This window comes from Orbicella franksi, chromosome 9, assembly GCF_964199315.1.
Source record: "Orbicella franksi chromosome 9, jaOrbFran1.1, whole genome shotgun sequence".
Lineage (NCBI taxonomy): Eukaryota > Metazoa > Cnidaria > Anthozoa > Scleractinia > Merulinidae > Orbicella > Orbicella franksi.
Window position 1 is genome coordinate 28,492,089 of NC_138153.1, and position 253,477 is coordinate 28,745,565.

Here is a 253,477-nt window from a genome sequence, read left to right on the forward strand (position 1 = left end):
ACTGTAATACTGCAGACCGGGTAAAAAATGCAGACTGCAGACTGGGCACAAAACGCAGAGAGAGAATAAAGACTGTTTTTCGTCTGATACGTGACAACATGTCATCTGAAAACATACCGAGTGTCACGCAGTCACTTTTCCACGGTCATCTTTCACCAACATTAGCATTATTGTGGAATATTCCTTGATTGTTTCTCCATATATTTTGTCGTTGACGAAGCGGCCAGGCCACAGGTTATTTATCTGCTGCTCACCTGATTTTCCAGCTGACTTGCCAATCTCCGAAATGCTGCCATGCTGCCAAATGCGAAGACAGCGGACGACCCGCGTTCAAAGACAGTTATGTGTTATGTCACTTGTCCTCGAAATCATATTGATATGTCAGCTTGTGCACAAACTGAGAAGATATGAGTAGACTATGAAGGCTTGAAATTCTATTTAAGAATGACTGTGGCTTAACCGATTGGGGACGTAACTTGTGATAATACCGATTCGATTTTTCCCCCAGGCCCCATTTCATGCTTTGTTTATCACAGTGCCAATTGGACTCTGCTATAACAAGAACATGCTGGGCACATGATCAGGGGGTACAGCTGGTAGAAACTCATGTTTACAACTGTAACACTTCCTCACACTTGCCCAAATTGTTCCTTTTCTTTTCTTTTGTCTGCCATGTTGAATTCTCAGGCAGATTACCGCTGTACACTCGTTCCCAGACTCCTGTTCCCGGTTCCCCATTCCCTGTTCCCCGTTCCACGTTCCACGTTCCACGTTCCACGTTTCACGTTCCACGTTCCACGTTCCCCGTTCCCAATTTTAGTTACATCCGGGGAACAACATATTTTTTAATATTATTTCAAGAATTTTAACAAAATAAAGTCTATCTTCGCAAACATCTCCGAGCATTTGTGGCCATTTTTCAGGACTAAGCACACAAGCTACAAGTCGTGGACTCAAGCCTTCGGAATTCCTGAACAACACAGCCTAGAATTGAAGTCAACATGAAATGTCACCTTACCGTCCTTACCTAATCTCAGCAGAACCACATAGGCCACAAAAGCTTTCATTGTAAACCACACGTTTTGTTTGGCTCTTCTCCTTTCCTCTTCTACAGCAGCTTTATCGGGTGTTCTATCAGTCCCGGGCAAACGAAACATGATCAATAGGCTTTCAAGAGTTTATCAAACAACAAACTTTTCTGGGTTCGGGCCTCTGGATTCTGGATTCAACGACACGCGTTCTCAAATGGTACGTCACTTAAGCATCACGAAATACCTCCCACCCCCAGTTCCCTGCTCGCCAGTAAAGCAATGATTTAGCAAATTTCATACGTCTGTCTTGTTATTGATCATGAATTTCGTCATAACATCGTCAGAGTTGCTGTGGATCCACAAGGCAATAGCCGAGTGGATCCACAGACTACTTTGACGATGTTATGACAAAATTGATAATTTTGTCAATAACAGGACAGACGCATGAAAAACTGACATTAATTTGTTTTTTACGATAACAAAATATTTATTGTCCAATTATCTGCTCTCGTTCATTGATGCATCGCATATATTATAAATTCATGTATCTGTCCACTTTTTGATATGAAAATTAGCCAATAAGCATGTGAGAATTTCTGCAGTTATCGTAAAAATATAATGGATTCTGATATTGTACATTCAAGGTAGTCTTGGTGGAAATCAGAGCATTCTGACTGGTTCTTTCTTCATCGGGACTTAACCATACAAACTGTTTCCTTTGAAACGTTCATAAGCCGTGCATTTTTTGTTTGCAAATAAGCCTTTAAATCGGAACTAGGGTGCCATATAATAAACTACTTACTCACCTAGCTTACTTGAGCTATTCTGGGGAATATTGGACCTCTGTTATGTTTCTATGGACCTCACTGCACTTGGTTCATGGGCAGATATTTTTCACTCGGTTTATAAGAGGTTAGTGTTTTAAAACTAAGCGTGGTAAATGTCAAAGATTTTCAGTAGAGGTATATTTAAGGGAAATCAAGATATATATCCTTTTTTTTTTTTTTATCCTATTGAAAGGGGGGCGTGCTTTCATCCTATTTTATGCAGATACTTTAACAAAATTTAGGTTAAATTTACAAATGTGTCCTTTGGTAGCTTTTCACATGTCAAACACTATTTTTTTTTCTCACCACGTGTCATACATGAACCCTTTGCCACCCTCCTTGTGTTGGTGGTTCTTAGATGAAGGGTGTGGTGGTTTGATAAATTTCAAAGTTATAAGGCTGGATAAGTGGATTAATCCTAGGGCACTGTGGGTATAACTGTGCCGCATTTCTGCAAAGGATGTGACTGCTTTTCTTATTGTGCCCTATGATTACAGTGTGGTTGCCAAGTACGCAACAGTCAAAGATCGACAGGAGGGGGATCACTGAGATGGACATGGTTTGGCATTCATAATTTATGCAATATAAATAAAGAGCGATTTGACCTTCACATCAAATTCTCCTTTACCCAAACACTTCAACACCACATTACACGACATAATTAAATAAGGGACATGTAAAGGAACAGTTGCAGGGCTTTCATTAAGTTTTGATTCACCTGTAGCCTTGATCTTCACGACCATAACAAATTTGTTACTTTATGGCTGAGTTGTATACACAACTGAGGCAAGTTCACCTGTAACATCAAGTGCCCATGAAGCATACTCAGCCATAGCAGGTGTTATGGGTTTCAGCCCTTAATGACAGCCCTGAGTCAGGTATTACAATGATTCAAGCAGGTAGTTTCAGAGGACTTGGCTATGGAGTTTATGGAATCTCTGAAATGGGAGAGGCAGTAGCAATAATTTATTATCAAACACTGAGGATTTGACATCGTGCTGATCATCACTTCGGACTTCACAATGGATCATCACAAATGTTGCTAGTTCATGACACAGTTGGTAACTAACAATTATGTTCATACCAATTAACTAATTCATGAATGGCAATGTACTATTAAAGGCAGAGTTACCAGTAAAAAACATGTATACACACACAGTCATTTACTTTATTGAGCATTCCTAAAAAAGGCCCTAAGGCTATTAATTCAGCAACAATACCATAAACAGACAGAAAATAAAAATAATACAAGGCTGAGAAAACTAGAAAAATTAGTTACAGTATTTGTTCATCTATCCAGACTTATTCTACACCATGCATTAATTCCATTAAAAAACTTTAGTGTTAGTCTGTTATTTGCTACAAGTCCTTGCTTAGGTTGTTCCATTTATTCTAAGTACTTTTACAAGAAACGCAATGTTTGAGTTCAGAACTATAGCACTGTCTATAAGTGGCTGAAACTTGTTATACACGATGCCTTTAACCAGCAATGCTTGGTTTCATTGCCTGATTTGGCATCTGAGGTGGAGCCTGCAATACTCGACGATGATTTCTGGCCCTGCCACGGTGTGTTTGTAGCTGTCTGAGCTTCACTTTAATGTACCGACAGAAAGGCACAAGGCATTCCCCTGCTAGACAATGCCTAGCATGATAACAACAAAGATGAATTAACTCCTGACAAATACGACATCCTCCGCCAGTTTTTCGCTGGCACCTTTTTGTGTGCTTCAGAACACGCTTCATCTTGGCACAGCTTAAGTGCTGGCAGTTGACCTCTGGGCAGCAGCTGGCATGTACCAAGCTCTGTACGCACCGCTGGATCTTTAACTGTCATTCCTCTTGTGCATTGAGCTGGGGCTGTTCCTCTTCTCCTTCTTGTTGTTGCTGTTGATCAAGAAAAATATATACCTCTTACTAACTGGGTTCGAGGTCTGTACTGCATGACGAGATTAAAGATCAAGGAGAAATTTTCTTGGATGCCATTTTCTGTCAGATCATGGCATGTCAGTTGAAAATTCTGTCAGTTTTCATGCCTGACAAAAATTTGCCCTGTTCCGAAGCAGGATACTGGTGCCTTTTAAGTTTGGTGAGGCTTGAAAAAATTTGGTAGTGTGGAAAAAAATCACTGTGCACACTTGTATCACGAAACTGATGACAGATTTGTTTTGCAAAATAAACAAAATTTGTCTAGTATGTACACCATCTGACAAGCACACTTTTAGTCTCTTTTTAGACTCTTTCAGTCACTTTTAGTCTCTTTTAGCTTGTGTTACAACTGCTCTTACTCCCCGAAGGAAAAAACCTCAGAGCACCAGTGTGTTACCATTGATAACTGTGTTCAAGGCCACGTGATTTTTCCCAGAATGTATGCAAAATGACCCATATTTTATGTCAATTGGTTGATGAATTGTTTGCAGTTTAATGAAGTGTAACATTTGTCACTTGCTGAACTCAGCACTTTGCTTTTTATCAGTTATGCTGAGCAATTTTCCTCGAGAAATTATATTGATGAAACTAAGTCCTTTCTCTGCTGTGTTTTATTCCTTGAGAAGCAAACTTTTTCTGCAACATGAGCAAACTAAAAAAAACATTTTAGTATCTGTATGTGACCAGTTCTCGATAAAAATACTGTAGGGATTCTAAAGTGAGGTTTGAAATGGCCAACAAAGAAAGAAATACTATTCATTACTCTTATTCTACATCAGGACTAAGACAGTATTCTAAGCAAAGAAAGACCTTTACATTCTGGATATATCTACACTTAAGAAAGAGAATAAAAAAGCAAATTTATTTTATGGAATTGTTTCAGTTCTTGGCATGGCGCCTATATACGGTTGCAGGAACTTTGTAGCTGACATATGTCACCTCACAACGTGGGTCAGAATTTCAAAATATGAAAGTTCTCAGCCAAAAGACATCAAAAGCAAACACATTACAGCTGTATTTGCCACTAAATTAAATTTGAGGCCACCAAATGCCCAAAATCCTTTTCATTTCTCTCGCGCTTTCTTCAGCAACAGAATCAAAACAAAAACAAACGCTCACAAAGCGTTCCGGTCGACAGGGAGTCATTAAACTGTTTTAATGCATGAATAATGTATGCAAATGCAAGGAACATGACTATCAAAGGAACAAACAGAAGCTCTCTGTGATTCCGATACAAATCATTAAATGTAATTGGTGGGTAAGTACAATGTTCTCCTTTATTAGTTTATCCGTTTATGTCACCAGCATTCTTCATTGATTAATTAATTTTCCTCACGTTACCCGTGAATGGCTTTACACCATATTTATAGCAAATTATACAGAATGTTCAAATTATGCCAGAACACGTTATCGTAAAGAGGAGTTATTGCACAAACTTTGTGATACTATTAAATTATCACAGGCAACGCACTATTGGAGTGTAATTTAGCATATCTAGCATAACATTCTAGGAGTATTTCATGTCTGTACGTATGATTTTTCGATCTTTCGCTGTGTTACGTAGTAAAAACTTGTGGCAAAACGTGTGTTAGAACATGAACGCAAATTTTTATATAACTGAGGTTCTGTACGAATGTCTTTTAAAAATATCGGACATAAAAAATACAATGTAGTATAAAACTTCAAAGATAGATCACTGATGGGCGTTAAGCAATAATATTTTGGCTCTAAAGGCATCAAGACACTTCCTACCTCCACTTCCGCCATCATTCACTCCCTGCGAGAGAACACAATTCATCGAAATGACTTATGGGTATTTTCCAAGATGGCGGACAACTCATTCCCAGTTCCTCTCCATCAAAATCCCTTACCCGCCTAACTAACCCCGTAGAGCGTGTCACAGTGATATGTGTATCCCCGTGATATGTGTATCCCCGCACACATATCACTAGTGATATGTGTATCCCCTCCAAAATGGCGACCAGTGATATGTGTATCCCCCACCCTCCTCCCCTATACTTTAAATAGCAATACCCTCCTTGAAAGCGCTATCGTCGTCCGGTCGCTTACTGGACGAACGACTAACCCAAACAGACTTAAAACACAAATCTCAATTTTTGTAGTTGAAAAAGCTTACGTATCTGCTGCTGGAATTGTGTTCTTGATCCTAACTGGTTTTCTGCGAGCAGGATTTAACGAATTTAAAGTTGAACACCAAATGGATCTAGATATATTTCAATTTGAGTTTCACAGCACGGGATTTCTAGGACGATATTAATTGCACGGTGCATTCTCAGCCCTCGAGTAACGCATATTCTCCACTGTTCATCGCCTTGTTTGTATCTGAATTATTCGTGGAGTGAAACACATATCACTGCTTCGACCCGCTCGCCATAAAATGATTAGTGGCTCTCGTGTATCCCCTGCACCCGCTTTTCAGTTCGACTTTTTGTAAGATATGTTAAGTCTCAAGCTGTATACATTGCTATACTGCGAATATTGCTAGCACGTTTCATAATATTCGACGTTTATTCTTCGGCAGTTAGCCTAGATAACGGCTGTCTTCAGGGGATACACATATCACTGCGCCATGTAATAATTAGTGATAAGTGTATCCCCTGCATGCGGTCGTGTACAACCGAGGTCAGTGAAACTCCAGAAATCCCGAGCTATGAATAAATGCCGGGTGTAAATATTTCTAGCAAGCCAGTTTTGACAATGCAAATGCAATGGGGATTTTTCTTCTTGGGTAGAAAGCCAATATAACAGCTGTGTCCATGGGGATACACATATCACTAGTTCATGAAATAATCAGTGATATGTGTATCCCTTATTATCCCGTGCACGCGTGCACGCGTTTTTAGTGGAATTATCGAGTTTCAAACTCCAGTAAACCCAAGCCGTGTAAAAACGTCGGGTGCTAATATTGCCTGCAGTTTTGACAAGGTTGATGCGCAATATTATAACAGTTGTGTTTATGGGGATACACATATCACTGCGCCATGAAATAATTAGTGATATGTGTATCCCCTGCACGCGATTTCAGTTTAGATATTTAGACATTGGAGTTGCAAACTCCGCAAACCTCAACCTGGGTATAAACGTCGTAGCGAGTAAGCAGCCAGCACGTTTCGTCAATAATTGGCCATTTTCGTCGATCAGGTAGATAGCCAATCTAACGGCTGTGTTTAGGGGATACACACTGAGATCACTGCGCCATGAAATAATTAGTGATATGTGTATCCGCTGTTCGAAGTTTTAGTCAAATATACAATCGAGTCGGTTGGAACTCAACCAAACTCAAGAAATCCTAATCTGCTCCGTTGGGCGCGAATTCATTTCTGGTTTCTCTTACTCTTTACAGCGCTCGTTTGAACCTCGCAACCGAGTGGCCATTTTGTTCGTTGAATGCCCAGGCACGTATCAGTGTTTTGTGCATCCCCACGGGGGATACACATATCACTAGTGATATGTGTGCGGGGATACACATATCACGGGGATACACATATCACTGTGACAGCGGATCAAATTTCCGTGCACGTGGGTTGTCCGTTGACGGAAAGGCCACTTGGTACTGGTAAACTTAAGAGGGCGCGGGCTAGCGGGCTGACGACAGTAGGTGACTAGGGTATAGGGCTGAAATAACCTTCCTTGCACAACGTTCCCCCCTTTCGACCTTTCTCTTGTATTAAGTTTTTTTGTCGTACATGTAGGAAGCTTGTAGTTACTCTAAAAGAAACTGTTGGCCATTTCGTTTTGTACGAAGGAGTATAAAATACACTCTGTTTTGATACGAATATATTTTATAGGAATATCAAGTCAGAAATTTGCGAAATTTTAAGAATAATTTTAGAAATAAACCCGAGGCCGAGATTTTGAAGAGAATATAATTTTGTGTGTTGAAAATTTGTAAATACAATGCAATTATATCATACGCTATAATCTAAGAATATTCGAAAGAATATTTTTAGGCTAAAATCGGCATAAAAATAAGAATATTCAGCCTCGGCCGGAAAAACAATATTCTTATAAAAAAAAAAAAACAGTGTATCCGGTTAAGTTCTGGAAGGAACTACTCTCGTTACTTTCGGCCTCAGCAGCGTTCAGGGCGTTTTAGAGCAGTTCTGGCCTGGCCAACCGGCTTCATACCGGGGAGGCTCCCTCGAAAATGCTTTGCCCTTCACCTTCAGGTGATTTATGTGTATTTCGTTGTCCAATAATAGCACATACCATTGTTCTTGGCCAATATTTGTTTGCAATTGTACACATGTATATACGCTGCGAGCAGAGGTCTCTTCGATCTTCAGGGACCCTGCTGGCAGGGTAACATGTATATAGATAGAACACATATAGGTGAAATGAGGGTCATCTATAGTAATGTGTCTCATCATCTTGATAAAGCTTGTTTATATCATTGCTCGCCAAGTCAAGTAGCTACTTACGGAGGACTTCGTCTCAGTATTTAAAGACCTATAAACGCAGTTGTACCTCTAGTTAGGCGCCCAACCACCATTGGGTCTGTTTCTACATGGGACTGAGAGGGCGCCTCAGGTTAGTCTCTGGGGTTAAAACTTTCTCAAAGTCGCTCGCGGTTAAATAGGCGGCTTTGAAACCTGTTAAGGTGTTCAACGTCAAAGATACACAGCGGGAGCTTTTGTAGCCTTTGTGGCAGGCCGTAGAAGGGGAGTGAAAGGGGTAAAATGAGCGCGGGAGGATCGAGCACGCCTCGAGACCACCATCGCGGGCATCACGCGTTCGTTTTTTCCCCTTTCCCTCCTCTTGGGACGCCTGCCAAGTAGGCTAGAGCTTTTTCAGCGCCTTTTAGGGCGAGAGTTTAGCCAAAAAATATGACAGGAGATTATTTGTTGTTTTAGGATTGGTACCTTTTAGGGGTCAAAAAGCCACGCCCACAAAGCAGAATCTTGGAGCCTCTTAGGGACTCTTTTTAAAATTTCCGACGAGCACCATCATCCGTTTTATATGGGAGTCCCCCCCCCGGGGGTAGTCCCCAGGGATTGTGCTCCTCTACTTCAGTGGCGTTCTTCGCAGAACTCGGGTTCTCGTGGGTGTAAAAACTGAAATGTGGACAATCTTGCAGATATTGTCCGCGAATTCGAACTTGTTGCGATGCATCTCGAATAAAGACTATTTTCGTGGAAGGGTTAATCAATGGAGGCAATGCAAAAGTACCTGACAATAAATATTGTTTTAGTTTGGCGTAAGAAGGCTGTTAGTATAAATACGGTGAGAAATTTGGTTCCGTAAATTTCGAACATCAAAAATCTCGCACTCAAGGATGGCTTTTTAAAACTATGGATAAACGTTATACTTTATTTGTTGTCCTTTCTTGAAGTCAGTAGGAATCGCTCAGGAACCAGTGGAAAATTTCATACAATCAGCCCCAACTACTATTGGTTTCATACACGGATTTGAAAAAAGTGATCACGTGATGACGAATTTCATGATCGTATGATGTGAATCTCCTGCCGTCGGAAAGGAGATTGTAGTTTTTTTGAGTTTCGCACCTTCTAAAGTAAAAGAGTAAGTTAGGTCTGCATACGAGCCAAATGGCTCAGCAGGCCGGAGCTTATCCCGGTTTCTGTAGCATGAAGCAACTAGGAGTATTTCTACTCTCAAAGAACACAGACTTTCATTAAAGTGGGCCGTTACTCTCGTTATTTGTTATTCTTCCAATAAAGCTTGTCCAATTTCGATCTAGCCGCTTTTGCAGGAAACGGAGGTTTTCATGGCTCCTTGTCTTGTAAGCGAGCTAGGCGACTGTCAGCTCTTCTGTAAAGGCCGGTCCTCAATTGCGACGCAAGATTAAGCATAAACATAAGCAGAAAGAAGCTCATACGCTAGTGAGGACAGCCACGACATAAGTATAAGCTTTCTTCTTATGCTTATGCTTATGTTTAGTGAGGGCACGTTGGCATAAGCATAAAGTGCTCGCTGATTGGCTGATAGTCTCACGCTTACGCTTGTGCCAACATGTCCTCACCGGACACAATGACGACATGGGCATAGGCATAACAAAAACGCAAGGTTTTGGTATTATGCTTATGCTTATGTCGTGGCCGTCCTCACTAGCGTATAAGCTTCTTTTATGCTTATGCTTGCGTCGCTGGTGAGGACCAGGCTTAATCGGTAGCTTGTCAATTCACATTTACATTCTCCTCCATTAAGTCGTGTTCTTCAAGGGAGAAACATACCCGAATGCTACGTTTTCATCGATATACGTTTAACACTATTCACTCATCATCTCTTTAGTTCAATACAATCTAAAACTACCATCCTAGGCGTAAAATTTTAAAGCTCCCAAGAATGGCCAAGAGTTTTGGTACGATTGTTACGATTTCAAATGAAGGAAATGAAATGAATAAGAGAAGCGGATTTGAAGTAAAAACTGATGAATGGACACAACGTACAGAGTGATTTCGTGCTTGGTTGAGTTAATTTGCCAATTCTTTTTTCCCCCATTTTATTCATTTTCTTCTCCAACTTTTATCCAGTTTCATTAAAATTTTCCTATGTCGCTCCCTAATTTATCTAGGTATTTATGCCTTTCAAAGGGCCGAGTTTTCGCTTAGATGAACAGCAAGCATACAAGACAAGTCGCGACGCTTTTTCGAAATAAGGGCTTTAATTTTATTTACAAATTATACGAAGGCTAATAAGCACACAAACGTTGTGAAAAGTGCACACATTTATTGGTACACAAGCACGTTTGGACAAATATATATGCATTGTAAGAATGTGCGCTTTATACAGTACCTCTTGACTGAAGACGTTCAAAAAAACTCTAAAACTAAAATTCCTTGGAGTGTTGTTCCTCTCTGACTTTTGTCGAGGGATCGATCCCTCATAAGCTGATATTTGTCAGCTAAACAGCTATACAAATTAATTATATAATAATGGTACGAATGGTAGAAAATTTCGTCATCTTGATTCTCGCGGCGATAAAACTACATATAAAGTTTGCTCCATAAAGTACATTTCATCTCTTCTCTCTCCTTACTTTAAAATTCTCTTCTTTTTTTCCCCGTCGGGTTTTTTTTTCTTTTTTTATTATAAATTTTCGACATATTTGGTCAACTGATCTTGTGGCGTCAGCGGTGAATCTTCCTGACCAATTGACAGGTCCGGGTCCGTAGGAGTCTGGATCGGGGGAAGCGTCATTCGCGCACTAAACAATGGTTTGTCCATTAGCTGATTGTCCATTTGAGGCGTGGAGGCTTGGTGAGGGGACGGCGTGGGCCGAGGAGACGTTAGTGAAGTTTGTTGTGGACGTGGGGACATGGTAGGCTGCTGCCGAGGCGATGCTCCTGCTGGATGAGGCTGAGGAGACATGACTGGTCGAGGTGACTGCGATGGGTGTATAACTTGTTGCGGTGACATGGGGTTCGCGGATTGTGGGGACATCAGATGTGACGGGAACTGCGCTTGTTTCGGTTGGAAGTGTTGCGGTATCGACGCCTGCGGTTGGCCATTATGCGGATGCATCATTGCCGCTTGTGAATTGGTCATTTGATTCTGTACTTGGCTTCTCCTCATTGCATTCATTTGTGAAAAGGGAGGAAGTTGAGGTTGTTGGAACATGTTTTGCTGTTGTTGCTGTTGTTGTTGTTGCTGTTGCTGTTGCTGTTGTTGTTGTTGTTGTTGTTGTTGTTGGTGCTGCTGTTGAAGAAGTCTTAACCACTGTTGTTGTTGCTGCTGACTAACGCTGGCCTGTGAAGCAATTGGCATTTGTTGTATCGGATTCTGCATCGCATGCTGCATATTCTGCGGCACAGCATTAGGCATACCTTGATGCATTCCTTGTTGCATGGGATTTTGCATTCCCTGCTGTATACCCGGCATTCCCTGTGCCATACTCTGTTGCATTGCCTGTTGCTGCATGCCAGCCTGCATGTTGTGCGGCATGTTCTGTTGCATGTTTGGTTGCATAGTTTGTGGCATTCCTTGTTGCATCGCTTGTTGCATTCCTGGAGGCATGCCTTGCTGTTGTTGTTGCTGCTGCTGCTGCTGTTGTGCTTGTTGTTGTTGTCTCTGTTTGATAAATGCTGTCATCAGTTGTGGATGTTGTTTAAGTATACTCAAAACTTTAGCCTGTTGCTGAGGGCTATTTGGAGACTTCAGCGTATACAACAACTGCTGCAGGGAAGCCGGTACAGCCATATTGGGACGATTCTGTTGATGTCCAACTGGTAAACCTTGTTGCTGTCCACCCGGCATTTGAGGAAATTGTTGTTGCCCTGCATTCATCATAGCATTAGGGTGGTTCATCTGTTGTTGCTGCTGCTGCTGCTGTTTAGTGTACCACTCCAATGCAGCAGGATTGTTCGGCTGAACTGGTGCCCCAGATGAAGGTTGCATTTGCTGTGGCATGGTTTGCTGCATAGGTTGAGGCATGCTCTGTGGAGGCATTCCCTGTGGTAAGTTCTGTCCCATGCCCTGCTGTAGAAGAGCAGGATTCTGCTGTCTCATCATACCAGGGGGTGCCATGGGACCAGGAGGAGCTGCCATGTTGGGCGGCTGCGGCTGTTGGAAAACTTGTTGAGGATGTGGCATATTCCGGGCTGGCAAACCCATTGGCACACTGCCACCCACAGCTTGCATAGTAGCAGCCTGCGCAATTTTTTGTGCCGCTTCTACTGCACGTGGAGGGGGCCCACTCATGACAGGTTTCTGAGGCATAACAGGTGGCTGGTAAGGAGGTGGCTGCTGCTGAGGGGGTTGTAAAGCTGGGTGAGCCTGTCCAATTGCCCCAGGACCAGCCATGCTCGGTTGCATTGCCTGATTTGGCATCTGAGGTGGAGCCTGCATTCCCTGACGCTGCATTGTAGCCATACGACGACGAAGGGTTTGAGACTGAGCAAATCTTTGCTGCGTTTGTTGTTGTCTGAGCTTGAGTTTTATATGCCGACAGAATGGCACGACACACTCCCTTTCTAGACAATGCTTGGCATGATAACAACAAAGGTGAATTAATTCCTGACAAATACGGCATCCTCCGCCAGTTTTTCGCTTGCAAGTTTTTGTGTGCTCCACAACGCGTTTCATTTTGGCACAGCTTAAGTGCTGGCAGTTGATCTCCCGGCAGTGGGTGGCATGTACCAAGCTCTGTATGCACCGCTGGATCTTTAATCGTCGTTCCTCTTGTGCACTGAGCTGAGGCCGTTCCTTTTCTCCTTCTTGTCCTTGCTGTTGATCAAGATCATCCAAACCAAGACCCAATTTCTCCATGCTATGTTCATGACCTTTCTCGTTGTAGCAAGGTACGCAGAGATCGTAGTCCTGTAAACAGAAACAAAATTGCCAGTTATTTACAGTAAGTTATTTTTGTCAGTATAGGAATGGATAGAAAAAAGTACAATAGACCTTTCCCGCATTCCAGCAAACAATAACACCGAGTCTAGGTCAGGGTGGACAAAAATACAGCAATTGTACGAAAATGTCCATCCCAACCTCGCTCTGGTGCTATTGTTCGAACGTACTAAAGTGAAATACGGGAAAGGTCTACAGCAGACCCTTTCTATATCTAACTCGCCCGCGGAAACCCTTCTCGCATGTACCAATAAGAAAGAACAGATATTAACAAACAGTTTGTGACGGAACGACGACGGTTGAGTTGCTCGTCTAAAAACGAATCTTTCTTGAATAACTTTTCTTAGTATTCCACTGATAACTAACCTCAACGCAGACGTTCTCAGTAAGGACGAAAGACTGAATGACGAACTCAGAGTGTCTGAGTAAGAGACTAACCGAAAATCTTTTTCTTGTAGTCTCGTCTGTCCAGATCCTATTTTGTCTCGAGTTCGTCGAGATCGCAAGTGAAAGTATTCCCTGCAGGGGATTTGAAAAAGCCCGAACGCAAGAGGGTGGCCCTGGAAAAGGATAAAATTAGCGCCTGCTTCGCGGCGGCTCTCGCACGCTTGAAAAAAAATAACTCGCAGCAAAAAAAAATGTCTCTGGACAGACTACTTCAAGTCGTACTCTGATCTAAAGGTCCGTAATAAACATACTACTGATTCTTCCAATTCGTTCACATCCTTACATATTTCTTATATACACAAGTAGTAACACTATCGTTTGTCATGTTGTAATACCAATGGGATGTAACGCTTTGGCCAGTTCTTATACAGAAACTGACTAAATTTTCAACGTTCCGCGGTATAGACTGAATAACAAATCACGAATGTAGAGAGGCAAATATATCAAAATGAGAAGGTTTGTTTTAACTCACGACACACGTTAACTTTATACAAGGTCTTCGCTGTGATGGTCAGGAAAAAACGTTATTGGAAAGTCTGACCGTCCTGAATGGGAAGGCAATAGGTTTCATATTAACGACCACACTAAACAACGATGACTTGTATACCTCGCATTCATTGCAGTGGTATCGCGTTTCCACGTGTCTCTTACAGATGTTGCAGCTGTAAACAAACCGATCCCCGCCTTGATTGTGAAGCTCGACCAACATGGCCATCGTGGAAAACTTGGCTCGCCTCAGAGATGAGAATTCGTAGTGCTTCTCGCGGGCAAGGGTCAAGAAAGCATCCCGGCCATCCATGATGTCGCAGTTCATGAGGGAATCTGGATCACTCGTTTCAGGCGTCTTACGGCCATTCAATCGAATAACGAAGAAGACCTGTGTGGGTAAGGGAAAGTTTAAGACTCCTCTTCTCCTAAGATAACGTCAAACGGCAAACAGCAAAAATGACACTTTTGCCGTCTGTCTTCAGCTGTCTGTACAGTAGAGTGAAAACAATTGTATTTGCGGTGAATAGTAGGAGGCATATTTCTATTTTTGTGTGATTTAGTTAAGGATTAGAGGAAAAGAACACAAATTCAGGGGTAATCTTTGCCGTTTGCCGTTTACCGTAAACGTGATGCTTAAAGTCTCTATTTTCACATGGGAAAACGAAGATTTTTTGGACCGTAAAAACACGATGTGTTAAGCCACTATTTCAAGTAAAGAGACCTTCAATTAGAAGGAAAGTTCCAAATAACGCTTTACTATGACTCGTAAGAGGTGAGAAGTGAATAAACCTAAAAGATATTAGATGGTTAGATTGTGGAAGACTAAAACTTGATGATGAGCGACGAACTTAAAAATTTAAACCAAGTTTCTCCTGTTGTGCATTTGTAACGTCGCTCATTCGTGCGACAAATGTTTAAGCTTCAGCCTTTTTTCTTACTTATAAAAGATAAAATACATAAAATGCGTGACAGAGAAACCGAAATGCAGCTTATGCTACGCGGCAAGCAAGATATATAAAGTGTTACCTCTCTGTGTTTCTCCATGGTGTTGTACAATCTCTGTGACAAGTCGCACAGACCCGTCACAGGACCGTTTGTCTTCTTGGGGTTCTTTCTGTTGTTTGCTTTACTCTTTGTGCCTTTTTTGTTGTTACTTCGCTTGTTGTTTCCTTTATTCTTACTGCCTGGTTTACCCTACAAGAACAAAAATCTCTTTCAGACGTTTTCGCTTACTCTTCGCAAAGATGTACTATCCACGTGACAAGTTCATATCATAATAAGGGAAGGAAGCTTAACTGCAAGCCCTTTCTGGACTAAGTGCAAACATAATTAATAGAGGAAATGGCTAAGAAACCCAGTAGAGATCAAAGAAACAAACAAACAGGCTAAGATTTAGATTGGAAGGTCCTGAAGCCTGCACATATTCTCATCTATGCTCATTCACTTTGCATGAATTACATAATTGCAATGCTTCTATTGGTTAGTTGCATAAGCACAAATAACCAGCTTTTGAATTTTGCCAGGTTTTGTGCATGTGTAGGGTCACCCCCTAAAATAGCCAACAAAAACATACAAAAAAGAATTTTGCCAGGTTTCATAACCATTTCCGTCTATTAACTATGATGCAAACTATGGCGTCCTCTTACTGTCTGGAATGCAGTTCGTAAAACACCTGGTGGTATATCAGTCCCCCAGCAGAAGATTTCTCATTACCATTCTCCCTTTGCTTCACAATGTATTGACATAGCAACGAGAGGTTAATTGTCGACTGCTACTGCAAAATCAAATATTGGCTCATAGTTTCTTTTGCTTAATCGCATAGCAGAACAGTGATAAAATAACACAATTTTACAAAAAACACGCGATTTTAATTCGCTCTATTGTCTCATACCTCTTTGCTGGCAGTCTCAGCAGCTGCTGCTGCTAAAGCAGTTTTCCTCTCCTCCTCTTCCTGATCAAGCTCTTTGATGCTGTCTTCCAATGCATTTGGCCAAAAATCGCCATCAAAGTAGGGCAACTCTTTGGCTGTTGTTAAACCATCATCGTTGGCTTGCTTGAGGATATCCTATGATAGAAATGACAAAACGCTTAAATAAAGAAGGTCACCTGACAATCCTCTGGAGGTTAAGAAATTTATTTTTATTGGTACCGTCTTTGTTGGTAGCAGATGGCTACGCAATGAAGTTACTTCATTGGCTAGTTCTTGTGGCTAGCCAAACTTCGACACGTTCATAAAGTTTTTGATTGACTGACTGACTGACTGACCGACTGACCCACTGACCGACTGACTGACTGACTGACTGACCGACTGACCGACTGACCAGCTGACCGGCTGACCGGCTGACCGGCTGACCGACTGGCCGACTGGCCGACTGACCAACTTACTTCATGACTCATTGATTGATTAATTGGTTACTCTACCTTGTATTCAATGACAACACGATCTCTGACGGCCTTGTCAAGCATCTTCTTGTACCAATCGACCAGTCGCTTGTGTTTGGGAATCTTCTGTTCCACAGGGTGACAATGAAAAATGTAGTCATCTCCCTCACTTGGAGGACACGCCCATATATGAGCAATTTGATACCTGAAAAACACTGAACTGGATTAGCCTTTAACCGTGAGAAACTCACAAATTATAAACCCATTTATCCAAAGTCCTGATCAGCGAACTCTTTCTTCTTACAATTTCCGTAATAGCAGCAAAACAAAAGAAGTTACAAAAATAGTTATAGAACACCTAGGAAGTATTTTCAAAGGTACTAGAGCCAACATAAATAAACAGTTTTCTTTTTAAGCCAACAGCTTGAGCTGCTTGAAATAAATCCTTTCTTTTATTTCTCAAAACCATTTTCTTGACTTAGCATCATTGAAACATTCCACCAAATTTATTTGAGTCAACCAATTTTTCACAGTTTCGATAGTGGCAAACTTATCCATAAAACCTGAACTGTATTTTGCAACAATAAAAACGTTCCAATACCCTAGATGGCCAACATGTTCTAAGTAACCAATGAGGATTTCGTGGTAGACAGATGTACGTAGATGACGAGGTTGAAAGAAGTGAACACTGTCCAAGTAAGAGATATAGACACGGCGTGTGTTGGGCAGGGAACACTCAGAGCCATATTCCTGGACATGCATGCCAAAGAAACAAACGTCCACTCCGTCAATTTCTTCAAAGGCAAACATGGCTTTGGCACGGTATGGAAATGATCCAGGGAACTTTTCCTCGTCGTATCTAACAAACCAAAGAAGAATGACAGGTTACAGTGGATAAACAGTACTCTGACAAGAACTTTACTTTGTACGATAATACTAATAACATTGCCTCAATGCAACTGATGATAGACAAGTGATATACAAAAGAAGATAGAGAGCAAGTAAACATCACTCATAATAACTTACTTTTACCTAAACCTTATCACTTGCCGAGTACTGTGATTACTCATAAGAAAACTTTAAACTTTTAAATAGATTTTCAACGTTTTGATGTAGCACTTATTTCATAAGATTTCGGATGGAGACATGACAATTCTACTTTGGTCCAAAAGAGATAGCAACAGCAACACAACACAACACAAAGGATGAGCTCAAAACCCTGAGCTCACAGTGGAGAGTCCAACACTCAAATCACTGGGCCATTTCACCCCGCAATAAATTAGGTCAATGACTGAGCATGAGGTCAAAATGGCTGGATATTGGCCAAGTTTGAGGTGCATAAACTCGCAAAAAAAAAAAAAAAAAAACGAACAAGGCCAATATCCAGCCATCTTGACCAAACAATCTTGGTCAATAAAGAATTCATTATATGGCTTTTGGGGAAAATTTTTCTTGCAGGACACAGTGGATAGTCCTGAGCAGGTAAGATAGTGCCACCTTGCCCACTCGGGTAGCCAATCACAGTGCAGGATTTGGTTCATCTTGCCCACTCACGCACCTAGCCATACAATAAAAGAAATGATTAACCATATGCAACAAACCTTGCTCTCATTCCAGGCTTAACCTCCACTTGCTTGTCAACAGAGGACACAACTCGTATAGTCACATTTCCTGGACAGTTTTCTTTAAGTAAGTAGTTGTTGACTCTTTTTTCAATCAGATCACCGAGTCTGTTTGTTGGAAGTTCTACAATAACAAACAGAGATTGTGTTTAAAATGATTAATGACATTCAAAATAATGGCAAAAAGTCCAGTTATCAAACACCTATAGAGTGTATGCAATCACGTGTCCAGCACCCATGCAAATTTGTTGGAACAAAAGAAAGTGTTTACATAAGAAAAGAGTTGAACTCCCACAGGATTGGTTTGGTACACCAACATGGCCACCGTTTCATTGTTTTGGAACACCAATGGCTGCCGTGACGTCATATGCATATGCATATGCATATGCTCTCTATCATGTGCATATGCTCTATAGACCATTAGGACTTCACTTACTCTTTGCGGTAAACCTGTTTTCCTTCCTCTTCACTCCCCGCTTTTGCAAACAATTATCACATTGATATCTGAAAAAAAAAAAAATGAACAACCCATTTAAACAAAGTTCACAGGGTCCTTCCAGTCAAATAATCAGAAATATTAAACATCACAAAACATTAAAACCTCTACAAGCACAACAATCTTTAGCTGGGTTACCCCAGCATGTTAGGACCTTTAAGAAAATCTAGAGAGCAAATTATAGCTCACCCATTTGGCCAAATGTACTCATGGTGGCGAACACAGATTTGATGTACCTTTCTGCCACAGTCAATACAATCCACAAATCTGCACCAAAGAAACGAAAAAGAAGTAACAGATGTCACAAAATATACAGGAACTGCAATTCAAGCAATGAAGGAAAAAGGAAGAAGCTCAGATATTAATCACGGCACTTACGGCTCCATGTCAAGATGATCATTCTTGTTCTTCGAAAAGTTGTTTTTAGGCACAGAGCTGCAACAGTGAAAGAATAAAACACTTTCAAAGGTATGTCTTACTCTCCCCTCACCTAAGTTAAAGTATGACATATATTTCTTTTTCATCAACGTGGTCTTTGTCTTCGAACGTGGTTAAAAGCAAATGGCAAATGAATCAATAACTTATACGGAATCCTGGAATGAAAAATCTCAAAATTCATGAGGCATTCCATGTGGGATAGCTAGACATTCAAAGGCAACACACAGGAAAGAAAATGCTATTAAGTTGTTACTGCAGTTAAGAACAGACTTATGAATTGTAAGTCTTGTCTACAATAGTGGCCATCACAGCAGATGACCTTTGAGTGGGAAAAGAATTACTGAGCCACCAGAAAAACGTTCACCATTGAGGGGAGATATGAGTGAGATATCAAAGGAATAAGCAATTTTCAAGTTGCCGTTTGCCTCTTTTTTCAGAACGAGTCCTGGTGCAAAACTTTTCATGTGAAAATGAGATTGATTTGCATAAGAATGAACCTGTTTGGGGAACACATTTTCATATGAATGGTTTCACACGGAGACTTGTTTTGACACAGACGGAGGCAATAGCCAACTACGAAGTGGCCTATTGATATAGCACTCTATCAGTCTTCTCTATGCCGCATACATCATAAAAAGTGCCCTGCCTTTTAAATAACGAAGCGCGCGAAGTCTAAAGATAAAATGCAAATTATTGGCACCCCGTGAGAGTCTGACAACAAAAGGGTGTTCTGAGAGAAATATGAGGAAAATGAACGCCAAACTTTCGTTTTAAAAATTGTTTTAAAAACACTTGCTGACGTGCTTGAAAAAGCTTCAAATCTTCCACCATTCCGTTTTGTTTGTCTGAGTTATAACATCACTAGTGCGCTTCGCTATTCAGCCTCCCACAAAATAAGTCTGATGACCGATTAAAACCTAGGAGTTAGTAAACATGGCAGTCCTAAACGATGTTTTACCTTTGTGGCAGGGTGGGGTCATCGCCAAGATTGACTGCATCACCTGGGATCTCATCAAAGCATCGTTCACAGTAGTGAAACCTGCACCAAACAACACACATTAATGACCGCAACACAACCAGGCTTTTAGCCAGATGGGTGTCCAGGCGTCACTTATTAAAGAAATTTTTTTATTTTTCATATATTGCCTTATAAATTGTTCATTTCAGCAGGCCCTGTAGCACATTTTGGATAGTGACTTTTCAAATTCTGGCTAAAAGCCTGACCACAACACTCACATCAACTCAGGCTGGTTGTCTGTTTAACTCTTTAACTATGAGTTTGAGGTTTCTAGTGGCTGATTGCCGGCAAACAGCAGAGCCCCAAGAAACCATTATTATTATTATTTTATTCTCCAGCTTCTTGTTGTCAGAGACCTTACTCCTTCCTGTCTGTAATCAGGTGAAGTTTGAAAAGTCACACTCCTTGTTTTGCTCTCATTTCAATATGCAAGTGTCTACTGTCACTTCCAAAACAACATACCGATTTTGATACGTCCAGTAGGTAGCATCTCTTGGAATTGTACACAAATGCTTTCCGTAACAACACAGCACTTGCGGATGAAATATATACTGAAAACACAACAATATGTGTATGAATTAGTCCCAAGGCAAAGCATAAACAAAAAAAAAGTGTTCACACACAAAAGCTACATATAATGTAACACAGAATTACCTTTCTTCCACAGCAGTATCCTAACTTTCTCATTACAGGATCAATTTCTAGTTCAAAAACCTCAGACAACTGTGAGATTAAAACATTTGGTGATAAATACATGTATACAACAATGCAAAACCAAAACCACACTAGTGATGTTTTTTTTTTCCCCCATAATTTTGCATTGAACTAATCCAGAACCAGTAACATAATAACTGGCAGAAAACGGAACAATTTCTGTAGCCCCAATAAACAAGCATCAACTACCTCTTACCTTTGTACAATATTTATAAACTCTTGAGGTCTTTCTATTATACAACCAAGCATTATTAAACATGAGCCAGACATCATCACAGTACTGCAAAAAGAAAGAGATAAATTAATTAACTTTTTATGTTTCACCTAGAAACTGCCAGCATTTTTTACATTAAGAGGAAAGGGTCTACCATTTATTGACAAAATAACTTTTTAATCAAACCGGGAAACCAACCTGTCTGCAAGTCAAAAAGCAACAACATTATTTCCTTTTAGAAGTTTTGACATTTCCAGAGTTTCCAGGATTTTTTCTATGAAAAGCTGGAACACAGAATGCGATGTAGTTCCTGTACATAACAGAGTTATGCTGAAGGGGGAGGGGGTTAAAGCCATACAAACCTCCCAGGGGTTACTGTACTGTCCAGCGTCCAGTTTTCGTTTAATCGTGGAGAGATCCATGGGATGTCTCACTATTTCAAAGTAATCCTGCAAAATGTGAAACAATCAGTCATGAAACTGCTTTATTACTATTCAACACAAAACGATTAACAGTGTACGGGTACTTTTTGTAAGAGACACAGTGTATATATACATACAAGCTGTCTCACTGATTTAAACTCACCAAACAACCAAGCAATTTTGGGTCCACAGGTTGCCTGAAGGGATGTGAATCCGGCTCTTGTTTATACAATTTCTCTAAAGTGGGCATAAGAGCTAGCCGTAACTCCTCCGGGAGGAAAACTGAAAGAGTTGCAAACAAGAACCGTCAATAACGCAGCAGATATTCCCCCATAGACATGACTTGAAGCTTGTCCATTTTCCGCTACTTTTGATAAACTTGTTTCATTGCTTGAGGTTAATTAAATAAGGAGACAAAGAGGGTCTTGCGAATTATGCTCCCTCAGTTTGCATTTAAGTAAACAGCTGTGACACTGCTTTTAATGGGCTGGTGGACACTGCAGCAAGCAACATTTTAATGTAACTTTACATTTGAAGAAGCTTTTGCACTCAGTTGTGATAACTATAATTTTTATGATAAGCAGATGTATAATAAAAAAATTCCTCCCACAAGCTAGTAATAAAACAATAATACAAATATGCAGTAACATATCCCAAGGAGAGGCTCTTTGTCCACTGTTTCCAGATTGAATCGGAATTTTGAAGTGTTGGTTTTTGTGGAGGGAGGAAAACCAGAGAACCTCAGAGAAATGCAAGAACTAACAACAACCTCAAGCAACCTATGATGCCTGATCCAGGATTCGACCTTGTATGGCAGTTCTCACCTTTCTTTAGTGGATATCTTGTTGTGCCTGGCGCAGGTATTGAGGATGATGATGATGTTAAGGAGGAGCCAGAGGGAGGTGCTACAGGCTGCGTTGAACATGATGCTGCCGTTGGTTGAGGTTCTTGTTTTATCTGAGGTGTGGCGGAAGTGCTCTGCACTGGAGAAGGTGTTGGTACAGAGCCAGAGGAACTATCTGGAATCTGAATTACCAAAATAAACACCAAGTTATTCACTGATGTTCAGCCTTACCTTCAAGCCTTGAGGCTCAACTGGCCAGACCTTACATTGAATATCTATAGCATTAATTAAACTTAGCTAGAACTACTACTACACCTCCTGGGTGGGACCACAACCAAACTTAAAATAAATGACAGACTGCATGTACCAATCGGCCAATCAACCACATATGGGTTACCCCCAACAAATTTATTACACCCACTATTTGCCATTCCAGCATGTTGGGAGCAAACTCTTCTTTCAAAAAAAACAAACAAACAAACAAGTCGTTTCCACCAGCTACTGATTTTAACCTAATTGTTACTAGGACCTACAAGGACAACATACCTGTCCTGTCTGAGGTTGTGCAGGTGGAGGAGTTGAAGGCTCAGTCTTGATATTTAACTGAGATTGAATATTAGGTTTATTCTCAGTTGCAGATACATATCCACTTGAATTCGACTGATCCCCTTGTGACGCAGGTGACTGTGCCTGAGTAGTATTTGTCACTGAGAGATTTTTGCCACTTTCACGAGGCGGAGTTTTTCCTTGGGAACGAGGAGGTGTCATCATCTGTCCTGACGGAGACATCTGACCAGCTACTTGTTGTTTTGAAAGGGGAGCTACAGAAGGCTGTATTGGTTTTGCCTGCTGTGTAGAGGGTGCCTGAACTGACATTTGCTGAAGAGGTGACATCCTGCCTGGTAGAGGTGGTGAAGTCATGGGTGCTGCTTGTGATGAGGTGTTTTGAGGCTGTACAGAAGCAGGCTGGGTTACATCAAACTGTCTGCTGTGCTGCTGTGCAGCAGCAACCGCTGCAGCATGTGCCTGGGCTGCTGCTGCAGTAGGAATTTGAGAAGTGCCTAGTTCTCCATTGATTTGAGGAAAAGGAACTAAAACAAACAGAGGCAAAAAAAAAAAAAAAAACTTGCATTACAAAATAACTCACAAAAAACATCTGGCCAGTCATGGGAACTCATGAGACATGTTTTCTATGAAATCCTTACACAGGTAGCTGAATATGTACCATTTCTAAATTTACATGTGAATATAAGAAAGATCAATCATGTCTTAAGTCCTTAATTTGTAAAGCAACTTCATAGAAATAACATTGCTCTTACCCTGTGCTCCTCCAATGGTGCTCCGTAACTGTTGATGTAATCTCCTTTGCCGTTTTTCTTCTAGTTCCTTTTGAATTTTGTATATTTTCTCAGCTAATAGGTGATAATATTCCTCCTGAAATAAAAGAAATATTTTCAGAATTCCCTTTGAAAAAAAAATCTTCCACCACTTTTATTTCAGCTGATTGGCATACATGCTAGCTCTGAGACTTGTGCGGTTTATCATTTCCGTGATTGATATTTTTTATTTCTAGGTAACTTGCCTGACATTAGAAGCTAAATGTTCTTTGAAATAATAGGTTAGAAGTTTTGGCCATTTCTTTCATTTCTACAGCTACAGAGTAGTTTCATTTAGTTGCAAAATGTTACATTTTGTGACCTCTTACCTGAATCAAAGCAAAAACAGAAACAGACCCTCAAGGGTGTGCAGTAGACTGGAAATTAACTTTAAGCACATTTAGTGAAATTTGCAGCCCTTTGTAAAAAAGTTTTACATCTATAGGACCTTTAAAAATTACCTTCTTTAAATTTCACTTTCAAAAGGTCAAACATTTAGACATTCATAACACAACTTCTGCACATACCCTGCTGTTTGCTGTCTCATACATATCCCCTTCTACTTTTCTTGCATAGGAAACAAGGTTACCCATTCGCCGATCTCTAAGGGCAGCAGGATCATGTACTGGGGTCGGGAAGATTGCCGTGACCCTGCAAGACAAAATTTCAGTGTTTAACTTAAGGGTAGTTCATTGGCACAATTAAACGATTTTCTCCATTCCCTTTAAGACTGCAATTTCCTTTGAGTCTCAGTGATTCAAATAGCAAAGACAAATGCAGATTGTCTAAAGATCATCTCAACTCTCAGATTAAAAATGCTTCCATCTCAGTGAATACATGGCTGCAGTCTAAGGTTTGACAAAGTTAAAAGGTTTGTGGTCTCACAAGATGCATGTAAAATTTGAAAAGACATGACTGTCAAAGACAATTCCAAATATTTTGACAGTTAACCTTCACTGAACGATCAAAATGTTAAGAAAAATTTTCACCTTTCTTTCTCAGTTGTACTGTACCGATATTCCCAACACTTAAGCGAAACACTGAAATTGATAGAATGGATTTAACAAAATATTTCTTCAACATCTATTAAATATTCTGCCTCATAACTACTGTAAAATCATGAATTCAACTGAACATTACTTACAGTTTGTGTACAAGATGATTCCTGAGATCTGGTGTAACATGCTGATGCCATTCTTTAGGACCACGATTTCCATTTGCCGTTGTGCTACAAAGAGAAATATGTTTGTGGTTTTGATGACATACAGATAGAGAACATGCACCTCAGAAAACTAGTGTTTACCAAACCAGTGTTTACCAAACCAGTAAAACAGAAAACGCAGGTCATGGGATTATTCTAGAATGTGAAGATGTGACGACACTTTGTCACAAGGTATTTGATGATTGCCACCACTTAATAAGTATGGTTTGTTAAACACAATAACAACACACCAAACAAGCAGCCAAAACTAATCATAGACCAAAATTTAATGTGGCTGGCAACAGTTTTGCACATTTTTCAGCACCTATAATTTGATAACTCCATAGAAAATGGTATCAAAATAATGGCAAAACATGGGCAAATCAGTTATGGTGATTGTTTTGACATTATTGGTTACCATGGAAATGGTATGATCTGTTTAAGACAACCCAAGTTTTCAATTAAAGTTCTCAATACTCAAAAAAAAGATCAATGACAACCACTTGTTCATTATTGAATTGTAATCAGCTTGTCAAGATTCAACTCCTAACAAAAAAAAATTGTGGAATGGTTTTAAAAGTCACCTTAGTGTTTTGAAAAACTAAAGTGGCTCAGAAAACCCTTCCACTATTTTTTTAATTCAAATTCACAGACTTGAATAAATAAATCACTTAAAATAAAGCCTGAAAAGGAACAGCGCTTACCTTGTAGCAGTGGCTGATGTCTCACCAAATGATTTGCTATCTGCTTTACAAACAAATAGTACAAATGACAATGATTAAAATTAGAAAAAGATGTTTCATTGTTTTACTGTGCAGCTTTCAATTGCACACAAGCTCTGCATAATTAATGGTTTCATGTTTTACTGGCATCAATCATCTAACCGGGCATCTTGGGGAACAGAAGTTTACTTCAACAGGGTCTAAAGGTCACGTCTGTGAGTTACAATTGGTACGTTTTGTTCCACTTTGCTTCTTTTCTCAAAGTTTGTAGGTTGTCACTGGAATTATGATTGACAGCAGCCAAAAAAACAATCATAAGTTGGTTTGAACTTTAGAGTATTCGTGCTGTTGAAAAGTTGCTGTAAAGGGACTTAGAATAAGAAATTGAGTCCTGTGAAACTTTGTCTTTTGAGGAAGTTCAAATCTGATGAGTGCACACAAGAGTATTTTATGAGAATGTGCAAGGGTTTTATGGTCAAACAAGCCAGATAGCTTAACTATCATCAACTCTTGGTCCTGTCTGATCAGACCTTAAATCAACTGATTGTGGCATAGAGATCCTGCAACATTTCACAACACTGACCTGTTAGTGACATAGTAGGATCTGGCCTCAAGAGATTGTTTGTATTTGAACCTGAAAATTAAAAAAAAAATCATGCTTTAATACGTGTGCTATTTATACTTAACTACATGAAAATTTTCAAGAAAACAGGAAACAGTACATTATGCAGCTTTCAAAGGATACGAATCTGTGAAAATTTACTTCATTCAAGTGAAGTGATAAGTACTGACATTGTCATATATTATTGCACAGAAAAGAAGAACATTTGATTCTAGACTATCCATTGCTATGGTCAGAGCTCGAAAAAAATTTGAATTCGAGCTTGCCCTTTAGCCAAGCAACTCTCAAATGTTGCTTGTCAAATGCAACTGCATGTCCTTTTTGTTTCCTTTGTAATGACTTGATTGGCAAATGACTTTCTTGGTGTTCTATCTGTCAGGCAGGTGGACATGAAAAGTAACTTGCCCCACAGGAAAATCTACTTATCCTAGATGATTGGCACTTTTCGTGAGCCCTGTATATTCCCACTTTAATTTAGCGTTGCATGATATGTAAAGATCTAACCCTAAGACCACAAAGTCTGCGAATGATTTCTTACCAGGATATGGTCGCAGTCTTGGCTCCCCATTTGTTGCCAAAGTTATCCCAAGAGCTTCATATGCCCTTTCAAGGCCTGGCACATTACCTGGAACTGTCAAGGAACACAGGACTGGTTTTAGTTTCTTAACAGATGCTGTACACATACAACAATGTTACTTTGTTGGCCATGCATTAACAAGACCAAAGAAATAAGTAAAAAATAAGAACTTTGTATTGGTCAAAAGCCAGCTATAGGACATTCCTTGCAGAACAATACAAAGCGAATTTAAGTCGACACTCAATTCCAGATTCTTGCGAGTATAGAGTCTAAATTCACTTGCAATGCAACTCAGTTCTCTGTACTTGGTTCTCACAAGATGACAAGAATCATGGAACCAACCATTGTCAATTACTGATACTCAAATTACTTTTTGAGAGAATAATTTCTCATAGGATGAACAAAAGCAGTAAAAAAAGAAACAAAAAAAGAAAGCTAAGAAAGCTTTTGTTATGTCCAAACATAACTTCCGGACACATTCTGAATTATTTTAACGCATTTTCATCAATATAGTGTTCATTTACCAGTTTACTATTTTTATGAAAAAGTATAGTTTAATTACGATATTTTATCGCATTTATCAGTTTTACCAATTTTGAGTACATGTTTTTATATTTTTTTTCTATCATTTCCATGAAAATATCAAGCAATATGTATAGGTAATCATAGGGTTTCGAGTTAAATTTGGCATTGACTTGCACAAGTGAGTTTTTCAAAAAGCTAAAATTGTACGAGTCGCTTCAGCAAGTGCAATTTCAGCTTTTTGAAACACTCACAAGTGCAAATTAATTCCAAATTAATTTCAAATTGAACGAGAAACATGAAAAAATTTGTGGGGAGGAAGTCACAGAAGATCTTTCTTGAAGCCATTTTTTTCATTCAAGGAAAAATTGTTTCAAAGTTTCCGCACAAATTTTCATTATCATTTTATGTCATATCATTGGCATAGAAAATTTCCTATTGTCTTTCAGCCAATCATAACCCAGAATTACGATGTGTAATTTGCACTGGTGTACACTTTTTCCACTGGTGTTACACTTGAACTGCACTGCTCTCAGCCAATCAGAATCGAGTAATTTTTTCATGTATATTATTAGTTCTATTAAACTTCAATTAATTTCCAGTAACTGGTATAATCTGGACTACAAACTGATCAAGGGTAGACTGGTACAAAGCTAATTGAAAATGCTAGGTATGGCCCAAAAAAAAAATCAGTAGTAACACCTTACTTAATTACACTTAAATTATGTTATAAACTATGTATAAATTAAATGCATGTTTCATCCAAAATTCTGAAGTTTGGAAAGTAAATTACTTCAATATTTCTGATTCAGTACATTTTCAACTCCAGACTGCTCGACTGCTTGCAAGTGATCCAAATTAACCACTGGCAATGCAAAACTATGAAAGGATTTGCTTCCTTTTTACTGGCTACGACATACATGTAAAATTATGAAAGCCTGCATTGCTTGTCATAGCTTGATAAAACTATCACTTTTGTTACCGAAAATGTTAGGAGGATACATTTTATGTTATGTTAGTACTTCTGAAGGAATCAATCAATAGTCATTTTCCACAAAATTTAACTTCTAACTTAAATGTGCTTTTCCTTCAAAATTCCTATTTGTGTCTTAAATTTCAAGCACGATTCCGTTTTTCCATTCTCTCCATCTATTGCATCTAAATGTGTAAAGCCATGAAATACATGATCTAATTGGATATCAAACATTGCATTATTTGTCAGTAAAGATTTGGAATTCAACAGTATAAATTTGGCAATAAATGAGAGTTACTGAAAATTGAATGAAGTCATGCTTAACAATGGCTAACATATGGCTGAGCACAAAATTAAGATTTGTCCTAAAGTTTAAAGTTTCTATTCCTCAACAATTGCATCTGGACTCCTCAGGAAGCTTGTTACTGTATATCCAAAACCAAACATCTACACTGTGCACATTTTTGGACCAAATATAAGTTATTGTGCATATAATTAGACTTTCTTGAAAAACCAAACAAATTTGTGTCAAACATTTATTTGTGTGTGTAAAAAAATGATTCAGCTAAGTTTTCTGATCAAACTAAATTGATTACTCTAAATAATACCTCTATTTCTGTTATCAGATGCATGCTTAAGAGGAAGACAGACTGGACAATCCTGTCGCAGGCAATTTTTCCAGTGTGAAATTATCTGTCGTGACGAGGCACAATGCGCAACTGAAACAAAAACACAACATCATTCTTAACACAATAACATTGAACAAAGATATGTCTAGATACATGATAGCACTTAACAGAATAAATATTTTACCTTCAAGGTCCTTTTTTATGGGAATTCTGAAAACTAGTTCTATGACCTGAACAATAATAACTACATGGCAGAGGAATGAGGTCACAGGCATTGCTGTTGTTCTAGTTGTTTGTATGCTTTCCAGCTGACAAACAAAACACTGTCATTATTGAGATGTCAAATTTACAAATAACTCTAACATGGTCCTTAACAAGTGGGACACATACACATGATTGTACTACACTGACAGTAAATTCCAGAACTATACCAACTAGTGAAATCAAATGTTTTATGGTTTCAAATGATCTGAGTAATACTAAAATTCATTTTTAATGTTGTGTGGTCAATTTAATGGATAACCAAATGTTTTCTCATTTTCACCTATGGAGCGATTATTTTCAACATTAAATGCTCTTATATCAAACAATTCTACAAACCTTGACATGTTTTTCCAGCAGTACATGTTGTCATGTGATTGAGCACATTCTTCATAGTTCTACAATGAGGTAAGTTGCAAGGCTTCACTGCACCATTCTGGGCATTCTGTTCTCGACGCTGACATTTATGTGCATGAAGCAAAAGCACTAGTTGTTGTTGTATTAATCTCCGTTTCTCTGGGTCTGCTGTTGGAGGTTGAGCTAGTCCAGTGCCAGCCTAAAAGTGGAATAAGGGGCAAATGATTAAAAAAAATAGCCCCAAACAGAAACTGCCTTCACTGTTACTGTTACAATTTTATGATAATGGATTAATTAATTATGACTTATGAGGCTCTGTATTGATATTTCTGATGAATTCTCCATCATGACAATAAAATTATTTATGATAAAAAAGGAACAATCTCAATACTGCAGTGATCTCTTGAGATCAAAGTATTCACTGAATAAAGAGCCAATCTAGCTGCCAACTGAAGTACATGCCAAAAAGTCACAACCCCTAAAAACTCAGCATTTGCAAATGTCCCACGCAATAAAATCATGACACTTTCTTGAACAGAAAGGGGTATCCGAAGTAACAAAATTCAAGTAAAGACACAAGGACAAAACAATGTACACATCTCAAACAATAACAAAACTGAATGTGGAAATATAAATGGAAATAAACTTTGACATTACAGTAACCACAACAGTAAAATGTTGTTGGAAACATCCTTGTTTCATGTCTCCATGACTTAACTTTAGTTTACATTTTATTTTAATTGACTGGCTAAAAACAAAACTTCTAACTCATAAAAACTTAAACTTGTGACATCATTTCTACAGACATTTATTGTCTGTAAAAATGTTCTAGGCAGACAGAAATAAGTTTATTTGAAAAGACCAAACTGCTATAAAACTTCCCTCTGAAATACACCCATCAAGTATAGGTTAAAAACGAACACTTGAAGGAGAGCCCCCAGGAGTTCTTTTAAGCAAAATGTAACACCTAGTGGAAAACGTTCAGTAAAAAACCAAGAGAAATGTCCAATTCTAAAACATGAGGAGAACCTGTACGATTGTTCAATCTGTGTAGTTTGGAGATCATAAGTCAAATCGTAATCACAATACAGTGGTCAGATTTTCAAAAGTTAGAAATAGAAGAATTTCTGTTTACATGTGCAGTAAAATGATTTTATAAAACAGTTACCCAATAGCTACTGTTTATAATAGCTTCAAAGAGGACATTTGCGAGTTTACGTTGTACCATAACAATTGGACCCCAAAAAGATTCAAACTGTAGTAACACTTTCAAAGATATGACTGGTAACAGTCTCTTTCAATTAACAAAACAACCTGTCTAACCTATTTTTTCATCAATAAAAATCGTACAGTAACGAAGAGAAGGCATACGATGTAAAGACATAGCGAGGGTATGTTACTCTTATTAAAATACCAAGACACTACAACATGTGTGATGTTTAGGAATGACACATCAAACGTCGACGAAGAAGGAAAAAAATCACTGCACTACCTAAACAACGATAGTTTTTCATTTTCCGTACAGTTTTTTTAAGAAACACTTTTTCATTTTCACGAAAAATACTTGGTCCCTAGAACGAAAAAGAGTCGACTGAAGATGACTGGAAATAGGCAAAAGGAAAAGGACATCTACCGTTTGACAGCCATGAAATATCAATGCAGAAGCCAGTTACTACAGAGAACTACAAAAAAAAACAACTTACTTGGCCTAAAGAAACTCTGGATTGGTCTGGGCTTCCGTTCATACCAGGATGACCAACGAAATTATTCGCCAACTGTTCTTGCTGTAGTTGAGGAAGCGAATTTTGAAACGGATTGCTCCCGGAATTAGTTACGTTCATATTAGTTCGTGAAAATGTCGCTCCGCTGCCGTGCGGCGTATTCAAAGCGATCGATTGAGTCGCCGAGCTCGGTCCATTCATAGATGCCATCATTGCGTTGTTATTGGCAAGCATGTTCATATCAAGTGAATTGCCACTATACTGGGCTGCAACTTGCAGTCGTGCATCCCTTGCTTTACCTTGCAAAGCGGAGCTCATTGTTGACAACGGCAAAGAAGATGACGGGGCAGGACTCAAACCCACACTAACAAGATGGAGGTCACTAGAAGAAGTGAGCGGTGTTGCAGGAGTCGGAGTCCCGCTCGTACTCACTGGCATTTGAGGAGGCGATGACAAAGAATTGTTCACTGCCGGACTTTTAGCTGAAGTTAAAGTAGTCAACGATGGACTATTGGGGCTAGATACGCTAACTGTCGTAGAGATGGCACTGGAGTTTAGCGTAGAGCTCGCGCCACTTGACAGGGAAACATTCGATTGAAGAATCTGCTGCAAACTTGAGCTACCGCTCGCAACATCAGCTGATTCACCATTAGTTAGACCATCGGAATTGGGAATCATTCCGGGTCCACCGAGTTCATCGGGTAAACTGGCATCCAGGTCTTCCATAAACTTCCAATTGAACTCTTTAAAGGGAAGAAGGGAATTTAAATAAGTTCAAGGAACGGAAGATAAGCTCATATATACAGGAGGACTCACTATTACTGCAAACTCAAAGCGTACCTAAATAGAGACTAAAAATTCGTTAAGATTATATTTACCTGCATTGTCGGTTGGTGTGTCTGGGGCTCCTAATTTCGCTCGCTTATTCGGTGGCCCGTCTACCAGTTGCTCGGCCATTACTACTACAATACAAAAACCCACTACACGAAAACGACTTGTTGATCATACATAGTCATTGCCTTGAAAACGGCGAAGCGCCTTCGTCCCCTGAAAATAAATCCAATCACTAGATTCACAATCTGGCTGAATGACAGAATTTCACCGATGGATTGAAGGAACTACGAGCCGTACTACTACAAAATTTGCGCAGAAGTAAAAACAAAAATCATGGCCGCTCACCATTGTCGTACTCAGAGCATTATGATACACGAACCGCACAAAACAGCACAAGACGGCTTTAAGATCTTTTGAAAGTGACCTTCGACGAAGGAATTACCCCCACTCCTCCAGAAGAATCTGCTTTCCCCTGTCGTAAAGCTTCAACTACAAACGAAAACTTGAAGTAAAATAGCGTTCTGAAATGTTCCCTGTGTCAATGCCGTGAAGCGCAACAAGCGATGGTTCAACAGCGCGGGGGGGCCCAACCCCACCATAATGCATTGCAGCCGTCAAATGGTCATTAATATTTTAATTTATGACCACAATATAAGGGACCTGGAGCCGAAGAAAACAATAGATTGCCTCGCTTTCGCGCTTTTACTGCTTCCTCCTTCAACTAGACCGGAAGAGTTACATCACTCTGGTAGCCCACTCACTTCGTGCTCTATTTGGTGTAAAACGCAGTTAAAATTTTCTGTCAGGGAAAAAGCAGTTTTCAAAAATCTTCTCATGTGTTCCCTGGTCGCAATGTTTCTTTTGCGATATGACAAAGCGAGTTTTACAGACTCCATTTTCTTCCGAAAAAGTGGAGGCTTGTGTATATTGAAAGTACGTGTATTCAAAAGCAAACTGGTTCTAAGGATAACGCAAAATTTCCGTGATCAGGATGAAAGATGTAAATTATTCAATGGCATGTTGGCTTTCTATCTTCTCAGACAATACACTACTAGGTTTTCAATAATGACGCGAATTAAAATCTAAAATAAAACGCTATTCACAATTAAACCTGGCTGAACGGAAATCTCTGAGCACGCAATCGAAAACAATTCCAAAACGTTTCTCAGGAGAAAACGACCTTTCTTGAACGACTCTCGCCCCCGTAAATTTTATGAATAATTACTCGTAACGTATTATTTAAAGAATACTGAAGAACTAGTTGAAGTGTTCTCGATGAATTTAGCTGAATCCCAATTTCTGTGTCTTTCGTGGTATTACTAAATCAAAGTAACACAGACTAAATGTCACGATATGCTCATTAGCATTTAAAATAGGTACAATAATCCGCGCGCTCCAGTAAGCAGAGGTGAATTTTCGTGACAAATATAGGATGAAGATACTGACTGAAGTCTTGATTAGGTCAGGGATTTTAATCTCTTGAAATCTCCTATACCGACAGTTCTCAGTCACGCCGGCTAGCTGTTTATTGCCCGAGTGCGAGCAACTTTTTTGACGTTTTTTTTTTTTCAAAGGCTTTCACAGATCATACAATTTGTCATTGCGCAAAGTTTACGTAAGTTTATACATCAAAAACGCTTCCAAACCGAAAAACACACAAAATGCGGCAAACGATATAAGAAGTCTTTTTTTGTTTCAATAAAATATTGATGAAGTCTGAACTGCATTTTTGTCAGAAGTATACGTACTAGAGTGTAAATTAATTTCAAGTACAGTGGAGCCCCGTTAATCCGGTCACCAAAGAGCCACAACAATCTCAAAAATCTAGCCGTATTAACGGGGTGGCCGTATTAAAGGTGTTTTCAAATAAGAAAATGACTGACTGAGCTTTTGTACGGGCCAGAATAAAGTGGCCGTAATAACGAGGTGGCCGTGTAAACGGGATGGCCTAAAGGCGGGGTTTCACGATGAGTCCAGTCTGATTTCTGTTTATTTTTCATTCAGGCTCAGATAACAACGGAAACTGAAATGAGCCAGCCTATGGCCAGTCTTCAAGCGCTTACAATTTGAAAAAAATTCAAGAGACAAGTTCAAACTTCCGTCCACATCCAAAAGGTCGAAACCCAAGTCCTTGGGACTTGTCCCCGCGAAAAGCCCCATCAAGAGTTTACCCGGGGACTGGTCCCTGTGACAAGAGCCTTGAAGGGGATTAGTTTCAGCCAGGGACTATTCCCCTATTGTGTTTACAAACTCTTCAAGGGACTTGTCGCAGGGACCAGTCAAACCCCGGGGACTTGTCCCCTTGTGTCTGTCAACCTTAAACAGGAATGTAAGCGATTTTATACCTAATCGAACTTTTTCCATGCGTGGTGGTGACATATCGGACGAGTTTGGTTGAACTATGGTGAGCATTTTGGCGAAACGCAGTAGAGCCAAAATAACTGTTGCGAGACCAAACGAGCTTGATAAGTGCTGTCGAAGCGTACCTAAGCTTGGGAATCGACATTACCCAGATTCGACAGGACCCTCCTGAATTCGGCCAGTTAAGATGAGGTCATATCGGGTCAGGGAATTGACATGTAATTAATGTTGGAAGTCAGGGCAGTAGAACTTTTTTGTGGGAGGCGTGGTGGCGCAATGGTTAGCGTGCGAGACCCCGAATCGATTAGAGCCCCAATCGGGGACAATGAGTTATGTTCTTGGGCAAGACTATTAACGCTCACAGGCAGTGGCGGATCTAGGGGAGGGGCCCGGGGGGCCCGGCCCCCCCCCTATTTTGGGTAAAAAGAAGAAATGACAGAAGGAAGAAAAGCCGGCAGGGCAAGTAAAACACAGCCGCCCCCACCCCCTTAGCTCAAGGTCTGGATCCGCCACTGCAGTGCCTCTCCAATCAATCAATCAATCAATCAATCAATCAATCAATCAATCAATCAGTCAATCAATCAATCAGTCAGTCAACTTTATTTAGAGAGGGTGACACATGACAGTATAAACTGATAAACTAGTGGCCCTCTGTGCTAAAACTCTCCACCCAGATGTATAAAATGAATACCTCTGGAGGTACACCTGCGATGGACTAGCATCCCATCCAGGGAGGAGTAGAAATATAGTCGCTTCACCCTACTGAAGCTACGCTTCACTTTGAATTACTTTTTAATAAAGGTCATGGTATTTTAATTAACATTTCTGTTCAGTTCTTGTTCTTAAAATCATGTTAACACACACAAGAGGTTGGCTAGAGCTCACACTCAACTGAAGATCAGCGAAGCAGTTCGGATAAATACTTTTGGAGGGCCTCTACAACGAGAGTTTGGATAACACTGGAAAGTTTGCTGGAAGGTTTTAAACCAATAGAAATCGTACGATTCATGTAGTGCATACGACGCCCCGTGCAGGATTTTTCTCGTGCGGCGTTGTACTGATTTTAATCTTGTGTCTTTGCCATCGTCCCTGTTTTTGTATGGAAAGCGCTGCTTTGTATACCTTCCCTCGATGACATCACATTTCTCTTCAATCTTCAAACAAAATGCAAAAGTTTTTCCCTCAAGATCGATGAAAAAGGAACTCTCAAAAGTTGCTTGTGTCGGGAAACTTTCGCAGTAAGAAAAGAAGAGTATAAAAATACGTTGGTGTACAATATTTATCACCGCTGTTTGTGTTGTATTTCTAAACAAGCTACAATGGCCAAAGAGCAAGAGTTTATATGTGACTTTTACCACATTGTCACTCTTGTTTCTCTAACAACGGGGTTATAATGCGCTGATGTTTCGAATTCAATTCCCGGGTGTAATTTCAAAATTTGTTGGAAAACTTTTTCAAAGAATGCAAAAAAACCCGCCAAGATAATTCAAAGAAAGGAATTGAAAAACTGGCTCAGTCTCTAAGCTTTCCGGGAACTATGTAGCAAGTTTATCAGGTCTGTGTAGAAATTCGCATTGGATCTTGGCCCCTCGTATTTAATATTAAAAACTTCCACGTACACAGAAATCGACTGAAAACTGATGCACAAGCATATATTAAAAGAAGTCAAGGTCACAAAAGTAATATCTTTATTATCATGAATTAAACACTCTAGTGACCTCAGCAAGAATGATGTGAAAACCTCTCACCTATAAAACTATGGCCCGTGTTTTCTGGGCTCGATCGCTAATTTCGCAAAAAATGTCCACCAGATTTTCTTATTGCCGAGACCATTAATGTACGGCTTTACATTTGAGTTCTTCGCAGGTTATTGTCGAGAACATACCATGGAATATTTGTGGACTGTACAACAGCCGTATCTCGGCCGTATTACAGCTGTGGTCTGAGCGCAGCAGCCGCTGCAGAGCGGATTTAGTTTTATCCTTTTTTTTATTGTGACTTAATGGCGTATTATTTATTACAATACATACATACATATATACAACCTTTATTTATACACGATTAACAAATTTCAAACCTAACAAGCTTGTGGGGTTGTGACGTGTACTAGATAAAAAGATACAAATGCTAAGAATAATTAAGAAGCTACGATTAAAGGATAATAATCATTCTTATAAAAGATATAATTTTGTCAAATTAAGTCGATAGTTAAAAATAGATAAAATTCTCAGATCTGTTGTTGATTATTTGTGGGGTTAAAACACTAAAATTAAAATCCTTAAAAGTGCGACAATTAACAACATTTTTCAAAGAGGATTTCACGTCTGTGCACTCTAGTATCGATCGATCCATTTGATCGTCCTGTAGCGTTCCAGAGAACAGCCCCTCTATAGGAAATGGAGTTTTGAATGTATTTGGAGGCAAAACTAGGAGCTATCAGCCCATGCTTCAGTCTTGAAGATCTGTTGCCGTCGAACAATCAACTTGCAGGGGAGCATTCCGTGATAACCCTTGTAAAAAAGTTTAATTAAGGAACAATTTTACAGATGTGTTATAGTGTTCCACTTAGCGGTAGCTAAAACGTCGACCGTTGGCATGTCCGGTGAAAATCCAAAAATAATTCTAACAGCACGGCATTGCTCTCTTTCCAATGTTTTAAATAACTGTGTCTGATTAACCCCACCCCAAAGGAGCATCGCTTAAGTAATGGATGGCTGGATAACTTTCACGTAAAAAGACTCGCTCACATGACTGGGTAGAAACTTGTATTTCTTCAGGAGGCTTAATTTGTCCCCATGATGCCCGCCCCTGTTAGCCTACGCTATACGCGGGTACTGTAAATTGTAACTTATGGCAATAAATAAACTGGAATAATAAACTGTCGTGCGACCACACAGTGACTGTTTGCGGTCGAGTAGACTTGTTGCTGATTGTTTAGTACTTAGCCATTTAAGTCGTACTTTCAAACTTGTTAACTTCATGTAATGCAGGTGGAATACATAAGGTAATAAATATGTACTAATAAATATGGTCATGTTGCAATGTCCAGGTCCAGTCTCGTTCCCAGTGCCACTCCAAAAGAAACGGAGGTTCTGGGAACGATCTGGGCCAGGCCGCTCTGCGCATGCTGCGCACATTTCGACTGACTGGCATCTGTCTAATGGGGTAATATACATTAATATAAATTATTGGAAATCAGGAGCCATAATCAGGGGAAATTAAATTTACTTTGGCAAACTTAGGCCTCTTCCACACTAGGCCGAAGATATTTGAAAACGCAGCTATATTTCTACGGTTAGGCCTACCGCCCACACTATAAATCCGTCACGAAAAGAGAGCTTTTCGAAAACGCTCTTCCGCAACGGCCGGAGGAGTTGGAAAACGCCGGTTTCGGGTTTTAGTGTGGGCGGAAAACCTTTTGTGAACGGAGCTTTTCGAAAACGATGGCGTCACGATAAGCACGGGATATCCCTGCCCGCGTTTTCCTCAAACACAAATCCACAAAATGACCCACGATTGTTGCGTTTTCAAATTTCTCTAGCGTAGTTTGGAAGGAAACCATTTGATGTATTTTCAGAGTTAAAACGCCAGTTTAAAAATTTATCCGGCGTAGTTTGGATGGGGCCTTAAAGGTCCTTAAAGAAAAGATAAAACTGTTAGAGGCTGTGAAATGTGAAACTTTAGCAGGCACGATTGGAAAAAGTTATAGCGAAGCACAGAAAATTACATTTTCGATTCAGACCCATGGAGTAAAGTCTCAGACCATGGAGTAACTCTCAGACCATGGGGTAACCCTCTAAGAGATTTTCCCCAATCCTTTTGACTTCTGAACTCGGCGTAGTAAACATATCTTAATTAGTTCAGTTATGGTATTCGTTTTATATTTGTGGGTAAATTTTGGAATTATGTTCATCATTTAGGATCCTCCTCAAGGGGTCTTTTCAAGATGGCGGAGCTACATTGGACACTAGCGGCCAAGTACAGGAATTGCATCACACTAAAATGTACTCCTGTTAACCTAAATACCACCTTTGGTTAGCCTGATCAGCACTCCAGTAAGCCTGGGTAGTGTTTCGGTTAGCTTAAGGTAGCACTAAGTCGGGAATGATTAGCTCTTAAAAGGGTGCAATTCTTGTATTTATATTTCGCTGCACGTCATTGGACGACTGAGCTGTGAGTTTGATACGAGATGGGTTACATGAACTAACCAGGCACGTAATACCGATTTGGAAACAGTCATCTCATTAGATATACCCAAACAGCGCGCATGGAGTAATTTCTTTATTAAAAAACAGTCACGAAATATTGAGAATCGTACTAATTTTGTTTTGCAAAAGAAAAGACTGGAAGACGGTTATAGTCGACCATGCTTTTTAGCCTACACTATATGCGGGTAATGCAAATTGTAATTTGCGATTTTTAATGGAAATAAATTAACTGTATCGATAAACTATAAACATTGTATAAATAAACAACAGCCTCCACTTGGCGCGAAAATATTCTCAGATATTTGTCCGCGGACATCATGATCTGTTCCGAGAAACGAACAGTTTTCCGAAAGCGAAGCTCGAGGAAGACTGTGAGCTTTGAGGAACGGATAGTGTCCGCGGGCAAATAACGGAGCATATTTTCGCGCCATATGGAGGCTATTGTGATTATTATCCTTCAAATATTTTTTGCAACACGCGCGGTTTTGTTCGAAGATTGAAGAATATCATTCGGCAAGAGACCATGAGTTCAGTCATGTGACGCGTTTAGACCAATCGCGTGCGGGGGAAAATATTTCTTGGATATTTATAATGGCTGATAATCACCACGAGAGGATGAAGAGAAAAGAAGAGTGAGGTCTTCATATAGACCTTATTTTCAAGGTTATCCTTTTCGGTATCCCTCATGAACCCAGTTCTTCCCCGGATAATGTTACCATGCGTGAATATTTTCGTGAAGGATTAAAATCCATGTTAAGTCTGTTAAGCCGCTTGAGCTGGTCACGTGAGCAAAAGTCCCGTCACAAGATTGGCAATTTCTAGACCCTCCTGGGATTTCTGAAACTGAAAGTGATATAAAAACAGCTTTAGAGGCAGTAAGGCCTATCGGATCACAGCCAAACGTAATCAAAGGGAGAAGGTTGGAGGCGCGTGAGGGCGATTACGCCTCTCGTTTTCTCCTAGCCCCATCAGGCGTTTAGTTAGTTGGGGCGCAGTGCGAAAAACGGCGAGCGAAAAAATGGGCGAGAAGCGCGGCGAGAGAAAGCGAAAAAAATCATTCTTTCGCTTTCTCTCGCCGCGCATCTCCCTATTTTTTCGCTTGACTCTTGATATTGGCCACTCCTGAAACTATTCAAGTTGGTGTGATACAAACAGAGGCTTAAACTCAATGTCGACTTTGCGTTCAAACCAAAACGCACTTTTTTTTCCCGTCACTGAACTTCGCCGTTATAAAGGGAAGTCACGCAACTCTTCTCCCCACGTGGAGAAGCACTGCGTGACAACCATAAAAGCGGCTGCGAAGGAGGCCCAGATCGCAGCTTTTCACAGGATATTATTGTGACCCCCTATATTTTGTCAGGTTGCCCAGTATACAGCTGTTGAGCCAGTTTTGTCTTTTCTACAGAGGTATATAAGGTCAAATACAATGCTGAAAGGTATTGCGGGTGTTGGTAGTTCATAGCGTCTCAGCGTAGTGAAAGGAGAAATCCTTGGTTATATAGTTGGAGTAATTGAATCTAACACGCCCTCTTATTGGTTGATATGGTTAAGTGGCAATCGCTAAATCTTTATGCCTCCCAGTGGGCAACAATTAAGCAATAAGCTCTCAGCTCTTCCACTAACGATTACTTTGCCTTCATCTTGCCTTATGACTTTACACCAGCTATATAACAAGACACCTAATTTCTGGTCTGTTGTGAAACAGTTAGTTTTGTTTTCCCGAGAATCCAGGCGTGGATCCAGGATTTTTCTTAGCAGGGGATGCACCACTAAGGAATGGCATAATTGACTGGTGAGGTAAACAAATTTTAAAAGTGAAAACGAAGAAGGCTATATCTCAGGGGGTGAGGGGTGCACACTCCCTGCACCCTCCCCCTAGATCTGCCCCTGGACTCTCTCTGTTTCCCGAGACTTTGTCTTCAATCAAGCAAGAGCAGAAAACCACTACCTGTGATACCTTTCAACACTATCACAACCTTCCTGGAAAATTTGTTTTCATCTTTTCTGCTTTTAAATAATGTTGTCACCACAACATGACATGTTAGGATCAACTCAATGAACTATTCAGGATAGGTCACAATGACATAACCTGGCAAATGTGATGCCCCCCAACACCTCCCTGCTTCATGTCCCACCAAGGTAATGAGACCCCAAGGGTTGCCCCCTAAGGTTAAGAGAGAATCCACCAGAAGTTTGAGTAACTAGTGGACAAAAACTTAGTACCAACGTTATCTACATTGTATTGCAACCTTCTATGTGACTGTTTTAAATACCTTCTCAAAAGAAATCATTTCTAACAATACCAAATGTCAATAACAAAATTAATGTTGAAGTTCATATGAAACACTTGAAAGTACTAGTGAAATGAAAATGGTGAAATTTTACCTATGTTTGCTCAATTTCTCTGAACTTTGAAATTTATTTACTCAACTTCCATGGGAAATTGTTTTCGGTGTTATTTCAGGCAAATATTTAAATCCTTAGCTTTCAGAAAATGAAAAAAGGACTGTGATATACTTAAAATTATATACTTAAAATTATTCTGGTACAAGGTTTTTGTCCACTAAAAGTTGAAATTGCTCAATTTCCGATCGGATTTCCTCTTAAACAATTATGAACCAGTCATCCACCACATAAAATGTTTTAACATTTAATTTTCTACTTTTCACAGAAATTATCTCTTAATAAACTGTTTTAAGTCAAGGAGAACAACATTAAGTATTTACACAACATGCAGGTTTATGTTTAAACCTTGACCAACACTTGCAAATACATAATCATTTTTAAATCTTTATGTCACAACTATAAAAATAAATCAGCGGGGGAGGGGGTGAAACCCCTTCCTTAAGTTTAAGGCCCAGTGGAGTGAATTTACATTGAGTACTAATTTATGTGGATGTTTATTTAGTTTTAAATTTTACTCCTATAACAGCATTACAACCGTGTTGCTTAATATATGTACACAAAACAACCTATATTTACAAAACTTTTGTTCTAAGTGATAATATTGGAGTTTTAACCGCTGTTAATAAAGGGTAGATGATGACGTATCGAACTGTTTGTCTGTTATTAAAAACATTTATTTGAGATTCGTGGCTTCATTTTAATATTTACGATATTTTTACCTTAAGAGCAAGAACAATACGTGTACTGAATTCATGGGCAAGGAGGAAAGTCAACAACAAGAAAAAACCACTTTTGAAAAAAATTCCTTTGAGCAGGATAATTTGGAAAACTATTCTCAGTCATAAGTAATTTTTTGACAAAAGAGGTACAGCGTCAATTCTATAATTCCTTTCAATCACTAAAATTTCCTGTCATGTTCTTCAAAGCTTCCAGAACAGACATCCACATCACGAAAATATAATTCATTATCAAGTACCAAAATCCAACCTTGCAAGGGAAACCCCCAGTGGAGAGATTCCCATATTAAAAGGGATGGGGGCACTTGTCATACCTTTTAGGGGTTAAAAAGATGTTTTAGTTCCACTTACAATGTTCAGCTTTAAAAGGTCCTCAGTAGGAGCTTTTGTGGTCCCTTTTAGGCAGGAGCCCAGGAGCCCCTCCTGCTTTTAGGGTATTGAACCGAAAAAATATGACAGGAGATGATGTGTTGTTTACAATTGCTACCTCTTAGGGGTTCTTTTCAAAATTTCTTACGAGCATCCCCACCCTTTTTACATGGGAATCCACCCCCCCTGGGGAGGAAACCTTGCAAGGTTGATCTTTCAAAAGTACTCGACAATTATAAGAACTTGAGTCTAACCTAAAGTTCATGTGGATAAAACCATTGTGTGTCAACTATCTATCATCTACTATCAGCCATCAGTAATAAGTAGCTGGAGGTCATCTCCAAAGAAGAGAAGTTTTCTCATTTCTCCTAAGTTTCTGAGCAAGATTAAAGAATACTGAGAAGACTAAAACAAGAAAATTTACTATTACAAGACTAAAAAACCTCAGAATTGTTGAATGAACTAATGAGCATGTGTGTACAGGTGCAACATTAAAAATAATGAGTACTTAGTCTGTGCACGATTTTGCAACAGAATGAAGTTTAACACTCCTCAATAAACAGTATGAAGAAAAATAGCTTGAAACTATTACTTGAACTGGAAATTTAGAATTCTTCAAAAGCAATATTACATTATTGGGTCTTGAATTCTACAAAGCTAATAATGTAATTGTTTATTACCCCAATATCGACTTAGGTAATACATTTTTCTGTAACACAATGTCAACATCAGTTTTTCACTGCTGTAAACTTGATGCAAGAGGAGCCTTTGGTAGTCCATAAAAACTAACTCTTGTTAGTACATTTCTTCTGAAAAAGTTGCTTGCTGCTATTTCAGATTTCAATCGATTTTTGTTTAGACCTCAGCAAATGCAAAATGAAAGTTGACCAAATATAATTTAACCTTTGGCTGTGACCTTATATTACTATTTAGTACAAATCTGCTAGTGTTCTATCATGAATGCCATTCTCTTATTGGCTACCTGAATCACTATCTATTCTGTTGTAGATACTGAGGAGCCTAGCAGTGGGTGCTTGTTAACAAAATGGCAACCACTTCTCAGCATTTTTGAAGTGTCTGCGAAGGGGATTTAGATTAGGTTTTGAATGACTGGTTGATTTACACGAAAACATTGAGATTACACACTCTTGATTTCTATGAATCATAGCTGACTTGAGCTGCACTCCATACACTATCACATGATAGAAATCTTGAGCTCATGATCTAATTGTTAAATAGAACAACCCAAGCTTTCCAAAAATATTCCTAAAAAACTGATGGCAAAAAAAAAAAAAAAAAAATGCCCGAGAAAGATAAACCTTGAGATGAACATTTGCAGTGATGACTTTATTTCTTGAAGAAAGTTATAGTTCAGTTGTACAATATACACTGTACAACTTGGTTTCAAATCTTGTCATATTTTCTACAAGAGAAATATTAAAACCAGAACAAGTATATGAAATTCCAGTGTCTCAGAAACTAAGACCTAGGAACTAAGACCTTGTTGTTGAGATTTGGAGGGGGTCCTAGGTCTGAGTTTTTGGGATTCACAGGGGGTCTACGGTCTTAGTTTTTGCGATTTGGAGAGGGTCTTAGTTCTTGGTGCTTAGTTTTTGAGACACCCTGTGAAATTCTGAAAACTAAACATTATTCATGAAATATTATTTCATCCTAGACATGAAGTAGATTAAATGGTTTTATAATATTGCATCATTTGATTTCTTTCAATAATCGCTTCATATTTGGCATCACAAATGCCTCTTACCTGGAGCGTCCTCTATAACATATTTTACAATATTCCTAATAAAAACCTACCATTTTCCATTTGATTTTAAATATACACAGTTGGAAAACGTGAATAAATGAAGAGCAATATTTTAAAGTTTATTTCTCTTAACTAATGAATCTTTATGTAATTCATCTGATTACCCTTCACTTTTGTCTAATATATAATATGTGTGCATATAAATTAATGTACAAGTACATTACTGGCTTCCACTGCAGTCTCAGTCAATAATAGTTTCCTAAAAAAATGAAAAGAAAACCAAAACTTTAGTGTAGGTCAGTAAGTGGAAGGTAATACAGTCGAACCTCCCGTACGTGACCACCCAAAATGCTATGCCTGTGTGGTCCCTTATGGGAGGTGATCACTTACGAGAGCTAAGTCAACCATATTCAATTAAAATTTTGCCTCATTAGCATATGGTAACTGCAGAGACTTACCCCATGTTTTACCCCTCTTATTCACGTGAAAAATCGGTTTTGGGAAAAACTCTGTTACTTCTCATTAAGAAATTTCCGTCTCTTGTACTACCCAGGAAAGCAATAATGTCATAACACTTACTACGATTATCAGTTGAGTAAGGCGGGATGAATGTTTGGTCACCAAGTTGGTCACCAAGTTTGGTTTCTGTTGGTAACAACATCAACAGCCGTCGGTCGCCTGTCGCGTCGCCTACAATTTTGCACGCTTTGCTGCTAATTGACGTCAAAGCCGGACAAGTTGCCAACGGATACGGAGCCAGTTGCTCGTGACAACAACACGATTTTTACGTTAAAACTTGGTGACCAAACTTTCGTCCCGCCTTACTCAACTGATAATCGTAGTACGTGAGGTTAAAAACAAAAGAAAAATTTCAAACTTTTAGCTCTAAAAGTGGTCGCGGTCGCTTGCGGGAGATGGTCGCTTACAAGAGGTTCCAAATATAGTGATTTGACTGGGAAACTTTTGGAGGTGGTTTCAACCAGAGGTTCAACTATATGAAAAGAACGGGGCTTACATTGTACCCTTTCACTTAGCTAACAGAGATTTTCACAGTCTGTTCTCAGTAAAATGGAATTCTCCAAACTAAAACCAAAGGAATATGTAGAGTTCGGTTGAGAGAAACTGGAGTATATGCTATCATTTGAAATAAGAGAAAACCTATTTCACCTGTGTACTGAGAATATAACACCACAGAAAAAGCTCATATAAATAATCACATTTTCAGTACTGACACCATCTTTTCAATATTTGTAGGACACAAAAATACCTCTTAAAAAACTCAAATTGTTAGTTACATACCCCAATGTAAAAAGACCGTTCTGCCTGAGAGACCAAGGCTAGTGGATTTTGCGGTCAGGTTACCAGATCCTATTCTTTACTTGCACAATGAACAAGTGAAGTTTTTTGGTGTAAAATATAGGAAAATTTGAATTACAGAATTGCTATAAGAGGTCAAAGAATTGTCTTAATATTAATTTTTAATTAATTAATTAATTAGACTGTCGGGCTGGTAGATACCCCACAAAGTCTTTTGCACATCCCTTTCACAGCAGGTCTCTGAGAAGTTCCCAGAACAAAAATACAGCTGTATGTTTTGGTTTGATTTGTGCTACAAAGTGTTCCATGATAAAAGGTGCCAGAAAAAGAAAGAAAGAAAGAATGAAAGAAAACAAACCCTGATTCCATCGCAGTTATAAGATCCACTTTCAGACATTGGATCCTGCAACAGGAAAATTGTACAACTAATTAACTCCACACATCAGTGAATCTATAACCAGTTGCACGATTTCTTGCATTGGTTTCATTATGAGATCAGACTCATTTCTGTTTCTGGGTCGAGAGTAGTTTCATTGCTTGCTACAAGACTATTTCTGTCACTGGGTCTAAAATTTGAGTTTAAAATTACTTTTGTCAAAGGGGTCAGCTTTGTTTTTATGTTGGGTTCAAAATTATTTTTATTACAGGGGCCAGAGTTCTTCAGCTGCCAAGTTCAAACTTATTTTCATTGCAGGGGTCAGACAGGTTTTGTTGTCGATGGAAAATTTATTTTAATTTTCTTCTGCAGGGGTCAGACTAGAGATTATGTGTTTTTGGGTTAAAAACTATTTTCTCAAGAGGTCAGAGTTCTTTCTTTGTTGCAGGGATCACAGTTGTTTGGTTTCTGAGTTCAAAATTACTTTTGTTGCAGGGATCACAATATTGATTTGATGCAGGTACTTTTCTGCTTGATTACAAAGACAAATTATTACTACTAATAGCAAATTAAATATAAAATGAACTGCTGGTAAATCTAAATTATAGTTCAACATTAAAATAATACTTATGGCCTTTCACACTTTGTCATGAAACAAAGGAATTATCAGTTAAGCTATTATTTCTGTTTTGAACAAAGCAAACATAGGATACCCTCAGCATTTCTTGACCCATTTTTCCTTGAAAATGGAGCGCAAATTAACGGAACAAATACAGGACACTGGTTTTCAATTTAACTGAAGGTTACATGCAAAAATTCAGACACTTCTGAACAAAACAAAATTGACCTAAAATGGTACAAACTTCCATTTTGCACCAATACCTTCAATTATTGTAACAAATTTGAAGGCTGGAACATCGCAATGATACATACCGTTCTCCTTCCAGTGAGGAGGTATGTGGTGATATGACCTTTGCCTTTCACTGGAATGGTTCCGCGACGTTCAAACGTGAAGAATTCATCAAGAAGTTTCTTTGATGCCTCACTGACCTGTATTCTGCCCTTAACCCCAGTTGAGTCCATTCTGCTTGCGATATTCACAGTGTCGCCCCATATGTCATAAAGAAGCTTTGTCGAGCCAATCACACCAGCAGTAACGGGTCCAGCGTTGAAACCCACCCGTAAGAGAAACTCGAATCCGAGCATGTGCTCGTTAAATCTGTCTACTACCTTGATCATTCCCAGGGCAAATTCAACAAGCTGCTTCAAATGGTCATAAGGATGGGTATCCTTTTTAACACAACCTTCTGGGTAAAGACCCGCTCCAGCCATGAAGGTTGATCCGTTGACTGTCTTGATTTTCTCAACTTGGCTGAACTGAGTTTTATCTGACAGAAGATCATCAAAGTCACCAACAAGTTCATTCAAGACTCTGATGCACTCCTTGCCTCCTTCAAAGTTCTCCTCGTAGAAGTCTGAAAAGTTCACTATTGATGCAAAAATTACTCCAACATTCTCATAATTGCGAGAATAATGACTTGACAGTTTCAGTGCATCTGCAACGTGTTTGGGAAAGATGCTTTCCAGCAGCCAAGCAGCTTGCTCTTTGTGAGTTTGTGCTTTGCGTTTGTCTTTTGCGGCTTCCTCATCTCCACTGAAGTTACGGCGCACACTCATTTCTAGCTGACGGTTTAATACACACACAAACACCAGGAGTAAACCAATGCATATCATAATTTCGGGGCCTAAACGGCCATTTTTCCGCAGTACTTCATCAGGAGTGCCCTCAACAACTGGTTGAAATGCACAAAAGTTATCATAATTTAGGAAAATAATGTAGGCAATAGAAAACACAGCTGCAAGTCCAGTCTTCATCCATGATGTGAGTTGAGTGAAATTAGAGAAATGTAGCAATGCAACAGCGAAGATTAAAGAGTAGAAGTCTCTTGCTCGCGGATTAGAAAGTTCCCCGCAGTTCATAAAGTTTGCAAAAAGTGTTCCCATGGGTAGACACATAAGAAGCGCTCCTATAAGATGACTAATGAACCAGCCGCTTATGTAACCTACAACGCTGTTGACACAAGCTGAATACATTTGGGGAAAGGCACGGGCAACTGTCAAGAAAAACAATGTTATTTCTATAAGAAGTGAGATTGGAGACAAGATGATTACTACTATCTGTACAGGCTGGTAGAGAGGGAAGCCCAAAATCATAATGACAAGGTATATAATGTTAGAAAGTAATACATCTATAAAGAAGTTGACTCTGGGAGACGCAAATGTGGTGACAGAAGGATTGAGCAAAGTGCAGTCCTGCCCTTCATTTTGATATCTTCTCTCAGTTTCTTTGTCATGGAATTGTAGTGTACACTGATTCATCGACCTGTGGAAATACTCATCACCAGCTCTTTCTTGACTCATCAAGCTAACCAGCTGCTGGTCATTGTTTGTACGAAGTGTGTCCCTCATTAATGCTTCATTGAGCGACAAGCCCAAAACTTGTGAAGAGCGTTGGTCTTCGGGAACTCTTCCATTAGAATCTTCGTCATCATCGTCAGATTTGATAGAAGTTCCAGAACAGTTACTATAATATTCCATTTCAATGACATCATGTTTGACTTTGAGGTTACCCTTCAGGACCTTGGGACCATTGTCAGAGCTTGATTCACCTTGACTAGAAATGTTTGAGTCAGAATTGAACATTACATCCGATGACGTGACCTGTTCGGAGATCTTGACATGTTTCTTCCTTTCTTGAGGACTGCTGTGATGAGAAGCATTCATGGTGACATTGATAGAATTGAGGTTCGTGGACTTCTTTCCACGACCACTGGGATGAAGCAGGTTCATCGGCTTTTTCATACCATTTTTACGACCGACAATAAAGTACGTCTTGATACCTTCCAAGCCTTGATAACGTGAGCTTGCATTGCCATCCTCCACAATATAGTGACCAGCAAGAAACTTCAATGTTGTTTCTGTGATGTGGACACGTCCAGGTGATCCAGCTGTTTCCATACGATTTGCCAAGTTTACGTCATTTGACCAAACATCAAACTTAAAGCGCAGCGTACCAACTATGCCACAGAGTACTGTCCCTGTATGGACACCCACTCGCATGTCGACTTCATTCTTGGTGTCCTCATCAAACTCCTTGATCTGCTCCAGCATGTCCAGTCCCATCTCCACACAGTTGAATGCATGATGTGCAGTTGCTTCTGGACATCCAGCGACACAATAATAACAGTCACCCAGAGTACTGATTTTCTCACAATTGTTGATTTCTGTGAGGCGATCAAAACGCCCGAAGAGATCGTTCAGAAGCCTAACCAATTGCTCAGCGGATTTGTCAGAGGACATCGTGGTGAAGCCGACGATGTCCGCGAAAAGAATACTGACATTTTCCATGCGATGCATTTGAAACGGTCGGAACACCATCTGCCCTTTGTTGCGGCGTTTCTTTTTGCCATTAGAACTGTCTTTGGGATCTTCTTCGGTTTCTTCGTCCAAATGAAGCAGTTCTTTCGCAACAAGGTCCGGCATTACCGATCGTATCATCTGCTCTTTCACCTGTTTCTCGATTTCTAAGTCACGGCGAGCAACGACGCATTGACCGACCTTCCAGAAGGTGCTTCGTTCACGAACCTGGGCCGTGAAAAAGATCTGGATTCCAAACAGATGGATGCACATGTGTAAGATAAGGCGGCAGATGATTTCTAGCGGCCGGTTGCCGCTTCCCTTTTCGGAGATGACCACATCAGAGAGGACTTCATGAGCGACGGAAAACGCAACTGTCATTAGAATGCAGATGTACAAATGAAGCGAGTGGATCATGGTATAAATCAGCATGATCACACAGGTACACATGGAGAACCGTGCCGGGTTCGTAAGAGCCTTCGGAAAAGCGAAAAGAGATAGTTCCATGGTGATCAATAAAACAGACGAGAGCAGTGAAATTAAAGATGCACATTTCTTGTACAATTTGCTGAATTTAGTAAACAGTATCAAGGCGATGACCAGTGCCAAAAAAACCCCGTCTCCGATCAAGATCTTGATGCCTTCATCTCTTCTCCAAACCGCAAAAAAAATCCCCCAAGTGACACTAAGGATGCAGACATACATTAGCGCGCGGACCAGACGCCTTTGATTGTGAGCGGTAAAACGCTGGAACTCTTCTTCCAAGATTTCCGAGTCGAATGAGGGCTTCCACCACTGAGAAGAAGCTCGCTCAAAAAACAAGGGAATACAGCCTTTTTTCGGCCGCGTATCGACCTGCGAAAAAGATCGCTCCTTCTTCACCGTGGCGTACGAGGGCTTTAACTCTACGCTCATCGACTCCGGGTCGGTGCTGATCGAGTATCCAGACCTTTCTTCGCCGGCCATTTCAGGGTACAAGAGAAGACAGCTTGCTTTTCGAGGCTTCCCGGTGTTGATCACCTCTTCGAAATCACCTCGCTAGCACTTTCAAGTCATTTTTAAAGCACTCGGGACGTATCCATCTCTAAATACTATCCTATCTGACGGGCGTACTCCCTTTACAGCATCAGTACGGAATTCAAGGATTTTCCGAGCGAAAACTCTCAAACCAGCGACTGTAAACTTCATGTGAAGAAAACATACACGCTCCACTGAGACCTTTTTTTCCGAGGTGGCGTACATCACGTGATCACTAGCTACACGTGATAGCGTTTCGTGTTGTCTAAGTGGTTGTCAGGTTTCCTGAGTTATTTCTGAAGGGTGGTGTTTGGCATAAAAGAACAGCCAGTTCGAGATGCGGTCTATTTTTAGCAAATTCTTCGCATTGTGGTCATGCATGCTAAACCACTTGTACTTTCGACGAAAACAAATAGGCTACTAATGGGTGGTTTCGACTTTCAAAGCTGAATAAATTAAACACCTGGGGTCTGTCTCGCGGGACAAGAAAGAGTTCGAACTAGGCTAGCAAACGAAAATGAAAAAAAGTAAAAGTTTTATCCCAAATCACTGGGTAGAAATGAGTTGATTTTAAATGTACTAATCAACTAGCCAAAGCCAAGGCTCTCAATGACATCTCTCAACAAATTTGAATCTACTAGCTACTCTATCACTTCCCCTAGTTTTGGTGCATGTTGCCTCTTTACGACTCGGGTTGTTGGACAAAAAGTTTGACTTCTGAAAAACCAGAATGACCAATTATAGGTCTCTAAGAAGGACAAGTCCATACAAAAAAAGGAAGAAAACAGTATTAGCTTCCCATCGTAGCCAGGGCAAGGCTGAGTTGTCCGTGTTATAGCTTATTATGGCTCTAAAGGCTTCCGTACGGACCCGGACGTACGAACAGGCCCGATCGCCGACCTGACTCCAAACAATACAGGGAACCACTCCCTTCAAATCAATTTCTTTCTTGACAAAGTACATTTACTCTCCGTAGCTGTGAGATGGCACTGTTACGTATTACTGAAAGAACTATATCATAATATGAATTCGAATGATACTGCTTTTATTTTCTTGACTGCTTGTAGTATAGATGCCGTGTAGATATCAGATTCTAGAGACGCAATACGTTTGTCCCATATATAGTTCTCTAGGATGCGGTTAAGCAGTATATACTGCCTAGAAATTAAACATTTAGTAATTGCGTCTGGGATGATCGTAAAAGTAGGGCAAACAAAATAATTCGCCTTTTTTCAGAGAAATCTTGACGATAGGAGCACTGAGGTATTTTGAACCGTCCCCTGAGGAAAACACGCAAAAGAACCCATTGAGTTTGACAAAAATCTTTGCAGAATATCAAAATTGTTGACACCAGTAGCCTTTTTTAGTCGCCGGTCCAAAATTCGTACATGGCGACTGAGCAAACAAAGTAATTGCTGGGAGTGATAAACAGATACTTACTTCAGTTACGCGAGCTGGTTGACTCCGTTGAACAGGAAAACTAGCCAAAGCGACAATAAGTACCACTTTGAGGAACATTTTGAAACCCTGCATTTTGGAACCTTCAGCATCTCTAGCAGTCAGAAATATATTCTCGAACATTTCCACGAATTGAATGTAAACACTGAACAGCGTAGCAACAGGTGAATGATACCTTCTACAAACATTGACAGAGTACGTAGCTTAGGTAATGAGAATTTTGATAACGGTGCGCTGCGGGGGATTGGGAAAGTTGGGGCCTTTACCCAACCCCACATTCTTAACATTAGCCCTATACTGATCTATACTTAGAACCCCCCGGGGGGACTTAGACCCCAAAGTTAATGGTACGGCAGATAAAAACTGATTCAGACCATCCTTTCGACTCGGCTACGGTGTTCTTGGTAAACCGCAAATTTATTCAAAGTCCCTTTCTTTCCGACATTTAACAATTAATTATTGGGCTAGGTTGAGCAAAATATCGTGATTTCATGGCGAGCAGATCAATTTCTAGCCAAAGCCGAAGGTTGAGGCGAATAATTGATCCACGCGGACACTAACAAATTACGATATTTTGCGAAAACCGAGTCCAATAATTGTTTTAACATTCAACCACCAAGTTCGTTTTCATAATTAAATCATTCTCTGATAGCTCAGAGAGACGATCTGTCATTTTTCAGCCGAAGAGCGTGGTTACAATTACTATTGTATAGTCACAACCTCTATTGTTTGTCGTTACAATTACGCATGAGCAGAATATTATTTGCAGCAACGCGTTTAGACGGTACGTACCACGCATGAGCGCGCGGTGGGCTCTCGGCCAATGGACCCGCCAATCCTTATTGGTGCGGTTTTCTGACATTGGCCTTAAATCAAAGGTCAGCTTAAGAAGAACTATTTTCAACATCCTGATATAAAAATACAGCATAAACAGGAAGCGTCAAAGTCGTTTTTTGGCTGGTTTTCATATATCGACGCAGGTGGGCCGCTGGAATCTTGTGATTATCCAGAAGAATACAACCTGAGGTGCTTCGTATTATAGGTAGCGATAGTTCAAAATCGATGATTGGTTGAGGTTCACAGTGTTTGAGCAAGAAGTAAAACGCACGTACACACAAGTTTTTTCTGTTTCCCTCTATCACACTGAAACACCTTGGCAACCGCGAACCACCATTACCCATAATACCTTTCGACATTGTCGCCTTCGCTTTTACCTCCCTGTGGGACAAACTTTCTCCAAAAGAAAGAGAGGAAACTCCATCAGCCGTAGAGGAGCTGCTTTTTGAAACACTGTTTCCAGAGACTATGCTAAACGATTTTACGCCAAAGTTAGAAAGGACAATTTTATTAAACAACTAGATTTCAAAACAACCTTTTGCCCATGTTGTGTATATTATAAACAGCCTAAATATAGGATCTTGTCGTTGCTCTTGTTGCAAGGAACGTGTCAAGCCTTCCGCTACAAAGCTTGATGGGACCGGAGAGCTTACGCTTTCACAGGCGGCGAAACTCGGCAACTTTTTGGAACTAAAAAACATACTCTTCCACATTTCCATAACTTTGAGTTGGTGAAATAATTTTAATTAAGCTCTTTAACTTTATTAAAAAATACAAAACAAACAGCGGTGATAAACATTTTAAAAACATGCATTTTATGAACTTGACGTTTCGCATGCTGGTCAAAATTTTCAAAAGTATAACCGTATGATACTGTCTTTAACTTTAATTACAGGAATTTACATTTTATGCTCAAAAAGCTACAAAAGAACAGCTACAATTTGTCAACAAAGAACGTGTCTTATAAATCGTGACCACTATAAAAATCGTTGATAACATTCGACTCCTAAATGTAGACTCTAACAGCACCACGGAAGTGTAAGCTTTCTTGCGCAGACGCATTTTTAAACAAAGTCAACGAGTTTGTTTGTCTTCTAATTTTCTTAGAACATGCTCACTCGCACTCACTTATCCTTATCGCCCGGCTGGGAAATAAGGCACGTAGGATACTCTATCGGTCAATATATACTCTCGTATTTTTTTGCCGAGAATTTTCCATATCCTGTTGGCTAAGAACAGAAATCAACACTGGCGGAAATGACGTCCGTTTAGTGTAGCCCCAGGCCTCCTCTTTGAACACCTGCGATGGCTGCCTGATTCTTTTTCACGAGAGATTTTTGTCGGCACAGAAAACATCTTGAAATGTTAGTGGAAAATATCGGCATGATCAAAATATTTTATTCTCATTTTTCACTGTTGTGTTATTTTATGGTTATTGAGTATCTCATATTGTTTTACTTGTGTCTCAGGTCGAAAGTAACTTTCAAAATTACGCTGACTTCGGATCCGAAATTACCATTCAAAGTGTATGTGAAGTTGATTTCTCTGCCGGCACAGTTAAACCTTCTGTTTGAAACGACTAAAAACCTTCAAATCGTTCCTAATATTCGTGTTTCATTCTTAATTAACAGCCTTAGTGTCCCAGAGGGAACGCCGTTCACAGCTGTGCTAAAATTTGCCGCAGAAGAAGTAAGTAATTCAATTTCAGTTTGTAGAAGATCGAGTAAGATATGGGTAAATTAAAATCGTGTAAAGCAAGCTGTTTATGTAAAAGGCAGCTCTTACGTAGACAAATATTGATCCATTTTATTGTTGTTTCCACCATTATATATAGTTCAAGGTACCTCCTGCTACAAGTGCCATAATTACAAACGGTGAGTTTTTAAGACTTTTCCTTTTCTTTTTTTTTTTTTGGTTTACAAGCTTTATATATATTCAGTTATTGATTGACTTTTCCTGTAAAGCTCATTGAAATGATCGTGGGCGTGTTATGCTTCCTCCAATAAAAATATCATTGCCACATTTGAAGTTAACTTATCGTGACTTATCGAATATTACTAATAACTTCCTTAGACTGATAAAAAACAAACGTTTCTTTCCCCCAATTCATCCTACAGCTCGAGTGATATCTGCAATTTGACCCCAACAATTTCCGTTCTAATGACACAGCTGTACCTTTTTGGTATACTGGCATCACATCAGGCAAGCTTGGTTGAGCCAGGGTTCATTTTCTTGGGGGAGAGAGGTGAACCAAAACACCTATGGCCAAATCAAGTGAGTCTGATATGCTGCTAAAGCAGATCAAAAAGGTAGAATTAAGTAATTGCTGTACCCAAGTTTGGCCATAAATCTGGCCAAATTAGGTCAGTGACTTGATATTAAATTGCAGATTATTATGTGGTTAGCTCTGCAAGCGGACAAGATAAACCAAATTCTGTACTGTGATTGGCTACCCGGGCAGGCAAGATGGCGATATCTTGACTGCACAGGACTACCCGCAGTGTCCTGCAAGAAACTAATTTCCAGAATGCCTTATAGTAAATCCTTTATTGACCAATATGGCTGGATATTGGCCTTGTTCTTTTTTTGCAAGGTATATATATGAACCTTGACAATGTCTCGGTCCTTAAACACGCAAAAAAAGGACTTGGCCAATATACAGCAATCTTGACCTCACGCTTGGTCAATAACCCGCATATATCAGGACAGTCCCGACATTACTAAATTGATAACATCAATGAAATCAATGATTAGTCAATGGAAAATCAGTTGATTAGTCCTTGATTGTTGCTAATGATCAATGAATAATCAATAAGCCCCAAAACGTTCAGTCATTGATTGTATTGAATAGTCTTTGATGACAAAGATAAGTCATCTTAAATCTTAGGCTTTACAAGTGCTAATAACAAAACACAGAGAACTGGCTTTGGAATATATAAACACAAAACCATTATATTGTGCCTGTTTAACCTGTGATGTCCAAATGACATTGAAATGGCAATGCCCTGGCTAATTTACAATTTTTTTTACAGATGGTATTGGAATAAACCCCTCACAAAGTGCAGGTAAAAACTATAGAATGATTCTCCAGACAATTTGAGATTCCCAAGTGGTCTGTACTGAGGTAGTTTATCCTTTTGCATGGAGCTACTTGGAGTATTTCTATCCCCCACCCCCTGAAAGGGATACTAGTCCATCACGGTTACCCTCAGCATTAAATTTGCCAGTACCCATTTATACCCCTGGGTGGAGAGAGACATTGCAATAGTTTAAAGTGTCTTGGCCATAACATGCTGATCTCAGCCAGGGTTTGAAACTGGACCACTAAACACAGTGTCCAGCCTGGTAACCAATAGGCCTCCGTGCCCCCCAATGGGGATGGTTGAAAAAGTAGGCTATTGCCCCCTCCCCCCCCCCCCTCTGAGTAAGAGCCTGGCTATCTTTTACTTGTACTGACTCATTTATGGTTTGTTGAATATACTTATGTTGAATTGGGAGGAAGTCTAATAATGTTATTTTCAATTTGAGCTAAGTTTATAGCAAAGCTGAGACAGGGAAAATACTCTGGTTCTCAGATGTCCATGTTCACAAATTATATCATTATATGAAAAGTGATATTGAAGTTTTAAAAAGAAAACATAGTGAACTTTTCTTTGCCAATATCTGAATTTAATCAGTTTTGGCAACTTGCATGTTCCTTTATTTGCTTCATAGGAAATGTGTTCTTAAAACATGGATCAGAGCTGAGGCTTATTCCAAGAGACCGTGTCGGAAGTTGGCTTATGACATGAGACAGAAGACACTGTGTTTAGACTTGTTAATAAATGGAATTAAAACAATTTTAACCTCATTGAAAAGTTCAATCTTCATGCATTTCACTTAAGGGAAGGCGTATCATTGGGTGTAGTAAAGAGCCTCTGTGATTGATCCAAACACCCAGGAGGCTGGTCCCAAAAGTGACAGGAGTTATTGTCACAATCTTTTTGAGGGAACGCCAACAGGACAGGGCTGACTTGTTTGAAAGCCAGTTAATGCTAACCCAGTAGTAAAAGTTAACCAAAGTATTAATTTTTCCTGTATAACAATGCTTTTGACTGCTTATGTTTTTATGTAGTTTGAGGGTGCATTCCTTTGGGTTTATCTGGATCAGAATCAGCACTGGTCCTGATCCAGATCACCCCAAAGGAATGCACCCTGAGATTAATTAAGCTCAAAACTAAAGGACAAACAAAATAAACAGAACACCCCACCGAAAACTACAAAACTGAAATCAAAACTCTCACTAATCCTGGGTTAGCTTAATTGGGCTTTGAACAACCAGCTACCAGAATCTTGTTTTACAGGCAGGGCTCAAATTATGTACCCCCCCCCCCCCCCCCCCAACTAAGAGATGACAAAACAACTGATATTTTCAGAAATTTTAATAGCAATTAGAGACAATTTCTTCCAACACATTCTGTGACAAGTAGTTTCTGTCAAGTTATTTTTGCTGCCTTTAGAAATGCCGAAAAAGGTACATAGGCTCTGGTGTTTTTTTGAATAAATACAGTGATGCAATTAGCCTTGGGAATGATAGTAAGTTCTCTATTAAAATATATAATTGTACTCTGTAATTCCTACTCACTGCAGACGGTCAGTCAATTTGCATTCAAGACTCCATAATCACAAATCCAAATCCAGGGACCAAAGCAAAAAGTCTGGATTATAATTTCATTGAAATGTCCAAAAATAATGGCTCAGATGATCTAGATTAAATTTTGTAATCCACAAATTGAACAAAGTAAAGAGTTACACCAAAGTCGGTTAGCCTAGCTGACAGTTTTGTAACAAGATGACAAAACCTTTGCCTCATCCTTATGTAATTTTGCTATCAACCATGGGCAAAACTGCCAGCAACACAGTCTAAAATCGAGTTAGGAGTTTTTGGTAAGTTTCCTAATTTCCTTACCTATAAAAACCAGACAATTCAATTTAATTCACATTCAATTCAAAATCTGTGATAATTTCTGCATTGGCAATGAAGTGCTACATAAACTGACACTTAAATGAATGAAGCTGATTTATTTTTTCAACTACTGAGTTCATTCATACAATGTAAATCTTATTACCTACAAGACGAAGTAAAAATCTCTCAAATTTAAGGTGTGACAAATGGTAAAATACAAGACTCACAAGGACACCAGGAATGAAGATCCATGTTTGAAAATCCCAAACTGAGAATTAGCCAGAGGCAGGGAGAAACATGTAAATAATAAACTTATGATCTCATCAACAAGGAGTCTAAGATTTCATGATAAGACCAAAGTTTCCAAGACCCACAATTTTCTAGGAACCATTTGCCACGTACCCTTATACTTATGGTCATTAAAATGATAACCAAAATAATGATAAAATTACAAACCGTTTATTCTCAATACCTCCTTGACATTTCAATAAGTATTTTCTACTTAAAATTTAATGAATCTGTGATGGAGTTGCAAGTTTCCGTAAATCTACCATATACACGTAATTTTATGAAAATTTAAAATTGAAGACAATGTAATTATTGTTGTAATGGTGTCATGTCCAAGCTGGTAAATAATAAGACCTGGTGCATTAGTCATCCTGAAATGAAATTAAGAGAGAAAAACAGCATAGTTAAAAAGTTAAAATTAAATTTAAAAAAAATGAAATTAAAAAATATTGAAGTGAAAATTTGGTGGGAAGATTTCCATCATACCCATTCGTCATCATCCACTCCTTCTTGTAGATCCTGGGGCAGAGGGTCATCATCGTAATTCCGTAATTTCTCAACCATGGAGCTTACTAACTGAAATTAAATATACACAAAAATGTTACCATGCGGAGCATACAATATAGCTGAGTAAGATAATAAATAATGGAGTGGAAACAGGGGCAGCGGGGGTGGGTGGAAGGGCTTATAGCCAAGACTTTGGGTAAGTCAATACGAAATAGGTTTTTGGTTCAGTTCTTTCTCAAACATAGCAAGGTCAAGCTACCAGAACAAGCATTTCCGTGAAATACTGAGGCTTGAATGGGCAGCAAGATACACCTGGCCTCCCAAGCTAATAATATTATGCACATTTGCAGGGCTGAAATGCGTGTTAAGTGAAAAATGTTAAAACTAAATTTAATAATTATTCTAAGTTGAGCACTTTTCTTTTTGGAGCATCTTTTTTCCAGGCCTAGAAATTTGCATGGACAGATATTTTTTAATGGTAAGTTGAAAAAGCAGGGACAATTCAAGTGATATGGAGCAAGATGTTGTCAAGTAGTAGATGGATAAAATCTGATATCCATTTGTTCAATTACAAAAGTGTTGTGAATAACACTTACTTCCTCTTTCATCTGTTCAGTAGATTTAACTTCCTCCAGCTCGTGTCGACTGTCATACTTCCTAGCAATGGGAACTTCCTTAGGTACTTCACTCACTGTCAAGTAACCAAAGCATTTAATCTGGGGTTACTACAGTAAAATAAAATAAAAATTTTAACTTTTTTTCACACATCAAATAAAAAATAAAAATAAATAAATAAATGTTAAATAAATAAACATCTCATGACAGTGTTTGTACTAGTACTAGTGCACGTGTCCACAAAGAGGTATTGGGGCCTGATAGTGAGGGACTCAGAATTGAGGTATCCAGGTCCAAGAACTCACAAGGGTCTGTTGCTATTTCAAGGTCCCCCTGAGACCATGTGTACTTCTACGGTTCTACATTTTAATCATAAAAATGTGGAACTGTAGAAGCATACAGCTTATAATGCAGATGAAGTTGTGATTAGAAGCCACAGCTACAGAAGAGTACAGTTTAGAAATAATGAACAAAAACAATTTTGTAATTAAAACATGGAGTGGTACAGGGAGGCATAAATCTTATAATGTACATAAAATTACAACTTAAAATAATGTATAGCCGCAAAAGGAAGTATATATTAATAGTTTATAATACAGATAAAATAAAAGTATGCACAGCTAAAAAAGAGAAGTCATGATAACACATATTAGAGGTTTTCCTAGTTGGCAATAGCCAGACCCTCCACATTACAGAGTTAAGTGATGATTTTCTGTAAAAAGTCACCAAACACTTATTTCTGTGAGTCACAAAAAGGTACTGAAGACTACACTCCATTCCTGACAAAAACCAAATGAATCAAGTATTCGAAAGGAATGGAAAGCAGACTAAAGTATAGTGACAAATCTTTCAGTTGCTTTTCAATAGTTCATGGACTCTGATCTACCTTGAGCTACCACAGCTCAGACAATTTAAACACAATTTCAGTCTAAAGTCAGGCCCGCTAATTCAAACTTGGTTATTTCCAACTCCCTGTCATTTCCAACTAGAAATCTTTCATTCTGATGGGCCACCATCTTGGTCTCTTGATGCAAGCGAAACTGGGGAGAGTACAAAATGCCCATGGGTAGTTGTGGTGGGGTGAATAGTGTGCCCCTACCCACTGGCATTTTGTACTCTCCCCAGTTTCGCTTGCATCAAGATGCCAAGATGGCAGCCCGTCGAACTCAACGATCAACATCTACAATCTCACGGAAAAATAGGGGACTGTGAACAGTCTAATTCTGAAGAGCCTGGAGCTTTTAAAATTATTATCTCATAATTTCTCCTCACAATATCTATACTGGCAAGTGTCCACTGGTGGCGAGAAAAAAGAGATCAAGTCATTAACTAAAGTTTACTGCTATGATGTTTAAAGTTCTAAATTCTAAAAATGGTATTAAAGGACATATAAGACAATTAGTGATTAAAAAGTAAAACTTACAGCAAACAACAGAAACTAAAACCTTGAGATTACTCTTTGCAGTAGTGTAAATCACAAAATCAATATTTCATTTTTTTCTCAAAAGCCCATCTGTTGATTCCCGTCTGCCTGCCTGTCTGTCTGTCTGTCTGTCTGTCTGTCTGCCTGCCTGTCTGTCCATCTGTCTGTCTGTCTCTCTGCCTGCCTGCTATCTCTCTGTCTGTCCGTAGACCTGCCTGTCTTTCTGTCTGATTGCCTGTTTGCCCTATTTTGTTTTAAAAATATAATTGTGGTTTCTCTTTAATTTCTTTAAGCTGTCAGTATTTATTGGACTCTTGATCAGTTGTGCATAAAAAGACATCAAGTTGCTAATGTTATCATTAATGACATACATGGTTTCATGCCATCTGGTCTAAGTGACATGTTTCTTTGTGTCCCATTTTCACCAGCAAACCACTGATCACTAGTCAATGCAGGCTCCCACCATACTCTAGTGTCTGGGAAAAGGTCATCTTGAAAATACTCAGTCTGAACAAGATTGAAAAGAACAATAATATTAATACTAAAAACAGAGTGAAAATAGAAGCCTTAAGACCTAAGCATTGAACTACTAACAGAGATTTTCCAATAGTGCATGTACCTTATAAGATAATTTGGTTTTATCAACTGGGTTGATAATGTGAATTGGCCACTGTAAAGAGATTCGAAAGCTGACATTTTGAGCGTTAGCCCTTTGTTGGAGTGAATTGAGGAATTGTGGGTTGTGTGTGGTTTATATGCAGAGAGATGGAGCTATGCTATTGGTTGGTGCATGGTAACATGAAAAACAACAGATTAAATTAGTTGAATGAAAAACATTCGTTGATACTGTGAGGATTAAGCGTGCCAATTTGAAAAATAAATTGTTGTTCTAGAGTTTTGTGGCTCTCCGTGCTTCCTTGATGTAGGGAAAGGCCGCAGACTGCCATATGTTGCTTAGAATGATTGGGGAGATTAAAGGGACACAGTCAGCTTTGGGACCGCACTGACCTGGAAACTAGTTTTCTTACTGTGAAAAAAGTTCACCTCAACCTGAAATCAAACTACATACAGAAATCTGCTTCAATCTTCGCAGTGTTTTGCTTGATTTCCAATGGTTTACTGAAAAGCCTGTTTTTGAGTGTGCTTTTGCTCATCGCATGATATTATTTTTATCATATTTGATTGAAAACAGTATGGATCGCATCTCTGTGATATGCAAATTAGCTATGAAATGGTATCTAATGCGCATATGCTCCAGCTGACTGTGTCCCTTTAAAGTGTCTCACGACTGGTTTAGATGCGTTTTTGTCGTCTTTCTCTCTGTCATGAAGGTGTTCTCAGAATTGGTCGCCTAGCCGTATCCCTGTTTCGCCAATGTATAACTTTTTGCAAAGAGTGCAAGTTATGCAGTAGACAACATTGGCTGAGGTACAGGTGAAATGATCAGTGATCTTGATGGATCACATGGGTCCCAATACGATAATGTACCTTATACATAACTATGTAAACATTTTCAGACTTTGTCAATCCTTAAACTCTTGCCGTTTTCTACAATTTGTGCAAACAAAATTATTATGTAGCCAGTGGAACCCTTCTCTACAGACAGTCGCTTAATATGGACACCCACTTCTTCTGGACATAATAAATATTTGAACAATATTATAAATTGCTCTCTTGGTTTTTTTTTTTTTGCACAGGTGTTTCTGTAAGGAATAAGAGTGAAAAGAAAATATAAAGCTTTATTGACCAAGCATGAAATCTAGATGGCTGGATATTGGCCAAGTTCTTTTTTTGCATGTTTGTGGTTGGAGATGCAAAAAGAAACAAGGCCAATATCCAGCCATGTTGACCAAACAAGCTTGGTCAACAAAGGGTTTACCGGTATTATAAGTGATAAAGAACAGACTTTTTTGCAGGACACTGTACAATCCTGAGTGGGCAAGATAGCACCCTCTTGCCCACTCCGGTAGCCAATCACAGCACAGGATTTGGTTCATCCTGCCCACTCAAGTAGCTAGCCATATAATAATAATAAAGAATACTAGCCTTCACTCGAGGGACCTGAAACATGATCAAGTCTATAGATGTCTTGTTCAGTTTGACAGCTCTAGCAAACTCCACTTCCTTTATGTTACATACTGTCTTTGGCATGAAGGCCACTGCCTGTGTTAACACAGTGAAACAATGCATGGATAACTTGAAATAACTGCAATCTTCATAGTCATGCACTGTTACGTACATATACAGCAGCAAGCATCCTCCAATGCATAAGGCAAGAAAAACATGTGATACAACACAGCATTCTCCTTTGGTTGTGTCACAATGAAAATGTGTTGTTCTAGAAAATATTAATACCACTCCCACGAAAAGTTTTGTAGTTTGACCCCCCCACCCCCCCCTCCTCCCACCCAACAAGTTGTCTGGAAAATCCAGTTTAGCCTCATATTTTCCTTTAAAAAATGTGGCTTTTGAAAACCCCCTCCCTCTTAGAATTTCTGTTAATCTTTCTTGGGGTGGGTATGGATATTCTCTGGAACTGCACAATAAGACTGAGTGAACAAAGACTCAACCAAAGACAACAAATGGCTTTCACACTAATTCACCTGAAGCATACATCATGTAGACCTACATGAAGCATATAGTATATTAACTTTATTTAGCAAAATACCAACAAAACACATTTTAAGAGCAAACTATGAACTGTGGTTGTGCAGGGATTTGCGCGACCTTGAGAAATTTTGATGCCTAAGTGTACATATTGAGGAATTCAGTTTCTGAAAATACAGATGACAGGAAACAAGGACATCTTGACCACATATGACCAATTTGTAAAATAATAACACTGAATGTTGGTAAATTACCTGGTAAGGTTCTTTTGTCCTGTAGTTTGACAATTCAAAGATATGAGGTGGTTCGTCACTGATTTCATAGGCAAAAATTGTAGTCTCACCCTAAAAATTGAGCAAATAGCTTTGTAGATCAACCCATGAATCGCCAGCCTTACTCTGAACAAATTTAAGATGACAACCTATCACAATGAGAGACCTGATTGTACTGGAGCCAAGAAAATCATTTACCTTCAAATTCACCATGAATCAAAATCAATTAGAGCTTGACTGTGCCCATTTTGCCAGAGGAAGTAGAGTGCCAAAATACATGTTTGATAGACTGGGGCTGGTGGATTTTGCATTCAGGTTTAGTAGATTTTCTCCTGCACTTCCCCAAAGGGCTAGTGAAGTTTCTTAGGGAAATTGGTATGGAAATTCAAATTACAGACGTACTGTAAAGTAAGAGATTAAGATGAAATCCGATTGAAAATTGAGCAATTTTAGGTTTTAGTGGACCAAAATCTGGTACCAGAATAATTTCAAGTATTTTACAGTCATTTTTACATTTTCTTAAAGGTAAATACATAAATAATTGCCTGAAATAACACCAAAAACAATTTCCCATGGGAACAAGAGAAAATGAATTTCAAAGTTCAGAGACCTTGCACAAACACAGGCAAAATTTCATCATCAGTTTCACTTTACCAGTACTTTCAAGTGTTTCATACGAAGTTCAACAATTATTGTTTTCGACATTTGGTGTTGCTAGAAATGATTTTTTTTGAGAAGATATTTAAAACAGTCATACAGAAGTTTGCACTACAATGTAAATAATCTTGGTACTAGGTTTTTGTCCACTTGTTACTCAAACTTCTGGTGGATTCTGTCTTAAATTCTGTGGGGTCAGCAAAAATGACTTTTGGACTGATACATCATAGTTACAGCTTGCCAGAACAGTGAGCCTAAAAATTGGTTTTCTTTGCACCCTGGGAAGGAATCATGAAGGCCTAGGAAATAAGAGTGGCCCTACAACTCACCTCCCCACCCCCCCCCCCCAAAAAAATCCCAAAAACGACTCTATATGGTAACACAACTGTAGTTCAGAAATCAATGATTTTCACACCTTAGCAGAGAGAAAGATGACAGAAGAGTCTTCATCATAGAAAGGAATCAATGTAGCTGGAGCCACATTGATTTCCACAGTTGACAAAACTTCAGACAGATTACGAGGATCATACACACTGATGGTTCTGTTACTTGATCTGGTGAGCAAAAAGCGCACCATAACGTTATTCACTCGACCAACTAAATTGCAGCTGTTAAATTAATGAAACACTGTACTAAGCCTATCAGATCTGTAAGCAAAACGATATAACCACTGTAATCAGTTCAACTGATTGGATGAAAAAACAGATGTTTGCTCTAACTGATAAGCTAAGACACCAGTACGAAAAGTCAAAACAATTGATCAAACATGGTAAAGTCTGCATACAAGCCAAGTGGCCCATTGGGTCGAAGCTTATCCTGGTTTCTGTAGCATGAAGTGACTAGGAGACAGTACATTATTTCTACTCCCCCCTGGATGGGATGCAAATCCATCGCAGGGTTACCCCCAGCATTAAGTTCACCAGTACCCATTTATACAACTGGGTGGAGAGAGGCACTGTGAGAGCAAAGTATCTTGTCCAAGAACACAACACAACGTCCCCAGCCAGGACTTGAACCCGGATTGCTCAATCCGGAGTGCACTAACCACAAGGCCACCGTGCCTCCCACATTGACGAAACACACAGAAAAGAAAACTTTCAAAATTCTTAGTTGTAAGGTAATTACTAGCAGCTATAGCAAGATAATGACAGTCAATAACTTCAATGAATTACCTGCCAAATCCTGTAACCACTAACCAGTCCCCACTCGGCCCACCCCACACAACACGAGCACCACGACTCCCTTCAGGGCCTGGGCCTGTCTAAAACAATTTGCTGATGGTTAAACAATGAGCCAGGGAGGGAGGAGTAGAGGTAACTAATGGTAAGTGCAACAGATGTCAAAATTGGCCTATTTTTCTCCAATGAACATACTTCTAGAGGAGACACTTGTGATCTTGGGTCAAATATTCTGACTTTGTTGTCTCTTGACACAGAGGCCAGCTTTGTTCCATCACCTTTCCAATTCAAGCTGAACACCTGAAATTAGATTAGTTTCAGAAATTTTGTTTCAGCAAGAGTTTTGAACACAGCACTTGTTTTCTCAAAAGAAACATTAAACAAATTATATAAATAATTTTATTTATAGATGAATCATTAATCTAAGGGCAATATGCTAATAACCCATTTTACAGTTTAGTGATTAGACCTTTGAGCAGACACAAGATAATTTTCCTATCATGAAACTTATCCTGTTATCTTTAGAACTGTATCTCTATCATCATAAGGTCAACCAAGACCTTGCTTTCATACAGAGGTTTGGTGACATTTCACAGAACTGTAAAATGGACTACTGTTCAGTTCGGTTTTGTTATTGAATGAAGCCTTGGAGCCGACTGGTTTCTGTAGCATGGAGTGGCTAGGAGTATTTTTTACTCCCCCTGGACAGGATGATAGTCTATCGCAGGTCGCTCCCCCGCAATTTGTTAGGTTTCCCTAAAAATTCGCCTGTACCCATTAATACTCCTGGGTGGAGAGAGGCACTGTGAGAGTTAAGTGTCTTGCCTAAGAACACAACACAGTGTCCCTGGCCAGGCCTCAAACCCGGACCGCTTGATCCGGGGACGAGTGCACTAACCATGAGGCCACCGCGCCTACACAGTTTCGTTATTACCGTACTATTAAATGATAAATACAAAGTTCAGTTTTAGTATTGTGTTAATATGGACCCTGCCTAACACTGGGTGATAAACAGCAAATATAGCAGAGATGTTGCCAACCTGCTCATTGTGTCCATTTAAAGTGATTAAGGCCTTGGCTTTGTTGACGTCCCATATTTTAACTGTTAAATCCAACGCTGAGGATGCCAGCACGCCACTTGCTGTGGGATGGTACTTGACTATGTTTGGTTTGTCATAATGACCTGAGACACAACAATAGAGCTGTTATCAGCTTAGTGTCCAAAGCAATCCAGAACATTGTTATCATATACCATGGTGGAGATAGATGACAGTTTAAACTTACTCCCATGTTCTGTTTGCTATCTATTACTGTAGCTAACAAAATTTGAGGGATATAATATTGGAAATAAAATAACATCAGTGTTAAGTCTCACCACATGACCCAGCCCCTTTAAGCCTGCAAGCAGGCAGACAGACAGACAGACAGACAGACAGACAGACAGACAGACAGACAATCTCACTGACTGTCAGATAAAAAATAATAAAGAAGTGACAATGTAGCCAGATACTAAGTTTGACATTTACCTTTTAAAACCACAGAAGGACTATTGATAACGTCTGTTAATCCACCATCAGGAACTTCCCATATATAGATAAAACCACTCTCACAGGCTGAAAGATGCAAGGGCAACTTTTATATTCACCTGATAACATTTTCAACATTGCATAACTACAAGTACCACAAAGGTCTGAACATTATTCACTTCCTGTTATTGTGACATTCAGGTACATAAGGGTAAAGCTAATTTAATGTTCAAAGTAGAAAACAAATAACAATGAAAATTGAAGGAATTAGACTGTCGAGGTGTAAATGATGAGACTTGCTACAGAAAAATTTATTACTCAACAAAGTGAATGTACTTTGTATGATCCTTCTAGTAGTACATGTGCTTCTTATTTCAGGTAGGGGAGAACTGTAGATACGCTATGCTCCATGGTAGAGTAAAGGGAATAAGACACAGTATTTTATGTCTGCATGTAACAGGATAAAAGTTATGATTTCAGCATGCATGCACAGTTGATGATAATTGACATCACTCAAATATATTCTTGTTTCAGCTTACCAGTTGCCAGTTGCTGTTTATTAAAAGGGTCCATTGCATAATCCATGACACCACTACCACACTGAATGACAGGCAGCCCTGAATCTGGCAGTCGGCAAGGCTTATTGAGCTGAAAAGTAGGCATGTTTGTTTACATTATTATAAAATGAACCAATTATGATTACATGTTCTTTGGCTTGGAGCAGGTACAATGATGGTTAGCTCATTACACAACATAGATTAGACCAGATATTCTCTCTCTATAGCTGTTAGGTGGCTTCATATACTGGTAGTTACTTTAACCTTAGGGTGCAGGGTTTGAATTAACAAAAAATTTGGCCAGACTTATGCCAATCTTTGATTTCTTCTGAACTAAGAGTAATTATCACAGTGCGACATGACCATAGCTTTTATTACTGGATTTTACTGTAGGTTATTATAGCAGGAAATGTAGTACCCTTTTGCTTTTTTAACGACGCTGATTTTCTCAAAATCAAGCCAGCAACTTTGTATTCATCCATTATCCTTTCATAGCATTGAAACTTACAGGAATTACAGCTATCTGCCCACCAGGTCCTGATAAAGGGAATGCAGCAAACTCCTGATTAACTTGAAATCCATCACAGTCTCCCGGCATAGATATGCTCAAGTTTCGTACATTCTCTATATTATTGCTTTTGTGCATGGGAGTGCCATGGAGGTGTCTGAACTTGGACGAACGCACACCAGTGAATGCCTTCCTTGGTCTTATAGGAGATTCTGCTGCAGGTTTACCGGCTGGAGTTGACTGTGCCACTACTTTGGAGGTCATATCTGATGACATTTCTTTGGGCTCTGCTGCTGACTGTTCAGATACAAAGATGGTCAGCACTAGTGAATCAGATACTTTCTTTGTCTTTTGATGTGAAGGTGCAGTGGTCTTATGGAGTTTTTAAGGAAAACGACCACTTTTTTAAGTTTAAAAGACATGTTTCGACAGAACTTCTGTCATCTTCAGTTGAATGAATGATTACAAAGCAAGTTGAATAATAAGTAGGCAAAAACGCTGATTAAGACAAATAGTAACAACAGAACGTGAAAAGGTGTAAATTAAAGGATAATTTTAGATTTACATGGTGTAATTGCTGATTGAGGCAAGGTAGTTAGTACACTGGACTCAAGACTGAGAAATACAACATGACACTAAGTGCATTGATTTCCTGGGCAAGACATTGCACTCTCAGGCTCTCCCTTTCACCATGGGGCATATTAAATGGGTACTGCCAGGTTTTCGGTGGAAATGATAAAATGAAGGAGGATACCGGGCTGTGAAAGATTGGTACCCAATCCAGGGGATAGCAATTTGTCAACAAACAGATTAGCTTCTAATGCAACTGTTTTGCAGCATTTGTGCACAAACGAAACACTTAGTTGCTTGTTGATTCAGACCTTCCTTTCTTTTAGTAGACTTGTAGAGTGTCCATGCCTTATTGCAGATAGTGCTTCTTTGGAACTCCATCCATTTTTTTTTCTTGTTTCCATAACATTTTTGCTCAGGTTTTCAAAATATCAGTGACTTATAATGAATATTTTCAGGCTAGGATAAAGTTATCTAAACCAGACATTCCTATTATACTAGCTTTTTGTTTGCCTTTCTGTCATGAAAAAAAGAAATGAAAAAGAAGTTCCACCTTTTCTGGTGATGCACTGGGTTTCTCAGCTTCTATGGCAGGTTTTGGCTTCAGTGTAGGTTTTTGTGGTTTCTCAAGTGCTGTTTTTTGTTGTGCCTGTCGCTTTGATGGATTAAGAGAAACCTTCTTCATCTACAAAGAAACAAAACCATACAAAATGTTTGATTTCAATTATGCATCTCAAAGATGTAATTCTGTCTTTGATAAAATTCTTTGAAAGTAGAGGATAAAGTATGCTTGATTCCAATCAAATTATTAATTTTGTGGCTTTTGAATATGAAAGCAAAATAATGTTGGCAACCAAACTTGTGATTTTGGTATCAGAGGCTAATCATCTTTTTAGTGAAAAAAAGCTAAGAGAAAAAGGACTCGAGCACAAGTAAAGTAACCAAAGAAATTGACGGTAAGTGATGTCCTAACTTACAGGATTATTAGATCCACTGAACCACTCATCAGCTGTCATGGATGCTTCTCTTGCCACAGTATCAGGGAACAAGTCTTCATGAAACTCTCTGTGAGACTTAGGACAAGATTTCAAAAAATCAAGGACCAAAATAACTGACAGTACCAAATGAATATATTTTTTGACCCAGAGTTGACATGTCAAGTTATCAGATTGAAGCTTTAGAGGATAAGAAACAACAAGCTCTGAATAACTTATTGATCATTCCTGTCATCATGTGACAGGATAAGGCACTAAAGGTGGATTAGCTGTGTCATTGGCCAAGAAGCCTCCATCACCAAGACCGCTCTACACTGGACACCAGAAGGAAAGTGAAGGACAGGCTACTCAAAGACCATGTTGCTGAGGATGGTGGAGAAAGAAATGAAGCAGATGGGGAAGATCTATCTGGAGCAGCATTCAAGTCATGGTAAAGGACCGTATATGTGGAAGGATTACATTGCTGTCCTACACACCAGCAAGTCGCAATGGGCATGAGTGAGTGTGTTATCCTGTGAGATTCCCTCCTGTTGACAAATATTCCCAGCCCATTTAAGATGTGTGGCTAATTTTTCTTTCAAGATGGCCAAGGCTATTCCAGGCTCTCTGAAAATTGGGAATTTGAAAAGACACCTTTCACTTGTCTTTCACCTCGCTGCCAAAAAGATAGTCTAAACAAGGTGAAATTACCTTTCTAGGTACGCAGTAACTGAGTGGCACCACAGATGATTTGGTCAATTGAAGAAGCCGCACCACTTCACATGCCATAACATTCAGGGCAAGTTTAGGAACACTGCACATCCCTTTGTGTTGTTCTTCCATAACCTGTGACGACACTGTATGGAACATGATCAAACGGTTGTTTTTACTAATAAAAGTGAAAATAAATAAATAAAAACAAATCAATAGATCTAGAGTTCAGTGGTAGACCTATGAGTTATCAAAAAGGGTCTTAAGTGGAGGTTGTTGACATCTTCAAAGGAATCAACACTGGTTCTATTGTCAATGTTAACCATGTACCTGTAGCAACTTGTTAGGTGACAAAAGAAGATCATTTTTCTCTTCACAGCATCAAAAAGCATTCAGCATCACAAGAGCCACAAATACTGAGCCATGAAGCAGGCTTACATGACTGTACACTTGAAATATCAATCTCTTGAAATATAATATACAATTAATGTGTGTAGATCAACACAATCCTACACTTAAGAATATTTAATATAATGAGAATAAATTTTTTCCTTCTCATCATCTGTCTCCTTGAGAATGAAAGCAACAAATCCAGAAGTGTAGCAGCTTGATCTCATAATTCTTTTGCTTGGTCATGATGTAGCAGCTGTTATTGTTATTGTTTTTGTTTTTGCTGCAACCCGACCAAATAAACTAAGCCTTAATTGCTAGTTGGAAGAATTGAATTATTACCTTGCGTAACAAAAGATGCAGCAGTGTCAGATATTTCCAAAAACTGAATAACTGAATCGCCCTAAACAAACACACAAATACAATAACAGACGCATTAAGGCCACATTTAATAGAATACTTTCAGTTTTTTTTTTCCTCTTCCTTCTTCTGTGCACTTTCTTGCAGGGTATTTTCTAACATGTCGTAATTGTTACACCCTGAGCATGACTTGTTTGAAAGCTTCTATGATACAATTCTATTATCAAGGGTAATAATTAAACAAAAGAATGTCAATACCTTCCCAGCTAAAAACAACATGTTGGTGTCTGGATCAAAAAATGGCACCAGTATTCTGTGTGTAAGAAAGTTGTGTGGATAAGTGGCTGTGACATTTTTACATGACACCAATGTTCATTAATGGGACATTTAATAACAGAATGATGGATTTCATGCTCTGGTGACTGTTTGATAGTATTGACACAAGCCAATTCGGGTAGACACTTGGAGATATATTCCGATGGATCCAAAAGACACCTATCACGATTAAGGATAAATTTTGGTGCACTAACACAGTAAGTGATTCAGATTCAGGTGCCGGCCAAGGTAAATCCAGAAATTTATGTGCTAACAATTTCACCAGCATGCTAGATGCTCAGTGAGATGGAATATGGCCAAATGTCAAACACCTTGCACACTTACCCAGATGATGTGTCAAGGCTTAGCCTCTGTACTGGCTTGCTCATGTCTTTCACATCCCAGACAATGACTTCACGTGCACGTGACTGTTAACACAGGATCATAGATTAATCATAATTAACAGACATCTCTCTTTGCACCCTCAATTATTATTATTTTAACGTTAAAATTCTGTTGTTGTCACAGGCAACTGGCTCAATTTTAGTGGCCTTTGTTGTCATTAGCAGCAAAGCACACAAAATTGTAGGCGATGCACGGCTGTTCATCTTGTTATCACTGAAAAAGAGGAAAGTTTCCTGTGACAACACCACACGTGTAATTTTAAGGCCAAAACCTTGTCACCAAAGTTCTGCTGCGCCTTATCAACTGATCATCAGAGTGTTATTTCATCATTGTTCACATCATGGCCAAGTTAACTTAAATAACAAGGACTCGATGAGGAAAACTTAGTCATGTTCTCACCTTACTAAAACCAACACCAAGAATCTTGTCTGTGTTTCCAAGCCACAATACTCTGGATTCTTTCATTCCATCAAAGCCATCACATTCCTGTGCACCACAATAGTAATACTGTTTCCTTAGAATTAGGTTAGGGCCAGAGCATTTCAACACTACACATTTGCCGTAAAGTTTATTTTAATGGCCTCATGGTTAGTGCATTTGTCTCTAGATCAAGCAGTCCAAGTTCGAGCCCCAGCCAGGGACACTGCTTTGTGTTCTTGGGCAAGACACTTGAATCTTGCAGTGCCTCTCTCCATCCAGGTGTACAAATGTGTACTGGCAAAATTAATGCTGGGGGTAACCCTGCGATGGACTAGCATCCCATCCAGGGGGGAGTAGAAATACTCCTAGTCGCTTCATGCTACAGAAACCGCGATACGCTCTGGCCTGATGGGCCACTTGGCTTGTATGCAGACTTTACCTTTCTAAATTATTTTAATTTGTAGCAGCCCTCCTTAACAATAACAGCATAACCAAGAGTCATCATCTACAATATATTTAACAAATATATGAATTCTGCCCTATTGTAACAGATGGTTCTAAGTTTTTCTGTTGTTGCAGAAAACATAAAGTGAAACCTGACCAGGGGCCCGTTTCTCAAAGGTCCCAAAATGTTTTCACACCCAGAAAGTCGTAGCAAAATCTCAAACCTTATGAGTACAGAGCTGTTTTATTCAAATATTCTTAATATGAACAGAGTTTCTCTTCATACAAGAAGTTTCAGGAGTATAATTACACCTCTCTGCTTGTTAAGATACAGATTAACTAAAAATGGCTTTGCTGACAGAAAAGTTTCCAGGGCTTTCAAGAAATGGGCCCAAGACAGAGAAGGAAGGACCAAAAAAACGTCTAGTGATAAATATAACCAAAGACATTTTGTACCATCACTTCAGACAGATTTCACTTATCAAAGATGATGATCACCAAAACCCTTCCCATCTGTCACTAAATAATCAGCTACCAGTACATTTATTTAAAAAAATAAGAAATATAATTATTATTTACTTTACCACAACTACAGAAGAACTACGAGGGTCTAAGATGTGGATCTTTTTGTCCTGCGATAAAGAGAAAACAACAACAGCAGGTAAAAATACTGAGTGACAGTGTTATGTTATAATCAGCTGGTTGATCTGCTTGTGAGTGGTGACAGGTGCGCACACTTGAGAACAGTAGGCTGCTGCCTGTCAAACATGTACCATGTGTGCTTTCCATCCAATGAAAAATCTGATCTGACTTATGATTTTAAAATAACAGACAAAATTCAAACTGAAAGTGTTTGTTATTTTAAAAAACATTGAACTTTGCCACAACTCATTGAGCCAAATGTAACATAGTCAGACGGAAGATCTTCAGACTGAATGAGTTATTGGGAGAACTGTGAAGTTCTTGTGTACAGCATCGCCTGCAGCTCAGGTTAGCAGTTGTTAAGTTTCTGGTCTTCACAGATGGTTACTTGATTAGACATCATATCTACACTGTAAGTTTCATTATAATTGCTTCAATGTTCTTGAAATAATGTAGAGCACAACTACCTCTCCCCCACCCCTTACTCATGGAAGATCAAAAGAACCGGGAGACTGAATAGGGTTTTAAAAAGTGATGAGTAACACAACTGCATACAGTCTCTTAATCCAAAGGCTATAGAAACCAACCTGAACAGATGCCCAATCCTGAAATTTATGTTCAGTATACATGTAGCCCAATATTGAGAAAAAATAGTACTAACCTTACTAGATGTGACTAGTAAAGAACCATCTCCTTTCCAGCAAAGACTGTGAACCAAATCTTGGTGGCATTCTAAACCTACGCCAAATCATAATGCATCAATCAAAAAGGTATCAAGTGCAACAGTGCATCACAGTGTGAGAGCAAAATTGACAGATCAAACAATGCACTCACTGTATTTTTGTTGTTGCTTCTGTAGGTCCCATATGGATACAGACCTCCCACAAGAACTAGCCAGCACCTGATTGTGACAGATGATCCGATTTTAAATAAAAACCATTTTTAAAAAGCTTGATAAATTCCAATATACCACCCTGGCTCAGGGGACTACATGTAAAACGAGGGAAACCATCTATTCATCTCTCAACCTCAATGATATTTCTTTTGTTTTATTCCCTAAGCCTCAGTATGCTAAAATTTCAATATTTTGAAAATGGCTTTTTGGCAAAGCGGTTTTACTGGTGTCACAAGGGTAGAGGGCTTGAATCAACCTTGTTTAGTTACAAACTTTACATTGCTAACTTATTTTAAGTAAATTAGGGATTGTCTAGTATGGGATTGTCTTGTTAAGGCCTTCAATAGCACTTTAATTAGTGTATTATATGCATATATGCAAGGTGGTAAAAATGTAAAGTGAAAGTAAAGATCTCGTTATGAATAATTCTTAACCTAATAGCTTACCTCACTTGCTGAAGGATGGAACAGGACATTTTCAACACGGCCCTTAAACACCAAAGAACAGACTGAACGTAAATAATGTTATGAACCTAACTTGGTTAAAACTCAAAACTGGCAGACCAGGTGGCTATTTACAAGACAGACCAAGGAGTTGAACAATTGAGAGCAGCACCAGCTAGTGGCCAGAATAAGACTTGAGCCCTCAATCCTTCAAGAACACTTCAAGTCCACCACTTAAACCACTCAGTCACGCTGCCTCTATTAAACTTACTTACAGGTAGTTGTGGTAGAACACAAAGTGGTGATGACACCGGCTTCTTTATTCCTTCCTCTAGAATTTGCCACAATTTTATCTACAAAAATCAAGCACAATAGCCAACTTTAGTGGCCAGTGCCATTGTGGAGAATTGGTCATTGTAGAAAGGTTAAATAAAAAGGAACATAGAGACCATCCACTGAGAAATATACAAGTTGTAGAGAGTTCGTTAGTTTAGATTTGACTGTTTACACATCCACTTGAAACAATTCGATAAAACAATGAGTGTTACATCTGATTGTCTCGCAGAATGTTTTTTAGGAAAATGTAAAAAACTTCAATCAATTAATAAAAACTATTGTCTGAACTGTTGAGAATTTAAGTGATAAATTAGTTACTTTAATTAGGTAATAAAGAATTCAATTCTTTTAACAAATATGATATCTCACCGTACAGTCATATGAACAGGTTGAAAGAAGTCTCCCATCAAATGGCGAGAAATCCAGGTCAGTCACAAAATCTAGATATTAAAATATTATTGTACATACAAACATCAATCTACAAATAATTATTACTGGTGTAATAGTTGAACCATGGGCTAGATACATTTGTAACTTGTAAATGTATGTCTTAACACTGAAATAGAAATCTCAGAATAGTGTTATATGACAGATGATAATAACTAAAATACTTTAGACTCTCTGTTTCAATGATCTACCTGAATGTGCATGAAGAAGAGGCAATGATTGTTCCTTCCTTCCTACATCTCCCAGTGGAAGAACACCAAGACTTCCTCCTCCTTAAGAATCAAAAGAAAAAATGTGAAGCGGTTCAAGCCCTTTAGCAAATTGCTAAAGGGCTTGAACCGCTTTGCTTCCAATAATTTATGGTGGAGGTAGCTGTCACGGCTGAACTCTGGATGAAGAAGTCCAGGTTACAACAAACTGACTGAAGCTGAACACAAATTGACTAGGGACATAAACCCCCTACTTGCTGTCATTAGCTGCAGTACCATAAACCATGGGGCTAACATACAAAGAAACTAAGAATTACAAACAGAATTTATTATATAAAATGTTTGTGTTCAAGGGAAGCGCTGACTTGGACTGATTCAAATTCCTATCAGATAACAACTGTAAATTTTCAGGAATGTAACTATAATCCCCCTTAGGTGGACCATGCCCTTTTGTCTGTTCTGGCAAAATAGCTACTTTTACTTATTCCACAATGTTACCGCTACATATTGTACAATGTCAGAAATACCATTTTCCAAGTTTTGAAGAGTTATAGATAATGTCCTACCTCCAGCATCCACATTGAATACCATAAAGCTGTCACTAGCTTTGATGTGATTTCCATAGGAACTCTTTAAGTTTCCAACTCTAATATCAGTTACGCACTCCTAAGATAGGGTAACTCAATTGGTCAAACAAAATGTAATAACATGCGATTTGCATGTAAAAGTGTGTTTCAGTTGAGTGTCATAAATCCAAAATCAAAGCAATCACAACCTCCATCCACAGCAAATGTAAACAAGCAATTTAATATTGTGAACCAATATGAGCACACAGCTAAGACACATAAATGGTGTTATGACAAGGGTTTCATTAATGTTTTCATAGGCGGGCAAATACTCTTTGAACTGATATTCCTTAAAAAATAAAAACTTTCCTCTGGATGGTCAAACCAAGAGGGCAAAATCACCCTCACAGCCGGTCAATTTGCTTGGTGCGCGGCCCTTAATGAAACCCCTGCAAGATTTGGAACAAGCTGATGACAAAGTCTCCATTGGCTTTGCTTTTCTTTTTGATAGGCTGAGTATACGTAGCTGAAGCAAGTATTTTGTACCAACTGCAGAGCACAGTAAAGCAAAACCCAAGTTGTTCTCAGTAACTTTAAGCTCTCAACTGAAACCTGCTTCAACTCAACTAGCCAACCAACAAAAAGCACTTTAATTTACAATTTGCATAAAAAACACACTGCCAATATAATGTTATAATGATGAGGTTTGTAAAGACACAGCTTTGCTTTGCAGCTCCATCTGTTTTGCACTTGACCTTCATAACCGGTGGGGGGGAGGGGGAGAACTCCCATGTAAAAAGGATGGGGGTGCTTGTCGGAAAGTTTGAAAAGAACCCCTCAGAGGAACCAAGATCCTGTTTTGTGGGTTTTCCTTGAAATTTTTTCACTCCTAAGAGGTACCAATTCTAAAAGAACACATAATCTCCAGTCATATTTTTTCAGCTCAAAACCCTAAAAGGTACTGCGAAAGCTTCCGCTGTGGACCTTTTGAGACTTAATACTCTAAGAGTTACCAAAACTGCTTTTTTAACTCCTAAAAGGTACGACAAGTGCCCCCATCCTTTTCATGATATGGGAGGTCCCCTTCCCCACCGGGCTCTGTAGAGTTAATTCCCATTTGATAGTTAGGCCTGATCCCACCTTATTTTTCCTTCAGTGTTGAGAACTTTCCCCAATTTTAGTTCAGTTGATTGAAAAAGTGTTAGCAACAACGGCCTATCTAAGATTTCCCTGAGAAGCGAAACTCCCACCCCCTCCTCACAAGGAAAAATATGGTCCACCAGCATGAGTTGCCCCACCCCCAGGAAATTGACAACTGTAGACTTTTTGCGCGATAAAATAAATAAATAAATAACCTACTTTATTTAGAAGTATTTTCCCATGACTTATTCAGTTAAGTTAACTTTTACAGAGAATCCTGATGTTACTTGTGAGTCAATTTTAGTTTATAAAGCTTAATTTCAAATGTCTGAATTCACGGATGGCGCGAAAGCAATTCAATTCATCAGCTTGCTTTAAATTCTTTTGGTGTAAATTTCACTTTTTAACCTAAAATATCATTGATTTTCGTAAATAAAAACATAAGTAAAGCGTTAATAATCATTATCAATGAAGACTCCGTCGTACGTTTAAGCCAACCTGCTGTTATGGTTTGCACAAGTTATGCGAAGGAAAACTCGAGCAACACTTTGAAACCTACCTCCTTTTTGGGAATCTTTGGAGCAGCATTCCGGTACTTGGAAGTCCGAAAGCGATTCATCTTAACACAATAGCCAAATAGTCATTCAAACAATGTTGACATCTACAAGAAACTACAATACGAGCAAAAATCCCGTGAAATCTCCGACTTCCTCCACCAATGCTAACCCGCAAAGTCTCATGGGACTATGTTAAATTTCGCGCCCCTGGAAGCAACTCTGAAGAACTCTTAATGGTGGACAATGGGGAGGTTTTCAATATATTGACTGTGGTACAACCAGAATCATAGTCATTAACTAGTTATTTTCGACACTCTATTGAAAACCGTTCTAAAAGACAGAAACAGCCAAGGAAATTGTAATAGAAAATGTTTTTGGTTTCCATTCCTTATTCCTTTTGACTGTGCAGAATGTGATGTTCCCAACACTCATGTGAGAAAAGAGAGATTGAACCCGAACCCGAAAGGAAGAAAAGTGGGAAAAAAAACAAGAATGTGCTCAAAACTTTTGCTCCTGTTTCCTGACACTATTGCATGGTTGTGCCACAGCTTATTTTCTTCATCCAGTTAGCATGCGTTTTATTTTTATTCTCCGTGATTGGTTATCAGCAGGCCAGACCCTATGCTCTGATGGACTGTTTATCTGTCATGCACAGCTGTTTGACATAAATACTTCAATGGTTTCCTTTTCACACGATCTTTTATCCACAAAAATGTTAAACTTTTCAGGGCAACTTTTTCCAAAACTTTGTTTAGTTTTGATTATCAACCAGGAGAGGGGTGCTCTACCTAATTTTACATGGGGAGGCTCCCCCCTAGAGGTCTAACCCCTTATTACTCTGTGGACCATTTTGACAGAAAAGCTACCCCTCTTATATACCTTTTTGGAATTAATTAACGGTCCTTCTAAAAATATACCAAAATATTTCACTACCCTCTCAAAAACCTCAACTTGTGAGATCCCTACCCTGTTATATCCCTGGAGTCTGAAAAAGGCATAGACCCTTGGTATAGGCCATCATAGGGAGCACCCCCTTCCTGGATTACCATTTACTTTTGGCTCAAGGGGAGGCTGTTTTTGGAGAAGGGGTGCTTTCAAGAGCGCTAACAATAGGGGCTCTTGTAAACGTAATACTGTTCGCTTCATTAATCCACATTTCACAAGGACAAAAATCAAAGTAGAAAAAATCCAGTCCATTCACGGGCCACATAACACCTTTCAACCTAGCCATTACCAGTGAGAATTTCTCAAATGCACCCGCCTGCCGATACGCTACCTATAATATAACCTGGTCCAAGAGGTTTCCTTCTTCTTTTTGCTACTGACATTGGGAAAGAGATTGGAGGTTGTGCCACAAGGTGCAACAAAAAGCCCTTGCCATTACAAGGCAGCTATTTACTAGCCCCCATATCCAATATTTCTCATGCCCTCAACTCAACAATCTTCGAGAAAATTAAAGTCCAGACAACAGACTAAGTTCCTGATTAATGTTCGTTTTACTGTTCAATGTCAAATTCAAAACGTGAATTTTCTCTACTGATTGCTATATATCTCTTTCAAAGTCAGTTTTGAGAATTGGATGTAACATCTCTTAGCAAGGCTACCTAACAAAAAGTAACCTTCACAGGCAATATCCATGAGTTGATGGTAATATTTCACTCTCGTCAAATGTCTCACAAATATATTAATAGTACTATTGAAAGGCAAAAGACAATGTTTACCATTCCCAAGCGGGAGAGCAAAATACATTTTCGCTATTTTTGGAATAATTTACATTTGATGTTATAATATAACCCTTCAAAGGAAGGAATCTTGAGGTGCTGAATGGAGCTCTTCGTAGTTATTAAACTCGCTTTCTTCCTCGGCCAGTGGCAGGAGCTGAGGCATGGGAATGTTTGGAATATTTAGTTGCATGGAGGCAAGGCTTTGTGGAGACAGTGGATTGAGAGTTGGCGAGACAAGCGAGCTCCGTTGTTCAGGAGAACTTTCCTTGATAATGGCTGGTGTTCCCTTCGTTGAGGAAGATGATGCAGTGGTTTTCTGCTTTGGAGTTTTAGTCCTTGGTTTCTTTGCGGGTGGTTCTTTAGGGACTTTATCTGATGTGTACTTTTTCATTTCTTTTTCATATCTTTCCTTGTCTTTTTCATACATTTCATAATAAACCTGCAACATCAACAAAGTCAACATTCAAGATTATTTTAAATGCATGACTGAATAGAAATTCATCATGTGCAATCATTGCACACCTCTGTCCACAATATATTTCTTAGAACTCTGCTACAACTCTCCAAACACTGGTAGAAAACCTACCACCTCCTCTCCTATATGGTGGTTTCAATGTAATCACTACGATCACTGCAATCCCTAGGATTGCTGAAAAGAAAGTTTAGCAACCTTTGAGACAGTATAGAAGCACCCTTTTGCAATCCTAGCGCAAATAACATTTCAACCATCATTGTGATCAGTTTGACACCACTCTCCAGAGATTGTATTGATTGTTGCACTGATTAATATACCCAAACACACAGAGCCATAGACTACTCCATGTCCTCTTTGGCATATTTTAATTCTCTGGTGACGGTGTTGATCGTATAGAAACTGGTCAGCAAGTGAAGCTGCACGGATTGTTCATCTTCTTTTGTAGCAGTTACAGTAACTGCAGCAATAGCACCCAGCCTAACTGAACACTCAGTTGTAATCTTAGTCACACACAGACACTTCACTTCAAATCTGCCACATTAAAAATGGACACCTATCTCAAGTAGACATCGGCAGTTTCAAGGCTAGGAGGGTGTCTCCATAAGAGGTTCAACAAGATTCAACAGCTCTGACTTTTGATAATTCATTCTACAACATTCTGACACTTACACAGGAAAAAACAGCATTAGAGCTGTCCCCTCATGGCATCAACAACTCTACATACCTTCTTGTCATCTGTAGCTAGATTATTCCACTCTTTCGCCAGTGACTTAGTTAATTCGTGATGTCCAATGTTAGGATCCTTTTGATCATCCTGCATGACAGTTCGCTGTTGCTGGCAATACATAAAGAATGCATTTGCTGGTTTCTTGGGTGCGTTGGGATCTTTATCCTTGTCCTTGTCCTTTGGTGCATCACGTTTCTTATTCTTTTTTGCTGGCGGTGAGTCTGGACTCATGAACTCACACGGGAAGAAGGAAGGAGGTGCTGTTTTGGGAAATGCTTCAGAAACTATTTCTGAGAGAAGTTCAGCCTGGCAAGATAAGAAAATTATGAATATGCCAAGTTTAAGGGACAAGTGCCAAGGAAACAAAAAAAAAATTGCTGAATCATTGTTGATTTTCCACTGAACAGAAAATGATTTTCACTGACCACAATGACACTGATTCAAAGAAAAAAAAACTCAATTTATGTTCTAGATTTCCTGAACCTTACCTGAAAAGGTGGCTGTGCATCTCTATAGTCATCATTGTAATCATCTAATCTGTCCTTGAGGAAGCTGGTGAAGAGAAAACAGAATTGAAAATTAACTCTTCAATCTTAAAAGAACTTGAATATGTATTCTCTTCATCTGTATGTGTCGACACACATAGGGGAACAAGTTTCCAGGTCTAGTCCCCATGACAAGTCCCTTGAAGGGTTTACATGAGGGGACTGGTTGCAAGGGCTAATTCGTTGTACCATTCACACGCCGATATTAACTGCACAGTAACATAGTAAAAACTTGGGGGCAAAAGTTTACATTTCTTTCACCCTGCCACTTTCCCTATGTAAAACTGATATAAGCCTAATAATCCTAAATTAACAATGTAGCATTGAAATAAATCGTTGCAATGAAAAGAAAATGTAGATTGTTTACCTAAATTATCCAGTGCCTCTTTTTTGCGATTTCCAATGACAGAGTTGCCAATATTTTTTGTTGAAAAATTACATCAAAATTCTCGTGTAGAAACACACCATACTGCTTCTTTGACATCAACGCCATATTCCCAAGCCAAATGGTAAGGCACCATATCAAACAGCTCGTAAGTAGTTATGGGAGTCTTTCATGCGGATCTGTTGTTGGTTTATTTTAATTTTGTCACAAAAAGTTCACATGAAGGGTTTTAAGGAACAACTCGCAGCCACTTTTAAACTACTGGTCCCTTGAGAAACAGTTAGTTCTAATTCTTCCCAACTTCTTCTCTGGAAACATCAAGATATTCAAAAAGACAAAAGAAACAACTGCCTCCTCGGACCTGTAAGCTTAATTATCGACCTTCTTGTATATCTTGTAGATAAGCTTATATTCTTACCTTCGCTGCTTTCGGTAACGTTTTAAGAGAGTTTTGACATGGTAAATGCGATTGACAAATCTTTCATTTTCCTGCAAGTCCAAACAAACAGGCATTAAACTATAAATTCTTAGCCTTCGTTGCAGCCGGACGTTTCAAAAAGTCCTCGGTATAGTATATATACCGGCGGTTTAGACTGCCTGCGACGCAGGCTATAAATTCTCACCTCGCAGAAAATAACTTAATAAACTAACAGCTTCCTTTTCTGGTGTGTTTTACGCGAACAATTACATCGTTAGGAAACAGTGAGAAATTTTCTGTGTAGTTCTCTAGGTAATACATCACCTGCTCGATCTGCCTGCAGTGTTTAAGCAAAGTAAAGTACTTTTCTTTCCACAGAGTTTCGTGATTTGAAGACACATTAGGAAAGTGTTGCTCGCTTTCGTCCGCCATATTGTTTCCATCCCTACCGACAGCCTTTGCGCTATTTGGATGAGTTTGGCGGGGAGGGCAGATGGGGCCTGGGCGGGAGTGATGGGGGAGGGAAGTATTTCTTTTCGATTCCGGCCACGCACTTCATTTTTTGGGTTTCTTCTCTCGTTCTTTTATGGTGTTTCTTCGGAGTAATATTTTTGATAATTACCCAATACTCTCTTTTAACTGTTTTCTTTCAATCAATATTTTGAAAAAGCAATTCGCTGAGACAAGAGAACACTAATTCGTGAACTTGGGAACACCTTCAATCCTGGCCTTCAACACCCAAAATATGGGAGCAGGCAGTGGATCAAAAAATATTTTGTTTACTTTTCCAAAATAAAGGCAAAAGCAACATTTAATGGGCTCTTTGGGCTCCAGTTTTCTATGAGCGAATAGTAATAGGGCTGAATTAAACGCGTTGTTTTTATACCTACCTGCACCTTTGGCCCGGGGGTGGAGGGACTCGCATATGAAAAGGCCGGGGAGGCGCATCGGAAAATTTGAATTAAACCCCTAACGGAGACCAAACTGGGACGGGGCTCGGGCTCAATCACCAGCAACTGTTCAGGTGAGAGAGACCGCGCTGGAAGACCGGACTCGAGAGACTAGCGGAAATCGAGCCTAAAAACGGAAATAAGAACGTTTGGTTATCATTCATTCGAGTGCACCCCAAAAGACACTTTGGCAGCTCAAAATAGCATGAATACCCTAATTTAGACCAGAATCCTTGATTTATACCCCTTAGTCTCTCTCCTCTTCAGAGGCCTCTTTCGTGCTGCCTTGACCGTAGGTTGGTAGTTCGGAGGCTGGAGAGAGGGAAAAACGGAAGAGCGCGGGGAACGCCCCTCGTCCTCCACGCGCCTTCCACACCCAATATCCAATTTCACACAGGTAGCCTCTGCAGAGGAGAGAGCCCCTAAATGGGACAACGAGCATTCCCGACCTTTTCAACTGGGAGTCCCCTCCCGGGCCTTTTGGTACGGTTCGGCGGCATATCAGGCGAATTTGGTCGATCCGTGGTTCGTATTTTGGTGAGACGCTGTCGAGCCGGCCCTGTCGAAACAAAATACAATGGTGGGTAAGAAAGTTAATCCCCTATAGGCCTTATTTCCGGAAAACTCAAAAGGTGCAAGGAATAGCTAATCCTGTGACGCTGAATTCAGGCAAAATGTGAGAATGTTGCTTATTTCGAGGGTCTTTCAATTAATTCTGCCGCGTTCTGCCTGTTCCGCAATCTCAATCCCAGGCTCTCTCTCCCTTGCCTCAAAGGAAGCAAAGGCGAGAGAGCTTGGGATCGAGGTTGCTTGTTTCGGCACACGTAGTGCGCGCGAAGTAGCTACCTCCCAAAGACCACATCCTCTCAGAACAGAAGGAATGAAAAACAGGAAAGAGAATTGAGATGCTGCTCATGTGGCACAAAAGAAAGGAAGTTTATTACTTAACTTTTTTTTAGCAATTTATTCATATCATATCTATTATAAATAAAGGCTATAAATCAATACATCATATACGTTCTATTTCAGCTGTTACAAAACGTTTTGTAACATAACATATACTCTGATTGGTTGTTCCGTCGTTTTCCATAGGACTATATGTAAACACGGTGTTCCTCCATTTTGTTGGATTTATCCTCTTGTTAACAAAATAGAAAACGAAAGCTTCCACTTTAAAAGCACTTTTGATGCAAACACTCAACAAGTATGCAAAAAAGTTTACAGTAAAGGTCTGACTGCAGCATGGGTTTCAAAGAACTTTCGATTTCTCTCAAATTATCTCGTATATGAACTTACGTAAACAAGCGGGCCACTTTTTTCAGTACTTTCTAATTAAAAAACTGTTATATAATCTATTCAAGCCAAATGCTTTTCTTTTAAATACATTTTTTGAAAAACTCAACTTAAAGTGGTCTTTTGTGGCTATTTTAGTTTTAGTAAAAGCTTTTAAAAAATGTCTCAAAGTTCTGCAACCAGGTGAGTAACTCAAAACCCGCCAGCTGCAGACGTCTGACTGACAAAGTTTGAAGTTTCCTTTCTAAACTATGAGATTTTGACAAAGAGCTGAATAAAAAAATCAGCTGACAACTAAAAACAGTACGCAAACAGTCTCGCAAAATTAGACGCTTTCCGATCCCTGTGAATTTGCTGGAGTAGCTGCCGTCCACTAAAACACAAGGCTAAACTAGTAGGCGAACAGATGCAAACCAAACATCATGTTTCAGCTAATTCAACTATCTTCCTTATCCACGCCAGTGGGACCATCACCAAAAGTGAGAACAGGGTTATCGTAAGCATGCCTCGATTCTTCCTGGGGACTCTCATTATCCAGTAAAAGCTGCCGACTTCCAACCGATCCAGAGGACTTGGGGATATCTTCGCTGGGTTCGGCGACAGTTATTTCTTTCACTGAGAGCTTTGGGAGGTTCTTCCACTCCGGCATACCCATAGCTCCTACATTAAACTTTTCTTCTTTCGCATCACTGCGGTTTGATGCCGCAACACGGCCGCCGGTGGAAGCTACATCGTATGGATAAGCCCCTGCCTCTGCTTGAAACTCATCGTCCGCATTAGGGTCAGGGGCTGCGGCATCCTGTTCCACAGGCTCACCATAGTAGTTCATCCTGGAATACTGACTGCTCGCGCGAGGAACACCTTGAAATCGTCTTAGTTCATAATTTGCGTCACTGGGGAGGAAGAAGCTGCCCTCGCGCCGATCCCGACGGCATCGCGCAACCAACACAATGAAGCCCACGATGAAGATGAGCGCCATAAGAGCACCAAACGTTATGTAAAGGATAAAAGCGATTTCACTCTTCTTACCTTCTGTCGTGGGAGCCAGTGTAGATGGTGTAGTTGGCCGTACAACTTCTAGTTTACTTGCTCTAAACGTTTTGTTATCAACAGTTACACTGATATTCCCGTTGTCGACTAGTTTCTTCAACAACTGTGAAACATTTGCCTTTCCACTCGTTCCACTGATTGTAAAAGTGACTCTTATTGAGCCGCAGACAATATCATTGACGGCGATAGCCTCTTCCGGGATGCCCAGTTTTTCAGCCACTTCACGTACGAACTCTTGTTGAAATTTCTTTTCCGTCTCCTTATTACCCACGACGTCTCCACAATTTCCTTCAAACTCGATGACAATGGTTTCATTTTCATAAACAGGTGGTTTTTCAGTAACCACCGCGGGCGACGATGAAGGAAGTGGTTCTCTTTTTGTGGAGGTAGGCAAAACAACGGCAGACGTAGACAGTCTTGTTGATCCTGATGTCATAGAACTTGATAAAACTCTTAGAGGGGTAGAACTTGTTTCCACAGGAGTTAATGGGGTACTGATTACAGGTAACGACGAGGAAACGATTGGTTGTAAAGTGGTTGCAACTGGACTCTTTTGGCCCGAAGTCGAAGACGGCCCCAAAGTTTCTGAAGGTAGAGAACTGGAAAACGGAGAGATTAAAGAAGATGGCAAACTTGCAACTGAAGATGACGGCTTGATAGGTACAATCAATGTTGTTGCTTGTGTTTTGGTAAATGAGCTAACAACCATGGAACTTGACCTGGATTCGCTTTCAGTAGGTCTTACTGCAACAGAACTAAACATAGAAGGGCTAACTGGTAGAGATGCAGTTGGAGCTGTTACTTTAGTAGTCACCGGAACCGACGTAGATTGGCCAACCGGAGAAGAAACAACTGGCGCCGTTGTAGCACCAGAACTTGGAGCTACTGCCTGCGAAGTCAAGGAGTTCGACACTGTTCGGCCAACAGCAGTACTTGAACTTAGCCTTGAACTAGGAAGTGGCAACTTGGTCTTCATGGAACTCGACACGGATTCGCTAACAGCAGGACTTGAACTTGGAATTGGCACCTTGATCGTCGTGGAACTCGACACGGATTGGCTAACAGCAGGACTTGAACTTGGAATTGGCACCTTGATCGTCGTGGAACTCGACACGGATTGGCTAACAGCAGGACTTGAACTTGGAATTGGCACCTTGATCGTCGTGGAACTCGACACGGATTGGCTAACAGCAAGACTTGAACTTGGAACTGGCACCTTCATCGTCGTGGAACTCGACATGGATTGGCTAACAGCTAAACTTGAACTAGGAATTAACACCTTGGTCGTCATGGAACTCGACACGGATTGGCTAACAGCAGGACTTGAACTTGGAATTGGCACCTTCATCGTCATGGAACTCGACATGGATTGGCTAACAGCTGAACTTGAACTTGGAATTGATACCTTGGTAGTGATGGAACTGGACACGGACTGGCCAACTGCAGGACTTGAACTGGGAACTGGTACGTTAATAGTCATGGAGCTCAATACAGACTGGCCAACAACAGGACTTGAACTTGGAGTTGATACCCTAGTAGTCATGGAAATCGATACAGATTGGCCAAATGCAGGACGTGAACTGGGAACTGATATCTTGGTAGTCATGGTGCTTGACAGGGATTGGACAAAAGTAGAACTTGAGCTTGGAATTGATGCTCTAGGGGTCATAGAGCTGGACACGGATTGGACAATAGCAGGACTTGAACTGGGAATTGGCACCTCGGTCGTCAAGGGACTCGAAGCGGATTGGCCAACAGCTGAACTTGAACTTGGAATTGATACCTTGGTTGACATGGAGCTCGAAACGTACTGGAGAACAGCTAGACTTGAGCTTGAGCCCGACACCTTAGTAGTCATGGAGCGCGACACGGATTGGCCAAAAGCAGGACTTGCACTTGGACCTGGTAACTTAGTACTGATGGAGCTCGATACTGACTGGACAATAGCAGGACTTGAACTGGGAACTGATAGCTTAATAGTCATGGAACTAGACACGGATTGGCTGACGGAGCTAGACAAGGACTGGGGAATAGCAGGACTCAAACTTGGACCTGATACATTGGTCGACATGGAGCTCGACATGGATTGGTCAACATATCTCCTCTCTCTGTGGTGGACGTTACCCTTCTCTCTCTGGAACAGCTCGATCACTGCACTCTCCAGATTCCTTGCAGAAATTAAACGGACTTTCCTTGAAGCGAAACGATCCTCGTCATCAAGACTACTTGACCGAGGATCAAAGTCTCCAGGTGATATCAATGAGATCATTTTCTAGAATAGAAAGAAAATAAATCATTCGTAAGATGAGGTTACTTACCCTACAAAAACACAATTACTTCCGAACAAATCAATGGAAAAAAATTCCGTAATGGGGTTGACAAATATCGCAACGTTTTCCACCATGTGCAGTGCTCCCAAATTGCCACTTATATGCGCGTCCCTATAAACTGACAATTCTTTTTTATTCGGAATCCAGAACTCCGTTTTGCCTCTTGAAACAGACGAAATTTCGTCTTGAAAATCAGCAAAATACACATCTCATTTACAAAGTGCGTTAGGGCAAAATTATGACGGCCACACAATACATAAATATCAATTAAATTAGCCATTTCAAATTGAATCTTTCAGTGGCCTTTTTTCTCCAAAAGTAATTTCTCAGATGGTTAACAGGAAAACTTTGGTTTAAGGGTTATTTCTTCAGGCATGGTCAACATATGATTCAGTGGCGGATCCAGACCTTGAGCTAAAGCGGGGGCGGGGGGGAGGGGGGGGAGCTGTTTTTTTTTTTTTTTTTGCTTGCCCTGCCGGTTTTTCTTCCTTCTGTGATTTTTTTTCTTTTTTAACCCAAAATAGGGAGGCAGGCCTCCCTGGGCCCTTCCCCTAGATCCACCACTGTGATTGATTTGAATACTGGTTCCTGCACTGAGATTGGAGCCCCACTCCACCAACCCCCTCCCCCCTCCACTCCTACATATATTCCTCCCAATTACCAAGGGTAGTTGAAAAACAAAATGTCCCATTAATTGATACAGACTTCATTATACTGAACATGCAGAATGGCTAAACATTACCATTCCATCAGCTGCCACAACATCACCCTGAATCACCCATATCATTAGTTTGGTGTCCAAGGGGAGCATACCTTAAAAGAAATAACCCAAGTCAATGAAGTCTTTAATATTTAGTAGTAACGTTTTACATGTTAATAAACATAAATAAACAGTAGAAGTCAGAGTTTTCTATTTAATATCTTTATGTGTAAAAGGTGAGAGCAAGGGAGGGTGCAGGGGTATAATGCCAGTTCCCCGCGAACATTTTGAAAAATTGTCTTGCTTGTTTCCTTGAATTTAACTGCAGCAGTGTGACTTAAAGTGAAGTATTCAAAGCAGATAAAGGTGTGTTATAATTTTGTGTCAAATTATTTTCTACATCAAAATGAACTAGTGAGATACTTTGGTGGCAACTGGTGTTGTTTTAGCACGAGAGCCCAAGACTATGTTCATTTGCATGAGTCCCAATGTGTAGGACATGAGAACTAAAAAACAATCAGAGGCCTATGTTCATTGGATCAAACTACCTTTTCTTTGAGCAGAAATTAATATCTGTGGAACATCTGCTTTACTGTCGGCGACACAGATAATAACATTTGCCTCCTCTTCTAAAAGCCATGGAAGCATTTCTTTTTTTGAAATGGACAATGTTCTGTTAAAAAAAAATTAACAATGAGTATGAAAACTGTTGAAAGAAAAAAGTAGAAAGGAGAATAAACAATTACAAGATCTGTTAAGTTTGAAGACCCTCTTGTTCATCTAATAACACAACTCATTTTCTTACTAACACCCCTCCAACAGAGGGCTCTTTGATTTGAACCCCTCCTACCCTGTGGAAATTCAAGTTTTGGTTCATATTTTCCTTTAACAATTTTGGCTTTTGAGAATCCTCTCCTTCTTGGAATTTCACATAACCCTCCAACCCTCCTTAGGGTCACTGGACATGGGTATTTTCTTGGGTGGATACAGGATTTTAGAAAAGGGGGCTGAAGATATGGACTGTGGAGGGCAGTCCTCTGTAGGATGTTAGGGGGACTTCTTCCCCCTCAAACTGTTTAAAATTAAGATCCTTGGAAAAGGGATTCCTGGCATTCTGAGGCCACATAAGCATGTTGTAATGTCTCATTTATTTTTAATTTTAGGGGTTCTACTGAACCCCCCAATTACCCCCCCCCCCCCTTTAGATTCGACCCAGATTTTCTGGAGCCACGCATTCCAGTGAGGTCAGTGGTATATTCCATTATTTTTGTTGAAGGACTCTTCAGGGGATGGGAAAGGGAGTTTTACACATTCATTGTTTTATATACCTAAATTTATTCATCATTGATTGATAAAATACAATCTGCAATAATATTTTTATTGTAAATAATTTGCATTCCTTATTTCTAAATATGTGACATAATACAGGTTGGAGACTGAGCATGCAAGACTAATTTGAATTTGCAAAATACCTATCAACAATGACGACATAAGAATCTACGTACAGCAATCCCACTGAGGAAGAGGGGCAGACTACCAAGACTCAAGAGATACTACTAAAACGGCTTAAGTAGGACCACACTCCAAGGTTTATACCCCTAAGTGAGACAATGAGCATCCCCGACCTTTTCACACGGGAGTCCCAGCTCCCCGCCCCACACACACACACCCCACCCCCCCGCCTCTGCTGGGACAGACATATTTAGGTTTCAACAAATTTTGTCCAGTGTTTGAATAGCTAATATTTTTCATTTAATAATTCTTGGACAACCATAATATTTTTGAGGAAGGAAGAATAATTTCATAAAATCTGTGGTAAATTATTTTAGAAGCTGACCCAACTGTGTTTCATGACATCAGAATTAAGATGTTCTGTCAGACGAGAATGGACTCTCTGGCGAATAATTTCTGGTCTTAGTCCTAGGATAAGTTTTGTTTATATAATGTCATCACCAGCTTATGAAGTGTGCAAGGCTGTATTTTCAGCTAAGGAGTGAGAACATACAGACAGCTTGGTAGCCTACCCCACCCCCACCCCCACCGCCACCCCTACCCTCCTGCATAGGAAAGATCAATGAGTTTATAACATTGGATAAACTACAGAATGTTTTTTTTTTCTTGACCCCTTAAAATTGGGAGCAAAGTAAATGTGTAAGGTAATGCAAATTATTGCCAAATTTTCCTCACTAAACTGTTTCGAAGAAAATGGACTGAAAATAAAGTTACGCAGAACACTTTTAGCTTAAAAATTTATTAAGCAGCATCTTAACAAGAGACAAGACAGAAAGCCCAATATATGTTCAAGCTGAGCGCGTGATCATGCCCTCACGCCGTGTGTTGACAATGCTGCAGATAACAGCTGAAACACTTTCTCTAATGATTCATTCGTCAAAATAGAGTCCCAAGCATAAGTTTAAATAATTTACGACCTCAAAATCGCTACTATTTTAAATGATACCTCACTATGTAGGCAGATGACACAGTTTTCTCGCAGAAATATCCATCGCCTTTACGCCATATAATTTCATGCGTGCACATCATGGTATTTCACGTCAACAGTAAAAATTAACCTAGCATGATCAAGTGCCAAATTCCGCGTACGAAAATAATTTCAAGGCAAAGAGTAACCGACTAATTGATGTTGCGTGGGAAACAAGAGCAAAACTGATATTTTTATGCAGCGTCGCTTAGTAGAAGTTTCGTACTATAAAATTCCAAAGGTTGTAAATGTAGACGAGGTGATAAAGGAAGGGTAAATAAATTTTCTTGGAGGAAAAATAATATACAGCCGATGTTCTCACCTCAGATATTTGCTCCGTATATCAAGCAATTTTTACCGCTAGAATGATCTCAACTATCAATGCGTGAAATCGCTATATGAAAGCTCGCGAGCCGAGACAATTGAAATTACACGCTGTTTTAATCTTGCATTGCTCAACAACACAACAGAATTCAACAAAACCATTCTTCGCCGTTCTTACCTGTCTTGTACTCTCGACAATGTCCTAAATGAGCCGTGGGATTTGATAAAGCGTCCATCCTGCCCTCGCTGAACGATCACTAATCTACTGAAAACATCGGCTAAACCTCTGTCTGCTAAAGATGTGTACAGCTTATCAACATTGATCGTCGAATTAGGAAGATCCGTTACAAGAAATGCTCTTGATCCACCCCAAGTGTTAACTGAGTCGCGAGCTGCAAGTGTTAAAGAAGATGCAATATAATAAAGTGTTAAAATGCAATGCTATTCAGACAGTTTTTCCAAATTATTTCACACAACACGCGATTGCAACAGTTTTAGACAAGTTATGTTGTTGATGCTGATGTCCCGCAAGTGAATGGAAATCCAGCACACCATAGATTTCCTGGAGGAAGAACTCAACGAAGTATCGAAAACAAAGTGTTTCAAAACCAGCAAAATTTTCTTACCTTCACTATCCAAAACACAGAGTCCAAGAAACAAAACAAAGAAGGCAAGCATCGCGATCTTCGTCGGCAAAACTTCATAAACCTTTAATAAACAAGGAAAATAATTAAAGCAGCACTGGTTAAATGCGTGCTCCAACTTCAATAAATTCAGTGGTCTCCATTTCAATACATCATATTCGTATAAACAGGCTCATTACTGTTATTGTTTAGGACTGAAAAACACAAGGCAGATATTAGACCTCACGACAAAGACCTTACCGCCAATCACACAAATATACTGAGTGAATCGAACGTAACCGTTCCGCACGAGACTACCCGAAAAGTGTTGCAACACTCGGCGCCTACGTCATCATTGAGTAAATTTATAAATAAACTTTCAGTTTTCCGTCGATCATATTACATGAGCAAAATTTTTTAACAAAGCACTGCTGCTGAATATTTTGGAAGTAACAGAAAAAACAGGAGTCAACCGGGCAAAGTGAAGGAAAAAAACTGCGGACATCTCTTTCATTTTTCACCAAAAGGGGCTTTTTGATGTCTCTAAAAGTCTTTTTAAAAGTCTTCTGAAGTCAGTGCGAAGTCACGCCCGCGTTTTACATGTAGCAGTCTTTCGGTGTATGATTACCCATTTACTACTTTACATCGACAATTAACTTTTTTCCTCGTCGGAATATATTTATTTTTCTTCCCTGTCTTGCGAATTAAGTGCCCTGGGATGTTCGCTCAAGTTCTTCTTCACTTGTTGTCCTCTATTTCTCCTCTAGACCTCACATGGGAACTTGTTTATTTGGGTACAGAAATGAACCACGTGTCTGAAACTTCCGAATAGCGAAAAAACTCAGCTGCCTGAAACACCAGAATAAGGAAAATCTCGGGTTTCTGAAACACCCGAATAAGGAGAATCTCGGGTTTCTGAAACACCCGAATAAGGAAAATCTCGGGTTTCTAAAACATCTGAATAGAGGAAACGTGTGATTTTTACGGTCACGAAGATAACAGTCACGAATAGTGTTTGCAGTCAGCCTTGAGTTCAGTTGTGTTGTCTAGATCTCGCCCCGGTTCATTCCCGGTTACCCTAAGTGGCAAACTCTAGATCCATAGTGGCTATATCTATATAATTAGCTCTCCATAATTGCGGTGTTTCAATATCATCCCAATTGACCATGCCATACTGACAACTTGTTCGACGGATGTCCAATCGAAAAGTAGACATTCAAATATTTAATATCACTGGATTACACACGAAACAAGACGAAAAATACTTTTTGTAGCACGACCTGTACATTACTGTCTTTTGATGCCAGAGGAAAAATTTAGGCTGTTCTCTGACCCGAAATCTGAAAAATTGCTTGTTTTCCGCGGCAAGGAACTTTATCTTTGCGGAAAAAAAAATAAAAGCAAATGCTCTCAGCCACTAATCATCTTCTGATTGTGAATCGCTTTCTAAAACTCCTTTTTAAATATGTCTAATATTCTCAGTAGTCTGGTTGGAAAAATCGACTCGTGGCAAATCCAGAGGATTATCGGCAAAGACTATTCATTAAATCTTTTCCGTGATGGTTTAATATCTGAAAAAAAAACCCTGTCATCAAGTAGTTTTTGACCTCGACTAATGTCACCCCCCTCAAAATATTAGCATTGAAAACATGTTAGACACAAGGAAAACAAAATACGAAATTAACTTTTGTGGTGAAACCATTGTACAACCCTGAGTTCTCATGCTTATGTAACCGGGGCAAATAGTTATATTTGATTGCAGATTAGTAGGTTCTGTAAAAGTTATTGCCGGATATAGTCGCTGAAAACTGTGATGTCGGGATCTGATCAACCGTTTCTTCGATATTCTTTTTCTGAACGTTGTGAAACGCATTAGGTTTCCCAGATTCTACTTGATAAAAATGTAAATCGTGTCTGAAAATATAGTCAATGATATATAATCGTTCCACGGCATATGTATTTCTATTTCTGTGATTCGGAAACTTATACGTTAGGTAAAACAGAAATATACCGTATCGATAACATCAACATTCCCCCAGTGGGCATACCCCGGGCATTTGAACAGTTGATGTGCCCCTGAGGGTGGACTTTGACGTCCGGTGGCTGATATTGGGGTGGGGAATCTAACACCACATGGTTGGGTGGTAGAGAGGGATTTAAACTTCGTGGAAATGTCGAAGTTACCACGATGAAGACATCAAGAGATAATGCAATTCACTGGAGTGCTGTTCGTTTGAAGGTTGTACTGTGGTCAAAGCGGATGTTAAAGGGTGATTTTTTTCTTTACCATTACCAAGAGAATATATAATCTCGTGCCATTACTCATTTTTGACCTTGTATGTCCCTGGGTCAGGGGCATTTGTTTGCTCCGTGTGATATTATGGTGGGGCTTTTAAACACCAGTTTTGCCCACTGGCGGGATGGAAATTTGACCAACTGAAAGTTTAAAATGTCTAATGCCTGCTTGGCTGCCCGGTGGGTGGATGTTGAAGTTTCGAATTGACTGATACATAACGAAATGTGGAAGCGAAAAGGGCTTAAAACATCATTGTATGACGCTCTTTAACGTCTGAAACGGTGAAATGATTTTGTAAAAAAAAATAACTGGTGCCGTTGCTAGAAATGCCGCCTCATTCTGCTTTCAAGGCATTTCGACATAACCGAATGTTGTCTTTCACAGGCTCAGAGCACTACTGTTCCTTCACTTTTTTGTCTCGAAGGTTCTTGAAATGGTATAGTAAAATAAAAGTAGATAAGACGAAATAAACATCAAATTAAAAAAATCATGACAATAGACATTGGTCGATATTGACAGTAACGACGCAGAAACACCCAATAACTTTTGAATGACTTGTGAATTCCGGTCTAACCCAGTTTTTCATCCTAGCCAAGATCAAAACTATACGGGTGTCTGGAAAACCCGAATAGCCGCGAATAGCGAACAGCGAATAGTCCCGAATAGCGAATGGTGCGAATAGTGCGAATAGTCTCGAAGAGTGCGAATAGTGGCGAACAGTCGCGAGTAGTGGCAAATAGTAGCAAATAGTGGCAAATAGTAGCAAATAGGGTACCCAGTATCTCGCAGTCAACCTCGCAGCAACGTTGGATGGGATTTTCCCGCTAAAAGCAAAGACGCTTATCAGGGCGAAAGGTGCTTCTAAACGTAATTTCTTCTGTTTTAATCGCTGCAAAAGCGTAAATACGTCTTTATTAGGTTATCCTTGTGTTTTCTGTTTTCTTAATGTCGGGGATGGACAGCCCTAGCCTGAGTCCGGAGAAGAGAAGGTAATAAATTCACTGAAATTCTGTTGCTTATTTGGATAATTAATGATATTAACGCAGGAAATTAGATCTAAAGCGTTGACTATTGACGACTATTCGTCACTATTCGCCACTTTTCGCGACTGTTGGATACTATTCGCACTATTCGAGACTATTCGCACTATTCGGGACTATTCGCTATTCGCGACTATTCGCTATTCGCTATTCGCTATTCGGGTTTCCCAGACACCCAAACTATAGGGCCCTAACTGGAGATCAAGTAGAGACCTAGCCTGCGTAGCAAGCGTTTCCGTGGGGTTTGGAAGCAAAGAAAGACCGAGGAACGGGATTTTCGGTGTTTTGTCTGCGCGGAAAATGCGGCGAGAGCCAAAAAAAAAAGGAAGAGGCGGGTGGCAGAGGGGAAGGAAGGAAACGCTTGCAGACAAACCCCTGGATTTTGAAAACCTCCGTTCGCCAGCGAACGGGGCTCGTGATTGGCTGGGCTAGCCCAATATTATTGACATGTGTCGATCAAAGGTATTTTAATACCCTTGAGTGCCAGACAAAAGGGGAAGACGCGTTCGAAGCTTGTTTACAAAACGCTTTAACTTTTCTCACTGAACGAGGATTTAGTCGCCAGCTTCGACAGTACGTTAGAAATCCTGTAGTGCAATGCCGACGCTTTGGTTTTTCGAAGCCTGCACATTATTGTAGAAGCAAGCGCGACACAATTTGCAGTTGTTCCTTTAATTTTAACATCACTTTCTTGAATGCCACATGCGCCAAGGACAAGATAATAAACCACGGGACAGAAGATTAGCACTACTGCGTGGGAAAACCTAGTGAATTCGTCTGGCCAAGGGGAAGATTATCTTTATTCAGGTACTGGTCAAGATTATCGTTATTTTCCCTCTCAGATGTTTGAAGCCTCTGCTGCCCAAATTCCAAAGTTTTCCGAGAAGACTTTCCGTTGTTTGTTTTTGCTACAGGCGATAACACTCGAACCGATTTGCGGATCTGGCGTTTCCAGCAAACGCTTCTTTACTGGAGTTGCCTTTGTGGGAGCTGACTTGCTAATTTTACCTTATATCGATTCCTGGACGAATGAATACTGCGATCCAAGATTTCGAATCTTGCGAGCACAAGGATTACTAACGCGACTTGAATACTTCTCACATTTTAACTTTCTGGTAGATTTGTGCTAAAACTTCACCCTTGCAGGCCTTCCTTTTAGACGGATTGAGTGGAAATATAGCTTGATTATAAATTACCAAATTTTATTCATCGAGATTTCTCCGTTCCCACCGTGCGCTCGTTGTTTCAGAAATATTTTGACAGGTTAAAGTTTATTTTGGTTCAAAGTTCACCTCCGCTACGGAAGGCCGAAGATTTTATTGGTTAATTTTACGACAGCCGATGACAGCACGAAATCTCAGTGTGCGCACTCAGGCATGGAAGGCCAAGTGGGCGGTTTTCAAAATCCAGGGTTTGTCTGCAAGCGTTTCCTTCCTTCCTTCCCCTCCCCCTCCCCCCTCTTTTACTCGCTCCATTTTTCGCGCTGCAATTCTTTGCTTTCGAACCCCACAGAAACGCTTGCTACGCAGGCTAGTAGAGACCCGGAAACTAAAAAGATCAATAATACCTGCAGAAACTCAGTATAATCCCGCACATGCTGTAGAAACCTAGCACTAAGAGAACAAGGTACCCAAAGATGCACTGCCCAGAGATCCAGCAGAAGCTAGCAGAGACCACGAGATCCCGGGAAACGCATGTACGTACAGGAAAAGAGCGTGTGCAGCAGCGAATAGTCAGGTTTTTGTTCTTTCTGTTCGAATTCCGATGACTTGGTCAGAGGAACTTGATTAGAGGATCGTTAAAATATTCCCAAAAAATCGCATAAAAAATAGAACGCAGTAGCTGCAGGCCTACGGGGGGTCACCATTTTGAAGTGGACAATTGGATATCCTTATATAGCAAACCTTTTGTCGCAATTTTCTCTGCTGATCAAAATCCTGCATACTCAGGTTATATTTCTCGACAATATTTCTTCCTGCTACAAATAACATCTGTCCAAATGTGATTTTAAAAGCTAACCAAACTTTCTTTGGAAACCAGAATTATATCTCTATCGTAAAGATTAAATCCGAAAACCGGTGAACTTTAAAACTGCGCCTCCAAGATGATGGAATTAAACCTGACTCGCCTGGACTACCTGCAAGTGCGTAAAGCTATTTTAGCTTCCATGGATACGTGACATCAAACCTTTACGGGAATTTGTCTTAGATATTCTAGGATATATCATTTTTTGTCTTCTTTTTAGGTTGGAGTTACGTCTCCCAAAACAATGAAACTACTGTCCGGTGGAGGAAAACGGGCTGCGCAGAAGGTGAAGGATAGATCAAGAAATTACATCGTTTCTTTGACGATTTTAGATTGAGTTATAATTAGCGTTAAAGAAATTAAAGTAGATTTGTACTAGTATCGTTTATTATCTAACTGAGAGAGAACAGAAGGGCACAATTATTGAGCAAAAACAACAAATCAAACTCACTACTTGTACACAAATCTCTGTAGGACTGTGCTTCTTTATATTTGAATTGAATCTCAAAAACCTTTCATACTGTGTCGTAAAACTACCAGTGACAGATCTAGGTAAGGGCCCTTGGGAGCTGACCTCCAAACTCTCTTGCTGCAAGATCCAAAAGTGTTACCAATTTTACCCGTCTCCCAGGTTATTGGAACTGAAAAAGACCCTCTCAAGCAAGAAAGGATCCATATTGACTTAACACTTGCAGCCTTTACTTCTCCTTGAACACCTGAGGGGAGGGGGTACTACCTTATACGGGCTATATAGGTATGTGCAGCCCCAAAGGGCATGGTTTCCTAGCCGTTTTGGTCAGAAATAGTGTATAGATTTTGGCCATTTTGGTCTCAAACAGGGTATGGATTTCGCACTCTAGTCTTGTAATTGAACTGGTTATGTTTTTAGAGCAAGCTATCCTACCAAATAAAAGAATATAAACATTGTCTTTAACATTGATGTAAACTAGGGAACTAATTAAGGGCAAGTCTGGAACAGGGTACTGATTTAAGGGTCAGGTCTTAAATAGCGTATCAAAGTTTTGGTGAGGTCATAAATAGGGTAGGGGAAATCACAGATTTTGGTCATAGATAGGGTAAGGGTTTTGGGAAGTGGGCTGCACACCCCCACCCAATTTTTCTGGGAGTACCCCCCTCTGGGTTTGAGCAAGCACCTCTCAATCTAATTTAGCACAGAATGGAGGAGTAGTTTTACTTTTGTCTACTTAGAGCATGCATACTCTAAGATGAAGCACATTGCTCTGTTGTATAAATATCAACGGCTTTCACTGAACAAAATGGTTGGTGTTTTTTTTTTTCCTATATACCAACAACCAGGTTGCAATAGCTGATCAGGATGGAGTGCTGACGTGTTTCGGAATGAAAAAGAGTACTTCCCAGGTTAGTCAAACTATCCAGAACCAAATACTGTAGTCGAGCTACTGTAAATTATTTTCAATGATCCCTGTTCACTTCTGGTTTGTAAACCCTTTCAGTCATAAATGTAAAATATTTAATATTCTTCATACCTTTTAGTGAATTTTGGATTCTATATTTAACCTTGGCCCAGGTCTTTTAGTTGAGTTTTTAAGCAAGATGGTGTAGTGTTAGTGCATATGTCCTTCTTCTGGATGAGCCAAAGGCATCCACAAACACCACTTTTTCCTGTTGTGGTCCAGCTGGATGAAATTTATGCAAACCAGTTGTAAATGACATGGAGACTGTTACTAACTGTTTTGAGCTCAGGGGCCTTCTGGGTTGCATTTCAAGTTGTTGGACGTTTATGCTTTTACGGGTGTGGTAACCTTTGGCTCTTTTGGGGTCTATTTTGCCTCAATAATTTGTACCTCTCAGCTTAATTAGCACACTGGAGTACCTCGCCCCCCCCCCCCCCCCTTGGGAACTATTGTAACAGTCTTCCGACTGAGGTCTACTTTCAATGGGAGGCAACATGGTGGATTTGGTTAGGGCACCAGCCTTGAAATGTGAAGGTCGCAAATTCAAGTCCCGTTCTGACCACCAGTTGGTGTTGTTCTTGGTAGTCCCGAGTTCAACACCTTGATCATGCTTGTAAATAGCCAACTGGTCTGCCTCCTGCCAGCTGGGATTCTTAACCATGTTATGTTCATTTACACTGTATTTGTTTCCAGTGACCCTGAAAAACCTCACTGGGGGGAGTGGTCAATTAAGATAATTTTTTTTACTTTGCTACTGTGCAGGTCGCATTCAAAACACTTCCTGGTTCACCAATCTCCAAGTTGCAGCTTGGTGGACTGGACGGGCCTTCTCAGGAGAAAGTCTTTGTAGCAACAGGGGCTGAAGTACGTGGTTACACTAAGAAAGGAAAACAGTTCTTGGGATTCGACACTAATTTGACAGAGAGCATCCAGTCCATGTAGGTTTCACTTCTCTTTCACATTTCATGTCAGTAGGTATTTTGGTCTGAGTTCTTCCCCCTCCATGGAAATTCCAGCCTTACTTCATACTTTGGCTTTCAGCTTTGGCTTCCCCTATAGAATTTCCAGTAGATGGCTTTGGCTAATGTGTTTACATCCTTGTTGCCACCTAATTGAGACCCTGTGATGATCCATTTGGGAGGTTAGAATTGTGCAATTTGTCACACACAACTGATTGCATGGGCGTATGTACAAACAGAACAATAATTGTAACCTCCCAAATGAATCATCACATGCCCTGAATTGGTTGACAACAAGCATGTCAACACATAAGCCGAATCTGTCTATGACCTTTCTTGGGGTGGGTACGGATACCTGTTGTAGGTCAAAATGAAATTCATGTTAAAATGATTTTAACCTAGTTTGATCCTCAATTTCCTTTGTCTCCTAACCCTAATTATTCATGATGCATGAATAATTAGGGTTAAAAGACAAAGGAATTTCATTTTAACCTGAATTTCATTTTGACCTATAACATATATTATCTGGAACCATGCATTAGACAATTGCTTAGGCATCATCTTAAAAAATTGGTAGTGTTCAAAATTTGCTTGTAATTAAACCGACTCGCCTCTAATAAGGTTTGTCAAAAAATTATTCTAATTAAAATATCCAATGATCTTCCCTGGGGTAGATATGGATATTTTCTGGAACCATGCGTTACACATTTTCTAGACATCATTAGTAGTAGAAAATTGACAGTGTTAAAAAATTGATTTTGACTAAAACTAACTTGCCTCTTATAAGAGTTTAAGTTTGTTTGGCTGAAAATGGGCTGTACATTTTGTAACAATTTACTATTAATAATTATTTTGTGGGTAGGTATGTCAGTGGAGCTGATCTTTTCCTCTGTGGAAACTATATCTACAATCATTACCGAGACTGCAAAGATGAAAACTATTTCCTGTCTGGAGATAAGATCACTGACGTCCTTTGTCTACCATCAAAAAAGTAAGATGAATGTTATAATTTATATTAACTGTAGCTCATGGATCAAGTCTTTATTTTTTTTCAGTGGATTATTTTGTGATCATAACAATTTGAAACAATTCCAGAAGCACAGATGCATTAGTTCCTGTTCTGGCTTGTCAAGATAGAGTCCTAAGAGTTTTACAGGTAACGTCACAATTGGGAAAATGTAACGCTTGTTTTGCTCATTATTTTCAGTTTAAAGTTATGAATGAATCTCTATGTATATTTATTTTACAAGGCTGAACACTTCCTTATATAGCTACCTCTGTCTTGTGTTATAATATTGTATACTTTAAGCAAATTAAGGCAAACTTCCTTACAGTTGTATATTAGTGGTTCATTTATTAATACCCTTTCAGCAAAGTCCAGTAAAGCCATTTGACATTGGTGATATTTGATGCTTAGAGGCAATAGGTCAGCATTGTTTCTGCCGTCAAGTATTGTGCATTGGTAGCCAGTCAGTGTTGACCTTATCAATTCTTACTGTCCAGCAACCAATCGGAGCACAATATAATTGGTGTCATCTATGTTAAGCACAATATAAATTTAGGGAATATTTCTTTTAGGATTCTGATTTGCTGTATGAGGTTGAAGTTGCAGGACCCCCTCTGGTTCTGGCACTACATAATGGTGGTGGAGGTGAGTGACAACATGTATTTAATGGGCTCCATATTTATATCATGAGCCAGACTTTGAAATGCCAAAACCCAAAAGATGTATTTTTGGTTTTAATCTCTTTAATGAGTATTCAGGGCTCGAGAAAAAAAAAGAACTTGAAATCCAGCTTGCCCTTTGGACAAGTGGCTCTCAAATTTTGCTTGCTCTGAGCATGTCTTACTTTTTTTACTTAGTCGGGGGATGATTTGCTGGGGCTCTTGTCCATTGGGCAAGTGAGAACGAAAAGTTACTTGTTTGGAAGGAAAATCAACTTGTCCTGGACGACCAGATGGCACTTTTTTTGCACCCTGATTCCCCCACCTTAACCTCCATAAAAATGTTGCAAGCTATTTCCAGTCCAATACTAGAATACAAATATAGCATAAAACATGTAGGCTGTGATGGTTGAGTTTAACACAGCATGCCTTAAATTAATAATTATCTTAGCCGAGAAAAGTCACAAGGTCCATGGTAACCTTAATAAAAGCATTGATTAGAACTGTCTGAACTTTCTTTTAAAAAATTAATTTTTAAACATTTACAGGCTCTGACAGATATGCCCAGGCTTTGACACAACTTTTTCACATAGTCTGCTTTCACCTTCAGGTCTGTCTGGAGAAGAGGTTTTGTATGGGACATCTGATGGAAAAATAGGCTTGATTCAGTTAGGAAGGCAAGTTGAGAATTTACTCTAAATGAGTACACATTACTATAATGAATACCCCGGAAGGAGAGGGGGCACTCCCTAATATGGGTTATATAGATATGTGCGACCCCAAAGAGTAGCTGGTTTTTAGTTTTTTCAGTCTGAGAAAAGGTATAGATTTTTTCTCAGTGAAGACCATTTGCATCTGCATGACCCAATGCAAAGATAAGTTTTGGCAACTTGAGTTCACTGATGCCATTTTAAAGTCAAGTGAACTTCTACCCAGCATCCAAACTGTAAAATGCTGTGACAGCAAAGATACTCAGGATGTTAACTCACAAGTGACTCATATGCAAAATGACTCACAGTAATTTGCGTGCTCTCCGAACTAGTACATGTACTACTGAATTAAAGCAAAATGTATGTTCTTCCATGTTGTGGTCTCGCCTAAACTAGACTATGTTATCCTGATTAGGAAGCTCTACATGTTTGTAAAAATTAAGTGTGTTTGCTTTTAAATCTCATAGGCATTCCCCTAACCACAAGTGGGAGATCCCCAATGACAAGCGAAATGGAGGTAAGTTAGAAAAGAATTGTTATTAATATTATTTATGATTTAGGTCTCCATGTTCTGTTATATTTATCAAACACAGGAAACAGTGTGAAACAGTCTGTGACATGTTTAAGATACATTATGTTCTCCATCAAATTTAAAACTCACGAGTAAACAGAAAAATAAAATTATATTAATCATAAAAATCTATGTGAATTAAGATCATGAAGATATCTCTTGATATCACTATTCTGGTTATAATTTTCATAGTTATAACTATTGATAAATTTGAGAAACAGTAGTCAAAGACTGGCATCTGGTAAAAGTCACAAGTTCGTGGAAGCAAAAATCACTGGTTTAAAGACAACAAAGTACATATTTTCTGTGTCTGTGAATTTGCCTTTTCATGGTAACAGGCTGTAAAATCTGATGTCAAATGTGAATTTTTTTTACAAGAAGATTCTTCACACTGCTACTTTTATGCTGAACTTTTTGTCCAAATTTACAGGTGTCTTGTCATTAGAAACCTTTGACATAACAGCTGACGGCGTGCCTGATATTCTTGTTGGCCGTGATGATGGTTTGGTTGAAGTCTATGGTTTTGACGAGATGGATGAGCCAGTCCACAGATTCAAAGAGGTTACCAGGCTTTGAAAATTTGTTTTCAGGATTACATACACCCAGTTGCTTGAGTCATGGCATAAAATGACTTTTGATGAGTGTCATAGATTACCATTCTAGACATCCACATGACACATTTTCCCTAGTACAAAGCATTTGGATTAATACTCGAGACAAGGATAACAGCTTCAGTTGAAAGTACAATGTAATGTTATGCCATACATGTAGCTCCATTCAGTTTAGTGTTTTATCTTTGTCTCGAAAAGAGAAATTCTCAAAATGTCAAAACATGTATCACTGTGTTGAGTTTAGATTCCATTTAGCCCTCATTCTGATAAGTGCCTACTTCTTAAAATTAAGAAAAGCATCTCCTTTGTTAATAAGCATCCCTATTCCAATTAGCACATCCCATACATGTAATGAGAGTATATATTACTTAATCCTTCCTCAATGACTGCACTCTCAGAGTACATTGAGATCATTGTGAAGTGAAGCTCTAGTTCTACTCACTTCCACCTTGCTAGCTGTTGGCACAAGCTTGACAATCTGAAGGAGTGAAAGATCTGTTAAAAACATACCCTGGTCATTGGGTAATTGTGCCTGGCATGTGAGGGGTACATACATACATACATACATACATACATCACTTTATTTACCCTCGGATTTCAGAGTAGCTTATGCAGCTAATATCTCCGAGCATTTAACCATCAGATGAGAGATAGACCACCACACCGGGAACTACGTCCCCTACTCTTTTCAATTAGTGTGTGGGTTCTTTTACGTCCCACAGAATTAATTTTGAAGAGTTGTGAGACGGGGCCTACTGTTTATCGTCCTTATCCGAGAAGACTAGAAAGTCTAACCATTTGCAGATGTCATTACAAAGGCAGCACTTTCTCCTCAATTATTTAAAGACCCTGAGTGTTGGTCCGGCCGGGGTTTGAACCTGCGACCTCCCGCACGCTAGTCCGGTGCTCTACCACTGAGCTAACCGGTCGGTCGGGGTATTTTGCCCATGTGTACTAACCAGCGATTTTTATTTCTAGGCCATGAGTGAGAGCATCACCTCTGTTTGTGGTGGTTGTGTGGGTTCATCTGGGTATGATGAGATAGTTGCAGCCACGTATGCTGGGTGGGTGGTGGGTCTTACTACAGAACCTCAGCAGAAGGAGGTGGGACCCATGACGAAATCACAAGAACCAATCAGTGATGAGGTGCAAGCAAGGATTGACAACCTCAGGTAAGAGGTAATCTATATAGTAACCAGCTGCCATGTGTGTGCATAACGTAAAGCAACCTGTAGTATACATGTATATTGATCAGAGCAAGGTTCTATAAGGGGAGCAACAAACTGCATCTTAAAAAAGAAGAAAGGAGAAGTAAAGAGAAGATACATCTCTAGCAGTGGTGTGTTAACTTTTTGGCTTAATTGGACATGAGAGATTCATTGGTACACCGTGAAACTTAGGGTTTGTGAATTTTGTGAAGTCCCATACTCTTCAGGCTTCCTTGAAAAACTATTATCAACATTGCTTAAATTGCAATCAACTGCAGCAAGTATTAGTAAGAGTTTCTTTCTTTGAAAACAAGTCATGAAATTCCAAGGCCAAGATTTTATATTCTCAATGTACACAATTTTATTTCTTAGGCTAGAAATTGACAGCCTTCAACAGAAGGTGTTAAAAGAACGTGAGAAGTACCAGTATACAGCACATTCTGCCAATGCCTTGTCAGCAATGCCACAGTTTGCTATCAACGACAAGTTTGCTCTGAACAGGGATGATGCTAGTTACACACTGAGCATTGAAGTCCAGATTCCCATTGACAATGTTCTCTTACAGGTTTGTTCAGTATTAAGTTGAGTAATAAAACAATAAACAATCGTGTCCATTTGGACCAATAATATTGCTTGTGAGCGATAATATTTGGTGGATTATAAATGTTAATAGTTGAATGTTCAGATGCTCCTGCAGGCAAAGTACTTCTTTCATTGATATTTGAGTTTGTGTCATTTGTTACAGAGTGATGTACCTGTTGATCTTTTGGATGTGGACAAAAATTCTGCTGTAGTCAGCTACAGTGCTTGTGATATTGAGGTAAAATAATAACACTGTAAGTTGTCTCTTTAGTGTAGGTTGAACATAATCATATGAATACAAGTGCAACTGAGAATTTACACATTGACTACGTATGATATAAATTTGAAAACTGCTATTTGAAAGAATTTTCAAATATCACGAGTAGTGAAAATCCTTAATATTTCTCGAGCTTTCATATGATTGCTCATTTGTTAATGATATGACTGAGAAAGCTATGGCTGCTCACAAATTAATTTGTACAGTAGTCAGTTGCTCAAACTCCTTTCTTCAGTATGTCAGGTGTACCACAAGACACTGGTTTTCTGCTCCACTGAGGGGACAGGAATGGCATATTTGTTTCCACAGGCTATTTCATAAATATTTTACCTTAAGCTGGTTTTCTTTTTTGTAGAGAAAAATTATTATTTAATAATTTATTGATATTTCAGAATGGGAATTTTCTTTTGGCAACTTACAGATGCCAAGCAAACACAACAAGACTGGAATTAAAGGTTGGGGAGTGTTTATGTTTTTGAAAACATCAATATTGTTGTAACATTCTGTTATGGTACTGTTTGTGAAATTAGGCATTAATTTTTTGTCACTTGTTTAAGTATTAAACTGCAAAGCAGCTGTAGGACAAATAAAGCAAACAGAACACAACTCCCTTACCTTCTGGAGAGAATTTACTAATGCAGTCTACAGACTGCATGGTGGACTTCATGGTAGAATTGGCATTGTTTTCTACAATGATTAAATAGATTTATTACCCTTGGTCTGAATTAATACTCTGTGATTAAGAACTGAGTTTGCAAGGAGAAATGCCTCAATCAATCAGGCTAGATGCACTTGGGAAGTCAGAGCAGTATTTGAAACCTGTAAAATTTGTACAACACAGTAAATAATTATAACTGTGTCAGCATTACCTCCATATTTCAGATCAGATCAATAGAAGGACAGTATGGCACTTTACAGGCGTACATTACACCAAGGATTCAACCCAAAACCTGTCAGGTGCGACAGTACAGCATCAAGCCTCTGTCACTACACCAAAGGACTCACGTGTTTGATGAATCAAAGTAAGACATGAGCACAAAAAGTCTGATTTCAGTGATTAACCCCTTGAGTGCCTGACCATTGTTTACACTGTGCAACACCACTTTCACTGAAAACTGGTGTCTTGTAAAAATTTTAAATGCCATATTAAGCTTTTTCACTTAAACAATAGACCTGTACACATTTTGTGAAAGGTCATAAAAGTGTCTCTTCAGTGCGGTCAATTTTGCTAAGGTTGATGTAATTTGATATCGATAAGATATCACAGCGATGGGAATTTTGAAGTCTGTCTGTTGTTTCTGGTGTGCCAGGAGTTTGACTAAATCTCTTAAATTTGACGTACTCAGTATGTCATATAGGCACTCAAGGGGTTAATCAATAAAAGATAATTTTCTCTGCAGTTTTTATTGTTTACATTACTGCTGTGCTGAAGCCTGGCTGGTAGCTATACTTCTAGTGATTTGCTGAACTTAATGTTTTCAACTTCCCCTAGGGCAAAGTAAATATTCTAAGTTTTATGACATCTTGGTACAGGCTGGGGAATCAAGGATTTAATGTTACCATATCCAGGCTAGACTTATTGTAGCTAAAATTCCGAAGGTTAGGTTTCTATTTGACCAAGCAACTGATTTGAATTTTACAGTTTGTATAATATTTCAATTGTTACATTTGTTTTTCTTACCAGGCCAATGAACTCACTGAAGTTAGTGGGTCATTTCAGTCTTGCTGAAGTTCACTCCTGGGTCAGTTTCTGTCTTCCTGAAGTTCCTGACAGGTTTGTAGAGGCTTTTGAGTCAAGATAGTTTCTAAGGAACCTGCATAGCACATGGTTATGCTCATACAAATACAGTATTCCAAGGCAAATTATAATAGAAAACTAGCAACAGTCTGATACTCTCAGTTCGTCTCGCAGTTTGCTTGTTGCCCATCTTCCAAATGCTATTAATAATTATTTTCAATTGCTGTTGCAAAATACTACATTTTATTCTCATATGTACCACCTGTTATGCAGGCTAGTTTCCAGCTGACAAGAAATTATTTCAAGATTTTGTTGGTCCTCTAAAAGAAAAAACAAAAACAAAAACACAACTGCAGATGTTACTTGATCTCTCATTTCCACTTTCATCAACAATGTTTTTATTTCTAATAGAACTCCGGCAGGGGACCACGTGAGCTTCCATTTTCTGTCAACGTTTCTTGACACGCAGCTGGACTGTCAGTACAAGTAAGCTGTGAAAATTAAATAACGTCTGCTATTTCCAGAATATATCCATACCCACCTTAAGGAGGGTTATTAGAAACTGTAAAGGTGAGGGGGTCTCAAAAGCCAACATTTTTTAAAAAAAGCAGGGGCACCCAAAGACTGTTTTCTCTCGAATGCTTTTAAATGCTGTTTTAGGCTATCTGGAGTACTTTTAAAGCTCTGTAGGTTAATTTTAGGTTGCACTAAAAAAATTTTGTCTGTTCAGTTATTCTAGGGGAACTCGAGTATTCTCAGATTTATTAGCTAAGGGCTTTTTTGTCCATTTCCCGAAAATCTTAGGTCTTACTGTCTTTCCGAAAATGATAGCTGACCTTTTTTCGGTACCCAATATGACATTTTTAACAATCCAAAAACAACAGACATTAAATTTCTCATATCACGAAAGTTCAAGGTGGCAATTCTCTTAAGAAAATCAGAGGGGATCAAAGGCCTTCCAAACAGATAATTTTCCAAAACGATCCGTTGGGTGCCCCTGAAAAAGGAAAGTATAAATTAAAACTGGCCAGGAATTTCCAGTGTGGTGGGGGAATTCAACCAAGAAAGCCTCTGAAAGAGGTCGGAGTATGGATACATTCTGGAACAACACAATAATTACAATTTTTAACTAAAGCCAGCAAAGATATTTAATGTATTCTAACAAGGAAGTGAAGATAAACAACCCTAGATGTTTTGGTTTTGCATTACTCAGAGTGGCTTGGAGAATTGTAACTTCTGTCTGATAGCATGCATATCCACTCCAACATACCCCACACCCCCTTGCTCTCATTATGGCACGTGGTTTTGTTTCTGCACATCTGCATACCTGGGTGGAGATAGGCTCAATGATCCACAGACACAGTTGAAGCTTCCATAAGCAGACACCCTCAAGAAACAGAGGAAGTGTCTGTTACTGGAGCTGACTGCTTACACTTGCAGGAAAGATGCTGGTAAGGTGCCACTAGTGGTTCAGCAGTTGATAGGATTGGTGGCTACTGCAGAACAGAAGCTTTCTCTACATATTGGACATATTTAAAATATGCTAAAACGTTCCCCTTACAGCAGCTACCTATCCTTGAACTCTCAATTTTGAGGTGATATCTGAAGCAGTTAGTGTATTATAACCATTTTCGGTCAGCTAATTAACCCTTTCCAAAGACTTGTACATGTGAGGATGAAATTTCCATAAACTGTAAGTCAGTCAATCATACATTGTAACCCTTTTGTTCCTTTCTAGAAAAGGAGAAGCCATCTTCAAATCGGACAATATCTCAACGATATCAATTCTCAAAGATGTTCTTACCAAAGAGGCTACTAAAAGAAAAATCAACCTCAACATTTCTTATGGTTTGTCTTGTCAGCTCTATTTAGTATGTCAACTGGTTAAGATATGTTCTTTAAAGAATTACACAGCAGCTGACCAAATGAGGGTGGTCTTTCCACCTTTTTGGCATGGCATCTCTCGTTACATTCTTTTCTTTAATTAGTGTCACCAATTAGTGTGTAAAATGCTAGAATGACTGACACTTAAATAAAGTTTACTACTACTACTACTACTCGACACATTACATTAGTGATCTCCCACTGTGTCCTTTGAATGAATCTGTTCTCCTTGGTAGTCATATCATCCTCAACCACAAATACATGTATGTTGCCAATCCATGACTGATTTTTTTTCTCTCCGTAACAACATTGTTTGGTTAGAAAAATGAGATAGGCCACTCTTGAAATATGCTACAAATTAATGTTAATATAACTGTGCACTTTCTTTTTAGATCTTAATGAAGATTCTGTGGTACACACGCTTAACCTCATTCATCCCAAGCTGGAGTACCAGCTGTTACTGGCCAAAAAAGTCCAGCTTATAGAGGGGCTAAAAGTGAGTGGCTATCAATACTGTAGCTCAGACTTTGTCATTAAGTAAATTATTAAAGCACATGCAGTTATCTCATAACATCATTGTTTTCATGTTTGTCAAGAAACAGTATTTGAAATTATTAAATAACTGATAAGGAAACTAAATACTGTAAGTGCAAGCTGAAGGAATGTGTAAGAGTGTTTGTATAAAACATGTACACCTGCCCAGTAACTTAAACCTGTATTACTGTAGTCCTGGATTGTGGAACTTCTTATTTGTACCATGGAAAACTCTCTCAATTCTATAAATTAGCAAGAGCTCTTTTTGCATGTTTACATAGCCTCATCTAAACACGAGGGGGGTTGGAGAATCCAAGACAGTTATGCAAACTCAAGATGCAGTCGGAGGTTTGCATAACTTTCGGAAATTCTCCCAATCTCCCAAGTGTTTAGATGAGGTTATATAAACATGGGAAAAGTCTCCTATTGCTTTTATAAAATATTTCTCAAAGATATGTCACAACTGTGTATACATGCTCTCATCTAATTGAACACGCCTATCGACTAATGAGGATGCGCATAGTATTTCAGTTATTTTGTAATATCTGATTATGATTACTATAAATCCCGTTTCTAGCTTCAAGGTATATAATTAGGTACTCCTTGATGATTAGATTGAATGATTGAATGACTGATCAATTAATTGATCGATTGATTGATTGAATGAACAATCTTCTCTTTTCAGGAACTGCAGATGCATGAGCAAGACATTGGATTTTTTGCTCCAGAATACCAAAAAATTCTGGGTAAGAGGAAAAAATCTTTTAGTCATAGCTATAAAAATGTACTACCTCTGTAACACGAAGTAATGGTAAAACTGGAAATGAACTCTGTTTTCCATGTGATGGCGTAGTTGTATCCATTGGTAGTAAAAGTGATGTGGCTGCAAATTATAAGGATTATTTTCACTCTCTCCTTCCTCACACCTCATTGGCTCTCAAATCCAACACACGCTGGTGGAATAATTGTTAATTAGCCTGCATCACAGACAGACTACACCACCTGTATAGACTATATCAAAGATTTTGTGACATGTCCATGCAGCTGCACTGCAGGCTCACTCGATTTATAAAAAACCGGATCACTAAATAATGCAATTCAAGAGTTTTCATTGGCTAGCCATCATGGTATATGAGCAGTTATACCATGCTTTACAAAAAGTAGTAAGCCATATGCATAAGTTTTTGAGACAATATTTTTACTTTATATTTGTAGGTTTCTATATTTTGGGGGCGTTTCTAATAAAAGAATTATAATTCCAAGTGTCATACTTTCACAGTTTTCTTAGAATAAAGGGTGGCTGTAGGGCACAATGTTTGTCTGTAGTTTGATGCCATTAATTTTCTGTTCAGATGATTCAGAAAACCTTCAAGCAGAATACAAGAAGCAGCCTTGCCACTTGGAGAGACTTTATGGTATCCTTTTCGAAATTAATTCCTATCCAGTTAGTTTTCTGTGGTAACAAAGTTATCAACAACATCTCCAGGGCATTGAAAATATTATATAAGTTAACTCCAATTTAAAGTTTTATTTTGTCAGAAATTTGAAAGGATAGCAGTGTGTTACTGTGCAGGTAGGGAGATTAAGGGAGATGCGAGGAGTTGGTTGTAATAAGAAGTTTATAGGAACTTTGTATCCCTTTTATGACAGATAATATTATCTTTTCCCTGTCTCTAACTTCACATGAAGGACCTTTGTAGCAAGAGGTGATTTCAGATGACACTTCAAATACATGTAGACTGCCAGTAACAAAGAACAGCAAATGGGTTAACAATATTAGTTGTTGTTGTGTGTTTGGGGGGCAGTGGGGGATTGCGGCGGTTGATAGTTCCTTGTATGTTGTTTATTACTTATTTATTCTTAACAAATGTTGAGGCATGATCACTGATCTCTACATTGACAAGTTTAAGTTCAAGGTGAGGACTGCATTTTACCAGTGTTAAGCTCAAAAGACAAGTACATTGTAAAATTATTCTCCTTGGTGACTGCACACCGGGCATAACTTTTTCATGTTAGTTTTAACTGATTTGTTGTTGCCTCGAGGCAACATTCTCTACCTCAGTGATGATTTTCATCCTTCTCATTACCTGCCTCCTTAGTAGTGCATTGATATTTTTAGGAGAAATAAGACACTAATTATACGAATTTATTTCAGGGGATGAATGTGAAAAACAAGGTTCCTAACCTCCTGGAGGTGCTCGACAACTACGATCTACAGAATCTTGTGGACTTTTTTGAAGGAGCATAGTGGAACATATTAAAGTCATTACGAGTCAATACCTCGTATTTTGTTGACTAAGCAGAAAAAAAATAAAGTTGAACCTCCACTAACAGCGACCTCTCTACAGCGGTCACTTTTTTCAGTCCTGGTGGACAGCCTATGTTTTCATTCTTATTTTAACTCCTCTACAACAACCAACTCTCCACAATGGCAACGGCCACTAAAACTGGTCTCACCTGCCCAAAAATCTCTGGACAATGGCCAGTTAATCAACGACTGGCAAACGGTGTACACGAAACCCCATTTTAGCAATACATTTTAATTTATATTTTGTTTAACTGACAAAAAAGTTACACCCTGAAAAAGGCCAGCTTCCTCTGTCCGTAAGGTGACCAATGTGGAGAGGTTCTACCGTATATTTCAGTGTAAAAATATCAATTTTTGTCTGACATGCTTTAAAGTAGCCTCTGAACTAGTTTATTCATTTGAAGGTTTTGTAACTTTTGTACATAGCGGTGTGCTTTGTTGTTAATTACTATAAGTGTAAAAAACTATCATTTGCTTTAATGCCCATCAGTCACTCAGTCGGAAAAAGGAAACCTACAAATACATGTACAACTATCTTCAACTTGTGTAACACAACCATCACACTAAATAAATATAACAAGAACTCAAAAAATTATTCACACAATGAAGTGTTTGAATTTGCTGTAATAATAAGTAAACAATAAAAAAGTAAAATCATCACTAGGCATACAATACTGGGTGACTTGACAACTCTAGGTCATAAAAAGATTTCAGCTCATTCTTCTTAGTGACAAGGCCTCGACTAGTCACCAGGGTCTCTTTTCTTCCTGCCCCTAAGACCCATGGTGCTTTTCATTCAGCGAGGGGGGCATTACTCCAGACTTGGAGGAAATTTTCCATGGTCAATGGGACATCATTTTCGAGAATATCTGAGAAAGAAGACAATCTTGTGATGCATACTCAAATGTTTATCGGTAATTTCTGTTCCATTTGACTTTTCTTCTTGAATCTCCAGATTTTTTTGTTGAATGGTTTGCATTTGGAAATTGAACAATTTTTGGATTTTCAGGGAACTTAACAACAAAATTTCTGTACCTTTGCCCCTCTTTCAAAAGTTCCAAAATGCTTGGTTGAATGGAAAGCATCCCCAATATAGCTGAAGCAGCTGTGTGCTGTTTCCTGCATCTTCACATCTCCCCCCCACCCCCCAACCCCCCACAACTCATGTTTAACATGGTTTCATACGGGTATCAAATGGTCCCATTTAAAAGTGCTTGCAAAATCTGACCTCAGCTCAAATTGCTTGCAAAAATTTGATGAGAGCTCACCCGCTTTTGCTTGCAAAATTTTCACAACTGCTTGCATGCTCAGATTCTTGAGTGTACTCGATTACTTGAAATTTCATGAATCCTGCTTTGTAGTTGTATAAATCAGTTATGATTTGATTGAAACAAAGAGGTTGAAACATTCTTACCTCTGAGTTTGTCAGTTAACAGTTCAACTCAACCGTTTGAACCTGCTGTATGTACTATTATTGGGAAAAGTGGTCGCTGTTCACAAGGCAAATTTGATCACTGCTTGTACTTGCAAAAATACATGCTCTGCTCGCATGCTTGCAAATGTTCCCAAAGACCATTCAATACCCCTATTCATAGCCCTCCCTTTCTTGTACTTTACACTGCAAGCCCTCATTTCCAGCAGTCTTAAAAGCGATAGATCTGAGCTCTAGTTTATTCAGTCATTTACATTTTGTATGGAAATTACTTTCAATAGACATGAATTCTCTTTATGGTTTTCTTCAGATTCCTTTCAGTGTCAATGGAGAAGAATTTGTTTGTATATCCATAACAATTTCACCTGTACCATCACCCGAGATTAATTAACTACACTTCATTTTTGTAACAATATGTTTTGTAAGAATATCGATACTGAAATAAACGCGAGGCTGAGATTTTGAAAAGAATCATTTTTTTGAAACTATATGTTTTTAACTAAACCGTACGTATAAACGGCAAAACTAGGCGAAAAGCAACGAAATCAGCACTAGGCCCATGTTCGATGCTCTGATGCCTGCAGGCTGACTCAAAAATTACTTTATACCATCCCAGACACTGAATATCCTCGAAAAAAAGGAAAAGTCATACGCCGTGATTAGGAATATTCACGAGAAGAATATCTAAAATCGGTAGAACAAAAATATTCAGCCTCGGTCGGAAAAACGATATTCTATTAAAAAATAAAGAGTGCAGCAAAACAGGATTCCGAGTCTGACTTCAAGTTAGGATCTCAACGAGGATTAGGATTACTCTCCAGGATTCTACTAACATTTCCAAGTTTCTGGTGCTTTGAGGTTCAGAGTTCTTCTTTACGGTAATAAATGCATAGTTTTAAAGTTACAATATATCACGATTTATGAGCACACGTAATGCTAAGGCCAAAGTTGAAACACTGTGAGTTGTGAGTGAATGTGCGCTGCTGTTCTGCGTAGCTCGAAATCATCCCTGTATAAATTTCCAAATAAGTCAACATCTCTCTCGTCTGAACTTCTTCCAGTGTACGTAAGAACTCTGTTGGTCTTGATACTCTGTCCAATATTCGTGACCACCTTGCATTTCCGCCATTTTGTTAGGTTTTCGTACGTTTGTTGCACTCAACGTTTTATACCACCGATGTTCCATAAACTGGCCAATGTTATGAACCCATGAGTTCGCGTCATGATCATTTCACGTCCCTGTCAGGGTTACATAGCTGGCTCAGGGTTTCTTTTTATTCATTGCATCTCGAATCGATTGCACAAATCTCTTCGCCATGTCCTCAACATTTGGAATCCCTTCGTAGTTTTGCTGAATGTATGCTCCTGTCAATGTGCCAGCGACAAGTCCTAGTATCAACCTCTTGTTAACATGCGAGAAGACAACTCCGGCGGCAAAGCCCTTGAGGAAGGAGTAATCTAGAGCCGCCTTCTTTGAACTTGTGTTCCCGTCTCCTTCGACAGCCATCTTTGAATGCATGTGGAAAGTTGATCCCAGGTCCTCGCATGAAAACGACTCATGTACACCATGTCAGCTCATGTTGTTCACTCCGCTAAATTTAACCCCGGAGGGAAAGGGGTTCTCCCGATAATGGACCTCACGGGGAGGTTCCCCGTCAAGGCTGAAAAAGGGCACCCATCAGGAATCAGGTAGTCTCCTTTGGGATGTCACGCAACGCTCCCCTCCCTTCGCGGGTAGCGTTGCGTGACATCCGCCTCACCTCCAAAAAAACGACTGCGGAGGAGACTAACTATCTGGCGGAAACTCCCCATATACCTGTAGAACAATATTTTCTGACGTCATTGATAACAGTTAGATACGAATTGACTGCAAACAGTCCTCCAAACAACTTAAGAGCTTCTAAAACTTAGTGATTGGGCCTTTGAAAATACGAAGAGATGTGAAAGTTTTTTAGGGTTTGATATCAACGGCATGGGGATTTTTTAGGGTTGATATTTTCTGGTCGACCTTTTTTTAGCGGGGTGGGGGATTTTTTTTTAAAGAAATCCTTTATTGACTAAGCTTGTTCTGTATAGAAAGCTGGATATTGGCCACATATCCGCGCCGTGTTTACGGACCTTAACTGCCCTTCGATCCACAGTATGGAAAAAAATTAAAAGTTCAGGTATCTTGACTTCAGTCTCTCACAATTACTTTGAGTTGCTATGTTCAAGCCACTGGATTTTATTACCCAATCAATTTTACTGTTATAATCATCTGCAGTATAATTATTCTTTCGTGTAGATCATGTTATTTGGACGAGCTTGATTCTTCCATTGTCCAGTTCGACAGCCTCGACTCCAAACTGCCGCAATCTTGACGAGTTGGCAAGCCCTCGAGGATCCATTGATGAAACAATGTTCTGATTTTCTTTATTGTTCTCCAGAAGATTCCTGATGGCGAAGATGGCCCACTGGCAAATATCTAAATTATTTTAGGTCAAGGTCGATGACAACGAATTTTAATAACAATTCGTTCAAAACCCGCATGAACAATGGTAATTAGTTGAAAACAAAGCGTGGCAAGTCGTGGGCTGCTGAATGGGTTCCATTTCTGATTGGTTGAAAGCCTATGATTTATCCGCTTGTGCACCAATGCATTACGTCGGTAAAGGGCGTGAAAACGAGGGTTGGGTTAGACGATAAGTTGAAATATTTCTTCCAGAAATGTCCACAGAAAAAATAGTTTGAGAACTTATTTTAATTCATCGAGAATGGAAAGAAAAAAAACCTCAACCATTTCGCTCTCAAAGTGTCCAAGTTCAAAATTTTACTTATAAAAACATCTTAGAACCAAACAGCACCAAGAGACAAGAACTTGACAAACGTCATATTGTGTTTAATTCTGTTTACTTCTGAAGTATTTCGTCAACACTTGAAAACAATTATTAAACAAGGACGGTTCGAGAAAACGAATGCGCTTTGTAGAGGCCGCTATCTTAATTAATAGAACACTAGGAGTTAAAACAGTGTGCTGATAAACATGGATTCGTTGAAAGAAATAGTTTAATGTAGGTTGTTTGGAGAGAGAGAAAATATTTTGATTTCGATGCAATTACCGAAGGTTTCGTGTCGCTTAATCTCAGACCAGGTAATTCACTTTATAAGTATTTCTCACACACAATTCTTTATAATTCTTAGAGCTTCTATTCTGATATGTAATCAAAGAAACGCTCCTATTTGGTAGTATTACGCGCAACCAGATCGTGAAGGTTTCAGTAACCTTAAACTAAAAACAAAAGATGAGTTGCTTTCAAGAACGTTCCAAAACAAGCGAACAAAGACTCGATGAGAAACTTTGCAACTCGAACATCTGTTGAGAAATACTCTGTTCACGTACTTCAAGACAATGTTTTATCAGTATTCACTATTGCAAGTCTCATCAACATGAAAAACACTTTGGGAATTTGCTTTCTCTCAGCGGCTATTGCATGCTTGTGTGTTCGAGGTGAAAATGACGAGGATTGTAAAGAAGCTCACGAACAGCGAGGATTTTGCCTCTTGAAACACAAGTACAAGGAAATTCAGGCCAACAGTTTGAGCCAGTGTTATATGAACTGCGCCAGAGAGAGTTCTTGTCGCAGCATTAACTTTTTTTCTGGCGGGACAAAAAAATGCGAGATGAACACGGCCACACGAGCGACTCGACCTGAAGACTACACAAGCTGCGCGAATTCCACCTACATGGACAATGTTGTGAGAGGTATAACGTATAACGTATAACACACCCTTGAAGTTCCCATGCAGACAGGGTGACAACACACCAAATTCCTGTCATTATAATTACATAGAAAACATGGGGATTTGTACGGAGCATTGATCTTTCGATATTGAGATGACGAGGGGTTTAAAGAAACACTTTACCGAGCTAAAAGACGCTACGAAAAATAGTTACATTCTCGCAAAAACGGATTAATAAACTATTTCGTTTTGAACAAGAGAACAACAATTGCATGTTTTCTTGTACAAATCCTACGTTTTAAAGTTTTTCTTACAAGACAAAGAAAATGTAAAAGTCGAGAATCGATTGTACATAGAGATTTTACTCCAAACGTTTGAAATCCAGAGGATTCAAATCCACAAAATAAAATCGTTCATCCTCTTTGTGACACCATGATTAATTATTTAATACCTTGGAGCAACAGTAAAATGAACCCAAACATTGAATCGAACTGACACATAAATCATGATCCAAAAGAGTTAGCTTTCCTGTGGATGAAATTCATTGCCTGTTTTGAAATGACAAGAACAAAACTCCAACTCACAGCCATAATTGCTATTCCTTTTTTTTCACTACCTTGACAATGGCGTCATGAAGACACCGAAACGTCGGATTTATCTTTTTATTTTTTTTATTTGAAAAATTAATTTCAGTGAAAAAAGGTTCCACAAACTGGGCCCCAGGTCGCTCGTGCAAAGATATACGACAAAGCGAGGACTCAGTGGGGGATGGTGAATTCTGGATTGATCCAGATGCATCCGGGAATCCACTCAAAGTCTATTGTGACATGACCACCGACGAAGGTAAGAAAAATAAATCATGCGGAAAAGAACAAACAAACTTATGTTGCGCAACGAGAATAAGTGTATGTCATTGGGTGGCAGTTACAATCACGAGGGCGATGAAGACTAGAGGACACTTAGACGAGATAGACATCAACATACCCCCCCTCCCCTAGGGCATACCCCGGGTATTTGACTTGTTGGTGTGCCCAGGGGAGCGGGAATACAACGACAGGGGCAGGGGTATTTGTTCGCCAAGTATGACCCCTAGGTTGGGCACTTGAGTACTATTTTTAGCCTGGGGGATGGGGACAAACTGAAAATCGAAAAATGTCAAATTCACCGGGGGAGGGGTTACTCGGGGGAATGTGAAAGTTTCAAATTGACTGATACATAAGTTAAAATGAATTTTCATTCTACATTTATGTGTTGATATTGCTTCTGTAAGAACTATTGTCTGGCTACTGCAGTGTCGAAAAATCGTAGGATAGATGTTAACCCATGGTTAACACCGAGTTTCTTGTCCAGTTTTCAGATGGATAGGGGTTATTGACCAAGCTGGCTGGACATTGGCCAAGTTCTTTTTCTTTGCGTGTTTATGGACCGAGACGGAGCCGAGGTCAATAAACACTCAAAAACAGAAAAGAATGAGGCAAATATCCAGCCATCTAACCAAAAATACTTGGTCAATAAAGGATTTATTACGTGAGATAAAGAACAAATTTTTACCGCGGGACACGGCGCGTAATCACGAGCGGGCGCCATCTTGTCCGCTCGCGTAGCAAATCACAGCGCAGGATTTGATTCATCTTGCTCGCTCAGCAAGCTAGGTAGCCATATGATAAGGAAAAGCACTCATCATTCAGTTCAGTGTTCTCGTTTCATTTTTTCGTTCAGGGGGATGGACGCTGGTCAGACGAGTTCAACTCACCGATGGCTCACTCCCGTCTAAGGAGCAACAGATCGAAGTTAGGGGTTACAGAGAACAACTCCAAAACTACAACTCAAATGACCATGTGCTTAACATGATAGGCTTTAGGGACCTCAGAGCGGCCATGGGCTTCGAGCAGATGAGGTTTTATTGTCACAAGAAGATTCCAGGAAAAGTGTTCCACGTAACAACCAAAACCAATTCCTTGGGGGAGGCAGTGATTCAGTTCTTCACCGGCAAGACCACTACCCCACCCCAGGCGTGCGATTCATTTTCAACGTTCCCAGATGACAACTCAACGCTTTCTCGTAAATGCGCTGAGTGGGGCGCCTTTGGATACCCTGATAGCTGGGGGAGAAACAGCACCACTGCACTAAATATGTGTCACCGGCTCGTTGTGTGGAGAGTGATCAATGAGAACATCTATGCTGTAGCCATGTGCAATAATGACTACTTCTGCGAAGATACCGTAAAACAAGGATCTCCTGGAGACGAATGGAAAGTATATGTTCGCTAAAAGGTTGATTATAGTTGACGAAATGTACTTTTAGCTCGAAGTATGACTGATTTCATCCCCAGCCTGTTCCAGGCTCTCTGTCACTCCCCACGGATTGTAATTTATCCGATATTTATGACATCACTGGTCGTTGTTCGGTTTTGAATTTTCGCGCGCAAGTAACAACCAATCAGAGGCAGGACACAGATCTCTGTAGAGTAACGTCATCAGTATGGAATCTCAGACCTCCCCGCAGGGGAGGAAGATTTGAAAGCGCCAAGAGAGGTCTGTTTAAAAAAACTGTTTGTTTGAAGCGAAACAGGTATTCTTTTTACCAGTGCACTTGAAATTTCTTTGTCTACACAACAAATGATGTCTTTTCATTTTTTATCAGAAATAGCTGTTGATTTCTTTCCAAAGGTTTTGGTTAGTGTTGTCAGCTTCATCGCGTCCTCCATATCAGTCAAGTTTTGTCGGACCATGGTTCGTATTTGACCATGACGTGAGGTATTTACCACATTCAGCTTAAAATCTAGCCATATCGCGGGAAATCAGGACAGTAGAAAAAGGCTTCTGATTGGCTAATTGTTTTTCAGGATATCACAACAGATCTTGATGAAAACGGAGCTCCGACTCGGATTTTTAGAAACGCCTTGAGCCACAGGTCACCCACGCTCGTAAAATGAGCGTCCCTGTACATACAGTAGTATTTTACAGTATATACAGTAGCCATTTATCTGATGCACAAAATTACTTCCAAATTTTAAAAAGGAAACCTCAAAGAATTTGACATCTAAGGAAGAACATCCAAGGAGTAATAATAAGCTTACAATTAATCAGGAAGATCGAAACGTGTTACGAAAAAAAAACAATTTGATTACAAAACCAATGTTTTCATAATGACGTGCCGCTAGAAGATTAGAAGCGGCAGAAAAACGCAATGGCAAATAATGAAGACTGTGCAAGACAACGGACAGGAAGACTGGAATAACATGAATGATTTGGTGTAAAATTCACAGTAGGTCTTCTTGTTTGTTGTGACGCTGAATGATCTCATGGCTTTCGTTTTAGAACGAAAGTTTCATTTTCACCTATTTAAAAATTGTAGCTTGCAACAAGAAAAAAGTCTTAGAGTTGAGGCTACGAGCGCTAAAACAATGAAGTTTAAAGTCACATCTTACAAGGAGATATAATATCACACACACGGTCGGTATAATAGATATCAGCTGAATTAAGATAAGGATACAGGGATTGTGATCATCAACATTACAGTGATCCAGTAATAAAGGAATCCCTTCAAGTTCCCGCACCTGTCAATATAATAACGCACAGAACTGTTAGATATACCGAAAAAGCCCAGCCCCCGCTGAATTGATTCACTTTGATGTAATCTCATTCCCAGGTCCAGGAACAGGATTACAACTGGTCGTGGTTGTTATACAATAATTATTAAACCTGTTTTATAAACTGAATTTATTTCTTTTAAAATTGTAGCTTTAGAATAATCCACAAACACGAAAGACAGCTTGCCTTGTTCTGATTGGCTATGTGCCGGTAACACATGTTCCCAATAACTCGCACTAGATCTCTCTGAAAGCCATGACTAGGACTTAGTTCCTCAGAGTCTACACCTTGTGGAAGTTGGCTCACATTGGTGAATGTTGCCTTGGCCTCAGGCTTAGCTGTTTCTTTTAATAAATCTGCAAAGATATTGTTTTTCACCAAATACATAAAAATTACATGTAATTCACCTTGAGTGAATATTTAAAGTACCCATGGCACCAGTTCTAGTTAGCTATTACATGATCTGTTCAGAATTATAGAAAAACAACCTGAGTGAAGTTTCACAATATACCTTATAGTGCTAACATTAGAACTTGGAAATAAAATATTTCAAACTAGTTTATGACACTGCCAGAGTTCTGGATTTAGTGAAGTGCAATGTAAACTATGTGAAAGCATTTAGTTGATGTTAATCTTAGGAAGAAGCATGTGTAATCATTTGTCTAACGATGGAGTCACTATGAGGTATCGATTGTGGCTTTATGACTACATGTGCAGTACTGCTAGTCTTGTCTAATCTAATAATTACACTGATAATCTTATAGCATATAAGGGACATAAATATAATAATATTATAGTCAGTAGTCAAATCTCTTTTGATGAGTGGATGGGTTACAAGTACAGTTTTTAAGGAGAGATAGTGGTGCTTCACTGTCCGTTTATGATTAGGCTCTGTTATATTACAGTGGAACCCTTCCTTATGGCCAACCTGTTAATATGGCCACCTTGTTATTACGGCAACTTTAATCTTGCCCAAACAAAAGCTCGGTCAATCACTTTCTTATCTAAAGAACCCCTTAACTACGGCCATCCCGTCAATACAGCCAGATTTTTGTGGCCCATTGGTGACCAGATTAATGGGGTTCTATTGTATTTACAGTAGCTCTGCAAGCAGGCAAGATGAACCAAATCTGCTCTGTGAATGGCTATTCTGGCTACATTGAGCCTAGTGGTCCATATCACGGGCGCCTATCCCGGTTTCTGAAGAAATAAACAACAAGGAGTATTTCTACTACCCCCCCCCCCCCCCTGGATGGGATATTAATAAATTGCAGGGTTATCCCCATAGGTGGAGAGAGAGAGAGACTGTGAGGGTCAGTATGAGTAAAGTGTCTTGTTGAAAAACACAAAGGAATGACCCCAGACAGGGTTTGAACCCGGGCAGCTCAATCTGAACTCTAGCATGTCAACCATGAACCAGTTTGTCACTATATTGGTGAAAATCAGCTTTAAACACACACATAAACCAACATTGTTAAATGTAACCAACCTACACATGTGACCAGTAATGAGGTTCTTTCCTGCAGGCCAGCCAGGTTTGACTGCAGTCCAGTACTGACAGACAGTATGCCTAACAGCCGTGTAACAATCAACACCTGAAACTACAGGCAAAAAGGGCAAATTAATATCTGTGTTTTAAGAATGTCTGGTCTCTGTACTGGTATTGATGTCTACAATGAATGCTGACAATGAATATGTGCAGAGGAATATGTTGGTACTGGGAAATATTAATGGTTGCCAACCTTGTTCTAAGGTTCTCTCTTCTTCTTTCCTCCTGGAGTGAGAGACAGATGCCTCTCTCTCTTTTTTTTTGGTCTCTCACTCTTGCTCTAGGGGATGGGAAGAAGAGATAGCCTGGAGCGAGGTTGAATGTTTGCTTCTGTTTAGTGCAAAATGCTTACAAAGTCATCAGATGAGTGATCCAATTGCTGTAGTCTTTGTGTAATATTGACAGCATGGCTCTCAAACTGTTCGGCAAGGTATCCTAATGATGTTGCATAAAAATCATCCTCAGATTGTCCTTTTATTGATTTATTATTCGGTTCATCTAAAGCATCTGCAAAACATGTACAGCATACTTTTACTGACAATGACACTTCCTGTGAGAAAACTTCCAACTGAGAAAAAAAAGACCTAACATTATTTTTAAAACTGGTTAGATACACAGACTCTGAAAACAAACCTGGCCAATTGTCATCAAAGCAGAAAATCATTTGACATTCATCTTTAATTACCTGTTATTTTGACCTGCAATAAGTCCAACAAAATTATCCTACAAAAATAAAAAAGGAAAGAATGCCATAACCACAGTTACTATCAGTGTAATGTACCAAAAAAAAAAAAAAACACACAAATTATGAGCCTTACTGTAGCAACCCAACAACCTTGGTATTCTAGATGGCTTGTGTCAGTGCTGTGCAAATAAATGCTTAATTTTCCCCCAAGGTTTCCAAAATTGAGTATATTTATGAATGTAACATTTTAGCTACAAGGAGGTATAAACGTGAAGTAAATTTTGAAGCAGTCAGCTAGACATCTTTTTTTGACAATGCTCCTATGTCCTTTGACCAAATTTGACATGCCAGATAAATACAGAAAATGGAAATCTGCAAAACCTTAGGGCAACATTTAAGGAAAACCCAATTGAGTTGTAGTCTTTATGCAACAAGAGACGGCTGTGCAAAACAAATTCCCAATCCCTGATTAGCTAACTTGTAAAAAAGATTATGGATGGGAGTTGTGGGGTGTGTCACAGTATAATTAAATGGTTTTATTACATAGAGTTAATACAAATAAAGGGTTTAACAATTAAAATAAGAAGTGCATATCTGCGAACATTTTTAGACTCATCTGTAGTGTTAGTTTACAAACAGTACAAATTCAAATGCTTGCATTTTCCTTTTGCACACATTTTGAGCCATGAAGCAATAGAGATTCATACCAAATGGCTTCAGTGATTGTGCTGTCTTTTTGGAAGATGCACAGTGAGACAAATATACATATCGAAGGTCCGGTTGTCTACGAAAAACAGTCATCCTGTGGACAAAAATCTCACGCCTTTGACTCAGAAAAAGTTGGCAGGTACATTTGTATACATCCCTTGAAAGAGTTAGAACAGAGTGCATTTCTCTTTCATCACAAAAGACAACAATCTTACCTAGCTACTGGATCAAATTCAATTCCTTGGTACATCTCAGGGAAAAGACCATTGCAGATCAAATAATCCAAAATTAAATACCTAAGAAAAGGAATATCATTTTTAAAAGTAACCAAAGAGCTTACTGTGGAATATTTGAAAGTGTAGTCGGTAATACTAAATTAAAATTTAACATATTAGAGACTGAGTGAAATGCAACTCAACTGAGTGCATTTCAGTAACAATAGTACATTCACATTTAATAGCCTTCCAACAAACATAAAGATTTTGCCACCTAAGGAACGTTTCAAGGCTATCTCCGATTTTTTTTCTTAGGTTATTTTTTAGAACATTTTCAATTCGATATCCAATTTTTATGAGAACGCTATTACCTTTTTAAGCTTTTTAATTTTTTAAACATTTCAGCGCATCTTTTAAAGTAGTTAGTTTTTTTATAGATATATATTATTTATACATGCTCTTTTTATTTTACGTTATACAGGGCCCCCGTTGATACCAGTCCTGCAACTGAAGGGGTCACCCTGTTTAAATATTGATTATTATTATTATTATTATTATTATTATTCAATAACTCATCGCCACTGGCATTCAACTTTTGTGGCATGAAGTGATGGGGAGTATCACTTCTTTGACTAGATAGAATACAACTTCATCACAGGGTACAAGTCAGCAAAACATTTACATGTCAAAAGTTCAACGGCACCCATATGACTGTGCAATTCAAGGTGGGTAGAGGCACTACAAGAATAAAGACTCGACCAAGAACACATCATGACAACTTTACCCGGACCATAATTAACTTTCACTGGCCTAGCTACCCTTTGAAACCCAAGTTGTTACACTAACCATAAAGTCAAAACACCTTTCAAAGGAGGCATTCAGCTGGTTATTATAACCAAAAGCTTGTACTGAGAGTACCCATCTGAAAACAAGAGTCTCTGTTGAGAATTCCACATCAGTCCAGTACCGTATTCCTCTTTTTAATAGCTATACTGCATTGTCAATGCAAGTTTCTACTTGTTTCATCTCTTGTTCCAGGAAGGTGGGAGAGGGTGGGGGGGAAGGAGAGGAAAATGAGAGATAATGGACACAGAGTTGTGAAAATATATAGTACTAACCCCCATTCAAGCTGAGATTTGTTAGAACACAGGTGTACAATGTGCGAAATAATCTTGAGACCATCGTGATCACTAACAAGCTGTAATCTGGAATTGAAAGTACATGTACAGTAGAAGAACTCTTTATTATCTCACTAAAGTTCTGAAAAAAAGGCTGAAAAGAGGAGAGGAGGGGAAAGGAATAGAGGCGAGGTCAAAAGAGAAAAGATGTGGAGAGGGGAGAGGAGAAGAGGGAAGAGGAGTAGGAGGGGAGGGGACATGAGGGGGAGGAAAGAGAAGAGGAGAGAAGAGTAGGAGGGGAGGGGAGAGGAGATGAGGAGAAGATGGAAGAGAAGAGGGGAGGACAAGACAGAACAAGACAAGGGAGGATGGGAGAGGGGAGAAGATGTATTGTTAAATATAATTACCTCCTGTGTTCATTTAAACAGTTGTATATAATCATACACAAACAGTCCTGAACTCTGTGATTTGTTGATGAAAATATATTCCTGGAAATACAGTAATTGAATACGCAGTCAACACTAGTGAAATTTGATGATTTAAGTGAATCCTTGAAAAAGACAAATTAACATTTGTAATATTAGTTTTTAGCATTTGGAAACATCTGCGCAACCTTTTCAGTTTGAGATCTATCAAACTCTGTGCACATGTAGTCCTACAATGATTGTAACTCATGATAGAACCTCTTTGATAGCAGCAACGCATTTTTAACAAAGCTGTAAGAACTCACACAAAGAATCGTGGAAAGCACTTTTTCCACACAAATTGCTGAGTGGCATCATTTTGGACAACTGTATTTCCAAGAAGCTGCAGACTACTTCTTACAGCATCAACAACGACATCTGCTCCTAGAGAACAACAGTAATGTTAATACTAAATATTACATGTACAGGAGTACTCAAACAAAACATAGTGTTGGAATAAGTGTCTCCTTATCAGAGTTTGAGGTCTGAGATGTTACCCCTGGGACATAACGAGAAAAAAATATGACTGAGGCAATGTTACTTGTTTGTTTGTTTATTTGTTTGCAGTGTTAACTTTCCCCCTTCAAAAAAATGGCAACAACAAAAACAAAAAAATGACTGAGGCGAGTACCTCAGTTTGTCTGTAACTAGCTACGGTCCTGTACCCTACACACCAGGTACAAAAAGAGATGGGTAGCAGGGAGAGTGGGGGTAAGGTCCGAGTAGGGGACAAGAATAGCTCCTGAAAGCCCTAAATCACACAGTCATGTTGTACTCTTTTCTCATGCTGCACAACATGTAGTTAAGTTTTAACAGAATATACCCTAAGGGTTACATATGTCTTCCTAGTGTGTAATTACCAAAACTGCCAGAACAATGATGTTTTATTTGGACTTTGACAAAAGGTAATAAATGTTTGATATTATCATTGTGAATCACCTTTTTCACTTTCTTGGAACTCTGGTTTCAACAAAATGACAGTGATATCCATTGTGTATTCCAACACACCTGATGATCTGTAGGTATTAAACAACACTTTAATTTAAATAATTTCATGTGCCAATGAAGAAAGAACCTTTCCTGCAGGCACAATTTCCCATTGATTCTAAGAATTTTTTTTCCAGGCCAGATTTGAGTTTGAGTGCTGTGAAAACCATCACCCAAAGATTTAAGACCCTCTGACCCTAAAATCCCAAAACCTTGAAGAAAAAAAAGACCCAATGATTTCTTACAGAAAAGAAAAAAATATACCTGATAAATCTAGTGAATAAATATTATTTAGTTCATTCTCCCTCTGGCCTAAGAAATGTTTGTACTGCAGTATGCAACCACACTTGATCAGAAGTAAGGTGATGGCCATTTCTGCATCATTTTTTATTGGAAATTGAAACTGGCAGCAATATGTGGGTCCAGATAATATCCATACTTCCCTCCCCTACACAGAAGGGATTGGAATTTCCTGGGGGATGCGAGGTTCTGTAAGACCAGAAAATTTAAAGAAATGTATGAAGCTTAATTGTACTTTCCAGCAAGGTGGGGATCTTATAAAAATCACTTCTGTGGGGGAGTTAGGCATATTTTCTGGGACTACACAACAACAAAAAATTAAAAAGAAAATGAAAAGTTAAAAGCTTAGCTATAACAGTCAAACATTGTCTTAGTAAAATGTTCACATTGAAGCAGTTAAGTCAGTATTAGGCCAAACTGAAAGAAACAAAAGACCTCTTTTTTAGGCAATTAATAGTTCTCAGGTTGGTACATAAATAATAATAGCTGACGTCAATGTTATATTCTCTAGTGGTCTGTATGGCCATGGTGCATTCAGAGCAGGTTACGTCAAAAATCTTTAGCATAGCCTTTTAATTTTTCTTGTGTACTGTCAAGCGATTGAAGTGTTTGGCTTATAGTGGCGTGCACATTTATATTTACTGGTGCTACTTATAAACCCTTAACAACATAAGACGAATTGACATGATAGCTCTGGCTTCTTAACTTCTCTTTTAGTTTATCACCCACATCCTGACTGATAACAGGCATCTTATACTATTCATTTGAGTCCAAATTTTCCCACCCATGTTGGGTTGGAGTTTTTAAAACAGCATTGTTCAGCATGGGACTGTGGCCACTTGCCAAGCGTGTGGTGAGGAATTTAAAAAACCTTGGCGTATCTTTGGTGTGGAAGTTTTGAAAAAGAATAATTGGAGGATTTGGAGGTCTTCATTTTCAACATACACTAATTTTCTGCTAACTAGATTTTACCAGATATTCAAGTTGTCACAACCTGTTAACTTACATTACACTGTTCTGATTTTTTGGTGTTTCTGCACAGCAGTTTCTCAAGAATCTAAAGGCCTCCGTTAAAGCTTTCAAACAAAGGATGAGTTGTTGTTCTTTCCATTCACGTGTTTGTGCACGCAAAGCGTTTTTGCAGGCCACAATGACATCTTTCACCTGTACAATATTTGCCTCTGTTACAAAGCATCTATAAGATTGAAATTGAAATGGTCTTCATTAGCTATCTGTAGGTATAGATCAAAATAAAATCTTTCAAGAATTAAATCATCCCCCTGGCATTTGTCTCGATGATGAGCATCTAGGGGGAGGGGGCCTCCCATGTAAAAAGGACGGGGGTGCTTGTTGTACCTCTTTGGGGTAGAAAGCATAGATTTGGTACCTCTTAGGGTGCTCAGCCCCAAAGGGTCCACAGCAGGAGCTTTCGTGGTAACTTTTAGAGTATTGACCTGAAAAAATTTCACAGGAGATAACGTGTTGTTCCAGAATTGGTACCTCTTAGGGATTCTTTTCAAAATTTGCGACGAGTAACCCCGTATCCCTGCGGGGGGGGGGGGGGGGGCCTGCGATGGCGGGGCAGAAAATTGACTGTCACTGGTGGGGAGTTGGTGGGGGGGTAGGTGATGAAAGAATTGCCACATACCATGTTGCGTCCAAAATTATGGAAAAGAAGTTCAAAGACTTCAAGAGACGACCCTGTTTGCTTGAAATAATATTTATGCATGTGGCTCGAAGACAGGTGTCTAAAAAGCTGTGTAAAATCTAATAAGTAAAAATACCTGTTCTCTTGAACCAAAGCCCAGGTCTTAAGTTTATCTAAAGTTTCCTTAGTTTCAATCCAGGATTTTTCTGTGTAATCAAGCGTCTCTGCCAATGATCTGAGACCGGACAGTGTTCTATCCTCTACCCTCGTGTCGGCCATTTTAGAAGTTAGTTGTTGTGTAATTCCGCTGACCATTCCTAATTCGCCCCAGTTTCCCTTCAAAGAGCGTGACGCGAAAGCGCGAATTATGAGTTGATGAAAGTGGAGGAAAATAGTTGGTTTTGGAGATTTTTCGAAGGCAAGATGGAACTGACTTGAGATCATAACCCTGTGCATGTATAAACCACTATAAAATTATTTTTCGTGGCTTAGGTGAACTTGTATAATACCTTAAAAATAAAACTGGACCGTTAACCCGTCTATGGTCATATTGAGGGTCTCTATGAGGGTGTTGTAATCTCAGCGATTAGAGAATTTGGAGAGCTCAGATCTCAGCTGTCAGTTAAAAACGTGTTGGAAAGTTATCTTAGATTACAGCAAGACACGCTAATGGTGGGGACTTCGATAGCTTTTATTCTTCGAAGCCGTTTGCAACTACTACAGCTATTTCTACTACTGCAATAGGCTCGATTTCCGCCGCTCTCTCGTGTACGGTCTACGTTCCTCCCCGTTCTTCGGAGGAGGAGCGCGTGCTCCTTCCCCGAACAGGGGCTGGTGATCGAACCTACTACTGCAACTGCTTCTACTAAATACATGGTCTAAATATGGTCGGGTTTACTGACCAAGGGAATTAAATAGAATTCCCTGCTCGCTTTAATTAGAGAATAACCAGAACATACCAACGGGATTAAGACAAATGAACGATAATGAAACAAATACAATTTGTAAACGAAATTTAACCATAACTTAACTTGCGAAAAGACTGCCGAAAAATGATGAGTATCTTAGGAATAGTAGTCAATTCAATTTATTTACACTTTTTTAGTTACATAAATTTCACTTACTTAACAAAAATACAAAATCAGAAAAATATAAGAATGCAAAATGTGTGTAGTGGCCAAAGGAGCAAAAGCTACCACAGTAAAGTTAATTGAGGATGTACCTTTTACTAACCGAATTCGAGGGCCGCACTGCAAGTTACGGACCGAGTTTTTCCCCATCGATTTATGGCCCAAGCGCGAAGCGCGCGGGCCATAAATCGAAGGAGAACACAGGGATCCGTAACTTACAGTACGAACCGAGAAGACGAGGTTAGTAAGATTTATTATATCTCTACTGTGTGCCTGACGGGTTCGGGAACGATTTCTATTCACGCGGAAAGGCTTCAAATTTCTGACGCACCTCGAAAGCAAAACGACTCAATTTGAAATCGTTATTAAATGACTCTTAAGTCGTTAGTAGGTTTTAATACACAATTTTAGAAGTAAAAGAAAGTTTTAAACTTTTATTTGCTCAAAAAGTTAATAACACTTGGTGATAAATCACAAAACATTTTGGTAACATAAACAGCTTAAAATTTTAAGCGGCCGTACAGGAGAATACGGCCCGCTAAATTGACCAATCACAGCGCCCATACTAATTGACAGATATAATAATAGACAATCCACACTCAGCTATCAGACAGTAAAACCCCATCTAGGGCTTCCGATTTACTCACTGTTGTCAACATCACGATTATTATTATTATTATTATTATTATTATTATTCAAAAAACATATTTTTTCTTTTTAGCTTTAGTTTATGTCAGTTCAGAAACTTTTTTTTTAAGCTTCCCTGAATTTATACGTCGATTGTTGTAAAAGCTAAACAGTGGTTTTAAAATTGGGCTTTTGTACATTACGCCATTATCCAGCGTGCGTTTTGTCTTGAAAATCAAATGATGTAAATCTTCAGCTTCATAAAAATTGTCCGGTGAATTATTTACAATTCAAAAAGAGCAAGACTTAAAGGATTTTTCTGGGCAGATATTAAAGGTCTCATAACTTAAGTTTGTGCATATAATTTCCTTCTTCGTGGCTTGCTATACACGACATTCGACAAGAACAAGAGTTAAACGATTTTTTCTACGCAGAAATGTCTAAAAACTTTAGTTTGTGCATATATTTCCTTTTTCGCGACATGGTATACACGATGCTTTTTTTCTCGGTCAGTTTCCAGCGCAGAAGGGCAATTTGGTAATAGCTCACCCTCCCCACCCAAAAATATGATGGTCAATCCCAGGAACCCATTACCCGGAGCCTCCATCTCCTATACTGATCCTGTGAGTCAACCCTTTTCCATATCTTTCTATTTTTAGAACTCTTGTAGGAGTCTTCACTTGACCCCTTTTCAATACCAAATGATACCCGAGCTAAGACCATTCTTTGCTACTACGAAGACTGAGATCCCAATTTTGTCCTCCATTTTACATTTTCCATCTGCAAAACAAGTAAGATATTTCGTGGAAAACCAAGAGACCGTTGCGCTAATTACAGTTTTAAAAATAGAATGGTACGGAAAACGGTTGACTCTGTGTTATAGTACGCCTGGAGGCTCCGGGTGATGGACTCTTGTCAATCCGTAATGTAAAGTTTATCATTAAATGTCTGTTCTCAAAATGTTTCTCACAATGTGTTTGTCTGTAGAGGTCGCACATCCATCAGTCGAACCTGTCGAGCTCCCTCAATCTCGTCATCTGACTTGGCCGTTTGGAACTGGACCTTGTGTAGGCCGCATGCGCATGTCTTCAAAACATAGTGCGTTGCTCGTCGCAGAAACCGCCGGCCGAAATTTGCGTCACACAAAGAAAAAAGTGGAGAGATAGAGGATGGAAGGAAAATTAGCCAGTGAATGAAGAAGCGTAAGTCTTGCGGGTTTTCCACTGAGGACAGCTGTAACGCAACTGCAGCGTAGAGAGGAAGCCAGCACAGTCCAGTCACGCAAGATTTCAGCAACAACAAACGTGACAGAGAGCGCTGACGTTGGAGTTCTTTGAAATGAGGCAGGATTCTAGGGCTCCTGAACACTCTCCTTCCAACTGGGAGGATGGGGAAGTCGAACGGAATCCCAGAAGAGATAACAAAAGGCTCCTGAGGACTGGAGGCACTTCTGGGTTTCCTTTCGGCGTTCTTTTGCATGGCGGCGACAGGGTATGTCAAATCACTCGTTTTTCTTCCAACATCTTCACCCGCCCCTCTTCCCGGGAACGACAAAAGCGCAACGTTTAGGAGCGCTTGCCGGAGTGATACCGCTGCGAGAGATTGCTGCGAAGCTTTCCTGGACACGAGTGGGCTGGCGGTAACGGACAACATACCGGAACGCCAACCACTTGACCTTCTGGAAACGTTTGACCGGTTGGACCTGCTGGTCGCGTGTGACTGGTTTGAGCTGCTGACAGACGCCAGTGTGGTCATTTCGGGATCGTTTATCTTCATTTCATATTTATGTCTTTCCCAGAACATCTGCACTGGATACAGTCGACATTGCTTCCGCATTGCTCTGGTAGCAAGGAAGATGGTGATGGAAATAAAAATGAATGAAGACGCGAGATAGAAGACAGAACTTTTTGACACGATTTGAACATGGATAAGTAAGTTGCAGGACGGTACCAAATGCAGGTCGTTAAAAACGCTCCATCCCAGAAGAATATCAACGACCACCAGCAACCCTGTTAACAAACGCATAGCATTGACACCACATCCTCTTCTTTTGCTACGGCGTTTTTCAGGAAAAGAAACACCGTGTTGTGCTTTTTGGCAACACACAGCAAAAAAGAAAAGAACTAGAAAGCAAGTGATTAGTGCCCAGGAACTTAAAAAGCTCAAGCTCTGACAGAGTGTCTTGTTATGTTCCAACCAGGTTGGACCTATGACAATAGTTAGCAACATGAGCCCTGGACCAAGCAGCGTTACTGTGAAGTCAAGTACAGCCAGAGCTGTTATGTGAGGGCATCTGAGGGTTGTACGATAAAAAACAAAGGGGATGGCAAGATTTCCACACACGCCAAACAACGCCAGCACAATGGCGAGTAGCAGTTGAAGAGTACTGGAAACAACTAACATGATTGGAGGGGTAAGCAGTCACGTGACGCGCCAGTCAAATTCCAAGGTACAGGAGCTTCAGGGGATTCTAAGAAATGAAGAAAAAAAATGGTAATTGACAAAAATGAAAAAAACAAAAAACAAAAAAAAAAACCTGAAAAGTATAGCTAAACAAAATTTCTTAGCCCGAAAATACGAATAAGCAAATCAATAGCGTATTTTACTGAGGCGATGTCCTTTGATATCAAGTCCCTGAACTGATTTTGATACGATATCGCGGAATTTTAGCCGAATCTGCTTATACCAAATACCTAATTGTAACTCTTCGATACGCTTTGACGGCACATCTGGCTTGTTCAGTTTGTTGTTTTGGTTCCACTCTTTCCAGCCCAAAATACGAACCATGGCCCGCAAAATGTGCTTGTTATGTAATAATAACCGGGCCGTGCAATCCAGGGAGTAGTCGGGCAAAATGGAGCCAATTAAAAATTATTGAACTCGGTTTTCGCAAAATATCGTGATTTCCAGAGGCGAGCAGATCAATGATCTGCGAGAGACACTGACAAATCACGATATTTTGCGAAAACCGAGTCCAATAATTGTTTTATCATGCGATCACCAAATTTGTTTTCATATATTTTAATCACTCTCTGACAGCTAAGGTAAGAGATCTGCCCTTTTTCACCCGAGAGCACGGTTACAATTACGCACGAGCACAGTATCATTTGCAGCAAAACACATTTAGACAGTATTACGCATGAGCAGACCATTATTCGTAGGCAGTTGTTTGGAGGTCACGTGGTGGGCTCTGCGACAATGAAAAGGAAGGGAAAAAATGATCGAATAACAATATTTTTTAAATGTTGATAGCGCCCGTGTGAAAAGACCTTATGTAAAATGTAATTGTAAACGTAAATATAATTTGTTTACCCACCCTTAATTTTTTGGCAAATGGCCTCGTCTCTTTCCTTTGAATTTTTCTCTCTGTGGCTAATGTAGTTGAAAATACAATATATCATGAATAGCAATTTATCGGGAATTTGTTCTGATTTTTACTGTATGTTTGGTTATGTCTAGAATTTCTCGTTAAATTATCGGGCCCCGTCGAAACTACGCCGGAAGAATTTGAAAACGGAGATTTCATTCAAAAAACGCATCAAACGGTTTTCGGTCCACACTACGTTGGAGGAACAACAATTATCGGTCATTTTGGATTTCCGTTTGAGGAAAACTCGGTCAGGGAAATCACACGATTATTGGGACACAATTAATTTTTTGAAAGGCTCCGTTTTCAAAATGCTCTCCGTCCACACGAACTGACGAAAAGCTGGAGTTTTCAAATTCCTCCGATTTGAAGAGCGTTTTCGAAAAGCTCTGTTTTCGTGACGGATTAGTGTGGACGGTAGGCCTGACCGTAGAAATAAACCGTTTCCAAATTCCTCCGGCGTAGTGTTGATGGGACCTGAATCACCCAACGTTCAACAAACGTAGTCATTTCACAGTAGACAGGCATCATCGACGTGCGGTTACGTAAGCATTTAAGTGAGGCAAGGCAAGGATCTGCTAGATTCAATCCTACTCTAGGGGTTACGTCAACCTATTTTAACTTACGATTCTGAACGTTTCGTCTTTTTGGGTAATTTCGTTTTTCATCTTCACTTTCTGTCAGTTTGTCGATTGTCCCAAACCAACAAAACCCTATATTTTCGTGAACTATGCATTGGAAATTTAGCTGGAGGAAGGTTAACCGATTGCTACCCTCTAACAAAATTTGACGTTATCCACCATCCTTTGGGCAATATGAAATAGAATTGTAAAAAGTCTTACCTTTTTCACCACTCGATGTAATTTTTTCTTGCTCAAAGCGAAGGGAAATCGATGCGAGCTGTTTTTATGCGTAGAATACCATAGATCAGTTATATCGCTAGTTGAAAAATTTCCTTCAGCGTTGAATTCAACACTGCAACAGTAAAAGTGGCGTCGAGATTAAATAGGCCTCGAAAACTATAATTACCAAAACAGGTCTAATTTACGGCCTGAAAAAATTAATTGACCACGTTAATTTAACCAAATTATCTCTTGCTAATTGCCACAATGCTAATTAGTCCCTACTGACGTTAAAGCGGGATTTACGTAGCGAAGAAAATTAAACAAAATTAATTCTGGCATCTGTACAGCAAATGCCGTCACTCTCCAAACGGCTTGTATTTCATGTTTTGCGATTATGTGGCGAAGTCTTGTTTGTAAAATTCAAAGGAAATGGCGAAACCGGCAAAGCTGTTAAATGTTTAAAGCCCCGGCCAAACGATCGCAACGTTTCAACGCAACATCTCGCAACATTGTTGGGCGCAACATGTTGCGTGCGTTTGGCAACACTGTTGAGAAGCGCTGCGACATGTTGGGTGTTGTTGGCTTAAAAAACACTTAACTTAAACTGTTGCATGACTGTTGACAGTTATGCGCGAAAACTACTGATTGATAAGAGTTGTTTTCTTCGATGTGCTAATTAGAAAACTAGGAGCGCAAATGAAGTAATTACCAGTAAAGAATAAATGACTAAAACGACTTAGTGATTACTTACCTAATTACGGTTTTCAATTGAGTATCGCCTTAAAACCAAAACCAAAGTAATCACTCTAGCCAATCACAAAGGACACAGACAATACAACGAACCAATCAAAACTCGAAGTAATTACATGTAGCTGACGCGAAGCGCGGGAAAACGTGTGTGAGTGGGTCACGATTGGTTTTGGTTTTACTTCTGATTGGATGAAAAAGTGGCGCGAGTTTCCTAAGACAATCGTGCAGCGTAGTGATGCAAAACCAATTAATTTTGGACTCTCAAATGAGAACCGCACTAACGATGTTGTGGTTTGCCAATTATCAAGAATTTCAATCGTGAGAATGTCCACCGTATTTCAGTTAATTGACCAATTACAATAACGCTGCATAATTATGCCCATTTAAACTGGTAGAAGCTAATTCATTCATTCAATTATTAAAACAAGAGACGAATTACTGCTTAACCTTAATGACCTAATTTTCAAGGTTTTTAGAATTCCAGTTACAGTTCAAGCAATTAACCAAATTCCAGGAACTAATTCACGACCCAAATTGAGTATTACAAACTAATTATTGACATGATTTAAAACAAATTTCTAGTCAGCACCTGGTCAACAAATCATGATAAATAGCAGTTCTCTAGATTCGTCTCTACTTATTTGTTCTGTTTGTTTATTCAAGATAATACGAAAAATGACCAGTAAATTTGAGTTAATTATCGTTAGTAAAGTAAGACATTAATATTAATTGTATTGAGCTTGAAGTACGATTTAAAGTTTCACTAGTTTGGACGCTTTTGCAAATACACTGTACTGAGTTCCATACTTTCGTCATAGATCCTTTGCATAAATAGCGCCTAAATTTGAATAACAACACTTTATACATCCTTAGCCTCGTATTCATGTTTCCAGGCAAAGGATTTTTTACATAAATGTGAGGCTTAGGGTGTATAAGTGTTGTTATTCAAATATTGGCGCCATTTATGCAAAGTGTCTATGGCTTTCGTTATCACGTGGCGCTATCCTCAGTCCTCCTCTCGCCTACAGTCGAACCTCTAGTAAGCGACCACTCAAAATGTCACGCCTTGGTGGTCACTTACGGGAGGTGGTCGTTTACGAGAGCTTAGACCATATTGGGTCAAAATTTTGCCTTATTAGCATATGTGACCTCTTACGTAAAAACGTTCCTTACAGTATCCGTTCGAATGGCTGAACGCACGGCAAGTGAGCTAGCCTGCGAACAGGCTCCCAGCGAGGGCGGAAAGAACGTCCGGCGGGGGCGAAAAAAAAATACGGCCAGCGAAGCGAGCCGTTAAGTGCGAAAAACAGAATTCCGCGAATTGCGCACCCCTCGTCACAATGCCGCCCTCGGCTCTCCCTGCTCGCCCTAGACTAGCTCGCACTAAACCCATTAACCCAACCGGGAGCCTGTTTGCAGGCTACAAATGAACGGATACTTTGAATAACGATAGTCAATTTACTTGTTCCAAGATATCCTAAGACCACTTGGTTTTGCATGAGTCGATAACCACTGAATATAATGAGTAATGACTCTAGAAACGATTGAATGAGATGCAAACTCTGAAGGTAAATGTGAAGGATTAATGAGACGTGGGCTGTGTAGGGGTATGTGTTGAACATTAATACGATGAAAACTGTGTAGGTATATCTGAAGGGTAAATGAGATGTAGACTGTGTAGGTGTATGTGGGGGATTAATTAGATGAAGGCTGTGTAGGTATATGTGGGGGATTAATGAGATGTATTGCTGTGTAGGTATATGTAGGGGATTAATGAGATGTAGGCTGTGTAGGCATATGTAGGGGATTAATGAGATGTAGGCTGTGTAGGTATATGTAGGGGATTAATGAGATGTAGGCTGTGTAGGTCTATGTAGGGGATTAATGAGATGTAGGCTATGTAGGTATATGTGAAGGATTAATGAGATGTAAGCTGTGTAGGTATATGTAGGGGATTAATGAGATGCATGCTGTGTAGGTATATGTAGGGGATTAATGAGATGTAGGCTGTGTAGGCATATGTAGGGGATTAATGATATGTAGGCTGTGTAGGTATATGTGGATGATTAATGAGATGTAGGCTGTGTAGGCATATGTAGGGGATTAATGAGATGTAGGCTGTTTAATGAGATGTAGGCTGTGTAGGTATATGTGGGGGATTAATGAGATGTAAGCTGTGTAGGTATATGCAGGTGATTAATGAGATGTAGGCTGTTTAATGAGCTGTAGGCTGTGTAGGTATATGTGGGGGATTAATGAGATGTAGGCTGTGACGGGATATTCAGGGGGGTGGCTGAGGAAGAATACTTGATTATATATCCAGGTCGATACACTTGTTTAACGTGGAGTTTGTCATCCTAAGTGGCCGTTATGTGCTTTGCTCTTGTTTTATCCCAAGACTAGTCGAACGCGGATGAGAGTATCGTGTAAAAAACCGTAAAAAATGACATAAATTGCAGCTCTTTTTTTGTATTTTCAGCGATTAAGTTGTCAAGCGTTTCGGTAGGAAGTTTTTCCCTCCTGCTGAAACAATCTTGTTTACGTTACTTCGCCGATGCAATACCTTTTCATCTTCCCCATTACTACACGGCAATCGTTTGCATCTGCTTCTTCAGTATAGCTTAAGGCTTTTATCACTGAAAGACCATCGTCATCAATAACGTCCTTGAACATGGCGAGTTGTTACTCGGGGTTTTCCCTCTCCAAACCAAGTAATTATTACGGTATTTCTCTTTCCATAGCTTCCATTTCTCGGGGATCTCGCTACTTAATTGACCTCATATGTAAATGTTGCGGAGACAATGATATCTGGTGGAATAACATTGAAAATTGTCATGCTTACGGCGGCAAGGCACCGGAAGTTGTCTTCGCTCGTAGACGGTAGACGTTGTCGATGAATTTGAACTACCCTTTCGCTGCAACGTGTAATATTAGATGGCAGAGAGAACCTTAAACAAACGTCATCAATCAGGGCTTAATCCGGCTACTGTAACTCAAGTACGCGTATATTATATAACTGTATGTATAGCATAAATCACATAGCCGTTACAGAACACAGCGCGCATATAAAGAATGTTTGGTAAATTAGCATATTATAGCTTTAAATAAAGGTATGTCCGCCATTTTGAAAAATCAAATTCAGCCGGTCTCAGAAACTCGTCTGTCCAAACTGACGTCAGTGCTTTCTCATTGGCTCACAGTCAAGCCTTTTGTTCTTTCGCTTTATAAGTGCGACACCACCCGGATGGTTGGGCGCAAGTAATGAGATGTAGGTTGTGAAGTTGTGTGTAAGGGATTAATGAGATGTAGGCTTTGTAGCTATATGTAGGGGATTAATGAAATGTAGGATGTGTAGGTATATGTGGGGAAGTAATGAGATGGTTGAGCGGCTAGTTAACTCCACCGCAATATACACATCTCTCTTAATCTCTCTTAAAACAATACCTCCTGGAGTATACTTGAGTATTCTTCCCAATTTCAACTCCCAATATCCCCTCACAGCCTGCATTTCATTAATCCCCTACATATACCTACACAGCCTACATCTCATTAATCCCCTACATATACTTGCATAGCCTACAGCTCATTACTCCCTTCCATATACCTACATATCCTACATCTCATTAATCCCCCTCATATACCTACACAGCCTACATCTCATTAATCCCCCTCATATACCTACAGAGCCTATATCTCATTAATCCCCCTCATATACCTACAGAGCCTACATCTCATTAATCCCCCTCATATACCTACACAGCTTACATCTCATTAATCCCCCTCATATACCTACAGAGCCTATATCTCATTAATCCCCCACGTATACCTACACAGCTTACATCTCATTAATTCTCGACATATACCACTCAGCCTGCTTCTCATTAATCTCCCACGTACACCTACACAGCTTACATCTCATTAATGCCCCACATATACCTACACAGCTACATCTCAATAATCTTTCAAGTATACCTACACAGCATACATCTTATTAATCCCCCATGCACATATACCTACACAGCTTACCTCTCATTAATTCTCGACATATACCAACTCAGCCTGCTTCTCATTAATCTCCCACATATACCTACCCAGCTTACATCTCATTAATGCCCCACGTATACCTACACAGCTACATCTCAATAATCTTTCACGTATACCTACATAGCATACATCTTATTAATCCCCCATGCACATATACCTACACAGGTTATATCTCACTGATCTTCCACATATATCTACACAACCTACATCTCATTAATCCTCCACATATACCTACACAGCCTACATCTCATTAATCCCTACATATACCTACACAGCCAACGTCTCAATAATCTTCCACATATACCTACACAACCTACATATCATTAATCCCCCACATATACCTACTCAGATTACATCTCATTAATCCTCCAATTATACCTACACAGCCTACATCTCAGTAATCTTCCACATATATCTACACAGTATTCATCTCATTAATTCCCCACATATACCTACACAGCTCTCATCGCATTTATAATTCCCAACACATACCCCTACACAGCCCACATCTCATTAATTCCTCACATTTACCTTCACAGTTTTTGCGTTTCATTAAATCGAGTCATTACTTATTATATTCAGTGTTTATCAACTCATGTAGAACCAAGTGGTCTTAAGTTGTCTTGGAACAAGTAAATTGACTATCTTTATTCAAATTATCCCTTCACTTGTAGCCTGCGAACAGGCTCCCGATTGGGTTAATGGGTTTAGTGCCAGCCAGCCAAGTGTGGTCTAAGGCGAGCGGGGAGAGCTGAGAACGGATCGTGACGAGGGGGCGCAATTCGCGGAATTCTTTTTTTCGTGCTTAACGGCTTGCTTCGCTCGCCAGAGTTTTCTTTTCTGCCCTCGCTGGGAGCCTGATCGCAGGTTAGTTCACTTGCCTTGCGTTGAGCCGTTCGAACGGATACCGTAAGGAACGTTTTCGCGTGAGAGGTCACATATGGTAATTGCAGAGACTTGACCGACCAGAGACCCAGACCAATGACCCATGTTTTAAACGTTTTATTTATGTGAAAAGTCAATTTCGAGAAAAATATTCGGTACTGCCATTGAGAAATGTCCGTCTCTTGTACTACCCAGACAATGCGATAATTTCCGCTTTATTATCTGCTAAGTGGTCCCTTAAGGGGGGTTAAAAACAAAAGAAAATTTCAAACTTTTAGCTCTAAAAATGGTCGCGGTCGCTAACGAGAGGTGGTCGCTTACAAGAGGTTTCAAATATAGTGAGTTGACTTGGAAACTTCTGATAATTTATAATACTGGTCGCTGAGGAGAGGTGGTCGCAACCGGAGGTTCGACTGTAGTTTTTATTTTTCATTAACCAATGGTAAATCGTCTCGTTTTTTCCTTAATCAACGATTCATTAGCGTCGTACTGTGTGGAATAGGCGCGTCCACGTGGATGATCACGCGTGTCTTGCTTTGCACTTGTTGGGCGTGTCTCCGCCTGCTGTTGAAACCGGTTAAACTTGTTAAAGATGATTGGCAGGAACGGTGTAATGAGCAGGACTCCCGACACAGAACAGATGCCACCCGCTATCTTGCCGCCTGAAAAACAACAGTCAGCCAATCACAGAAAGGAAGAGAATGGCGCAAATCGATGCAAATGTACGACAGTGCTGCTTAGCATGCTGATAATTCTGTGGTTGTTCAAAGTCTGATTGAGCTAACCCAGGATTAGAGAGAATTTTGATCCCAGTTGTGTAACTTTTAGGTGAGGTCTTCTGTTTTATTGTTTGTCCTTCAGTTTTAAATTTGAATAATGTCAAACTACACTAAACATAAGCAGTGAAAAACATTTTTATACAAGAAAAATTAATACTCCAGTTAACTTTTAATCCTGGGTTAGCTTTAACCTGATTTTGAACAATCCGGCCCAGGGTACTACAGCAGGAGCCCATGGGCTCCTGCTATAGATATACAAGTCAGAAACACTGCCTCCCTCTCCTTAATCACAAGTTAGATCGCTGAAGATGAAATCCCTAGATCACTTCCCAAGACCACTGGCTGACGCTGTCTTCGAAAGGCCCAGCATGTAAACTGGCCACTTTTCTTTTACCTTGTATTCTAAACTCTATTATGGTCATTTTATTTTTTTTAGAAGAATGCTTACATTGGTTCTAAGCAATAGAAGTAATTTTCTCCGTACTTCTATTGACTTACAGAAATACACATGAAAGTTTGAGAAAGTGCAGGAAACCCTTGGAAACACTCGCTTATGGCTCGCGTTTAGCATTTCTCGTTCTCAAACCTTCATTCGTCTTTTCCTTTCACACGAAAAAAAATCATGTTTTATTTCCGTTAAAAGCAAATATTGGTTTTTGACTTACAAAGTGTTCTCGGCACCAGGTCTCCATAACCGACTGTAGTGATGGTCACTATGGCCCACCAAAAGGCCACAGGAATGCTCTCGAACTCAGTCCCCTCGTCCCAACTCTCACAGTAATAAGTTGTGCTACCAAACAGAACAGTTCCAATTATGTTCAGAAAACACATCGTCCATAGATCGCCAATGCTCGCTCTGACAGTTTTTCCAAGGACTTTCATCGTTGAAATGTACCGAGAGAATTTCATTACCCGGAAAACTCTGGACAAACGGAGCACGCGCAAAATGTACAGCGGAGTACCAATGGACGAAGAGGCAATAAACTGTGAGATGTAAAATGGTACAATTGCGATTAAATCGATGACGTTTAACGGTCGAAGGAAAAAATTTCGTTTTTCTGGGGAAACGATGAAGCGTACGAGAAGCTCGAACGTAAACCAGGCAATGTTGCAAGCTTCCACTATCGAGATGATCTTGATAATCTTGACTTTTTCAGGCGATATGGTGCTTTTCTCGTAAATAGAATCCTTTGTAGAGATCGATGTAAAATTCGATGTAGAGGTCATGGTTTTTGTGCTCCTGAAAGTAGGGAGAGTGTCAATAAAGAAAATTGAAGCAGAACAGACAATAACTAATAATGAGAACAAATTCAACAGCCTCGCGAGTCTGCTTGAATCAGGAATCTCACAGATCCTCCATACTTCCTTCTGGAATTTTCTTGAAGGGACAACGCGTTTCTTTTTCAAGACACTAGGAACTGCTAACTTGTTCTTCTTAATATCTTCGCTGACATACTGGTACAGTCCAAAAAATTGCAACTCGTCTGCAAAGAGCTGTTCGGGGAAGTTCTCATCCGGTAGCATCAACTCTCCTTTTGACTGATAAAAATTGAAGACGCTTTCAAACGCTGTTCGATTCCTATCGAAAAATAATTCATCTCGTATGGAATCGTAGAAAAACGATCGTTTCGCCCGATGCGCTAGTAAACTGTGAGGAAACTGCGATAACAACTTCACCGTAAAGAAGTACCTCTTTCCGCTCACGTTGACTGTGATTCCATTAGTACGATCGCTTGCCTTTCTACTTTTGCTGCGGTATGGTTGAATAACTGCTTGCTTCGAGTGCTCTCCGAAGCGCTGAAATACACGGGGCTGACCCAAGCTCACGCTCCGCTGTCTTGTTTTCGATGACCCAGTTTTTCTTAATCGTTGTCCGTGTAAATGGAGCATCTCGATTTGTTGGACAAGAGAAGCCGGATAAGATGCAGCTGTAGCAAGCCCAGGGACTGATTAACACGCAAAGCACAACTTTGTAACTTGTTCTTTTAATAGAATGATACAGCGAGAATAATTAGTCACGCACACCAATTTCCAAAGGTAACTGATTATGACATGTTAGATACATTGTAAGATCAAGTGTTGTCACCTTGAGGTGAAGATTGCGACGACAAAACGTTTCTCCCAGGCGGAAATCAAAAGAGTTCATCAAAGACGGAGCGGTCCCATGTCTATTGCGTGGGAAGAGTCTTAGAAGCAAAGCAATGCAAATTGCTAAAGGCAGGGCAATTAACACAGCACCGTGCTGATTGTGGACTGTATCCAGCTGTTTAGGAAGATATCTTTAGCTTATCCAACGCTAAGTGTTTCCATAAACAAAAGATTTGAAGTATGTGTTATTATCAACATTGACGCAGTATTTACTGCACAAACAATTTCGTCTTAGGAAGCACAAACAAAAGACCCGCCACAGGCGAGATCAGTTACGATGTGACAGAACCAGATATTAACTCAAATATTTCCAGCTGAATATTAGATTTAGTTTAATTAACTGCAAACTTGTTAACCACAAAAAACACAACCTTTTGATAAACTTCTTATCTCGCGACGTGCAATTGGCCTTTTGACCTGAGCGTCTTTTATAACTATTCAAGTCTGTCGCTTATTATAGTACAATCTTGGCTGACAACTTATGTTCCATGTTTTAAGACCCATTTACTGACTGGGATGAAAAACCTGTGATTAATTACCCAAGCAAAGTCAGTGTTTTGATTTGAAGTGGTCAAAACATGCTAAATGTTAAGACCGATAGCAGTTCACCGTTCCCTTTGATCTGTTGATGCCTTGCAGTGATAAAACAACCAAGTTCACTGATTGGCGGAATGCTTCATTGAATTCCACATTTGATTGAAATTCTGCGCTAAATTTCGAGACAATCAAATATTACTTGACATCGATTGATTGCACTTAGTTTAATATCCTAAAGAACAATGTACATTTCTGTCTCGACATTTCTTTCCCAAAATGTAGTCTTATAATTGAAAAGAGGCCTGATGTAATTTAATTACTCGGGCTTCCGAAAGCCCGATTCATAAAATGCAAGCCGTTTCGTCTTGGTCCCCAAAAGGGGGGCCATGGTCCTAGGCGTGCCTAGCGTAGATCATAACTAGGGCGTGGAATCTGGGGATGAGAATGGGACAGATTGCTTGCTTTATCATGTGCTCGAACTTCGTGAACAACGTAATCAGAATGCTGTGTTTTGAGAAGAACGGTTTGGAGAGAATTATGCTATATATGCCAGTCATCTCACAAACACAGATGTCTATCTTTTTCTGAACGGGTCGGTCCACGAATTATATTGCTTGAAAGCTTGCCAAATAAGCATAGTTCATGCTCGTTCTCGCGAATCAGTCAATTACAGCAATGCCCATCTCCCCCCGGGCAACCGGGGGCAATTGCTCACGTTGTCAGTCCCGGCGGTGGGGCATTCGCAATTTTATCGCGGGCCGGGGGCTGGGCATTTGTGTACCCGGGGCGACCCCGGGATTTGACATACGTGTTTCTGAAAGTGCCACGGCTAGTCCGTCAGGGACTAGACAAACTTGTGGATATTTTCAAAGGTACGATTTCTCAATTTAAGATACTCCTTGATTACTTGTAAGCATATAAATAAAAGCAACAACATGAACTATATTTTGTTTGAAAACAAGGTCCCGGGTTCGCGCAGCAAAAAGCGGAATGTTTTCAAAAATGACCGTTACAAAGTTCTGAAAAACTCTTTAGTAATTTTAAAGTTTTATTTTAAATGCTATCTTGTCTTGAAAATTATCTGATGTTGACTGATGACCATCTAATGATCGAGGCCAGAAAACGTCTTGAATCTTGGCTTCTTGAATACTGATTTAACCACATTTAACGACAGCAATCTTGCAAATGATAATTCTACCTTGTTTAGGACAACTTCAGGCCCGGTGTAAGAAAGACCCTCATAGCTTTATATACCCCGTTCAGGGGACATCGACGTCCAAACCGTACCCTGCCGGTTAGCATGGCACAGTTACCGTGTAACGCAGTGCTAATTTCCTGGGAGTACAAAATTTGCACTTATATGTAGTCACACTAAACCTAGAAACGAAACTTTCCTTTCAATGCACTGGTAGGCAAATAACGAATTAATAACCAATAGTGCAGTATCCTCTCACCGCTGTACATTTCATCAGTGTTAGGTCTGTGAATTTGAGGGTTACAAACCGATTTCTCTGTCTGTTTTTTTTTTCCTTCATGGAAAGCAATGAGATAAAGCTTTCACGCATTCACTCACTGACTCCCTCGAAGGCTCACACGTTGTTGATGTAAATAAAAACGATACCAGGCTCTTAGCTTGGCCTTCCACAAATATCAAGTAAATGTTTTTCCGCAAATTCTAAAAAACATTCGAAATATCACAAAAATGTTTTCTAAAATCTCGAAAAACCTTCTCAATATCTCCTATTTTCGTTTTAAAAATACACCGATTTTGGATCACTTGAGCGAAAATTTTCTTGCAGTAGCAGGAGTCGAAGAAGAAGATTCAGGCACCTCAATGTTACCAGCATCCGCCATTTTGTAAATTGTTGTTTTTAGCACTTTTAGTCAGTTTCCAGTGGGAAATTGCTCAACTGGATTGTTTCTGGTATAATATTGTTTCAAGAAAATAGCAAGGAAAACAAATAAACAAAAAAGCTATGAATATTTCTAAATATCACTAATTTTTCAAATTAAAATATCTCAATATTCTCTAAATATCTCGGAAATTTCTAAATGTCTAAAAATATTCGGATACTTGTGGAAAAGTCTACTCTTAGCACGTAATCAGTAATCTACTAAAGTACACGTGATGTTCCACTACTGTTATACCAAACCATATCGAATAATGCTTGCTCATGAACACCTGGCTTTCGCATTCTCTTGTCATTAATTTGAAACTCGCCCAGAGCTTTCCAATTTTTTTTTATGTCGTATCTGATAACAGGTACCTAATGAAGATTTGTAAGGTTATCTACTGTTTTGTCCTTGTTAAGATGAATATTCACCTTTATTTGCCGACAAATTAAATAATTGTGCAATGAGCCACCTGTTATGACGTCACAAACTGAAAGTGAACAGGTATCTTCGTCAGCAGCTAAAAGGCGGAATTTATCATGGTTCTTCACTTATCTTTTACGTTTATGCTCAATTCGTGGTAAACCATGCAAGCAAATTTACTACTTTTGGGCGGAATCGTATTTGGACTAGTTGTAACAGCAACTGGGGATCAAGGTACCATACGTGTATTGCCTTTTGGGAAGTACTTGTTATTATGTGGTTTCATAGTTATGCCGAAGTGTAACGGAGGCCCGACTCTGCTTCATAAATATCGTCTTTTCTTTCGAGTGTCGCCAACGGCCACTTTTTCCTCTGCAAGAAGGATCAGTTCTTCACTCTTTACTTTACAAAAATCGTTTTCATTGCATCAGAATCGCATTTTGTAAATTCGTCACAACTTAATGGGATGTGTCATTACGGTTCAGCTGTTATCTTTTACCTGAAAATCCAATGACGTCATGATGGCTACCTAGAATTCTATAGAGAGTAAAAAGTTTACTTTTTTATATCTAGTCGGAGGGCTTAGCAACAATTAAGTATTAGGGTTAATATGCAACTATTTAATCTACTTGAAAGGTTCAGAAAGCGCTTGACTTAACTTGGGTTGTAGAAGCTATGTCATCTAGTGACAACTTTAAATTAGCAATGGTGAAGATCGATTAGTTTATTTGTATAAAGTTAAGTAGCTTAAGGATAAAATTGAATAACAGCTGCTAAAACCTACGCGCGCAGTTGAGAAATTGGACAAATGTTTGGAAATATCTTGAGGGCAGGCCAGTTGAATAAGAGAAACGCTTTTTCATCAAGGAAAATACATGTATATGAGAGATTTGAAAAACCAGAGAACATTGTGTTATCCAATGAAGTCGTTATTATTATTATTATTATTATTATTATTATTATTATTATTATCATAGTGATCGGCCCAAACAAGTTAATATACACTCACAAAGCCAAAGGGGAGAGCTGGTCGGTTCAATTAGAGGTTATCGCCGGTTAATTCATGTGTTTTTTAGAAGTTAAAGGGGCTCAGTCATAGTATTTTGAGTTATTTTGGCCACATCAAAATTACCTTTAAATGGTAGGAAATCTGAAAATAACAGTTTAATAAGATAGAAAAACACCAAAGACATAATGATAAACCATAAAGGAACAAGGATGGCTAAGGATGGAGAAGATTGACGCGGATTACAAACGACGAATTTGAAAAAATTGAGGCTAAACTTTTCAATATGCGCAAACCGTGACTGAGCTCCTTTAAAGAATTGGTATACAATCGCAAGTATGCGAGGAAACGACATCTAACTATGATTTATCTCACTCACTCGGCGCACCATAGGACCGGCACGAACTAGCGAGGGGAGCGAAGAAAAACTGAGAGAGTTCCTATTCGCCAACTACAGCAAGAACCAGCGTCCATCAACACCAGCGAGGGTTTCTCTTAACTTGGTAGTCAAGAACATTGATGAAGTGGTAAGTGACGGAATTGAAACTAAAACTATTGAAACCTCAGACATCCATAATACTCTCGATGATTACTAAAGCATTCAGAACTCCTTTAATAACGTGGCTTTGCGACTGGGTGACGACCCTAGTTTGTTGAGGTCTCTGAGGCGGGGGAAGGGAAGGGGGGCTGTAAAGCACCCGCACTGACTTAATTTTTATAAACGTTTTCAATATCTAAGTGAATTAAAGGCTGCCTAACCTCCTTGAAAGTTTTCTGGGAACAATTTGGTTTGACATGCCATTGTTCTCAGAACTTAATGGCAACCATATTTTGACTATTTTGAAGTATTTTTCTCAATTTAGACTTCAATTTAGACTTCAATTTCTAGTCTTTACTAACAAATTAACTTTCACGCAGTTGTTTTATTTCATGCAGTTATTTTAGCAGCGGCTGCAATTGCTTTATTGATTCTGTTTTCGTTTGAGTCGGTTTTGGTCTGTTCCCTGTTGGCTTTGATACTATTGGTTAAATATTCGTGGAGTTACGCAGAGCTGTAGAACATCGGCAAAAAGAGCCCAGTCTGAATAGAGTGAAAGCTTTCTTAGCATTCATCTTCACTTTAAGACGCCTTTTAGTGGCTATAAGGAGAGGATTTCACTTTTGTCAGACTGAATTTCAAGCTCCGCAAACAAAATTATAAAAAGTTCCGAAAATAACGACCCTTATACATAAATATATCATTACATATTATTGATATATCATTATATATCAAAAAAATTTGTCCCCGAAACTGACGAATACATATTCTAGCTTCAGCTAATTGCAATTCCGCTTTACAACCTAGCGCGGTGGCCTAGCTTCATGGTTAGCGCGCTTATCTCCGGATCAAGCGGTCCGGGTTCGATTCCTGGGCGGGAACATTTGTTGTGTTCTTGGGCAAGACAGCTTCATCTGAAAGTGCCTCTCTCCACCCAGGTGTATAAATGGCTAATGCCTACGGGCGAATTTAATGCTGGGGGGTAACCCTGCGATGGACTAGCATCCCATCCATTGGGGAGTAGAAATACTCCTAGTCGCTTCATGCTAGAGAAGCCGGATTAGCTCCGGCCTGATAGACCGCTTGGCTCGCCGATACGGACTTAACCTTTTACCTTTTACCTTTTACAAACCAGCCGAACGACTAACACAGAAGGTATTTTCCTTATTATGAATATAGGATCCAATGAAGGAGCGAATTAGTTTGAAAATCTGGTTTCGAATGGTAAGTAACAAGAGGCCACCATGATGGTCATCGTCCCTTGTAAGTAACTAAACAAGTAGCTAAATAATAGTTTAAAATAAATTTCTAGACAAAAGATGATATTCCTAGTTCTTCAGCTTTCACAAGATTTATGTTCCATAAAGCTCGAAATCTCAGATCTATTTAATTAATTGTTATGTTTTCAAAGAAAAAAGAAGCTAAATTTGTTTTTCATTTCTTTCGTGTCTCTCGTTAGTATTGGACGGACAACCGGTTGCAATGGAACTCTTCGGAAAACAATATAAGTTCGTTGACGTTAGAGTTTGAGGAGATCTGGACTCCAGACGTAGCTCTTTACTCAGCGTAAGTACCAACATGATAGCAGTCACGTGACATGTAGTCAGGGCAATACATTGATAGCCAATCATGCCAAGCAGCAGTTTAAGAATCTCACGTTTCTCAAGATCTAATCAGTTCTTCTCTCATTGTCAGAACTATACATGTAAAAGTAATCAAATGGTGACGAGTGATATTAAATTGGTGACGCGCGTTTTGTCAAAATTTTCATAGTTTTCCGAGCCTTTAGAAAGGAAAATTATGAGAATTTTGACAAAATGAAAGTGAAATTATTTCTTAATTTTCTTAATTATTTCTTAATTCATTAATGTAATTACATTAATTCATTAATGTAATTATTTTTTAATTCATTAATGTAACCTAGAGGGTTACGTTTCACTTGGTTTGACTTTAACGGGTTCCACTTTTACGCTACTTTTCCAGAGTCGGCACCATAAGAGACTTTGGTATCTCAAACTCGGACGGTTTAAAGATGAACCTGATTGTTTACAGCAACGGACTCGTCTTCTTCTCACAGCCCACGTCCATCCAAAGCGCATGCGCATTAAATATTGCCGACTTTCCATTTGACGACCAGACATGTCAGCTGACGTTTGGTTCTTGGACTATGGACTCCACGTTGCTGTGGCTTGATCTCAATAAAGGTGGAATTGACCTAACTTACTTCATAACAAACAACATGTGGGATCTACTGGAAATCTCTGCAGAGATGCGCAAGCAGATGTATTCGTCTCACGACAATGACTTATCCGTGGTGGTGTATACCTTAGTTTTAAGGAGAAGAGCTCTGTTCTTTGTTGTCAACTACATCGTTCCTCCCGTGGCCATCTCATTCCTGTCGCTGTTACTGTTTCTCATCCCGCCAGAAGTAGGAAAGCGAATGGGTAAGGGTTGCTTTTTAATTTTACTCTTAATAAAGTACAGTTATCCAATGTCGTTCTGAAGCAATACACAGGAACTCGACATAAAAGGAGTTCAGTCACAAAATTTTGAGTTATTTTGGCCAGGTACAAAATTACCTTTAATCGAAGAGAACCATAAAATAGTGGTTTGATAAGACAGAAAAACACCAAAGAGTGTATAATAAACCATACGCGAACAAGGATGATCGAGGATGGAGAAGATTCACACGGATTGGAAACTACGAACTTGAAAAATTTAGGCTAAACTTTTCAACATGTGCTAGCCGTAGTAGCTTCGTTAGCATAAATCGGTGCGTTTGAAAACGTCATCATTTTTTAAAGGGACTAAATTTTTCGCTCATGCGGCAGAATTCTTCAGGTCGGACGGTCACAACAAAAGCGTGACCGATGTTGTCAGCCGCGCATGAAAAGCCGGCCTTTGGCGTCTGGAATACGATTCCCCTAAAGCATGCTAACAAATTCTTGAACTTGTCATTGTTACAGAGGCTGGTATAAACCTCCTTCTCTGTCTTTCGGTGTATCTTCTGCTGGTGAACTCTAAAATGCCAAAAACATCAACAGCATTTCCTCTGTTAACAAAGTTCTACGGTTCCGCCATCATCATCCTGGTGTTGGCCATGTGTTGCACATGTCTCGTGTACGCCCTGTACTTCATGAACTCTTCCGGCTTGGAATTACATCATGCATCGTTTTTTCTCCGTCTTAAGGTACGTGCTACGCGTAAAAGGCCTTTTCGCAGTCCTGAATCATAACATAACACGGAAACTCCCATATGAAAAGGTTGCCTCGTAACAGTCAAGGTTGCTCTGACAATTCGCCAATGCCATTCATATTCCTGGCGGGCGAAGAGCTGACAGTCAGAGAAGACAACCGTCTTTGCCAAGACTAGAAGACAACACAAGGACTCTGATTGGCTGAAAATAAGCGCTTATCAGCCATATTATTTTCTTTAGTTATTATGGTCTGGAATTCACGCAAAACTCGACGGTGCGTGATAGACTCTGGGATCGTTTGTAGACAAAGAGAAGTTACGTTTTAAACGATTGCTATACACAAGAGTCTCTTGGTGCATTACTCATGAAACGCACCATGTTCCTTTGTTACGCTAATCAAATGCGATGTCATGTCTTGCAGAATATTACACTTGGGCGGTTACAACCCCTGCTGTTTGCAGACGTTCAAATCCCCTGCAAACGTTCAAATCCAGACCCTAAACGAAGAAAATCAAAAGTCCATCCGGCAGAAACAGGTGCACAAACAAACATGCCGTGATTTTAATGCTGTGTCGGACATTATGTCGGAATCGAAGGTGTTTGTCTGTTTGTTTGTAGGTGGGTTGACGAGAGTCACATGGTCTCGACGAATTCTTCAGAGAAAACTGGGTACTACAATTTTAGTTCAGCACAAAACCACTCGGTTCCCGTAGTTGAAACCTCTTGAGAAATCAAATGCACACGTTTTATAATTTCGTTTTTATTTTGTATTAGTCCTTTCTCACTATAACTTAGTTCTAGTTTCTCACTAGTTTCTCACTAGTTTATCTTGAATAGGCCTTTTTGCATGTTGACATCAGAATAGTAAATTATTTCACTATCAAGCTCACTTTGAAAGTGCAAATTGTAAATTTTATGATAAAAAATTTCCCAAAGCAGCAAAGATGAAAAGAAATGCCCACGCGTAAATAACACAAACGTGCCAGAAGTTTGAGATCATGCTTAAGACCTTGAGTTTGCATTATCTTTACTCCTGTTAAATTAGGATTAAATAATTTCAGCTCAAAAAATTCTACATTAACTCAGCAATGTATCTTGAACCTTTAAATGCTACCTAGTAATTTTAACGAAGGTCTTTAATCTCTTTAAAATCTTTTAGCAGATTTAAATCTGAAGGAAGTAGACTCCAAAACTGACAGTCAAATCCAGAGTGATGATCAAAAATTTACGACAAGTCGAGAAGCGCCCCTGATTATTACCAGTGGTAGCCATGAATTCCTCCCCCGGATTTCAGCAGCAGGACAGGAAGATCAAGAGGGTCACCTGAAGTTGGCTACAATTGGTTCTTCAATTGACCTCAGCAGCAGCTTTTCAAGTTTTGCGTCATTTAGATCAGAAGAAAACACTGCTGTAGCTAGGGAAGACATGTTGACTCCAGTTGAAAATGTAAACGATGCGGGTGCTCCTGAAGAGATCAAAAAAGTGACCTTTGCTCGCAATAACGATGGATTCGTAAAAACTGTTAAGCGGAGAGCGACTTCGATACATTGCACTGAGTCAGCGGTAAAGCGTACAGAGCACACTCTGGTCTGTTCGGCGGGTTCATCCTGGTTCATTCAGTCATCATGGGATGAATCGCTGGAGGAGAATGTTGAAGAGTGCGGCGAAGACGTTTCAAGCCAGTTAAATGATGGACCTAATCAGTTGATGGCGCTGAACTCCAAGGGGAATAAAAGTGATTCCGACACAGGTAAGATGATGTGACGTAACGAGTCAGGTGGTCAGTCGGCTCGTAAGTCAGTCAGTCAGTCAGTCATTCAACCAGTCAGTCAGTCAGTCAGTCAGTCAGTCAGTGACTCAGTCAGTCTGTCCGTCCGTGCGTTTAGTCATTCAACCCATCAGTTAGTTAGACATTTTGTAAGATAGCAAGTCAGTCAGTTAGTCAGACAGTTGGACAGCTCATCCGTCCGTTCTTCCCCCTTCCGTCCATTTGTCTGTCCGCTTCCTCGTCAGTCAGTCAGTCTGTCCGTCCGTCCGTCTGTCTGTCTGTCTGTCTATCAGTCGATCGGTCCGTTGGTCTGTCGATTGGTCGGCCCGCCAAAAATAAACGAATTCAAGTTAATGTCCATCTAAACCTAAGTGTACCTTTATTGCAGATGACCATGCCCCTGTTTCAGACGGCTATGTCGAACTTTCCAGATCTTGTGACAGAGAAAACACAAAGAGATCGAACACGGAGCAATGGAAAAAAGCCGCCATGGTCTTGGACAGAATGTTTATAATCGTGTTATTTATGAGCATTGTGATATCATTTGTGGCTTGTCTATTGCTTGCACCTAGAGTTAGGAATAGTTTCAGTCCGTAACTTCACACACATGCAGTGCTTCAAAATACAATTCTTGGATATATTATACTCCTGTAGCCCATTCGAGGGCCATTAGTTTATCAGTTTTGACATGTTACTGTCAAATGTAGCCCTCTCCAATAAAGTCTACTAAAGTCTATTAACTCAGTCGTAACAGTTGTATCAACTGGTTATTGATTGTAACAAGTATACCATGTATTGGAGTGAGACGAATTTCATATTTCGACAAAAAGAGTTTTGGTCAGTATCATTTAAGTTCTTTTCAGTATTTATTTAAAAATGGACAACCTCTTTTAAATAATCCCTCAATCCAATTCAGGAAAACAAACAATAGCTTACATAGCGGCTATTCTCTGGGACAATATCCCCACTCACATTAAAGATTTCAATGCCTTCAGCTTCTCTAAACAACTGGAATTCTATTTACTGTTTGAACAACATTCTGAAAACTTGTATTGATTTTCTCCATTCTGTCATACCATGTACATATCTCGAGATCTCTTCTCTTAAAATTTCTGTATTCTCTTAAATATTCGTAGAAATCGCTAGAAAATTGACTAGAAAACTGTCGGGTTACTTCGGTATCCAGACTCAAAGTGTACATTATTTTTTTCTGTCCTAGAATATAAAACTGTAAATGTACGAGTGAATAAATAAAGTTGTTGTTTACGTTTCAGGTCTAGAATGTCGTGGTCTTTTTCTCGGTTTTAATTGATAGACTTCCATGGGGGTGTCCCTATATGATTTAACGACTAGATTCCATGTTGCCGTGCGTCTGTTCAGTAATAGATCACAGATGATGTCAAAATGTGGTAACAACAAAAAAAGTGGCACACGAAGCGATAGAATGTTTGATTAACGTCATTTATCCATTGGATAGCGTTATTTGAGAACTTTAATGTGAGATGTACCTTACTCGTCCCCAGCCATCTTTGAGTCTCCGACGAGAACGGGAGAAGACTGGGGAAAAGTAATAAAGCGGAGGTAGATGGGAAGTGAGAAGCGACAACCCATAATCCCCCGCGCTCCCACGCTCACTCCGCGCGTCCCTCGTTGATACTCAATGCGACACTGAGAGGCGACTGGGGACGAGTCAGTTGAAGTACAGTTACCTCACGCATAGAAGCTACAGCATACATAAGGCAAGAAAAGGCAAGGTAAGGCAAGGCAAGGCAAGGCAAGGCAAGGCAAGGCAAGGCAAGGCAAGGCAGGGCAAGGCAAGGCAAGGCAAGGTAAAGCAAGGCAAGGCAAAGCAAGGCAAGGTAAGGCAAGGCAAGGCAAGGCAAGGCAGGGCAAGGCAAGGCAAGGCAGGGCAAGGCAAGGTAAGGCAAGGCAAGGCAAGGCAAGGCAAGGCAAGGCAAGGCAAGGCAAGGCAAGGCAAGGCAAGGCAAGGCAAGGCAGGGCAAGGCAAGGCAAGGCAAGGCAAATTAAAGCAAGGCAAGGCAAAGCAAGGGAAGGCAAGGCAGGGCAAGGCAAGGCAGGGCAGGGCAAGGCAAGGCAAGGCAAGGCAAGGATAGGCAAGGCAAGGCAAGGCAAGGCAGGGCAAGGCAAGGCAGGGCAAGGCAAGGCAAGGCAAGGCAAGGCAAGGATATTATTAAATAGAGATTAATAAAATTTGCTTTTGAAAAGACTCCCCGCAGTAGGTTCAGTTGCAGGCTAGTTCCTCTCCTATACCGAGAATACGAAACTGGGCCGGGTTGTTCAAAGCCCGATTATGCCAACCTGGGATTAGCGAGAATTTTTATTTAAGTTTTGTAACTTTTCGGTGAGGTTTTCTGTTTACATTGTTTGTCCTTCACGTTTTAGTTTGAATAATTCACAAAACATAAGCGTGAAAAACATTTCTATGTAAGAAAAATTAGTACGCTGACTTACTTTTAATAATAATAATAATAATAATAATAATAATAATAATAAAATCTTTATTTAAAACTGAAAGACCGATCAGCGAAGTCCGGGAGGAAGACGCTGGTATAAACCGATGATCAGTATCTATAAATTACATGATAAAAAACAATAATCAATCAAACAATACTAAAAAAATAATCAGTAAACACTACATTTATGATCAGTCTTGTCTAAATCACTAAAAATTTTAAAAAGTTTAGTTTTAAAAATTTTCAGATTACTGCAGTTTCGATGGTCGTTTGGGAGGTCATTCCATTCCTTGGCAGCAGCGTACATGAATTGAATGTGGACTGGCCCATAGCAGTTTTAGTTCTAGGGAGATGAAGTTCTCTGTTATCTCTCAAGACCTTACCACGGAGGTCGGATCGTAATACAAATACTTTTAATCCTCGGTTAGCCGTAACTGGCTTTCGAACAATCCGCCGCTGCTCTGTTACGCCCCAATAAAAATTAAAACACATTTTGAACTCACATACGTCATGGTTGTTTGTTTCGTAGCTAATAGAGGGAAATGGTTATCAAACCCTAAAAAAGTTCTTTGTTGTATGTTTTTGTTCGCTTTTTGGCCTAGACCGAGCACAAAACACAGGCTGTTTACCATTGATTGATGAACTAACCAATAGAAACGTTTCGGTTGAGAAAGTTTTTACGCTCGACCATAGTGAGAAACATTTCCTTCGGCAACAATGTTTCCTAATTAAGCCACGCCTTCAGTTGTTCCAGTCAACTTGTGCTACGTCACCATGGCGTCATAGCAACACTCATTGCTCTAATCTTTGGATTTTCGAATACTTATTTCCTTTAGAAGGAAAATAGCGACAAATGTTTTACTTGGCCGTTAAATTGTTGCTGATTCTAAGTTTGTGTTATTACTCAGTAACAGAAAAAAGCAGTTCGGAAATCGTTCATCGCGTCTGTCTGCCCGAAGACGTTTAGAGCACCTGGTTAGGCCGGTAAGTTCTGCTCTATACCTGGGTCACCTTCAGAGTCTCCAGTAACTTAAAGAATATATACGTTTGTAAAAGTCTCAATGCACCGTTACATTCGAGTAGATTAGGGAATATATTTTTTTAGCAATCGGTGATCATAGTTGACTACAGTTTTTTCTAAATTTTCTATTCTGACTCATAAGAACAAGCTGACGTAAAGCGTAAATTTTCAGTAGGGGTGAAAATTTGGATAAATCTCTTTTCTGTTAAAGAACAGAACATTTGGCTAAATTTTTAACATGCGGCTCACAACAAAATTACCTCCGTATTATTATTTTTAACGACAAGCTAATTTGGCAATTTGGCTACCCTAAGATTAATTAAACGAAAATTTAAGTCAGTTAGCGATTTCTTCGATTTCATGATCTTGGTGGAAAGTTTCAAGCGACTTTTAAGGTTATCTTTTCTCAAATGGGCGATATTTCTGATTTCGATAAGTTTGGCGGTAGTTAGGTTCTCCCTTAATAGTGACCTTAGGCAAATCACAAATATTCCTCAAGAGATTTTGAAAAAGTTGTTGTTGATCTGCGTTATATAAAAGCAAACAACGTTTGGTTGTGTTTTGCATCTTTAGTTCCTTAGGGATAACAGGAATCAAAGTCTAATTTTTTTCTACCACAAGTTCGCAGAACATATGACAATCAGAAATCGCCAATAATGATGGAGAATTTCTTCATATTTTAAGTCCATGCGTTAACTAGATGAATATGGAAATGTTTCTGTTGTTTTTATGAACCTGTGTATTTATCAGGCTTTGCCAGGTGAGTTGTTTTCGCCGAGCACCACATGCTGAAAAAAGCTCGAAGTAGACGCAGTTTTGAAAGGGAAAACCATGGAAAGTCTGTTCTCTGTAAAATTAATCACAGGGAATTTAATAATGACCTTTTCGGCAAAAGGCAAAATTAAACTTTTGCCCTTCCTTTTCAGTTTAGCCCGCTTTTTATACTTTTGCGAGATTTGTATTTGCTCTCTAAAAACAACAGTTATTCTCTGTACTTTTTTTTTTTTTTAGATCGATCTAAGGACTAGTATCCTAGGTGTCAGAGGTTTTCTTTTTCTTTTTCGGAAGAAGTGTTGAACTCACTTCGCAATATCTGGCTCAGCGAGGCCGATTTCCGTTTCGTAAACATTTACGAAACGACCGTTTACGAAACGGACAACTGCCTCAGCGAGCGGCGATGCGAAAAAAAAGAGACGTGAAAATATGAATGTTTTCTTCGCTTCGCCGCTTACAGGATAGCATGATTTCCTTTTAGGGCTTCAGTTATGCGACGTTTGTGAATGAGTTAATTTTTTTTTTTGTAAATGTTTAGTTACTAGTGAATTCTATATTTTATCAACTGATAGAGATTTAGGGTAAGTGAGATTTTTGGCGTGACGTGAAATGATTCAGGACTCACGACTTGACTCCCACTAAATAATCGTGATTACCTTAAAAACTATAATAATTACCTAATGAGACTAAAGCTTACCCTTAACTGAAAATTTATCATTGATTGTTCTCCGTATTTCTATACTACAAGTACAGCGATCTTGAGCGCGAAATGTTCAATTTGTTCCGTAAAACATTGGGCAGGGTGTGATCTCGTTAGAAGAGAGCTGAAGTCAGAGCGCAACATAGGTTTGACGGGATGCGGGATGAGGGTAAAAATGAAGGCGAGAGACGGGATGCTTAGTTCCTTGCCCCCGAGTGGGGGATGGGGCCGGGAGAGACGGGATGACAGGATTTTTAATGGCGGGATGCGGAATAAAAATACAGTATTTCGGCGGGAGCGGGATTTGCTCATTTTGATAGACGGGATTCGGGATAGTTTTAAAATTGAGGGCGGGATGCGGGATTAAAAAACAGAAAATCACACATTACAGACGTTACGCAGAGAACTGCCACTCTATCCAGGCAGGATCAGCATATAAGCATTCTGAGTGGGGCGGGATGGCGGGATTGACGCGAAATGAATTAATGGCGGGATGCGGGATTGAAAACACCTATGTTGGACGCTCCTGAAGTGTGCTGGTTTATTTCAGTGAAAAGCTTGGATAAGGAGAAACTTTAAACACTATAGATGTCTACTTTCAAAAAAAGAGTACAAAGTGTTTAATAAATGCTTTTATAATGCGGCGTTTAGTGATAGATTGAGGCTTGAGTTTGTATTAGGTGTAGAATAAAGTAGTGCTAAGGAATTTAGCACCGATATAAACAGTGCGATTTTTTCACCTCAGTACTCTTGCGTGCGACATATTTTTGACCGAATTGTTTTGTCATCTGGCTCCAAATTAAACGTCGACCTTCGTGTTAGCCTTGAACTGAACAAAATTCAGCTAGTCACTTAATTAAATTTCATGAGATGCTCAAGATTTGTGTAACTTGAAAGTAACTGAAGTTGAATCAATTTTAACTGAATTGACTAAACACGTTTTTTTCCTTTGGATGCAGGAAGAAATAACGACTGAAGATCGTGTTTGGAAAAAAGTTGAGCTTTTGAAACGCCGACCTAGTTAGTGACTGACTAAAAGTGTAATTTTAGTTCAATTTACGACTAAGTCAAACCTACAAAGTGCTCACAAATGTCGCAATTAAATCTCCTTCTGTTAATGGATCCTAATGATTTTACGACAGTCCCACATAAAATTATGCCAAAAGAGAACTAAACGTATTTGACTATTTACAAACTATTCCACGAGCGTGTGTTTGATACAAGATGGTAGATAGCTTACGAGGCGGGCAGCGCCGGGTTGGCTATAATCGTCTCATATCCAACAAGCGCGAGTGGAATAATTGTTTTATTAAAAACGCCCCCAAAATACAAAAAAATTAAAACAAACAAACAAACAAACAAACAAACAAACGCCCAGAAAAATTACGCGCACTTTTACCATATTTGTAGAGCACGGTATTGACTCATATACCATGATGGCTAGGCCAATTACATTATTCAATGATTCCGTTTTTAATAAAATGAATTATAGATCGACGAGTACCTGACAGTTTTTAACGCCTTTTATTTTTTCTTAATTAATTCTTCAGATTATCAATTCATTGAATCGAGGGAGTAAACCGGCAGGTCACGTGAGTGCTTATCCATCCGATCATGTTGGTTGTTCCCAGTACTCTTCAACTGCTACTCGCCATTGTGCTCTTGTTCTTTGGCGTGTGTGGCAATCTTGCTATCCCCTTTGTTTCTTATCGTACAACCCTCAGATGCCCTCACGTGACAGTTCTGGCGGTATTCGACTTCACTGCAACACTGCTTGGTCCAGGCAACATGCTCCTGACTATTATTATGGGCCCGACTTGGCTGGAACATAACAACATACTCTGTCAGAGCCTGAGTTTTTTGAGCTCCTGGGCACAAATCACTTGCTTCTTGGTTCTATTCTCTCTTGCTGTGTTCTGTCAAAAAGTGCAAAATAGGATTCAGTCAGATCAGAGACACCAGGCCAAAAGAACAGAACTTGTTTTTCTTGTTGTGTGTTTGTCAATAGGGTTGCTTCTAGGTGTTCCTCCTCTTTTGGGCTGGAGCTCGTACAATGGCCTCCTTTTATCACACATCTGTATCTTACAAAACAGTGATAAAATCTTTTCAAACTTTTCTATCCTTTATCTCGCTTGTCCTTTCATTATCATTTCCATCACCATCCTTTTTGCTGTCAGAGCAATAAAGCGACGGCGACCGTACCCAGTGCAGCTGTTCTGGGAGAGACATAAACTAGAAACGAGGATTAACGACCCTGAGATGACAACTAACGCGTCTTCTTCGAATTCAACGTCGGCCAAATCGTCGTGCAAGTCAGGCCGATCGTCCAGACGGTCAAGTGTGTTATCTGGCAGACGGTCTGGCGTCATGTCGTCTTATAGCAGCCCCATGTCAGTCAGGAAGGCGTCCACGTGGTCTCGTTCCCTTCAAGGACCTTCAAGTGTGCTGCTGGAGATTCTTAGCCGTGAAAGGGCAATTGACAAACAAAGCGGAGGAAACGGAAGTGATCCCTGCTCAGCACCGGAAACGCGTGACCGCCCAATTCCGGGCACTGCTTCCGGTACGATCGAATGTGGCTCCCCTGGGGATCCATTTGTTATTTCCTCAAGAGTTCCCTACAAGTTTCCAAGGTTGACGAAAATGAAGAACGTTTTCCAGAGTCCACGATTTCTGCCTCCATTCAAAGGTTTCCAGCAACAGCGCTCGTTGTCTCGTTTCCTGATGCTGAGGTGTTGTCTGACAGTGTTTTGCTGGTTGCCTCTTTATGTTTCACTTGTGCTACAAATCTGCTCCGTTGACTATCCACATCAAGCACACATGTTCGTTACGTGGCTGATTTTCACACAGTCTTCAATCTCTTCCCTGTTACCATTGTGTGACGCTACCTACAGGCAGGCTTGGCGCCGGGCAGTGTACTCATGTTTCAAGACATGCGCAGTGCAGAACGAAAAGCACGTTGAACTGTCCAGCGCACGTGATGTAGAATGCAGGGTTGAAGGAAGCGAACAAGTCCGACTGAGAGAAGTGATTCCTCTTGAAGTACAAAGGCTGTGACAAGGAGACTAGTTGCCATGGCTGCTGATTGAATGATTGACTGTTTAATCAATTAACTGATTGATTGCCCGATGGATTGAGACTGATTATTATTGAAATAGTTATCATGTTAAGCATATAAAGCTAAAGTTACAAACGTGAATTCGTGATCCCTCAATCACAAATTCCAACGTTTTTATTGTTTTTAACTAAGGAGTGAAGGTCCTCTTCATGATAGTATAGATTTTAAATATTAAGCATAGTTTGGAAAGACGATGTGGCTGTCAGCAAAGGAACATTTGTAATATTCATGTATAGAGCTCCTTATAATTTTATTTCGACACTCCTAGTTATGATAGTGTAGTATATATAATTTGAAGGTCTATTTGGGGATTAACTCTCTTGCCCTTCCGTTAATGTAGTCAATATGGTTTCTGTAAGTAGAATGACTGCTGACGTTTTTTTAATTCAAAACGAATATACATTTTCCCTGGAATGAGTGTAATCCAGCTTTCTCAAATGTATTAACAATTCATCAAATCTAAACAAAGAATATCGTGACTGTGACGGTGTTTGGATATCTGATTTTACTTAACATATATTTTTACGATTTATTTCTCTGTTTTCTCCTTAGTTTTAGTTTCGATTGACGAGATATATCAAACACGTAAGACAGTGTTTGACCACGTTACCAAACACCTCAAAGTTCGTCAAAAATACTCCGCTACGCGTCGTATTTTGAACTTCCTTCTCGGTGTTTGGAAATGTGGTCAAACACGGTCTTTCGTGGTTGATATATTACTTCTCACCTCGTTTATTAATTCAATCCGCAATAGACACGCCTCCCCCACTACCACAGCAACAAAACGACAATGAAGCCTTTATTTATCATGCATGATTCAAGGCGACTGCCTCATAGAGAACTCTAATCGATTTTTTCGTTTGTTAATTTACTCACATATAAGTGAATATATAAAAGTTCATGTACAATTAAGATATTCTTAACAAATGCAAAATAAGGTTGTATCTGTGAACCACTGCGTGCGCATTCACTTTACCCGGATTCTTTTAACTCATTTATCAGCAACTTCGTAACTTTACTTAAGCTTTTATTCTTTGTCCAGTGTGGAACTAGCGCTCAAACAACCTAGAAGAAAGAGAACGTTGTTAGAACAAGTCACATGACCGGGTTACTGCCCAAATATCGACCAAATAGAGTTTCAGGAGAGTGCTTCGTCTTGTTTTCTCATGACCCACCGACGAAGGCGCTTGGCGACCATCGCACGGTCGCTCGGCGGCCTAAAACCTAGCAGCTCGCTCCGCTCGCTTAGCTTTTCTACCCTGAAACTCATGAGGTCGACTTGTAGCAATCTGCGACCACACTCTGACACTAATAACTGAAGTGATCGCATACCCAGTTCCCACTCTCCGTGGATTGCGGAAGAATCTAAAAACGAGCAAAAACTCCTTCCCTTTATCTATCAGTGGGAGTTCTGGATACTGAATTTCTGTAGGTTTCCCTTCATCGTTTTTATCTCTGTCGTTTTTTTTTTTTGGGTTCATTGCTACTTCTCGGTTTCACTCTTGATGACATTTAACCTCGTTTCAGGGTTTCCTTGAGCCAGGAGGAGAAAATTCTTATTTAGGGAACAAAGTTAGTTACGGCATTAAAGAAGTAAGGGCTAAGAGCGCAAATAAATCGCAATCTTTACTATAAAATACCGAAAATTTTCAACTTTTACTGAACTTTCAAGTACTTGCCACTTCTAACACGTAAAGCCCCGGCCAAACGATCACAACCTTTCAACGCAACCTATCGCAACATTGTTCGGCGTAACATGCTGCGCGCATTTGGCCACCCTGTTGCGACGTGTTGCGACATGCTGGGACATGATGGGTGTTGTTGGCTCAAGTTTGAAAATGGTCAAATTTTTCACGCAACATTTGCGGATGTTGCATGATGTTGTAGTCGTTTGGCCAGGTTCGTGCACCAATGTTGCGCCCAGGCATGCGTACTTGTTCGATTTTCAATACTCAGCATGTCGCAACACGTCGCAACAGGGTGGCCAAACGCACGTAACATGTTGTGCCCGACAATGTTGCGAAATGTTGCGTCGAAATGTTGCTATCGCTTAGGCGGGGCTTGCAAATACTGGGCCAACAATGTTGCGATATGTTGCATTGAAATGTTGCGATCTTTTGGCCGGGGCTTAATTTGCAAAATAGCAGCAGAGCTAATCACTACCCAGTTGGGTGTTTTGAAAAAACCTGAAACGAATCCCTTCGTTTGTTTGCATTTTCCACATACTAACCGTGGTAAGGTAGGTCATTGCAGTTGTTTCTGTTCACTCCAGGACGATGTTGCTGTGGATTTGTCGACCATTCAGCGGCATGGTGTTGCGAAAGTTATTGCACATGCGTCCTGCGTTCGGACCCTGCGCATGCGCTTTGCTGCTCTTTAGATTTCGGAACGCCAGAATCTATATTGAGGATGAGGAAAATAATGACTTTTAGTTTTTCCAGTTACAGTGTATATCTAAGATCCTGGGAGTACTCGCCGAAATGTTGGGTGTGGGTGTGCGGCCCGCTTCCCAAAACTCTTACCGTATTTAAGACCAAAAATATAAATATTTTATTATTATTATTATTATTATTATTATTATTAAAATCTGCAATATTCCCTACCCTATTTATGACCTGACCAAAAATATCGATACTCTGTTTAAGACCTGACCCTTAAATCAGTACCCTGTTTCAGACCTGCCTAATAGTTGCACAATTAGTTCCCTAGTTCAGACCGATGTTAAAGTCATTGTAAAGGGCTTTTGTTGATGGTCTTATCGGTGATGATGAAAAAGTAGCATTTTCTAAAAAAAAGGAATTCTCAATTCAAGACTTGAGTGCAAAAACCATACCCTATTTGAGACCAAAATATAAACCAAATCGATACCAGTTTTGTGACCAAAACGGCTGAAATACCATACCCTTTCGGGTCTCACATACCTGTACAGCTCATATAAGGGAGTTTCCCCACCCCGGAATCTATGAAACGGGTCAAACGATGCAAAAAATACTTAAGTATCACCTTTACATGCATTTGTAATACTTTTGCCTCACTTAAAGGCTGGTTAATGTCGTTGTTCCTAGCGAAAGTAAGTTGACCGTGGCGACTTGCGATTGAACCAGAGCTATTACTCAAATACAAACAACTCGTGATGGCGTTAATGGGGGAACACTGCCTTGCGTTTGGTTAGCCCATGCGACTTCCGGCGATAGCGTGACAAAACAACCTCACTTATCTCCCCAGCACTACGAGCTGAATGACAGACAGCACGTGCTGGATCGGACAAGAGTATCGGTTAGCAAGCGATGTTCAAAGGCGATGAAAAAACAACAAGCTTGGGGGAAGTCGCTGCGCAGACTTAACCGCACCACACAGGAGTGACCCCTTGTTTATTATGCAGGAAGACATGACCAACCTCGTCTCCAAAGGGAGGGAGGGAGGGAAAATTAAACGATAGATTTACAATAAGTAATAGCTACGTTGCTTAGACGAACTCAGAATGGACTCCGAACAGTTTTCCGAGCTTTTATACGGAGACGTTCGTCTGCTTGTAAGCCAGTAGAAAAGGCTGTACTACCGAACAGCTTACCCTAACACGTGTAACATCTTAAACATGAATAGTGCTTTAATGCTTTGCACCAATGCTATGGTACGTTATAACGTTCAGAAGATAACAAAGCTACAATGTTTTAGGTTTAGCTACAATAACGCTTACAGTTTCTTGACCTTTGGAATATAACTGCTCAATAGCTCTATAGAAAGTGATGCCGCCATGAACGGCTCATTCAGAACGTACGTCACGCTCCATTAACTATATTTTACTGGCGTGACAGTAAGATCTCATAAAACAATGTTAACAAAACGGTCAAAAGCCAGCATTAGACATAGGCCCCGTCTAGAAATTCGAAAACGCAGCTTTATTTCTATGGTTAGGTCTACCGTCCACACTAATCCGTCACGAAAATGGAACTTTTTCGAAAGCACTTTTCAAACCGGGGGAACTTGAACACATCGACTTTGCCTTTTAGTGTGGATGGAAAACATTCTGGAAACGGAATTTTTCTAAATCGATGAAGTCTTGATAGTCACGGGTTTAACCTTAACCCTTAAAGGTGTACTCGAACTTTTATGCCCTTCGTGATTGTTGCGTTTTCAAATTTATCCCACGCAGTGTAGATGAAAAACATTTAATGTGTTTTTGGAGTGAAAACCCCGTTTTTTAAATCTCTCCGGCGTAGTGTGAATAGGACCACAGATTGCCGTGAGACAGTTAAATTATTACTTACCTCTTTCTCGGTTATTTGCGGGTGGTTGTTCATGACAAACCACGTGACAGATTCATAACATCCAGGAGTTGTGAGAGATCCTTTGTATTTGTAAAACCTGTCGGCAACATCCGGGGAAACGAGCAGTGGTGCTAAGTCCTCGATGTGAATCGCTGCGCTTTGAGTAACCACGTGGTTGCTGTCTGGTATCAAAAAATGTGATAAATAATTCGAACGATGTAGTGGTGAGCATTTAGAGTGTCTGCCTTTTTTAGTTCAAGATTGGTAAAAATTCTGAGCGGTATAATAAAATGTCGGATCACGTTGAGTAGTTCTCCGTTGTTTGGATGGCAGACAACGTTCCTCTTGGAAGAAGCGCAGCGTGAAAAGCAAACTGAATTACAACTGCAATGAAGACTAAACTTTTACACTAACTATCTAAAAGGGGATTTCTTAACCATCCACTTTCCAGAGTGTTTTAGTTTTAAATACGTTAGTGGCTCCCCTTTCTTTGTTCTTTTTAACTCGCAAAATGTTTCATTCCCGGTTTCCGCCATAATTAAAATCTCTCCACTCGAACCTCCCTTTTTCTCACTTCCCGTTGACTTCCCATTCTCATTGTTCTCGGACTTCTGCTTCCATGTCCCAGACCCCAGAAAAAAAAAAATCAATGGGGACGGTGAGATAAGACACTATTTTAAATCTACAACGGTGATTTCGAGAGTGTTATCGAATCTTATTGCCACGGTGCCAGTAGCCTAAAAAGTAACAATTCGATTTAGCGCCCTCCTTCTAATAAGCGCTTCTTTATAAGCGCTTTCCACTGAGTGCCGTTTTCTTTTAATAAGCATCCCTATTCCAGTAAACGCCGCCATAGCGATCGTGACTGTTCAAGACATGAACATCAAAAGACCGACTAGACTAATGAATAATAAATCTGCTTTCTCATCTCAACATTGTATAACAGGCGCCCATTCAGCTCGAATAAGCGCCCTCCCTTGAGCCACCTAAAGAATATTAGCACCCCGGGTGCTAAATCCAGTCGTTACCCCAGATAATATCTACTGCAAATTGAGGTCTTCCGTTAACGTGCCTTCGAATGTATACACTTTGCCATATAATTGCTTTGATTCTGATTGCCGGAACACTACAAGCTGTTACTAACACGAATGGCCATATCTAAATATGCTGGCTAACTTACTTTCATCGACAATGTTGTTCAGCAATTGCGCAATCTTATCTAATGCAACGTTTGGTGGAGTTGTCTTGATGTTTGCCATTGGAAGCTTCAAGAAACAAACAAAGAAAGAAACAAATACAATGAGGTTTTTAAGAGATTGTCGAGGACCAAAAGAGGCCTAAACCTGGGGGTACTGCCTCGTATGGCCTATATAGGTATGTGCGGCCCCAAAGGGCATGGTTTTTCAGCCGTTTTGGTTTGAAAGAGGGCATAGATTTTAATGCTCTCTGCGGCTTTTATACAAAATGAATCAACACACAGAAAATAGAGAAACTTAAAACATCACATTAAAAAACAGACAAATTTACAAATTTAAAATGGAATATGATATTGTGTATACAGTTGCATGATCTCTGTTTTATAGAGATGAGTTTACTCATAACTTTTCCCCCTTTACGTTTGAATGTTATACTCACAACCGAAATATATACTACGTCCATCATAACTTTTAACACAGTAATCAAAACCCACAGCATATTGTTTTACAGACAATAGGCAACCTTACTTTACATTATTTTATAAATCGTTGCTTTAAAGATGGTTTCTAGTCAGTACTGCGTACTCTTGAGAGTTTGTTTACGTTTTTTGTCTTGTTTCATGTAAGACATCACAAAATGTAACATTTCGCAACTACTTACATGAAGTAAACCAGTTTCATGCTAACTATCATTATGGACGCGAAGCTTTATGCTTCGTTCTTTCTCATATCACTTGATGAAACAACTTCGCAGCTGTAAAAATCAATGAAGCTGTTGGAAAAAGAATTTGAAAGGCCTCAAAGATAAGGTATGTGGTTCGTAACGAATAACATCGATTCTTATTCCACGGAGCGAGACGCACTAAACATTAGGGTGCTGAGACTGCGCAGTACGGACTGGAAATCATCTTTAAGTTCAGTTTGCGAAAGGCATACCAAAGCGTGTCAGTTTACCTCGTACAAAACAGCCACAACAGCTAGTCCGTCCTCCCCTTGAGCTGCTAATTCGTAAGATTGATAATTTGAGTTGTCCCAAAACACCATGTGCAACTAGTAGGGAAATGATAGTAAACAATGAGGGTAAGATTGAAAAACACCATTGCTGTACACTGCTACGAGCAGTGAAATTCAGTGTAACACGAGTGTTTCGAGGTATTTCGAAGGTGGTTGAAGTACCCGCGCCTTCCAAAGATAACTCAAGATAACTAGACATTTTCAAAAACTTTGGAAGATTACCCAAGCCCTTTCAAAGATTTACGATGATCACCCGATCATTTTCAAATACCTCCGACTATCACCCGAACCCTTCCGAAGATTTTTAAAGAGTTAAGTATATCAGCCGAAGAGTACTGTAGAGTTCTGGGAATCAACCGGAGATCGCCGAAGATTTTTCAACGTTAAGGGAAGTTTCGGGAATACAGTATTTTCGGAAAGTTTTGGGCAAGTATTTGGAAGGTCAAGGGCACTGCAGCCTACCTAAGTACGGTCTTTTTAAACGGCCTATTCAAATTAAATTACGTGATTATTCTCGTGCAATTTGGATTAAATCACCACTGGAATATTTTCAGAGACTGCAAATTGTATTCGCGGACTTGTGTTATTGTGTTAGCCTTTGAAAATTTTCTTGTGTTTATTTATATCACAGGTAGTATTTATCTACAAATTACATAACTAAAAGAATACAAAAGAAGTGATTTTGTTGGAAAAAAACAGATTTTACTACTCCAGCTTGATCGTGTCAAATCTTTGTTGCAATTTATTATTATGGTAACCAACAGCGCAAGTTACGAATTTCATCACGTGGTCACTTAGCCAATTGTGTACTGATCTTAATAATTGCGTTGCAGAGACACGTGTTTCCATGTTAGCTTGCGCCTTTGTAATGTATTTCCTTCACGAGATTGGAAACTATAGGAATACATTAGAGCTTACCTCAATTGGATACGTGTTCCCGTCAATTGTATGTTCAGATCCAACAGTGTCATTACAGCCAAAGTGAAAATGAAATTGCTTCAGAAAGTAGTTCTCTTGCAGTAGACCGCCGGCCAGCTTGACTGTCAGCTCCTCTCCAAGGAAAAAAGTTGGCGCGTATCCGTTGTTTCTAAACTCACCTGTGATTGGTTTATTTCCCGCCACAGTGAGCCTCAGGTTAGGCGGGTTGGTAGGATCTTTCTGCATAACCTGATCAGTTATAATGTTAATTGGTGATTGTTTGCGGCCGTTGCAGGACCAATTACCATTTAAGGTTTCCCACTCGTCCGGGCCTTGAGAAAAGAAAAAATGCATTTACGGCTAGCAAGATAATTTATATTTAGATGTAAGTCCTAAAGCAAGCTTGAAAAGTCTTCGCACTCCTCTTGGGTCATTGTGTTTACATCATTTAAGTATAATATCAAAAATATCTTTGTTAAAGCTTTTACTTACAAAGCACTTTATTGACTTCCGTATCCAACCGAGTTTTTCAACTAAATGTCACCAACTCAAAATTATCGAATCAAGCCGATTTAAGAAATAGGAAACATGTACCGTGTTTCTATCGAGTTATAGAAACACGAGCGGGAGTTTGGGAGAACGAGAAACTCTGTGGGGACACGAGCCGTAGGCAGTGTTTCCACAGCTTTTTCGAGTTCTCCCAAACTTTCACGAGTGTTTCTATAACTCGATAGAAACACGGAGAACATGTTTCTATTTCTTTTAGAAAACACCGCGACGAAAAAAGGAAAACAGCTTGTTAACTTTGATTATCAAGATGTAAATTCTCTTGGCTCGCGTCATCATTATGTCGACAGCTCGTGCTAGTTCTGTGTTATATATATATATGTTTTAAACAATCAGCGCACAAATTTTCTTGGGACTGTTTTCTAAAAGAAACTTTTACATAATGTTTTCTTGTAAAATCAATCATATTTGCTTTTAACGGTTATAGAAAAGTTGAAGGCTTTTTTGTCCAGTCGGTTGTGAAAGCTTTGATGTGATATCAAAGTGGAGTGAGAATGGCCACGATATGGTCATCAATATTTTACGCTAGAATTTTTGTGAAAATTTAACGGTACTTTCTTTTTCACGAAGAACAACCACAAGATGTTTCGGAACTTTGCAACCGAAACTTCGTTCCTGTGTCGTTTAGCTTTCCACTTATTTGGAGCGCTGAAACTCTGGTAGGAGATGATATTGGAACTATTTAAATATTGATAAAGCTATAATGTAGTTACCTTTAGCTCCTGGGATCTGTCTGTCGTAGGTCCAAGGTGTTCCACCAAGCTCAGCTGTATACAAAGAGGATTTGTCAATTTTTTAAAAAGAGTTTATTAAGTATCCTATCCTAGTCTCCCACTAACGCTCTCTAGATTTTGGTCGATTTTGTTTAGACTAATTCAAGTCCGATTTAAAGGTTGGAAGAGAACCAGTTTCATCAATTTATTTTACTGGCAAACTGGTCTGTGATGAAAAAGATAATACCAATTTTTTCCCTGTGTAGTCTGATCCATGTAATATGGACCGCTACGTCAGACCATTCCGAAATAATTTTCCGCGAATTGCTGAAAAACTGATCGCACTAACGCAGTTGTTTGCTCTTGAACATAAATTTTTTCTCCAAGATTGAGTTAAGAATTTCCACGAAAGTAACCAGAAAAATGATACATACCTAAAACCTTTGTTTTTAGATTCGCGAGCCAGTATGGCGTGACTGTGCTTCCCCCCCAAGGCGTAGAGCCAGTTTTGCGCATTTTTGGTTACCTCACTATGCTCGAATTCAGGAAAGCTGTAAGCATAATTTTCTACAAAAGTCATGTGCAAGTATGCCGCACCTTATCTTCAACCATTTTGAATCGCTTTTCAAAAATTACTTACATATCATCGCCCTTACAGCCCTTCGACGCGCCTAACTTGCGCGTCTACGCGTGCACACCATACATCTCCTTTGTGTCTTAACGGTATTCCCTTGGAACGATATTATATAGATTCCTTTCACATAATAAAGTAATGCCTTTAGATTGTCATATGTAACTTACTGGTCTGCACAACTCCAGTTTTTAAGCTGAGCCACAGAACTGAAAGAAATAAGCGAGTAAAATAAAACAACATTCTCGATGACTGTTTCTTCAGCCGTACCCTGCGAGACAGAGTATCTCTTCTCTTTCTGTTCGGTGAGAGACGAGAGGTAAGTTTAGCTCGCAACTGCTCAATCGTTTGATAAGGCGCCGTCCACAACCAGGGAGAAATAAATTATCAATACTGGTTTTTGACAAGTTTTTACCGGTTTAAAACTCACGCTTGACAGAAAGGATTCAAAACGCTGTCCGTTTGCGAGACTGCCGACAATATCTGCGGCCCTGATTGGCTAAGTTACAATTGGCAACAGTGCACTAAAATGGGTTTGTCACGTACACATCAAATTCATAACTGATAATCTTTGGTCTTTAGATGTTTACACAGCTGCAAAATCTATGGCTGTACATTCGCCTTACCACGCCATTCATTGTCAAAGGAGCATGATGTGAGGATTGATAGTTTACGATTATTCCAAAACAGTTTGTTTATCTGTAGCTAGCTTGCAGTTTGAGAAGCACGGAGTGGACAGCGGGTTCTTTAATGAAGCCAATTTATTTGCATGCAAACGTTTCGGAGACGAAGCATGACACATGCGACATGCTGAGGTAGTTCACGCAAGGACGGTAGGAAATCGGGCGGTTGCGAGCAGAGGACTCCTCTTGTCTCTCACCGAGCAGAAAATGTAATTTCTGGCGATCAAGGGATGACTTAATCAGAAATTGTTATTCTGACGGCAAGGTCGAGAGCTCGCGGGGTGTCATGGGACGTTTATGGACTGCAATAGAACCCCGCCTTCCGGCCACCCCGTTTATACGGCCACCTCGTTATTACGGCCACTTTATTCTGGTCTTAACAAAATCAGTCAGTCATTTTCTTACTTAAAAAATCCCTTTCACAAGGCCACCCTGTTAATATGGCCATCTTTTGTGCCCCGTTAGTGGCCAGATTAACGGGGTTCTTCTGTAGTTTATTAGGGAAGCGTCAGTCAGTCATCTGATGCGTATGTATATCGTTTTTTGTTCAGACCAGAAGAAGGTGACTGTAATAACGAGGTGGCCGTATAAACAAAGTCGCCGTAAGGCGGGGTACCACTGTATTCACATTAAATGTCTCGTGTTAGTGTAGTCAGCACAAGTAGGGAATCGTTATCTCGCAGGGTTCTTCAGCTGCGTTGCAATGCCAACGCGCAGCGGAAGAAAAATACGGCTTTGCAGATGGGTTTGAGTTTCTTGAGTGTGATTTCCAGCAACCCTCTACGTTTACACTTTAACACTCAGAGATATCCTGGCGAGAAACCATCGCTTTAGATAACGACAGACAACGATGAGAAACTCAAATACTCGTCACTTGTTGTTTACTTCATCAAGCAGCAGTAATGCTGGTAATTCCCTGATGCATGAGTTATGTACGCAGAAATACGTTTAAAGAGAAACGGAACACATAACACATACATTTCCCCGTAATCTTAAGGAAGGTTTGGGCAGTGTCCTCACTACGCCAGAGATATTTGAAAACGCAGCTTTATTTCTGCGGTTAGGCCTACCGTCCACACTAATCCGTCACGAAAACAGAGCTTTTCGAAAACGCTCTTCAAACCGGAGAAATTTGAAAACGCTGGCTTTTCGTTTAAGTGTGGATGGAAAACATTTTGAAAACGGAGCTTTTCAGAAACGATGGCGGTACGCTAATCATGTGATTTCCCTGACCAAGTTTTCCCAAAACACAAATCCAAAATGACCGGTAATGTTGCGTTTTTAAATTCCTCCGGCATAGTGCGCACAGAAAACATTGGATGCGCTTTAACACAGTGTGTACCGTTGAGACGTAATTATAACTTGAATTTCTACAGCCTCTTTTCAGTATCTTTCAGACAAAACAACATGCGTATGAGACTCTCTGTAGGGGGTGTAGAAATATGGAATACTCATAAAAGACAAAAATAGGAATACAGGGTACGTAGGATCAAGGTTACATGGCATTTTGCTCAATGAACGGGATATTTTTGAACGCAAATTGGAAGGGATACAGGGCTGTAGTCAGAAAATAATAGTGAGGTATTTAAATGATAATTAACAAGGCCTCATTTTCAATAAAATTAATTCGATGGAGCAAAACAGTTCAAAAATAAAAACAGCTCGGATATACCTTTGTTTTGTTTCCATAAACATGTACGATCGCGAACAAACTGAACAAAAGAACAATTGATCTGCGAATAAATCACATGTAAATTTTACCGCCTTACCTGTAAATATGACAATAGAGAAGGTAAACATCCGTTTAAGGCGCATGCCAACTTTGCTTAAGATGTACGATATCGTAAACAAAACCTTGAGGCAGAGATCTCTAGCCTTATTTTTGGGTTAAAAAAAAAACTCTCAGATGAAAATTTCCACTTGAATAACTTTGGAAAGACCCTCAATGATTGACAACATGAATGGTCTGCGGGTTGATTGGTACCCACGTCAAAAGAATGCCAATTTCTCGCGAAAATTTTTCACACTCGGATTACTGTTAGAAAGGCGCAAAATTGCGTTAGTTAACACTGAACTTGTGATGACTGGGTCTTAATTTTTTACTTTTTAATTTTTTTTTATTACCACAAAGAACCTAATTTGTTGACATTTGCACAGTACCTGCAAGTCACTGCCACATTCTGCCAAGCCGGTCACAAAATCCCCACTCCATTTCAAATGGTCCCCGCCCGTATGGTAAAGACCCCGTCTTACCACCATCTTGTAAGATCCATTGTGTAATTGACAAACTATTGTACGTATCACAAGTCAGAAGTGCCCACATGACCAAAAACCTGCCCAAATTTGGACAGATGGCGAGGACACTACGGTAACCGTGGTTATGGCTGACTCGACTCGCTTCCTAGTTACATTCAAAGTCAAGAGACGCAAGTCTCTACTCGAAAGGGTTATCTGTGGCCATAAGATTAAAACTTTTGAGAAGCTGCGAAACGAAAAATTGAATGATGCATTGCCGGCTTCTGTTTTCCAACGAAACATTCAGGATGCTTTTTCAAGTCACTGTTTTTTAAAAAAATCTTCAGCTAGTTATTCGAGCTTGCCTGTGTGGGGCCTCAAGCGTAAATAAATTATTCAGCCATTTCGTTTGTTGTTTTCGTTATTTATGTTCCTCAATCGACGGTTAGTTCACTTCTGTTCAAGAGTTCATTCTGAAACTTGGCCAAAACACTAATTTGATTAATTTTGATTACTTTTCCATCAAGTAAAAAATTAAAAGTTTCCACTCTTTTTTGTACAAGAATAGTTTTTTAATAACATCGACGCTGAAATTTGAAAAATTTTAAGACTATTTCACGAATCAGGAACCCGAGGTTGAGATTTTGAAAAGAATATGATTTTGCGTGCAAAATGTTATTATATGTTTTTAACTAAACCGTTTAAAATTCTTCTTTTCTCTAAACGGCAAAACTAGCCAAGAAACAACAAAAACAGCACTGACCGTATGTTGCATGCTAAGAACATTTCGGCAATAAGTTATAAGCGTATAGGCTCAAATGCCTGCAATCTGGCTCTAAAATTACTTTAACACCATCCAGAAATCAAGCACTTGTACTTGATATCCCAATGCATTTTAAAACGGAAATGCCATATGTTATAATCTAAGAATATTCATACGAATATTTTCGGCTTACAATCGGCAGAAAGATAAGAACATTTAGCCTGGGCCGGAAAAAGAAAGAAACAATATTCTTATTTAAAAAAGAGTGTTTATTAATTCGACAGTAAAAATCGAATATTTGTTGTTTCAGAGCTGTCTAGTGAAACACCTTAACGGATTCTGATCTTTTCGTAGGCTGATATAGAATGCATCACAGAGACAGTTTGAAGGAAATTCGAATGCTGACATATCAAAAAACTGGTTGGAAATTCAACCGTAAGTAATGTTTCACTTGCTTGATAGCGGAGGGGACTGATGTAGACGGGCGACTCGCTTGAAAACTCTTTCTGCCAACCAGACGCTAGTTAGACGCTTGGGTGATTTTGGGTAAGTGAATCAAAATTTCAAATGCCTGGCGGGGATGTTGAAGTTTCTATTTGCCTGGTACGTTATTTTCAAGTAATCCATTCCAAGGTATTTTCAGATCACTGTCGTTTTTGAGTAATCCCAGGGGGTTCTAGAGTTAGCCAGCCCTGTGACGCAAATTTCAACTGAAATCGGTTATGTTGTTTGGGCTCTCCAATTGCAAGTGAGTCACGTGGACAGCCTAAACATTTCTATCTGCCCCGAAAACTTGCAAACAACGAGCAATATAAGTAAGACTTATAAAAGAGAAGTGGCAAATGTTTTTCTCTTGTTGTGAAACGAAATAGTTTAGGACCGTTTAGTAATCTGAGTGTTTCGCTTGTTATGTAATTATTTTTCGCAGCGTTTTTTAGCTCTGCAAAATATCATTTTAAAAACCTTTTTATTGCAATATCGAAATCTCAATTCTCCGTATAAATTCCCATATACTCTATGTAACGATAGTGATAAGAACTTGGTGTGTTGTCACCCTGGCTGTATGGGGACTTCGAGGGTGTGTTTACTCTTTCGAAAGGTTCAGTTATATCTATATAGAAGTGTTATACCTCTCACAACATTGTCCATGTGAGTGGAATTCGCGCAGCTTGTGTAGTCTTCAGGTCGAGTCACTCGGGTGGCCGTGTTCATTTCACACTTTTTTTGTTGCGCCAGAAAAAAAGTTGACGCTGCGACGAGAAATCTCTCTGGTGCAGTTCATATAACACTGACTCAAACTGTCGGCCTGAATTTCCTTGTACTTGTGTTTCAAGAGGCAAAATCCCCGCTGTTCGTGAGCTTCTTTACAATCGTAATCATTTTTACCGCGAACACATAAGCATACAATAACCACCGAGAGAAAGCAAATTCCTAAAGTGTTTTTCATGAATAAAGACCGAGAAAACATTCTGTTTTTAAGGTGCGTGAACAAAATATTTCTTAACAGATGTTCGAGTTGCAAAGTTTCTAATCAAGTCTTTGTTCGCTTGTTATTGAATTTTCTCGGAGACAACTCATGTTTTTGATTAAAGGACGGACCATTGTTTCTTGACGGTGGAGGGGGTGGGGTGGGGGGAGGGATTGGGAAATTAAAATGAAAGGCCCGGACAGCAAAAAAGAATCGTGCAAGATCGGACCATAGGGAAAAACGAGCACGTCCCTTTTACTATACAGGCCTTGTGTTTTACCTTGAGACAGGCTCCTGCTTGAGAGAAGTATTGCACAAGCTATTGCCCACCCCCCAAAAAATCATGCACAACCTAAAGGGGAACAATAAATTTCATGCTCAAATAATTTTTTTTTTCTGCGGACCATCTGAGAGAAATATTTCACTCCCTACTCATTTCACCACCTTATCATCAAACCCGACCCTCGTTGTTTTCGCGCCGTTTGCTGACGTAGTGCAACTGTGCACAAGAGTGTGAGCCAATCAACAGGCTTTCAACCAATCAGAAATGGGACCCATTCAGCAGCCCATGGGTTGCCAAGCTGTGTTTTTTAACTAATTACCATCGGTTCATGTGGGTTTTGAAAGGATTGTTATTAAAATTCGTTGTCATCGACCTTGACCTAAAATACTTTAGATATTTGCCAGTGGGCCATCTTCGCCATCAGGAATCTTCTGGAGAACAATAAAGAAAATCAGAACCTTGTTTCATCAATGGATCCTCGAGGGCTTGCCAACTCGTCAAGATTGCGGCAGTTTGGAGTCGAGGCTGTCGAACTGGACAATGGAAGAATCAAGCTCGTCCAAATAACATGGTTTAAACGAAAAATAAATATACTGCAGATGATGATAACAATAATTGATTGGGTAATAAAATCCAGTGGCTTGAATATAGCAGCTCAAAATGCCTGTGAGCCACTGAAGACAAGACTGCTAATTTTTTTTCCGTACTTATGGATCGAGCTGCAGTTAAGGTCCATAAACACGGAAATGTGACCAATATGATGTTTTAAAGCTTAATTGAAAACCAGTAAATGAAAAACGTATTTTGATCAATACTGCTATACCGTATTCCGCTTATACGCCCCCCTGGATATAAGTCCCTCCCTTTATATGCCCATTTAAAAAAAAAACCTTACCAAATTGTATAAGTCCCGGGCTTATAAACGGTAGGTTACTGTAGTCAATATGATTTCTGTTACTTTGACCCAGTCCCGCGCGCAACAAAACACTTCCACTACCACAGCAACAAAAAGACAATGAGCGTCAGTCCTTTATTTATGATGAATGATTCCAGGCGACTCCCTAATATAAAACTGTGATACATTTTGTCGTTTGTTACTTCACTGATATACATTTAGGTGATATTTTCAAAATGTAGAATAACGTAGTGTCTGTGAACAATTACATGTACATTGGCTTAGGCCTACTGTGTTTAACTTATTTGTGTGCTTCAGAACTTCAATTACGGCTTTCTTTGTCCGGTATGAGACTCAAACAATCTAGAAGAACAGAAACATTGTTGGGATAAGGACCATACATCGACCATGCTCTCACATTCGCAACTGCAGTAATCGCGTACGTGGGTGGGGTGGGGTGGGGGGGGGGGGGTGGAAATAGAAAGTTTTGTACGGGGAGGCCCCGCCCCGAGGTCCAACCCCTTACCCTTTGTATACCATTTTGACAGAAAATGCACCCTTTCGTATACCTTTTACAGTAATGAGAAAAGGAACCCCTTTCACATACTTACTTAAGAACACTGCATCTCTTTTCTAACCCTTGAAATGAGGTTAATGTACACCAAAAAACAAGTTTCATTTATTCAGTTCCCTTCACGTTTTATCTAAATGATACATTTCCATACCCTCTCATACATCTCAACTTGTGAAATCCTTACCCTTTCATATACTTGAAAACTGAAAAAAGTACCATTTTTGGGTGGAGCCTCCCCGTACAGGCCGTTATAGGGAGTACCCTTACCATAGGATGCAGACAATTTCGATTTTCTATTTTACACGAATTCATTTTCCACTTTCTAAGACGTTTCTTGCCAAATTTATCAGTCAAAGCTGTCTCCAGAGCATTGGATCAGTGAAACCGACAGTGGAGCTCATCGCCACTAACTTATTTATCTCGTTTCTTAGTCACGTGATTTTTCACACACTAGGGAGTTTTAGTAGCGACGACGGCGACAGCGAGGACAACGTCGATTAAAAAAATGAATTTATATTTTACCTACGAATCTCGCGGTACGCTAAAGTCATTTACTTTGTTTATCACTGTCAAAACTATCACAAAACTGAGTTTGGGAACACAGCGATAAATTTGAAATAGGAATTTAAAAAATTAGCCGTCGTGGCTAACGTTCTCCAGACAACGCAGAATTTGGTCATTTCACGTTGTTGTTTTGCAGAGGACGGCAAAGAAATGTATCAAGAATTATAATGCACGTGCGCAGCCATTGTCCTGCTCATGAAATCTTTTGTTTAGCGACGTTGCCGTCGTGGTTTTCTTAAACTCCATACTAACCTTGGTAATGTAACCCATTGCAGTTGTTTCTGTTCACTCCAGGACGATGTTGCTGTGAATTTGTCGACCGTTCAGCGGCATGGTGTTGCGAAAGTTATTGCACATGCGCCCAGCGTTCTTCCCTTGCACATGCGCTCTGCTGCTCTTCAGATTTCGGAACGCCAGAAGCTGGTTACAAGATAAGAAAAAAAAAACGATACTTCGTTAGTTTTTCATGTCTTTGAAGCAGACCAGAATTTTAGCAACAGATGAAAACATAACTTAAGTACAGTCGAACCTGTATATAACGGCTTGAGGAACTGGCCGCTTAATACAGGATCACTAAAAAATACTCATTGGGCGCGGTCTAATGTCAGTTTTAATGTCGTATCATACAAAAACACTTAATGCAAGGGAACAATACTTTAAACAAAGTTCAGTGCCACCTTGTAACTAAACGGTATAATATACGTAACATTGTGTAAAGGTACTGTACAATGATTTGTCCCCTATACTCGTCTACGGTATACTGTACTGTATTGTATTTCTATGGCAGTTCATAACAAAATATCTCATTCAGTCATTTCATAGTCGTTACGTTCATTTTCATAGTTGCCACGTTAAGAGGGGCCACTTAATACAGGTGAAAATAACAAAGAAAGACAACCACAGGACTGCTACAGGATGGCCGCGGCCGCTTAATAGAGGTGGCCGCCTAATACAGGTAACAAATACAGCGTTTGTATCAGCAAAAATTCGGGACTTGAAAACTGGCCGCTTAATAGAGGGTGGCCGCTTAATACGGGGCCGTTATATACAGGTTCGACTGTACCAGCTTTACACATGTGACAGTTAAAATGCTTTTTGTCTCAATAAAAAGCTCGAAAACAATGCTAGCATAACAGTCCAAAGCCAACATTAGACATAGATTGCCGTGGCACAGTTAAATAATAATTACTTACCTCTTTCTCGGTTATTTGCGGGTGGTTGTTCATGACAAACCACGTGACAGATTCATAACATCCGGGAGTTGTGAGAGATCCTTTGTATTTGTAAAACCTGTCGGTAATATCCGGGGAAACGAGCAGTGGCGCTAAGTCCTCGATGTGAATCGCTGCGCTTTGAGTAACCACGTGACTGCTGTCTGGTATCAGAAAGTGTGATGCACAGTGTTAAGGTAGTGAATGAACTACAGTAAAAACCTGCTTATAAGATCCTAAAATTTAAGAACCTGTTAGTTTCCAGTTAAGCACCCTTCACATAAGAACCATTCTAGTAAAATCTGAATACAGGTTCGTATTTTCAAAATAAAGAGTTTTTTCAGATATAAAACAGCACATCACATACGACACAAAAAAGGTAACAAAAACTAGCCAGAACACTGGCAGTGTCATAAGACCATAATACTGTACTGTGTACTTCAATATAAAGGTCACCGGCCCATGAGTACAAGTTGTTTTTTTGAACAAAAATGAAGAACCTGATTAGACTCTGATTAAGAACCTAGGTAAGTACCATTTATATAAGAACCTATGGAGGCTAACTTGAAAAAACCTAGGTTCTTATATGCAGATTTTTCCTGCATAAAGGATTTAAGTTTGGTTGACAAAAGCAGGAAAATCGCACGTACTCAAAAGGAACCGCAAAAGTGCACACGTTTAAATTTAATCGAGAATTTCAGTATTTTTCAGTGTTAACTGACAGTCGTACTGCAAAGATTTTCAAAGTATACACCGTCTAGCTGCTGACGAAGTTGACTTTCTGCTTCCCTGTCCCCCACCCCAAAGAAAACACCACTGAGATCAAAAGCCATTTGAAATCTACAGCGGCGAGTTCGAGAGTGTTATTGTCTATATGGCGGGCAAAGAGGTGCAGCCTAAAATGTAACTTTTCCGGACACACATAGTATTCACAGCAACCTCCATATCTTTAATATCAGTCTTTGAATGCACAAATGTTTACTAGATTCCATCGAACCTGATTGAACACTACATCATGTATGGCCATATACAAAAAACATGCTGGGCAAACTTACTTTCATCGACAATGCTGTTCAGGAGTTGTGCAATCTTTTCTAGTGCAACGTTTGCTGGAGTTGAGCTGCTTTTTGCCATTGGAAGCTACAAACAAACAACCAACCAAACGAGAGAACAAATAGACAAACAAAAAATAAATACAGAGTGGTTTTTAGACTCCCGAGGGCCAAAAGAGGAAGAGGCACTTGTCTGCTAAGCCATGTCGACGGCCCTTAATGTTCCTGCTGGTTTTAACCAATGCTTATCAGCAATTTCTGCTATAATAACTCTTTGCTCTTTATTTCCCCCCCCCTCCCTTTCCATCAGAATGGTTCCCCTTCGCAGAAATTCAAAACCGCAGTTTTGAAAAGCTGGCAGATAAAAAAAAAGGAAAATTAAGGGAAATTTAAAAATGTAGAAGACATGATTTTCCATGATATGATATTATAGCTACTTAGCTTTGCTTTGTGCTGTTTAAGAATAGCAGCATACCAAAGCGTGCCAGTTTACCTCGTACAAAACAGCGACAACAGCTAAGCCGTCCTCTCCTTGAGCTGCTAATTCGAACGATCCATAATTTGTGTTGTCCCAAAACACCATGTGCAACTAAAAAGACAAATAGCAATGGATAGTGGTTTACTGGGTCTTTCAATAACGTCTTCCACCCTTTTTTTCCGGGGGGGGCGACTCCCATATAAAAGGACGGGGGCACGGGTGCTAGTCGGAGGTTTTGAAAAGAACCCCTAAGAGGTATTAAGGTCCTATTTTGTGGGCGGGCTTGAAATGTTTTTCACCCCTAAGAGGTACCAATTCTAAAACAACAAATTTTCTCCTGTCATATTTTTTCGGCTCAATACCCAAAAAGGTATCACAAAAGCCCCCCCTGTAAACCTTTCAAGGGTGAACACTCTAAGAGGTATCAAACCGCCTTTTTGACCCCTAAAAAGTACGGCGAACACCCCTGTCCTTTTTGATATGGGAGTCCCCCCCCCCCCGAGCTTTTTTCTCCGTTTGGTGTCGTCTGATCGACCACAATTTTCGTATTTTCAAAAAGAATCTATGTGTATTAGGAGGTAGGTAATGACGTTGTCAAGTCAACAAAATTTAGCAAAAAGAATGATCACTTGTTTTACCTCAATTGGATACGTGTTTCCATCAATTGTATGTTCAGATCCAGCGGTGTCGTTGCAGCCAAAGTGAAAAAGAAATTCGTTGAGGAGGTACCTCTCTTGCAGGAGACCGCCGGCCAGTTTGACTGTGGACCCCTCTCCAAGGTAAAACTTTGGCGCGTATCCAGTGTTTTTAAGCTCACCTGTGATTGGTTTATTCCCCGCCACAGTGAGCCTCAGGTTAGGTGGATTGGTAGGATCTTTCTGCCTGACCTGATCAGTCATAATGTTAATTGGTGATTGTTTACGTCCATTACAAGACCAGCCGACGTTTAGGGTTTCCCACTCGTCGGGGCCTTGAGAAGAAAAAAAAATTACCGATTAGCGAGATAATTCTCTCTTGAATTTAGATACAAACCAAAGCCTTCACCCGTCATGCATTTCTTCTCGTACTTGTATTAGCTTTGCCTTCTTGGTTCATTTTATTGTGTTGCTTATGTTTATTGCAAAATTAGCCAAACATGAGCAAGCTTTAATTTTATTTAGATTTCCGCGACTCTTTAGCGCAGTAGCTAGTAACGGGAGAACCGGTTGAGGCAATTACCCCGGTAAAAAAATTAGAATTTACTCATTTCAAGTTCAAGGTGTGGTGAGTTTGATTTTTCTATGGAGTCCTGTCTTTAAACATTCCAAACTTTTCACTAATTTGGAGCATTGAAATCCTTAAGTGGTATGACGCTTTTTAAACATTAATAATGCTATAATGTATTTACCGTTAGCTCCTTCCTGTCTGTCGTAAGTCCAAAATTCCTGATCTTGTTCAGCTGTTTGCCAAAAAAAAAAAAAAAAAAAGAAAAAAAAAGATTTGTAACTTTTAAAAGAAAGGCTTATTCAATAGACCATTTTACAGTAACCTGGCCTTTGAATGGCAGCGAGGCTGCAGGTTACCTTGTTTTGATAAAGACCCCACTGCTTTTGTTGTGTAAATCAAGTTGTTCTTATGCTTACTAGTTGGCATTAACTGAGAAAAACAGAGAGGCCTGTATTAAAGCAAGGTCACCTCCAGCCTAGCTTGAATTCATAGGCCAGCACACAACTGTAAAATGGCCTATTTCCAAGTCCCCCGCTACCATTTTCTAGATTTTTTTTTTGGCAGTTTGACTTACTCGTTAAAACTAAGTCCAATCTGGAGGTCGGCGGCCTGGAAAACTACGAAACGTGTTACTTCTTCAGTTTATAATACTGGCAAACTGATTGGTTCCCTTAGCTGTCCGCCTTCTCTTGCAGTACGGACTGCTAAGGTCGACTGCTCAGAAATTAGTTTCAACGAATTGCTTCTTACACAAGTAATAGCTTGTTGTTGAGGATCGTCTTTCTCTCAAGTTTCAGTTGTTTTTCACTTAACTGATCAGAAAAATTAAAGAAGAAGAAAACAATATTTACATTCGCCAACCAGTATGCTGTGAACTTGCGTCGCTCCCAAACTAGGAGTCTTACTCGTTTTTACTTAACTCCGTGCTTGAATTCACGTAAGCTCTAAACATAACATTGTATTCAAGTTCAGATATATAAGCACTTTATTCTCACAGCATTCTGGATTGTTTTTCAAAAACCACTCACATATCACCATGTGCTATACCCCTGACGGTACTCCCAGAAAAATCGATTGGGGATCTACGTCCCGCTTCCCCAGAACCCTTACCTATTTTTAAAGACCAAACTCTGCCATTTCCCTACCCTATTTAAGACCAGACCAAAAATTTGACGCCCTATTTAAGACCTGTGTTATAATTAGTCACCCAGCCAAGATGCATTGTTAATGGTCTTATCGATAATGGTGAAAAAGTAGCTTCTTCTAAAATCGTACCGAATTGAAGACTAGACTGCAAAAACCATACCCTATTTAGGACAAAAATAGCCAAAGGATTCCCTATTTATGACCATCCCCTTTGGGGTTGTACATACCTATATAGCCCCAAAAGGGAGTACCTCCCCCCGGGGGGGGAGCTGTACTCTTGACGCACCTTACCTGTGCCTCTATTCATCAAGCAGGGAGCGACTCGCCGATGCTAATACATTATATATACAATACAAGGTTATACCTCAATGTTGTCAAATGTAACTTACTAGCCCGTACAACGTCCTTTTTTAAGCTCAACAGCAACACTGAAAAAAGAAGGAAGAGAGTAAAATAAAACGATATTTTGATGACTGTTTTTTCAGCCGAGCGTTTCAAAGCCAGCGTAAGAAAGCTGCGCAACAAAGTCCACGGCCTTAACCATTTGCAAGCTTTTTTCTTTGTGTGAAAAGGCTCTCTTACGGGGACAAATTTTTATCTCCGTAACGTGTTGCATAAAATTCAGCTAGTTTGAATTCGTGCGCCATGAAGCAGGGACAAAATGACTTCAATTTTCAATGTGGCATCGTGTGCACTGCTCTCGTAAACTGTCCGCGTTACAAACCAATATACGCTTCGAGTGCACCAGGAGTGCATACTGTCCCTGCAACACGCGTCTTATGTGTACACACGAAGGGGCACGTGCCCCATCCCTCACGTTCCTACGACATATTCTCAAGTGTGTGCCGACGTTTCACCATTTACCGTAGAGATCTAGTGGACGATTTGCATATGCATGATGGCGTCATTTGACTACAATTAAAAATATCCCTCACTTTTTCTGTTTCTTATGCTAATTAGGGCAATTGTTACTTAAACCCCACTGGGGCTTCAAAATTTAAATAATGAAAAAATGAAAGGGATTCTGGTAATTGAGTCACATGACGACAACGTGCAAAACTGCTACTGTCGACTTAAATAAATTCCTGCTGTTTATGAGGCTGCCTGTATGGGATATTACAATACGAGAGGTTTAATTTGTTTAAAGACATAATTAGGGAATATTAAATTAAAGATAAGTAAGCGGATGTGTGGTATTTAGGAAACGTTTTACGTACGTTCCCGCAAACAAATGAGATATTTACTAGACCAAAATTGGAAGGAATACTTAGAGGATGTCGTGAGAAAATAATGGTGAGATATTCCTTTCACCAAAAGCAAGTCCCCGCTTTCGCGGAATAAAATTATACGATGGAGCAAAACAGCTTAAAAACTAAAAACAAGCTATCCTTTGGTTTATTACTATAAAAACTTATTAGCGCGAACAAAGAACAGAATAAATATAATCACCTTACCTGTAAATATTACATTAGCGAAAGTAAACTTCCGTTTAAAATGCATCTCAGCTTTACCTAAGATGTGAGATATCGTGTACAAAACCGACTCTTTAGGCAAAATTCTCTGGCCTTTTTTTTGGGTGAATATTAAAAAAGGCTCAGAGGAAAATGTCCACTTGAAATAAATTTGCAAAGATCAGCCGTCAATGATTGACAACACGAACGCGTCGCAGGTTTAATGGTGTCCATGTCAAAAAGCTGCCAATACCATGACACTCATTTCTCACAAACCTTTCTCATTTTCAAATCGTTGTTAGGTGAAAATTTCCACTTGAAGAGCTTCGCAAGGAGCAGTCATTGAGTGAAATCTCCAATACTGGTAGTTCCACAAATATTAATTTATCGTAAACCTTATTCATTTTAATTCATTTGATTTACAAATTATTGTTAGAAAGGCGCAAATTGCTTTAGTAACACTTGGTGATGACATGGTCTTAAATTTCCAGGCATGTTTTTCTTTATTTTTTTTATTGTCGTAAAGAACTTAGTCTGTTGACATTTGCACAGTACCTGCTAGTCGTTGTCACTTTCTGTCAAGGTCACATAATTTTCTGTTGTATTTCAATTCCCCGTCCGTATGGTAAAGCCCCGTCCTACGACCATCTTGTAAGATCCCATGTTAATTGACAAATTATTGTACGTATCACTGACAAGCGGTCAAGTTGTCCATATATGGTGAAAAAAGGTGGCGAGGACAGTCTAGTAACCTTGATTATAGTTGTTTAAAGTTTGCCACCTTCTCACCTTTAGAGACAAGAGACAGCCTCCACCCGGAAGTGCTATCGAGTAGAGCTCAGTCCTAAGGTGTGACATGAGATTAAAACTTTTGAGAAGCTACGAAACGGAAAGCTAAAAGAATATTTTTGTTTCGGTAGAAAAACATTCAAGAAGTTTTCTTGTCAGGATTTTTTGCGCCAAATAAGGGCTCGATAAGCTAGCTTTGCAAGCTGGTCTGTTTATAAGAAAACAAACAATTGCAATCAATCTCTTTTGTTGACTGCAAATGTTGGTCCAACTACTGGAAGTAAAAAAAGTCCCTGTGACTGATAACTTTTATGAAAAAGTTTAGTTTTAAGCTGTAAATGAAAAATATAAACAAGAACGTTACATGTTTTTTTAAAGGGGTCTTAAGAGCGGCTATTGCAAAGATTTGTTGTCCTATTTCTGCGTGGCTCGAGCTTTATTTGACTCCGAAATGATACCACTTAAAGCGGAATGGGCTCGATTCAAGAGACCATGATCGATTACAAGCCGCTGATCAGGAAAAAAGCCTGTGCGAGTAGACTGCGCTCGAGAGACCGGCGGAAATCGAGCCTAAAAACAGAAATAGGATGTTTACCGTCAGAATGTCAAGGTCATAATGGGTTCGTCCGTCAACTAGGAAATCGAAAAAATATTAAAGAGAGCGATAACTAAACTAACCCCGTAAACCATTTGTGGGCCTCAATAAGTTTCAACAAGTCAACTGATGGTCCAATGAACCAAAATCAGTTAACAGTCAACTGAAAAGCCTCTCGATTTAATTTAGTCGATGTTGAAAATTGATTATGGCTGAAAGAGACAATCCAAATTTTATTTCTTAATCAGGAACTTTATGTGTTATGGCTCAAACAGGATTAACCGGTATGACAAAGACACAAAACCACATTTATGTATTTGTTTATTTATTTATTTGTTTAGTGCAATTCAATGGCTGTAGTAACAATAGAAATGAAGTGAAAAACAAACATACAAAATAAAAAAAGGCCCTAACAAAGTCCGTCAAATGACCTCATATAAAAACAGATTACCATTTGATGCTAAAAACTAAAATAATATGAAAATGGGCCTAGGCTAAAACGAACTGCACTATACTATTTACATCTATTGAGGAAAAGTCTATTGCGCCCACCCATCAATAAATTGTTAACTTTCCCTTTAAAGGTGTCAACATTAGTAACACTTCGCGTTTCCTTAGGCAATAGATTCCAGGTATCAACGACGCATAGGGTCGACTATCGAAAAAATACAGCAAAGATTTTATATATGTTTATATGAATGGTCGATCACAAACTTACGTTTCACCTTGAGCAGCGTAACACCTGCCAACCTAAAAAAATTGACAACCAGGAGATCGCCAATTTTACTTTCTCGACCACAAAAAGCCTTGTTGAGAGTATAGCTTCGCCAGTTTAACCACACAAATGCACGAAATATTCCAAAAAGTTTCCCCGAAAATACCAAAATTCAGCCAAAGAGTGTGAAAAGTGTACCTTAAGCACTTATCTTCGGATGTTGGAGGTTTGGTGGCCCCTTTAGGGAACTTGGAGATTCGGTCTGTATACAATGGCTTCCGTTTGAATGGCCACTCACGATTGAGTTCGCTGTTCACAAACTTATTATTCAGAATAATAAGCGCTGCTTTATTTCTATAGCCTGCGAACAGGCTCCAAGTGAGGGCGGAAAATCCTTTTTTTCGCGCTGGTCGGCTTGCTTCGCGCGACGACTCTTTTTTTCGCCCTCGCCGGGAGTCCGTTCGCAGGCTATATTTCTAAATTTAAGCTTACCGTCCACGCTAATACGTCGCGAAAACCAAGCTTTTCGAAAACGCTCTTCAAACCTGAGGAATTTAAAAACGCCGACTTTTTGTTTTAGCGTTAACAGAAAACATGTTGAAAACGGAACTCTTCGAAAACGATGACGTCACGATAATCATGTGATTTCCCCGCCCTAGTTTTCCTCAAACACAAATCCAAAATGACCGGTGATTGTTGCGTTTCCAAATTTCTCCGGCGTATTGTGGATGGAAAACATTTGATGCGTTTTCAGAGTGAAAAAGCCGTTTTCAAATTTCTCCGGCGTGTTGTGGACGGAAAACATTTGATGCGTTTTCAGAGTGAAAACGCTGTTTTCAAATTTCTCCGACGTTAGGAAATAGACGGTCGGGTTTAAAAACCAATCGTAGACCGCAGTTTGTTCTGTAAATATAGACAGGCCGATACTGCGCGCCAATAGCAGAAAAGAGGGAAATATCTGACAAATTTCGGTTTCCAGCGAAACTAATCTATAAAACAAGCTTCTACAGCAGAGAGGAAGTTAGTTAAGCAGCATTACTTTCAGCAGAGTTCACAGGTGAGTTTGTTCATGATAATATGTAAGTTATCCACTTGTATTATTATTTTTACCATTTCCATGAAAATTCAAGGCATCGTTTAACAAAAAGATAAACCATGAAGTGCATCATTCCCTTAAACAGCACAGAAATTTGCAAAGAATATTTTGTGGCGTGCGGTTTTGGCGTCGTGGCTGCTGCAAATACTGTCATTTCTTCGCGAAAAAAAAACACAAATAAACGTGGAAAAATAACGGAAATGGAAGTGGAGACCGTGGCAGCGTATTTCAAGGAAAGGAGAGTGTATATCACAGCTAAAACGATTGAAGCGTTTATTACCACTTGGTGAGAATAATTCTCTTAAGCTCGAAGCAGTTTCGAACCATTTCGTTCTCAAAAATTGTGACCATTTATAAACTAAAGAACGAACTCATCAACCCAGGTTTCGATTCGAATGACTGAAACAGAACTTACGAAAAAATCTTCAATCACGCAGCTCCACTTTAATTTTCGTCAATCACATTTTATAAAAACATATATATGTTATTATTTGCTTGCTGGAAAAGGGGAGTCCATATAGAGAAAAACTTTGCCGAAGTCTTAAGTCTTCAAATTGTCACCAGTCACTCTGACTGTCTACGCTCTTCTTTAAACACGTTGAACTTTGCCATTTTCGTTTTTACAATCTCAGTAAACAAATTTTGGTTCGCATGGTCTTTGTGGGGACGGAGAGAGACGTTGCCCTGAGAACGAGGTTGTTTTGAAGATCGCTATCAAAAGAATTCGTCGGTTACATGATTCCACAGACGCGCCAATAATAGTAATAATAGTATTAATAATAATAATAACAAAATATTATACAGCGCGACTTTCCATAAAATTGTCAAGTACCTTTTAGATAAAAATCAAATATAATCCCTAAAGTCGTAAATTTACAATGGTTGCTAAAAACTACAAAACATGTTAAAATCGGATTCTTAAAAAAAAAAAAAAAAGAGATTAAAATTCACTAACAGGAAGCAATGAAAATACCAACTTGTATACGTATAGGTCATCATACGGTTTTTCTCGTTCAATTTGGAATTATTTTGCACTTGTGAGTTTTTCAAAAAGCTGAAATTGCATGAGCCGCTTTACTTATTAATAATATAAACAAGAAAAATTTCGCGTGGAGGAAGTGCCGGAAGACCTTTCTTGAAGCCATTTTTTCTCACTCGAGAAAACCTTTTTTAAAGTTTCCCCACAAAATTCTCGTCATTTTACGTGATATCATTGGCTTAGAAAATTTCCTATTGTATTTCAGCCAATCATAATCGAGAATTACGATGTGTAATTTGCACTGGTGTTACACGTTTTGCACTGGTGTTACACTTGAAAGCACTGCTCTCAGCCAATCAGAATCGAGTAATTTTTTCATGCATATTATTACAAGGGTAACATGGGGCCATGACATACACACAGGGTACACAGCTTTAAGACCACTGAGGATAATTGGATGAAAGGTATAGAGGAACAAAGTTAGACACGATAATTATATTACATGGAAATCACCTGAAGTGACACGCAATCTGTTGGCAACGTTTTCTTTTTCTTTTCTTCATTTAAAGATATTTTAATACATGTTTGCCCCAAGAGCTCAAAGGGTTCATTTAGAGGGCTTAAAACTACATTACATGTAAAGAGTACAGTAATAACACACAAGGAACTCAGTCACGGTATTTTGAGTTATTTTGGCCACATACAAAATTACCTTTAAATGGTAGGAAACCTGAAAATAACAGTTTAATAGGATAGAAAAACACCAAAGAGATAATGATAAACCATAATGGAACAAGGATGGCTAAGGATGGAGAAGATTAACAAGGATTACAAACGACGAATTTGAAAATTTGAGGCTAAACGTTTCAATATGTGCAAACCGTGGCTGAGCTCCTTTGAATATAAGCGCCCTTAACCCTAAGCACTTATTCCGCTAGTAATCATGGGTAAATGGTCATGTTGAGTTGCATTTTAATTCATTTATATCAGCGCTTCCAACCCGTTTTTGTCGCTGTTTGTTCTAAACGCTAGTATTACCAGTTTCAGTATCTGCTCCATCAATAGATCCTAGTTTTATAATCGCTAGTTTCACTCAAGGAAACTTTGTCTCGTCACAGGAATCCAACAAGGAATTCTCAGTAATGGCGTTCGAAGGGTCTCTATATAATTCTGAGGCTGCCATTTCCCGGATGGAAACCATACCTCTAATCTCTGCACAAAGAGTGACGCAAAGGCGCGGTCACAAATTTAAGTCGTATCTTAGCAACCTCGCCTGCTTTCTGTACGTCATTTTTCTTCTGTGGCAGCTGGTGGGGACGGTGCTGTACTTCATGCGCGCTTACTACTGCTGCTTAAAGGAGCGACATGCATCCTTTAGATGTAAAAACTTTACAGGGATTGCTCACTCCGAAGAATTGGAGCTGACATGGCTTATTTCCCAAGACGTCAACGTTGTAATTCTGGTGTTCGTCCTGAGAAAAGTTCCTGGATTTCTAGGATACTCGGTTATATTTATTAAATCCGTCCATCTGCCGGCGTTTTGGACCCTGTCGATGCTGCTCACGTTGCAGATCATTGGATATGGGATTATTATGTACTTCAACAGCGTTTCTTCCATGGAGATATGCCTTATCATTGCGTTTTGCTTCTACGGAATTGCACTCCTTGGAATGGCATGCATACTAAACTTCACCCCTGTGCATCGAGTTAAATATTCAAGTGGATATTTTGCATTTTTGCTTTGTAAACTGACATTAGTGACACTATTCGTTCAAATATTTACTATTTTTGTAGTTGGCACTATTCAGTTTGCTTTTAAAGTGACAGGCTTGGATGAAGTGGGCACGTCAGCCGATTTTGTGACACTTTTTCGCAAACTTCGCGAATTTCCCCAAGTGATCTTCTTCTACAGAATGGCGATTTTCGTCTGGCATAAACTGTTCTTAGATAATAGGAACGTGTTGAGTCACTGTCAACTTTTGAAGTTAAATGATCGAAATGAAGGCGAACCTTAACTTTGCATCTGTATGCAAATTCCAGTATAAGTCTGTAGGTAATTATGGACACTAGCCTCTCAGCAGCCAATGGAAGATTGAAAATATTGTGTATCATAATTATATTACGGTATTTTTAAGCAGTCAATCGCAAACATTATCGGACCAGACTTATAACAACATTGACTGACTAACACTATTCACTTGACTCTTGACTCTGAAGATGACTTCCAATCAGGTTGTTTAAACGTCAATCACCAACAACAGTTCTTTCAGTTCAGAACTACCCTCACCCGGACGATCACACTATACGAACCATTGATACTCCTGATACCTCCTGATACTCAGAACGTTTACTAAAATTGTCCCTTATACATAGCAACCTCTCCATCCCACAATAATCAGGAAGGAATATATATATAGATATGATGATTTAGAAATGTTTGGAATGCATGGTTTGCGACCAGGTGCCTGGGAGAAAAAATCCGATAAAATCCGATGTACATAGCTATAGAAAGAGACACTGCAAAAACTTTTAGCCTTTTTTCTTCCGCACATCTACAGACCAAAGATCGTTCTTTTTTCGGGCCACCAAACATATAATGGTTTTGTAATGTAGCGAGAAGTTGTAGGACCAGTCCATTAAGGAATAGCTAGAAGTTAACTGTCTTAACATGAAGGACGAGATTAACTATAAGGAAGTAAAGCGTTGATATTACTATGTTAGCTATTGTAAAGTTTGTAATTTGCTTAAAAAAGACATTTTTTAGTATTATTGTTGTAAATTAACGATGAAATAGCTTTATCAAGTGTCCTTAATAAAGATATTGTATTTTATATATACCTAAAATAAATGCTGTTGATAGGGGTACTGGAATGTCAGTCATCAATTACATGTTTGTCGATTTCTCGGCTATGAGTTAAATTTGTTTTGACCAAAGCTCAGTGATCCCGTTAAACACCAAACAACCCCTCTTATCCCAGGAGAAGAAAAATTGAGCAAATTTATTATTTCACTAATTCTTACAGTCTATGAAATAAAATACAAGAAACAAGTTGCAGAACTAGAACGGTTTTTACTTGAGTGTCGAAACGTAATTGGTTTTGCATGGGTACGATACATGATTGGCTTAAAAAACTCGCGCCACTTTTTCATCCAATCAGAAGTAACATCAAAACCAACTTATTGTGACTCACTCGCACACATTTTCCCGCGCCTCGCGTCAGCTGCATGTAATTACATCAAGTTTTGATTGGTTCAGTGAGTTGTTAGTGTTCTTTGTGATTGGCTAGAGTGATTACATTGGTTCTGCTTTTACGACAATCAATTGAATATTGCTCTATAGCTGCAGCCCGTGGATGCATTCTCTGTTTTATTAATTTCTGCGTCATATAGAGTTGCAGCTGCTTCATGTAGGAGTTTGAATTACCAGATAATTTCCATAGGAAATAAATCACTCAGTGATGTTTCCAGAGGCTAGCGGGCACACTACATGATCGATGTATGAACAGTCCGATAAATTTTTCACGGAATTATCTCAAGGTAAGATAGTTCGTCCTCAGAACAGTCCGGCTTCTCTGTGTTCTCGTGATCGCTTTTAATGATACTAAGAGGCTCGTCGTAATCGCTGGCTAACGCATGATATTCATGCGAGGAATGTTCTCTTTCGCCTCCCTGATTGGGTGTGTCCATATGGGATACCCTGTACGCTCCTTCAGTTTCGTCGTCATTTCCGCTCTTATTCAACGGATACTTGCTTGTAAGCTCGCTGCTGTTTTTTCTTCTTATGGCTAAACGTCTAGAGATGGGCACTTCTCCAGGCTTTTTGTACAACGCCGCGTATTCAACGCGGTTGTTCTCATTGCTTGTTGTTTGTGTTAATGCATGATATTTCGGATCTTCGCGGTTATTTGGCTCTTGAAAATGAACCCCCATCTGGTCGGCACCTCGGAGATTATCTACCCTTCCTTCTTGGTGTAGTAAAGATCTCGTCTGCACGTCATAGTGGATGGAATTAACAGTTATTTCGCCATTTTGTTTGCGAGTTCTCTGTTTCAGGCGCCAAAGGAGGAAGCCGATGACGCAAATAAGGACCACGATCACGCAAGCCAGCGGAATTACCGTGACGGTCCAGTGGATGAATCCGGAAGGAAGTTGAACTGGAATTTAACAAATGACGAAACATTATAAGTATTTTTAAACATTATTGGTGTTTTAGTTGTCAGAATTTTAAACTATCAAAAGCTGAGAATAAACGCAGTTTTAAAATAGGCGATTTCTTTAGCAACAAGTGTGACAACTGTTTCTCCGCTGTGAGGCAATAGCTCTACGGGACGTCAAAGTATTTGTAAAGACTTGCCGGAGTTGTAGAAAAAACGGAGAATTGAGTCATACTTTTCGCGACAATTACGAAAGCAGAAGCCCGTATTTGAGGGTGTGTTACAACAGGTGAGGGGATTGTGTCACAGCGAATTACGTGACAGGTGAGTGTCACAACAAATTACGTGACTAGACGCAAGAAATGTTACTTTGTGTAACATTGATCTCCATGGGCTGAACCGTCAGGGGTCAAAAGGATGAAACTTTTTGACGTCAAACGTCTAAGAATAACTTGGCAAAGGAAACGTTAAGCTGTTTAACTTGTCGAATCTTCCGGAATGCCACTACTATCGGAGATTCTCTTACAAAGAATTCTTTTTGCCTTCAAAGATGTTAGTTTTTTTTTTTCTGACACGTTCCAGGAAAGGAGTAACTCATTATTGGAAAAGAAAGTGTTTTTCTGAGGGACTGGCTCCGGCTATCAAAATTTGCCCCGATCATGACCAAGAAAGACATAGCTGATGCCTTTTTCGACCTGATCATTCCAAGATTATGTTGTTTGTGTTACACCAGTGCCTTCAGCTTGTTTGTTTGTTTGTTTGTTTTTTTTTCACGTAAGTCACTTTGAGACACTAGTTCAGGGCTCACAACTTTTTACACATGCAAGAAATATTGCTAAATTCAGCGAAACATTCGAAATCCGACATAATTCCCTTTAAAATTGAATAGGTTATTTGATTTTTCCCAGTACTTGTGCGTGACTCACTCCAAGGCCAACAAATTCCCGCGAGAAACCCTCTTGCTTAAACCTAGAGCAACAAATATAACACTCGTTACTGACTATATTCATCGCGAGTTTTCAAATGACCACGAGTTAAAGCAAAGTTAAACATATATTTGCATTTTTCAGGCAGCTTTCGTGAAAATTAAATTGAAATTTCTTAAAGGAAAATATATTTCTACTTAAGAAGAAACTGTTTTCTTTTGTGCAATGTTTTGAAAAGTAACTTGCAGAAATATTTTTGAGCGGTCCATCTTGCAAAATTCAGACCGCTCAGGGAACATTTTAAATGCCAATTCTCCAATCGGTCTCCTTTTCGTCGTGGAGCAATTTACAATTTAATAAAGTTACTACAGAGCAGTGTTGCACAGGCCACTCACCTTTCTCTACCATGATCACCGTATCACCGGTTTTGGCTGTTCGCGTTGATGTTGTTCTCTCAGTTCGTATGGCCGGGTTTCTTCTTAGCAGCAGTGATGTCGAACTGCTCCGCGTGTTTGATGCTGTAGTTGGTTTAGCTTCTGTTATCTTTCCTGGATCCTTGCAGAGTAAACTACTCTTCGAACAATCTGTGGAAAAAGTTGAAGAATTATTCCAATTTATAGGTGCCGCCGCATAAAATACAATAGGGTTCGGTTCGGTATTAAGACCTACCACTGCTACGCCTGTCTCGCTTTTTTCCGAGTGTCTTTTCCGCTTTCGGTGTTTATTTTCCACATTTTTAAGATGTATTTTTTAAACAGCCGCGCTTAATTAGATATGGAACAAAATGGCCTTGACTATGAGGTTTACATCAACAATTTATCACATATCGCACCAAGCAATCTCCATGCAACGTACTACTGAACGAGGGCGCCGCACTGTAACACAAGCTGATTTAGTAACAAGCCAAGAAATATAGATTGTTATTAAAATTTTTATAGTCCGGCTTCTCTTTGTGGAAAGCACTGAAATAAAATTGAGCCGGAACAACCTTTTTTGTTCACTGGCGGTTATCGATAATATGGGTTGGATTGTCTACAAGACAGCATGCGTTGTTAGGTGGCGGGAATAAGCCATTATCAATAGAGAGTTTAAGCATGACGTTTACAGCAGACGGCAAACGGCGAAGAATACCTCTGAATTCGTGTTCTTTTCTTCTAATCCTTAACTAATTCACACAAAAATAGAAGAATGTCTCCTATTATTCACCGCAAATACAAAAATTTTCACTCTACTGTACAGACAGTTGAAGAGAGACGGCAAAAGTTTCATTTTTGCCGTTTGCCGTTTGATGTAACGTCATGCTTAATCTCTCTAATATATAAGACCGTTTTAACCATAGACCTTGTTCAAACCTTGAAATTTTAACAAGCAATGTCTGAATTATATTTTTAATGGGGACCATCCTGGTATTTCCTCTACTGGGACATTTTTCCAGCCTTAAGCCCGGGCAAAAAAAAAAAAGGATGACGTGGAAATAACACCCCCAACCGTAACAAAAATAAGAACAAATCTGGAACTACAACAACAAACAAACAAACAAACAACTACGCGGGCGGAAGAAAACCCCTTGAGGAATGCTAAAAGCTTGAAGGTTTGGAAAAAAAAACAGAACGGCACACGACAGATGAAAAATATAGCGCTTGTTTCAATTTCAATTCTGGATTTCTCGTAATTATAAGGCTAATAATTTTTCTTTTTATTTCCATAATACTATCAAAATAGAAAGCATTTATTTTAGTATTTCCAGCCGGAGTTATAGAAACACGAGGGGATGTTCGGGAGAACTAGAAATTCTGTCTGAACACAAGCCACAGGCGAGTGTTTCCACACCTTTTTCGAGTTCTGCCAATTTTTCACTCGATGAAGACATGGAGAAGAGGAAAATCACTCGATTAGAAATCATCGCGTCAAAACTGCGAGCAAGTTCTGAGTTTCTGAATTTACAATTAGATTAAGAGCTCGAGATTTTAAGGCTGGCGAAAAGTCTCGTTTCAATAAAAACAATAAAATACAGAAAAAAAAAGAGAAAAGTCTCGTTTCTATAGTGGTTATGTACGTCTAGCACACTCAAGCGATCTTTTCACAAAGCTGTCTCAGAGTCTCGCTTTTTGCAAGGCTTTTTGAAAGTCTCGAAGCCCCGATTTGTTTGTTTGGTCAATAAATAGAGTCTAAACCTGTCGCGTTCGCATTTTAAAGACTTTGAAGTCTCGGTCTCGCAATTTAAAAAGTCAAAATGTGTCGGGCTTGCAAAGCAAAACGCTAGTCTCGTCTTCTCGCAAAGTCTCATCTTTTCCTTTGACCACCCCTGATTTCTATGAGGTGTTAGTTGATGACGCCAAAGGTCGAATCAATTATCGCCTCATAGTAATCGAGAGGGAATAATCTAATTGTTTTAGTAGAATTCTCACTCTAATTTGCTTCAAATTACAAATTACAGTTTCCAATTCTTTTTAGTCTTAGTTTTCAACTTTACGCTTTAGAAAAATCAGTTGTTTCAATTGAAAGATTGTGGTTGTGTACGCGCACTTATCAGTTTTAATTCTTTCAACAACTTCGAGATTTTAAATTCGAGGAACTATAATCTCCCTCTCAGGAATTTTGATTACCCATTTGTTTCTAAATGTTTATTCAAAACATCGAAGAATCGAGAAAATGTTGCCATTTTGTTGACCACATTAAGCCACCGCGCAATAATGACTGACAGTGTGCAATGGCTCAGCCAATCAGATTGTAGCATTTGCATTAATATACTAGTAGAATCCAACTAAATACAAGCACAGCTTTAAAAACTGAGCACGCACTTTCATACAATGTGCTACCTACCAGCTGGTTTCTCGCAAATAAACCCGGCGAAAATATCTTCCCGCACATCATTAAAAAGCCCCTTAGTACCAGGGGGATAGTTCTTGGCCATAACCACGTAAGGAGCACCATCTCGAGGCTGCCACGGTTGCCAGCGTTCAATGCTCAGCGGCTTTCCGCTCACCCAGGTCCAGTTTCTTGCCACAGTGGCGTTGAAGTGCAGGCCAATGTGCCAGTCATTATTAAACAGGTTTGTCAAGTTTTGGATATAATCTTTGATGACTTCCCATTCATGTTCGGTTTCCAGGGATACGAGGTCTCCTCCGTGGTACTGACAGGACTGTCTTGCTCCGGTCCATGTGAGGCCATCCTCGTGAAACGAATAACATGAACAGTCCATGGGCGCCCCTGAAAACACATTATTATCATTATCATTATCATTATCATTATCATTATTATTACTTACTAGTAGTAGTATTAATGCGAGGACGAGTAAGATTTCATAAAAAGTAGAATGTGTATTGTAAAGTTTGAGAGTAATTTTCTTTTTTTTTTTTTATTACTTCTCGCGTACAATCGTTGACACAAACCGCAAATACATTTGCTGCGTTTCTGTGACATTTTCAACAAGTCATTCCAATTTTCAGCTCTTCTCAATTTTATTCATTTCTGTAAACTACATTTTCCTTCCTTTTTTAACGACTTTATTACAATTATTATTGTAAATAGTTTAGTGCTGCAAATAATTATCATATAGTGAGGAATTTTAATGAGCTCAATAAAATTTTGTCTATTATTATTATTATTATTATCATTGTTATTGTTATTATTATTAAAATATACAAAAGGTTGTTATGTGTGCTCGTACAACTAACCATTAGATGCATTGCGATTATGTAATTCACGCATAGTTCATGAGCATAAAACAAAAGATGTGCAGGGTCAAGGACCTTCCAACATAAATCATAGTCTGTTTGTTTACTTCTTTGATGTTTACCGGGCTTCTTAACTATTTCCTATCTATGCTCTATATAATAAAGAAACAACAACAAAAAAAACATATTGCCAGTGACGTCATCTATGGGTCTGTCCTCCAATGGATCATAATCAAGAACCAATCAAAATGCGAGAAGAATTCAACATACAGTAGGTCATCATCATCATTTATCCGTTCTCCAAGTGGAGAATTGGGCCGTAAGCTCTCTGCCTCCAGGCTGTTCTGTCCTCCGCAGCCGATGCTGCTGCTGCCCATGTTCTTAAACCTTCCTTTTCCAGCTCCCTTTCTACAGTCCTTCTCCAAGTCTCGCGCGGTCGACCCCGTTTCCGTTTGCCTTCAGGTACCCATGTGAGAGCAATTCGTGGATGTGAGTGGTGATCCATTCTGAGGACGTGACCCAGCCACGTCCATCTCCTCCTTGCCACTTGCTTGCTTATTGTCTCCATTCCTGCTCTTGCTCTAATCTCCTCGTTTGTTATCCGCATTGGCCGGTAGATCTTTAATATCCGACGAAGGCTCAAAAACTTGGTGAAATGCCTTTCCTTTTATTTGTTTTACAAAACCGCATTTACCTTATGCCGGTGAGGCAAATAAATTTTCGGACCACCTAAATGCCTAAATTTTTGTTGCTTTATGATAAGTCTTACTCTTATTAACAGCGGTTACTGGAACAAACAGGAGAGTCTTTAATACTTTATTATGCTGAATAACACGGACAAACCCGTTTAAATGTATTCACTTTTAAAAAAGCTTTGGTACCTTGGAAACGCCGGAAATATCGACCGCTTCTATTTCAAAAATTTCATTTCTTGCCTTTCCTTTACCTCATTAGGATAAACCGCTCTTGAATTAACAATTACAGTACACACTAAACACTTGTCCTACTGATAAAAGTGTCTCGACTCTACAAGACTAGATGTTACAAATAACAAAAGAATCTTAGCTAGTGATTCTTTTCAATGCCAGTGTTTAGATGAGTGCGTGACAACAAAGTCGAAAAATAGTTCTTACCTTGCATCACGAATGGAAGAACGAGACCAATTCCAAGCAGAAACATTGTCAACGATAATTCTCTTTGAGGTCTGACTCCTTTCAGTTTCAATTTGTTGTGATCTAATTTATTTCATGCGTGTGGACAAGAATAATTGTGCCTACACTTTCCAGACGATTCAATTTCCGGTTCCTTCGTAGGCGTTGGTCGAAAGGTCAAAATTTTTACACGTATAAGGCTTGACTCAGCATCTAGTTAGAAGGGCAGTGATCCTTGAAAGCGAAAATATAACAATGAAATGAAGTGTTCTCATTTGGTCATGCCATTGGCACACACCCTCGATAATGACAAGAATCCTCTCGTCACATTAAGATGTCACACCCTCAATGTTTTGACAGGGGAGAACGTTCTGTTACTAACAATGTTCGTATAAGCAAAGTTTATTTCGTTGTGACCTTTCATGCACTAATTTCAGAAAACACCCTAAATAACCTTTGAATTCTCTCATACAAGAAATATTAGTTTACATTCATCGCTCAAGATTATACTCAAGACACTCCCAGCTGTGAAGGAGGTACACCTAAGCACACAATAAGATGACAACTGAAAGGCCTCAGCTTTAATTTTTAAAGGGACCAGCAGGATCGAGAGGGAGTCAGAAAATCAATCCCTAAAATGGAATGTGGAAAACGTGTTTTTTTGTCTTGCTGAAACCGATCACGACATTTTGGAGTTATTACATAGGACACTTGTTATATCCTTGGGTATGCTTCCGGAATATAAAACTCGCCCACGATTCGGATCGATTCAGATGGTTGAATTATTTCGAATTGTTTTTACTTTATTTTAGCCTTTATTTTTTTACATTTTCGACTTCCTTATTCACAGACCGAGCAGTATAATTTATACCGGTTTAAGGCTGTCACTACAAAAGGAGTTAAATTCTCCCTTTGAATTTTGATAGTATGTTCTTTTAAAACCAGTAGCGTGACATTGCCCTGTTAACTCGGATGGTCATGTTTAATTAGATTAACAAGACACGAAACTTTGATACCCGTCATTCGACAAATGAGGATTTTAAAACAATTCACCATGACCATCCTCAAGTAGCTGTCGTTGTGTGAACTGACGAAGAGATTGGGCCGAGACAAGCGCGTGATATCGGGCGTCCAGGACCGCGCTCTCTCAGTTCTACACAAAGAAATAAAGTGAAACGAATGGACATCACTCTCAAAACCAAAACAAAACAAAAGGAAAAAAACAAACTGTGATTCTGCAACAGCGACTCAGACTAATCATTACACAGTTTCCAGAAACGTGAAGTGCACTTTTAATCCTTTTTCCATTTCAATTTTCATTCTTACACAACACCAATACTCTAACTACAAATCAAATCGATCATTTAACTAGTCCTTACACGAGGCATGACATGATAAAAAAAAAAACAAAACAAAGAAAATACAGGAAAAAATAACTAGCATAATAAGTTATTATTTTTTTTGTTATACGTATCTTTAAGGCCCCGGCCCTTCCACACTACGCCGGAGAAATTTGAAGACGCAGCTTTATTTCTACGATCAGGCCTACCGTCTACACTAATCCGTCACGAAAACAGAGCTTCTCGAAAACACTCTTCACACCGAAGGAATTTAAAAACGGCGACTTTGTGTTTTCGTGTGGACGACGTGACCGAGTCTTCCCCGAAAACAAATCCAAAATGACCGCTGATTGTTGCGTTTTCAAATTTCTCTAACGTAGTGTGGACGGAAAACGTTTGATTCGTTTTCAGGGTGACAACGCTGTTTTCAAATTTCTCTGGCGTAGTGTGCACGGGGCTTTAATCTCATGATTAAATCATATCTTGCTCTCGTTTAGTCATAATGTACAGTGAGAAAAAAAATGCATATGTACAAGGCCAGGCATGCAAAATTTTTTGAGATATAATTAAAAACGTTGTTCATTTAAGACTCGGCGACATCAGCGAGTTTTCTTTCACAAACCAATCTGTTTTTCTTTCGGCCCGCGGGAAAATCGCAACGCCCTCTTCCAACGAGGAGCTTTGAGAATGACAAATCGTCGAGGGGAAGGCCCTGGGGATGAGGTCGCGACAATACCGTTTCACCGACCAGAATTTATCCTTGTTTGAAGATCTATCTTGAATGATCGAATTTGCTCGTCTTATTTTGTATTCTGGCAACGTTTTCGTATTGGCCTCGAATTCAAGGGTACAAAATTTGAGTTTGTGATAAAAGAAACTGCTCATGTACTCTTGACTTACTAACTGCCAGACAACTTAGACGAATAGAAGATACATCTGATCTGGAACCCAGTCCACCTGGCCCAAAGGTGACGTCACACGAGCCTATATTTTTAACGTACGCTGATTTTTAACGCCGATTTTTAAAGCCGATTTTTAATCCATGTTACACGAGATAACTTTTGACGCTACTTTGTTGCGCAGCGGTCGGCAACGGTATGTTTCACGAGATGATTTTTAACGCAACATGCAAATTCGGACAACAATTTTGCAAGTTTTTGAATTGCTTTCAAAAACCTGCAACATGTTACCGCAACGAGATGTTGCGTTAACTAGGGCCTAGAAAACTACTTTATTTTTTCCCTTGCTTTCAGTGACGCTGGGCATCGGAGACTGAAATGATTATTGTGGTACATAAACGATTCTGAAAAGAGAGATTTAAGGGAATTATCTGTTCTACTCATAGAAAGGGTTGCTGAGTTTCTCTCACTCCGTATTCGGTGCTATGCCTGAATCTCTATCAAAAGTGTCTCGTTATTAAAGTATTGTCGTCGCATGATAGAAAACCAACACTCCCTTTGGTGTAATAAAAATCTATACAGTGAATATTTAAAAAAAAATTCATGTTGGCATAACGGTAGGTATATGTCAAGTCGTCCACATCAGGTTCCACGGAGACTCCAAATCCTGGTAAAAGAAGACAAAAAATGTTATATTAGATTTCAATTTGTCGGAGTATTAGCTCAGAAAGTATTGAATAGCAGACAGCAGTAATTGTTTTTCTCTGTTTCCCCAGAATCACTGATATCCAGTACGCATTTATATTTTAGCGATAGAGCACTTTTTCCGTGATTGCACAGCCTCATCTAAACAGGAGGGAGGTTCGGAGAATTCCAGACAGTTCTGCAAACCCGACACGCAGTGGAGGGTTTGCATGTTTGTCTCGAATTCTCCCAACCTCTCAAGTGTTTAAATAACGCTATGTAAACACGGAAAAAGTGCTATTGCTTTTATAAAATATTTCGCAGAAATGCGCGCGAATCTAAAACGTCCCAACCATGTTTACATTCTCTCATATAAACACAACTATCGACGAATGAACGCGCGCGTAGTATCTCACGCATTTTATAATTAGCAATCTTAACAGGTCATATCACTAGATTTATGCTAGCTTCGTTCATGTAGATTACCAAATTAAGTACATAGTTTTGTCACCATGTTTCATACATCTTGCAGAATAGCACATATTTACATTTCTGCGGGAATTACTGTTACAACTGGCACAGAAATATGGGCCAAGACAGGAAAACGAGTTTCTTCACAGAACTTGATGGAAAACAGCACGACCAATGATATAACTATGCCAACTTCTCCTCGATTTCTTCGTCTACCCTTTAATCAGCCACAACTAGAAGACGCATGAAACTGTACCAGATGTCCACAGACCGTGACATGAAGGGTCAGTGGCGACAGGTTGTGAGCCAATTTTCTCAGGCTAGCATTCCATGCAAGAATTACTTACCATTCTATTTTTTCCCTTGCCACCATTTCAAAGCAGCTAGACGTTCCGCGGATTTGACGCCAGTAACTATGGAAACACGAAAACAAGAATAATTACGAAATAAGTCAGTTATCACTCGCTTAACTTCGTTCCTCGATGTCGAAAAGTAATTGTTTTTTGCGTTATTACGCTACACGGTTGGCTTAAAAAACTCGCGCCACTTTTTCATCCAATCAGAAGTAAAATCGAAACCAGTCGTGACTCGCTGACACTCGTTTTCCCGCGCTTCGCGTCAGCTACTTGTATTAGCTTTAAGTTTTGATTTGTTTACTGGATATTCTCTGTCCTTTTTGATTGGCTAAAGTGATTACATTGGCTTTGGTTCTGTGACGCTCAACGCTCAGTTCTAACGATGCCAGCCAAATTGTCCCGCGTTTAGAAAAGAAGCTCAACAACTCTGACCGAATGGTGGCTTGACTACCTTCAAAACTATGGCCCGCTTGCAAACATCCATGTTCTCGCCTGTCTGAATCTTTTCTTGTGACATGCAAATCAGTTCACTAACGTTGTCTTCAACAGTGAAAGTAAACTGTGTCGGATCTCAGTAGTGGGCTCGACAGCTAGGCTGGCCCTTGCTGGGAGTTTTACCACTTCCCATGGAATGGTACCCCATAGCAAGTTAATTCCCCCCCCCCCCCACCGTTTTCTGTCAGCTTACTCAAGAATTCACCGGTATCCATTTTTATTAAAAACTGGATCATTGGATAATGCATTTCAAGAGTTTTCATTCAGCTTAGCCATGATGGTATGTGGACCATTATACCATACTCCACAAATATGATAAGCTTACGCGTATTTTTGGGGGTGTTTTTGTTTTTATTTTAGTTTAGTTTTCTATATTTTCTATAGGCGATAAAACAAGTATTCCACTCGCGCCTGTTGGATATCAGATGATTATAGCCAACTCGACGCTACGCCCCTCGTTGGCTATCTGTCATGATATCCAACGCGCGCTCGTGGAGTAGTTGTTAAATACACCTGGGTGGAGATAGCCGCTATAAAGAGTATAGTGTCCAAGGATGCCAAGAAAACAGGACAGGGATCCTGGACAGTGCCACCACGCCTTTCACGGCGAGTACATATCCTTCAGTTTTACAAATGAAATACTTACCAGCGTAAACAGCATTCCTCCATCGACCACCACAAGACTCAAACTCTTTATCAGTGAACTCTACCGGTTCATCCGGGGTTCTGCATTTAATATTACATTCACTATCATCAGCGCGACCATACTTGTCGTAGTCGTTGCCACAGAAACAAAGATCGCCATTTTGAAAACCGGCATAAAGGAAACCTTTGTCCCCACACTGATCAATACAGTCTTGCTTTGTATCAAAATGTTCCACTTGATATCCTAGTGCTCGGGGATTCACCAGGCGAAAGTTGTCGTCCAACATTTTGTCGTCAATGTAACAACCGATCATGTCTGTAGAATAAAAAGTAAAAGAGAACGCGAGGGCTGGATTAAAGAAGAAAACGGGTCACGCATTAGGAACTTAGGCGAAGCCTTTGGGAGTATTCTCGCCAACAATCTTCCTTCAGATCACTCTAAATTAAAGGGCAAGCAGGTCACATATTAGGAGATTAGACGAAGTCATTGGGAGTATTCTCGCAAACAGTCTTGCCGCAGATCACTCCCCTCCCCTATCCCCAGAATTGTGTCAGCTTGCTAGACAACTCACAATACACATGCCTACACCTGGGGGGAGGGGGAAGGGAGTGTGTGGTGCGAGAGCAGCCACGAACACGACGCAAGAGCAAGACGAATGCTTCTGCTTAGCAGCCCAACAAGAGCTGCATCGCCCAGTTTTCATCCCTGGCACTCAGGGCACCCCTTCCAATTTAAAGAGAAATGCGCCTGGGACGAGGCCTTAGGTCTCAGTAGTAAACAGCCAAATCTTATAACCTATTTCCGAGTTGCCTTAAGCCTCGCTATCAAAGGGAGGCCTGCATGGTGCAAAACCATTGATATGAAATTGAGTTTGATTTGCTTGTGACTGAAATCTCATTATCATACGAAAAGATGGGCACCAAGATTCGCCTATAAAAAGAGGCTAAAGGTGATTCGGAAATTTCCTAGACGTCGACATTTACCTCTAAGCACGAATACATTTATGGAGCAGAACATTTGATAGAAACAAAATTCCTTGCCACATGAATACGTTTATAAGCTTTTGTTCCTTGGCTGGGGCCGTCAACTTGGGTAAACCAGCCGGAACATAATTATACAAATGATAGCTCATCTCCGAGAAAGAAAATGTAAGTGTTTCTGCAGCCCCACACACCATTCCATTAACTTAAATGTTACCTGGGTTTGTGTCCACTTCTTCTGTGTATACGTAGGAATGTGCTAAACCTGGTTAAAAACAAAAATGGTACCTGTTATGTGGCCACAATAATAACCTTTCAACCATAGAGTGGGGTCGATCATTTTCACTTCTAAAATTACACGGTAGTCTTCGCTTCAACGCGGGTTTTAAACACTCAGACAGCTTAGACATAGTCACTACTTTCGCTTTTTCATGCACTCAGTTAAAAAAAATATATTCGTAGAATTCTGCCGAAATTAGAGGTTTTTTTTGCTAAAACAGTAAACATCAGGTACCACAAGGTGAGATAAATTTTCAAAATTTTACCGGCGACTTCAATTTTATGTTCGTTAAGGCTCTTATTCCATGACCAGAGGGGCAAACTTTGACGTTTTGCCAACTCCACGTCAATTTCAGCTACACTTTGTAAATCATTGAATGAAGTAAAGAGCGTAGAATTGCTAATAAGAAATCTTAGATTACGCACCGATTAAACTGAAGACTCCAAGAATTAGGCCTGAAAAATAAAACAAAATCCATGAAAAATCTGCAAAGTACAAACGAGCAGTGAATTTGGCGTTGTTGCAATAAAAGGGCTTACCTAAAATTCTTGGCAAAAACATTTTGAATCTTGGTTTCCCTTCGAGAAAATTAGACTTTCCCGTGGAGAAGATGGCCTCTGTTACCTGGTTACCTTGATTCACTATTAATGAGCTCAAGCCAATGACGTTATGTTCACCAATTAGGGCAAAGCAAGTTTCAACCCTTTGTTGGGTTGGTGTTTAACTTATAGTGCTTGTTAATGAGCTAATTCCACAATATATAGACTACGAGTAAGCGAGAAAATTCAGTTTGAACCGGGGGCGATTCGAAGTTTGTTTGTTGCGTTATTTGGGCTTTCATTGTCTAAAGTCACGAGCCGTGGAAATTGCCGTGAAGTTAGTAGAGTCTCCACTTCAAAACAAGAAAAATTGAAGTTTCAGGGGTCAATGATTCTAAACAAAAACTTAGAGTTACTGTTTTGTGGCAACACCAAGCAATTAGCAAAGAATAAACATGTTTTGCTTCTTTGAAAGCCCATTGGTTTTTATTCGCGCGTGGAAAATTCTTGTTCGGTTCAATGTCTCCAGAAAGCTCAACTAAGACCCTTGCCTCTATTCAGATTTCGTTTTCTTTTTTGATGAAACAGTGTCATATCATTTCACAGCTACATTTTGCTGGTAACCGGTAGGTTTACCTGCCAAATGTGACACCGTGAGGTAAATGATATTTTGTTGTGACAGTTTTTGTTGAGTAAGAATAATAGCAAACCTTTAAAAAGCCACTGATCTCTATGATTTGTGTGTTTTGAGTCAACGTAGAAGGAGACTTTGTTTGCGACGAGGCTGGTATTTCACAGTTTTGTCATCTTTTCTCAGAAGGGCCTTCCGGGGAACGGTAGAACTGTTTACTGGAAAGAAAATGTGTCCATGGTTAGATTCACGGCCTGCTGAGCGCGAATACGCAACAACCTTTAGCTATTTAATGTGCCAGTATCAGTTGAGCTATAATTTCCCAATTTATCTGACGGCTAGAGTATCCTGAATTAATGCGTTTGCAACTGAGAAATCTTGTGGAGAAGGGCCTTTGTATGACGGTTTTCAAGTTAAGGTCAACTTATAAGTGTTGTACTTAAATGTATTTTTTTGGATTCTTTGGAGGAATTAGTGACGAGTCCAAAGGGCGTCCATGCAGGTTGGAGGCTAGGGATTGCACATCGGTGAATTCGATGAAATGCGATAACCACTAAGCGAAAAAAAAGTAGAAAAAAAACGTTACGTACTACCAAACAGGTTATAATTATGGCTTAAAATTTTTACTTCAAACAATCATAGTGCCCTAATTTGCATCGTTTTCTCCTGTTCTTTAACATCTCAAAAATCATCAAAACCTCTTGAGGTGTCCGGCTTAGAGCCCTTACGACTACAAACTTATGACAACCATTTTAGCCGGATTACATGAATCTGAAAAGAGAGAACTGGAGAACAGTTAATTTTGATTTAGAATAGGTAGTCATACGGTTTCGAGTTCAATTTGGAATTAATTTGCACGAGTGAGTTTTTCAAAAGACTGAAATTTGAACGAACTGCTTCGGCGAGTGCAATTTCAGCTTTTTGAAAATCTCACAAGTGCAAATTAATTTCAAGTTCAAAGATAAAAACCGTATGATTACCTATTAACCCAAACATGAAAAAATTCGCTTGTAGGAAGTGCCGGGAGATCTTTCTTGAAGCCATTTCTTCTCGTTCGAGAAAACTTTTCTCAAAGTTTCCGCACACAATTTTCGCCATCATTTTACGTGATATCATTGGCTTAGAAAATTTGCTATTGTCTTTCAGCCAATCATAATCCAGATATTATGATGTGTAATTTTCACTGGTGTTGCACTTTATTAACTGGTGTCACACTTGAACCGCACTGCTCTCAGCCAATCAGAATCGCGGAATCATTGTATTATGCTCATGGCCAAGATTCTTTAATCTCACAGTGCCTCTCTTCACCGAGCCGTATTAAGGGGTGCAAGGGATTTGTTAAACGTTTCAAAGCATTTGCGAAGGGGCGGGGGAAACCTGGACGGAGTAACATGCCATTCAGACGAGGGGTAACACTTTAAGTCATTCTAATGCGCCGAAATGTTTCGCTGGAGTTTGTCAAGACCGTTGAACCTCAGTAAGTAACACGCACTGATGCACAAAACAAGTAACCGCTTAGCGGTGAACGCAGTGCAAGTTTATTTCTTTACGTACAGAATTTGCGTCGGAAAAAGATCAGTTGAGCATTCTAAGACTCTAGGTTACATTTGCATAAAAATTAAGTTGAATGTTTAAAAGAAGAAGAAAAAATTATCCTAATCTACTATGGTCGTGGTATTTTTTTATGCAGTGTAAGTAAAAGGAATTTTAATTGTTAGTCATGTGCTGATCCATTCTCCCCAGGCCTGTCGGCGGGATAATTAAACGGCGGATAGTACCCATGATGCATTTGGTAGTCACTTAACAAGAACCACGCCACTTCGTTTGGCTTCGCGCACGTTAACCAGCGAACAAAAATCGATTTCCATTTGGTCCTCGCCGGGCCGCTCAAATATTGACCAATCGGCAGACCATCGTTGCCGCTGAAATGAGCATTCAAACAATCCCGGATGTTTGCCAAGCACGGGTTCCCGCCAATGTAGATGACTTTTGAGTCTTGGGTGATTTCATAGACGCCTGGTAACCGAGTTGACTCTTGTTTGTCGTTGATGTCAAAGCTTCCTAAAGCAGTTGTCAATGGCCGGGCGTTTAAACGCTCTCGGTAATATTTCATGCTTTTTAAGTCCTCTTCAGTGGCTTCGTAGTCGTACGCATCGACATACGCCATCTCTAGATCCTGAAAAGACAACGCGGAAAAATTAAGGAAAAATAACAAATTCCCTGATCATTTTGAGCGAAACAATTTGCCTTAATAAACTTCCTTACTCCCATAGAAACTCGTGGAGTTTAAAATACTTACTTTTTATCCCTTCCTTATGATAATAATATTATCGTACTTTCTTTGAGTGCTTCAAAAGTCCTAGTTCGCAATTACGCCAGAAAAACGTTTTGGCAGTTATTTGTAGCACGTGATTTGAATTCCAATTCTTGAAGTCACGAAAGTTTGCACGCGTGTCCATGTGCCTGCGTGTGCCTGCGCGCGTTCGGTTCGTCCTCTAAGGTCCCGTGACACTACGCCGGAGAAATTTGACAACGGAGGTTTCACTCTGAAAACGCATCAAATGTTTTCCGCCCACACTACGCCGGAGGAGTTTAAAAACCCAAAAATAACCAGTCATTTAAGATTTGTGTTCGAGTAGATCTCGGGCACGGAAATCACATTATTTTCGTAATGTCATCGTTTTCGACAAGCTTCATTTTCAAAATGTTTTCCGTCCGCACTAAAACGCAAAGCTGACGTTTTCATTTTCCATCGATTTGAAGAGCGTTTTCGAAAAGCTCCGTTTAAGTGACGGATTAATGTAGACGGTAGGCCTAACCGTGGAAATAAAGCTGCGTTCTCAAATTTCTCCAGCGTAGTTTGGACGGGAGCTAAGAATCAGAGATGTGTAGTGAAACGTTTGTAAAATATGTCATGTATCGGAATACTTCAAGGTTAAGTCTCCAATAAGCCACATAAGAAGAATTACAACGGTAAGTTTTTTCTCCTGGCGCTTAAATATCAGATAGACCCTTCTTAGTCACAGTACGTATATTTTTACAAGTGGTAAAATTCCGGTGTAAAATTCCGGTGTATAAACGCCATGAGAATGCGGATCAGCTTACTTTAGCAAAGTTTATTTACTATTGAAACCAGTTGTTAGCTCTTAAAAGATTGTTAGGAAGTACACAATTTAAAACATAATTACGTCTGTACATTACAGGCTGTGATTTTCAAAGTAACTCAATGACAATAGGTTTGTAACAAAATATTTTTAAGTAACTCAACGACAATAGTCAGAATAAACTCGTTTCTGAACAATTCAAAAGCAATTCTGTGTAAGAAAGTCCTTTCTGAAGTAAGGTAGCTAGCAACAAAAGCGTGTGAAAAAAGTCCTTTGTAAGTCTCTCTTAATCAATCTTTTCCGCTTTCTTCTTTCGCGCAAACACTTCAACTCTTTTCCTGGAGGTGGAGTTCATTCCCTGCCGGGATTTAATCACGCAAATCAAAATGACGGCGAGGAACAATATCAGACCGAGCCACTCTCCATTAAGACTCAAGGTAAGAACAATCGCAAGAAAGGCGAGAGGTGGCAAAAAATAAAACATGAATGAATTTGTAGTTGTGGTGACTGCAACTTTGTCGACGTAATAGTTCCTGGTGGTTTGTAAGAAGTGCAGCAACTTGACTGTCTCATCGAGGTCCTGAAGCTCCGTGTTCACTTCTGATTGTGGAGAGAGCATCTTTATAACCTTGTCCACTCGCGTCGAAATCTCTTTGATGTAGAATGTCTTTTTAGTTTCTTGTTTCTCTATAAAGTCGAGCGTGGATTTCTCTAGTGATGGAGATCCGTGTTTCTGTAGAATACAAGCTTGCTCGTACGACTTTATAACTTCTGAAGTTAACCTTGCGATAGCAAAGCTGAGTTCTTTTCGCAGCTGGTTCACTTGGTATTTTTTAAGCTCCGTAATGTTTTCTTGGATCTCATTCGCCTTGGCATCGTGAGTTGGTTTTACCGGGGGTGGTGGCGGGGGTGTTGGGATCACATGCTTGTCGATGTCATCCGTTTCGATGGCAGGCTTCTCGGAATCTTCATCGGATTCGCTGTTAGTCACTTCCGAGTTGACGGCGGTCTTTGTGTCTTCACTCTCCTGTGAGCTGGTCGTGTTAGATTCGCTCTTGACCGGCTCAAGATCTTCTGCCTCTAAGTAAGTTTCCTCTTCATCTGCCTGTAAGCTGCTGATGTTAGAATCTTCATCCGAAGCCTGAAAGCTACTTGTGTTTGAATCTTCATCCGCCTGTAAGCTGCTTGTGTTAGTATAGCTGTTCTCAAAGTCTAGTAGTTCTTTCTCATCACTTATCTTCTCGAACTTCTTCTCGCCTTCATCCCCCTTTGAATTTTTCTTTTCGAGCTTGATTTCTTTCCACTTTCCTTTTGCAACTTTTGACACCTCTCTTGCCACGCGTTTAGCATCTATTTTAGCTTGAGCGTGCATGGCCACCACAGTTTTTTGTATTTCGCTCCCCATACGATTACAGAAATGCTCTGGGTCGGGGTTGGTGAGGGCCTCAAGGACTAGTCGCCGTGATGACTTTGGTAACGCTTCTAGCTTTGCTTTAAAGCTTTCTTGCCCTGTATCGCCATGCTTGCTTTTGCCGCTTCTCTTTCGTTGTCTCTCTTCTCTCACTAGCGCAAAGGCCTGGTCTTTGAGTCCAACAACTACTTTAATAACTTTTGCTCCCCTGGTCTGCGCATATTCTGTTAGCTTCGGGACGAGATCTCTACAATATTCTTTAATGTTTCCACTCTCTATTGCCCCTTTCACGTCCTCGTCAATGTTGTAACCATTTAGCAGTGACGTTTTCAGCAAAAACATCTGCATCTGATCTGAATTCAATTCGCTTTGTTCTTCCCAGCTTTCATCAGCGGGTGGTTGGGTGGCGGTTAAAGTTTCCGCTGAACTCAGCAAGCTCGGTTCCTCCAGACATTCGCTTTTGCCGTCTATCTCATTCTCCTTCGCTGCTTGCGATATTTCATCAACTTCACAACTTTCGCTCTGGAAAAATCCATTCAAGCTACACTGTGGTGTGTCGAGAGACATTATACTCTGAAGGTGTGAACTTCGCCCCGGCTTTTCCCTTGTTTGTCCTTCAAAATTAAGTTTGATTGCTTACAACAAGAAAATGTAAAAAAAATCTCTTCGAGTTAGCAACAGAACAAAGTATTATGCACTCTGCGTGATTATGACCGTTACAAAAATGACGTCTTGTGTTCGAAATTGAACCACGACACACGCTGACGTACAATGCACTCAGCTGGTCCCTTTTGATTCTGCTGTACTGAGCCTAGAATACGCCGGAATTTCACCGTCAGTCTCTATTTACATGTAAATGCGACAAAGAACAAAAAAATATCGCTTACTTGAACGATTCTTTTGGTTTGAGAGGACGGATCTAATTTCCAACACGCGCAACGCGCGCGCGCGAGTGATCGGTACCCCGCTCGCGACAGTGACTAGTTTTCATCTCATGCGTGTGAAAGAAAAGATTTTTGTACCGGGCTAAGAGTCCCTTGCAGGAAAAAGAAAATTAAAGGTATCTCAACTTGCAACTTGCAACAAAAATTGCTTTATTTAGTTCCTTTAGATTCTTCGTAATTAAATTTTCAGATTTATAGTCTTTAAAAGTCAGTCAGAACATATTAAACCAGGGGTGAAAGGCGTGGAATTTTGCAAAGTACAATAACATGCAAGAAGCTAAAGGTTTGTATGGGGAGAGAAATTTTTTGATCCAGCTTTCCGACCTCTAACAAACTAACTTCCAAACCATCATTTTTCCACGCAGTTACATTTTGCCTTTCATTTAGTTTTTGCGAAGTAAAGGTTTTACTTTACAAAGTGTCTAATCACAAGAAATAACACCAATACCAGGAAAATAAACACGAGAAGACCAGACCATTTCCCAAGAAGTAACACAGCTAAACCAATCACAGCCATGATGCGACCAATGATGGCGAACACTGCAATGAAACCTGGGTAATATTTTCGATTTTCATGTTGGATTTCCTCGCTGGAAAGATCTTTCAAGTCTTTGCGCATCAAAGAATGTAACCTCTCGACATTTTCACTGATATCTTTGAAATCATCCTCGTGGAATTTAAACCTGCTAGTAATTGCCTCCAACTCTTCGATCAGTTCTTTGATAAGGTACATTTTTTTTACTTCGCGTCTGAGAAGTAATTTTAGGAATGACTTATCTACTTCTTGGCTTTGTTGTTCCTGAAGTGCAAACGCATTCTGAAAAGAATACAAAACTGCTGTGGCTAAATTGTTGACGATCATTTTTAACTTTTCGTTGTTCTTTTCCGTGTTTTGTTGTGTGGTTTTTTCCTTCTTTTCCGTTCTGCTACCTTTCTTTTTGTTTCTAGCGGGCAGCGGTAAAGATAAGGATAAATCGCTGATTTCACTGCGATTTCGCTGTGATTCCATTTCTTTATTTCCAAGTGCATTTCGGAATAACAACAAATTGTCTTTTCTCTCCGCCTCGATGGAGTGCTTGCCTTGAGTATTCAGCGATGTAATTTGAACTTTGCCAGTTTTCACAATCATTCCATCGTTCCTCTGAGTTGGCCTTGGTCCAAAGAAATGTTTCGCTCTGCCCTGGAATTTCAAGGCTTGAGCTGCAGTTAAGGGTAAGCTCTGATTGGCGTGTTCGAACAGTTCGTCATCCAAGATTCTCTTTGATTCGTCCTTGATACTAATTTCATTGGCTAAATATTTGTCTAGTCCTTCTTCCTCCTCGTCCAAAACCTTTGATGAACGAAAAAAGTCTTCTTTAACAACTTTGCTCGAAGTTGGCTTGTTCGCTGCAGGTTGGTTCGACTTTTGTGTCGATGATTCGGGTTGAGAAGTAACATAGCCTGTGAAGTGAAGAACTTTTTCCTCGTGTATATGATCCTCCTTCGTTGATTTAAAATTTGAAGTGCAATCCATCTTCTTCAGTGCAATGAATTGCTGCCGTTTACAGATAATTCAACTTTTGCTGTACCACTTATTCTTATTCTCTTTTTGTATGAAATTAGAACACGCTCTCTATAGATTAGTGCTTTGAAACGAATTTAGTTAACAATTTGCCTCTGTGACGAAACTTTCCAATGCTAATTAATTTATTGTCTCCAGATAAGTCGCAGAAGTTAATATTTTTGTACTTACTATTGGCTGTAAAGGCATAAAATTTCCCTTCCGGGAAGAGATTCGTAAGGTACCTGATATCTGATTTTAGGTGGACAAAATATGACGAAAAAAGGAACTCATTTTAGTGTATGTTCGACTGAAGAAAAAAGAATGAAAAAAGAATGAGAAAATCCGCCTTAATACATTTGTGTACATTTAATATTTTCAGAAATATTCATTGATTAAAGGTTTGGCTTATTTGATTAAATGGTACTATACTTGTCGATAGATTTCGGTATTTAAATGTTGTCATTTTGTGTAAAAAAACAATCACAAATCACGGAATTTCAAATGCGCGCGCGTGTTTCCCGCGCGAGATATTCTAAAGAGTCATTTGGTTGCTAGGCTCAATTAACTAATCCTGCCGTTGCCAGCCATCCCGAAACCGAAAGTATCATTTTTAAATGGAACTGAACAGGGCGACTGCTTAAAGGTATGTGAACTATAAAGGAGTTCTTTGACGCCAGCGTCATAGGTCGGCAATACGTGCTAAGTTGTAATGCTGACTCAATTCGAGGAGAAAGTTTTGTGGAATGGAAAGATAAAGAAATCTTTTTATTCTTCAGGGAAGTAAGCATTATTAAAAGGAAGCACGGTTCAGTAATGTCGCGCCGGTTTAAAAACGAAAGTTTTTCTCATTAGAGTGTTAAAAATTGAGGTTTCTTTTGTTCCACACGATGTTCGTATATTGCGAACATATCTATTTGTTTTTTTCTTTGATCACTGACTGTAATATACACAGGATTTTGTTGATCAGATCGCGCTCGTTCTTTACTGTGTGTAATCCAGTTTAATGGTTAAAATAGTCAAGCTCCTGAACTGGCAGAGATGATTGGAATAAATACCTGTAGTCTTCTTGAGGATTGTGACTTAAAAGTAAACATACAGTTAGTGACTCAGCGTTCAGTGACTCAGCAAAAGAACCGAACTAAAAGCTCGTCAACACTACGACGGAGAAATTTGAAAACGGAGGTTTCACTCAGAAAACGCATCAAATGTTTTCCGTCCACACTACGACAGAGGAATTTAAAAACGCAACAGTCACCGATCATCTTGGATTTGTGTTCGAAAAAACTCGGTCAGGGAAATCACGTACGCGTGATTTTCGGGATGTCTTCGTTTTCAAAATGTTTTCCGTCCACACGAAAACGAAAAGCCGGTATTGTCAAATTACTCCAGTTTGAAGAGCGCTTTCGAAATGAAAAGCTGCGTTTTCGTGACGGATTAGTGTGGACGGTAGGCCTAACCGTAGAAATAAAGCTGCGTTTTTAAATTTCTCCGGCGTAGTGTTGACGCGGCCTCACTAATAATCTTGAAATGATTCACTCCACTTTTGACCACTTCTTATTAGTTTTAACAAACTGGTTATCCAAGATGAAGAAGTCCGCGGTGGATACAGCTGGCAAGGGGGAGGAAGTGGATCAAGATCATCTTAAAATTGTTCGTTTTTACCGTGAGAAAATGGATTTACAGCCCATCCACAGCGCACTCAGAAGCTTTAATGTGCAGGACGGCGCACGAATGTCAGGAGTTTACGAGATTTACAGAAATAATGAGGTGAGAAACAATTCAAGTGATGCTCCCGTTGAAAAGGTGACTAAAAACGGCCGATGTGTCTCACTATGATTGTTAATGAAAATGAAGAATGATCATCGCAGTAAATTTTCCAATTTAAGCAATTGGAAAGAAGAAGCCTGAAAAAAATCAGGGCTTCAACGGGATTCGAACCCGTGACCTCCGGTATCCGGCACCGGTATCGCGGAGGTCACGGGTTCGAATCCCGTTGAAGCCCTGATTTTTTTCAGGCTTCTTCTTTCCAATTGCTTAAATTGGAAAATTTACCGCGATGATCATTCTTCACTTTCATCTACAACCGCAGTTCATATATGAATTATTTCATATAAACTTCACATTATGATTGTTAAGATACAAACTTAACTTATGTAAACCGGTAGTGTTTTATGTAGACCGGAAGTAGTTGTAAGCTAAACACCAGGTTGAGGCTCTGTATTGCACCATATTGAGTTGTTACACGAGTCCATGTTGTGATGTAGAAGTTTTCGTCGTGTACGAATAAAACTTGAGTTCCAGTTGCTGTCTCTGATGTTTTAATCCACCGAAAAACATGGCCACGCTCGCAACATAATTTTGGCTACTCAGATAAATTAGAGTGCATATATTTCTAGATTTCTCAGCTTTGAGAATTGAATAAAGGGTTTAATTGCGTTTTACTTTATTACTTTATTTCAAGTATGATTCGAAAATTCAGTGATAAACATTGAAAGCTTGCAATGAAATAATGGGAGGTAATATCGACAACCTTGTATATTGAGCTCGCCGCAACCGAAGTCGCCCATTGGCCGGAGCCGACTGCGAAGAGAACTTTAATATTTTTTTTCCAGATGACCGATTTGTTTCAAAATTTTGCTGGCCTAAGTCGATTTGATGACTATGTAACCTGATACAACCCGTTATCTAGCTGTTCGCCGTTTTTGCATTTATCTTTTTGCTGTAATAACTGCATGTGCTGAGGACAATTCTATTCTCTTTTTCTCTTGCTTGCTTGCCTAATTCTTTTCTTCTTTGTTTGTTTGTTTCTTGTTTGTTCCTTTCTCCAGTTCTTAATGAGCTCAGTCTCACGCAAAAAAGTCACCTTTAAATTGAAGGAAACCTAAAAATAATAGTTAACTAATATAGAAAAACACCAAACAGATGATAATAATAAAGCATAAAGAAACAAATGGAGAAGATTAACACGGATTACAAACGACGAACTAAATACTTGAAAAATTTAGGCTAAAATTTTCAAAATGCGCAAACCGTGGCTTCTGTTACCAGTTTAAAATCCAGATTACATCAAAATTAAAATATACTATCACTATATACTTACTATACTTTCCGTTCTTCTACAGATTATCTACATTGGAGGCAACCCTTATTTCAGCAACATTCGGGACTGTCTTAACGCTCATTTTAGCGGGAATGACGGTCTTCCGATTGGTCGATATCTCAGCGGACCAGGAAAAAAACGATGGAAAAACATTGCTGTACGATGGATGACATGCCTAAATCCGCCGGAAATAGTGTATTATTTGCTAGAAGATTACCAGAACAGACATGGCGGCTTGCCAATTTATAACAATGCGCCTAATGTTGATTCAAGAGATTGGGAATCTGACTGACTTTCTACTGATTTGGCTTACAGGACGGAGTTTCAAGTTTCATGTTAAATACTTTCATCTTGTTATGCATCAAAGGGACTGAAGGAAAGAATAAACTTTTACATGTATCTGAATTTGTGACAATAAAACTCCATTTTTGAGCCAAGTAAACCATTGGCGTTTCTGAATTTGGAATTTGATGAAATTCCTTTTTCCTCCTTTCACCGGCTATGAGTTACCTTACGGAGTACATGGCCTGTCCACAGAGTTGACGAATTTCTCTTTTATACTGGCGGTAATTTGTTTGCTATGGATTCCAAACACACTGTATCCATCACCTCTGCATTTTCCTGTATTCAGAAGTCCATTCAAGTTTCAATTTTCCATATCAGCCTTTTGCGCACGCTCTCATTGACAATTCGCGGACCGTATTTTCACTTTACGCAGGCTCACACTCAACGAGATTTCTTTTCCGGCGCCATTTTCTAAACTTTTCCTTCGATACGTTGTGTTAGTTACCGTTATAGATTTCGCGAAACCCTGCATTACCTTTTAATAATCCGGTAGAAATGCTGATAAAGTTTCGCTGCTTCGGGGAAAATAACCTTTAGGAGGAAATAGATCCACAGAAATGGATCGTTACGTGCGTGTGAAGAAGATCGGCGAAGGTTCGTTTGGAAAAGCATTGTTGGTAAAGAAAAAGACCGATGGAAAACAGTATGTTATCAAGGAGATCAGCATTTCAAAGGTGTGTCGTGCTAAAGATTTGCAGTCCAACTTTCTCCCAGATGAGGATAGTTTAATTTTGATGCAGATCGATCGATGTCAAAATTTACATTTTTAGTTTGTAAGCTGAGCCTTTGAAACTCAACTTCCGCTCAATGTTTTTGCTGTGCAGATGTCTCCTAAAGAAAGAGAAGAATCCAGAAAAGAGGTAACATTACAGACTCCAGAAAATGCCTCTCTGCTATTTTAATAAGTTTTGTTACTTCATTTTACGACAAACAAACACAACAGTGAACAAAAGTACAGTACATGTAAGAATCAGTGAAAGTTTGCGTACATGTAGGAATTAATGTAGATTTCTGCAAAATTTTCGCGATTAGTTATATTTTTCGTACATGAAATCACTGTTTTAAACGTACAGTGAAAATATGCAATAGCTATTTTTGTTTTGTTTTTCGGTTTACCACACCAGATTAGATTAAAAATGGGGTTTGTTTACATGGACAGTACTCAAGCATGTGCATAGGCTTTTACTGATTCCAAGGTTCTACATGTATATGAAGAAACTCAACTTCCCCGTAAATGTTTATGTTTCCATCATCGAACGGGCTTAAGTGTATGAAAAAGTAAAAATAACTTACTAGTACTTAGTTGAAAATGAATTTTTAAAAACATTTGATTCAGTAAAATTTTGCAGGGGAATGCTCAGATGAGTCTGACTGCAACCTTTTCCCGCCCCCTCCCAGGTTCCTATTGCACAGCACTGCTTTGTGCCAATCAGAACATGTCATGGTTATGACCCTGTTCTGATTACGTAAATCAAACTCATTTTTAAAAGTAATCACATGATTTTGAGTTCAATTTGGAATAAATAACTTCAAGCAAATACATGTACAAATGAAGTAAGGTTTCCAAATACTTGTACAAGTCTGAAAGTTGTTGCAATTTATTGTTTGCAGTCTTTGAAAAATCTGATAACCTCAAGATTACTAATTGAGTGCAAGGCCCTACCGGGGAATATTGGCCCAAGTTCATGGCAGTATGAACCATAGTTAGTAGAGGAGACTACTAACTATGTACGGACCAAGCACAGTGTGGTCCTTATAAAAATGATCAAGGCAATATTCCCCATCTTGGTTGTTATTTGCACTGAATTTGCTTTTTTCTGTGCTGAATTTCTCCAGATCTCCTGTAATTTCTCTTTGCCAATCAGAACCTGCTCAATTTTTCAATTGCATTGCAAAGATTTTTAACCAAAAAAATATACTGGTACATGTTATCAACACAGCCTTTTTGCTCTTCATAGGTGAAGGTTTTGGCCCAGTTAAAACACCCAAACATTGTGTCCTATCAAGAGTCATTTGAAGGTAAGAATTAATTGCCAAAGTGAATAGACACTTACATGTACATGTAGGCTTCACTTTTTCTGTCTGCCTTTATATAAGCAGATGTCTCCCTTTGCAACTCATTTCTCCTGCTCAAAAGACATCACAGGTCCAAGCAGTGTCTGATTGGGTGTTGATTTTTCAGGTTGAATATCAGAGATACATGTATCTTTAGCAATGGAAGAATAGGTCTTTTACATGACTGTGACACGAGATCCTGTAAATAATAAAAAAAATAAATAGTTGTATGAAAAAAATGAAGTGGCCTCAAAATTTGAAATCATAGTAACGTGATTTCATCACATTATTTCTATGCTCTTTTCTGGTATCTATTTCTTACCACAACCATATTTTATGATTGACAAGGCTACATGACATGATTCATAAAAAGGGTGAATCATGTCATGTGTGTGTGAATGGAGACATACATGTATGCTTTCTTGAAGTACTACACATGTGTATGTCTCTACAGAACTTGCCTTGTGTTAAAATAATGACTCACCAGGAAGTCGCACTAAGACTAAAAAGGCAATCAGAATTAAATGAATGTTATGAGCATTTAAATTTATACACCATGTTTCCAGAATTCATATTTGTAATAACCATTCTTTTTGTTTTATTTCTATCAGAAAATGGAAACCTTTATATTGTTATGGATTATTGCGAAGCAGGTAAGTATAATGCATCTGGATGTTGTAATTATATTACTAAATATTAAGATGGTATATTAAATGTTTACTCCATTTAATGCACAATCAATGCAAATCACAGTTTTCCACACCTTGTGTCATTCATGAATTATGTGGTTTTCTCCCAGTTGTAACTTAGACAAATGTTTGGGGAAATTACATATTCTGAGACTTTATTGATTATTGATATTTTTCGCAGTCGTTGTAAAATTTTCAAACTTACATGTACATGTAAACAACTTCAGAAATTAATTTTACTGCTTGCCAGGAATTTTGGCCCCATAATTACCATACATGGTCCATTTTCGTAGTTATTCCAAAAAATGCAGGAGAAAAATACACAGCCAATATACACAGTTTATGTCTGTGGAATTGATTTTTTGTCAAACTGATCTTCAGGTGACTTGTATAAAAGGATTAATAGCCAACGTGGAATACAGCTTCCAGAAGAACAGGTAAGTGTACTAATTAAACAGTATATGTAAATACAGTAAATTAAGCCCTCAAGTGCATTTTAAGTACTCAGTATGGTATTTCAGTCTATTAGATGTAGTTTACTTTTAAGTATATAAAGCATGGCTTGTATTTATTGAACTGCCAACAACAGTAAAACACTGACTTCTTGGTTCATCTGTGAGATGATGTATGCTCAAACGCCACAGCAAGAGGTTAACAAAAACCTTCTACATGACCTGGTTCTGCTTGAAAATCAAAAAATTAAACAACAAAATGCATTCTATTTGAAGTTATCACTTTTTTATTTAATGCACTGTCAATAAAATGCTTCTCAAAAGAAAATCCTTCCCATGTTGGTTGAAAGAAAACAAGTTTGATAACTCCTCCCTCTGAAACATGGCAGCCAGAAAACTTTGGGCTGTAATGATGTCAGTTGACATGGTGCAGTCTCAAGTGTCTGTTAGGGGAGATTTACATCAAACTGCAGAATCATTAATTTGACTGCTTTATTCCAGGTTTTGGACTACTTTGTACAGATATGCCTGGCATTGAAACATGTTCATGATAGAAAAATCCTTCACAGAGATTTAAAATCACAGGTTTGTTTTTAATTATAAGTTAACATTCATGGATCAATTATTTCCAATTCATTTGAAAAATTTACAAGAGCATTCTACATAGTTACATTTCAATATGTACATGTACTTATTAAAATTACTGTACACTTATGTACTATATACATATTTATACACTGTCAGTTGCTTTTTCTTCAATTAATTGTAGAAGTTGTAAATAAAATTTTGTAACTGTAACGTTTTTAATATGTTTTGTATTTTATAGAACATATTTTTAACGAAGAATGGAATAGTCAAGTTAGGAGATTTTGGAATTGCAAGAGTTTTACACAGGTGATCAGTTTTATTATTTTATTATCATTTGCTGTGATTAATAATTAAAATATACATCTGGGGGTGGGGGAAAAATTGAAATCCACTTGCCCAGTGGGCCAGTAAATTTCAGTTTTCAATTACCCTCAGGTAAATATTACTTGGTGAAATGGTGCAATAAATTAATATTCAATACATTCTTTCTGACATAGTTTAGGAAAAGGACTGGGGTTTTCTTTGCAAACATTTCTGAAAGGGTACTTATAGTAGTAGAGGAGCATTAGGTGAGGAAATGCTGTTAAAAGTTTTACTTTACAATTCACTATTCTTGAATTTTCAGCACTGTGGAACTAGCTCGTACTTGTATTGGTACTCCGTATTACTTGTCTCCAGAAATATGCGAAAACAGACCTTACAATAATAAGAGGTTTGTCGACTACTTTTCTTGTTGTACATTGCATGAAAGATGTAACAAACCGTTATTATTACATGTATACGTAAGTTAGATCTATGACTACCTGTATGGGCAGCTTGCAAAGATAGCCATGTCCGATAGTCTGGGGTGAATCTATTTTGCAGTTGGGTGATTCTGTCCTTCACTTGCCTGTGAGGCAAGTTGAGTTTCTTGGGAAAATTGTTGAGAAAAAAATTCAACTTACAGTCCGGAGTGCTGTAAGAGATGTAGTTTTTTTGTGGCTACATGTACTACTGAGAATAACTTTCAAGCTGCTAGGTGTACATCATAGTTACAGCTTGCTCAAAGGGCAAGCTCGCAAATTGGTTTTCTTTTTTGCACCCTGATGGGATTAAGTATGATAGAAGTTAGAGCAAGTCCATATAACGTCTTGATTTCTGGTATTATTTGTTTTGTAGACCTTCAAGTTAAGTGACATTTATGAACCAAATCCAAGCTACTAATCTTTAGTTAGTCATTTTTACATGCACTGACAGTAGATTCAGTGTCATCATGATAATTATGATCAGTAAATACATGTAGTAGTACCACACACAGTGTATACTTAGCTCTTATTAACCGAGCAGGAGGTCTGTATGGGAGAATCTTGACCGAGGTCGTGAGTACAGACCGAACGCAGTGAGGTCTGTACACACGACCGAGGTCAAGATTCTCCCATAATGACCGAGTTAGTTCGGTTAATAAGATGTTTATTATATGGCAAAGAAGAAAACTTTTGAATTCGTTTAATGTAACTGGTTTGCTGACATTTTGCTTGCGAACGGCAATGAGCTTAACTTAAACCTGCCGAAATTTGCTCGTCCTCTTTACATTTTTTTTTTGTCATCAGACTTTCTGGCACTTCCATAAATGATTCAGAAGAAAATAAAAGAAAATGGTGAACATTTTTGTGTTTTAGTTTGCTACTTTTTCAATGCAAAATGAAACCGGTCTGGATGCCGGTGTAGATAGGAAAATCTAGACCGTGGTCAATATCGATTTCAGCCAATCAAATTTGTGAATTCAGTAGTTCCCAGTCCTTGTGAGACACAGCCATATAATAAAGTCATGTATTAATTGAATAGATAATAATATTGTTTTATTTGTTTGCTTAGTGACATCTGGTCCCTTGGATGTGTTCTCTATGAACTTTTGACCCTCAAACATGCTGTAAGTAATGTAACCACTTAAATGTAACATTACATTCATTTCAGCCAGACACCTTTTTCTGTGTAGTGAAAATGTGTGTAAACCTCCACTCCAGCCATTAGATTGAGAAAATGACTGTCTCCAGTCTTGTATTCACTTTTCTTCCAAACTGAAACATTGTGATCATTTTCTTAGTCACCAGTTAGAGAGCAACTTTTTTCCTTGTTTATTAACTCTGTGTTTGTTTTTTTTTCATGCAGTTTGAAGCAGGAAATATGAAAAATTTGGTTTTGAAAATAATAAGGTAAGACCTGTATGTCCAAAACAGATTTTGACATTAAAAAATAGTGTGCACACTTTAGCTGCTTGTAGTCATTTTCCTGTGTTTTTAATGTAGAATACTTATTTATGAGGAATATGATAAATCTTGAATTTGTTCTTTTTTATCAGGGGTTCATACCCACCTATCCCTTACAAGTACAGTGCAGACATTAGAGGCTTGGTTGCACAATTGCTGAAACGAAATGCACAGTAAGTAATTGCAGTATCATCAGAAAAGGCTTTTGGCTTGTAGCATGCAAGAGACATGGTGGTCCACTGGTTGGCTTGGTGGACTTCAGATTGAGCAGTCTGGGTTTTGAGCCTTGGTTAATGGGGCTAAATGTCATTTAGGCTAAGTTCCTGGTGGTTGCCGCTCACAGGGTTGTCATGGATACTCTATGCACTTGGTTTAGTTTGCTCTCAGGCTCCACCATCCTTTCAGGCACCATTCCTTAAGCTCATTGTTTGTTGATGAGTTTAATGTTCCTGAGCACAAAGCTACAGTGTAATTCTCACATTGCCTCTCTTCTCGTAGGTGTAGAAATGGATACAGCTATACTTTAAGTAAATTTAATGTTGAGAAAAACCCTGCGATGAAAAGTAGCATTCCATGCGACACAGTTCACCTGACATCATCTTCACCCATTATTTGAGACACTAAAGTATACTACATGTATTTTTAATTATCATAATATATAGACATGAGTGTTTTACTGGAAAATACATCATTGGTAAAATTCATACAAAACCACATCTGGGACCTGAGTGGCACGTTTGTCATATCCTCACTTGGCTAGTGAAGATACACATGTACATGTGATTATTATTATTGCTTTTTTTCCTGCCTTTTCATGGTTGTTTGTGTAAACAGTCAGTTTGTCTATATATTAAAAACAAAATTATTCCTATGTTAAAAACAATATTTTACTCAATGACTATGTAGGCTCAATCTTGACCTTGGTGTATAAATAAACGAAACAATTATTCTTGTTACAAGGTCTGAAAAATTTGTAAATGAAGTGATACAGTCGAAAGCTTCGTTTACAAATTTTTCAGACCTTGTGACAAGAATAATTGTTTCGTTTAATATTTTACTCACCTGCTGCGCTCATTTGTAAAATATTGTTTACCACCCAAAATTAAAATTCATTATTTTTTAACATCTTTCCTGTGATTTTTCATGGTATTTTGCAGTGATCGTCCATCAGTTAACTCCATCCTAAAGAAACCATTCATTCAGAAGAGAATTGAGAAGTTTTTGTCGCAAGAGGTCAGTTGTTGGTTCAGGAGTAACTTAACCCTTCATGTTAAGTGTCAATATTGTCTGCAGAGTTTTTGTGGCTTTGTTGTCCAAGTTTTCAAAGTATGTTTATTGTTACATCTAGATATCTACTGCCAAAAAACTTTCTGATTACAACATCACCCTCCCCCCCTGACGTTCTCAACTGAGCCATGCCCACAGTATTGTCATCAATAATGATGGCAAGCTAATCAGTGTTACTTCATTTGTATCTTTCCTGCAGGTTATGGCAGAAGAGTTCAGTCACACAGTAATCCATCATAAACCCTTGGGTGTGTTCGGCCAACAAAGAATGCCTCCCAAACAGCCTGTCAAGCCAGCTCCAGGTCAGTTTTCCAATGACGCACTTTTTAAATAATGTCGTGCCCTAGAAATCATGTCTTGTCTTCTTGTTGTCATTTAATATGTGGTTTTGTGTAGAGGCATGGTGGCCTCATGGTTAGTGTGCTGAACTCCAGATCGAGCAGTCCAGGTTTGAGTCCTGGCCCTGGAAATTGTGTTGTGTTGTTGGGCAAGACACTTTGCTCTCACAGTGCCTTTCTCATCCCAAGTGTATCATTGGGTAGTGATGAATTTAATGCTGGATGTAACCCTAAGATGGACTAACATGCCATCCAGGTGGGAGTAGAAATACTCCTTGTCACTTAGTGCTACAGAAACTGGGATAAGCTCCGGCCTGATGGGCCACTTGGCTCGTATGTAGACTTCACTCTTCACCTTCTAAATTTTATTGATGATGTTCGTTTCTATGTGTACAAGTCATGTGTATATTTTTCAGCACCACAAAAGTACAGCAAGCCAAAAGCCAAGTACGGAGTGTCTGTTGCAAAAAAGAAGCCTCCAGCAAAGTGAGTGCAAGTAACTATGTGAAACTGTTTTTAATGCTATTACATTCCTTAGCTGCAGTTTTACAAACAGAAATGGCAAATATTGCAGGAACCATTTTAAGTGTGTGTACTCCAGCAGCAAAACATGCTTGCCACATACAATTAGGTAAAAGAGAACCAAACAAATGTGAGAACTTTTAAGTTTTCAGTGTGGTAAATGTAAAACAGTGGACTTAATATTAGAAGTACACTGTACTTACTAGAAAACTACATTGTCTTTTTATTTTAAGGAGGCCCAACTCGGGAGAAGCTGGCAAGAAACCTTCCAGACCAAGCAGTGCTGCACAGGAGAAACCTAATGACAAGAAAAAAGAACTGGATGCTCGTGAAAGAAGACGCAAAGAAATGGCACAGAATCAGGTAGATATTCAACCTACACTTGCATGAGTAAAGGAAACTATGCAAAGGGTGGTACTCAGATTGTTGCTTTTGTTCTGTATTCAAGAGAAAAATCATCTCCTCAAAATCCCTTTTCCCTCGAAACTCAAAAATTAAAGCTGCCTTGTTACAGGATTCTTGATTCATGTAAACATTGAGGATCTAGTTTTGAGTTGATCATCAGTACCTACAGCTGTACTGCAGGGGGAGGGGGGAGTGACACTGATGGCTCACCATCCACACCTCCCTTCTTCCAGCTATCCATAATTTAAATTAAATCTTTATCAATTTAAATCTTTATTAACTTATCACTACTCATGATGACTTCAATAGCGTTGATCCTAGCAGTATGCAGGACACCTGTCATATATGAACTCAGTTAAATGGCCTTGCTCTCCATGATTTCTCGTAGCTCAGTGGATAGAACGCCCGCCTGGTGTTCGGGAGGTCATGGGTTCGATTCCTGTCAGGGACTCAGAATTTTTCTCTGTCCCACGCTCATGTGATGTGATTAATTCACCTTCACATTTCATTACCGAGCTTAAAATTCACCATCTTTATTAACTTATCACTACTCACGATGACTTCGATAGCATTGATCCTAGCAGTATGCAGGACACCTTTCATATATGAACTCATTTAAATGGCCTTGCTCTCCATGAGTTCTCTAGCTCAGTGGATAGAGCACCCGCCTGGTGTTCGGGAGGTCATGGGTTCGATTCCTGTCGGGGACTTAGAATTTTTCTTTGTCCCACGCTTGTGTCATGTGATTAATTCACCTTCACATATTCATGAATTATTTAGATATTATTAAAAAAGTGGATTGTGGAAAGTCTGTATTCTTTTGATGGTGTCATTGCAGGAGCAGATGTACCAGGATCACATGAAGAAGGTTCAGCAGCAAAGATGGGAACGTCAACAGGTAATCAAACTATAAGTTATGAATCAATGAAAAGATCATTCACGATAGTTCACAATAAAAATTAAGATCTGGGCAATTTGCTAAGACCAGAAGCTAATGCCACAGTTTTGTTATTTGCTCATCCATTTGCTCTTTAGTTTTTCTTCTAAAATTGAGATTGCAAAAACTAGACATGTTAAAGGTACACACTAAATGTACATGAAAAGAATTACAGCTCTCGCTTGTTTGTTTCCCCTTATATAGTACTGTATGGAAGCTATCCAAATATTGATGGAATATTCAAAACATGTCAACTTTATTTTTTTTAGCGTGACCAAATTAACAGAGCTCGTGAGCAGGCATGGAAGAACACTCTTAGTGTTGGGCTTAGTCCAGAGGTGAGATTAAATTTTGTGAAGCTCACTTCGGATTTCTTTAGATTTAAGTGCTAGTTCTCCATGTTTGTTCTACATGTTAACCATGCAGAACCATTCTTATGGGGCACAATTTTCAACTGAAATTTCCTGAAACTTTTTGTTCCATTATTTTGCTTTTCAACTAAGGCCTTATGTGTTTGTGCAACAGTATGAGAGGAGAGGAGGTGTTGTTTTACAACTGAAACTTCTGGAATTTTTTTTATTACACATAAAATATAAACACCCATGGTATATTGCTTTTTATATTAGCAGAAGAGAGGCACTCGTGAACAACAAGAGATATATTTTTGCAGTAATATGCTGGCAAAGTAATGGTAAAGGCATTTTTTCAGATTGCCCATCCACACTGATTTGCAAATCAAATCTCTATTCACATGCATTCATTCAATCCGTCACGAAATTCATAATTTATCCACGAACATGCCGTACATTTGTGTTTGTTAAAAGAAGTCACAATTTTGGCATTCACTAACAACTCATCAAAATCAGTGACATTTTGAGACGGATCTCTTGTTTTCAGGAGTGCGATATTCAAGCATGCCTCTATAAACTCCAGGACAATTGTCTTCAGTCATGTTTTGTTCTTAATACCTGCGTGCAATTGATCGACTTGATTCTGCTAATGCAAGACACTCTCTTCTCTGGGGTATGACTGCATCTCTCAGTCAGATTTGAAAAAATAAAACATTTGATTGTTAGACAATTCTTAAATTATAGGGCTATAAAGCTAAAATAAATATCCATATTCTTTCAAAAAAACCTATTAATTAAATACTTATAATTACTAATTGTATATAATCACAATAACAATTAATGTGTTGTACAAAAATAATTATTATAATGAAAGGTGTGAGAAATCTAAGACCATTAGCTAATTTTTTAGGAATAAATATCATACTTTCATGTGCGATTGATGTAAAAATAAGCAAAGATAAATTAAAATAGTTTCCAACAATAGTTTAAATAGTTAAACTCATTTTAAAGAATCAAATGGTTTACTAATTTATTCTAACCTACAGTTTATCTAATGTAGTGTGAGGTTTCCTTGAATTCCTTATTTTGCAAATAATGGTTTTGTTGTCTTGTACATGTAAAAAGGTTTTCAACCTTTGTTGTTTTGTAGAAAGAGAAAAAGCCATCAGATCCAGCAGCTGGTGCTAAACCAAATCAACAGGACATATTTGTAAGTGTCAGTCGCTTCAGGGTCTAAAAGAGAGGGAGGAGTGCCTGGAATTCTGCTTTGTCACTGAGAGACCAGGCTTCTCGTATCGTAGAGCGTAATCTATAATGCTGACTTTTTTGTTCCTTGGGTCCTTTATAAGGTGATGCCATAGAGCCCCATAACCTAAATGGGCTCTGTCATTTACTACATGTATGTTTGTGAACTTTTTTGAATTTAAAAAATGTACCAGATTTTGAGACACTTTCAGCCAGTAGTTTACATGTACACATGTATTTCGTTGCTTACTAAGGCTGAAAAAGGTGCAAAAATTACACCACATTATGCTTGACTGTAAAGAAGATGCTTCTCCCTGACTGAATCATCTTGAAAATCAGAAGAGGAAAAAAAGGAACTTTAAGGAAAACTCCATGCTCTATTTTGAGACACTTTTTCAGCCAGTAGTTTACGTGTATTTCGCTGCTTACTAAGGCTGAAAAAGGTGCAAAAATAACACCACGTTATGCTCGACTGTAAAGAAGATGCTTCTCCCTGACTGGATTATCTTGAAAATCAGAAGAGGAAAAAATAGGGAAGGGAAAACTCCAAGCTTTCCCTGATTTCACTTTCAATCTTCATATCGTATGCAGGCTCATAATATAACATCGTTATACTGCCCAACTCAAATACGTTTTCCGATTGGAGGAGGACATGTCACGTGTCATGGGTCAAAACCCACTAACTCCTCAGGGGAAACAACAACTTGAACGTTCGACTCGCTCGTGATCAGGTCGTGCACCTTGAAAATGCGGCAAATTTGTGTGTCAGCCGGTGTCAAGCAAATCATTTTTTTGGCAGTTTGTTCTATTGTTGACTTGGGAGGGATAATAAAACACTTAATGATAAACACCTTAGCCAGGGCTGATAAAGATCATTATCCTTTACCTTCCCCTTACAGAAAAAGCAGCCACAAGCAATGCAGAAGTACCAAGCAAAGGGAAATGACAAGGAAAGTAAAGAGAACAAACCTGCTCGCCCGCTCTCAGCAGAAGAAAGGAACAAACAAGCGGCTGTCAAAGTGGCTGGTAGGCCAGTGTCTGCCAACGAGGCTAACAGAGCACCAGCTGCGAACCCTGTGAACTTAGCATGGGATGCTGCTAAACAGGGGCAGGCAGATAGGTGAGCTATGGTTTGAGATTTAACGACGGAGGCTTTGGATAAACAATTAAGAATAAAAATTTTAATTAGTGATAATAATTTTAGATGACGTTTCAGTGACTCGTTCATTTTCAAGTTCGTAATCACAACGACATGCAATACAAAACAAACACAAGAATCTGACTTTTAGTTTTATGAATTTGAAAATGATGAACTAGCCATCGAAACGTCCTTCAAAATTATTATCGCTAATTTTTATTCTTGATAGATTGAGGTTTGACTCCCCTAAATACCATTTCGTGTAGTCTTAAGACTGAAAATGGGCTTGAGATTTGGAAAATGTAGAGTGTAGTTTATTTATTTGGTCTTGCTTTGTGGCTTGTTATAATCAGTAAATCAGATATCCAAAAACCACAATCAGATTGTTACAGAGCTTGATAATCTATGTCTTGTTCTTCTGTACAGAGCTTCAGCAGCTGGAGCTGCAGAAAGGGCTCGTGTCTTAGAAGAGTTCTGGAACAGAAAGAGAGATGCGCAGAGAAATAGAGCCCGAGGACAGGTATGATTGTCTTTTATATTCTCCTTAGCTGTTTACTAGACAATGGACCGACACTGTTAGAGGAAATTAGTTTTCAATCTTTCTTGGGAAGTAGAGGGTTTATGAAAGAGTTGCAGATCCCAAGCAAGAGCTTTTGATGGTGAAAGGTAAACTTAAAGTCTGCATGCGAGCCAAGTGGCCCATCAGGCCGGAGCTTATCCCGGTTTCTGTAGCATGAAGCGACTAGGAGTATTTCTACTCCCCCCTGGATGGGATGCTAGTCCATCGCAGGGTTACCCCCAGCATTAAGTTCGCCGGTACCCATTTATACACCTGGGTGGAGAGAGGTACTGTGAGAGTAGTGTCTTGCCCAAGAACACAACACAATGTCCCCGGCCAGGGCTCGAACGCGGACCGCTCGATCCGGAGACGAGCGCACTAACCATGAGGCCACCGCGCCTCCCTTCTGATGGTGAAGCTGTGCTCAAAATTACTTTGAAGTCTGAGGAAATTCACCCTAACAGTTTCCTCATGTAGAAAAACACCATAAAGAGATAATCAAAACCATAAGCAGGGATGATTAGTACATGTGCTAGGGACGTATGAGTGTGACGAACGTGATGATAAACGTGACGAACGTGATGAACGTGAAAACTCTCGTCTACATATTTCATGTTTTGTATCCTTCGCGTGGCTCCTTTAAAATATTTGGGGAAAATCGACTACAGGCTTTTGTTACTGAAAAACTTGCTTTTCTAATTGTTCTTACTTATTTTTCCTCTTTACTTAGAACTTCAATGTTCTGCCCGATCATTATCCTCCAGGTTAGTGGTGAATTGATTTACTGAACATTTCATATTTTAAGACTTTCGTTTCAAGTTCATTGCCTTGCGTTGTTCTTGCTCCTTACGTTATCTTGCCGTTTTCTACAGCAAACGTTCCTGGTAAAAAAGATGCTGTGTCAGGAAAGGATGCAAAAGAAAAGGTTTGACTTATATTCTTTACGAAGACATACACAGAAAATGACTTTCTTCTAATTAGGTCTATCTGTCACGCGATGTTTTGTGACAAGGCCATTTTAGACCCTGTCGTAGCCGAGGTCCTGCGAGTTACGCAAATGTCATTTGAAATTCCTCTTACTGCAACATTGAGCAGAGCTGCAACAAGCCAGTTTTGTCAAATAAAACCCACGACATCGTAATCAAGTAAAAGTTGGGAAACGTTGAATTCGTGCAGGCAGGTAGATTTCAGGTCATTGCATAAGTTGCTACCGTTCACGACGGCGTGATAGATTTCGACGTAGTCTCGAAGCTCGTGCTGTTCTCTGAATGGTACGTAAAAATCAGAAAGTTTATTAGTGCCTCGACAAAGATTTGCTAAAAACCGTACCCCCACCCCTCCCCCCTCCCATTCACTCGGCTGAACTCTTGTAAAGCTCAGCATACCATCTGCCGCTGTGTCGTGCGAGAGATAGAGCCTTTGCTTTGAGACTTGTAAATGTCTTTAACTGTCTTGTCCCTTGTTTCCTTCAGGAGTATCTTGCTCGTTTGGAAGCCATCAGACGGCAAAACTTCCAAGAACGAAAAGAACTTCAAAGACGAATGGCTGGAGTGCGTGCTCCCGTGGAAGTACCGCCAGCACAGGTATTGAAGGACAGCTAATGGTTTTCTTCATTCGTTTTTCAACCAAAAAAATATTTCCATGTCATTTGCACTTTTGAAATGAAACAATTAAAATGTGCAAGGGTTCTTGCTTTCATAGCATTCTCGTGTAGCATTAGTAAGAAAAGTAAAGGCGAATACGCAATAACGAACACGAGTTCCCTTGCACTTGCAGGAGCATTAAGTTTGTGGTTCAGGGGATTTTCTGTTTCCAGTTACTAAATACGAAATACAAGCTTGGGATCTTTTTCTTGCAGAAGGAGAATGTGATGATTCCAGGAGATCCACGTTATGATCCTGCAGCCAGGAAAAAGAAAATTGCTGATCTTAAGGTGAAAACAACAAACAAACAAGCAAGCAAACAAAAAGGAAACAAACATGGTTAACTTGAACTTAACTTTGCAAAGGAGTCAAAGGGACCCAATGGGCGACTCGTGAAATCTTTTCGCGTCGTTGAGATATGTAGAAGTCAGTAATTGATAGATAGGGTCAGGGCAAGAGGTTTTTTAGTTTTAATAATTTTTGGCAAGAATAGATTTCAGTCCCATTCTCAGTTGTGTGTATAATAGAGCGATTTTCAACTGTTCGTTGAAAGAAATCCTGTGTTTTGTATTGTTCTTGAACTGACCTTTATAACTTGTGAAATGTGCTCTAATCAGTGAGACCAAACATAATCTTATCAACCAATCAGGAGCAAGGCTTAAAGCAACACGTGACTTGGCTCTGGCGCATTTTCCCGTCTTAACAGCATTTGCGTCGCGTGTTCTTTGAGTCGTGATTGGTCTATTGCGTTGTTTACCGGCCTAATTGCATTTTATTTCATTTCCAGGCCCAAGCAGAGGAGCGAGCCGCCATGTTACGAGCCCAGCTTGAACAGAGAAAGAAAGCGATTTTGGAAAGAATTAATAAAGAGGGCAAAGACAAGCTGGAAAAGGTTTGTAAATTTTTAAAAGTTTTTTTTTTTTTTTTTTTTTTTTTTTTTTTTTCAGGAGAGTTTTGATTAACTCCCATCTCAAGGTTGAGAACCATTTAGTTTTAAACAAAGTTTGTACCATATCACATTTAGACTGCTTGTGAGCTTATACATTTATTTTTTTCACCAGGAAAATCAAAGACAAGATCCTGATAAAAGGTACGTTATGTAAATACGTTGAGTGATTGACGCCTTAACTTGAAAGCTTCTCTGTTTTGTATTCCTTGAGCAAGGTGATCTGAAACATGTCGTGAGAGAAAGGGTAGAAGCTCGATATAACACTTACAAAGTGAATTGGAAAGTGATCAGGATGAACACTTCGTTAAAATGAGTAATACTATATAGCTTGGCTTATTTCTCTTCTTTTCTTTCTGTTTTGAAATAGGCCTCTTCCAGCCTTAGCGAAATACGAAAGACCAGCAGGTATGATTTCTGTGCAGCTATGATTCAAGCTTTGAGAAATTCAGGTTTTTTCACGTGTGTAATACTTTGTATTTTGGTGTCATTTGGCTCACAAGGCTTATTGATTTGTCGTAGAACCTGCTCCAAAGCCAGCGGTCGCCCCCGTAGGCCTGGAGACGGCACTGAAAGAAGTTGGAGCCACTATGTTATTCAGATCGAATTCTGAGGTAAATGAATCATAAATGTGTCTTGGTTTTGTAAGTCTAATTTCTTCCAAAATGAAAACTTTCTTGCACTTTTTTCTGTCCTGTTTTCTGCTCTAGTGAAAAACAAATTCTGCAATATTATTGTCTGTCTCTCGCTCAAAACAGGTAATTATTTCACACACTATCACTGATTTATTTTTCCCCACTGTTGTTGTAGAATGATATTCGTAAGATGACAGAGGAGGAGAAGGACGAACCTTTGGCACCGCGCAAAGCCTGGGGAGAGGTACCGTTTCAGCTTCGCGTTCTTCCATTGGAAGTTACAGCCTCTGCGATGGAAGGTAAGCAAGTGGTATTTTAAGTAACAGAACAGGAAACATGCTGTATATGGAAAGATTTGTGTGTAGCTATGTATCAGACAAGTTTGGTCGAGCCATACTTTGTCTTTCCCAACAGACCGCGTTCATGTATGTCAGATTTGAAGTACTCGCAATTTTGATTTCGCATTCTTTGATCGTCTTTGCTTAGAACCTAAACTAAACCTATTTATGGTTGTATCTGTGCCGAGGGGTCAACTAGTAAGGGTGGGGGGAGGGAGAGAGCTTCTTTTTAGCTTATTTCATAGGTCATTGTCGACTACAATTGTGTGTAAAGAATCGTCTCATCAAACGCTTAGTCAACCCGGAAAATTCCTTTGTGATGGCTTAGCACTATAGAGAACTTCGTATTGGCTGGTGCTGTTTTTTTTAATATTATTAATTTTTTGGCTCGTACCACACGTAACAAGCAATCATAGGTGTTACATGAATCTGTTTACAGCTCCGTGAACGAATGTTCGACGACTCCCGTGGAAGTATTGAGTGTGTGAAGATAGACCTGTGTTCGCTCCGGCTCTGACTCAGCTCAGATTCTAACTCGTTATTTGCTGTTCCATTTTAGCGACCAGCGCTCAAGATGCCGTGTTGAAACCCGCAGTCGACCCCGCCCGGAAACAGTGGGGCAAACCACAAATGACCCAGATTATATCCGCTCTGGGTAACGCCAAGCTTCAGACTGTTACAACCACCATGGGAGGAGACGACGAGCCCGACACTGCAAGGAAACCTCAACTTCCGGTTGTCACGCAATCTTCACCTGCAGCGCCATCAATAGCAATGGGTGCAACTGTCACGGTGCAAAACCCCACCGTACAGCCCATGCTGGGGGTGACGGTGGTGAAATCGCCCACCGGTGATTCTCCAAAAACTGTTATTATGAGAAAGAATAAAGTCGAGGAAGCGAGCTCTCAAGGAGAAGCCACCATAACGATATCAGGAACAACGACAGAGAACACGAAAAAACCGCTTCCTTTAGAAACAATCTCCGAAGGAACAAAAGAGGGCGACATTAGCAAGGAAGGTGCTACTGTTAAGGCGGAGAATTCAGAAGATCTGAGTATAGAAGACGTAGAGAATATCCCGGTGGAAAAGACGTCTGAAACATCAGCTCAGAAACCAGCACCACCAGCTGCACCAAAGAGCCCAGTGAGGGCCTGGGGAGAGGCAAAAGCAAGCACACCCACTGAGAGTAGGTTTCAGTTCCTGGATCAATTTGTTAATTCTCCTTACTACCTACATTTAACGTTAGTTCGAAGAACAAGGTTGCCATAGGTCAGGAAAATGTTCAGGAAGAAACATTCTTCAAGGTCAGGGAAAAGTCAAGGAATTTTTATTCGGAGTCAGGGAAAGATGAAATTGTGAACAAAAGTCATGAAAAATTGAAATTATAATACGGCTGATTTAATACCATTGAAGGCTGGAAGAAACATTTCAGGTCGTTGCGTTCTCAACAATTTTTTTCCTAACTTAACGTTAGCCTCTAAAACGTACGACGATCACCCACTCGCATGGGAGCCCCCTCCCTGGTTTGAGATCAGCTGCTTAAATCTCCTGGCTTGAATAAATGACATTGTGTTGATATATCAAGGAGAAATCAGATGCTGATCACCAGTGCTCTTCATGTTTTAGGTGCTCCACAACCAAAATCTCCCAAAAGTGCCTGGGTACAGTCTGATAACAGGGCGGCTTATCAACAGTTCTTGATCGAGTCACGCAAGCAAGCCGAACAGGAATCTGCGTCAAGTAATAACCAGGAGCCTCCGTCGTCTAAACAGGCCGAACAGGAATCAAAAGAAGCTCTCTTTGAGCGAGTTGAACGTAAAGAAGAAAAGAAAGAAAAGGAGTTTGAAGATCTTGAAGTACAAGACATTTCAGTTGACGACTTGTAAGTGTGTTTGGATTTCAGTGAGAAGTTTAACACAGTGTTTTGACCTTTCTTTGCTTTTTGGCGAAAGTGAAAAAAATACATCCTGTAAGTCTCCTATCTTGTAGGATTACAAGAATAGATAGATGAGGCTGGCACTCGTAAAAGCATTCTTTCACCTTGGAAACATATCACGGAATTTACAGATGAACTAATTTACCGCAATGTGGACGCGCGGTGGCCTCATGGTTAGTGTGCTCGTCTCCGGATCGAGCGGTCCGGGTTCAAGCCCTGGCTGGGAACACTGTTGTGTTCTTGGGCAAGACACTTTACTCTCACAGTGCCTCTCTCCACCCAGGTGTATAAATGGGTACCGGCGAATTTAATGCTGGGGGTAACCCTGTGATGGACTAGCATCCCATCCAGGGGGGAGTAGAAATACTCCTAGTCACTTCATGCTACAGAAACCGGGATAAGCTCCGGCCTGATGGGCCAAATGGCTCGTATGCAGAATTAACCTTACCATAAGTAAATATTTTAGTAGTTAAAGTAAGAGAAAGGTACTTGGATTTCAGATCATTTCACACGGCTGACGGGTCACTCAACAACTCCCTGCGAGCTGCAGAGTTACAAACAGGAATTTATGATACGAATTTTACGGTGAGTTATTAACACATATAATTTTAGCTGCATTTACTCTAACTTTCTAATAGTGTTAATTGTTGTATCTCTGATCTGAACCAACAGCGTTTCTGTTTTAACTGTCGTTCTTGGCTCTTCAGTGTATCTTCCAGTGTGTTAATTAGTTTTGGGTTGGTGCCGTTATGCACCTTGCAAGAGTGCCTGGTTTTATTTGATACGTCATGTAAGATATGTTCAATAGTGACCAACAGCTTTTGACTTCACTTCTGTGGGTTTCTCTTTCTTTGCTTAGTGAACAATTTATTTTCAATGAATATTGATCTTTCCTTAGTTAGGTACTTAAAGGAGCTCAGTCACGGTATTTTGAGTTATTTTGGCTGCGCGTACAGAATTACCTTTAAATTGAAGGAAACCTGAAAATAGTAGTTTCCTAAGATAGAAAAACACCAAAGAGACAATAATATACCATAAAGGAACAAGGATGGTTGAGGATGGAGAAGATTATCACGAATTACAAACGGTGAACTTGAACCATGAAGGCTTAACTTTTCAAAATGCGCAAACCTTGACGTAAATCCTTTAAACGATGGTAGTTTTAGTAGAGTAAAGTTATTTTAAAGAATCAACGACTGGTTTTATTGTCTGTCAATCAATTCACGACATTGTGTCCTTGAATTATCACAGAGGCTTCGCACCTGCTCTCTCCCGAACTTACGGTTGTTGTTCGAGACTGCCACCCCCGGACGTGTAGAGACTTCTGAGGCAGACCCGGGGGAGGAAGATGAAGATGAAGTGGACGACAGAAAGGAAACTAACGATGAGCAAGAAGACATTGAAGGCGATGATGAGGAAGAATTGGACGAGGAAGATGGAGAGCTAGACGAAGATGACGAAGAAGAAGAGTTGAACGTTGGAAGGTATAGGGAGCAGTGTCAAGGACTAGCCTGCGAGCACGCTCTTTGCGGTGGGAAGTACGAAAAGAAAAGGAGAGAAGAGAGCTCTTCTTTTCCTTTCCTTTCCTTTCCATTTTTTCTTGCCACGCAAAGAGCCTGCTGGCAGACTACAAGAACCGTTACTTTGGTGATGTTTGACGATTCGCAAAATTGCTTTAAAATTTAGGTTCAGTCTCTAGCTTTATCCAGGACGGTACTATTTACAATGCATCTGCCAAAAGTGAACAATCAAAGCAACAATTTGATTGTACGGGCTCAATTTTTATTGCATCGAGAAGTCGTTTAGCTTGACCATCGCTCCTGCACATTGAGAACGAGAGGTTTAATTGATTTAGTACTAAGTTCCCCTGTTCCGTCATACAAATGTTATGTTATGCAATTTTTTTTACTGTTGGCATTTTGAAGGTTTGTTCAGGGTAAAGCTTTGTTTGTCCCAACACTAATTAATTATTGAAAAGACATTATTTTGATCTTCGAAATATCTCGGTCAGCAATTAGTGGTTCTCTTGTAACTAATTTGACAATTCTGCATTTTCTCGTTCTTCAGCGAAGAAGAAGAAAACGAAGAATTCGAGGACATGCTGAATTCCATGAGGGATGTACTCGTTAGCACAGGTAAGGTACATCTAACTACTGTTCTTACACAGGTCTCTCCAGCACTTAAGGGAGTTAAGTCACGGTTTGTGCATCTTAAAAAGTTTAGCCTAAATTTTTCAATTTCGTCGTTTTTTAATCCGTGTCAATCTTCTTCATCCCTAGCCATCCTTGTTCCTTTATGGGTTATTATAATCTCTTTGGTGTTTTTCTATCTTAGTAAACTATTATTTTCAGGTTTCCTTCAATTTAAAGGTAATTTTGCACGTGGCCAAAATAACTCAAAATACCGTGAATGCTTACTGCCTTCTGTGTCGTATTTTAGGTCGTTCTCCTTCGCCCATGAAAGGCATGCGTGGAACAGCTAGCAGCCTGGACTGGGATCACAGCGTAGACACCGTACAAGTTCCTCAAGGTAAACAAATGTTTCCTTTGATTCTCGACCTGAGAAGGCTGATGACACTCTTTGTTTATTTTGTTTTGTTTATTTTACAGATGATGAAAGTGACGGCGTGGAAATGGGACGATCGTCATCTGAACTGTCCAATCTGAACGAGGACTGGGATTCGGGTATGTGGAGAATGGTCTAAACTGTTCACAGCCCTCTTTTTTTCTCGCATTTTTATTCGATCGTAGAATCGCAAGAGAACTGGACGTCAGCGAAAAACTGGAGACTTGACGGGAGAAAATAGAGAGGCTGTGAACAGGCTAAGAATTGTTAGTGCACGTTAAATATCCAATAACCCTTTTCACGGTTAATTTTTCTCATTTGCATTACAGTGTAATCCAACGTGGATTCGAGACAATCTCGGGCTAAAATTACAAAATAGCCCGAAATTGCCTCACATACATGCTAGAGTTTATTGTGATGCAAATGAGCAAAGGTAACCGTGAAAAGGGCTATTGAAAAACATAGTTCGATTAAATGAAGGATTCTTAATCCTGTGAAACATGATTCTAGAGGTAGTCAAAGGGCTGCTTTTCTTTGGGGTGATCCGGACCACGTTCAGTGATACAAGATCGCTGGGATCATGGTGCATCAAAGGAAACGATGAGTCCTTGACCAGAGTGTATTCATCGATTCTTTTGATGCGCCATGACATGAGTGATCTTGAATCATTGATCCCGATCCGTATCATACTAGAGGGACGCAGCTTAAGACTAATGGTGCGCTCGTTTCCAGTGATCCAAAATGTGCACCACTGAGTTGGAAGTAATATATCAAACACGAAAGACCGTGTTTGACCTTATTACCAAACACTGAGAAGAGAGTTGAAAATAGAACGCGTAGCGGAGTATTTTTGACGAAAGTCGAGGTGTTTGGAAATGTGATCAAACACTGTCTTGAGTGCTTGGTATATCTTCTCAATCGAAACTAAAACTAAGGAGAAAATGGAGAAAAGAAATTAAAAAACTATGCTAATTAGGATCAGAAGTCCAAACACCGTCACGGTCATGATTTCCTTTGTTTAAACTTGATAAATTACTAATGAGTTTGAGAGCAGACAAGACCATCCTGCCTTTTAAGCTTGTTTCCACTATGCCTTGTGTACTGCTAATAAGTCGCAAGTGTGACGAAACAGCTGTCCTCTGCAAGGCTTTAAAATACCTTAGTTTGGATGTGAGCAAATGCACAAACCCGACTGTAGTGAGTCCATTAGTAAAAACAATTATTAGCGAATAATAGTACCCAGTTGTTTTAATCCTTCCAGCCTTTACAGCCATTGCTGGGTCGTAAACTTATTGATAAGATTGCGTGACGACCCATCACGGCTGCAAATATTTTGTGACACTGTCATTTTAAAATAGGTGACGAGGAAGATGACGACTCCGCTAAAAAGGAGGAGCGAGAGAAGAAGCGACTGGAGGATGAAGAGAGTCTGTTCCAGAGGCTGGAAGAGTCACGGCTCATGCTCGAACAAGAATTGGGAATTGACAGATTTCTTCGAGTCTACAAGTTCCTTCAGGTACCAAAATCCCCCTATTTCTTGGTCACGCAATGTAACGCGCCACTTGCTATGAGGGAAGTGTTGGGTGATCATAATTACCCAAGTAACAACATCAAAAAAAATTATAGTGACTGCCAACAGAAAAGGCTGTTCGTTTGGCTCTGTAGAAACTGTGCACTACCTCCATACCTTTTGGTATCAACAAAACACGACGAATTACAGTCGAACCTCTACTAACGGCCACTTTTTTTGGTCCCAGCGGACAGTCCATACATTCACTCTTATTTTAACCTGTCTACAACGGTCACCTCTCCACAAAGGCAACTGCTACTAAAACTCGTCTCGACTGCACAAATAACCTCTTGACAACGGCCAGTTAATCAATTACTGACGAACGGTGAATACAGAACCACATTTTTTGTTGGAAATTGTTCATTAAACTTGAACCGTACCACGCGTCGTTGGTCTCAGTTTCTATTTAGTTTTTGTTTGATATATTTTGATTGTGTTAGGTATTTATAGGCTAAAATGTAGGCTCGATTTCCGCCGCTTTCTCGAGTCCGGTCAGTTCGGGGGAGGAGCGCGGGCTCCATTCCCGAACAGCGGCTGGTAATCGAGCCTTGCTAAAATTAGTATTTAAAAAAAAAAAAGAAACGTAAATGATGTTCCCCCGAAAAGAACAGGTGCTCTCTGCTCATAACGGTCACCTCTCTACAAACGGCCGCTTTACTCTGTCCCCAAGGTGGCCGTTGTCCGTTGTAGAGGTTCGACTATATGTTGACGTAATATATCAAACACGAGAGACAGTGTTTCATCGGGATATTCAAACACCGAGAACAGAGTTGAAAATATGACGCGTAGTGGAGTATTTTTGACGAACTTCGAATTTGTTCAAACACTGTTATGAGTGTTTGATATGTCTTCTCCATCGAAACTAAAACTAAGAACAAATCGGAGAAATAAATCGTAAAAATCGATGTTAATTAAGGTCAGATATCCAAGCACCGCCACGATCATGAATTCCTTTGATTAATCTTGATGAATTATTAATGAGTTAGAGAACTTTCTGTTTTACTTCCAAGGTCACAGACATTTTATATTTGTTACTTTCCAGGCTGTTCAGGAAAATGAGGACGACAGTGCAGACATAAGTTCAACAGGCGAGATCAGTGAACTACTGGGAGACAAGGAGCACCTGTACCCAAAAATACTTTACCTTGTTATTGCGGATTCTGCTTACACTGAAGGTAAGCAAGCCTTGTATTGTTTTCTTGGGCCCAGGCCAAACGTCGAATTCCACATGAGACGAACTAAATTGCAATTTGAGTCGATCCAAACGGGTATGGCTCAACCATTGGGCCAATTCGTCGAACCAAATTCAGAGCAGCGAAAACGAAACTCGAGGCTAAAATATACACTATCATACACATTTTTAACTTTTTCATTAAGTTCGATTCATGAGAAGATCTGTGGATCTATCTTAATTCAGTCGGACGAACTTAGGCGTTATCAAACGTTGAACTTATCACGAACTTAATTCGCTCATTTTAGTTCGTCTCATGTGAAGTTCGACGTTTGACCTGGTCTTAGATCTATGCTACTGCACACGATCCTATTTGGACCTATTTGCACCCTCGCTTGCCTCACTCGAGCCAGGAAACGTAACGGAGCTGTCTGGCAACTCAAACGTAAACATAAATTGCAAAGAGTCCTGTAGTCTCTCTCATGTTGATCTACAACAGGTGGCCTTGCTGCTTTTGATTAATTCTAGTCTATTTCTCCTTTACAGATAATCAGTAAGCAAGTATTGCTGGCATTAATGGATCGATCTTCACACGGTGCTGTAGTGATGCTTATCATGAAATTGTCTGAGAGAGTTCAACAATTCATCAAAACTTTGCGAAGTGCAAAACATTATGCGGTACAATTTTTGCTTATAGTTGTTGCATGTGATATACTAGCGACAACATTTCGTCTGAATCAAACCTAACCAACTTGCTTGTGTGGAGACAAGTGGCCACTGGGTTTCTAGTGTTGTAAGTATGTCGCATGCAGTAGTTGTAAGAAAATCTGTTCTAAAGGCACTACTAGAAAGTTTTCTAAGTTGTTCTGCAAAGTCTTGCGAGTCTCCCAACAAAATATTGAAAAGTTCGAAAGTTCCTGCATCGAATTTTTTTTTTATGATTCTCATAAATTTGACTGAACATGAAATCTGGATTATTTTTGTCATTACAATTTCAATTGCGTTCACAAGTTACGCTGGCGTGACTTGCAGTTGAGGGTATGAAATTTCGGTTACCACTGTGCTAGATTTAGGGCGTTTTTTTCAGTCATTAGTTTAAAAGTGCGTCATCTTCTAGCGGACAAGTAGATTTGACCAATTTTCGGCTATCAGCTGAACTCCTTTAAGACCCTTGTAATTGGTTAAGTTGGGTTTAATGAGTGTAAATACAGCCTCTTAGCGTTAGTTGCATAAAAATTACAGTATTGTATAACTTAAGATGAAGAAACAAGTCGGGCGGGAAAAGGTTCAAGCTTTTGTCTTTTAGTTAGGTTTAAACATGAAGTCTTCCGTGCACCCATTATATCGATCGGCAAAACGTGGTAAATGGCGTCTACTGAAGCAACAAAGATTCAATTGTACTATGGTGAATTTTGGTTTCTTGTAAATAATTACAAGTTATATGGACCTTCTGCACGACCTGGCCACGTAGTTCAAAGCACGCCATTCTGTCTGGCAAGATCTGGGAGCTGTCGCTTTCTCAATGCCATTGAGCATGGTGAGATTTGTTCCATTGACCGAGTCGTACAAAAGGCTTATTGCGCTCACGAAGTGGCAGCTAAGCAACTTATAACCTTTAAATCCACTTAATATATGGTAGAGTGAGAATAAACTCGGACATATATACCCCAGACTCAGTTGTGTTTTCAGTAATACATCAAGCACGAAAGACCGTGTTTGACCACATTTCCAAACACCGAGAAGAGAACTGAATATAGGACGCGTTATATAGTGCAGTATTTTTGACGAACTTCGAGGTGTTTGGAGATGTGGTTAAACACTGTCTTAAATGTTTGGTATATCTTCTCAATCGAAACTAAAACTAAGGAGAAAACGGGGAAACAAAATCATAAAAAAATTATGCTAATTAAGATGAGATATCCAAACACCGTCACGGCAATGATTTTCTTTGTTTAAAATTGATGAATTATTAATGAGTTTGAGAAGTTGAGTTTAAAAGCTGGACCCTCACACATTACACAAACCACCCGAAACTTAGGCGTTGCCTGACATACAGTGAAAGTCCTTCTAATACAACCACCTTTTGCCCGCGAAACTTTGGTCGTATAAACTGGTTCTAAAAGTAGGACGATGGCGAACTAAGCGTCACTGGACCAATAATCGTGGCCGTAGCAACACGGCTCTCAGGTGCTGGTGTTAACAGGGAGTTTCGCAAGGCAGGGTACCACCACAACCGTTTAATAACGGATAAAAAGCAGACCAAGGCTGTTTGAAAATTGAGTTTTATTACTGCTATTTTTTGATATTCGTTAGGAAATTTTCAAAATTTGACGCGTTTAGCTTTATCGACAAGCACAATTGCCTTTTTTGGCTAAAACGGTGGCTATTTCAGAGAAGTTATCAGTCAGTCAGTTGTCTGTGGTCAGAACAGTTTTATCAAAGAATTGAAAAGTTGTAACATCTGGCCTATCAGAAATAGCGAAAATAACGCTGTGAACAGAGCAATGCTCATTCCAAGCGCACGACAAGGCGCGCAAGTCACAAGTGATTTTGGTTTGTCTCCTAGAAAATGTTCTTGAAGTCTTCCCCCTTTTTTCCCTACAAACAAAAGGTGACACCGAAACAAAAACAAAACTCATTGCAACTTTTGAGTAACCTAATTGCTTTTCCAGGTTGCATTTCGGTTTGTGGTAGAAATGTCGCCGGTAATTTCGTCACTAGTTTCGTTGCCAGGGAAGTGAGATCAGAGGCAGAACACGTAGATACTGTTGGAAGTGGAGTATTGTAATTCGCTCAGCTTCTATTTTTCAATTTAAACAAAAAGAGTTGCTCAATTTGCAAGAAATTCGACATTCTAGAGTAGTAACATAGCTAAACTGCGCGCTTGGGCTATTTTGTTTTCTTTTTCTTTTTTCCGGCCAAACATTTTCTAAGATTTTTAGACTTCTATTGTTTACCATGTCTATAAAATTCCTTAATTAACGACGAGTTACTGCTGTGGACATTGATTTTTAGTCTCGCCTTTCTTCACATTAATAACCACAGGAGCGTTTTTCTGCCCTTTCACAGTCAGGGTAGAAATATTTCCGCATTCAGAATAGCTTTCCTGCAAAGTAAGAACAAACAAAATATCACAATACAATCATGAAAAAGAAGGAATTCAGAACCGAAAATGCCATATTGAAAAGAGATTCTGTGTTGAATATGATCGGTCGTCAATGGAACGTGAAAATTGAAATAACCAATCATGACACCTCACGGATCTCTTTTGGAGCACGTGACTAGAATGGAATTCTTCGACTGGACTTCAACGATTTCTCTTTCACTTTGGATGGGAGGGAGCGCTTGACCTTAGAAATATTTACCCACGCTAACATGACCAATAAAACACAGAAAGATCCCGCTAACAAGTACCTCTTTCCCGCATTTAGGGGTCTATCAGCCAAATAAAGATAATCTTTATAGTTAAATGACCGAGCCAGTGTTTGATTAACACGTTTCTGATCGGAGAACATTTTTTTATGCATAATTCACAGCTTCTTACCTCGGGTTGCAAATTCTCTTTTGAAAGCTCGGTACGGAAACCTGCACTCTCTTTTACATTCTGAGTTTCTGACAAGTCGATATGGTGCGGCTCAGCTTCAAAGCGCACTTTTGGTTTCTTCTCGCACTGTTCTTCAATTTTGGCTTCAATTTCAACACCGTTATTTGACAAAGGCGATATTCGTGCCGCGTTGAAGCTGGGAGCATTTTCAGCAATCATAGATTCAACTCCAGAACAAACAACAGTGCTTCGTTCTCCGTTGGACGATGACTGTTCAGTTGCTTTTGCCGGGGCCAGTGGAGGTTTCGCATTTGTTGGCTCCATTTTTGCTATCTTAGCGTTCACCTTAGATGTGAAGTTTTCTCTGCCGTCCTTCTTGGGCGCTGATTGTTGAATACTGGTTCTTTTAGTGTCTATCAGCCCGGTAGCAGATTTTGCCTTCCGCAGACTGGACGAGGTAATATTTTGAGGAACATCTTGAGCATTTTTCTGGGAATCTTCAAAAAGAAAGATTATTCAAAATAAGTTGAAAGTGGAAATTAACTTCGGTTATTGAAAGAGCTCACTCAAGGCATTTTGAGTTGTTTTGGTCACATACAAAACTACCTTTAAATTGAAGGAAACCTGAAAATAGTCATTTACTAAAATAGAGAAACACCAAAGAGATAATAATAAACCATAAAGGAACAAGAATTGTTAAGGATGGAAAAGATTGACACAGATTACAAATGAAGAACTTAAAAAATTAAGGCTAAACATTCCAAAATTAGTGCTCAAACTCCTTTAACGTCAGTCAAGTGTAAGATGCAAAACTGAACATGCATGGTTTTTAGTTTTTTAATGTGTAACATCTTCTGAAATTTAAGACTTTGACATCCTTACATTGCAGCGAATCTCTCGATAAAGTCAATTTCGTTTTATGTATCGATAATGAAGTAAAGGATGTGAAACAGAAGGAAAATGGAAAGCCGACAAGATAGCGCTTAGGCCGGGCGCGTAAGTGTGAAGCAGAGTGCGAAGTGAGCGGTAAAACTAAATTACGTAAGATTTTTTTAATGTGATACTTACGGCTTTGCATCTTAATCCGTAAGTCCTCAATTTTAAGCCTCAGCTTGATGTTTTCACTGTTAAGTTTCTCCACTTTGGATTCTGAAATGTGCAACTGATGCTCCGTGTGACGAAGTCTGTCAGTCTCTGACAACTGAAGTAATGTCTTTGTCTGCAGCTCTTTATTCAATTTCGCAATATTTTTCCTATAAAACACATTTAAAAGCTTACAGTTAGGCTGGATGCGCGCTAAGATCGTAGAGCGCCAGATCAGATCAGTTGGTGGAGTGCCAGACTGCTGTGCGGGAGGTCGAGGGTTCGAGCCCCGGACCGGCTTTGTAATTACTTTTGCAAATGGTTAGACGTTCAAGTCTTCTCGGATGAGGACTTTAAACTGTAGGCCCCGTCTCCTGCATCTTCAGTGTTACATGGTTAGTAGGAGACGTTGAAGAACCCACATACTTATCGCAAAGAGTAGGACACGTAGTTCCGGTGTTGTGGTCTAGCCTTATCTCACGGGTTGGTGCTTCACATTGGGTTATCCTCATTGCGCCTTTCCCCGTTGGACAGAATTGTCCAAGAAAAATTGCCATGCTATGCTAAGTTCCTCCCAGTTCCAGATTCCTTACGTGAAGGCGTTTCTGATTGGTCGTTTGAGAAACCGAGCGACAACCAATCACAGATTTACCTAGATGATTCTCGGACGTTTTTCATCATCGGAGACCCCGGGACAGACAAGAGGAAGTCAAACGCGCGAAAGCGGTGAGAACGAAAGTTTACAAGAACGATCGTTCGTTTTTGCAAACTTTACGTTCGCCGCTGTCGCGTGTTTTTCGAAGATGGGAGGTTTTAGAGAAAGGAAGAATTGAGGACACGAATGAAGACCCGAAGCTTCTTTACAACCATCGCGAACGCCCACGGGGAGGGGGAACTCCCATGTGAAAGCCCAAGGATGCACGTCGTCTCACATACTCATAGGAGGGTGGTCAGGACACAACACCAATGTTTTTATCAATCAAGATATCTAAGGTTGCATTCGAAGGATTGAATAAAAACGCCTTCGGGGCGTACTTTGTTTTAAAAAAACAATATTGAGACACATCTTGCAAGAAATCTTTAACTTCTCTTCACAGGTGAACGTATTCGATCACAATCGATCTTAGCTCATTTTTGCACGTCTGTTTTAGAATGGCATCTTTTGTGGGTCAAACAAAGCTTGAGGGTCACTCAGATAATTTGGCTGATAGAATCGGGCCACTGCCCGCGTTTCCTAAATAAACAAATCCAAAATGACCGGTGATTGTCGCGTTTTCAAATCTCTCCGGCGTAGTGAGGACGGAAAACATTTGATGCGTTTTCAGAGTGAAAACGCCGTAGAGTGGACGAGGCTCCAGACGGCCGTGAACCGTTGTCACCCTAGGTTGTCAACCTTGTGCTTTTCTACCGATCTCACATAAACTTACTTTGAATCCTCCAGCTGCAGTTGAAGGAAGTTCACATAGTCTTTTTTATCTCCAAACTCCGAGAAAGCGTCGTGAAATTCCTGCAAACGGCCGCTCATATTGCTCTCTTCCTGAGGAATAACAAATCAAACCCAAAACAATTCAGGACGTGGTGCTGAACGCTAAAAGCACACGGTGAAAGCATTTAAGAATATCAACAAAGAAGAAAATATTCAGATTTTACCTGACTGGCAATGCTGTAGTTAATTTTTTACCTCAGTTAATTTCTGATATAAGTTAATTTGTGATTTCAGCTATTTGGATTGTCTTCTTCTAGTTAGCGATAGATCGGCCTGGTTTCAGCCAATCACAATGAAGTAATTTTCTCTGTCGTATAATAACTACTTTTAATAATATTTACGAGTAACCTTTTGTTTTTCCAAAGTTGATATTTTTGTGTTTAGCATTTTCACTTCGCCTTCTTTCTGCACTAAGGCCTGAGTCAGCCTTTGAATCTGAGATGCGTCGGCATGACAACTCTTGACTTGCAACAGAGTAGCAACTTGATTCTGCAACACAAAATACAATGTTTTGTACTTTTTTTGCTGCGATTTTAATAAATGAGACGAAAAATCAGCACGTGCAATAGCGTTCTTAATAACGCTATGACAGACGTTTTGCTACATAAGTACTTTATTTTTACCTTCAACCTCTGCAGATGCTGTTTTGTCATGTTGTGTACTTTCACCATACCCTCATGTCTTGCATGCAAGCTAACATATTTTTTCTCAAGTTCTAATCGTTTGTCTTCTACCTGCGGACAATTTGATAGCACTCATTAAAAATGAGAGCAGAAAAATGCTCTAAACGAGACGAAAAATCCAACATACCTCTCCAAATAAAGAATTTCCTTGTTTTCCAAAATTTCTCCTGGCATTGTCGGCCTTTAGGTTTTCCAACTCAGCTTTCAATTCTCCTGCCTCAAGGCGAGCTTCCTGTTGAAATTGTTTTTATGTAATGTTATCTGGTTATAGGACTATTCAGTTACACCTTCATAACAGGTGAGGAGTTGGGAACGCTTCCAAATTGAAGGACAAAAGATTTGGAGCTATAGGCCTTTTTAGCTGGGGAGGTTTGTTTTGCCATTACAGACCACGTGATATTCTCTAGAGAATTGTTCTTTTATCCACCTAAAAATTAATCAATCATAACACGCGACTATTTGAAAATTTGAAAGCAAGAATTCACATGGTCTGAAATACGGCAACAAACTGCCCAAGGTAAAAAAAAGGTCTCTTGATCTTCCCGAGTTCGCCAATGTTTATTGCTGTTTATTTTTTTCTCGAAAACACCTCCGACGATCATCACATAACCTCCTTTCGGAAATACAAAGAGATTCGACTTGAAGCAATTCTATAAATTCAGCACTTGCCTGTAAACAGTTAAACCACGTTTCTCCTTGCCGAGCCTTTTCTTGCAGTTCTTCTTCCAGATGTTCTACTTTCTCCTTCAGCAAGTTTCTGTCGAATAAAATTCTCTCCTGGTTATCTTTGCAGTCAGCAAGCTCCAATGTCAAAGAATCTCTCTCGTCCTTCAGCTCTGCAGCAAGATGTATATACTCTTCGACGCTCTCCAACCGTGATCTTCCCTTGTGTTGAAGTTCTTCGTTATTTTGGCGAGCTTTTTGAAGCAGCTCATCCTGCTTCTTGATCTTTTCGTTCAGTTGAATTTCGATCAGGCTGTGCTTGCTTATATCATTTTGCAAAGATTCTATTTCCTTTCTCAGATCATTGATCTTTTTCTCTGTACTTATTTGTTGAGATTTCTCGTTTGCCTCAAATTCCTTTCGAAGTTTCTCCTTCAAATCCTCCAATTCGTGAACATGGTTTGAATTGGCTCGGACTTCAATCTCTAGCCTAGATCGCAAGGTATGATTATCTTGCTTGAGTTCCTATAAATGAGAGAGGAGATAACCGTAAATTAGAATACTTTTTTTATGAGCTTAGCGGTTATAATCCGAAAATACGAAAACTATGAAAAGTTCATACCTCGAGACTGCCTAACGTTGATATGTAGTTGTTGTTTACTTCTTCAAGTTTCTTCTCCAATTCTTGATTGTTTTCAAGCAGGTTTTTCCCAATCTCTCCTGCTAATTCTCTATCTTGCTGCAATCCTTCGTTCTCCTCTTTCAAGCGGATTATTTCTTCTTTAAGAAAATAAACTTCATTTTCGATATCCATGGTGGAGAAAGAAAATGTTTACGAGCAATTTCAAATTTCGCTGGGAAGCACTGAGAATGCCTGAACCTAGCCTGTGATTGGCTAATTTTGCGAAGTTGACCAATCACATTGCGTAATTCTCTTATCACGGGCTCAAATCTTAGGCAGCGGTAATTGAACGAAACAAATATGGCGAGTGATGGCGGAGTAAGATGGCGACTTCGCTGTATTAATTTATTTTGAGGCGATTATGAAGGCTAAAATGTAACAATTAGATTAGAGGATAGTGCTTCGGTGAAGTATGAACATGCCAATGCAATTATGCAGGCAAAGAAGGGCTGTTACGAGTGAACTTTTTGTCAAGACGTCATGCTTAAAGGGTGGTAGATGTCTGTCCTCTTTTTCTGCTGCAAGAACGCGAAGAACGGAGTACAACTTTTCAAGCAAGGCCTTTCGACGTGAAATACCTCAGAACTACATGTACCAGTAAGTTTTTGATATGATTTTTGAACAGTATTCTAGTAGACGGAGCATATAAAAGGTTTTGATTTCATACTAAAGGTATGCTGAAAAACTTCATTAGAAACATTTCATACTGTGAGCCATTTTAATGTTATGTTTTATAGTGGCAGCATATTTCATCGATTTTGGAGACCCTGCACTCAGTCAACAAGCCATGGAATTTCCAAAAAGGTATAAAAGACTGCTGACATAGATGTCAGCATTATTGTGTGTTTTTTAACTAGTCTCAAAAGTTCTGAAAAGAAAGCCAGTGCTTTGGTTGTTATAAAGCATGCAATAATGTTACAAAGGTGCCTAAAAGTAGAGAGAACACTTGACTGCAGGTCATGTTAGACCTTACAGCTCTTTAATTTTCTTATCTCTTCCTCACCTGCCGTATAACAGAGCAAATCATGGTCAAGGCTTATTTTCTATTAACTAACCTTATCTATTAATATTTTTGAAGATATAGTATTTTTTACAATCAATCATTAACTTGCAAGAAATTTTCCATATGCTATCTACAGTCCTGGTCAAAAAATTGAGACACCAAACAAGGTCTCCCCTCCCCCTACTTACAATGGCGATAATCAGGTGATTTTGTCTCTTTTCGTTGGAAAAGAAACTGTGACATTTACCAGCATAATTTGATTAGGTGGAATGGGAGATACGTGATCCAGCTCAAGTGTCCCAACTCATTTTGCTCAGGATTTTAGGCCTCAAAGTATGTTAACTTTATTCTACGAACATAATCAAAATTACCTGAAAAGCATCATTTGTTGTTTTTTGTTCATTGTGTCTGAGTGTGTTAACACTTTTTGTAATAAAATATTTTGTTTTTTATTGTGCTAGGACTCAAATATTGACATGTCAGAGTTTCCTGTGTCAAGAATTAAAAACTTCAGTATCATTGCTCATATTGACCATGGAAAAAGCACCCTGGCTGATAGACTGCTTGAAATGACAGGTAAACTGCATTCTAGAACAAACTGTAACTATGGAAATCAAACATCTATATATAGTTTTTGGGATTAGCATTTGGGCAGTAGTTTGAACTTATATTGAATTCATGAATTCCAGTCTGTTACTGTGTTTTTTTAGAAAATTTATATACTTCTTTATCTTTTAGAAGCTTTACACATTGTTTACTTATATTTCAATTGCAGAGGATATGTGACTTTTTCAATGCATTAGATAATAATAATTATGCAGGCCTGAACTTTGTTACATAGAAAAGCAATAAAAAAAAGACAGTCAAATTTCTTATGCACATTTCAGCTGTTATAATTGCAATGTACATGTATGTCATTCCCTAATTGCTCGAGACTTATACATATTTAAATTGTTCAGAAAAAAGTGTTAGACAATACACCCATTGCTTTACTTACTTCCTGAATATACAATGCACTGCAGCTCGCATTCTTTTTCACTTATATCTCTATTAATCTAATCCGGGCTGTCATTAAAGTTTGATTCACCTGTAGCCCTTATCTTCACTCCTGTAACAAACTTGTTACCTTATAGGTGAATGGTATCAACAAAAAGCAATTTCACCTGAAGCGTCAAGGGCCCATAGAGCATACTCAGCTGTAAACAGGTGTTACGGGTTATGCCCTTTAATGATGGCCCTGATCTTGTTTGTCATTTTTTGATATGTATATTTTCTTTTTCCCACTCAGGTACAATATCAAGAGACAGTGACAACAAGCAAGTGCTTGACAAACTTCAAGTGGAAAGGGAAAGAGGAATAACAGTCAAGGCACAGACTGCGTCACTGTTTTATAATGATCATGAAGGAGAAACTTATTTATTAAACCTTATTGATACACCAGTGAGTGTCAATCAGTTATGATGTTATTTTTGGCCGTTAGATTATTTTATTTTTAGGCAAAGAGTTAGTGCACAATGTGAATGGGAATTCTTGAAAGTTTGTGTAAAAATCGCTGTTTTATCATCAATTGGGAAGAGTAGAAACAGACTGAGAGGCCAAGTTTATGCTCATTGTTATAGAAAGCAGCAGTCACTTAGGTAAAAATCCAGTAGACCTGAAAAATAATTAATTAAATTAAAGTCAATATTTCATTGCTATTAATTAATTAATTAATTAATTAATGTATAAATTCAAGACAGGCAGTTGTATGTGTCAACCCCTCCTGTGTTTCTTGTAAAATACAGTGATATGTGTATTTATTACCCAAGCCTATGGACTATGGACTTTTTTATCCAGATTGTACACTAACTTCCTGAATAACAGACTGGCTCGCCATACACCAGTGGAATTCCTATTTTCTGAATTCTTAATTTCTTTCAGACCTCCTGATATTTGGAAATGTTTTCTAAGTTAGGAGAAAATATTTACCCTTGATGGTTCTAAACTCTTGACTTGACTTTTTAAACCAATTTCTGTTCTCTTGGGCAATTTGAAAACTTGGGATTCCACTGTACATCTTTTGGGATCTGTTAAAAGTACTTAAAAGTGCATTTTCTTGATTTTTAGGGCCATGTGGATTTTAGCTATGAAGTTTCCAGGTCCCTGGCTGCTTGTCAGGGTGTTATTTTACTCGTCGACTCAGCACAGGTTTACAAATCGGCATTTCATTTTGTAGATTCATTTTAAATAATTATATTGAACTTAACTGAAGCTTAAATATAGAGTGAAGTTATTATTCGTAGGAACTTACATATACTCTGGGAGTTGCATTTTAAGGGTAGTCCATGCATTGAACATTACTTTAGTTTATAATTTTTTTTTTTATGATCATATGTTTTTTATGCAGGGTGTTCAAGCTCAGACAGTGTCCAACTTTTTTCTGGCCTTTGATAAGGATTTACACATCATACCAGTACTGAACAAGGTACGACAGTGACTTTGATTTATTTTTTTCTAAGAAGGCTTGGTAATGAATCCTGTATATCTGATTGGTTATTAGTCTAAGAGCGGTTTGGAGGTCCCTATCTATGACCACTTTCACGGTAACATAAACTCAGTGTATGTGTGAAAAAGGTCAACAATGATAAAATTCATTTGAAAGTGGAAAAATAAAAATTTAATTAATATGTAATTTACTGGCTTAGGTCAGTCCATATAGGGAAAAGCCATGACCTCAGACTTTAAAATGCTGCCCTCAGCCTGTGGACTCAGCGGGCATTTTCAAGACCTCTGTCACAATTTTTCTCTACCAGACCTCCCAGCCAGTAAATAACGTTCATGATATTTCTTATACAGATGTCTATGACTTGGTACTGTACCTTAAACTTTGTGCAAAAATACCATCTATACCAATGATTTGTGCAAATACATGTACAAAGCAGTTTGAAATGCTAGCCTCTGTTCATTTCCTCTGACTTGGTGATCTCGATCGCTGCTTTAACTTCCCACACGTAGATTGGGTGACAAAACTCCACAACTTTTATCGTGAATGTATTTACAAAAACTAAACGTTAAGCAAGTCTGACTGGAATAAAAAAAGGTTTGGCCGATGTATATGAAACAATACTGGACGCTTGAGAATTTATAATAAACACATGGTACACACGCATTGCTGATGAGAATGAAAATCGTGTCTACAACGCTAATCGATATGATACGATACAGACGTCTTATTAACAAAACAGGTTTCGAATACCGATGAATGCGTAGTATTGGTACTTCCAGTGCACTCGCGAGAAACGAGACTCATCTCGTTTCTCTCAAGACTCATCTCGTTTCTCTCGAGACTCATCTCGCGAGAAATGAGACGCGTCTTGCAAGAAACGAGATGCGTCTCGCGAGACGGTGGTAACTTACTTTTGAGCGGTACTGTATTAGTCCCATTATCCTCTTAGTGATTGGAGATATTTAACTGCCAGGAGTTTTTCCAGTTTTTCTGACCGTATCATATCAGGGTGACTAGTTTAAGTTAGTGCATGAATTTAGAGAATTCTAATTGTTTTGGCTCAATTTAGATTGACCTGAAGAGTGCTGATCCTGATGGTGTTTCAAGCCAAATGGAAAAACTGTTTGATATCAAAAATAATGATATTTTAAGGGTGAGTTGAATGCATGGCCAAATAAGTATTTTTGCATGTAGACTTAATCAGGTCTTAGCACATTACTAAGTTAGTTCAGAGAACCAGTAACCACTGTAGAACCAACCAATCAGAATCCACAATTATACAATTTTGCTAGTCTAACAAGTACTTAGTCATTGTCCCAATGAACCTGCATGACCACTCTGGAAAGTTTCTTTTGAGCTTTGTGGCTTACTTTCCTGAAAGAATTAACTTACACTTAAAACAAGTGGTCAAGTTGCTTTTTGTGTTTCTTCATTCGACCAGCTTTCTTACCTTCTTTTTTATTTTTAAAAATGTTAGCTACCAGGAAATGTCAAGTCAGCTTTCAATCAGAATAACATGTCTGAAGTTTACGATGTCTTTCCAGTCCCTGATCATAGGAATATTTAACCATTTCATCTCTGTATTACATTACTTATTAACTGAGGACTATATTGACCCTTTTTGTACTTGTAAATATTTGACCTCAGCGAGACCTCTTGCTTATCTTATTCAGTACACTGTCTCAAGTCAATGAATAATTTTTATTATTCTTTCACTGTTTGACTGTAGATCTCTGCAAAAACAGGTAGTGGAGTTGAAAATATCCTAAAAACCATTGTTGAGAAACTTCCTGGGTGAGTACAAGAATGAAAAAAAAATTGTATTCAAGATACAGGAAACACTTCTCAGTTTCCTTTACATTAATAGAGAAAAGGCTTGGAAAAGAATGAGAATAGAAGGTGTGGAAATACAAACTGACGATGTCAATGAGTGTTGCCACAGATAGTTTTTGATATATCAACTATAATGTTGACATTCAAAATATTATGTAATTGTTCACATTTTCTTTGAAAAGTAAAGTTAAATAAGTGTTTTATTTTCACAAGGTGGCTATTCTGCTTTAATGAACTATTATTTTTAAATTATTGGGCTGTGTTGGCAGGCATGGAAGTGAGACACTTGGCTATTTTCCACTTTAATTGGTAAAGATAAATCATTTAGGGTAGTGTGATCATGAGTTTGTGTAGCTGACCTTTCGAGCATTGACCCTTATTTCGAACAAAGTCACAAAGATGAAGGGCTGCAAGCTTGGTAGTTATGATTTTAATTGTTTTTCTGTTGAATGTAAGTATAAACCTACTAGCATTCTATCACAAATGCTGCTCTCTGATTGGCTATGCTACTCACAATCTATTCTGTTATAGATAGTGAGTAGCCCAGCAGTGTGTGCTTGTTAACAAACTGGGGGCCACTTCAGAATCGTTGCTTCTTGGAAGTGTCTGTGAAGAGGATTTAGATAAAGTTTTGAACAAATAGTAGATTTATACTAAAACAATTACTAGATTATTCACTCTGAATTTCTATGCATGATAGATGACAAGGGTGTATAGAAATATCAAGCTCATAATGTAATTGTTGATTTAACTTGATTATAAAAATGGCACTAAATTGGGCAGCCCACAGGGGGTTCAGATCAAAAGACGTCATTCAGATAAAAAAAAAAAATTGGAACTGCTCGTGTAGTCAATCAGAGTGCTTTGAGGTCATTCACCTGGTTCACGTGAAAAGCAGAAAAATAATGAATTTGATTTTCAGCCCTCAGGGTGACCCTGGAGCACCACTGAAAGCCCTGTTATTTGACTCTTGGTATGATCATTATAGAGGAGTGATCTGTCTTGTTGCTATTTTGGATGGATCACTGAAAAAAGGTAAACATGGTCAGACTGCATTTAGGTATCTCCTTTTGGAAGTATCACTAGCTAGTTCAATAATGTAGTTGTAAGTTCCTGGTAATTGATTTTTATCATGTGTAGTCATTATAACTAATGGTTTAGCACCTGATAGAACAATTTGCACTGGCATGTTAATTGCTGACCAACTGATCCACAAGCTGACTCACTCACTCCCTGACTTACTGATTACCAACCATGATGACTGCTGGACCAACAGACTAATTGACGGACTGGCCAAGTGACTTAGAACTTGCTGGCTTTCTGACTCACTGTCCATCCATGACTGCTTGACTGACAAGAATGGCTGACTGACTGACTGGCTGACCAACTTACTGACCCACTGTCTGACCATGACTGTGTGACTGACAGGTATGCCAACTGACTGGCTGACTGGCTTATTACACACTTACTGACCATGACGATCTGAAGGCCTAAACAGGCTATTAAACTGCTCTAAGTCAAACAAGCCAACTTGTGCAGAATTTCTTTAATTTTTGCCAAGTTTGAAAATTCATTTATGGCAAGCCCTATAAATTTCACATTACTATTCAGTCAGTTTTGCTCACACCTATCTCTTCACCTTTCCTTGCAGGAGATGAAGTTATGTCTGCTTACACTCAGCAGAAGTACGAGGTGTTGGATGTTGGGATTATGCACCCTGGAGAAGTCTCCACTGGTGCACTGTAAGTTCAACATCATAAC

The 253,477-nt window shown here is 39.4% G+C and overlaps 22 protein-coding genes and 1 pseudogene across 30 annotated transcripts in view; 9 read left to right on the forward strand and 14 right to left on the reverse strand.

The window, feature by feature from the left end:
- Positions 1-3,006: 3,006 nt before the first annotated feature.
- On the reverse strand, positions 3,007-5,569 carry LOC145496715 (histone lysine acetyltransferase CREBBP-like; annotated as a pseudogene). The gene is made up of 2 exons (XR_014050586.1): positions 5,537-5,569; positions 3,007-3,742 (listed from the first exon to the last, which is right to left on the reverse strand). The product of XR_014050586.1 is annotated as a histone lysine acetyltransferase CREBBP-like (transcript).
- A 4,841-nt stretch (positions 5,570-10,410) lies between these two features.
- LOC145498287 (histone lysine acetyltransferase CREBBP-like) lies at positions 10,411-32,600 on the reverse strand. Of its 2 annotated transcripts, XM_081478188.1 has the most exons (29): positions 32,338-32,600; positions 32,037-32,205; positions 31,141-31,901; positions 29,420-29,636; positions 28,799-28,909; positions 26,657-26,749; positions 26,080-26,130; positions 25,479-25,518; positions 24,718-24,801; positions 24,101-24,224; positions 23,517-23,631; positions 22,744-23,288; positions 22,178-22,379; positions 21,517-21,635; positions 21,294-21,380; positions 20,914-20,997; positions 20,658-20,726; positions 20,466-20,554; positions 19,944-20,024; positions 18,926-18,982; positions 18,737-18,814; positions 18,488-18,555; positions 18,031-18,175; positions 17,031-17,288; positions 16,469-16,634; positions 15,939-16,112; positions 15,074-15,241; positions 14,166-14,435; positions 10,411-13,081 (listed from the first exon to the last, which is right to left on the reverse strand). In XM_081478188.1, the coding sequence occupies exons 2-29, from the start codon at positions 32,113-32,115 to the stop codon at positions 10,853-10,855; spliced, it is 6,564 nt and encodes a 2,187-aa protein (XP_081334314.1). In that variant the 5' UTR covers positions 32,116-32,205; positions 32,338-32,600; the 3' UTR covers positions 10,411-10,852. The 2 variants fall into 2 exon arrangements, with proteins under 2 accessions (XP_081334314.1, XP_081334316.1); XM_081478190.1 differs by lacking the exons at positions 31,141-31,901; positions 32,037-32,205 and having other exon boundaries at positions 32,338-32,596.
- A 10,808-nt stretch (positions 32,601-43,408) lies between these two features.
- LOC145496744 (adenylate cyclase type 9-like) lies at positions 43,409-51,377 on the reverse strand. The gene is made up of 3 exons (XM_081476482.1): positions 46,465-51,377; positions 45,514-45,558; positions 43,409-44,097 (listed from the first exon to the last, which is right to left on the reverse strand). Exons 1-3 carry the CDS (start codon positions 49,912-49,914, stop codon positions 44,080-44,082), a joined length of 3,513 nt encoding a protein of 1,170 aa, XP_081332608.1. The 5' UTR covers positions 49,915-51,377; the 3' UTR covers positions 43,409-44,079.
- Positions 51,378-53,289: 1,912 nt separating this feature from the next.
- Positions 53,290-57,531, forward strand: LOC145498261 (ubiquitin-fold modifier 1). Its single transcript, XM_081478160.1, has 6 exons — positions 53,290-53,624; positions 53,730-53,786; positions 53,892-53,949; positions 54,095-54,134; positions 55,293-55,325; positions 55,975-57,531. Coding segments are annotated over exons 1-6 (267 nt in total). The 5' UTR covers positions 53,290-53,622; the 3' UTR covers positions 56,052-57,531.
- A 92-nt stretch (positions 57,532-57,623) lies between these two features.
- Positions 57,624-77,325, reverse strand: LOC145498259 (coronin-7-like). The gene is made up of 29 exons (XM_081478158.1): positions 77,170-77,325; positions 75,471-75,570; positions 74,887-74,967; positions 74,618-74,688; positions 74,188-74,265; positions 73,916-73,957; positions 73,409-73,475; positions 73,236-73,312; positions 72,517-72,564; positions 71,468-71,554; positions 71,009-71,091; positions 70,607-70,661; positions 70,331-70,391; positions 69,599-69,744; positions 68,891-68,986; positions 68,467-68,598; positions 67,344-67,640; positions 66,818-66,926; positions 66,279-66,365; positions 65,793-65,935; positions 64,948-65,052; positions 64,747-64,835; positions 63,990-64,128; positions 62,900-62,989; positions 62,085-62,201; positions 60,410-60,545; positions 58,597-58,691; positions 57,980-58,069; positions 57,624-57,864 (listed from the first exon to the last, which is right to left on the reverse strand). The coding sequence occupies exons 1-29, from the start codon at positions 77,227-77,229 to the stop codon at positions 57,856-57,858; spliced, it is 2,790 nt and encodes a 929-aa protein (XP_081334284.1). The 5' UTR covers positions 77,230-77,325; the 3' UTR covers positions 57,624-57,855.
- A 773-nt stretch (positions 77,326-78,098) lies between these two features.
- On the reverse strand, positions 78,099-81,942 carry LOC145498260 (uncharacterized). Its single transcript, XM_081478159.1, has 5 exons — positions 81,766-81,942; positions 81,442-81,512; positions 80,582-80,645; positions 80,091-80,399; positions 78,099-79,330 (listed from the first exon to the last, which is right to left on the reverse strand). The coding sequence occupies exons 1-5, from the start codon at positions 81,871-81,873 to the stop codon at positions 78,965-78,967; spliced, it is 918 nt and encodes a 305-aa protein (XP_081334285.1). The 5' UTR covers positions 81,874-81,942; the 3' UTR covers positions 78,099-78,964.
- Positions 81,943-83,302: 1,360 nt separating this feature from the next.
- LOC145498258 (uncharacterized) lies at positions 83,303-91,530 on the reverse strand. 2 transcript variants are annotated; one of them, XM_081478156.1, is made up of 7 exons: positions 91,452-91,530; positions 91,194-91,275; positions 90,746-90,959; positions 88,313-88,437; positions 87,807-87,877; positions 86,794-87,006; positions 83,303-86,544 (listed from the first exon to the last, which is right to left on the reverse strand). In XM_081478156.1, the coding sequence occupies exons 2-7, from the start codon at positions 91,243-91,245 to the stop codon at positions 84,121-84,123; spliced, it is 3,099 nt and encodes a 1,032-aa protein (XP_081334282.1). In that variant the 5' UTR covers positions 91,246-91,275; positions 91,452-91,530; the 3' UTR covers positions 83,303-84,120. The 2 variants fall into 2 exon arrangements, with proteins under 2 accessions (XP_081334282.1, XP_081334283.1); XM_081478157.1 differs by having other exon boundaries at positions 91,194-91,508.
- A 4,269-nt stretch (positions 91,531-95,799) lies between these two features.
- Positions 95,800-112,600, forward strand: LOC145496376 (BBSome complex member BBS7-like). The gene is made up of 23 exons (XM_081475999.1): positions 95,800-96,669; positions 96,772-96,837; positions 97,869-97,931; positions 98,750-98,925; positions 99,809-99,937; positions 100,042-100,102; positions 100,525-100,597; positions 101,222-101,288; positions 101,789-101,838; positions 102,323-102,453; positions 103,482-103,675; positions 104,084-104,276; positions 104,457-104,531; positions 104,963-105,025; positions 105,453-105,592; positions 106,255-106,344; positions 106,720-106,794; positions 108,047-108,156; positions 108,585-108,688; positions 109,412-109,472; positions 110,079-110,141; positions 110,602-110,642; positions 110,882-112,600. Exons 1-23 carry the CDS (start codon positions 96,631-96,633, stop codon positions 110,972-110,974), a joined length of 2,157 nt encoding a protein of 718 aa, XP_081332125.1. The 5' UTR covers positions 95,800-96,630; the 3' UTR covers positions 110,975-112,600.
- Positions 112,601-112,687: 87 nt separating this feature from the next.
- LOC145496377 (ataxin-10-like) lies at positions 112,688-127,812 on the reverse strand. The gene is made up of 13 exons (XM_081476000.1): positions 127,590-127,812; positions 126,812-127,000; positions 125,458-125,534; positions 124,785-124,899; positions 124,462-124,542; positions 124,055-124,141; positions 122,937-123,017; positions 122,014-122,051; positions 121,681-121,835; positions 121,269-121,380; positions 119,966-120,135; positions 119,682-119,745; positions 112,688-114,930 (listed from the first exon to the last, which is right to left on the reverse strand). Exons 1-13 carry the CDS (start codon positions 127,766-127,768, stop codon positions 114,752-114,754), a joined length of 1,527 nt encoding a protein of 508 aa, XP_081332126.1. The 5' UTR covers positions 127,769-127,812; the 3' UTR covers positions 112,688-114,751.
- Positions 114,948-119,522, forward strand: LOC145496378 (uncharacterized). The gene is made up of 2 exons (XM_081476001.1): positions 114,948-117,029; positions 117,906-119,522. The coding sequence occupies exons 1-2, from the start codon at positions 117,014-117,016 to the stop codon at positions 118,454-118,456; spliced, it is 567 nt and encodes a 188-aa protein (XP_081332127.1). The 5' UTR covers positions 114,948-117,013; the 3' UTR covers positions 118,457-119,522.
- Positions 127,813-139,440: 11,628 nt separating the features above from the next.
- Positions 139,441-142,386, reverse strand: LOC145497566 (potassium voltage-gated channel subfamily A member 10-like). Of its 2 annotated transcripts, none has more exons than XM_081477384.1 (2): positions 140,546-142,386; positions 139,441-139,763 (listed from the first exon to the last, which is right to left on the reverse strand). In XM_081477384.1, the coding sequence occupies exons 1-2, from the start codon at positions 141,768-141,770 to the stop codon at positions 139,534-139,536; spliced, it is 1,455 nt and encodes a 484-aa protein (XP_081333510.1). In that variant the 5' UTR covers positions 141,771-142,386; the 3' UTR covers positions 139,441-139,533. The 2 variants fall into 2 exon arrangements, 1 of the variants encoding a protein (XP_081333510.1); XR_014050699.1 differs by lacking the exon at positions 139,441-139,763 and adding an exon at positions 139,810-139,834 and having other exon boundaries at positions 140,084-142,386.
- Positions 142,387-144,823: 2,437 nt separating this feature from the next.
- On the forward strand, positions 144,824-153,432 carry LOC145498787 (uncharacterized). 2 transcript variants are annotated; one of them, XM_081478722.1, is made up of 9 exons: positions 144,824-145,115; positions 146,281-146,414; positions 147,605-147,649; positions 147,885-147,991; positions 148,409-148,869; positions 149,392-149,615; positions 150,043-150,157; positions 150,781-151,371; positions 151,778-153,432. In XM_081478722.1, the coding sequence occupies exons 1-9, from the start codon at positions 145,046-145,048 to the stop codon at positions 151,984-151,986; spliced, it is 1,956 nt and encodes a 651-aa protein (XP_081334848.1). In that variant the 5' UTR covers positions 144,824-145,045; the 3' UTR covers positions 151,987-153,432. The 2 variants fall into 2 exon arrangements, with proteins under 2 accessions (XP_081334848.1, XP_081334850.1); XM_081478724.1 differs by having other exon boundaries at positions 150,784-151,371.
- Positions 153,433-157,595: 4,163 nt separating this feature from the next.
- LOC145497858 (uncharacterized) lies at positions 157,596-159,506 on the forward strand. Its single transcript, XM_081477719.1, has one exon. It carries the CDS (start codon positions 157,973-157,975, stop codon positions 159,410-159,412), a length of 1,440 nt encoding a protein of 479 aa, XP_081333845.1. The 5' UTR covers positions 157,596-157,972; the 3' UTR covers positions 159,413-159,506.
- Positions 159,507-159,590: 84 nt separating this feature from the next.
- LOC145497452 (carbonic anhydrase 1-like) lies at positions 159,591-172,066 on the reverse strand. The gene is made up of 9 exons (XM_081477256.1): positions 171,233-172,066; positions 168,951-168,989; positions 168,150-168,203; positions 166,870-167,201; positions 165,892-165,987; positions 164,922-165,006; positions 163,742-163,923; positions 161,704-161,871; positions 159,591-160,538 (listed from the first exon to the last, which is right to left on the reverse strand). The coding sequence occupies exons 1-8, from the start codon at positions 171,276-171,278 to the stop codon at positions 161,737-161,739; spliced, it is 969 nt and encodes a 322-aa protein (XP_081333382.1). The 5' UTR covers positions 171,279-172,066; the 3' UTR covers positions 159,591-160,538; positions 161,704-161,736.
- Positions 172,067-174,867: 2,801 nt separating this feature from the next.
- On the reverse strand, positions 174,868-182,948 carry LOC145497686 (carbonic anhydrase 1-like). Its single transcript, XM_081477517.1, has 9 exons — positions 182,793-182,948; positions 181,728-181,766; positions 180,374-180,424; positions 179,625-179,956; positions 179,002-179,097; positions 178,512-178,596; positions 177,439-177,620; positions 176,498-176,665; positions 174,868-175,470 (listed from the first exon to the last, which is right to left on the reverse strand). The coding sequence occupies exons 1-8, from the start codon at positions 182,836-182,838 to the stop codon at positions 176,531-176,533; spliced, it is 966 nt and encodes a 321-aa protein (XP_081333643.1). The 5' UTR covers positions 182,839-182,948; the 3' UTR covers positions 174,868-175,470; positions 176,498-176,530.
- A 4,945-nt stretch (positions 182,949-187,893) lies between these two features.
- LOC145498800 (uncharacterized) lies at positions 187,894-189,713 on the forward strand. Its single transcript, XM_081478738.1, has one exon. The coding sequence runs from the start codon at positions 188,106-188,108 to the stop codon at positions 188,976-188,978; it is 873 nt and encodes a 290-aa protein (XP_081334864.1). The 5' UTR covers positions 187,894-188,105; the 3' UTR covers positions 188,979-189,713.
- Positions 189,714-189,859: 146 nt separating this feature from the next.
- LOC145498793 (uncharacterized) lies at positions 189,860-196,997 on the reverse strand. The gene is made up of 4 exons (XM_081478733.1): positions 196,854-196,997; positions 194,867-195,253; positions 192,439-192,627; positions 189,860-191,117 (listed from the first exon to the last, which is right to left on the reverse strand). Exons 1-4 carry the CDS (start codon positions 196,897-196,899, stop codon positions 190,483-190,485), a joined length of 1,257 nt encoding a protein of 418 aa, XP_081334859.1. The 5' UTR covers positions 196,900-196,997; the 3' UTR covers positions 189,860-190,482.
- A 1,559-nt stretch (positions 196,998-198,556) lies between these two features.
- Positions 198,557-203,976, reverse strand: LOC145496973 (kremen protein 1-like). 2 transcript variants are annotated; one of them, XM_081476742.1, is made up of 6 exons: positions 203,562-203,976; positions 203,448-203,477; positions 202,960-203,007; positions 201,763-202,077; positions 200,613-200,678; positions 198,557-199,777 (listed from the first exon to the last, which is right to left on the reverse strand). In XM_081476742.1, exons 1-5 carry the CDS (start codon positions 203,581-203,583, stop codon positions 200,617-200,619), a joined length of 477 nt encoding a protein of 158 aa, XP_081332868.1. In that variant the 5' UTR covers positions 203,584-203,976; the 3' UTR covers positions 198,557-199,777; positions 200,613-200,616. The 2 variants fall into 2 exon arrangements, with proteins under 2 accessions (XP_081332868.1, XP_081332867.1); XM_081476741.1 differs by lacking the exons at positions 198,557-199,777; positions 200,613-200,678 and having other exon boundaries at positions 201,517-202,077.
- Positions 203,977-205,525: 1,549 nt separating this feature from the next.
- On the reverse strand, positions 205,526-206,597 carry LOC145498431 (uncharacterized). Its single transcript, XM_081478362.1, has one exon. The coding sequence runs from the start codon at positions 206,357-206,359 to the stop codon at positions 205,907-205,909; it is 453 nt and encodes a 150-aa protein (XP_081334488.1). The 5' UTR covers positions 206,360-206,597; the 3' UTR covers positions 205,526-205,906.
- A 5,761-nt stretch (positions 206,598-212,358) lies between these two features.
- LOC145498803 (uncharacterized) lies at positions 212,359-214,887 on the forward strand. Its single transcript, XM_081478739.1, has 2 exons — positions 212,359-212,961; positions 214,317-214,887. Exons 1-2 carry the CDS (start codon positions 212,722-212,724, stop codon positions 214,584-214,586), a joined length of 510 nt encoding a protein of 169 aa, XP_081334865.1. The 5' UTR covers positions 212,359-212,721; the 3' UTR covers positions 214,587-214,887.
- A 152-nt stretch (positions 214,888-215,039) lies between these two features.
- Positions 215,040-240,652, forward strand: LOC145498780 (serine/threonine-protein kinase Nek1-like). 2 transcript variants are annotated; one of them, XM_081478707.1, is made up of 39 exons: positions 215,042-215,313; positions 215,464-215,499; positions 216,598-216,658; positions 217,306-217,347; positions 217,765-217,820; positions 218,337-218,420; positions 218,662-218,729; positions 219,049-219,135; positions 220,278-220,332; positions 220,572-220,615; positions 220,762-220,842; positions 221,827-221,902; positions 222,156-222,258; positions 222,711-222,780; positions 223,050-223,179; positions 224,060-224,119; positions 224,428-224,496; positions 225,659-225,718; positions 226,653-226,873; positions 227,318-227,411; positions 228,181-228,214; positions 228,323-228,375; positions 228,923-229,033; positions 229,309-229,383; positions 229,881-229,985; positions 230,155-230,183; positions 230,410-230,447; positions 230,562-230,653; positions 230,850-230,973; positions 231,572-232,198; positions 232,639-232,894; positions 233,449-233,533; positions 234,200-234,432; positions 235,016-235,083; positions 235,388-235,477; positions 235,558-235,632; positions 236,872-237,029; positions 238,126-238,258; positions 238,801-240,652. In XM_081478707.1, exons 1-39 carry the CDS (start codon positions 215,197-215,199, stop codon positions 238,809-238,811), a joined length of 4,011 nt encoding a protein of 1,336 aa, XP_081334833.1. In that variant the 5' UTR covers positions 215,042-215,196; the 3' UTR covers positions 238,812-240,652. The 2 variants fall into 2 exon arrangements, with proteins under 2 accessions (XP_081334832.1, XP_081334833.1); XM_081478706.1 differs by lacking the exon at positions 238,801-240,652 and having other exon boundaries at positions 215,040-215,313; positions 238,126-238,779.
- Positions 240,653-241,052: 400 nt separating this feature from the next.
- On the reverse strand, positions 241,053-246,647 carry LOC145498786 (protein Spindly-A-like). The gene is made up of 9 exons (XM_081478721.1): positions 246,336-246,647; positions 245,720-246,238; positions 245,178-245,282; positions 244,991-245,101; positions 244,716-244,856; positions 244,309-244,418; positions 242,867-243,051; positions 241,799-242,295; positions 241,053-241,360 (listed from the first exon to the last, which is right to left on the reverse strand). The coding sequence occupies exons 1-9, from the start codon at positions 246,525-246,527 to the stop codon at positions 241,244-241,246; spliced, it is 1,977 nt and encodes a 658-aa protein (XP_081334847.1). The 5' UTR covers positions 246,528-246,647; the 3' UTR covers positions 241,053-241,243.
- A 33-nt stretch (positions 246,648-246,680) lies between these two features.
- LOC145498784 (translation factor GUF1 homolog, mitochondrial-like) overlaps positions 246,681-253,477 on the forward strand; it is a 14,579-nt gene continuing 7,782 nt past the window's right edge. Inside the window, exons 1-10 of one of the 2 annotated variants that reach the window (XM_081478720.1) lie at positions 246,681-246,992; positions 247,133-247,199; positions 247,860-247,974; positions 248,687-248,838; positions 249,505-249,585; positions 249,785-249,862; positions 250,953-251,036; positions 251,613-251,677; positions 252,639-252,751; positions 253,368-253,458. In XM_081478720.1, coding sequence (XP_081334846.1) covers positions 246,808-246,992; positions 247,133-247,199; positions 247,860-247,974; positions 248,687-248,838; positions 249,505-249,585; positions 249,785-249,862; positions 250,953-251,036; positions 251,613-251,677; positions 252,639-252,751; positions 253,368-253,458 — 1,031 coding nt within the window. In that variant the 5' untranslated portion in view covers positions 246,681-246,807. The remainder of the gene's footprint in view (positions 246,993-247,132; positions 247,200-247,859; positions 247,975-248,686; positions 248,839-249,504; positions 249,586-249,784; positions 249,863-250,952; positions 251,037-251,612; positions 251,678-252,638; positions 252,752-253,367; positions 253,459-253,477) is intronic. The other variant, XM_081478719.1, reaches the window with a different exon arrangement.

Coding starts and splice junctions, on each gene's coding strand:
- LOC145498431 (XM_081478362.1), bottom strand. CDS start 206,359: ATGGCGTATGTCGATGCGTACGACTACGAAGCCACTGAAGAGGACTTA.
- LOC145498793 (XM_081478733.1), bottom strand. CDS start 196,899: ATGTTTCTGCTTGGAATTGGTCTCGTTCTTCCATTCGTGATGCAAG. Junction 195,254..196,853: donor TCTTCCATTCGTGATGCAAG/GTAAGAACTATT, acceptor ATGTGTTTTCAG/GGGCGCCCATGGACTGTTCA. Junction 192,628..194,866: donor TATTTGCGAGAAACCAGCTG/GTAGGTAGCACA, acceptor CTTTTTCCACAG/ATTGTTCGAAGAGTAGTTTA.
- LOC145496973 (XM_081476741.1), bottom strand. CDS start 203,583: ATGTTTTTGCCAAGAATTTTAG. Junction 203,478..203,561: donor GTTTTTGCCAAGAATTTTAG/GTAAGCCCTTTT, acceptor TTTATTTTTCAG/GCCTAATTCTTGGAGTCTTC. Junction 202,078..202,959: donor AGAAGTGGACACAAACCCAG/GTAACATTTAAG, acceptor TTTATTCTACAG/ACATGATCGGTTGTTACATT.
- LOC145498803 (XM_081478739.1), top strand. CDS start 212,722: ATGATTCACTCCACTTTTGACCACTTCTTATTAGTTTTAACAAACTGG. Junction 212,962..214,316: donor AGATTTACAGAAATAATGAG/GTGAGAAACAAT, acceptor GTTCTTCTACAG/ATTATCTACATTGGAGGCAA.
- LOC145496376 (XM_081475999.1), top strand. CDS start 96,631: ATGATGGAATTAAACCTGACTCGCCTGGACTACCTGCAA. Junction 100,103..100,524: donor GAGTCCTAAGAGTTTTACAG/GTAACGTCACAA, acceptor TATTTCTTTTAG/GATTCTGATTTGCTGTATGA. Junction 110,643..110,881: donor TTGACAAGTTTAAGTTCAAG/GTGAGGACTGCA, acceptor AATTTATTTCAG/GGGATGAATGTGAAAAACAA.
- LOC145498261 (XM_081478160.1), top strand. Junction 53,787..53,891: donor CCGAAATTACCATTCAAAGT/GTATGTGAAGTT, acceptor CTTAATTAACAG/CCTTAGTGTCCCAGAGGGAA. Junction 55,326..55,974: donor AAACCCCTCACAAAGTGCAG/GTAAAAACTATA, acceptor TTTGCTTCATAG/GAAATGTGTTCTTAAAACAT.
- LOC145498259 (XM_081478158.1), bottom strand. CDS start 77,229: ATGAATCGCTTTCGGACTTCCAAGTACCGGAATGCTGCTCCAAAGATT. Junction 73,476..73,915: donor TCCATCCTTCAGCAAGTGAG/GTAAGCTATTAG, acceptor TGTCACAATCAG/GTGCTGGCTAGTTCTTGTGG. Junction 66,927..67,343: donor GGCAGATAGCTGTAATTCCT/GTAAGTTTCAAT, acceptor CCTACTTTTCAG/CTCAATAAGCCTTGCCGACT.
- LOC145497566 (XM_081477384.1), bottom strand. CDS start 141,770: ATGCTCCATTTACACGGACAACGATTAAGAAAAACTGGGTCATCGAAA. Junction 139,764..140,545: donor CCTGGTGCCGAGAACACTTT/GTAAGTCAAAAA, acceptor GTTGTTTTTCAG/GCGGCAAGATAGCGGGTGGC.
- LOC145496744 (XM_081476482.1), bottom strand. CDS start 49,914: ATGGCCGGCGAAGAAAGGTCTGGATACTCGATCAGCACCGACCCGGAG. Junction 45,559..46,464: donor TCCTCACTGGAAGGAGAACG/GTATGTATCATT, acceptor TTCCTGTTGCAG/GATCCAATGTCTGAAAGTGG.
- LOC145498260 (XM_081478159.1), bottom strand. CDS start 81,873: ATGGCGGACGAAAGCGAGCAACACTTTCCTAATGTGTCTTCAAATCAC. Junction 81,513..81,765: donor ACTGCAGGCAGATCGAGCAG/GTGATGTATTAC, acceptor TTGGACTTGCAG/GAAAATGAAAGATTTGTCAA. Junction 80,646..81,441: donor CGTTACCGAAAGCAGCGAAG/GTAAGAATATAA, acceptor TCTCTTCACCAG/CTTCCTCAAGGACAGATTAG.
- LOC145497452 (XM_081477256.1), bottom strand. CDS start 171,278: ATGCGCCTTAAACGGATGTTTACCTTCTCTATTGTCATATTTACAG. Junction 167,202..168,149: donor ACAGATCCCAGGAGCTAAAG/GTAACTACATTA, acceptor TCTTTTCTCAAG/GCCCGGACGAGTGGGAAACC. Junction 163,924..164,921: donor GAACAACATTGTCGATGAAA/GTAAGTTAGCCA, acceptor TTTTGATACCAG/ACAGCAACCACGTGGTTACT.
- LOC145498258 (XM_081478156.1), bottom strand. CDS start 91,245: ATGCTTGCCTTCTTTGTTTTGTTTCTTGGACTCTGTGTTTTGGATAGT. Junction 87,878..88,312: donor AATTTCTGCTCAAAGAAAAG/GTAGTTTGATCC, acceptor ATTTCTTTTAAG/GTATGCTCCCCTTGGACACC. Junction 86,545..86,793: donor CGAGCTCCATGTCGACCAAT/GTATCAGGTCCA, acceptor GCTGTTCTCCAG/TACGTTTCGAGCTCCATGTC.
- LOC145498780 (XM_081478706.1), top strand. CDS start 215,197: ATGGATCGTTACGTGCGTGTGAAGAAGATCGGCGAAGGTTCGTTTGGA. Junction 220,333..220,571: donor TTTTGACCCTCAAACATGCT/GTAAGTAATGTA, acceptor TTTTTCATGCAG/TTTGAAGCAGGAAATATGAA. Junction 229,384..229,880: donor AGAAAATTGCTGATCTTAAG/GTGAAAACAACA, acceptor TTTCATTTCCAG/GCCCAAGCAGAGGAGCGAGC.
- LOC145498287 (XM_081478188.1), bottom strand. CDS start 32,115: ATGGCCGAGCAACTGGTAGACGGGCCACCGAATAAGCGAGCGAAATTA. Junction 26,750..28,798: donor ATCTGATAACAGAAATAGAG/GTATTATTTAGA, acceptor GTTCCTTGACAG/TTCCAGGTAATGTGCCAGGC. Junction 24,225..24,717: donor AATCATCTTGTACACAAACT/GTAAGTAATGTT, acceptor TTTGTCTTGCAG/GGTCACGGCAATCTTCCCGA.
- LOC145497858 (XM_081477719.1), top strand. CDS start 157,973: ATGTTGGTTGTTCCCAGTACTCTTCAACTGCTACTCGCCATTGTGCTC.
- LOC145498787 (XM_081478722.1), top strand. CDS start 145,046: ATGCAAGCAAATTTACTACTTTTGGGCGGAATCGTATTTGGACTAGTT. Junction 148,870..149,391: donor AGAAGTAGGAAAGCGAATGG/GTAAGGGTTGCT, acceptor TCATTGTTACAG/AGGCTGGTATAAACCTCCTT. Junction 151,372..151,777: donor TAAAAGTGATTCCGACACAG/GTAAGATGATGT, acceptor CCTTTATTGCAG/ATGACCATGCCCCTGTTTCA.
- LOC145498786 (XM_081478721.1), bottom strand. CDS start 246,527: ATGGATATCGAAAATGAAGTTTATTTTCTTAAAGAAGAAATAATCCGC. Junction 244,857..244,990: donor AGCATCTGCAGAGGTTGAAG/GTAAAAATAAAG, acceptor TTTGTGTTGCAG/AATCAAGTTGCTACTCTGTT. Junction 243,052..244,308: donor CTGCAGCTGGAGGATTCAAA/GTAAGTTTATGT, acceptor TGTGTTTTATAG/GAAAAATATTGCGAAATTGA.
- LOC145497686 (XM_081477517.1), bottom strand. CDS start 182,838: ATGCATTTTAAACGGAAGTTTACTTTCGCTAATGTAATATTTACAG. Junction 179,098..179,624: donor GAAACACGTATCCAATTGAG/GTAAAACAAGTG, acceptor TTGTCTTTTTAG/TTGCACATGGTGTTTTGGGA. Junction 178,597..179,001: donor TTGTCGCTGTTTTGTACGAG/GTAAACTGGCAC, acceptor GTTTGTTTGTAG/CTTCCAATGGCAAAAAGCAG.
- LOC145496377 (XM_081476000.1), bottom strand. CDS start 127,768: ATGGTCAGCGGAATTACACAACAACTAACTTCTAAAATGGCCGACACG. Junction 125,535..126,811: donor AAAAATCAGAACAGTGTAAT/GTAAGTTAACAG, acceptor TAATACCTACAG/ATCATCAGGTGTGTTGGAAT. Junction 122,052..122,936: donor GAATTTGATCCAGTAGCTAG/GTAAGATTGTTG, acceptor TTATTTTTGTAG/GATAATTTTGTTGGACTTAT.
- LOC145498800 (XM_081478738.1), top strand. CDS start 188,106: ATGGCGTTCGAAGGGTCTCTATATAATTCTGAGGCTGCCATTTCCCGG.